The 243,793-nt window shown below is 41.4% G+C and overlaps 3 protein-coding genes across 6 annotated transcripts; 1 reads left to right on the top strand and 2 right to left on the bottom strand.

The window, feature by feature from the left end:
- Window positions 1-792: 792 nt before the first annotated feature.
- On the top strand, window positions 793-177,623 carry SLC10A7 (solute carrier family 10 member 7). Of its 2 annotated transcripts, XM_054990307.1 has the most exons (12): window positions 793-1,058; window positions 6,359-6,441; window positions 7,757-7,893; window positions 10,547-10,622; window positions 50,140-50,178; window positions 114,704-114,739; window positions 133,837-133,920; window positions 147,420-147,585; window positions 151,229-151,280; window positions 154,123-154,196; window positions 171,697-171,842; window positions 174,617-177,623. In XM_054990307.1, the coding sequence occupies exons 1-12, from the start codon at window positions 959-961 to the stop codon at window positions 174,659-174,661; spliced, it is 1,038 nt and encodes a 345-aa protein (XP_054846282.1). In that variant the 5' UTR covers window positions 793-958; the 3' UTR covers window positions 174,662-177,623. The 2 variants fall into 2 exon arrangements, with proteins under 2 accessions (XP_054846282.1, XP_054846283.1); XM_054990308.1 differs by lacking the exons at window positions 7,757-7,893; window positions 50,140-50,178; window positions 114,704-114,739; ... (4 more) ...; window positions 171,697-171,842; window positions 174,617-177,623 and having other exon boundaries at window positions 10,547-10,621.
- Window positions 177,624-198,401: 20,778 nt separating this feature from the next.
- REELD1 (reeler domain containing 1) lies at window positions 198,402-213,190 on the bottom strand. Of its 2 annotated transcripts, none has more exons than XM_054990697.1 (6): window positions 209,944-213,190; window positions 208,264-208,486; window positions 205,514-205,680; window positions 204,171-204,480; window positions 202,890-202,950; window positions 198,402-199,331 (listed from the first exon to the last, which is right to left on the bottom strand). In XM_054990697.1, exons 1-6 carry the CDS (start codon window positions 210,149-210,151, stop codon window positions 198,705-198,707), a joined length of 1,596 nt encoding a protein of 531 aa, XP_054846672.1. In that variant the 5' UTR covers window positions 210,152-213,190; the 3' UTR covers window positions 198,402-198,704. The 2 variants fall into 2 exon arrangements, with proteins under 2 accessions (XP_054846672.1, XP_054846673.1); XM_054990698.1 differs by having other exon boundaries at window positions 209,875-210,028.
- Window positions 213,191-215,373: 2,183 nt separating this feature from the next.
- Window positions 215,374-225,603, bottom strand: LSM6 (LSM6 homolog, U6 small nuclear RNA and mRNA degradation associated). Of its 2 annotated transcripts, none has more exons than XM_054990069.1 (4): window positions 225,347-225,603; window positions 222,753-222,855; window positions 216,650-216,763; window positions 215,374-215,639 (listed from the first exon to the last, which is right to left on the bottom strand). In XM_054990069.1, the coding sequence occupies exons 2-4, from the start codon at window positions 222,844-222,846 to the stop codon at window positions 215,605-215,607; spliced, it is 243 nt and encodes an 80-aa protein (XP_054846044.1). In that variant the 5' UTR covers window positions 222,847-222,855; window positions 225,347-225,603; the 3' UTR covers window positions 215,374-215,604. The 2 variants fall into 2 exon arrangements, with proteins under 2 accessions (XP_054846044.1, XP_054846043.1); XM_054990068.1 differs by lacking the exon at window positions 225,347-225,603 and adding an exon at window positions 224,775-225,249.
- Between the last annotated feature and the right edge of the window lie 18,190 nt (window positions 225,604-243,793).

The following is a 243,793-nucleotide window of genomic DNA, read 5'->3' as shown; positions in this document are numbered from 1 at the left end:
CAGTAGCACCTTTAAGACTAACCAATTTTATTGTAGCATAAGCTTTCGAGAATCAAGTTCTCTTCGTCAGATGCATGATCCGAACTACAAGTTATCTATATTCGAAAAACAAAGGGGGGTCAGCAACCATATTGCTACCTCTAGCTGCTTTTACAAGCCCTTAATGTTAGAGGACTTTCATATCACTTTCACCTCGACCTTCACGCGCCCTGCTTGCCAACACCACTGTGTATGTCCCCCCGCCCGGCTGGCAAGCTGATGCAGACGGCACAAGCTCCCCCGTTGCCTCTCAGGAGGGCCGCCGGCGCCCGCCCACCAGCCGGGCCCCCGGACACGTGTCCCACACCAGGAACTGGCTCGCAGGCAACGCCCCTTCCACGTCAAACGCCGCGCGTCAGAGAGAGGCCGTAATCTCTCGAAACGGCGGGCAGCCTCTGCCTCTCTGCGGGGTGCTTTGCGCGCCTTTTCCTTCCCGGTGGGTGCTGCGAGGGGTTGCGTTTTCCATCCTCCTCCTCAGCCAGCGAAGGGGCAGAAGGGGTGGTGGAGCTGCGGTGCCGGGCTAGTGCTTGAAAGCAGCTGCGGGTGCGTTGCCCGGGAGGTTTGCACTCTCCTTGGACCACGGCACGGCCCAGGAAAACAATATGCATCTTATTGGCAGCGCCGGCCCTGGTCGTCTCCGTCCTAGGGGGCGCCCCCCCTCCCCTTCTCCCCGCCGGTCTGCCTCATAGCGCTCCCTCCGCACCCCTCGCGCTTTTCGAGTGCGCGTCTGTTAGGAGGCACGTGGTAGCGATGGCGGCTCTCGCGGCGACTTTTCCTGCCGCCGGACACTCTTCCTGCTCCCGGCCGCGGCGGCGGCTTCCCTGGAGCGCCGTGGCTGCGGCTGGTGCGGAGCCGGTTGGCCGGAGGGACGCCCGGGGGAAGCCCTCTGCGGTCTCCTGGCAGGGCTGCGGGCCCCGCCATGGGCATGCTGGAGCGGCTGCGGAAGGAGTGGTTCATCCTGGGCATCGTCCTGGTCATCGCCGTGGCCAAGTGGGAGCCGGCCTTCGGGGGGAAAGGGGGTGAGTCAGCCTGGGGGGGGGGCGGGAGGGGCCTGCCGGGTCCCCAACTCGCGCGCCTCCCCGGCCCCCCTCGCAGGGCGTGTTTGCAAACAAAGGAGGGCCCGGGGTCCTCGCAGAGCTCTCGGGGGGGTCGTCAGGCGGCGGCCGGGAGGCGCGGAGTCGAGTCCAGAAGTGCCCCAGCGCCGCAGACCCGAGGCGAAGAAGGGCGCGCGCTTGCCCGGCAGAAGGCGGGAGCCCTGGCTCCGGAAAACGCGCGCGCCCGGAAAACTCTGCCGCTCTCCGAGGCGCCCCGGACGCCAACCCCGCCGCTGTCCCGGCAGCTCTGCAGCCCCGGCTCCCTCGCCGGGCAAAACCGTCCCGACGCGCAGCCTTCCCGGCCGGCGTCTCCCTCAGCGCGCTGAGAGTGCCCAGCGGAGTGTGCCACGTTGCACACCGCGGCGGAGAGAGCGGGCGCGACCCACGCGGCTTCCGCGTGCCGCTCCTCAGCTGGAGCCGCGAGGGAGGCGAGCGAAAGCGGAGCTCCCCTCGGGCTGCCCCCGTGCCGGGATACACGCGAGCCAGGACGGCGCGGTTTGCTTTGCGCGCGGCTTTCGGCACGGGGGAGGTTGACGGCCCCGGCGCAGACTTCGGGTCTCCTGTGCGTGTCTGAAGTGTGACGGACCGGTTCTCAAACTGGAAACGGTCTGGTTTTTGTTAATCACTCTCGTAATTTGCCAGCTGAAGAAATGTGCGCGTTCGATTAATTCTCCAAGCATAAATTGGCATAATGTACTGTTGTATTAGGAGGCAACTTTTCAACTTCAGGACAGATCTGAAACGGAACTTAAAACAAATATCTGTTGACTGGCAGTGCAGCAGTGCGTGGCTTCCTTACATCCTGCTGATGTATCCATTTCACTTGGGAAAATTGCTAGTGTTCAACTTGGGATAATTACCTCTTCTCTGGTGGAGAGTACTGCTTGGAATACATGAATTATGCATATCAGTTTCTCTCGGTTTATGAACTAGTCTGTAAAGTAGTGGCTTTGGTTTTGTTTTCATATGTGGAGAAGAAAAGCATGACTTGAGGAGCAATCCTATGTAGGTCTACCTGGAAGTAAGTCCAATTTTATTCAGTGGGGTTTACTCCTGGCGAAACATTTTTAGGATTGCAATCTTTGCTACTTTGGTTTATATGCCAGTCAAAACAATTGCAGGTAGCGCACACACTATCAAAAATCAATAATATTTTTGTTGTGTAGGTTGCAAGTAGGAAGAACCTTTTATGTATACAGTAATCTGAAGCAAGCATATAAACCCATTGAGACTTTTTCCAGACAGATGTGCATAGGATTGCAATGGACATGTTTTTGAAAACAGCTGCAACAAAACAGAGAGGCTTTTAAACTGATGCAGAGTAAATGGATCCTTGATTAGAACTGCTTAACTTGTTAGGCTTAGTATGTCAACCACCTCCCAGCAGTAGCTGTTTTTGCTCCATATAACTTCTAATTGAGTGGCCAGTTCTATGATGTCCTTCGGGGAGAGCGTTTCTTATCTCATGTAACTTTCTGTTAAACACTTTTACTTGGCTCTACAGGAATGGCTGATAATGCTGTGCAGTGTTTACCCAAACTATCTTTTAAGTATATATGCTTTTTAGTCACTGATATGAATATAATCCAGGAGATTTTATTGCTTTTTACTGATTAAGCAAATGGTAAAGCATTGTGGTCCAAATGGGATGTATGTAGAGCAAGGGACAGAGATTTTGTCAGATCTTAAACAGACAGGGGCCTTCTGCTATTGTATATACTGTCCTCTTTCTAGTGTATCTGAGCATGCTTATTCCAAAGTATGTCCCATTGAGTTCAATATATGTGCTTAGGATTGCAGCTTTAGTAATATTTGTAGAGGAGGCTGGTGCTCGTCACATCAGTGGCAATAGCTATAACTACAGAATGAAAGACGAACTTTTCTATTTAGGAAGTGAGCTATTAAAAAAACTACAATGTGCTGGCAAGAAAAAAAATAAGAGCAAGGGTTTTTGCTTTATCTTAACAAAGGCTATGGGTCTATACTTGGTTTCTTCCACTAGATGTTTAGGTATAAGCTTGGAGGCCTTTTCAGTAGCCACTTGAATAGCTGCTCTTAAAACATGTGGCATTGCCAGACAAGTAGCGATTAAAAGGTTGGGGAATAATTATTTACTTACGTCTGTGTTGATTTATTATGCTGTTTAGAAAACACAACCTCCCCCTATGCCTAGCTACAAGTAGGTGACACAGTTTCTCAGTTTCCTTTATGCCAGGCCAACTTCTTATGGTTGAGGTGGAGTTAGAATTGGACATGAAAATATTTGCTTGGATCTTTAATGCTCACTTTTATGGTTTATAGTGGTTTTTTGTTTTATCTGACTAAATAACCTGACTAAATAGCTTATAAATGCCCTATGATGATTGCTCTTTTTTATGTCTGTGTGTTTTGGGGCACTAAAGAACTGTTTAGCATTATTGAGAAAAGCTGGTTCTTGGAAAGCAAAACTTGAAAATGGACCTACAGCCATGTAGCTTTTGGTGTCCACAACTTTATTTCCTCTCTTATACCTGATTATTTTGTATATGATCCCTTTTACAGCAAACAAAGTTTTGACACCTTCTTCCAAGCTGGGTTGGAGAAGGCAATTACTCACATGTCCCTGTGTAAATTCATTGAGATTTGAGAATCTTTTTGCCTAGTATAGGGTATAAACTTTACCATTCCTTTTATTTTATAAAGCCGAGGAAAATGTTGCGTAAGGCTGATTCCAGATGGAGTATTTTGATATTTCTAATGAAAAGTGCAAGGCCGGCCAGGCAAGGTGCGGCCACCCCTCCCAAAATGGCAATGGCCTACCTCGCCTGCTCCCTGGAGCCGGCTCTGTGCTCCCCCGCCACTCACCTCCTGTGCGGCCCAGTTGCTAACAGGCCATGGACCGGTACTGGTCTGCAGCCTGGGGGTTGGGGACCCCTGATCTAGACAGTCAGTTTAATAGGACAATAGATGTACACTTGATGGTCACTTGTGCAGCAGGCTTTCCCCCCTCAAACGTGTTTCAGGGTTTTCTGCTTTTCCTAGCATTCAAAGAATATATAGTTATTTTATCAGTTAGAAACTATTGCTGTTTAAAGTGCTGCTTGGAATGATGTTCAAGAATGTAATGCATGCCTTTTGGAAAGCGCCTGTGACATCATGGAAATGATATGACCTACATCCTATGCCTGCTCTATATCACCACCTGTGAGCTTCTCCATTTATTTATTTTAAATATTTGTGTCCTCCTTTTCACCGCAGAGGGACCCAAAATGGCTCATAACACCCAAAAAGTACAGTACAATGATAAAACAAAACATAGGAGCTGAAACTGATTAATCTTAAAGTGAAGCATGGTGTCTGTCCTGGTGCTGTCTCTCTTTCTTCCAACTTATCCTTCTAGCCTCTTTGTGATTTGGAGGGAATGCACATCACCCAGCTCTCCTTTTATCACCCAGCCCTCCTTTTAAAGCAGAATAGGAAAAAAGTACTTGGATATTTTGCCACTCCTGCCACAAGGCTATTCACCTGCACCATTTGTTATGTGGGAACTAAGCTAACTTTTTTTTTTTACTTGTACCTGGACTTGAAGGATTCTGTTGTAAACATTAAAATCTATCACACCATTGGTTATCCGAATATAAACTCTAGTTTTCCTACTGCAAATACACATGAAGGTGGCATACAATCAAAATTATAGTAATTAACAAGACGTAATGATAGATGTAGGCCTTTTTAAATGTCTGGCATTATAGCTTTTAAAGAAGGTCTTTGGTTTTGTTCTTTATTTAATGAAGCTATCAGAGGCTTGGGGTTATAATGATCTCCTGGTCACAAAACTGGAATTCATTCAAAATCTCTTTTTAAAGATAATTTTAATTATTACCTAGAGACACTCCAGCAGCCCTGATGTGGGTAGAACTGGGCTTGCCTTCAGTCAGGGCATGTGTACTTGTTGCCATGCTCAGGTTCTGTGAAAAACTAAGGAATGACACTGCCAGTCTACTTTGCAGACAGTGTCTCATGGTGCTATAGAAATATTCTGCATGAATAGTTTGTGATGATAATATTTCCACCACTATTCCATCTTGGATGATTCCCACAGACTTCCTGTGGTTGTCATCAGTGTTCGTGACTGGGTGTTCAAGCATGATGCTGTCTCAGATACACAATTAATCTGTAGCTGCATATTTTCATCCTGGTATACACTATTTAAAAGGCACCATGCCATAGCATCTTATCTGGCCACCATTAACCATCATAATCTCAGAATAGCATTTACTTCTGCTTGGCTTTTAGACCAAGCCAACAGCTTTGCTTGATTATCACTATTCCCAGAAACTGTTTGCACTTTTGGTGCTCTGGTTCCGAAGGACTTATCCCATTACATTCTGTCCGATGTTTTCCATGCAGAGCCTAGAACCAAATTTCTCATAGTGTTTTTGAAGAACTTAAAACTCTTCCTTGGAAGCAGAGAAGCTGGTTTTCCTTCCTTTGGATGCCGAGCCATTTATATCATACAAACGGTTGTTGTTTGCTTTGGCAGCAAGGAAAATACGAGAAAAAGTTGCATCCAGTGGATGTCATATTTTAACATGAGAATGTTTAGACTTGGTTGTTTTAGCATTAATATCTATGGTTTATGTTCTTTTTTCTTTTAATCCACTGTGCTGCTTGTAATGACTTTTGACTATACACAATAAACACTTGTTCCTTTGGTTGTTGTGGGTTTTCCGGGCTGTATTGCCTTGGTCTTGGCATTGTAGTTCCTGACGTTTCACCAGCAGCTGGCGAAACGTCAGGAACTACAATGCCAAGACCACGGCAATACAGCCCGGAAAACCCACAACAACCATCGTTCTCCGGCCGTGAAAGCCTTCGACAATACTTGTTCCTTTGTATTAGATTTTTGAAATAAGGGGCTAGTTCTTTGTAATATTCTGAATCTTGGTACCTTTCTGTTTGTTTCTTCTGACATACACAACTGCCTCTTTGATGTTTTCTTACTGACCCAAAATGCACCAAATTTTCTCTGAGAGTTGGGCTGAGTGGCCAGTTTGGGTTTCCTGCTCTTGGCTATGGGGTGTGTGTGTGTCTGTGTGAGAGAGAACTCACAGCCACATATAGCCATGGGCCGGACTAATATGTGTGTGCGTATTGGGAGAGCAGGGATAAAGACTGATGGATTATTGCACAAAGAATAAATCTGGTGCATGCATTAATTTACTTTGCTTTGTGTGTATTTTTAGGACCACTGAAGCCAGAAATCTCCATCACATACATAGCTGTTTCAGCCATCTTCTTTAACAGTGGGCTGTCCCTGAAAACTGAGGTAATGCCAATGGGCGCTAAAGTTTCACTGCCACTTAAAAATAGTATGGTTTGCTTTTGAATAATATCTGAACAAAGCAAGAAGCATTAGGTTGCAATGTGAAATGACAAAATGGAACCACATCATAGCATCAGCAATACTCAATTAGTGTTTATATCTTGTCTGATAGAACCATGGTTTGTAAGGGCTTTATTAAATGTTGGTGTCTGGTCAGTTTTCTTAGAATATTTGAAGAGTTTATTTCTGCATTCCTGTAGAAAGTGCATTTTAGAATGCATTTACCTAGTAACAGTCTCAGAATCATCAGAAACAAACATGACTGGAGGGCTCTAAGAGTGATGCCCTAGTGTGTTGTTTCAGGGTTGCTCATCCTCACAATTCAGTTTGTGAGATGATTTGATGGATGGCGAGTGGTTTGGCTTAGAACCAGTACAGGGTGACCAGGTTGTAAGGCTGGCCTCCTGTGGTGTGTGTGAGAATATTACTATTGGAAATATGGGTTGTAGCATATTGTTCGATGTGTGTGTGAGACTTTTGTGTGGATGTGCTTTAAGTATTCTAAGATTAAGTGATGACATTCCTGGAGAGCATTTATCTTCAGGCTTGTATTTGTTTGTTTGTTTTCATGTATCCCTTCTGGAAATCCATGTAACCAGAGATACAGAGTTCATGCTCTGCAATACTTTTGTAGTTAAATGAGCTCATAGCTTGCTTGCAGATAAGAAGGTAGTTGCTTGATATCAGTCATCTTCATGCATAAAATGAAGGCAACTGTGGATGTTGTACACTTACAGTGAATTCCTAAACAGAGTTACTCCAGTCTAAGCTCATTGAAATCAGTGGGCTTAGATTGGAGTAACTCTGTTTAGGATTTCACTGTTAGGGTGGTAGGTTTATGTAACATGAGAGAAATATATTTGTCAATTCATAACAAGGGGGCAAATCAGTTCAAAGTGTGCTTAGTAGTTATTATTTTTGGGGGGTGGGGGTGGGAGGAGGACTAACCTTGGGGAAAATCTGCCTAGTAAATAAAGCTCTCAATATAATATTTAACTTTATGGCTAATGGTGCTACCTGCCCAGTTTGATTTTATTCAGTCTGCATTTTATTACTGTGACTTTTTAGTTTATGTTTCATTAGTAGGCAATAGGCTACTTTAAATATCTAAAGGAATGAATGGTTTATTTATGGATTCAAAGAGTGGGCTTTTGAAAACCATGCTTCTCTGTTGTACGATGTTGATACCATTTTAAACCATAGAAATTATTCTTCAGTTGTTACAATTGCAACCTTTTCTCCTCTCTTTGCTTCTCAGGAGCTGACAAGTGCTTTGATGCATGTGAAATTGCATCTTTTTGTCCAGATCTTCACACTTGTATTCTTCCCAACAGCAATATGGCTATTTCTTCAGCTGTTATCTATCACACCTATAAATGAATGGCTCTTAAAAGGGTAGGTTTTAACATCTCAACGGTGAAGTATTTACTGCTCTTTTTTCAGTACCGTGCTTTCAGTAGGATTTTTTTTAATGAAGTGATTTCCTGTGTAGGTTAATACTTTGACACATGCTGCTGGGAAAAAAAGATATGTAAAGGATTGCTTTTTCAAAATCTTGGGCTTGTTTGTGAAGGCCTGTCAACTAATTTTATGTGTAACGAGTTATTCAGCGGATCATGTGTGTTGTCGACGAGCCTTCAGTCCTGAATTTGTTGTGTTAGGTTTCAAGGAATGTAGAGGTGGGAAAATGGATGTTAAATACATGTTTATACCAAAGAATACCCATAGCCTGTTTTGGTGGTTATGTTGGGAGTGGATATCAAACTACACATATTGGTGGTAGTGGTGGTGGGTGGCATTTGCTATTTGTATGTGCTGTTCAGTACCCCCAGATGTATCAACTGAAAAGGGCTGACAACAGCATGTTCAGTTTCACTCTGTTCAGATAGGCAGACATGAGTTTCTCAGCACTTTAATTTTGTCTTTTCACTCTCTAATTTTAAAATGAAGGGTTCCCCCGCATTCTGTAATAGAAAGGGGAGCACCATATAATAAAAGCTACAGAAAATCATAGTGTAACTACCTGCGTACCAACATCAGTGAAAGATGTTAAGAATTATTGCAATATGTTGTACTTAATTCTTTAAGGAAAGCATTTAATGTGGACTTCTATTTTAGAAGCAGCTTATTTGTCTCTAGAGATTAGAACTAGTCCCCTAATGAGATGAATCTACCTTTTTGTTAGCATATAGGGTTACATCAAATCATGCCCAAGCTAAATCATTAACTGTGGCCGTGATCAGAAGAGTTGAGTAGACATGCACAAGATGAATCTATATGCACTTGGGAATTCTCCGCAGCAGCTACTGTAGGCAAATAGTTACGTTTCTTTTAAGCCAAAGATCTGCCTGGAAGTTGGGACATGAGTGTTACTGAAAGAAAAGCTAATCTGAGATAATGTATACAGATCATTTTGCACACCCATAGGAAAAGGAAATAGACTTCACAGATAAAAATACACAGATTGATTTTGTGTACTTTGTTTAGAATTGAAGTATAAAAGCTGCTTGGGTATGAATGTCCACATGATTAAGTTTAAAAAACAAAAGATTAAACTACAAAAAACTGAATCTGTCTGCTTAAGTCAGTGGCTGGCTGTGGTGAGGGCCACCACACTGGCCTGCTTCTTCCGCAACCCATATAAGCAGCTCCTTTTCCACCTCAGTCCATTTGGGCTGGTGGTAGATACGCTGCTTGCAAGGCCTGGTTCAGCCACACCAATATGTCACTGGGGAATGCGAGAGCAGAGCCAGGCACCATAGGACGCAGCCTCCCAAGTTACCAATAGTTTCTGCCATCTGGGAGGTGGTCCTCTTTCTGTGGGCATGCTGACCTGCCTGGGGGTTGGCTGTATGGGTGGTGGGTTGTCCTGGGGGCAAGGGAAGCACAATACTTAACTAGAGTGAATATATGGATGTTTATGGGGTCACTTGGATGGGGAAACCCTGGGCTTGGCAGTGTGTGACCTTAAAGTGGTATCCACAGGGGGCCATACTTGTTGGCAGCCCCCCACTGGCTGAGCACTGTGATGTCATCTGTCTTGGGGCTGTCTGCTGGGGCTGCCTGGGTGAGGGGCCACAAGGTATAAGAGGAGGACCTGTTGAAGGGGGTTATGTGGTGGTGAACTTAACTTGCTTCATACTGGGACATACTTGGCCATGACTGCAGAGCAGGGGCACTGCTATCAGGCTGCAGGGTGGTGCTGTGGGTCAGCATGCCTGTGGGAAAGAGTCAGGGTGCGCTGTTACAGCAGCAAAGGGCCAGCGCCTCCCCCCTTTGGGGAGGACAGGTCCACAGGGGTCTGCTGGCCCTCTGTGACTGCTTCTCTCCTGTCTGCCCTGTTGGTGAGTCATAGGCCGTTTCCACCTGTTGTTGAAGCAACGGGCCACTTACTCAATGCTGGCGGGTTTTTTTTTTACAGATTCCAGATGCCTCCAATTTCAAAGTGGAAGCAGGCAGTTTGTCTTTCGTCTGATCAGCGTCTTTTCTGAGACCGGGATTTCCCGGCTCTTTCCTCTGCCGGGTCAAGGACACTGATCAGACGAAAGACAAACTGCCTGCTTGTGCTTTGAAATCGGAGGCATCTGGAATCTGTAAAAAAAACCCGCCAGCATTGAGTAAGTAGCCTGTTGCTTTAACAACATGTGGAAATGGCCATGCTCTTGCATATTGCACCCATCGTCCAAATATGTGTGAGCCACCACTGTGGTGAGAAATGTGAAGAAATCCCATGATTGCAGGCTGGCCAATGTAGCCTGTGTTGCACAATTAGGCAGTTGGCTCCTTGAGCACTTTTGCCCCTCCCCCTCAGGATTGTGCTCTGCGTATGAAGTAGCTCAGGCTTGTCTAAAGTATCAGATCTGTTTATTGTCAGTGTGTGAAGATCTAGTGATCTCCCTGTATTTCTGTTAATCTCATCATTAAACAAAGGACTTGCATAATTATGGCTTCTGAATGTCGTGAGTAATCTTCCCCTTTCTTCTCTGTGGATTCACGATGGCTAATTTCAGTGAATATTACATTTGTGTGTGTGTTTTATCTCTCTCAGTTTGCAGACAGTAGGCTGCATGCCACCTCCTGTATCTTCAGCGGTGATATTAACCAAAGCGGTTGGTGGGAATGAGGTAAGTTTTTTTTTTCAATCAACATGGTTTTATAAAACTTTCAGAACAAAGTATTTGCTACATAGAAGCTGATTAGTATTGTTATGTATTCTGCCAATTAGATCTCACCTTCTTTCAGACAAGATAGAAAGATGAATCTTATAGGTCATCTACATGAAAAAAAATCTCAAATTGTGTTTGAATGGGACAAGTCGCCTGACCCCTTTTCATAACATTAGGAGAAATCTGTTGAAGAAAAAACATATTCACAGTGGAGAGGTTACTTCAGTGATCTTAAATAACTAGAGGTTACTTCAATGATATTAAAAATTATTTATAGGCAGACTATAAATAATTTTATAGTCCACCTTTCTCACTGATTATACAGTGGAAGAGATCTTGGAGACAAGCTTAGATATTGTGCCAAAATGGGGATGCAGTTCCTTTAAATTTGCCTGAACGAGTGTTCACCAATATTCGTATGGATGAGAAGATGATTAAAAAGCATCACCCTTTAAGGTTGCTTTTCTCATTCTCAGTGGCTTCTTTCACAAGCTGTAAATTAATAGGTCCAGTCTAGCTTTAGAGAGTATACCACTGAAAAAAAGATGGTGTAAGTGGTGAAATGAATCCAGATTGTTTCTCCTCTATGATCATTGGTGTCCTCTGAGGAGAAAGAGGTAGGCATATTCAACAATATGTCTAGAAGCAGCACTCAAAGTACCGGTCTCATGCTTGCTTGTTTGCACTCTCTTAAAATTTTGTGCTCAGACATCATTGTAAACCATAGTTTAAGAAAATGCCGGTTAGACATGATGTACAAATGCAGATGGTACAGTCTTGGTAGGTACCAAGCTAGTATTTCAAACTAGGGTTTGTAGGTGGTTTATGAAGTACAGTTATTAACTGTCCTTTGTTAGGATATATGAATTTGCAAGCCATAGTCTGATGAGAAGTTGTCTGGCCACAGACAAGTACATAAAGGAGGCTGCTGCGAGATGGGAGAGGCAAAAAGCAGAAAAACTGGGGTTTTATGTATAAACTGGGTTTGAAATTTATGCTGGTAAATTAACCACAGTTGTGCAAGCCATGGTTTATTGTGGTATCTGAATGCAGCCAAAGTCTTTCAAATGTGGTTTGTGCCCTTTTATACATAATGTTTCAGAGACTGGAAAGCAATATTCTGGAGCTCTCCTTGCTTGTGGTGCATGGGTGCCTAGCAATAGGGGGGAGACTTTCCTGCCCTCATGAGATAGTAGTAGAGGGAAGGCAGAGGTTGTATGTAAATGAATTGAAAAGAGTCTCAATTTTGCTAGTTGGTTAGTGGAAGCCTAAAAAGGAACTGCACTTCTCCTAGGACTTGCCAGATATAGCAAAGAGTTCTCAGCAGTTTTTGCAACTACCTCTCTTATTTAACAATGAGTACAGTACATAGGATTCCAGCAAGAATACCCCGCAAATGAATTGTCATATTATCATTTAAGTGTGCTGAAATAGTAGCAAAAATTATTGCAGTTTTAGTTCTTGGTTGGTTATCTTATGGAATGTGAGCACATGACTCATTACCTCCATGTGCTTCAGATTCTAGAGGCTAACAGCAATGGAAGAAAGGTAAGTTTGAAGGAGAGGTCACAATTAGATACATTTCAGTCCTGTGTGTTTAGGAATGGAATGATTTGGATTTTGGAAAATCCTGTCAGAGGGCAGCTGTTAGTGGAGGTCAGAGGGCAGCTGTTAGTGGAGGATTTTGAACTATCAAAAAAAGATGCATAACAAACGATAATGCTCAGTAAACTTAAAAATGTTGCAGAAGTTGCCTGTCAAATATCTTTGGAAAACTTCTTGCAAAGTGGCTTGGTTTAGAGTCAAAGAAAACTGAGTTACCACTCCCACTATATTCAATGCAAATAACTTAGAACCTAAATAATGGCAATGTGGTGGGCAAGATAGAAGAGGTTTTCTGCAAGTTATGGAGGGGCCCCTTTTTATGCAGAAATGTTTAGCGGAGTTGTTGAAATAACCAGTGCTTCGTTTCTTAAAACTGGCAGAGGGCAGAAGTTTATGAATCTGGAAACAGCAGAGCAGACTTTGGAAGCTAAACAGGGTCAGCTCTTGTTAGTACTTGGATGGGAGACCAGCTAGGAAGTCCAGAGTTGCAGTGCAGAGACAGGAAATGGTAAACCACCTCTGTTTGTCTCTTGCCTTGAAATCCCTATGGGCAGGGCTTTTTTTCTGGGAAAAGAGGTGGTGGAACTCAGTGGGTTGCCAGCACAGGGGGTAACTCTTGGCGGGAGGTGGTGCCCTGGTATCACATGCATGTGTGCAAAGTGTGCGCTTGCTCCCAGGACTGCACAATGATGTCACTTGGGGTCAGCTGGAACAAGGGGGAAGTTTTTTAAAGTTTAAATCACCCTCGGCGAAAATGGTCACATTGCTGGTGGCCCCGTCCCCTGCTCGCCAGACAAAGGGGAGTTTAGATTGCCCTCTGCGCTGCTCCAGCGGCAATCTAAACTCCCCTCTGTCTGGAGAGCAGGGGAGGGGCCACCAGCCATGTGACCATTTTCAAGAGGTGCCAGAACTCCGTTCCACCGCGTTCCTGTTGAAAAAAAGCCCTGCCTATGGGGTTACCATAAGTCAACTGTAACTTGATGGCACCTTCTCTCTAAAGGTTTTGGGTAAAGGGCAGGAGAGAACTGCGTTGTGATGATAACGCATCCTCCAATCCTGTTCCTCTTACACTGGGTCCTTTCAGTGGTGGATGGCAGTCAGTGGCTGGTAGAATCCCAAATCGGAACTTGGCTTGACTTTGGCTCAATCTCTCCCCCTCCCCCCTACCATTTCTTCAGCTGAAGTTTGCTAATTATACCTCGGCAATTTCCTTATTTCAGTATAAAAGTGTAATGAATGTTCACACAAATATTTATTGAACCTTCCTATTTATGGTTGTTATGCTTTGAAATCTACATGAAATTCTTATTTTTTTATTTGTATACCAGGCTGAAAAAGCAATGATTATTTTACAAGGGGTTACATTTTTAGATCTAGCAATGTCTCCAAATCTAAAACCTTTTTCTGAAAAGAAACCTCAGCAAATCCCAAGGGGCAAGGGAAATTATTGCATGAAGTGAACTCTTAAGTCATAGACCAAGGTCATGGCAGCCGGAGTCTATTTGAGAAAGGTTTTATCTCTGCTTGGAAAGCAAATGAAAACCTCATCATTTAACTTTAAAATTATAGCTATTTAAGAGTATTCACTATTGTTGAAAGAATGAATTAATTGAAAATGATATAACAGTGAAAGAAAGCTATGTCCTCCTTCCCTTTTTTCATTTTTATAAAATGAGCATACAAGCTGGGAGGATGGAATAAACAATTCCCCTCGCCGCCAATCTCCCCCTCTGGGCTCCTGTAACTTCTCAGGGAGTTGAACAGGCAAATTCTAATCCATTGTCATCTTCTCTCTGTGTTCTGTGGGAGAATGCTCAGTCCTCAATCTGATGAGGTTTGTTTTGTTTTCCATTTTTCTTTTAGTTTATTTATAAAGCCATATTTTTCTGCAGACCTGGGGAGTTTCCCCAAGTATATAGAAATCTTCACTTTGTCTATGGCTGGCCTGGTTTTGAGTATTTTGTGATTGGCTCAAGTTATTTTTCTGTTGTATATAGAAGTAGTAATACTGAAGATCTGACTCTTTGCCGCAATCCACATTTGAATGAAACTAAAGACTTCATAAGATGTTGAAAGGAGCTTAGCTTTCGAATCATTGTTCTGTCCAGCATGCCACCAGGGAAAAAAGGAACAGTAATTTTGCTGAATGAGTATAGGTATCTCACCTCAGTGTCCTTAATGGGTCTGTTCAAGCCGCTCATTGGGCTTGGGGAAAATGAACACCCCCCCCCCCGCAAGTGGGAAGCTGCATTTCTGTTTGAAAAGGAAGCACAGTTCTAATGCTGGGGCAGAGGCAGAGCGAGAGAGACAGAGCCCAAAAGCTACTGCTTGGAGTTGGCTGATGCTCCTTTGGGTGCAGGATTACAAAGGTGGAATAGTGGATCAGTTGCCCATAGTAATACCTCTGTGCCTCCACCTGTGCTTTCTTGACATTTTTGTAAATAAAGCAAATACTATAAGAATGTCAGGAGGCGGCAGTAGGTCCTTTCCAGGGCTCTTTTGGCTTTTGACAGAGGATTCAAAGGGGCCAGGACACCAGCAACCAATGAGCAACTTGCTGCTACCTGACTTGCATGACTCACCCAAGTCTGACTGCTTGCTACTGATTAACAGCAGCCCCCCCCCCTCCGGCGAAACGTCAGTGAGTAGTAGTGGTTAAAGTAAAATGTAGGAAACCCAGGTTCGACCTACTCTGCTGTAGAAGCTCACTTGCTGACTTTGATCCAGCCACACACTCTTGGCCTAACCTACCTCACAGGTTTGTTGTGAGGACAAATGGAGGCAAGGAGAATTTTGTAGGTTGCTTTGGATCCCCTTTGTGGAGAAAGATGTGATATAAATGAAGTAAATTAATAAATATAAATGAAGATGGGGGACAAATAAAAGCTAAGTTATTTAGTGGGCTTGACGGCGAGAAGGACATAGGGAAAGGTGAGCCTATGAAGGCTGCCAGGAGGAGGGAAAGAGGAAATAGTGTGGGGGAGGGGATTCAGGGAAAAGTGAAGTATCCCCTGCAAGTCCTTGCAGCTTCTCCACCCTGCAACTAGGATAGGCTCAACTAGCACCATGTAAGTGGGCCATACAGGAGGGGCTGTGGGGAGGGAAAGAAAGGTGAGGGCAGGGGGGCAGAAAAGGTGAGTGGAAAGGGGAGTAGGAAGCAGGAGTACGGGGGGAAAGGCTGTGGGGGGCAGGGAAGAGAAAGAGGACATGGTGGGGGAGGGGAAAATGAGATGCTCCCTGCAAGTCATTGTGGGTTCCCCATTTGTTTTACTATATATACACAAAAATTCCACGTCTGAGGACAGAGCCTCATGTTAACTAGGCAGATATGAGTTTGAGCAATGTAGGAGTGGTGGGGTATTTGTAGGAAAAAACTGTTAGGTCAGAAGAGGAATGCTTCACCATTTTTATTTGAGGTGGATTTCTTTTGTAATTACTGCCCCCCTTCCCAATAAACTGGGCTTATTTTCAGCCTTGGGCTGGACTGTGAAGAAATTGTGTTTTCATTACAACCAGAAGAGGCATTTGCAGGGGAGAATGAGCCGGTGGATGGGACATATGCCCTTCTCATGTAAATTCCCCGTTTCCTTCATTAGCTTGAGGTAAACATGAGGTTGAGATCCATATCTTGTCCCATATAGTTAAGCTGTCACAAGTTACACAGTGGTGAATCCAAACGTGTGTCAAACGTTTGCACTTAATAAGCGGTCACAGCCAATCCCACAGTGAATCCCAGTATACTGAAAAAAGCACTTAATGTTTGAAGTGGCTTTCAGCAATAAAATTAAGACAAGCTGTCATAGAAGTGCTAACTCTACAGTAGCCTTGTTGAAGTTTAGGAGACGGCACCGGGGTTATGAATTTGTAAATTTTGAGCTGAGTCAGGATGGTACATTAACCATGCCAGAAAGGAGTGTCTGTTCTGATTTACTACTTATGTCTTTAAAGTATTGATATTGCTGTGACGTTGTGTGCTTCTTTTTAAACTTTACCGACCTTATCTTCTTTAAAGCATTAAAAAGATGTTTTATCCTTGTCTGTCTGTGAAGGGGATACACATTGGGAAATGAATCCATCAAGGATCTTAGGTGTTGACAGTATTAAAGAAGTGGGACTCATAGAAGCTGCAAACTGAGATGTGATGTAAAACTGGATCAGACTGTCCATTAGACAAATGGAATATTTATCCTGCAGCCAGCCTGGATGAGTTAAAAAAATAGCAGTTGTATATATTGACCACTGCCGCTTCCAGATGGATTAGTTTTTCATCACTTCAGAAAGCAATGGTGTGATGGATGAGGAATGTGGGTAGAAGGTGGGGCTGGTGCAGCATAAGAGAGGGTGACATGGTTGAGCCTGGGAGGGAAGAGTACAAGGTATGAGAGAGAGAATCCCTAGCCATGTAGAGACAGAGGAAAATTCAGGAGGAGGAAGAGAAGATATTTTATATTTATTTTGTTATTTATTTAGTACATTTTTATCCTGCCCTTCTTCCATAGAGCTCAGGGTGGTGTACCTCATCCTCCCTTCCTCCATTTTGTTTTCACAATAGCCTTGTGAGGTAAGTTAGGCCGAAAAAGATGGTGACTGGCCTAGGGTCACTCAGAAATTTTCATAGCAGAGTGATACTGTATATTGTCCAAAGCAAAAAGGTCTCAAAAGGGAGAAACGAAGGAAGTGAATACAGTAAGTGTGTGTTGGGAGGGAGAGCACAGTTCTAGGAATTTTGTGGTGCTGGTTGTTGCTGTGTATAGATTTTAGTCAACATGGTTACACATTGCAGAAGAGCATGCGAGTAAGTCTGCGACTTACTTGACAGGGAGCCCTATAAAACACTGTGGAATTTAGTTCTGAGTGAAGATGCGTATGATTGAGTGGTATGACTATTTGTTATAAAGATAGGGTTGGACCCAGCCAATGTTTTTGCTCTATCTTGTCCAGTTCCCCTGTTTCATAGCTTTTTTTTTTTTAATCCACGCCAGTCCCGTGAAACACATTATAGCCTTTTTGGTGTTCAGAGCAGATCCCCTCTTTCCTTTACACCAGCAGAACATCCAGCAGGTGAGACAATTATTTGTGTGCACCATTAAAATGTCACATGTGTCTTTCTTACCTGTGGAGGAAGCAGGTGTCCATCAGCACATTGTCTCCTAAGTAAAACCCTGTGCTTTCTGCTTCCTTGTCACTTTTAATTTTAAACTTTAAAAAAAGTTCTCATAATGCTTAACATCATGCTACCTTGCAAATTCAAGCTGATTCTACTTGGGACAGGGCAGAAGTAGAATCTGTCACACTATATTATCAATGGAAGTTGAGGACTTGCATAGTATGGCCTTGATCTTGCTATGTTTCTTCCAAAAATATGGAGAACCTGTTAGGATAGAGTCTTCTTTTTAATTAGCAGAGGCCAGATGCTCCAGGCAGGGAACACCTGTGCTGTTGGGGAGTTCAGAGCTTTTTGTCTGTCTGCTTACCAGTGGAAATTAGAAATAACTGGTTTTGTGTAGATGTGGATTGATAAGGGCCTTAGCTGCTGCTGTTCACATTTTTAAGATCTCTGAAAATTTGCTTAAGCACCATAGTTGGTCATTGATAAAAAGCTTGATTAAAAGGTGTTCTTAGTGAGGATTCAGTTTGATCCAAAGTATACTGAGTTTGTTGACATTTTATTTGGTGGCTGTGTTTTAAGAAAAAATGTAGTTCAAATGTGTGAACGCCACTCACAACATGGTGAGGCATATTGTACTGTGGTATCTCCAGTTGCAAAAGAAAATAACTGAAAGACAAATTCTCAGTTCTTCTGTGACTATGGTGATAAGTTTTTGGCTACCCGCATAAAACATAGTACTCCAAAATAAGTATTAACAATAACACTCCTATTCTCAGCAGCATAAATTTCTGAGACACAATGTAAAGATGAAAACAGAAACAGCTTTAATCTTTTCATAATTTAATCTTTAAAAAACCCTTTATTCTTTCCCCTTGTACATTTTCCTTACTCGTAGTCTGAGTGCATTTTGAAATATGAGTGGATCTCTGTGATGTACTAAGCAGTTTCCTCTACCGGCTCCCCCTTTGCCGTGTTAAAGAAAAGCAGACCATAGGACTACGGCCTATAAGAAACTCAAAGACAATTGTGAAACGCCAATTCCCTTGCAGGATCTGCTGAAAGTGAATGTTTTTTCCCTTGCCAGGAGCCTCCTTGCCTGGTGTCATTTCTTGAGCTCTTATGGGATGAGCTTAGTCTGCAACAACAAAGTAGCCAGATGTCTGGTTCGGAGAGAGTCCCAGGGGTCGGGGTATGGAAGGCAAGTGGAATCATCTGGGGCTAAGATCAAAGATACCTGAGAATTACTTATGGGCACATAGTGTGTGTCATGCCCGTTATTAACAGTCTGTGAAAATTTGTATCCCTAATTAACCCTTTTGTTGATTAAGGTTTTAGAATGTGAATGCAGCTGTGAATGGCTTTTCTAGCTGAGTTTGGTTTTTCTAGCAGAAACAAGAAAACAGAAACATTTTCTGCTGTGTATAATCTATTACAGGCAAAACAAAGTATTTTAGAAAGAGTACTTATCTTGATGTAAAAAAAACCCAAACAGAACATCTTTAAGTAATTTCTCTCCCCTCCCTCTCCAAATACTGTTCATAATTAAAATCGAATTACTCTTTATTTAAGTAGATTATCTTGGGGGAGTTGTTGTTGATATAACCTTTTGTTGTAGCATTAGACAAAATACGATGAACAGTGGATTGGTTTCCTCCCTGAATTTTAAAGAATATACAGACTGCACAGCACTCAGCTCTGTGACCTGTTCTTTCTGGCTTTTGTGTGTTTGGTCTTTGTTATCAAGGGTCTCCTTAGTGATCGGTTGTCTGCATTTTAACCATTGCAACTTCACTTCCTTTATACACAAAGTCATGTTAATGTGTTGATACGTACTTATGGGAGTGGGGAAGAGTGGCTCTGTTCAGGATGAAATTGCATTTGCAATTTATTGCCTCTGATACATGTTGAGCAATTTTAAGGGACAGTTTTGAGTGAGCAGACATTTTTAAGCCCCAGTAGGAAAGCCCTCTGGAGTAATTTAAAGGACATAATTGATTTATCTGTTTCAAACTTGACAGCCTCGCCATTTTCTTGCTTGCTCTCTCTCTCACACTCTTATTTAACAGCACTAAAGGAAAGGAGAATGGGCTGATTGTTGCTACAAGAATAGGTTACATTTTAAACTTTCATTTCTCACTAGCGATGCCAGGGGTCTACGTGAGTAAACTGAGGCTGTTAACGTTGGTGAGATTTCATCATGGCTTGATTACTTCTCTTTATTGCAGTCTGTCTAATAATAATAAAAGCATGGGCCACCGAAGAAATAAAATAGTAGCTGGAGAAGAAAGCTGGGTGGTGGTGATCTTTATCAAATGCCATACTGTTGCCCTGCAGTTCACTGGTACCTGATGTACTCCTGTTCCCTGTGGGCATGCAGGAATACTGTTTACATGAGCATGGAGCTTTTGGGATGCTAACCATCTTTTAACAGTCCCAATTCACCCATTCTTTTCCTGCTTGCCACCAACTTTTAAGTAAATTTAGGACTGTCAGTTGGGTCTGAAGTACTTGTCACCATGAGACTCAACGTATGCTTGCATCTCCCTAACAGCATTGGAATATTGAGACCAGGCTGTACAATAGGCCCCCTTTGGGAGTTTTGGATACCCTCATTTATTTACTTGTATTTACTTAGGACATCACATTTACGTCACAGTGTGATTAAGGCCCATTTAGGAACATAATGTGCCTTGTCTTGCCTTGATGTCACTTCTGTTTGCTAAACATGCATGAAATCTGGTTCTTGGTAGATGTTTTGCCTTCTACCTAGCAGCGACGGAAGTAGGGTGAATTATTATTCTTTGTAAGAATAAATGTGGAAGGAAGTTCCCTCCAATACATTTCATGTTCATTGCTTTTCAGTCTAGATCTATGACTGAGAGAGTTACTTGCGATTCAGGTGGGGACTTCTTTCACTGGAATGTTTAGTGTTCCAGCTGATCTCTCTAAGATCAAAAAGCTGATGCTGTTCTCCCTCTCTACTTTGTAGTAGTTAAAATGGGGCTGTGAAGGGATCCCATGTGGATATAAAGGCCTCTGTAGAGCATGTGTATAGCCTGGGGGGATTCTTCAGATGCCTGATGCAGCCCATTTTTCTTCCATACGAGCTGCCTATATGGGTGTGCTCTGAATTCGTCCTTTTTGTTCAATGCATGTAACTAATCACCTGAAGTATTTCTGTTCCCTCACTATTTTGGAACATTACAAATGTAACATTTACTTCTTGACTTTGTATTGAGAGTAAAATCTGTGAGATGTGAAATTTAAAAAGCACCCTGCAGTTCTCTGGCCTAGCCTAGAAAGCTTTTGGAGCTATATGAATAATAGGCTGAATAGAAAACATGTTTTCAAGTGGGGCGGTTTGTAAAACTTTTCAACATGATAAATGAAGTGTGATTAGGCATTCATGTAGCCCCTTCTTTATAAGTGAAAATAATAAAAACTCAGATGAAACAAAACTGAAAATGACTTTGTTTATTTTGCACTGTTGCCTAATGTGGTAAAATAAAGAACATAGGAATTGGCTTGCTGAACTGGGCCAGGATCATTGTAGACCAACATTTTGTTCTCAACAGCAGCTGACTAGATACAAGAAGAGCATGAAGTAGATAGCTTCCCAGTGGTGTTGAGGTATATGCCTCTGTGCCTGGAAGCTCCAGGTACAGCTTTCATGACTAATAAGTTATTACCAAGAAGGGGATTCATGGGGGGGGGGAATGTCCCATTCTCCCTTTCTGCTTTCCTTCCCTACCCATCTTTCTGGCCTTCCTGCCACCAACCCTCCTCCTGCCTGTTTGTTTGCCAGTGGCATAAAGCTAGTGGAGTTCCCGCTATGTTGAGAAAGCAAGGCATAGCTGACTGTAGTTTCACTGTTGCTTCTTTTCCTTATAGCTGTTCTCCCATCATATTTTTGTATGGCACCTTGCAACAAGCTGCCTGACTTTTTAGTTGTTACACAGTAATTGCTTGTTTCATTTTGCTTTTTTTTAACCCTCTTCCCAATTTAAAGAAAGTTTTTTCTTGTTGCAAAACTTGGATTTGCAGAGATCTGTACCCTAGACTTGGAAGAGCAGCTATGAGGGAACTAGAAAAGATCCTTAAAGATAGGGATGTGCCTCTGGGGACCAAGTTCAAGATAATCCAAACGATGGTATTCCCCATTACAATGTACAGATGTGAAAGTTGGACAATGAGGAAAGCTGACAGAAAGAAAATTGTTTCATTTGAAATGTGATGCTGGAGGAGAGTTTTGCAGTTACCATGGACTGCCAAAAAGACAAATAAGTGGGTTCTAAATCACATCAAGCCTGAATTCTCCCTAGAACTTAAAATGCTAAAACTAAGGCTTTGTATTTTGGTCACATGATGAAAAGACAAAACTCTAGAAAAGTCAATAATGCCAGGAAAAGTGAAAGGCAACAGGAAAAGAGGAAGACACAAAGCAAGATAGCTTGACTCAATAAAAGAAGCCACATCCTCCAGTTTGCAAGGTCTAAGCAAGTCTGCTAATGATAGGATGTGTTAGAGGTCTTTCATTCATGGGGTCACCATAGGTCAGAGGCTACTTGATGGCACATAACATACATGTACAGCCTAGACTGGGGAGGGGAGTTCTGTTGTGTGCATTTTTTATCTTTGCAGGCTTGGTGGCGTGGTAAGTAACAGTAGATGAATTTGTTTAGTGTTTTAAATGCCATCTAAGCTCATGGTGGCATTTGCTGGTAGGGAATTCCACAAATCATGTATTGAAGGAAAGATGCATTCTAGCAGTTGAGGAAGAAGACCTCATAAAGTTAATTTAATTCTACGGTCAGAAAGGTGCCCTCTCTTCTTACCAGTGGAAGATAGGATATGGTCCACAATATCTCTTGGTTCATCACTAGTTATGTTCCTGTTGACACACACGCACAAAGCCTTTTGTAGCCCTGCTTTCTTCTGTAAAAACTGTGTACTGGTTGTTCCTCATCAGGAATTCCTCTTCTGTATATTTGCTTGATAAGTTTAATAATGTTTTCAATCATTTTTTTTTCAGACAGAAATGAGGGTGATGTGTCTAATTCTTCTGCACCTTTTGCCCCCTGCTCCACAGTGAGCCGCTTTTTAAAATTAGTGGATTGACTGCATGTTAACCTTCTTGTAAGGAAGCTGACTTTTAGGTGCAGATCAGATGTCACAAACAAGCCGCAGTCTGTTCATGACAGGAATGAACTTGGTTAATTGGCAGGCTTGCCTTTCCCCTCCCTTTCCCCTCTGTGTGGCATGCTGAGACTGAAGGCATTGGATCTAACTCCAATTAGTTGTGAGTGTGAATGCAGGCTCCCTCACTAGCAGAAGCTTATTTCTGTCATGGTTACTGGGATTTTTGACCATGGCATCCTACATGAAGGGAAGGAATCACATGACCTGGGTAATTAATGGTTTGTTCTCATCATGAACAAACCTATGTGCATTTAGAGAGTTTTGTATTTATGTCTTTAAAAAATCAACAGTTTTCTAGACATGTTTGTAGAGTTCTCTTAGGTGAATGCTCTCTCTCCCTGCAGACTTACTTTTTTATTTATCACTTAGTTCTGAATCTTTCTTTTCTTTTGCCACCTCCATTTAACATAGTCACTCAGATGTTTTTCCTGATAGCAAAGTTGTAAGGTTTTGATCTCTTAAACATTTTCATCAGTGAATGTGAATCTTCCTTCAGGTGTTCTTGTTTACAATGATCGGCTCACTTTGTCATCTTTTGTTCTTGCACTATTTTTTGAACTGGAGCATGTTCAGAATAAATCAGTGGTGCTTAAAATTACAGTATTGTTTAAAAGCTGCTTAAATTAAGCAAGATAGAAAAGGAATTCTGCAGCTGTTTGAATTGTATACCAACCAGTTTTAGAAAGTTGGGACTACTTTGAGCAGGAATTAATAAAAGGTCTATTCATATAATCACTTGTAGCTGGCTGTTTTATGTATTTTTATATACAGCTTGCATATGTTTCTGAAGCATCAAAGGGTCATATATTGCTAGGGTTGCCGGCTCCAAGTTGGGAAATTCCTGGAGATCTGGGGAGTGAAACCTGGAGAAAGTGGGGTTTGGGGAGGGAAAGGACCTTGGCATGGCATAATTCCATAGAGTCCACCACCCAAAGTAGCCATTTTCTCCAGGTGAACTGATCTCTATGGCCTGGAGACCAGTTGTAATTCCGGGAGATCTCCAGCCACTACCTGGAAGCTGGCAACCCTATATATTGCCCAAGATTTGCAGTGTCAATTACCAGAAATCTCAGTAAGTGTGGCCAGGTTGCTGGAAATCAAAGATTATGAATGCTGGCTTTTGTCTGTTTTCACTCTAATTTCAGCCTTTAAAATATCTGTGAGCTTATTTTTATCCACCTTTTTCTCGTGTGTTGAGTGGGAGACTGAAAGATACATTCTGCAAAGCTGTGCTTTGCATTGAGAATTTGATTTCAAGGACTCATTCCTGCCAGATGCAGCAATATGTCCTCTAGACTTTCAAAAGGTAATAAGTCAGTCCCTCTGGAAACTATGCAGAAATTCAAATCATAAATAAGGAAATGCGTCAGGTACATTAAACAGACATAGAAAAATGGCTTTCTATCCTTTGTCGCAAAGTAATTGGGCACCGCAGCTTGGCAGGAGCTGGTGCTATTGAGTTGGCTGTAACTGCCACAGGTTGATAGGCAGGTGATAAGGCAGCTTCCACTTGGGTCTGCACAGGAGGCCTACCTAATATGCTGTCTGCCCTAAGGGCCTATGGGAACACAGTTGGATTATTATGTTAATGCATGAGCCTGCTGCCCTCTTCCTATCCCAGCTGGGTTCCCTGTTGTTAGGAACTGCTTTGCACTGACAGTGGAGTAATATGCTTCATGATTGAAAGGGCAAAGGGGCTTGAAGGAAAAAAGAATAGGTCTGCACTGATATGTAAATGAGGAAAAGAAGTCAGTAGGAGGGTTTCCTTATAGGTATAGATAGAGTTATTAGAAAATGTGTAATATAGGGCTGTAATTTCATTCTTGTTTAGAAACCCCATTAAAAATAATTTCCTTGTGCCTCACCACTCCTAATGTTACTGAATACTAGAAATGTTTACCAAATAAAATGTACTGAATATTGATATATTTGTGTTTTAATGTCAAAGTGGTGCAGTACATAGCACTGGAGTACAGAGCTAACAGCAGTTTGTATGTTTTAAATGGGTCACTATTTCTTATCCCATTGCTAATTTTCTACAATATAAGTTACAGAAGTAGTTCAGTTGTTCAAGTACATCGATCCTGGAGTTTGTTTCCAAAGTAGAAGCCACTCTGTTGTTGAAAATGGTTTATAATCTGCATAGATCACGATAGTGGTGGTTGGAGTTCTATTTTTCTTAAATGTTGACTTCTGTAGTATCTCTTAAGGTTTAGGCTTTAAACTAAATACATATTTTCATGTATCCAGTTCTCAGAAACATGAGTATTTTGTTTTTCTACTGTGTACCTGGTCTTCTGAGGCAGAAATTGTTTACCGTTTTCTTATATTTCAGTACTCCAGTTTTAATGGGCAACATTCATTATTGTGCCAGGGTTGCTAGACCAGCATTCCCAGGAGGTATTGAGGGGTGAAATCCTGAGAATTGCTGAGCCCATGACGTCATTTCCACCGTGAACCTGGAAAAGACATCACTGTGTTGAGCGAATACTCTAGAGTCAACTAAAACTCTGGCTTTTTTACCATGGTTTTTGTTCCTGCTGCTCACTAACCAGCAGTGGAAGTGGCTTGTGGATTACTTTTCAGTTCCCCAAACCTTGTCAGATTTTAGTTGAAAAGGGAATAGGAAAACCTAACGCATCCTAAGATTTTAGATTTGGTATTATTGAGAACCACACTGTGTGGGCACTTGTGTTCAGACTGGGGAAGTATGAGGACACTTCCTCCTTCTATCAGTAAGTTTCCATCCTAGCTGCTCATAGTTAGCATGAGCACACTAACTGCGGTTACTGGGGTGGTTATGGCTGTACAATGCTAATGTGCTTGTGCTTGTTATAGGCTGCTTCGGGGAGGGGGGCAATGGCTAATCCTTAGGTATATTTGGCAAGCCTCAGTAACTTCAGGTATCAGGGCACTACCACAGTGTGTTCCAAGCATGTCAACACAACCTTGTGTGTGTTTGGAGGGGGTGATGCTTTATAAGTGGGTGTATTATTCATTTGGCTGTAGAGCTGTTTGGGGGCACTTGCTAATGTAGTGTTTTCCAGAAGCTTGGTGCTCTTAGCTAGAGCTCTGGTCATATGTAATTCATACATTGATAGCGCCATCACCAGGATGATTGGTGCAATTCCAGATGACTTGCAACTTGGGCAAACTCCCCCCCCCCCCCCCAATTCGGATGCAATTGCAAAACATTGTTATTTTGTTTAATTGTATCTTGCTTTTCTGCCTGTAATCTCACAGAGCAGCTCACATCAATACAGAGGCTTATAGTCATCAAAGACTTACAGTCTAAGGGGAATGAAGGAAAAAGGCAGGGGAGGTACATTCGAGAGAATGTATATTCAGGTGGGCTAAGCTGATCCTCTCTTGGAGCTAGTCCTGCTTGGATGCAAGTGGAGAGGAGGTCGCATGCTAGCCTGCCATATAGCGCTGGCAGTGAGAAAATGGTTTAGCTGTTTATGTGAATTGGGTCAACCTATTTATTTATTTACGTCATTTATAGTCTGCCTTTCTCTCTGAGACTCAAGGTGGATTACACATGTGAGACAATCCCAGTCAACAGGACTGGGACATTGAATAAGCAATACAATAGAGGCTTGGATTGCAGAAATCTGAGAATGAGCAGAAATCTGATTGCTGAGCTGAAACCAAGCAGAAACACAGCATAAACATTAACACGATACATTAAATGGTGCAGGGGTTACATACTAATTAATACATAGTAATTACATAATATTAATAGTTCAGTCACATAATGAAAACATGTTCATCACGGCGGGGCTCTTTTCCTCCTAATTCTTCGCTGCTGCTTCATCTTTTAAGATGAAAAAGCCGTCTCAGTGAGCTATCATGTGATGAAATTTTCAAATGAAGATCTGGCAGGAGGGACCTTCCTCCTAGTAGAGGAGAGTCTTTGGATCCACTCCTCTGTGAATGACATGGTTGCTACTTGCTACATTACATCCGCTGTGGCAGCAGCTGGTAACTCTCGTGTGCTCTAGTGCAGAAGAAACAGCTGGAGAATAGCTTCTTTGGCCATATGGCCTTAGAGAGAACTTTTAAAAAGCGCCATTTAAGAAGCGGTCTCAGTCTTTCGCTTTCCACCTAGAAAGTAATATTCTTTGGAGTTACAAGGATGTACCATTTAACTTGACCCCTAATCATGTTATGGATTATTTGCCTTGAGGAAGATCAAGGAACAAGACCTCTAAGTGTTTTTATCATAGCTTTAAGATCTCAGAAAATTTTAGCTTTAAATGAAACCTCTGTTTGGGAGGTTGTTATTGCTCTGTGGAGAATACCTTCTGGAGTAATTTAAAAGACAGAAAGGAAAAGTCACTTAGAGATATAAAGTGCTTGACTAGAAGAGAGTCGCATGTTGGCAGTTACTTAGGCATCGCTGTTCAGGGGCCTTTTCTACTAAATCATAATGTGACAAATCATTTGTTTTGGTGTGACAGCTGTTGCCAAGCCCTCTAAGCTAATAAGCGTTTGGTAGTGAACAAAACTGAGTTGTAAATTAAAATTTGAGAGAGTTTCATAGCTGCGGGTTTAAGTTAGTCCCTTACTCATTATTGAATGACCTTTGACTATCTACGACTGAGTCAAAAGTTAAATTCTGAATCTAGCCCAGCAATGTAATCTATTTTATACTAGGAGTAAATAGTAAATATGTAAATATGTATTCTTTGCCATACAGTGTACACTAGATCTAGCTGCACTTTACTTTTAGCTTCCATCTAGGAAACTAACTGTGGTATCCTAAGCAGAGGTGTGTCCTTTTAAAACCCATTGACTTCTAAGCAGAGTTACATTTTATTTTATTATGTTCATTTTATTTTTGTCATTTATACCCTGCTTTTCTCCCCCACGGGAACCCTACATGGCTTACATCATTCTCCTTTCCTTCATTTTATCCTCATAACAGCCCTGTGAAGTAGGTTACGTTGAGAGTGTGTGATTGGCTTTAAGGTCACCCAGGTTTGAATCCCCATGGTAGAGCGGGGATTTGAACCTGGGTGTCCCAAATCATAGTCTGACACTTTAACCATTGCATTACACCAGCTTTCCATACCATACTGGCTCTGTTACAGTGGAGCTGTAAAAAAACATTCCTTTCTTTTAACACAAGCAATGGTATACTTTACTAGAATACATGAGTTACTCATTCTTTGCCTTTTCAGGAAGGGGCTGCTCAGTTTTATAGAAAAGTACAACACAACGCAGCATCCGCTGACGGCTATGCAACAGCCATTCAGTTCAGTGGGGACTGTGTGTGGGGGGCCCTACAAGTCCCAGTGAAATAGAAGGAGATTGTGCAGCATGCTGGTGAATTGTACCTGGTGTTTTAACTGTAACAGAGGTAAATTATGCAGGTCATTATTAGATAGCAGTTAATATCTTGGAAGATGTTGTCTATTATTTCTTATTTCCATGTGATATAAATATAGGAAGTTGCCCAATTTCAGAAGAAGGTAGCTCAGGAAGAGCTGCTCTTTTGCTCTGGCATCAGCGTCAGGAAGATCCTTTTCTCTTTCCTATGATATCTGTACAGAGCAAGAAGCTGTTTCTACATAAGGTCTCGGTGTGTGCACATCTGTAGTACATATGGGTCGTCCTTAGTCGGGGGATGTCCCAGAAGATATGGAAAATATTGCAAAGGTCAAGCTCAAACAGATAAAATATAATCAAAATAAATATGTATTATGTGGTGTACACAATAGTAAAATTAAATTTAAAATTTAATTTAAAAAAAAATTAAATTAATAAAATTAAATTAAGATTAAAAAACATAGGGCCTGAATGTCAGACTGTATTCTAAGTCAGAATAAATTTTATATAAGCTGTAATATTTTCCAAACCCAGTTGATGAACATGTCAAATAACCAACACAAGACCATATGCGTTTTGGCCTCAGGGGCCTTCCTCAGTGGTTAATACACACTTTTACAAAAAACCCAAATACACACATCCAAAAACTAATATGTATAAGTTCTGACCAAATGTAGTTATCTCATACGTTGTGTGGTATGATGTAAATTTATAAAGCAGGCCATATATTCCTTCTCATGGTAACTTCACTCACACAAAACTCCTCATTGATGTTATAATCTGGTATAAAGTTTCCAGTATTTCTGAATGTGTGTCTCATCAACTTGTAATTAAAATCAAAATCATATGGAGCCTGAGTTCCAGACAGTTTGCAAAATATTGCTAATGAACTTGAATGTCACCTAATGCTTTTTTCTTTATAATATCAATGCAGTGGAGGAACCCCTCTGCACATCTGACGTTGAACTCTCTCCTCAAACTGTAAATGAGCTTCCTACAAACTTGTAGTTTTGGTTCAGCTTAATACAGAAGTATTTCAATATAGTGAAATGCCTTGCTCATCCCAATAACGTCTTTACAGTTTAGTAAGAGAAGATCATTTCCACTCAGTTTTTCTGGAATTACCTGCTGTATTGTTTTCTGGGATAATTGAGCATACAATCTCTTGTTGTCAAAGTCCATTTAAATTATCTGCATTTCTTCCCACAAAGATGTAGAGTTATAAATAAACAATAGTATATGAGTAAACAATGTGATTATATGACGCAAATCTCAGTTTTGTTGGCTAGCTCTGGAAAGGGTATTGTTTCCAAGCTTCTCTTATGAGGAAACCTGGGAGATGACAAATTGTATCTTGTTTCTGAATTCTTTCTGGAGATGATGCAACCTTTGAAGAGAGGCCAGAATAAATAGGTATGTTAATATTATGGCAAATAAGCCCTCGCAAGTTACTAGCCCATCTTCCTCCACGTAGTTATATTAGTAATTTGTAGCCCAAAAGAAGAAAAACCCCTAACTCTTGTAAAGCTGTGCTCTTGGTCCCCTGGAGACAATTCTTACTCTTCACACAATGGTGGTTTAAAAACCTGGACTCTAGATCAAGTTCAGCTGTCTTCTCCAGCAGTCTTGTGCTCATGCACTCACATCCGGGAGATCTTGCATAAGCATTGGAGTCTATTTTAAGAGATTCCCCCTCTCCCTGAAAATAATTGTGAAACCTATGTATGGATCCTTAAATATAGGTATTCTGCCTTTGCAGAAATGGGAGTAACTAGAAAAGATTTTTTTTCACTCTTGAACTTTGGTCCCCTTCTTTTGTACATCACAACCTAACTGGGACAGAAGAGGTCCTTTTTTTCTTTAGTTTGTGCTGCTGACCGAAAAGGCCTTTCTGAGAAGAAACAACAGCTGAAATGAACTGGAATCCCTGGATTATTGCCCAGATACCAGTCTTACAGAAGGCATTTCCTACGGAACACTGCCTTTCCAAAAGTATACCTATGCAGAGAAAAGTTTGTTGTTATGTACATTTCATGTGATCTTTGTAGTTGTTCTTCAATGTATGTTATTCCATGAGGAAAGTGTAATTCAAACAATTGGATACCTTGGATCCTTAGAAAAGAGTTGTGAATGATGGTGATTCTATAGTATGGTGGATGGTTCTAGAGTTGGGAACAGTGGTTGTCTTCCTAGCTATTATCTGATAAATACCTTGATGTGTTAATCCCAGGGTGTTTAGAGCAGTTGGCCAAAAATGGCTGAGGTAGTTTAGGCTTGACTGATTTGATGAAAGCATTTGTTCATGCAGAGCAAAACTTCACTCTGTGCAGCACTGTGTTCTTCGATCAGAATACAGATGTCTGAGAATACAGAGGATTTTAGACGGCATTCCTGAATGCTGTCTCCTTTGGTTTTTGTCTTTGTTTCACTGTGAACTCTTCACCAGTTTTTTCCAGCGTTCTTTTTTCCCAAGGGTGGGGCTCACCGTATAACACATTTTACTAAAACAGTTCCATAACTCCGCTCTGAAATTGACTTGTATTGGTTTATAGCATGGTAAAAATATTCCTAATACGTAATAAAATAAAAATAACACAGTGAACAGTATCTGCAAAAATAGCTGAAAACAATAAAAACAATAACATTCACTTCCTTGGAGTAAGTACATTCTTATTTACTTCCTAAATATCAATGGTGCAGGGCTCTTTTGGGCTTCCCTGGGTAAGGAATTCTATAGATCTAGGACCAGAGCTACCTTGGGAAAGGTCCTGTTCTAGGTTGTTTACCTCTTGCTCCCAGCATTGATCTTGGGGCAGCTTCAATTAATATTAATTAGAATTGTTAACATATTAAAACAGTTATTAAATAATAAAACGTAGCAGTAACAAACAGGAAGAGTTAAGTGTATTAAAGTTTTCAGCACTGTATATTGGTCCACCAATAAATTCATTGAGCAGGGCCTCAGAAGCTGATCTTAACTGTTGGGCAGGTTCCTATGGAAGTGGGTAGTGTTCAGGGTTTATTTACTATTTATTTATTTATTAGATTTATAACCTGCTGTCCCCTCATGCGGGCTCAGAGCGGGTAACATCAAGTAATAGAATCACATTAGAATACACTAAAACATAAAATGCAGTACAAGGCAGCAACTTTGTACAGCAACCCATATTTCCAAATCATACCCAATAATTCCCATGGGGTGGGAGATGATATACAACATTAGGCAAGTTGGTGGACAATCAGGGGGAAGGGGGAGTTTACAATCCCCCTCTCATCAGGAGACCAGCAAAGGAGCTCGCCCATGCCCCAACCTCAGCCATATACCTGACAAAACATCTCTGTCTTACAGGTCCAGCAGAAGGATAATAAATCCCTTTGGCCCTAGTTTCCACAGACAGAATCCCACCAGGTTGGTGCCAGGACCAAAAAGGCCCTGGCCCTGGTCAAGGCCAGGTGAACATCCTTGGGGCCAGGGAACACCAGCAGTTGTTTATTGGCTGACCTAAGCACCCTCTGGGGAACATATAGTGAGTAGCAGTCCTGCAGATATGCTGGTCCCAGTCTGCTAAGGGCTTTATAGGTTAAAACCAACACCTTGAACCTAATCCAGAACTCCACTGGGAGCCAGTGCAGCTGAGGCAAAACGGGTGTTATAAGCACCCTATATGGCATCCCCGAAAGGATACATGCACCTTCATTCTGGATCCACTGCAATTTCTGGACCAGACCCAAGGGAAGCCCTGTGTAGAGCTTAGATCACTGTCATTAGGTCATGGGCTGAAAGGTAAGGGTCAAGCTGCTTGACCTGATACAGGTGGGAAAAGGCAGATCTGGCAACTGCAATGATCTGGGTCTCCACTGATAAGGAAGCATTCAGAATCACCCCCAGAATCCTGACCATTGGCACGGGTACAAATGGCCCCACCATTGAGGGCTGGGAGCCGGATTCCCGAACCCAACAGCCCAAGACCGAAATGCAGGACCTCCATCTTTGTGGGTTTAAGTTTCAGTCGGCTGTGTTTCAACCATCCAGTCACAGCTTCCAAAGCTTCAGCCAAGGCATTTAGGGCAGAGTTGGGCCGACTGTCCATTGGCAGATACAGCTAGGTGTCATCCACATACTGACGGCACCCCAGTCTGAAACTTCGTACCAAGCTTGGGTGAGGGGATGCATGCAGATGTTGAACAACATTGAGGAGAGTATCACCCCCTGTGGGACACTGCACACCAGTGTGTGGCACGGTGACAACTTCTTCCTCAGCACCACTCTTTCCCCAACTGTGGAGAAAAGAGAGAAGCCAGTGCAAGGCAGTCCTTTGTGTTTCTACATTGGTGAGGTGGTGGGCCAACAAATCATAGTTGACCATGTCGAACATTACTGTAAGATTGCACCAGCGGCGCCGACCCACCCCAGTCCAGGTGCCTATGAAGATTGTCTGTGAAGGCGATCAGTGCTGTCTCCACCTTGTAGCTCGAGTGAAAACTGGACTAAAATGGTTCAAGGACCAAGGAATCCTTCAGGAAGACCTACAGCTGTTCTGCCACCAAATATGGTTTTTTCAGGCGAGGCCTCACCATGGCTTCTTCCAGGAAAAACTCTGGAACTCAAGGACAAGTAAACAATGGCCTCCAGAGGGTCTTGTATCCCATCAATGCTGGCCTTCAGCCATGATGGGCAGGGATCCAGAGGATACATGGTGGGCCTCACCACCCACAGGGTCCTATCAACTTCGTCCTGAGGGAGCGTCCTGAGAGAAATGATCCAACATCGGCTCAGAAGATGGCCAAGGAGCCTCCAGTTCCTGTATTGTATCAACCATGGCTGGCAGGTTGTGGTGGAGATACAAGATTTTACCTGCAAAATAGCTCCCAAAGGCCTCACAGCTTATGGCTGAATTTGCAATTTGGTGGTTTCCCTGTGATAGGGAGACCCGGGACCGAACTACTCTAAATAATTGTGAGCTTGCAGACAAAATGGAAACAGCATAGAATTCCTTCTTTGCCGCTTTCTCCGCATCTCAACGGCTTTCATAAACGTTCCATAAGATGTTCTTGCCTCTTCATCTCGACATCGCCACCACACTTGCTTAAGCTGTCTCATCTCCTGCTTCATCCATCGTAGCTCCTCCAGGGGCAGAGACGGTGATGAGGGATGATTTTGTTGATGGTTTTGGTGAGATGGGCACAACAGTCCTCCACCAGCTCATCCAATGAAACGCCAGGGGGCATCAGATCCCACCGACTATTCTGGAAACTAATTGGATCCATTAGTCTCTGTGAGCGAGCATAAACCAGTTCGCTGCCTATGTGGAGGGCGGGGGGCAGATACACCCAGGCGATCCTTCAGGACAAAGTGATCTAACTATGGTACTACTTCAATTTCATCTAGATCCACATGAATCCCCATCCCCAAAATCAAATCTAGCGTTTGGCCCACTTATTATTTTATTCTGCCCTCTATTTTTGTTCTGCCTTCCCCTCACAAGCAGGCCCAGGGCAGATTACATCAAATAAAAACATTATAATTTACACCTTAAAAACAATTATAATCACCGAATCAACTTGATGCATGGAGGCTGATACAAATTGGGAGTCCCAGTACTGCCGTGGAAGATACTAGATCCATAGCCTGTGAGGAGGCAGCATCATTGACGTGGACATCGAAGCCCCCAAAACTAAATGCTTAGAGTACTCCCAGGCCCAGCCTGCCACGACCTCCAACAGGCTTGACAGGGTAGCTGCTGGTGTGCTAGGCGGATGGTACACCACACAGATAGTGAAACTCTCCTCAGCATTCCACGTCAGGCCTACACAGTCAGTTCCAGCAATCTTTGCTGCAGGGAGTGGCCTGAAAGAGAGACTCTCAAATTAATATTGCCACCCCCCACCCAGCCATCTGTCTGAGACTGATGGAGGACCAAGAACATGGGGGTAGGGTCAGTGCTTTCAGGGTGACTGTCTTGCCCTCACCCACCCAGATCTTGGTCACGAATACCAGGTCCACATCATTCCCTGTGAAGTAATCACACAGTGTACTAGTTTTATTATTTATGGATCTGGCATTACACAACATCAGTGCCGGAGGGAGGCTGTTCACCCATCCTAGACCCTCAACTAGCATGTCTTGGGATGAAATGTAGGCTGGAAAGACACTGAGCCATACTGTATCTCTGTGACCTTCCCCTCCAAGACTGCGTCCACTGCCATATCTCCCTTGTCCCCAGAGTACTGGGATCCCCAGCTCCATACTAGTCTCCTCACCTGTATCCACCACCCTCCACTGTTCCCATCCCGTGACACCTCACAGCAGTTCCAATTTAGAGCAGAACCACAAGTGACAAAAGGCACAGATTGGACACTTGTCAGCTTCCCTCAAGTTTTGATGGGAAATGTAGGCATCCTGGTCTCGCAGCTTCGCCCTCTGACTGCTGTCCAATGGTCTTTTCAACTGTCACTTGTCCAACATTCCGCCAAGCTGCCTACATTTCCCATCAAAACTTGAGGGAAGCTGACAAGTGTCCAATCTGTGCCTTTTGTCACTTGTGGTTCTGCTCTTAGATTCATAAAATATGCCCCATAGTAAGAACACAGCTGCTCTCAATCTAGAAACCCAAAGATTATAAATTACAAAACAGTTTCATCAACCCCACTCTCACAAACCTGGTCAACCCAGGTTACAGCAATTAACACAATTCAATTAATTACAACAATTGAGCAACCAGATAGCTGAGTGAACTACAACCCAATATTACTCACCCGCTTACACATCAATCTCAAAAAATCAGCCACTAAAACAATCCAGGTAGCAGCAGAGACATACATTACATAATTATATAAAGAAAGAGAGCAGCCTCAATACATACAGTGATGGGGAAAAAAGACTCCCCGATGGAATCATAGGAAGAGGGCTCAGTCTGTGGCCAATATCAGGCCTGCGATGAGCTCACTCCTCAACGCTGCAGTTCACATTGAGGATGGTGAAGCCAGTCTCCAGTTCTTCCAGAATTACAGTTGATCTTCAGACTACAGAGATCAGTTTCCTTGCAGCGAATGGTGTCTTCCAAGAGTGGAATCAGCTATCCTGATTCCAGACTGTTTAGATATATTAAGGTATTAACTAGTGCTTTGCTTTGTGTCACATATGAAATAGGTAGTTAGTGTTAAATAGTGGCAAAATTTCCCAGTAGTTTTCACCAGTGAACAAACGTATCACCATGTCTTGTATCGTATCAGCTGAAACTTCCAAATAGCCTTCAAAGTCATGTAGTGCTTATTGTAGTAATCTGGCTTGCTTATGCGTGAATAACCATGGCCAGCTCATTCTTCTCAAGAAAGGGCAACATCAGTCCAAATTCAGATAAAGAGAACGTGCAGTAGGGCCTCCCTGGCTGATCTCAAGGGAGAGATCCATGAGAAAAGACTTTCCAGAAATAGAAAGCATGCGGCTGGTTGGAACTTTAAAATTTGCAGTTGTTCTTAGAATCCCTTTGCCAGCCAGTCTAGCTATGCCACAGATAATTCTGTTTACTTAAGCTGCATTCCTAATGGATTTTATATTTGCAATTATTCTGCAAGTGGGTTAACATGGATGACAGCCCCCCTCAGTGTTTTTGCCCTTCTGTATAAACTTGCAGAAATTAATTCAAGAATGGTGTACAAATCTCAACTACACCAAGCTTTACAACCATGCTTTTCATTTTTACATATGGCTGATCCTACTGACACCTATATTTTAGAACAGGACTACCAGTAATAATAATATGTATTTGAAATACCCGAATGAATATTTTGAAGTTCAGCCTTAATGATCAGCAGGAAATTATAAATGTCCATACATAAAAAAATAAAAATGGCTTGCAAAACCTCATTGAACGATTTTTGCTTCTTTGTCAGCAGAAGGATGCCTTGGTTGGGATTTGGACTTAATCTGCTGTTCTGCTTTCAAGACCTTCTGAGTCCATCCCAGTCCAGCACCCCTGTGGCAGCCAGTGGAAAGAGAGGGCAAAATGATGAACTCCTTTCCTTTGGCTGTGACCAGGGCTTTTTTTCAGGGGGAACGCAGGGGAACGGAGTTCCGGAACCTCTTGAAAATGGTCACATGGCTGGTGGCCCCGCCCCCTGATCTCCAGACAGAAGGGAGTTCAGATTGACCTCCGCGCTGCCAAGCGGTGTGGAGGGCAATCTAAATTCCCCTCTGTCTGGAGATCAGGGGGCGGGGCCACCAGCCATGTGACCATTTTCTCTGAGGGCAACCCACTGAGTTCCACCATCTCTTTTCCCAGAAAAAAAGCCCTGGCTGTGACAAAATTGTGTTACACGCAATCTTGTGTTAGCGACATTTGACGTTCTTTTAAAAAAACTGAAGATGCATTTTATTTCAGCTTTTATCCTGGGATTGTTTTTTTGTCTTCTGCCATGATTCCAGCAGTAGAGACAAGACAAGGATCTTTTAGGAGCTAAGTTTTATGTCATGCATAGGCCTATGTGCTACATGGGATGAAAGAATGTTTTCTAGAACAGGTAGACAATGGCCCATCCAGTGCCAGATATACAGGTTCATTGGAGACTTTCTAAGCTTATCAGAAGGCTGAATCTTGTGTTTTGCTCCATTTTAAAGTGAGAATATTGAAATGCTAAAAGCTATAAGGGTTTTTCCCCCATTTTCAAGGGACCATTTATGCATTCAGTGGTTTTTGTTGCACAGTTAGCACCAGATTTTTATTTTCACAATTCTGGAGGAGGATTTTTATATGCATTTTAACAGTTATTTAAGAGTCCCCATATGCTTTAAAAAAAGCATCTGAATATATGTACTTCCCCCCCTTTTAAATAAAGCTGCATCATAACCCCCAGAATGTTCCATCAATACGGAAGAATGAGAGGGGCGCTGTGGCTGGAACAATATGTAAAAATGCTGCTCGTAAAAAATTTCCTTTATTAACTGTCATCATCCTGAGAATATATGTTCAAATAAACGTTGTGTAATAACTAAATTTGAGATTAATAGGCCCCTTAAGAAACAGTGAAGTCATTCAGGATAGTCAGTGAAAAATAGGCTGTAAGACGGCTACATGCACATATTGTCCTGCTTACACGCTCTCTCTGGTGTCATTCCCATTTATCAATGTCGGCAGGCTCTGTTCTCATTAAAACACTCTTGCACAAAAGCAACTTAATTTCCTTAAGAGGAAAGGACACCTGATTCAATTTAGCACCCACAACCAATAACTTGAATATATATTCTTTCCAGTCTGATGTCAAATGAATAGTTATGAGCAGCAACTGAGAGAAAATGTATTACTCTTTTTTTAAAAAACCCAAACAAAATCTTTGTACAGCGTCAGATATATGGAAACCTTCTTTCTACAAAACTGTAGCATTCTAGTAGAGGAAATAACAGCAAATATATACATGTCGTAACAATACAGTTGATTCCTAAAAAGAGGAATTTGATGTGGTTCTTTCAGAGGGTAATCATGACCCATTTTGGCTAGTGTGGCTTTACTAGTCATGTCCAAGCTAGATATTGCACTGAAAATGGCAGGTGTGGGTTTAGCTCCCTCACTCTTTTGGTATTGCATTGTAAAACCTTGTCCTATTCCAGCAATGGCATGTGGTTTCCTGTTCCTGCTTCATATCATTGGCTAGTATTAGGTGGGAAATGCAGCCTGTTGTGACATTAGGACATGAATAAGTTCTACTAGATTCAGGGAGGGGAAAAGAAAAGGTAAATACATGGCAGTCATTTTTGGCTCTATCCTTTGTATTCAGCAAAATGTGTAGTTCGGCTCTAAGAGCAGAGTTGTGGGTGTGGTGAAGGGTGGAGAACAGGGTTTAGTTCAAATCCTTTGATCAGCTGGCATCACTTTTACTGGCACAGTATTTTGCTTGCAACAGTTAACATTCGTATTGAAGTCAATGAAAAGCTCTAAACTACCCTCCCACTTTTTCTGATACTGCATAACCTCACTGATTGAACATACCAAGGTACAAGGTACGAATTTATGGCCCTGGTTCCCAGAATGGAGAGTACACATATGTGCATATTAATTTTTTTGACAGATATTACTAACACTTGTCGTCTGAGAACACCTTATAGGTACCCTGCCAGAGAAGCCCACCTGGAACTTCAACTCTGCTGCTGAAACTAGGGCTACAAGGATGAGAGGTCACTCATGGGTAAGCAAGAGGCACAAAGGGGAGGCTTACCAGTAGGGGGAGCCCATGTTGCGGAGAGTGATGTCTCTGTCCCTCTTATCTATAGCCCCCTTCCTTGATAAAGATGAGCGTACCCAGCATCCAAACATGTTTGCCCGCAGAATCTTTCCCCACCGTCTGTGTTTTTGCTTAATTCTCCCTTAGCCTGTCCCCCCAGGGTTAGAGAAACTGCTGCAACCTCTTGGGAGAGCATACACTGGGCAGAAGGGAAAGCTCTGTAGGCTGTAGTTATAGTGTCATGGGGAAGATTGTATGAGGCATGTTGTCCCCATTGTTGAGCACCAAGCATTTCACTGTGTCTGTTGCTGCTGCTCACTGAACAACTCTTGATTATTTCTTCCTTGCAGGATCAGTACCTCGTCACATGATGCAGAACAAACCATAACTGGAGACAGAGTTCTAATGGAACTCCCTACACTGGATGGTTGAGTACTGTCCCTGCAGTTACATTATCTCCCCTGACACTTGAATTTTTAAATGAATTATGGCTGGGGCACTTGGAATGCAAGAGTGCCCTCTACAGGTAGCCATTCAATCCTCACATATACAAGGACGATCTCCACCCCCAGTGTCATTCAGACTACAGCTGACCTAGAGCTGGAATAGCAGTGATCTCTGAGAAACCAGCTTCCTTTGCACAGTTGCAACCTTTTGCTTCTCAGAAGTGCACAACTGACGAGAGTAACAGGTGCAGCAGTGGTGGATAAAGCCACATTTATTAGAGTCTTAAAAGAAATGGGGTGCCACAACATCTGATTGTTTTGATGTGTAACCTGTACTCTGGACAAGAGGCTACTGTCAGGACAGAATATGGGGAAACAGAATGGTTTCCAATTGGCAAGGGTGTCAGACAAGGATGAATATTATCTCCCTACCTGTTTCAACCTCTATGCACAGTATATGATAAGGAAAACTGGATTAGATCTAGAAGAAGATGGAGTGAAAATTGGTGGAAGGAACATTAACAATTTGATATATGCAGATGACACCATGTTACTAGAAGAAAATCGTGAAGACTTCAAATGACTACTGATGAAAGTTAAAAGAAAGCGCCAAAGCAGGATTACAGCTGAACATCAAGAAGACAAATGTAATGACTTCTGAGGAATTACACAATTTTAAAGTTGACAATGAGGAAAGTGAAATTGTTCAAGATTTTCTATTTTTTGGCTCAATCATCAACCAAAAGGGAGACTGCAGTGATGAAATCAGAAGGAGACTTGGAAGAACAGCTGTGAGGGAGCTAGAGAAGATCCTTAAAGATAAAGATGTCTCTCTGGGAACCAAGATTAAGATAATCCAAACTGTGGTATTCCCCATTATGATGAGTGGATATGAAAGTTGGACAGTGAAGAAGGCTGACAGGAAGAAAATTGATTCATTTGAAATGTGGTGCTGGAGGGGAGTTTTGAGGAGACCATGGATGACCAAAAAGACAAATAAGTGGGCACTAGATCAAATCAAGGCTGAATTCTCCTTAGACGCTAAAATGACAAAACTAAGGCTATCCTACTTTGGTCACATTATGAGAAGACAAGATTCTCTGGAAAAGTCAATAATGCTAGGAATAGAAGGCAGTAGGAAAAGAGGAAGACCTGAAACGAGATGGCTTGACTCAATAAAAGTGACGTCCTCCAGTTTGCAAGATCTGAGCAAATCTGTTAATGCTAGGACATTTTGGAGGTCTTTCATTCATAGAGTCACCATAGGTCAGAGGTGACTTGTCAGCACATAACACACGCATTAGTTTGTTTGTCCAACAACTTTCAGGCACACAGCTTTCAGGCAAGACGTGGGTGAAATGTTGGCATACCCATGTTTCCATGGTGCTCTCAGAAGTAACTCCTCCACTGATGCTGTTCATAAATGGCTGAGACTGTCAGTTATGACTATCACTTGTCTGTGTTCTGCTGTTAGCAGATAGGGGACTTCTTTTACTCCTCAATGTAGATGCCCTTATGACAGGGGGCTCTCAATGGGAGGGAGGAGTGCACTCAACATAATGCGTCAGTAAGGTTGAGGTTCTGCATCTTACAGTATGTACGGCCTTACACATGGGCACCAGCGTATGAGAGATGCCGCCGACTCAATGTCCTCCTCTCTCCCATTATTGCCAGTGTGCTGATAAAATTAAACAAGAGTTCTTTACTTCCAGATCATGTCTGGAAATACATTTTAAAATACAGATTGTCATTTTCAGTTTGTTTACAATATAAGAAGAACCTTTATAAAATGTTACACTAGTGGTTTATGACCCTATGAAGACTGGCTAAGATTTACAAATGTTGATTTTGTAAAGCTGCTAATGCAGATTTTTTTGAGTATGTAATGGTATTGACCATGTGCAATAGTTTGCTGGCAGGGAATAGCAAACGCTTTTAGGAAATGTGTGGAGCTTTTATTTTCCAGTAACACCAGAGATTTTGTTTTTAAATTATGTTAAGCCTGTACCAAAGGATTTAAGGAATTTGTTTCTTTATTTGATTACAGTTGCAAAGACTGTGTTTGCAAAATATTGGAAACTGGAGTCTTAGCCTAGTATGAGGGAGTGGATTTCTAAATCCAAAGAGATGTTCATTTTGTTAAAATTAACTTTATTACAAAGAGGAGGTAACATATCTAATTTGATAGCTATGTGAAAACCTTTTTTAACCGTGTTGATGTTTGTGTATGAATTATTGTTTCTGCAAAGGCTTGTAAAGTAATGTTAATAAGTAGTTATAACGTGGACCAATAAGGATCTGTATGCAATTATGCTGAATAACAATTAAAAATGGAAAGAAATTAAGCAGCATTCTCATGGTGATAAATCTCCTGGGGAAATAACTAGCAGACATTGTTGATCAACTAAATGAGCATTAGGGAAAGATATGATTGTGTAAGGTGAAGAGGGTCAGCAGCATGATAGCACTCTGGGCCATGAATACCCCAAACAGTTAACATGCACGAAGTTATCCGTCCATATGCTTATCACTGGTTACTCTACTGCTCCATACTGGGCACCACACTACTCTTTATCTCCCAACCTCTTCTCCTTAAAGTTCATTGTCAGGGATGTGGGTCCTCTTATATATTGTTCCTGTGTCATTATGGCTACATCTATGGCCCCTTCAGTACTATGTTATATGGCTGGGATTCCGGGGTGCAATACATGGGGTTGTGGAGAAGGGACAGGTTCTCATTCTGGCTCTGTCTTCTGTTTGCTCCTGTTGCTATGTGGTAAGGGTGTTACTCTCTGTATTGGGAAGTTTTGGTTCTAATCTTGCTACCTGTTACTTTCTACATCTGAAATTTCCTGTCAAGATTCTCAAAGGATAAGTTCTGCCCTGCAAAGGTCACACTTATATGTCCAGGGAAGGGCATTGGGTCCATATCTCCTCTTGCCTGTTAAGTTGTAAGTTGGGTTACTGTTCTATCTCCTTTGTCATACAGTGTATTTTTTCCTTTTTCATCCTTGCCCCAGTGGACTATGGGGTAAATTTGCTGTTGGACTCCTTCCTTCCTTGCCTGTGCCTAACAAACACCATTGCTTTCAGATTGCTGTAGACTGTTTGGGTAGCCAGAAGATTTAACCCCTGTCTGAAGGAAGCCCTAGAGCCTTTTTGTGGCTGTGGTGTCTGTTGCTGCCTTCCTTGCCTCCCTGGTAAGGGAGGTGCTGTGGGAGAAGGCATAAACATTGTGGATGTGAGATGGATTCTGTGACAGCATCTTGTCATCCCTGTGATGGCCACATGTTAACTAATGCCTTTCCTTTATTGATAATATAGAAGCATTACCCCTTGAAACAGTGTTGAGGCGGGTAAGCTGTCCCCAGAATGGGAATTACCTTGTGGGATTCAGCAGGGTGTAATCTTATCTCCCATCTTATTCAACCTTTATGTAAAGCCTATAGGAGAATTAATTCACAGCTATGGAATGGGATGTCTTCAATATACAGATGATACCCAACTCTGTATCTCACTATCCAGGTCCCCACAGGATGCAGTTGAAATCTTTGATCACTGCCATATAGCTGTGGTGAAATGGCTGAAAATGAGCAAATTGAAATTGAACCCAGACAAGATGGAAGTGATGCTCATTGGGAAGGCAGAGATCTTGAAGGACATTGTACTCCTCACTTTCAGTGGAGTTTGTCTGGTCCTTGCAGACTTAAGTTAAGAGCCTAGGGGTTATACTGGATCCAATACTACTGCTAGAAAACCATGTTAAGACAGTTGCAAAAAATGCTTTCTACAATCTCATTCTAGCCTGGAAGATGGCTTCCTATCTTGGCATGGCCGATCTAGCCACCTGGATCCAGCTACCTGGATCCATGCTATGGTAACATCAAGATTTGATGATTGTAATGTACTATACATAGGTCTCCCATCAAAGTTAAGTAGGAGACTCTAGTTGGTGCAAAACACTGCGGCTCAGCTTTTATTACAAGCAAGCAGCAGCATGAATATTATTCCCATCCTGCAGTCCCTCCATTGGTTACCTATCAGTTACCATGCTCAGTTCAAGGTATTGGCTATTACGTACAAAGCTCTTCATGGCCTTGGTCCAGCATACCTCCAGGATCGCTTATATTCCTCCACAGCAGCTTTATTCATCTGGATAGTCTCCTGCAGCTGCCATCCTGCACATGGGCGAAATCAACAGCTGTCCGTACACATGCATTCTCTGTGGTGGCCACTGCCGTATGGAACAGCCGGCCTGAGGACTTCAGGAGAGCCCCCACTCTCCTGGCTTTCCGCAAATTATGCAAAACTGAAATATTCAAAAGGGCTTTTTTTTTTACTCAGGTGGGCTGAGTAAAAAGGAGGTGGTCTCAAAGAGAAGCTATCCTAACTAGTTAGGGACCATAGACTTCATCACTATGTTGCCTTACATCCTGTCTGTTGCTTTAAGTATGTGCTCTTATGTACTACCTGTGCTTTAAGTATGATCCTACTGGGTAGTTCTGTGTTGCTGTCTAATGTCAGTCCTAGAATTGCTTGTGCTCTGTTTCAGCATTTCTTCAGCTCTGTATTGGATTTCTGCTGATCTTATATCTTTGTAAACTTGCATTTATTTACCTTATGGCATTGTTTATTGAAATGAACTTGATATGAGACTGTACTAATCTCATACTATGTAATCCACCTTGAGTCTCAGTGAAAAGGTTGACTATAAATGACGTCAAATAAATAAATAACTTCAGATTGCCAGGGACGCTCTAAGTGACTGATGGTATGACTGCAGTCTCTCATTCCAAATGGCACCATTTTGCTTTCTATTTTGCTATTAGGAGTGTGTAGCATCATCACCACATAACAGTGGCATAGCTGTAGGTAACATTGGTGTAGTTGGAACTTAGGGTTGGTTTACCCGTGTGATTATTGTCTTCATGACCAACTTGATATTTCCCTTACATCTTACGGCAGATTTTCTTTGTGTATTTAAACTTCCAGGTCACATTGTGCTTCCTATGCCGAGAATCCAGTGTTCATACCCAATATTTGAATATGACATTGGTGCAAACTTTTTTATAGCTGTGTAGAGTAACCACACCAAAAATTAGTTTTAGGTGGGTAGCCATGTCGGTCTGTTATAGAAGAGCAAGATTTGGGTCCAGTAGCACATTAAAGACCAATTAAATTTCCAAGGTATGAGCTTTTGAGAGTCAAAGCTCCCTTTGTCAGAATGGACAGCTTTTTAAGTGTAGTCAATGTATGTGGTCAGATTCTCTAATAAGGAACTAGGAACTGCAAATGAGCTGGGAACCAACCTCTTTGGTCTGGAGGGACCCCTTAATTCTAATACATAATTTGGAAATAGTTTTGCCTGCAGGTTAAAGCTTTCCATGGTGGTCAGGGGGATTGATGGGGAGCATTGCTGTTTGGGGTGAGTGGAGTAAAAATTATAGGGGCAGTAGATGGGGTAGATTATTGGATCCTGCACGTAAGTATGTATGAACTGCTAAGCCTTTTATTATTTGAGAATTGGTAAGCATGTAATTTTTTTCTTCCCGAGTGGGTTTATTTTATCGCATCTGACTACCCTATTTACAGCACCAGTGCTTGAAAGAGAAGCAAAATTGCCGAAGTAATTGCTGCCTATCTTCTTCTGATCTCTCCCCCCCCCCCCCCATTCCCCTTTCCCCTACCAGTCCTGCAGCCAGGATTGCAGAGAACCATCCTGGGCCCCTGGACAATGATTACTACTCCCCCACCCACATATGACCCTGGTTCATACAAAACATAATAAAATAAGTTGGCTTCCTGATACCATGAATAGAATAATGATTAATTAGATAAGAAACAGTAAAAGAAAAGAGACAGGAGTATTAAATAATAGATTTTACTTCATTTACACTGTGCAAAATTTCAATAGGATACAGAACAAAAAAAAGAGCAAGCAAAATCAGAAAGACTTCCCAGCCAAGGAACCTAGCTTGAATACTGAAGTTCACTGTAAATTACTTACAAATAAGGCCCTTTGAATGAAGTGAGACAGTAGTCTCTCAAAAAGTACTCAGCTGAAAAATACTTTAAAATATTTCCACTTACCTCAAACAAAAAAGCAAGCTCCCACCTATGTAAAGATGCTTGATGAGGAAGAAAAATTGGGGAGATGTGAAAAGTTGGTCGTATGATCCATGGAGAGGAGGCACATTAGGCGAGTACCCAGATGGTGGTGTCATTTTTTTTATGGTAGCACAAGATTACTTTTTAGGTTTGCCACAACAGACTAAGATAGCTGCCTCTCTAGAATCTGCTCCTACTAATGTTGACCTTCATGACTACTTAGTTTGTTCTAAGATTTCCCTAGAGCTTAGCCCAAGAATTTGTTTTTAGCACAGGCTGAGTCCTAAAAGAAAAATACTTGAGGGCATGCACAGAATGCCTTCCCCTGAAAACTAGGAAACTGCAGCCCCCTTTTTTTCCTGTGCACTTTAATAATTCGGTATCATACTCAAAGATGCAGAGTAGAATTATTGAATTCAGTTTGTCTGTAAAAATTAGGATAAGGTAATTACATGTGCTATAGCTTGCATAAGAATAAAATAAGAGGCTTACTGGATCAAAAAAAAAAGGTCTGCTCAGTCTAGGGTTGCCAACTCCAAGTTGGGAAATTCCTGGAGATCTGGGGGGTGAAACCTGGAGAAAGTGGGGTTTGGGGAGGGAAAGGGCCTTGGCATGGCATAATTCCATAGAGTCCACCCCCCAAAATAGCCATTTTCTCCAGGTGAACTGATCTCTGTGGCCTGGAGACCAGCTGAAATTCCAGGAGATCTCCAGCCACTGCCTGGAGGCTGGCAACCCTAGTTCAGTCTGACATCCTTTTTCCTACACTGGCCAGCCAGATACTCTTGGAAATCCCACCAGTAGGGAATGAAGACAAGAGCTGCTGCCTTCACAGTTGCCCCCAGCAACTGGCATTTGGATGTATGCTGCCTCTGAGCATAAAGATTCTATTTAACCATCATACCTAATGGTCACTGATGGATCTGTCCACCTGCATGAATCTGCCTGATCCCCTTTTAAAATTTTCTAAACCACTGGATAAATTAATTATTCAGCAAATGAAGTAGTACTTCCTTTTGGCTATCCTGATCCAAGTTTAAAAAGATAGAAAAACATCCTCTGTCTTCGTTTTCTTCGCATCGTCCATCGTTTTAGAAACACAGAAACCCTTACGGTCCCTTCCAACATCTGATGAAGTCAGATCTGGTTCACAAAAACTGTATGTCACAATGATCTTTAGTAAGTAAATCAGTAAGAAATCTATCTGCTTACTCTTGTACCTTTGTCTAGCACAAAACCAGGGGCAAAATAGGGTGCTGCCTATATAGTGGTGCTGAATGAGAAATGCTGGGATTAAATGTGCTGATCTTTTTAAAGGATTAACAGTGCAATCCTAAACCATTCATATAATATTCTGTCAACATTGTCTGGCAATATTCCCAACAACATAATCTCTGCTTTCATTGCAAAATCTGTTTTTAAGATCTTTTGAATCTCTGCATGTATATCTTTCCAAAATGTTTTTATTTTTTTGCATGTCCACCACATGTGGTAAAAAGTGACTTCTACTTCTTTACACTTCCAACACATACCTGTATATGTCTTATTCATTTTTGCAATACCTTTTGGAGTTATATACCACCAATCGAACATCTTATAGCAGTTTTCTCTTAGTGCTTGACTTGCAGTAAATTTTATACCCTAACAGCAGTAAGAGTGGTATTGGCAAGTAAATGGAAAGGTGAAAAGTGTCCATCTAGAGAAAACTGGAAAGATAAAATGATAGAATATATGGCAACGGTAAAATTAATAAATAATATTAATAAAAGACCCATTAAAGAATTTGAAAAAATTGGAAAATTACTTTGCTTATTATAAAAGATATGAATTAACAATGTAAATTTGAACATGAGCTGTAACTATAACAGAGGTTATAGATACGCTGTTTAAGTTTCAAATTTTTCAAAACAGGTTATAGAGACGTATATTATTTAATTTGTCTAATAAAGTATAATTAGCATAATTTGGTATATTATAGTATATTATTGTTAGCATTAGAAATGTCTAGATCATAATATGTTTTAAATAATATTAAATACTCTAAAATACATTATATCTTCAATATTTGATTTTAAAGTGAGGTATAGTAAAGTAGAGGAAACGTTTCTGGTTTTTATAAATCCAAATATGATATCTAAACAATATATGGTGATTGTATTCTAGACAATCTTTGTAATGGGTACCTTAATCTTCTTTTAGCATAATTTGTATTTCTGTGCCAACCCCCCCCCCCCCACAAAACAGTGCAATCCTATGCTCAGTTACTCTGTTGATCTGTCAGTCTTATAACATGAAGCTTAATGCCTGCAGGGTAGCAAAGTTGCATTTACAAAAGGCCAGTTATCAGATGTCCCACCAATATAACAATAATGAAATCCCATTGCTTAAACAGTATTTAAAATGTAATTAAATCTATTTATTGGGAGGGGGGAGTCGTTCTAACTACTTATCTCAGATTTCATATGTGTTTTAACTACATCTAAACCAAGATCTATAAAAAACCATACAAACAAGTTAAGTCACACAGTATTGTTTTTATGCTATTTAATCCAGAAAGGCATTCATAATTCTACATTTATAACCACTTATACAGACCCCTACAACCATACATGTAAAGAGTGGGTGGAGGGAAAAAATCACGTTTTCACTATTTTCATAGTCTGTTAGAAAACATTAACTTGACTGTTAATAGTATTAACAGAGGCTTGCTGTTCTACTATTAAGTCTGTTTTAACTTCTCAATCAGGGTAAGTATGAGAAGGAATGTGACCAAAACTTGAAAATCAGGGTTGGGGGTCTTGCCTTCTCCAAAGCTACCTTGGTTGATGGGCATAGCTGTGCCTCAGAATAGGCAGGTGTTTGCCTTATCCTTGCTGTAGTAAAGTGCTCAGCTTCTGGTGACTTCCACATGGATAATCTGCCTCAGCATCAATATGTTGGGAAAGTAGGTATTTTTCATTCTTCCCCACAGAATTGTTGTGCATTTGTGTACCTTCCAGGGTTTCATTGGCTTTTCTGTGATCTTTCCCAAGCCTGCTTTGCTCCAAAGTTTTGGGAAAGATCTTAGTAAAACCTGGATGGCTGCAGTGTGGGTGGGAAAATTCAGATTCTCCCTACCCACATGGTAGTCATTTTGGCTGAGATTGTCCTTGCAGCAGCCATTTTCTTCCCTTCACTACAAGGAGACTTTCCATTTTTTACATGGGAACTAGAATATTAATATATTGATATAATACCGTAACAAATATTTGTTATTCCTAGCTTTCATTTTTTTTAAAAGTCTCTAGCCCCTTCCCTTGTGGAGGTATAAGAGGAAAGGCATAGATCCACAATGAAAGGAACAGAGACTTTTTTAGAGAAATGAAAGCTGGGAATTCAGAGAACTTGATGCACATGGGCCCCTGGAATTTTGTTGTACTCCCACCTCCCCTGGCTGTCCTGCCAACAGCAACTAATTTTAAGGGCAAAGAGGATGGGAAATATTTCATCTGAGGTAGAAAACTAAGATAGAGGGGGGCAACCTGCTTGATAAGATCATGCTGCTAGGATTGTGCCAGTTGAAGCACTTAACAGTGTGCATAGTCATGAATTTCCTCATAGTAAGACAGAGGGAAAAGAGAGGAGTTGATGCTTTTTTCAAAACAGCAGAAATATTCTCTCCAGACTCCCAGCTAAATGGCTGCAGTTGACTGGATTCTACGAGCAACTCCACTGGGGGTGTTCCCTTTTCCTTAAATCGAAGGAGGGTAGAAATTCTTGTCCTCTTCTGGAGGTGTAATAACCCCCACTTTCCCCGCCAGTCTTTGTGTAACTGTAGATTTAAATACGACAAGCATCTTGGCATGTGAGGGGAAAGTACTCTTACAGAGGTAGTCACGAATCTCCAGTCAGGGAAGTGGGTGCCATTTGGAGTTGTTATTTGAATCTGAGCAGCTGGAGCAGACTTACAGTAGTCTGATTTTGCTGAAAGAAGCACCTTCACAAACCTTAGTTGTGGAATGGAGCTGCCTTCCTGAATCAGCAGCGTGATTGGCCACCAGTGCCTCACACAATGACAGCTCACAGTTTTGCAGATGGTGCTTTGCCCATGTTTAGCATCATGAAGGCAGCAGCAATCAGCCAAATAACCATGAGAACACTTTGGCCAAGCAGGCACAGAGTGCTGTGGATGTGTCCACCTTGTGTCCTCCTAGTCGAGCAGGATTGATTTACTGCCTGCTCCATGTGCAAAGGACTTGGTACATACATTTTTTTCCAAAGTATCCATTTCAGGTTTTTCAAACCATGATTTGGAAGGCGGATTTAACTCATTCTTGCTGGGGAATTTATTTTCCTGTTTTTGCGACAAGTTCTGGCAAGAAGAGTTCTTTGGACTGGTGCCCCCTTCTTATGTTCAAAAGCAGGATGCTGATGAGACACAGGTGTTAAAATATGTTGCTGTAGTTTAGAACTGTCAACTGTGATGTTTTATTCAGTGGCATCTATTCGGAAGCTCCCTCCGCAACATGGAATGCCATATGCCATTGTCCTTGCCTCTCAAGCGAGCAACTAAGCAAAGGGCTTCCAAACCTGTACTTGCTTGTGCCTTTGGGCCACTGAGAAGCTGTGGTCCGGTGCTATCTTTTATTGATAAGGCTAGCAGAGGATGACTCTAATGAAATTATCAAAGCTTTGAATTAATGATGAGCTTGAATAAGAAAGCTAGCTCTCTGGAGCCAGGCAGCTCATTACCCATTCATTCTTATTGCACTCTCTCTTTATAGAGCAGAAGGCAGGTTCTGCTACAGTTTAGCCTGTGTTTTGGATTGGATTCAAACTTACTGAGCTCTCTCGGACATCCACTTGTGCTTACTCTATGGCTGGGAGACGTCCTCCTTGGTGATTAATTTGATTCTGCTCTTTATGTAAATGGCAGGCTTCCCCTCTTTCTTACCCTTCTTCACCTCTCTTACGGTTTTACATCATCGGGCTGGATGCCATGCAAGAGTGGCTTCTTCTTGGTAAATGGGAAAGCCCTGCAAGATTTTAAATATTGTGGAATTTAGTAAGTTATCTTTAATACTTATTCCCATAGTTATTGCTTGGACGTTTTAGGTAAGCAAAACATTTTCTTTAAAATTTGTTTCACAAGTCATGGCACTGTTTATGTGGTAGAAATTTCTCTTTTGACCTTTTTATTTTTGCAAGAATAAGCCTACTTGAACTATTTGTGCAATGCTTTTAAAAAACAGGATTCACTCCAGGCACATCTTTAGGAGGGTCTATAGTTTGTGTTGCATGTTGTGTGTTGTCTTTTTATAGCCTCTTTGTGCTAGAGATTTGTAATTTGAAGCTTGTCTCAGATTATAGGCCACTTGCAGTTCTTTTAAGTTGTGGTGGTATCTAGAAGAGCATAAGAAGAAGCAAGAACATTTTATGTAATGTGGTGCTTTCTGTCTCCCCCCCCCTTTTTTTTTAGGCTGCTGCTATTTTTAACTCTGCATTTGGAAGCTTTTTGGTAAGTAATATAAGTTTTTTTTTGTATTCTGTTTAATGAAACATTGTTTAATACTTCTATTGCTGCTGATTATTTATTAAGTGGGCATCAGTAGCTCAGCTTTATCTGCCCAATTGTTCATTAAACACCCAACCTCCTATTTCTTTTCAGCATCTCCTGTTCCCCAGGAAATTAGTGCATGAATAATCTCTGATCAATATAATGTAATGATGCTTAAGTGTATGTTAATAGTCTCCTTAATGAGGTGACAGTCCATTATTATTTAGATGTTTTTTTGGGGGGGGGGACTTGATTCAATATATTGATTTTTTCCCCCTAATGAGATGTATCACACAATCATTATTTTCTATCATGGGGCCATGGGTTTTGAAAGGAAAATGTGGCCCAGATGATGAGAGAGCTAATGCTAATTCACTCAGTGACGTATCATTTGATTGGCATATTTCACTGACGGAGGAGAAGTGTGTTCCATATCCCTGGGGAGAGTATTAGAATAAGTAAAAATGAGGAAACAGCAAAAGCTTCTCAAAGTATCATTTTTATGTTTACGTGCTTGAGCTGCCCTGCTGAGCACAATACACTATCAATTACACAGGAAGAAGACTAGTTATTTTCCATATTTTTATATATTGAGCAAATTAAACAGCCTGGCCATTTAAGCCATGCTTTGCATTGTTCTACATCTTTCTAATTGCTCATTTCAATATTATGTTAATAACAGTTTAAATTAATAGTAAATATACAGACAAATAAGACATATGAGTATTGTTCTTGTTTATTACGAATGCTTGCCAGTAGAAAAAAGTGCTGCAATATATGAAATTAAGGTAGATATTTTGAAACTTCATTACATATTTTGATGTGCTTGAATTGAACTGTTTTCATGAACATAGCATAAACTCAGAACAGATAAATGCTGGTATTTTTCAACTATTTCTATATCTGGGATGTTGAGACTATGTTAATCTGCTACTGGTGGGTGAAATGCAGCAGGAATTAGTTGCTGTACCAGAGAACTGATACTGCTCCCCATTGCTCCCCGCTCCACCCCTCCAAGCTTCCATAGGAAACACTACCTGCGTAGGGATAGAAGTGCTATCATAGCATTATCTTATGATTTTAACACAGTGCAGCACTATGTAGGCTGCACAGATCAATCTCCACCTGTCTTTAAGGCTTGAACCATGTAGTATCCTGGAACAAAGCTGTATTATGTCAGCTGAAAAGATAAATTTGTTTTAGGATAGATTTCGTTTGAAGCGGAAGATCTAACATTACATTTGCAATTATTTATTTGCTAGATATTTGTGGGTGGCAATGAATTTTTCAGGTTTCCGGTCATAACACACTTGCTTAAATCCCCTGTGCTTTAGCGAAGATAATTTTTTTGCCCAGCAGGTGCTTTAAGTGGTAGTATGCCTTCTTCACTCTTGCCCTCTTATGGCCCACTGTAATGGCTAATGTCCTAAAGGGTGTTGGGTATAGGGATTTTATTCATGGGGTTGGGTTGGTTTTCTCATAGGATAATAAGTCTATTATCACTAAAGATTTTCTTTTAAGTGCTTTTTAAATATGAGGCCGATGGATCCGGAAGGCCAAACTGAGAACAACATTTTATATTTACCCGTTGGGGAGAGGGAAGAGTCTGGGGAATATGGAGTATGTCTTCCTAGGTGAGAATAACTATCTTCCTGCTTTTAAAATATATTAACATTTGACTGTATTTACTGGTGAGGGCAAATGCTTGTACTGGATGTCAGGTTTTGAAATAACCCTGAACACAAACTCTGTTTGGAAATAAATTTCTGTAGGTTTGCAGGCAGAAATATGTGCATATTTATAGCTAGCTTAATAAAACATCATCGGTCTAATTAAAAACATGGTGTGTTAAAGAACTAATTGTTACAAAAAACTTTTTTCTGTAGCTAGTCTTGTAATAACTAATGATAGATGAATTCAATTTACATAAATTTCAAGCCAAGAGAATATTTTAGAATTATGCCACAGAGAATTGTTCTAAGTTAAGAAGCTAATATCATTATCTCCTCCCTTCATTTGAAAAGTTGGAGTTTAGAATAATTGTTGAACATAAATGATTTGAGTTTTCCCCATGACAGAGATTTAATAAAGTTTGATAGCATTGTGGTAATTCAAGGTGGTTGCTTATCAGGAATAGTTGTGATACTTAGACTACAAATTTATGTACACTTGTTTATTTTAGTGCAGTATGCTCTGAAAGCAAAGCTAGAGGTTGTTCGTATTTCAATTTCAGTTATAATTCACATTATATGTCCTTTGCCCTTGTCCTTATACAAAATGCCCTGTTAATAAAAATGTATGGAATTCCCATCTACTCAGTTTTAGGAGGCACAATGCCTTATACAGCCTGACAGAACCTGTGTAGCAAGTAAATGCATTAGGCCTAGTGTCCATTTTTCTTGCAAATTTGTGACATAGATTTAATTATGGGAATGACCAACTTACAAATCTAATTTCCATTGGCTGAGCCAAGTTTTTAATATTTTAATAATGATGGATTTTTTAAAGCAATGATTTCATTACTATTTAAGATATTCCATGGTGTGGAACTAACCAATTGACTGGCTTTTTATTTTATTATGTTGCACCAGATGCTGGGCATTTTTCCTCTTAATTGTTCTGAATTTTAAGACATTGTGTAGAATACTAAGGGGGAGTACCCTTTTTCTTTTTTTATATGCCATTTGTCATTTGCTTTCCTTTATTATTTTACATGGTTGAGTTAAGTGTGTTCACTACTGCTGTTGAATTATAAATCGGTATATATAATAGTAAACCAGCCGGATGATGAAAGTAGCAACATCAGGCCACCTGCAGGCAAGAGAGAGATCCTTACATAGTCATGGAAGTCCCCAGGCACGCTGACAAACTTCTGTCTCCACCCTCAATTTCTTGCAAGCCTTCAATTTGTTCAATTTGTTGATACTGTTTATAAAATTTAACTGCTTTTCTTCACAGTCTACATTCATACTTGGACACGTCAGTTCTCCTTTCTCTGTTAGAAACTGCAAAACTAAAACTGTTCTTCTGTATTTAGATTTTTCTAGCTTAGAGGTGCCTTAAGAGTATTTTTAGAAGCACTTGAGAAAAAAAACTTTCCTCTTCAGAAAGTGATGTTGTTGTTGTTTTTATTATGGGAATAATAATACTACTTCTGTAGCAATGAATTATCTGATGAATTAGTTCAAAAACATGGAGGTTGATGAGGCCTTATAGAGTCCAGCCCCCTGCTCAGTGCAGGAAATTCAAAATGTATATGTTTATATTCTAGAACTCCATTGAGGGCAAATGAGTTTTGGAGTGCCTTACATCTGTTACAAGTAGATGTGTCAGATCTAGGAAGTCTGTGGCGTTCCAGAACTGCTGAGCTACCACTGTGAAGAAATTACTTCAAGCCTCATGGGCAGATGGCCTATTTGGCAAGACCTTTCCCAGTTGTTTTGATGGATATGGATGGCAGGGGACATTCATAGAGGTTTCTAAACTGGGCCCAAGCTACATAAGACTTAATAGGACTTCATACCAGCACTTTCAACTTACTTGACAGCTAGCATGTAGCTAGTACAGATGATGGTCCTTTTTAAGGCATCTATTCTATCTTCAGTTATGTCTCATAGGGACAAAATAATAATTGGAGACAGATGAGCAAATGTGTATGGGGTTTTTGAGAACTGTGCCGTCTTCTGAAGGAAGCTTCAGAATGCTTTCTAATTCTTACCATGTTCATCATGCCCTACAAACCTGTGAGAAAAGTTGTTAGAATTCCCTTTTGTAAGACAAGGACCTGAAGTTAAAAGTTAGTGACTTCTCCTTCTCCTAATCTGACTGCTGGTTCAGGCAGTGGCAGAAAACATGGATATGGAAATATGAAGAAGGAAAAGTGAAAATGAATGTGCCATCATTGGCAAGATCATTTCCTCCTCCCGCACTGTAATTCTCAAATTGCTTACAATGAAGTATTCCCACAGATGTCAATGGAGATAATGCAAAACACATAGCTGAAGGACAGCAGCTTTTATTTTGGGCTTGCTGTTCTATTTCAGCAGCCATCTTCTGCTGACTTGATGTCCATGGGCAAACCTGTTCAAATAAAGATTGCTTGTGACATCACCCAGCCATCAAATATCTCTCTCTTTAGGTTGATGTGGTGCATATTACTATAGCAACAAGTAATTCTGTGGTATGCGCTAATGAGCCCTTAGTGCACTTACAGAGTATTTGAAGTCGTCCTCCTTTTGGCCTCCTGCCTACCAATACACCTGAGGCATGCGCTTAATGGCCCATTAAGGTGCACCCTGTTGTGCATTATTGTTTAATTGCACTGTAGTTTGCTTATATGTTTTTGGTTTTGTTTTTTCTACTGTTAATGTACTGTCATTTTTTGGAAGGCAAAACATTACATAAGATTAGAAGACCAATAATAAAGTTATACTTTTAAGCTGATTTAATAAAATAGGATTTCAGATTGTATGGAATTGTTTCAGGATATGATCAAAAGCCATGTGAATTGTTTCATATCCTGTTAAGCTAAATAATTGTCTGCTATTGTGCATTTTTAAAATATGTTGGACAATGTAAGGATAAAAGAAGATTTATGGATAATGCTGCATTTCACAGCTGAGTGAAATGCAGATTATGTGTACTGACCAAAGGCTGTACAAATTTGAAATGAAAATGCCACTGGTCTGCTTGCAGTGCTTTGCACATTTGATGTTTCAAATAGCTGAATTATTAATTATATTGTGCAAAATCATTCAGCAGTTGAGGGGAGGGAGATGCCTTTTGCTTGTTTGTTTTTCCTTCCTCTTCCTTTTTTCTCTCTTGACAATAGGGAAGACCCTGTTTGCTTAAAAAAAAAAAAAACTTTTGCTCCAAGTAATGCTCTGTAATTCACAGACAATTGCAGAGTGGTCTTATGTTGGCCTGAATGCACAGCATGTGTGTTGTCAGAGGGCAGTAGATTTTTGCTTGGAAATTCTTGCATATACACTCAGTTATTGCAGGGTTGGTATGGGGACTGACCCCATACCAACTAAATTTCCAAGGATTGAGGTTTCAAGAGCTAAAAACATCCTTTGTCAAATAGGGACGTATCTGGGTCAAAGAACCGCAGGCCAAGAGCCACAGGAATCATTTGGCCTGAGGTTCTTTGTCAGATAGGAATGTATCTGACAGAGGGAGTGCTGACTCTCAAAAGCTCATACCTTGGAAATCTAGTTATCTTTAATGTGCTCTTGGATCCAGATCTTGCTCAGTCCTGTCTAGGAATCACTGACAACTCTGTGGTTTTGCCATAAAGTTTCAGGTGATACGTAGAGAAGCATGATGTCACTTCTAGGTTTTTATAACAACCACCACTACCACTGCAACAACACTACAAAAACAACATTTGATCTATATACTGCCCTTCAGGACAACTTAATGACCACTCATTAAGTTTATTATTATTATCCCCACAATAATAATCACCCTGTGAGGTGGGTGGGGCTGAGAGAAGCTGTGACTGACCCAATGTCACCCAGCTGGCTTCAAGTGGAGGAGTGGGGAATCAAACCCGGTTCTCTAGATTAGAGTCCTGTGCTCTTAACCACTACACCAAACTGACTCCAGTTTTCTGTTTCCTGTCGTTAGCTCTGTCTCCGTGGGCCTGGCTGTGACATCTATGAGGTCATAACTGACTACCTTTCTACTAGTCATGTGACTGATGTTACATGCTTGCTTCTTAGTAGCTCCAGTGTTGCCACTGGAGGGTAGGTTCTGGGTCTAGAACGGTTGATCATTGAATTAGGGGATTCATTTAAGGACTATATCCAAGTGTTAATGCAAGATGCATTAGCCTTTTGCACTAATGGATTGCATTCAGAAAGGTCCTCTGTTTAGGGAGTATATTGTAGATATCTTCTTTATGAGTGAAAGAAGTAAAATATCCATATGAAATATGTATGTAACAATGTATAAACAGACCTACATATATGGTTGATGTTATTGATTGAATTAATTTTTAAAGTTTCGTTCTCAGTTTCAACTTCCAGGGAGGCAATGACTTCCTGAAGTTCCCATTTCTCGGGGAGAGACAACACAGCTGTTTTATTTCGGCTGAAAAGCCAATTTCCAGCTATTTTATCACTCTTGACAAGGAGTGATCGTGAGCTTATCCATCTGTGCCTCATTTGGATGACTCGACAGAAGGTTTTACTGCCTGGGCTATGCTGAGGGAGTGACTGAAAGTCGGAGTACCAGCAGACAGGAAACATCGTGGTTAGCTGCATTGGAGTGTGAAGACCACCTCCCAATCTTAATTCTTTAATCTTTCCTGATTGAACTTCTAACTACAGTCCTTAACCTACAACACAGAAGAAGTAATAATTCAACTTAGGGTGAGAAACGGTCTCTCTTCTAATTTTAGTGTGTTTCTTTCTGAAAAACAAGATTTAAATGAAATAAATATCTGCAGGAACTTTGCTTACATCATTTTTGGGGGAAAAAGTTTTAAATGGACATTGGGTGATACTTTGCCGTGTTTTGCATTTTTTTATGCTAATAAGTACGTGGAAAGTTGAACAGTTTGGCTTGGAGAAGGGGGAAATTACTGTTACAGAGACTGACCTTGAACGAAGGAGATTGGATAAACAACAGCTGGGAAGTGAGAGAAAAATAACATGCTCTGTAAAGTTTCCAGAAAAAAATTCTGATTAAAAAACTTTGAGCCAATAGTACCAACCAATAGACTTAAGAGAAATAGCACTTCAACTTTTTTCTTCTATGAATTTCAATCTTAGAATTTTGATTTCAGTTGGCTAAATCAATAAATGATGGATCAAGGTTCACGTCAAAAAGGCTCCCTGGATCAATCACCTGCTCCAGATGCGATTCAAAAATATGTGATATTCTTTGCAGTAAATTGGACTTATTGGAGAATAAAATGCAGGAACATTTCGTGGATTTGAAAGCTGAGCTGACACAGAAAATATGTGAGATGGAGAGGAATGTTAAAGAAAATACATTGCAGATACGGAAAATGGAGGAGAAAGCAGATACTGGACAGGAAAGTAGAGATGGTTGACAAAGAGCTTGAGACACACCAAAATAATTTGGCTTTACTGGAGCTAAGAGAGAAGGAATTCTCATTGAGACTTTGAGGGATCAAAGAAAGAAAAGATGAAGATATCAGACAAAGAGTGGCCAAGATACTAGTTGGTCTTTTACAGATAGATACCCCAAAACTGGAAACAGAATTGATAAGGTGTACAGGATTTCAACCAAATATGCAGCCCAAAACAATCTAGCAAGAGATATTATAATCCATTTCCCCAGCAATTGACGTTTCCTTCGTCAAATGATACCGCTCAGAGATCAGGTACTATAAACACATTATAAGAATAAACTGAGTATGGGCGGAGTGAATATGGCAGTTATGAAAGAGTTACTGATCAGAATTCTGTGCAAACAAAGGGCTTACAAATTTTAACTGATAAGCTGAAACAGAAGAATATCCCATTTAGATGGGACAAATTAGAAGGAGTGATCCTCATCTTCAAGCAAGAGAGATTCAAGTTGAAGTCAGTTACAAAAGCAAGGGAATTCTTTGAAAGACAAAAGAGAGTGGAAAGAACTAAAGGAAGATCTTCAACATTCTGAGCCGGAAGGGGAAGAAGAGGAGGAACAAGAACTGGTCAGTAAAGAGGGTTTGAGAGATCATTAAACCCAAATATGGAATACAAATATATATCGTGGAATATAAATGGGACAAATGGCCCACAAAAAGGTGGAAAATATTTCATTATTTGAAAAAACTGAAAGCCGACAGTGTCTGTCTACAAGAGACTCACTTAAGAAAAAGAGATATCAAATACTTGGAATACAGTTTTTTTTGGAAGAAATTTGTTTCTTCAGACAACAAAAAGAAAAATGATGTGGTACTGTATATAAAGCCATCAATGAAACCAGAATTCGTATTATCGGATGGACATGGAATATATGTGGATGTGGAGATGATATTAAATGGAACCAAAACTTTGTTAGAGGGAATTTATGCACCAAATGAAGAAAACGGAGGGTTCTACAATCATCTGTGGGAAAAGCTGACAGATTTGTCTTATGAAAATTTTTGTATTATGAGAACTGGAATGGGGTAGTTTCTTGAAAACAGACGCTCTGAGAACAATATTAAGAGTACACAAGGTAAATTACCAAAGATCTGTTTTGATATGGTCAACAATATGGGCCTGGTTGATGTTTGCAGACAGGAAAATGGGGTTTCAAAAGAATATACTGTACATATTATTCAGAGAGACATAAATCCTTCTCACGGATTGATATGGTAACAAGAAATTTAGTGACAAAAATCTCAGAAGTAGAGAGATTACCAAAAACTTTTCAGATCATAACCCTGTAAAAGTGAATGTTAGGAGTAAAGTTTATATATTTGGTGGAGACACAACGAAGCTATGCTACAGAAAGCTGAAATTGTAGAGGACTGCAAGAAAAAAATAAGAGTTTTTTTTTAATTAAACCTGAATAAAGGTACAGATGTGTTCCTTTTAATGTTGAATTTGAAAAAAGAAGCAAGAGAAGATGCAAGAGATCTTGCAGGAAATAAAAAAGGAAGAATTGCAAAAGGCCCCAAGTAATAATATTACAAGAGATAAAATATTAGCAATTACTGTTATCCATGTTATGAACAAGGGACTTGGAGAAGAATTTGAATTATGTGAGGCAAGGAAACTGAATTTGTGAACAAACCAGGTAAATGGTTGGCAGGGGAACAAAAGGGGTTAAATAACAACCTAAAAGTGTGTGTGTATGTGAATAAAAACAAGTTTAAAACATAAGGCCTTGAATGGCAGGCTACATATATATACTAAAACTTGCTAAAACGTCACAAGATACCGATGATGGTACAGTGCAATGACCAACACAAATAGACCAAGGTACAGTACAAAACTGACCAGATGCATTTCGGCCCTTAGGCCTTCCTCAGTGGTCAATTGTAAACAATTTATAATCAAACCCACCCACACATATGGAAACCAATCATGCAATGCTCCCGGTGTTTTATCTAGAGCTCTAGTATTGTGTGATAAACTGCAAATATTGCAGTAGACCCAGGACTGCATTCACACAATGCTCTTCATTTATTGTTGCACTCTGAGGCTTGGTTTTCAATGTATAGGAGTGTGTTACATCAATCTGCAGTAAAGATATAATGGTTGGCATACAAACTGAGGAAAGAGAAAGAGAAGAAAATGATACCGAAAATGTATGATGGGAATACAATACAAAATGATGATGATGCTATCCAAAGATTTTCTTCAAGTATTATTCAAATCTATACAGGGGTCAGGATATTTTTTTGAAAAAATTAGATGAATATATTGGAAAGCAGAATCTACCTAAAATTTCAGATGAACAACAGAAAATGTTAAATGGTCTAACCACAATTTCAATGGAATTTTCAAGCAATAAGTGCTTGTTATCACCTTGAGGATCTTTAGAAGCTTTGAGTAAATTGGGGCCGGTGGCTTCTTCAAGGTGAGGTACACTGATGGAACGAACTTTCTCAGTTTTTGAGGGCTTTACACATTGTGAATTCAGGAGCAAAGGGAGCAAGGGAGATATTATAGTATTGTCAAAAACTCTAGTAAAAAAAAAATCCCTTTAGTGCCCAAGAAGGTTTTTTGCCTCAGTAGCATGGATGGTATTTTATGGCTGGCAAAAGTGAGTAAAATCCTCTGCGCTTGGTTAGAGCTGTTCAGGGTTTTCACTGAAGACAAGTCTATTGTAGTAAGAATCTCTGGGAATAAAGTTTTTAAATGTATAGTGGTCTGTTTTTTTGTCTTCCAGTTAGGGAATTGCCTTTTATACTGGCAGATAGTTAGGCAGATTTAATCATTAATAAATTGATTTACTGCACAATCCTATGGCCGGCCGTAATGCTGACATGGCAGCACAGGCAGAGCTGTAGCGCCGCTGGGCTGGATCCCGTGCCAGCAAAGTGCACCTGCGGTGGCAGCGGCGCAGAGATGCAAATCGGAAGAGCCAGAAAGCGTTGTGGGCGGGGAAGAGGCACGGGCGCCGCCGGCCGCAGCCAAAGGGTGCTGTTCCCGGCAAACTGCTGGGGGAGGAGCCAGGAAAGGCACAGCCAGTGGGCAGCTCATGATCCGGGGCAGCCTCCAGAGCAACAGGCAGACCACGCCCATACTGGCAGACCACCCCAGCCCATGCGTTGGGCGGAGCTTACATTCGGGAAGGTGAGGGGTGGGTGTGGTCTGAGGAGCCGCTCCCCCATTTGCCCAGTGCAGTGTCAAGTCTGTAGTGGCTGCATCCAGAGATGTTGGCATGGGAGGGTCAGGGACCCTGCCACAAGGAACCCAGGGAGCCCTGAACCGGGCAGCAGTCATTCCCGGCAGCAGAGCTCAGTCACCGAGTGGTGCCTTGGCGGAGGGTTAGCCAGAGCCAGCCACCAACATGCGGACACAGCAGCCCCAGCCCCGCCCCCACCCCAAGGCAATAAACACAGACACTCATTGCACAGAAAGCAGTCTTTATTATATTGTCTCACCAATCAGGGAGTTTGGACGGGGAGGCATGTGGGGGGGGGGGTAGAGCGGTAAGGGGTAATGGGGAGGCACGGTAGGAGAGGGCCTGTCTGGAAGGATAGGTGGCCAGGGGTCCGTCGATGTCCCTGGCTCCACTTCACTGACCCCCTCGCTCGCCCTCTGGGCCATCCGACGCTGTTTCGAGGGTGTGCCCAGAAGCAGCGACCGTCGCACCCTGGTCTGCCAGGAGGTCATTCCTGGCCGCCTTGGCAATTAGCTGGGCCCCAAGCCTCGCTGCCCTCTGCTCCCACCAGCCATCGCCCTCCATGCAGCTGGGACAGCTGTGGGTAATCTGTTTCTTTGAGGCTCACCGAACAACACAGCTCGCTGACATGACCTTGTAGGGTCTGAAATGTAACAGTTCCCTATCTTCTGTCTAGCTGATGTATAGACCACGGATAGATTTCCCAGACCCCTTCCAGTTCAGACCTGTGGGTTGGCAGGGAGGGGAGTGGTCGAGGGTTCAGATCTGTACTTCCCCCGGGCCCTTATCCCTTCCGAGGGAGTTGTATTGCTCCGAGGGAGTTGTATTGCTCAGATGCACCCTTGCTTCTAGGCAACTCTATGGACCTGTGCATATGGTACGGTTCAGGCTTCAGAATAAAGATCATTTAACCAAGGACCCGTGTCTTGCTGTGATGATCCAGAGATCTGTCTGCCATATCCTGCCGTCCATGGCCTGGCATCAAGGGCACATGCCCGATTCCTCAATATCAGCGCGTCCCTTGCGAGATGGGGTGGGCGCGGGATGTGGAGGCTGCGCGTGGAATGGGCAAGGGTCATCTTGGCATGTCTCCTAGGCTGGCTTTAGACACTCGCTCCACCTGTTGCGCTCCCCTGAACTGGGGTGCTCGCGATACTTGCCAGCGAAGGGGGGCCGTCTCGCAGCCAAGGGCGGCCGCCTGGGCCATTTGCCCCGGGTGAGGGGAGCGCATGGAGGCCGCACGCCAGGGGGGCCTCACGCCGGAGGCCGCACACTGAGGGGTGCCCAGGTTCCAGGCACTCAGGGCACTTGGGGCAGTCCTTTGCTGCCCCTGTGGGTGGAGCCGGCGGCCTCCCCCGGGAGCATGGTGGAGCCGGCGGCCTAGGAGTGGCCCCCACACTCCAGCTGGGTTACGCGAGCGGTCCAAGATGCTGATTACAGTAGGTAGCGCCAGGCAAGGGGAGGGCCACTCACAGCCTGGCACACACCCCACCCCTCCCAACGACCACGCCTTGTTAATCCAGATGCCTGGATGGTGCCCCGCAGGTTTGGATGCTGGGCAGGGCTCCATGGGGTGATGGGTGTGGGGATGACCAATGGGGCGGCCCCAGGCATCTGGGGGGTTGGGCCCACCATGGAGGGCGACTGATTCATGGGGCTGTATCGCTGTGGCTTCAGCTGCAAAGGGAGCGCCCCTCCCTGAGCTTGCAGGACCTCCTGCCCAGGATGTGGAAACTGGCTACCGCCACTCGCAGTTTTTCACTGATGGGGCCAGGGTTCATGAGAGCGGGTTCATGAGATCTGAATGTCACTCGCAGAGGAGTACGAAGGGGGGGGGAGAAGCAGACATGCTTAGGACGAGCCTGCAAGAGAAAGACACACATATGGGCTTTGCCTCGGTCCACAGCTGAGGCAAAGCCCACGCTCCAACATCTGAGAAGATGCACATAGTAGAGAGCAGCGGCAGCGGCAGCAGTGACCAGCTGATGCAAGACTGTCTAGTGAGGATGCACTCTTCCTTGGGGTGCTTTTACCTTTAAGGGTGGGAACGGGCAGATAGTTACAAACACTTGGTCAAGAGTAGTTTTCTGGGCAACTGCATCTGGGGTAGGCGGGGCTGCCGCCGTCATCCCCTCCCCTGCTGAGCCTCACCTGAAGAGGCTAGTGGTCAGGTGAGTTCAGGTGATGGGGCAATTAGCACTAATCAGCAAGATGGGTTAGTTGTCGCCCCATCTCCTCCTTACCTGTCAGTGCTCCCTTGCTTCTTACTGAGCTGGAACTTCAGAGTCAGGAAACCTGCAAGGAAACATCATCGGCTGTTGTTAGTTAGCCAGACATTCTGGACTTTGCCCTTCTTCCCTTGCGGGAGTGCAAGGTTCTCCTACTTTTCTCGCAAAGTCCCCAAAGTGCGCTCAGTGCCTGCCACCATGGGCACCCTCTCTCCTACCTCGTGTTCAAAGTGCCCACGGCGCACGGCAAACGGGCAGAGCTTTCAGCCATGTGCTCACTTACCTGAGACCGTGGGCAGCACCGGCCGGATGTTTTATAAGGTGCATCTGCAGGTGATTAGGTGCGAGGAGGAGGGCTTGTCCATGCCGGGAGTGCACGCAGATTGGCCCTCATGATAGTTCCCATCCTATGCTCCTTCGGGCCATGGGGGCGGGGCTGGGCGCTCGGAGAGGGGGCCAAGTTTTTGCTGTTCAATGGGCGCCTATGGGCTATACCTTGTTTTTTTGCGGCGTAGCTCTTTTGCGCCACTGTGGGCGTTCCCGCTTCTAGAAGGGCTTAGGGAGTGAACTAACTCCAGCCCTGCCCTCTGCCCTCCCTCCTGCGCCGACACGGGGCCCTATGCCGCTTCTCTGCCTCCGCCCAGCCACCTCTCGCTCGCAGTGGCGGTGGCCCGGTGGCGGTGGTGCGCCTCGTGGCGCCATTGACGGAGGCCCATTTACGCCCACGTAGGAGCCAGTTCCACCGGCGGAAGCCTTAGTTCGGTTCCTATTCACTTTCCCGCCCCCCCTTAGGATTGCACTGCCCACGTAAGTATATGTTTACTTTGCAAAACCTTAACAGTCATTCCCATTAGAGGATTTAAAAGGGATATTAACTGAGAGATCAGCTCACAATTTCATAAAGAAATGTTAGGAGAGGTAGACTTAAGTAATATTTTCTTCAACTTTAGGAATATTCCCTCTAAAAGTAATATTATTACTACTAAGAGTAATATGCGATAACTGCAATAGAAATGAAATCCAAGATAATAGATGTTAAGAATTAGATAATTTCAGCAGTGGGGCCCTGCTCCTTTGGGATGCAATGGCTTCCTGAAGCTCCCATGTATGTGGGAGAGACAACACAGCTGTTTTTTTAGCAGCTGGAGAGTTAATTTCCAGCCATGCATCACTCTTGACAGAGAATGATTGGAAGATACCCATTTGTGCCTCATTTGGTCAGTTCGACAGAAGGATTTAATGCCTTCGTCATGTCAGAGCAGTGTCTGAATGTCAAAGAGCTGAGGACTGGGAACATCGCTGAAGCTGCGCTAGAGTGAAGGATGACCCACCTCCCAATCTTAACCTACTAAATTTTCTCACTGAATTTCTAACTAGTCTGGAACCTGCGACCCAGAATGAAGTTTATACTCTCCAGCATGTAAACAGAATACTGCTTGGGTGAGAAACAGTCTCTCATCTAATTTGGATGTGCTTTTTATGTTGAGAAATAAGAATGAAAGGAAATGAATATACACAGGAGCTTGGTTTATTTATATTGGAAAAAAGATTTAAACGGACATAGAGTGACTCTTTGCTGTATTTGATGAAGACTATGTTTTGTCTTGGCAAGTGTAAAAGTTTGGCCTGGAAAAGCCAGAAAGCAATGTGAAGGAGAATAACCTTGAAAGGAGATAAGATGGGGAAACAGCATAACTCATGCTGGAAAGTCTGTCTCTTTTTCCCTGAAAATATTTTACATTCCTGACTATAAAACTCTGGTCTAATAACATTACCTCCTGGATTTATGAGAAACAACACTATGAAATTGGACTTTTAATTTGACTTTACTGGAGCTTAAGAGAGAAGGAATTTATTTCGTGGGACCAAAGAAAGAAAAGATGAAGGTATTAGGCAAGGTATTTTCTGGCTTTTTATAGATATATACCCAAAGAGTGGAAATGGAACGCACAAAGTTTATACCAGATTTGCAACCTAAATTAATTAACAAGATAAGTCAAAATCCAGGTTGTGAAGAAGGTTATTATAAAAATTGAGATTTTTTTAATTATCCTTGAAAAAGTGGGAAGAAAAAGGAATCTCCTAGACCAGAAGGAGAAGAGGGACAAGAACAGAACAGTCATGAGGACTTGAGCAAGGGAATTTGGGCATAAATAAATAATGGATGAACGGAAAACATGTGGACCCCAAATTTATTATGTGTTAAATTCCTAAGGAGAACTCCCTATAAAATTATTTTCCTTTAAAAATTTTCTTTATTTAAACTATAAACTATACACCATAACAAAATAAACAATAAACATAGAGAATAAGAAAAAACACACAATTCTAAACATGACACACTAACAATACATATATCTATATAATTAAAAGGGAAAGGGAAAAAAAACAAAAAACCCCCAGATTACACTATAGGTTGAGTTCTGATTTTCACCGCAACAAATATATATCATTTCTAGAGTCACATTTATTCTAGGTTAGTCACAATACCCCTCTTTTTTCTATTGTCCATGTTTCTTAATCCATAAATCCAGATGTCATCAAATCTTTATTATCCATTTAATGCAAAAAGTCAATTAACTTTAACTGAATTAATTAATTCAGTCAAGAAGTTAACTAATGTCCTTTCTCTAATCAATGCAGTAAGTTTTGCCATTGATGCAAACTCCAAAACTTTTGTCAGCCCTTCCTCCACTGTAGGCAATGTTGTAGTTTTCCACTTTTGTGCATAAAGTACTCTTGCCGCTGTAATAAAGTATAAAAACAGTGTTCTAAAGCTTTTTTCCAACTGGCTGTCTGTTATTCCCAACAGAAATGTCTCTGGTTTCAGCTGAAGTTTAATCTTCTTTTTTTTTTTATAATTTTTTTTATTTTTCATAACTACAAAACACTACACCAGACTATCACAAGGAAAGGGGAGAGGGAAGGGACAAAGGGGGGTGGAAAAAGAAAAGGGGGGGGAATGAACTACAAACACTAAACACTACACTTCAATGTTTCCCTTCATACTGTCATAATACAAAAATAGCTCCATAGAATAATGATGGAGTGGTTAATCATACAGAGAATAAACATTTCAAATTCTGATTAAACTTTCCTCCCCCTTCTAGGTCCCGGACGCAATTCTCTCTGTGCAACTGCTGTTGCGATGCTCTCCTCCTCCTCCCCCCCTCCGGCTCCTCCTTTTCTTCGTTCTTGGTGCAGCAGAGTTCTGGGTTTTTATTCTCAAAATCCTTTAGTTGATCTTCTGATAATATCTTATAGGCCTGATCTTTATATCTGAACCATATTCCTTCCGGGAATAACCATTTGTACTTTATTCCATGGTCCCTCAGAAGAGCTGCAAACTTTTTATATTTAAAACGCCGTTTCCGGACTAGAAATGGAACGTCCTTCAAAATCTTGACTTTCAAACCCATAAAGTCCAAATCCGCATTGTATGAGTTATATAGGATGGTGTCCCGAATCTTTTTAGATGAAAAGTCAATAATGATCTCACGAGGCAACTGTCGCTTTGTTGCATATTTTGAAGAAGCCCGACGGACCTCCAAAATGGCGCTTTTAACCTCTTCTTTAGTCGTCCTCGCGGGTATCGCCAATAGCTCCGAGACCACCTCCCACAGATCCTCTTTTTCCTCCTCTTTCACGTTTTGGAGACGCAAAATTGTCTGCGTTCGTTCCACCTGTAGCCCGATCAGCTGGTTCTCCACCAACTTCAGCTCCTTTTTTGTAGCCTTCACAAGTGACGCACTTTCCAGAGCAGACTTCTCTGCCCCCCCCGCTGCTGCCTTAATGGTTTTCACCTCGCTTTCAATTAAGCCCACCCTTTGATCAGTTTCGTTCAACTTGTCAACAAAGGGTTTTATAGCTTCCACCACCGCCCTGCGCACCAACTCTTCGAGCGACTCCCCCTTCTGCAAGGTAGCCGAGATTGACTTACCGAGAGCGGGACTTTGCTTCTTTGCTGCCATTTGGGGGGGGGGGCGCCAACAAAATTCTGGAACTCAACGAAGGGGAAGAGCGAGTCTTCTTCAGATCAACCTCTCCTTCACAAACGCTTGTAGAACAGAAGGGATTCGCTTGTTTACAGGCTTCCGCCTGTTTCTTTTACTTGCCGTTTCTCGTTGCCCGGCGGCACTCGAGGCGCCGCGCACGTCTGCCGGCCTCCATAGGGGCAAACGGGCAATTCCCCCCCCGCATTGATTTCGGGGAGTTCTTCCCGCCGCGTCCCGGACCCTGGCTCCCTCCCTGGGAGTCCTGGGGGCTAATCCTTGCGGATCAGCCGCCCGGTCAGGGTGCCCGGTCGTTTCCTCCCGGACCAGCCGAGAGGAGCGTCCGGCATGGCTGAGAAAACGAAACCGAAACCAGCTGAAGTTTAATCTTCAAAATCTTCTGAATCAATGATTGTATCTGCAACCAAAACTCTTTGCTTTCTTACATGTCCACCACATATGGAAAAATGTCCCTTCTTGTTTGGCACATTTCCAACATACATTTGACGCCCCTTTATACATTCTAGTCAATTTTTCAGGAGTCATATACCAACGATACATCATTTTGTAAAAATTTTCTTTAATACTGGAGCTTAATGTAAATTTCAGCCCTCTTGTCCACATATTTTCCCATTGCTCCATTAATATATCGTGTCCACAGTTTTTCACCCATTTAATCATACATTCTTTTACTTGCTCTTCTTCTGTCTCAAACCTCAACAAAAGTTTATACATTTTAGAAATAACATGTTCATCATTTGTACAAAGGGCTATTTCAAATTCAGTTCTAGATTTCTCTAAGTCATAATGACTCTTGTCTAATTTGAATCTCTCCAGAATTTGCATATATGGAAACCACTGACAGGCGTGCCCTTCTGCTGCTAAGTCCTCTCTTGATTTAATTTTAACTTGGTCCTGAGAGAATTCCAATAAATCCTAATAAGTTAACCATTTAGGTGGACTAACCATTTCCCTTCTAAAATGAGCTTCTTGTGATGACAGCCAGAGAGGTATTCTCGAACCAAACCTAAGTTTGTATTTATTCCATACTCTCAGGATTGCATGCCTTACATAATGATTATTAAACTCTGCGTTGGCGTTAACTTTGTCATACCTTAGATACCCATGCCACCCAAATTTTAGATCATGCCCTTCCAGGTCCAGTAATCATCTATTTTTTAACAGTATCCATTCCTTCATCCAAACCAGTTAGCCACAAAATATAATCTCAAATCTGGGAGGCCCAAATCTCCTCTTTCTTTTGCATCCTCTAGAACCTTAAATTTAACCCTTGGCTTTTTGCCTTGCCATATAAATCTCGATATATCCTTCTGCCACTGCTTAAATGGTGCCTCTGTTGTCAGTACAGGAATTGTCTGAAATAGGAATAACTTTCTAGGTAAGGCATTCATTTTAATTGTAGCTATTCTTCCCAACAGCGACAATTGAATTTTATCCCATCTTAGCATATTCCTTTTAATTTTTTTCCAAGTCTTAATTATAATTAATATGGAATAACATACAGTTCATATTTGACGAGGTAATACCCAAGTATTTTACTTTTTTTCTCAACTTTAAACCCTGTTTTGATCTGAAGTTTCATTTGATCTCGAATTTTCATATTTTTAGTTCAGTCTTTGGTTTTCTGCTTATTAACCTTAAAACCAGCCACTACACCAAATTCTTTCAACTTTGTCATTAGAGTTTCAATTCCATTCAAAGGGTCCTCCAAAATCAACACCAAGTCATCTGCAATGGCTCTCAGTTTGTAGTTCTCCTGTTTTACCTTTACACCTCGAATTCTCTCATCTTGTCTTATGTCCCTATTCAAAGCCATCTTCCAGGCCAGAGTGAGGTTGTAGTAAGCATTTTTTGCCTCTGCCTTAACTTGTTTTTCTAGTAGTAATGCTGGATCCAGTATAACCCCCAGGCTCTTAACTGAGTCTGCAAGGGTCAGACAAACTCCATCAAAAGGGGGAAGTACAATGTTCTTCAGGATCTCTGCTTTCCCAATAAACATCACTTTGGTCTTGTCTGGGTTCAATTTCAATTTGTTGTTTTTCAACCGTTTCACCACGGCTGTTAGGCAGTGATCTCAGATTTCTACTGCATCCTGCGGGGACCTGGATAGTGAGATATAGAGTTGGGTGTCATCTGCATATTGATGACATTCAGCTACATAGCTGTGAACGAGTTCTCCTAAAGGTTTTACGTAGAGATTGAATAACATGGGAGATAAGATTGCGCCTTGCGGAACCCTGCAAGATAGTTCCCATTCTGGAGATAGTTGATCTCCAACAACCACCCTTTGAGTCTGCTCCAAGAGAAATGGTTTAAACCAGTCCAAGGCACATCCTTTGATGCCCACTTCTGTTTCTAAACGCCTCAACAAGATGGCATGGTCCACTGTATCAAAAGCTGCAGATAGATCCAATAGAAGCTGTCTATATTCAGATGGAGATCATCCACTAATGCTACTAGTGCTGTCTCTGTCCCATGCCCTGGTCTGAAACCTGACTGGAAAGAGTTCTGATCACTAGAGTTATCCAAGAACGTCTGGAGTTGGTCAGCTACTGCTCTCTCAATCACTTTGCCCAGAAAAGGCAGGTTAGAGACTGGGCAATAATTGGCCACATCATTTTAGTCTAGGGATGGTTTTTAAAGTAGTGGATGGATAACCGCCTGTTTGAGCTGCCGGGGAAAGCTGCCCTGAGTTAGTGATTGATTTACAATAGACCTCAGTGGTTCAGTTATGTGCTCCTTACTTGATGTTAACAGCCAGGAGGGGCAAGGATCGAGCGCACAAATAGTGGGTTTCATAGCCATCAAGATCCTGTTAAGATCTGTCATTGTAATTGGTTCAAAGCAATCCAAATGCATTTGGATTGCTTTGGTGGATGGTGCATTTATCATTTCTTCTATCTCGCTTGCATTTCAGCTAGCATCTAGATCAGAATGTATTTGTGCTATTTTATCAGTGAAAAACTTAGCAAAGGCCTTGCAGCTAATGGTCTGTTCTTGGGACTGCAAAAGTTCAGATTTAGGGATTAGGAGGCGTCTGGATATCTTAAACAATTGGGATGGTTGTGGACTAGCTGATGCAATAGTTGCCGAAAAATAACATTTCTTTGTCTCTTTCATTTCCGCTTCATAGGTCCTCCAGTGGGTTCTGTAGTATTTTCTATTTGCTTTCGCGCGAGCTTTTTGCCAGCGCTTTTCTAGACATCTTCTAACCCTCTTTAAGTCAGCCAGCTCTGTGGTAAACCATGGGGCTGGTGTCTGTCCCAAGGGCTGGAGCGATAAGGAGCAATGGTGTCAATAGATTCAAGGAGCTTTGCATTCCACACTCCTACAGCAGCTACCATGGGGCATGTGTCTGGGATTCTAAAATGCCCCAAGGCATTTTGGAGTCTAGATGAATCCATGAGCCTTTGTGGGTGAATCATTTTAACTGGACCTCCAATTTTGTGGTGTGTTGGGGCTATATTAACTTTTGCGTTCAGCAGATGATGGTCTGACCATGGTTCAGGCTGAACCTCTAATGATGAAACAAGGTTTCCTCTTAAAGGGTCAGTGCAAAATATTAAATCTAAGCTGTGGCCTCTTTCATGTGTAGGGCACATTTTCACAATTTGCAAGAGGCCCAGGGTTGCCAGGGAAGCTATAAATTCCTGAGCTAGGCCTGACTTTGAACACTCAGCACAGATGTTGAAGTCTCCCAGAACAATAAGTCTAGGTGTCTGCAACCTCATGTCTGCTAGCAACTCCACCAGCTCAGAAAGGGAGCTTATGGGGGAGCTAGGAGGTCTATACACAAGAAGAATACCCAGTCTATCTTTAATTCCCAGAGACAGGTACAAGCAGTCAATACCAGATATAGCTTGTACTGGAGATCTACAGAAGTTGAAGGACTCACAGAGAATAGTAGCAACCCCTCCTCCTCAGCTACTATAGCGAGGTTGTTGTAGGAACACGTAGCCAGGGGTAGTTAGTTGGGACAGACACACCTTGTCATTTTCCTGCAGCCATGTCTCTGTTAGGCAAGCCACGTCTATTTTCTCTTCCTGCAATACCCCAGCAATGCATGCAACCTTGTTCCTAACAGATCTTGTACTGCATAGGATTAGTGTAGCGGGGGTAGGTGGGAGTGATCCCATTGTCAGCAGGTGGAATACTAGGTGGATAAGCAGCAAGCATTACTGCTCGATGCTGGGCGCCTTTCATAAGCCATGCTCCCATATCTACCAGCTCCCAACTGCACTTGAATAGTAAATTTACCCGACATGTCTACCAAGCAAATAAGTAGTAAGAAAGAAACTCAGGATTGCACCCTACAACCACATATTAGTGGTTGATCAGTTGTTGCAAACATCTCAGAAGCAGTTTCTTCCTATCCTCCCTTGTCGTTCAACTTATTTAACGGATGGCTGCTCCTGGGCTAAAAGCCCCGGGCCAGGATCCCATGTGCTCTCGCCCTTCGGCTCACGCCAAGAGGCTCACACCTCTTTGCCCAGTGCCCCAGTGAAATAGCCCTCCTCCTAGTATGCAGTACCTATGTGAAAAGATGAGAAAGCAGGGTGGAGCTAGGGTCTGTAGCTAAATGGCTTACAGCTGAAGATCAAAGGAATGTCCTGCAGGCATCCATCCAGCCTTCAGGTCTCCTCGTGAGAAAAGCATCCCTCTGTCTCTTCAGCAACATCTCATAAGCAAGCAAACCTCTCTGCCCATCCCTTTGTCCCTTCAGCGATGTCTCCTCATAAGCAAGCAAACCTCTCTGCCCAGTATGTAAATTAAAGATTGGAAAGGGGAGGAATAGAAGGAAGGATTATTTTATTATCCTTGGCGGAGTGGAGTGGTAAAAAAATGAAAAAAAAATGGCTATAATTATAATTATATATGTTAATGAGAATTTGAAAGATCAATTTATAGTCTAGACTCTAGACTGGAGTTTTATATGTTGGGGAATATGGATAAAAATTGGAAAAGAGTGTGGGTTTTTTTTAATGTCATATGGGGAAATATTGAAATGGTTCATTTACACATTCCTAATCATTCTAATCTTCCAGTATACGTCTTCAAGAGTTAACCAATATCTTTTGTTCTGCAAAATTCTGTACTTCTCATCCTTGAGTATATACATGCAGACATTTCACTAAAAATTTGCATCAATTCTTTGCCTGATATGAGAAGGAGATTGAAATCGGATTGCTTAAGTTTAACGTAACATCCAAATGCTGAAAATTTTTCATATTCATACTTAAGTATGAAGTTGTTAATTATGGGAACTGTTATTTTAATTATTTTGCCCTTTTTAAGATTGTCATCTTAGTGTTTATAAATTAACATTAATGTTTTAAAATGTGTAACATCTCTAAAGTTTGCTTTATTGTTATATTAATATAGCCATTAATATAACCAGCTCATTTTTTTTTGTTCTTCTCTTTGTGAAGTTCAGGTTTCTGTTGGAAAACTGTCTTGGTATTTAGGATCTAACTACGTATTATGCACGACTGTGTGTAAGAAAGCCCCAGAGGAGCTGGTTTGGTGTAGTGGTTAAGAGTGCAGGACTCTAATCTGGAAAACCAGGTTTGATTCCTCAGTCCTCCGCTTGAAGCCAGCTGGGTCACCTTGGGTCAGTCACAGCTCCTAGCTCTCTCAGCCCCACCCACCTCACAGGGTGTTTTGTTGTGGGGATAATAATAACATACTTTGTAAACCGCTCTGAATGGGTGTTAAGTCATCCTGAAGGGCGGTATATAAATCTATTATTATTATTATTATTATTATTATTATTATTATTATTATTATTATTATTATAGGTGCCGCTTCTAAGAGAAAGCAATTCCTGGAGATGGTGATGTAGAATCAAGAAGTAGCATAGGGGTGGTGTGACAGGCCTTTTCTTCCAACTGAGGGAACCCACACAGCCTCCTATAATTTGGAGGGTCTAGGTTTGTTCTGAAATGTAAATCTTTCCCTCAGTTGCTAGATGTTCTTATGGTAGAGAGTGTAAAGGCTTTAGGTTCTCTGCCATGAGGTTTGTGTAAGAACTCAGAGAACACTGAAGCAGGAGGTTTATAAGAGTAACAAAGAAGAAGTATTTATTATGTACAGGTTGTTTTTAAAGAACAGATCAGAATAGCCCAGGTCTCCCAACATTCAAAGGAGAAATCTGGCTGAGGCACTGTAGCTTGAGCAAGCTGTGGCTTCAGATTGTGATTGTAACTCCCTTTAATACTTTCAAGTACAAATGGGCTTTGACTAGTCACCAGGATAGAACCTTTCACACATGCACAGGATTCCACTCAGAGCGGAACTACAAGTGACAAAAGGCACAGGTTGGACACTTGTCAGCTTCCCTCAAGTTTTGATGGGAAATGTAGGCAGCTTGGCGGAATGTTGGACAAGTGACAGTTGAAAAGTCCATTGGACAGCAGTCAGAGAGCGAAGCTGCAAGACTAGGATGCCTACATTTCCCATCAAAACTTGAGGGAAGCTGACAAGTGTCCAACCTGTGCCTTTTGTCACTTGTAGTTCCGCTCTTACACCAGCCTGCCCTTTCCCAAGAGTCAGACTAAAGGATATGAGGGCTGCTCATCACCAAAGACAGTCTTTCCAATTATGTCCTCTCCCAGAACTGGAGTTAAACCACTCTGCCACAACACCTGGCAGAGCTATACACAAAACTGGCTGCTGTCTCCCTGAGGCAGCCCTGAACTGAACTGCAGCTGCGCTTCCCTCCAGTGTTCCATCCCCGCACTGAGGGCTCAGGGATAAAACTGCTGAGTAGCTGTTCTACCTTTCAGGGGCAGAACATCCTCCTTTCCCCATGTTCTTTTTTAGCCGCTTTGCTTTCCCTTCCCCTGTGCTTTGAGTCCCAAACAAATATTTGTTTATTTGTTATTATTGAAGATGACTTAATTGTATAATGTGCCAGTCAAGTGATTTTGCATAACCATTACTCCTAATACATTTCTGTTAGTAGCTTGGAACCGTATTTGTTCTGGCTTGATTGGATACACAAAACCCAATTATTGTTTATTTAAAGATTTGACAGTTTAGTAGCCACCAGTTTGAAGATCAGTCATCCTTCCACACTTTGCATTTTGACCCTGACAATTAAATTGTATATGGCTTAATAGCAATATATTCTTTAAAAAAAATTCCCAACAATAAAATAGATGCCTTTCTGCTGTAAAATGCAACAATACAGTATGTTTAATATTTATCCTTGGAATTCATATGTTCTTGCAAAGAAGAGACAGCTTTGTTAATGAACTTTTAAATTAGTTTTTCACACTGATTCTGTTTTGAGTGTCTCCCTGAGAGAAAACACTAAGGATTGGCATTCTGCTAATTGCCTGTGGTTGAATAAAGAGGGATTTTGTTGTTGCCTGGCTAAATTTCTTTGTGATACTTCATTGCAGACAGGGGCTGAAAATGGATATTGAAGCAAAAATTAAGAGATTTAGAATATCTTTCCACTATTTAAATGTGAATAGATAATATTAAAGTAATAATATTGACTAAACTATTTGGTGTGTTTCCCCCAAATTATATCCCCTCTGATTAGAGTAGGGGCAAGTTGTCATCGCTTCTTGAGTCTGGGCAGGGAAGAATATTAAGGGAGGGGAGAATATTAAGACGTTGTTTTGTACAGAGTTGCACCATTGGGCCATCTAGCTTGCTTACTTACTTACTTCATTCACTAGGCTTCTAGCCTGCCCTCCCTGCAAGTGGGCTCAGAGCAGGTTACAACAATTATTAATACATTTAAAAAACATAATAAAACAGCATCATAATTTATATAAAAAACGCAGTTCCCAGATGGTGACTCACAGATAGTGAGGAAAGGGAGGAAACCGTCATTGCTGCCCGCTCTACAGCTCAGGTGGGTGTTGTCTGTTAGGACTGGTGGAGGCTCTCAAGGTCTTATTCAGAGAATAGTCTTGCATGATGCCTGTTACTTCATCTCCCTTAAGGAAACACCAGGGATTGAACCTGGAGTGTTCTGCATGCAAAGTATGTGCTCTTAACTTGAACCATGGCTGTGGCCTTTCCAGGTTGCTGCAACGTTAGCCCACTTCACTGCTAAAGTCAAGAAGAGACTGGAAGGCCTTTGCATGGCAAGGGTGCTCCGTAGAATGGGCATTGCCCACTAGCCCAAATTCTGCGCATCCTGGAGGTGAGATTGGCAAATCATTGTGGCACAGCCATCAGTTTTAGTAAGCATGGGGTGGCGATGAAGGCAAGCTGAAGAGCTTGGTAGGGAAATGGTGATAAAGGAGCCCACTTCTCTCTTCCTAAGCTCTCCATGCCAGAGGAGGCAAGTGATTTAGGTAAGCTTCGTCCCACATTGCAGTCTGTTCCACAAAGTTCAGTGGGAGTGAGCTATATGTCTTACACATCTGCGTCTGGGGAAAAATTGAAGCAAACTACTTGATATTAGGAGACGATTTGTATTAAAATTAATCAATAAATTTTCAGTGTCTTGTTCCATTCATGGAACCTAGGATTGTTTCAAAGTGTAGATTAAAAATCAAGAGCAATATGCAGGGATTAAGCAGCTGCTTAAGACGCTGCCTGCTGCAATGACACACTGATGTTGCCTTCCCCTTGGGTTTGCTTGCTTGTATTATTGGCTGCCCAGCTTTTTGGCAACCTTGCCTGAGGATCCTTGGGGACCCTGAATAGGTAGCCCAAGCCTCTAATTTCCTCCTTCCTTCTTGAATAATGTACATTGTATAGGTGTGTGCAGACCTCTGAAATATATTTATGGACTTCCTAATCTTCAGTGCTAATTCAGTGTGCACCCATGCTATAACGACTGCTTGAGTATCAGCTGTTCTCAATAAAGCCATCTATCTCTGTTTTCACCATATTCCAGACTTTGTTTCTCCCAAATTTGCTTAAGATCTGAGACTTCCTTGGTTATTATTTGTGTATCATCCTCTCGATTTAAATATAAAATCTAAGTCTCTAGGTAGAATATGAGTGAGAGATAGCTTGGGAAGTTTTCTTCCTCAATGTTTGAGCTTTGCCAAAGTGGATTTGGACCAAACTGGAAACTGAGCTTCATTGACACACACACATTTAGTACATACATGTATTCCCAGTCACGCACACACTTCCATTCCAAAGACTTTGCTACCCTCTGTTGTCTAGAGGATGCTGGAAAATAGTGAAGGCTAGTGTGATGTATACAATATTAGCTGCAGCAGTAGTTTTTGGTATAGCCCTTTAAATATGCAGAATGTTTTACAATCTTCATGTTATTCTATCTGTTGGCTTTTAAATTCCATCAGTGTGATCCTCATTTTGCTTTGGGGGTGGGTGGGTAATGTGTGTGTTACTTAAGGACATGCAATAAGGGCAGAGAGACAAGATTTGGCGCACACACCAAGTTGTAGCAATCTGTGTTTTCACTTTTGAGATACATAAATGAGATAACTTGTATGATACCATCTCTATAAATGATAGCGATAGATCAGCTGGTTTAAATAAATGTCCTACCCTGCTGTATGTACAGTATGGGTAAAAAGTTTCCCTTAATTCAAGATTCAGTATCATTTTTGTTTTAAAAAATGCAATATGAAATGGTATTTGCGCTATTAAAGTACAAATATTTTATTACCAATTTGTAAACAGATTTCTGAGGTGCGTGTCCAATATTTTAATAATGAAACCCATCATCCTTCCTTTGCTGTATTGTTTTCATTATTTTACATTCTATTATGCTGTTCACATTATATCATGTTGTACAGCCATTGGGCTATCTGATTGGATCGCTCTCTTTTCCCATCACATTTTATGATGTCTATATAATCACTGAAATTGCTCGTTTGTGAAAAAGCATGGGACCTAGAGACTGAGAGTGTATATCCAGAGAGACAGTGGTCCTTTTTTAGCATGATTTAAATAGCAATATGTGCTTAAACCCTGGGATTTATTTTTTTTTCATGCTCAAGAGGTTTTATAGTGTAAACTACAAAAACATCTTCTTAAAAACCGTAAGTTGAAGAAAGATAATGTTTTCCTTGCATCGTGATGAATGTAGCAATTGTGCGCATATGCTAGAATAGATCATATTGAACATCCCCTGAGCTCCGTTTGCAGACAAGTTGTAGCTCCACCATGACAAAATTCCCACAAGATGTTGAATTATTAATGCTTTGGAATCTGCGGGATTCAGCAGATACGTTCAGAATTATTGATGGCAAACTTTATCCCTTTTATTTCTGAGATGCATAATGAAATCAGGAGCCCATCAAGAAACTGCAGATAGTGTTTAGGCTAATTTTTGTAGGGGGCAATTGGTTTTTGCTCTAACATATGTAAATACAATATTTCTCTTTCATGGTGAAGGGGAGGAGACTGATTTGGCACTAATTTATGAAGCCTTCTAGCGTTCTCTGTGCATTGCATCCTGTGAGGGCATGATGCTCTAATTACACTTGCTCTGTATAATGAGAGCTTAATGACAATTACTGATTATAGTTAGGGTTGTTCAGGGATTTCCCCCTCTCATCTGGAGGTGATATATTGACTTTCACAGAAGAAGACTTTATCTGCTGTGTACAGTATGGGTACACTCAACTAAGCAGCCCTTCTGTGTAAAACCGGTTAATTGAGAGTATGGCAAGAAAGGCTTGATGAATGGAGCATAATGTCCATATTAGCTCCCATAAGCTTGCCTGGTTATCAAACATGGTGACTCATCTTGGCTTCCATACCTCCTGGTCTTCTATGGCTGGGTTTTATAGCAAGACTGGGCTCGCAGCCAGCTGCTTGGGAGCTATCCTGTGGTTACTCCTCATCTCTATCCACAAGCAGCTGGTGTCAACCCAGGAGGCGTGCGCTTCGCCACCTCTCCTGCAGCCCCATACGTCACCTTTGTCTGTGGCGCTCTCTGGGTGAAGCTGGAGGTTTGGGAGTCCTGGGCTGTGCTTCACATGTAATGTTGGAGCTAGAAGATGTCGGTGCCTCTGCCTCAGCTGCTGGCTGTGGGCGCTGATGAGCCAGCAGCTGTTCTTCCTGATCACTGGCCTCTGCTGAGTCAGGGCTGGCTTCACGAGGCTACATGATCTTTGGTTTGGTTGTCCTAAGAGAGTTTATGAATGTGAGAAACGTCCTCCCCATGACTTTAGAAGTAACCACAGAAACCAGTTTGAGAGCCAGTTTGGTGTAGTGGTTAAGAGTGTGGGACTCTAATCTGGAGAGCTGGGTTTGATTTCCCACTCCTCCACTTGAAGCCAGCTGGGTTACCTTGGGCTAGTCACAGCTCTCTGGAGCTCTCTCAGCCCCACCCACCTCACAGGGTGTTTGTTGTGGGGATAATAATGACAGACTTTGTAAACCACTCTGAGTGGGCATTAAGTTGTCCTGAAGGGCGGTATATAAATCAAATGTTATTCTAATATTATTATTATAAACTCTGGCCCTTTTCACACTGCTTACCTTGACTCACAACAACGCGGAACATCGCACTAAAAATGCGGAACATCACGTTTTCTCGCGTGAGATTTGCTCGACGTCGTGCAAATCTCGCACGAGAAAATGCGATGTTCCGCATTTTTAACGTGATGTTCTGCATCGTTGCGAGTCAAGGTAAGCAGTGTGAAAAGGGCCTCTGCCATTTTTGGGAGTCAGTGCCTTTAGACTACTTCCTGCCTTCTTTACATCATTTAGCATCATTAAACCCCAACACTTATTAGAATGTTGCTGGTATGCATTGCCTGCTGCTATCTCAAAATGTTGCTTAGCAACTGACTGGCCCTTACCTCAGACAGTGTTCACATGTGCCACAACCCTTGGTCAGTTTTGCAGTATTGAGATAATTGCATTTCTTGCATCACTGGCGCTCAGCTCTTGAAAGCTCATACCGTGGTCTTTAAGGTGCTACTGGACCCAAATCTTGCTATTCAGAGTAGTGGAATATCAAAATCAGCCTAAAAACCCCTCCAAGAAGCTACACCAAGATGCTTAGATGGGCCCTAGTCAAGACATGTTAAACACTCAGGGCTGGATTAAGAGAAGCTGTGAGGCCCTAAGCTACATCAACTTTAAGAGTCACCATAGCATTACCAAAAAGGGTAATTTAGTTTTAAAAAGTTGTATATAGAGGCCATTTATAATTTGAGGCTCTAAACTAGCCATCTTCGTAGATCATAAATCCAGCTCTGCAAACACTTCAACCTTTACCCCCAAAGGTGGTCTGGCATATTTGACTAGCACCTACAGGGTCAGGCTAATCCTAAGACCGCCCCTGTTCATTTGTTAATAAGTTAGAAGAAGCGTGGTAACTGAACTATAGAATAATCCTCAGTCAAACTATGGGGCCCAGATATTGGGAACATTCATAAGAACAGGGAGTGACCCTAAAATCTTAACAGACTATCGGCATAACTTCCTTAAGTGCCATGATATGATATCAATTCCAGTTGAAGCCTCTTCTAAAGATCATGAATACTGGTTCATGCCAACAAGGTTATTGTATTTCAAAAACAAGGTGATTGACATTCTTTCCCCTTCCTAAGGTTTTAGCAGCTTCCAATTCAGATTCAAGAACAGACTGTTGGGAGTGTTGCTTTGTTTAGTTTAAGAAAAGGTCATTATATTATAATGATTTCACAGTAAACTTGACAGCCTTATTCTAAAAGATGTGTTCTACCAAGGAAATGCTTAGGGATGGGTCCTTATCCATAAACTATAGCATGCTGAGGTTATTACTTTGATGTTGCAGGTTGATACATCAGCGCAAGTGATTAGAGTCCAGGTTCTTGTTGTGTCACTATAGTGTTCATTTATTTTTGTTTTACTACATTTTATATGGGAAAGTTTCATGGCTATAAACTTAATGTTCTTCCTCCACTAACACAACCGTTGACACATTTATTTATTAAATGGGCTCTTTCTTTAGTCATGATTCTGTCTTGGACAGCTCTATGGGTTCTGACCATTTCTCAGCACCTGAAGAGTTCTATTATTACAGTGGATGTAAAATTCTGGTCAGTAATTTAGCTGTTTGTCTTCCTTTTACAGAGAGATGTAGAGTGCATCAACTGTAAAATGGTAAATATTCCACTAGCAAATCAGTAACTCTGAAGTGTATAATTTGGCAAGAGCTTAGGGCCATTCCTTAAGCTATAGGGACCTGGATATCCCTTAGCCATCAGCAGCACATTTTGATTCATTATCTCATAGTGAAGAATGCTTTGGTTTTTGCACGGCCTTAGAAAGTGTCCATTACTATGTCTTAACTCTCTCTCTCTCTCTCTCTCTCTCTCGCTTGCTCTCTAGGAAAGAGATGCAATAGAATGAGGTAGTGAATCAGTGGAAAGCATACAATTGCCTGAGAGGTGGCATTTTTCAAATTAAGGTTTTACAAATAAGTTTCACAATCCAGATTGGTACTATATGAAACATAACTTGTTTATTCAAGTTATTGAATTTAGCTCGATATAATTTTTGTTTGAGTATTTTAATTTGATTGCTTTAATTCACTTTAGAAAATAGTACTTTTTGAGGATCACTGAGAGTAATTGTGAATGAAATTTCTTGCCTTTGGGGCAGTAGTCAATCTCAATTTTTTCTCATACTTTTTGTCTTCTATTTTGCTTTTTCTTCCCCAGAAATTTTATAGCCTTTGTTTATTAGAGACAAAAGCTTGGATCCTGTGATAAAATTCTGCTAGTGTAAAGGAAGGGGGGATTTTCACTGATTGTCCCTTCCTGCCTTAGACATCCAACTCATCCTTTGTGCTGTCCCGGGGGTGCCCTGTCCTCTAGGAGCAGAATTTCTGGGAGTTTTTCAAGCTGGAGTGGGATTGAGAGGGCAGGAAGCTCTGTTCTGTTGATGGAAATTCCTCTTCCCCCTCCCTGGTGAAGTTTTTACACAGAATCCAAACCTATGTGTGGACCTCACAACAAAATTTTATACATTTTGAAAGCTGTAAGAATCTTTAAAAAGCCCTGATAAATGGAGGGGCAGTCCATTTAATTCAGCAACCTGCTTCTCAGACTGGCTAGCTAAATGCTATTTGGAATCTTGTAAGCCATTCAGGAAGACAATCCCATATTACCTCCACCCCCGGCCAATCTAGATGTTATTCATAGATATCCCTCTGCAGGTTCTATCTTAGTATAATGGCTAATAATGATTGTGAAGCTTCTTTTCTGTGGATTTTTGACATTTCTTTTGGAAGTTGCGTATACCCTTGGGCATCATCTGTCCATAGACCCCACGTTTCTGTTGTGTGAAGATGCTTCTGAACATGGAAGGAGTTCACGGAAGTAGAATCTCCCTCTTCCCCTTTTACACCCTCAGCTGGTGAGAGTTGGGGACCCTACTGAACAGTATGTCATACAGTATGAGATGCTGCAAAGAGGGGGGAATTGGGAAAAATTGTTCTTCTTATACAAAAATTGTTTCCTTCGACATCAGCTTGCTCCATTTATGAAAGAATAAGAGGGATGTAGGCTTTATTTGCCCAATTTGCTCTCTGGTAAATATTTGTGTGAAGGCATTGTAATAATTATTAATATATTTTGGACTTCTGGTAACAAGTATCTTGTCCTGCCCTGTGTAAGCTATGGTAGTATAGAATGAATGTTGAGTCTCATTTTCTGTGTGAATGTGCATCTATTTTTAAAACATTATTCGTGAGTTTGGTCTTGGATATTTAAACATTCTGGCTTTTTTCCCCTTGTATGTTTGAACTAGCTTGATTCAGTGCCAATGAGGGGATAATCTTTAGGTAGTTGGACAGTGAAATTGGAAGAAATTGTACATTGGGTTAAATAAGAGATGAGGGAAAAGATTTGTCTAACCCCTCCTTGTGTTAACTTGGTATCTTTACATACTTGGATATGTGGTTGCCTGTAATATTTGGTAAAATTGGTGATAGCTACTCTGAATGTGGTGCCAGTGTAGAAACTTCTCTTCTAGTGGGTTAAATGTTGGCCCAGGAGCGGCATTACAAATGGAAAACTAGGTGAGTTCCTGGTTTCATGGCCGATGGTTTTTAACTGTGAGTACAGATTTGGAGGACACAGGGAATGTTAACTAGCAGGCTGGTGTGTGTCCATCATCCTTGGGCATAATGTGTAAAAATATCAGTGGCTGGGCACCTTCAGCTGGTAACATACGTAGTGCTATTATTTCCTCCAGAATTCAGTCCTAACACAGAAAACTATCTCTAGGAACAGTAGTTAGGGGTATGCAACTAGATATTCCTAAATGGAAACTATACATAGAAAATATACTTACTGGTATTATTTGACTATATTCGACATACCCAGATAATTTCAGATATTTTCCAGGTATATATTAAATTATTTGGGTTTATCCGAGAATCATTGCATTGGCCATTTTAAAGCTGGCTGGCTTCTCCCTTCTGGTCTTTCCTTGGCTTATTTTTCTGAAGCAGTGGGGCAAGGGATAAGGCAAGAAGGATGAGGAATGAGTGAGTGACCTATGGGTGGAGGAGCTCTAGTTGTAATCACAGGGATTCTTTGATGGAAGAGTGATGGAGACTACCATATCCTAAGGTCTGTATGGAAATGTCCTTGATACTGATTGTACTAATCTCATACTATGTAATCCGCCTTGAGTCTCAGTGGGAAATGTGGGCTATAAATGACATACATACATACATACATACATACATACATACATACATACATACATACATACATACATACATACATACATACATACATACATACATACATACATACATACATACATACATACATACATACATACATACATAAAGGTCAAGCAAGTGGGGGAAGTGTTACCAGAACTGACTTTCCTCTGAATATGAAGGTTGGTTCTCAGCTGTCATAGTGATTGGTGGTCATTACCTGCCATGAGTTTGTCTAATTCATTTGAAAGCCCTCAGTACTAATGGCTATCACTGAATGCTGTCGTTATCATCTTTAAGCCATTTGTGCATGTTCCCATTTTGTCACCAGCCTCTGCTGTTCCATTTCCCTGTACTTGAAAAGTGTTCCCTTCTGCTGCTTCCGCCGTATCAGTGGAGTGCAATGTGTGTGTATGTTTACTACTGAAATGTTGAAGGAACAATGGATGTAAGGGAGTTAAATTAATAGTCTGAGCATACCTGAAAAGGTTATTTTCCTCTTTTTTGCATTTGCTCTGCACAGTTTATAACATAGCAACAAAGTGAGATGAATCCTGATTTGACCTTAAGTGCCTTGCCATTCAGCTGAGTGGTTTTCCTGTAGGAATAAAAGCTGACACTGCTTTGCCTGAGTTCCTTCAATCAATATTAGCGTGGGGCAATACACATTATACAGGTATGAAATAAAAGCATCCCTGTTGATACAGATGGATAGGCAGACATATTTCTGCCTCAGATCTTAAAAGGTTATGGCAAAGAGCAGACTGAATGGGACTGAAGAATTTTCATCACCGGTGAGTTTATAGACATTCAGGCATTAATTCCTACCTTTTAGAGTGTTTTGATCTGGCTTGGATGGTCACCAAAGGAAGGTTTGTTTCTTGGACTTTTAGAATGCATTTCTGGAAATAATGCAATCTGTGACTGTAAATCTGAGTTAGCAAAATGACTGACTGAAAATATTGTGTCATCTGAAATAACTGCAAGAAACAATTACCCACAATTCTCTACTTTTATTGATTTTTTAAAAATATAATTTGGATTTGATTCTGTGTGTTTGTGTATTTGTTGGTTTCTGAGACTACCAGGACCTCCTTTCCACATGTGGCTTTGGGTAGACCCTCTTCCACATGGATCAGTTGAGGTAGTCAGATGATCAAAAAGTGTTAGATTGAATCTGAATTTTAAAAACCAGATTTTTAAGGGCAATTTCTCCTTGTAAGAAGATACTCAGGACTGATGGAATTGTCAACCATCTGTGCACATCACTTGCGTCAGATGATCAATCTAGCCAGGTCTTACAGGACCTTCAAGGCATATGTGGCACTCTCCCTTTGGGGCTTCCATATTGATTCTTTGGTGTATGTGAAATTGTCCCTTCCTCTGTATTCAATGGGGAAGATTTACCCATACAGGAACACTGTCTATGAACTGTAGTACACATGGGGCTTTGGGGGTGGGGGACAAATAGTTTTCAAATTAATTCTTCTAAACGTATCTGATTTGCTAGTGTTCAACAAGGAGAAGTAAATTGATGCAACACTTAATGATGATGATGATGATGATGATGATGATGATGATGATAACTGCACTTATATATCATTCTTCTAGACAGATTAGTGCCTCACCCAGAGCAGTGAACAAATCAGTGTTATTATTATCCCCACAGTACAGCTGGGGAGCCAGGGCTTACTCAAGACCACCTACTGAATGCAAAAGCTCATAGTAAGTGTGGGTTGGACCCAACTACCTTTTATGCTGGAGAAAAAGGCTACGCTGAGGATTGTGGAACATGAATTGACAAAAGCCATGTGGAAGGGCTTCAGTAAGGAAGAGACTTGGAAGAGACTGAGTGAAAAAGTTGGGTGGATCCAACCCTGTGTTTGTGGTATCAAGGCCATTAATGAGATGATATGCCAAATAGAAATGCTAAAAAATTGGGAAGGTAAGGGTGGTTCTCCTGGTTTTGCTCAGCTTATTAATTTAATAGTGAAGGGCTTTTCATTCAAAGCCCTCGTACCAATATCTTGGATCTCAGATCCTTTACTTCCTGAATTTTCTAAATTTTGAGCTTGATTAAGTTGTAAGAGAAGACATAAGCTAGGCCACAAAGTTATATTATACTCCCCTCCCCCCAACACACACGCACTGTGAATTAGTTTTTTAAAATTCATGTTATAAGTACAGCCAAGATTAATCAAAGCATGTTTAATGCAGGAAGTTTTTACTCTCCTGCAGGTAGCCAAGTCATGGCTCTGTAACTTATCACAGCTACTGCTTATACTTTCCCCAAGGCCTGGTTCACACCTGTGAACTGAGCATCTGTTTATTTTCTCTGAGTTTGCATAAAGATACCTGAAAGTGTATGTGAACCTGATGGTACAAAGGTTTTATACCATTGCAGCCACTTCTGTGGTCCTGGTGACATACTAGTCCTGTTCACATGTAGTAGTAAACGCACATACATCCTGCTTGTTGTGCATACATTTGTTTGTAAGAAAGAGCCAAAATGTGCTTCACTTTACAAATGAAACTGGAGACCAATACCTGGATGAATGTAGGGTTTGTTTTACCCATTCATCTTTACATGTGTTGGCTGTAACATGTGAATTACTCAATGCACATACAAAGAACAAGTGTACACTATAAACAGGTTGTACATGCATTCACTGTAACTTGTGAACAGGGCTAGAATCTAGCCGCTTTACAGTGCAACTCTAAGCAGAGTTACACACCTTTCTAAGCCCATGGACTTCAAAGAGTGTAACTTTCTGTATGTGATAGAAATAGTTGCAAGGCATGCAAGCTGTTTCTGGGAACAGCCAGTTGACAATGTGGTATCTCTGTGTAATCCTCTCTGCAAGAGAAATTGCATAAATAAGCTATAATGTCAGAAGTCTGAACCAGCCTTTTGTCTCCATTGCTTGTGCTGTTCTTAAAGCATGGATGAGAGGGAAAACTATTGTTGTGGTTTCTAGTACTTGTACGTAAACATTTAAAAATGAAAATGGCTCAATGAATGCAAGGGATCACCAACGATGAAAGGTAAGAGGGTCAGGTGTGTTAAGCATCTGGATGAAGATAAGGTAAGTATTACGTGTATGTTAAATATAATTAAACTAAAACCAAGGGCAGAGTATATTTGAAGATTGGGAAGTTAATTCCCAATCTAGCATCCATCTTCTCATCTACGCTGTAGCAGTTTAAAATTAATCAACTACAAATAAACCTAGATCTAAGCTAGGCTTGAGGGTGTAAAGCTAGTAAACTGTTTTAAAGCGAGAAGGCATAAATTGGAGAATGTGGCCTCATCGTGTAGATTTAGGTAACTGTAGAGCTACATTTATAAAACTGGCTTCTCTCAAAGTCTAAATTTTAAGCTTAGAACTCAGAATAGAGTTCTGTTTGCTGAGATCCCAAGTGACTGTTAATTAATTACCACTCATTGCTCAGCCAGTGACAGGCAGTCTCCTTCTCTTTTGTTATGTCAAGGCCCTCTTACTTTGGCTGCAAAGGGAAATGGAGGCAACTACCCACAGCTATATCTTTAAGGGTAGCTCATGAAGCAGCCCAGTTCTGAAAGCCAAAATGAATCCCAGTGACAAAGAGTTGAGAAGAAGGTAAGATAACTGGGCCTGGCCAGGAACTGGACGAAGAAACCAGGACACTTGAATCTCTTTCTCCATTACAGTGACTTTAAGAATAATTTCACCTTCTTTAACCTCTCTAGCTCTTAAAATAAAAGGCCTTAAAGACTAAACTAGTTAATGGAGATAGAAAGAGGCAAGGGGGCAGAGCTCTGATCCAGTGTGTTGTACTGTGTCATATGTATGACTGTCTGCTGGAGAGATGTTCTGAGTGTGTAAATAAGCTCTTGGCTTTCTCGGAATGAGGGCCTTCCCTTGAGGCCCAGGTTGCTGACCTGAAGAAGCTGAGAGTGGCCAAGGAGGTCTGCGTGGCTTTGATTTTCAGGGCTGTGCTTGAAATGTCCGGTAATTGTGCTGACAGCTCTGCTGTCAAGATGGACAAGAATCTCTGGGCTACCAATCTAAGGAAGATAGCAGAATCCTTCTAAGAAGGCCTTATTTCTTGAATGACAAACAGACATCGGCTTGTGTCAAGGTTGACTCCCTCAGATTTGAGGGGATGATTAGTACTGGGTGTTTGGATAATTAGAAGCTGGGAGAAGTGGATTGTGACATGATGGCCTGCTGGTGTAAAGGTAGTAATGCAGAGGAGGATCGGGCCCTATGAGTCACTGACACTGGAAAATCTTGGAAGAAAAATGTTAGGCAGGATGTTACTCCAGGATCTTTAAGGTGGCATTTTCAGAAATGCTTCCTATTCCAGCTGCAGAACCAGATAACTCTGAGGGGTTTCAGTGCAAGTATGATATGGGGTTCGGGTTTAAATTGCTATGCACTGGGGCATTTTGGAATAAGCCTAGCCTGTACAAAAGAGATGGCTTTCACACGAACCCCAAGGGAACCAGACTAGTGGCATTTATATCAAAAAGATGATAGAGCAGCTTGAAAACTTCCTGAGGGAAAGCCAGTAGGAAAAGAGGAGCATCTGGTTTGGAATGATTCATCCCCATGGGATGATGATGATGATGTAGCTATTCTAGGTCATTTTAACAGGGCATGCTATAATTTTATCAACGAGCATGGAAGGAAATGGGAGCAGTTTAAAAAGACCAAAGAGACACGAAGGAAAATGTGCACACCAAAGAAACATGAAGAGGGGAAAAAATATGAGTGCCTGTATGCACGTTAGAAGCCTTCAAGCCAAGATTTGGGAGTTGGAATACTTGGTGCTAAATGAGAACAGAGACATAGTGAATATTTTAGAAACCTGATGGAACAGACAAGATAAGTGAGACAAGGCTACCTGAACTTTATAGAAATAATATGGACAGATGTGTTGGGCTGGTGTTTTACTGAATGTAGAAGAAGCATAGAGTCAAATTAGAAAAGAGGAATACATTCTTCCTTGAAATTATTGTGGAAGGTTAGCCCCTCTGGATGCAGCCTCCAAGGCTGGTGACCTTCATGAAGCCACAACACTGGGGTTTGTAGCAGGCTGGGCAACAGACACCTCTCCATGCAGATGCTCTTCCTAAGAACAAACAGGAGTGGGTACTTCCCGTCAATACATGGAGCTTTTTTTTATAGTTAGCAGCAGGGCAACTTAGAAGTTACTGCCCTGCTGCTTGGTAGCTCAGTCCTCAACTTCTGATCCCAACCACCCCTAATTATGCCATAACATAGCCTTTAAGGCTTGCCCCACCGAAGGTCCCACACCCAAGTGTTGCCTTCATTTCAGCCCCTCTGACCCAAGGGCATTCCTTTCCTCTTAGTGCAGGCCATCGCTGTCAAGATTCCTGGGATAACCTGCCCCATGGGATTCTCCTGGGGAGTTCCTAATTCCTGCTGGCCCTCGGGGTGCACCCAGGTGGCTGGCCCCTGAACCCTAACCCAACCGTGAATGTACATGTGCAGACGGTTGTTGATTTTGCCCATTTGCAGAGTGGTACCTGCAGAAGATCCCATTCAGATGAGTGCAGCTGATGTGGTAGAGCATAGGGAGAGAGGTGGTCCCTTAGATACAAGGGAGAAAGGCCATGAAGGGCTTTGTATGTGATAGCTAATACTTTGAATTGAGCCCAGTAACTGATGAGTAGGCACTGGATTGATTACAGAACAGGAGTAATATGTGTGTGGCTCCTAGCTCTTGATAATGACTGCACTGCATCATTTTGTAGTACTTGGAGTCTCTAAGTTGAGTTCAAGGGAAGGTAAGATGAGACAGAGGAAGGAAGATGCATGCAAGGAAACTGCTACCACTAGCCCCACCCCAGATGCAAAGGGATGGAGGTGTACTTGGTAATCCTGTGTCACCTTCACCCAACAAGTCAAGGCCCAGACTGAGCAAACTGCCAGCAATTATCACAATCAGATGTATGCAGCACAGGGTTACTAATTTAAAGGAGTTCTCCTGCAATTACAACTCATTTCCAGGTTACAGAGCTCAGTTCAGGAGAACCAGCATGGTTAGAGTGTCAGACTAGGATCAAGGAGAACACAGTTCAAATCCCCACTCTGCCATGAAAACTCGCTGGTTGACCTTGAGCTAGTCACATACTCCTAGCCTCATCTACCTGAGAGGGTGTTGTGATAAGGAGAGGAGAACTATGTCAGCTGCTTTGGGTCCCCACTGGAAAAGAAATAAATGAAGCAAAATAGATCAAATAAAATGAATTCCCCTGGATGAAATGGCTGCCTCAGGGGGCATCATTCCTGCTAACTCATCCCTGATGAGCACTCTGCCCTCCCCAGGCACTGCTCTCAAATCTCCAGGAATTTCCCAGGCCAGAGTTGGCAGCCAAATATCTAGTTTGTGATGCTCCAGAAACATGAGGAAACACTTTTGTGGTGGGGTGCAGCACTATCTCGCTTTTTGGGTCTGGCACTTTTTGTGTGTACAAACTGGCTGTGTAATCCAGTTCAGAAGTGCCAGAGGTGGTGATTGATGGAGGAGGAGAAGAGAGCGAAGGACACATCCTGCTTTTTGAGAGTTCCCTCTCCTGCCCCTTACTTTTTTAGCACTTCCAGCGCGACTGCTGCTGTAGGTGTATTCCATATTACATTGTAATATAGACTGACATGTTCTGTGAAACCAAGTTCCAATTAACTAGCTCAACTTAAAAAAACTGGGCAAGTTTCCATATTTCTGTGATTTCTCTGTATCCTTAAATTATTATCACAGCCGCAACCCAGGTTTCCTCATGTTATCTCTTCCTTATTTTTAGTTTTATGTAACCATGCAAACTGTGATTTTTGTAAAAAAAAACATTTTTATTTTTGAATGATAATGCCTTACAGGGTAGATTTTCTGTGTGTGTCATTGATTGCCATGAATTCTGAAGATGACTACCAAATCCAGAAAGAAGGGTAATATGTGTAACATTAGAATTGATGGAACATTTCTTACCATTAAGCCTTCAAACTCTCTTCTTCAGCTGTCAACACATGGGCACTTTCAGGAGCCAAATTCTCTCACACTGTGCACTGCCTGCAGCTTGCCTGAAGCTCAACTTTGACTGAAAATGTTGATTTCGCTTCTTTTCGTCTTGTTCTCATTTAGCGTTAAAACCTGCCGCAAGTCTGCCTTTTATTCTGTAATGTACACATGCACGTGTCAGCCCTTGCACACTTCTGATGTGAAGTTAAGATGCTCAAAAGATATGCTAGTAATCTCGATGAATAATTGATTAGAGAGGGAGTCTGGCAGAGTTTAATTGTGAGGTGCAGCTGACTAGATGCCAAAACAAAAGCTCCTCTGAATGTTTTCTGGGAGAAAAAAAACTTGCAAAGTCTTTAGCATTGAGCAACAGGGTCAGTGCGCTGAAGTGGAATTTCAAGGATGCTCTTGAATATAATGGGTTTTGACTTGTGCCTCAGTGCATCATTGATTGAGTACTCATTTGTTAAATCAGCTATATTTTTTCTGTTTGTCAGACCATACACAATTGAAACCTTCCTTTAAAAAAACCCTGCAAGGATTGTCTTCATAATTCACTGGTGTGTAAAACTAGTCTTTAGCCAAATTTCATAGCTGAGAAAGGGCACTGTGAAGAAAAAAAATAGCATGCTCTAAAAAGATAGCTCGGTGTATGCAGTATGCAGTATTTGTTTGGAAAGTGGTTATATAGAATAATCTGTGGGATAAAAACCAAGAGACAGGAACAAGATGTCTTCGCAACACTTTGAACTGATCCAGTGTGTAGAAATGAGCTATGTTACACTTAGAATGAATATTCATCTTTTTTTCCCAACGATCACAATTACATTTTGGGTTTGGGGAGGGTTTTTTTTGGGTGGGGTAGGTACCATATTGCTTTTATCTTTGTTTTAGCAACCCCATTCTCTCCCCCACTCCACTTCAATATTGTTGGGGACATCACTTGCTATATTTTTGCCATAATTGGTTCTTTGTTTATTTCAAAGAGTACTTCAGCCTTTTGAATAAGCAGATATAGGCAGATGCTATGATTTTAAGAGGCTAGGGTCTTTGGTCACCTTAATCTGATCCATTCTTCTTTCTATGTTTACCTAAGAGTTGAGCAGGGGCAGAAATAAGCTTCCTCCTAGCACTGAGGCTGGATAAATTATATTCCTGAATGAGACAAATAAATATGGCGTTGCGTAAGAATTTTTGGAGCCCTTTCAGAAAGTGCAAAAAATAAGGGTTACTCCACATATGATGATAAAGATTGATGTGACTCAATGGATTATTTTACTGATTGTCATATTTCAACAAAGCCATTGTGTAGCCCACAGGAAGAAGAGAACAGCATGAAATGGTTCAGAGAGATGCTTTGGAAAGGGACAAGGACTGCAGACTATACTACTGCGTACTTATTGTTACTTTAACCTATTGTTTATGGGATGTTCTAGGCATAGTTCATACTGTCTTACACTATGTAATCTGCCTTGAGTCTCACTGTGAAAGGCTGGACTAATAACATAATTAAAATAAAGTAGGATAGCTGGACTGTGTACAAGGTGCTACAAGTATTTATAAGATCAAATGTTTCACAGAAGAAGTTGCAAGAAAGCACACTTGTACTTTAAACAACTGAGATAAAATATCCCTTCCTAGTTAACATTCTTGCTCACTGTCTACAGTACTAGCCAATGGAAGTTCAAAATGTAGAATGTTCATGCCAGGGTTTAGATAGGTTTTTAAATAACTATGGATATGTTCTAAAGAGAACAACAGTTAAGAAAATATACAAATTGCTACTGTCTTTAAGACTATATATATGTTAAAAACAAATGTCACCAGAACTTTTGGGTTTAATTACTTTAAATATCCTTTTGTTCTCCCATAAAATGCGACAGATTATGTAACACAAAAATTACTTGGGAAAAGATAAGATTCTGCTTTTTATGTTATCAGACAAATTCCTTGATTTCTTGCTGGTTTTTTTTGCAAGGACTGATTTTGATAGCCATCTTTGGTGAAGTTATAAGTGCTGACTAGGTCCAGTTTATTTTAGAATATGGTGGTGCAATTTTTTGGTTGCTTTAAACAGTTATCGGTTTCCTTGCCTGTCATTTATGGCACATTACTCTGCCCAGTTTTGGCAGCTCTTCAGTGGCGAGGTAAATATGGATTTTAGAATGTTTCATTCCATGGTCAGGTCTGGTTCACTGGGACCACATTCCCACTATTCAATTGTCCCTTCTGCAAAGCAGTAGAACCTGAACCTGAACGCAAATGGAATAATCCTTCAGTCTAAGAGTCTGCAGTATTTGCTGGGAAATTGATTGAAGCTGAGATATGAAATACACTTTTTTGCAATTGATATGAATCAACAGTTTTAAAAGAAACTATTTCAAATGTCACCTACAACTTTAGGGATGGGGGGGACAAGTCTATATTGGGGGGGAAAAGTTTTATAGCTCCCGAATTAACGTTTTAGAGAGAGAACTGATTTCAAACTGTCTTTCAAATTCTAAATTTCTTGGAGTCTTAAAGCACTCTCTTCTGCAAAGGTTTACAAGAAAAAGATATGCAGCAGCAGTATACAATAAAACAGAAACAATATTATACTGAATTTGCTTTCCTAAGTTTCAAGAATTTACCAAGCATGGTTTTAGCTCTTTAAAATGCGAATTATAATGGCTGTGTGACTGCAATGGGAAAGCAAACTGGTGATGCAGTTATGTGTTTATGCAGTCCTTAAATATATGTTGAAGGTCATGACCAGTTATAAGTAATGCAGTAACTGTAGTTTGCTGCTCAACCATGGCTGCTTGTTTCTTCCTTTCCAATGAGAGGCCTGTTATGATATCCAAGTAGTATAATTGCTCCTTTCCTATAGTCATATTCAATGCTGTTCTGATAATATTTAAAATGGCAAAATCAAATTATAACAGATGGATTGTGTAGGAAGTTCCCTTATCAGTACTGCATTTCCGTAGCCGACAGTGGTATTTGTATAAGAAAGTCCTACATGATTCCAATGTTTTGTACATTTGTGGAACAGTGTGGGATGCACCTCATTGTAGCAGCAGCCGCACAGCTCAGATCATATGTCAATCAGGCCTGTATTACTCATCCAATTAGTGGCATTTACAGTTTGGTCTACGTTATGGAATAGTTAACACATTTTTGGAGCTTCTTTAGCTTTGGAGTCATGGCTTAAGTGTCGGTCAAGGAACTTGGAGATCCGGGTTTGAATCCCTATTCTGTCATGAAAGCTCATTGGATAACATTGATCCAGTCACTCTCTCAGCTTAACCTGAGGGCTTGTTGTGAGGGTAAAATAGAGAAGGGGGAGAATGTTGTAAGCTGTTTTGCTTTTGCTCCCACTGGGGACCAAAGCGGGGTATAAATAAATGAATGTCAAGTTGCTGGGCAGCTTGTTAAACTGCATAGTGCAATTACATTTCATGTAAAAGAGATTTTATAGATAAGTGTTTCAGGATGAACACAAGCTCACACTGTCACATAGATTACAATTTTGTCTAAAACGGTGGGATTTGTTCACAGGATCCTGCAGAGCTTAAAGTCTGGGACACACCATGTCAAAATGTTTATGAATAGCAAGGAACACCAAGACAGAAACAAGGAAGTGCTCTAGCTGGTTAGAAAATTGCAGGGATCCTCACTAAAATTCTACTTTGCCATGAGTGCCTGAGGACATGCATCTCGTATTCAGCTAGAGGGAATTCATTTAGTGCTATATGTCATTTGCTTCGTTAATGACAAGAAGGGTTACTTCTAAAAGATGTGTCATAATTGAAGGTTTATAAGTATCCTGTGATTTCCATAGTGGGGGCTGTATGTAGTTTTGGAGTGTGAACATACCAAGCAGGGAGACATCACAGAGGGTGCTCTGAAGAACAATATGGTCCTGTAACTCTGCCTTGCCCTGACCCCCAGGCTCACAAAAACAAATGAAAAGGCAAAGTATTTGGATGGTAGTGATTTCCTTAGAATTTTGGCTTGGGCTCATGCTAATATTCCATGAGCATAAGGACTGTTACATGTGAAGTGAGATTTCCCCACCTTCTCTCTTCCCACAGCAGTCAAATACCCCCAAGCAGAAACATGATGGGGGGGGCATTTCAAGCCGCCCAGGGAAGATGAAAATCATGCATTGCCAAGCAGAAGTCCTTGTGCTCAGGGAAATATTAATATGATTCCAAGCCATTGTTTTTAGCAATTCACCAATGGAGTTCCAGAATGCAAGTTGGCCATTTCCCTGTTTTTCTTTTACAGTACAGTTTTTAATTGTTCATTGCCAAGCCTTTTATATAAGTATTTTGCTATATATTTCATCTGTACTTGCAGTCTCCCTAAGCCACTCCTTCTGAAGGTTGGGAATCTTGCGTTTCACAGAGGATCTTGATTTTTTTTTTTTAAGTGAGCATAAAACTACATTGACATTTCATAGAAGTCCACTGTTGCTGTAAAATATTACCTGCTTTTCTTTCCCTCAAAAAATAACCTGGTGGTGGTGGCTGGAGGGACTGCCGTGACAGCTTATTGATGATATGCTTTAATTGAGTGTAGTAATCTATATTCATAAACAGGTTTTATTTAATTGCAGTAAAATCTAGTTTATATCTAACATGGTTTATAACTCCACTGATGTGTATGTCTCTACTTCTAACCCTAGTACTTTTTTTTTTTTTAGTAGTCTGGCCAATAGGCGTTTATACAGGAACAGCAATTCACTAGTCATGAATTCAACCACCCTCCCACGCCACCATGAATCTGTGAACTAAAGCCCCAACATCTGGCTCCTCACTGGCATGGCTGCTAAGAGCTACCAGAAACCCAAATCCTGGAAATGAGGTGTCTTAGGGCCAAACTAGAAGAGACAGCCTCCTTGGATTTATACCCATATGTGCTGACACTTTTTAAAATTGATTCATAGTTTTTTAACACAGAGGCTCAAGGCTCCCCTTCAGAATAGGAACACAATGGGGCAGTCCTATGAGCTCAGGCTTGCTGGCCAGCGGGCAATTAAAAATGCTTTCAGCACATATGGGTATAAATCCAAAGTAGCTGTCTCTTCTAGCTTGCCCCTGATATATAGCAAAATCAAAAAGAGTCCAGTAGCACCTTTAAGACTAACCAACTTTATTGTAGCATAAGCTTTCGAGAATCACTGTTCTCTTCGTCAGATGATTCTCGAAAGCTTATGCTACAATAAAGTTGGTTAGTCTTAAAGGTGCTACTGGACTCTTTTTGATTTTGCTACTACAGACTAACACGGCTAACTCCTCTGCATCTATGACCTGATATATAGGGCAGTAATAGTTTATGGTCATATACTATGCTTTTATTGTTTGTCTTTAGGTCTGAGATGGTTGATTCTTACAATTAGATCTGTACAGAAAACCTGCATCCCGATCTCCCTGTTTTGTTCCTAAATAAACTTAATGCTTTCTTACACGGAATAAGTGTTCTGTATTTTCCTTGGATGGGGCACACACATGTCCTGAAAGCATCTGAATGGTAGAGAAAGGATATAACTATCCCTCTTGACTATTTTCCTCCGTTGCTCTAGAAATTAAGCAAGCTGCTGTTTCAGAATTATTCAACAAGTGACAGTACAGCCACCTGATTTGGTTAACCCTTTCTGTCCCAGTGGGAACTAATAAACCCAGTTGTTTCCCACTAGGGGTTTTCCCATTCAATTCCTCTTACTCTTCACTCTGGCCTTAGCAAAGGGCTATTTTCTCAGATGACCATACAGGTGAGAGCCCTATACCCTGCAGTCTCTGCTTCCCAGGATTTCCTTGGCTATTATAGTCTCCTGAAACACAGGACAGTCCTCTGCTTCTCACACAATGGTTTCCAGTCCCCTCCTTCTCCCTGTAGCCTCTGTCCCCCACCCCCCAAGCTGCTCCCGATTGTCAGGGCAACCTTTGTAATAGCCTGTAGGGTGGGAGCTGTAGCTGGGAAGAGGGTGCAAAAGCAAGAAGCACAGGTCAACTCAAATATATGTGGTTCTCTCTGGGCGACCATTTGCCTAGTTACTGGTCAGCCAGAGGGTACAGTGTTAGAGTAGTGGACTAGGGTCTCGAAGACCCAGGTTCAAATCGCTACTGTCCTATGGAAGCTCTCTGGGTGGCCCTGGGTTTGTCTGGGTGACCTTGGGCTCTCTTTTTAGCTTAATCTCCCTCATAGGGTGGTAGTTATGAGAATTAAATGGAGGAAGGGAGAGAATGATGTTGTAAACTGCTTTGGATCCCATTGGGTCAGAAAAGTGGAGTTAAACTAAATAAAATAACTGCAAATTACTGTGAATTACTCTGTTGATTGGAATATGAGCTCTTGTTAATAAAGCTGTGTTTTAATGCTTCCGTTATGAGTACATACCAATAGAGTTCTGTTTACATAGTTAGCAGTGCTATAGCATTACTCAGTGACAAAGTGCAAACAGTTCATAAGATGTACAAAGACGTCACCTCTCTTGAAAACATTCTTTATTACAGGAAAGGGAAATACCTCTCCAGAATTTACTTATATAAATATATCTGGTTGGATCCTATGGTTCTTTTCTGCTAACAGTGGAGCCTTCTCCCGACACAGGGGGCTTCCTGCCAATGGAAGAGACCCATCAGCCAGCAGGAAGTTCTCTTATCAGCATAATGGAATTGTAGAATCCAGCCTTATTTACTAACTCCAGTGCTACTCTTTTAATTAACTAAACTTTTCAGTCTTTCAGTCTTTCAGTAGAAATACTTGCATATATCCTGTATGTGGAATTCATAACTCCAGAATGAATCATATGGTTTTAAAATTATAAAACTGAATTTGTGCAGGTGCCCTTGTTCGCATGCATGCAATAAATTTGGTGCCATGTGCTGAAGACAGCAGAAAGTCCCTCAGATTGGTTTGGAATGACTCTGAATTCTAGGGTCAGGATCAATCATGGGTTGAGTTTCTGTCAAAAGAAAATAGTTGATGAAATTAATGCATGTGGTAAATGTGTGTCCTGGTTCAATGTCACAAGTTCACTCTAATTAAAACCAAGTCCACAATAATAAAGCAAAAGAGAAGAAACAATGGGATGGATCCAGTGCAGGGTTTCTAACGCTACAAGGACTTCTTCTGCTCTTCCTTCCTTCAGCATTCCAAAATGCCCCCTGCAGGAGAAGAGACCCCCCCCCCAGTGGTATTTCAGGATACAGCAGAGGGGAGAGGCACGAAAGATGCTCTGCAGGTTTGCACCCTCGAACACTACATTAGATCCAGTCCTACGTCCAGTAGCAAAGGTGGTGGCAAACTGACTCCACAAAATGTGCATCTTTTCCATAATTTAAAAGCTCAAACTGTGACTAACCATGAAACACTGTATGGACTTTGAGGTCTCTTCACTATTTTTGGAAGGTGATCACTTGAAGACGTACATGTTGGAATGTACATTTTGGATAGTCTTCACTGCTCTTCAGGCTAAAAACATACATTTTGACAAATCAAATTTTAACTGGGGTATTGCTGACGCAATTACTCTTGTTTCATATTTTCACCTAGAAAGCATAGGCAAGACATTTAATTCTGAAATCATACATTTCATTCAGTTATGCAAGTGTGTCAATGTTCGTGCTTTTTTTTTTTTAAGAACAATTTGGAATCCTTTTTGAAAATTAAATGGTTAGTTTTTGTGTATCATCTGACACCTCACTGGAAAAAGACTTTATGCTTCTAGCACAATGGCTCAGGTACTTTTAAAGGTTAATGTTATAAAAGCATCGTGTGTCAGCTTTTGGAATTTACTGAAACACCAAAACAGCAAAGGTTTGGCTTTGCATTGGGATTTCAATAAGTTTGGTTTTAGTGCTTGTTGTAGAAATCTAGTTATCCACTACTCAGCTTCCCAAGGGATATGGATTGGTAAGGTACCAGCTGGTGCATTCTGTTTGTAAAACATGAGATAATCTCTCTTGTAATGCAACAATAGCGGTATCTATGGAAATATGTTTAGGAAATAAAAGGGGAAATTGCAAGAGATAAAGGAGCCATATATATTTCTTTTGTTAGAGGTTAGATAATGCCTGTCCTTTGGGGGGGAGGGTGTTTGGCTGTTGATTTTTAGGATTTTTCATTTATTTAGACCTTTTGCTTTTCTAGGCAGTTGCTTTTCCAGGCAAGCATATTTGATTTCTCTCTTTGCCTGATGTATTCATATGGATGTAATCCACAGTAATTGTTACTTTTCTCACAGACGAAGCAGAGTTTCTTCTCTGAACTATAAAACCTCTTGTTAAATTTACTTCTTTCTTCAGAAATTAGTATGGCTATATTACTTTTAAAATTCTTATTTTGATGAAGGCTTTCGGGTTCCCATTTTGAGGTTGAGTTCACCCTCCCCCAATGCTTCTGTTGCAAAATTAGTACTCTTCTGACTCTTTTTTGTTTATTATATCTTCCCACTCCCCCAATCCATTCAACTTACCTTTTTACATGCCAGGATTTCCCCCCCCCAAAGAAGACACAATCAAATGGCAAATCTGTGTTTTTGTTCCTTTTCAGAAATCTCTGACAAGCCCTCAACGCTGAGCCCTGCTTATATTGGTACAGCTCCATTCATTATTGATGACTTGGGGCCTGGCAGGCAGCAAAGTGCACAGGCAGCACACACATGGATTATCATTGTGTGAGGTTTGTGTTCTGTATTTAGCAACTAAAGATGCTTAATTCCAAGAGAAGGTCTCCAGCAAGCCAGCCCCACTACGGTACAGTTTCTATTAATTTCAGCAACGATGATAGAGCAGCCACATTGCAGTGAACGTTGCATAACCCCATCTCTTCGTTTTTTACTCTGTTCATTGAATTTCTTAAACCATTCAGGATATGTACACTCACGTAAGAGAACAGGAGGTAAGCAGGATGAAGTGGTTCTGATGACTTGCAACCCAATGAGAATCACAGTCTTGCTTTCTAACAATGTCAAGCATTAGCCTCAAATGGAATGGTTGTTGTTGGCTCCTGGAGGGACTTGAGACCAGGCGCACATTTTTCTCTGTGACCACTTTTGGAAAAAGTGAGACTATAAAGCAAAAAAAACCTTGAGATTATTTCTGAAGTACTTAGCGACAGGTTGGCTTACTTCCTGTGTGCGCCGGCGTTTGTATTTGTAGTGAAATCTTTGTCCCATTGAAGTCCAAATAATGGACCACCAAATCAAGAAACAAACCCTGAACATGACCAGACCCTTCAACCAACCAAGATGCCTTCTTAGTCCTGATATACACTTAGGGAATGCCATTATAGGAGCTGATAATGTTGTCTTGGGTTCATCCTCCAGTGTGGCGTATGCCATCATGTGCCAGCAATGCCCTTCTGCTCTTTACATAAGGCAAGCAGGTCAGTAGTAAATGGACACACATCTGACATTGCAAATCATGGTATTCAGAAATCAGTGGGAGAACATTTCAGTCTATCTGGACACTGTTTTTGACTGGAGAGTCACAATTCTTCAATGAAATGTATTTATTTACTTCATTTATATTCCACCTGGGTACCCATAACAGCTTACTTCATTCTTCTCTCTTCCATTTTTTCCTCACAACAACCCTGTGAGGTAGGTTAGGCTGAGAGTTTGTGTGACTGGCCAGAGGTCACCCAGCAAGCTTCCATGGCAGGGTGGGGATTTGAACCCAGTTCTCCCAGATCATCGTTCAATACTCTAACTGGTAAATTATGGTGGCTTCAAACTTCAAAGGAAGACTCTTGTGAAATTGCTAAGCTTTTCTCCTTCTCTGGATTGAACCAAGAATTAGAATCCCATATCACTTGAACTGTTTTAATGACACCGATGACTTCCAACCCATTATAGTTGTTGTTTAGTATGACTAGTGAAACGTCTCTGTATTTCTTCCTGATTAGATTTGAATTTTACACTGAGTTTCACTCTGTGCTTCTTGCCTTTTATGATCTCTTGACCCTGCTGGGTTTTTTTTCCACACAACTGGCAAAGTGAGAATTCACTTACTGCAACTGGGCTCCAGTAAACAAAAGCTTATGCTGGAATAAAAGATTGTTAGCCTTTGAAGGGCCACAAGATTCCTGTTTATTCTTCCTCCCGCAGGTTAAACAGCTATCCCTTTAAAGTCAGTAGGGTTTTGCAGTTTTTTATAAAAGAGTACTCGCAAAAGTGATTAGGAGACTGCAACAATAGTATGTATTTAGGACTTTCCATTTAATGCATTTTGCATTTTGCAGCTTTCTGTATTTCAGTGTCAGTTCTACAGTCCCTTGCTTTAGCTAGCCCTTTGGCTAATAATTGTGAAATTGCAATCAGTTGAATGAATAAGGTGTGTCCTCAGTCATTCTGTTGCTTTATGTACCAACAGCATTCATACACTTGTAGGACATGCTAGTGAGTTAGTCCATGGCTTTTCTTGCTTACAATTTAAATAATTTAAATGAGGGAGAAGGTTTAATCACAGGGCTGGATCCAGAATGAATTGGCAATTTCCACTGTTTCCCTGTTCCCACTGCAACCCCCTCAGTCTTGTTTCTCAGGGCCCCTGTTCCCCACAAGTAGCATTTTGTGGAGATCCCTGAGTTGCAGTGAGGTCAGGAAATGGCAAGAAAGTTAAGTTGTGCTGATGGAAAATGTAGTGTGGATCCAACCCGCATTCTTTCTGTTCAAGCATACCTATATAGTGGGATGGATCCAGCCATCCTCCAAGTAGCTTCATTCAACCTAAGGAGCCCTCTTCCAGTGGAAGAGCCACTTAAATTGTGGGAAGTTTCCTTAGGCTGGAGGAAGGCTTCACATGTGAGCCAAAAGGAAAAGTGGAGTATAAATATTTTAATAAACTTTGCTCGGTGGAGTAGTAGGACAGGGGTAGGATCCACCCCATTGTGCAGTTTAGTAATCAGATGAATGGAATGATTAGTTTTGTGTTCTACTAGATTTCAAAGGAAGGCTTATTACTGAAGTGTTTAATTCTCTCATATTGAAACCAGTGAGATTTAAAAGTGTTTAAATTTAGGTGGATTGTGCTCAGAGCACATTGATTAACTTCTATTTATAAATGGAAATAAATATTCCTAAAGAATATTTTTAAATGTCTACCTTGTGAGAGTTTTCTTAAAAGTAAGAATGAACACATTATTACTGTATGGAGAATAGGAGGTGACATGCTGTGAATTTGTGCCTTTTTATGTAGACAATATGAAAATACATATTTCTTTTGGTAAAAATTTTTGTCTGTTAGTCTGTTGCAGCAAAATAAAACAAAAATCTGGCAGCTCCTTAAAGACTAACAGCATTTATTTCAATAAAAGCTTTCATGGGTCACAGCCTGCAGATAGATAGACATGTGATGGGAAACAGTAGTGAGGAATTTTGATGGGGCAGGTTGATGGGGAAGTCGAAGCTTGGGCGAATTATGCTATGAGAAAAGCTGCATTCTTTACTTTTGAAACCGTTCTAGAAGTGGGTAATATTTCACTTACTAGTAAAATAATATGTACGCAAATTAATTGTTTTTCCGTGGTATATTATTTCCATTTCTGGTATTTGGCTTTGTCACCATCTGGAAACTAATGTACATTTCAGAACGAGAACTCAATAACATAATAAAACTTTGTTTTAAGTAGTGGCATCTTTTTTTTAAAGTGATACAGCGCCATCTAGTGTAGAGGATCATGTCAGTTTGGACATAATTTTCTGTTCCTAAGGATGCCTTGACATGCAATTAATTGGAATATTGCAGATTGGTTAAACTAAACTAGCAGCACATACAGGATTCCAGTCCTTCATTTTATTCCAGGTATCAGACTGCAACACTCAAGTAATACCAGAGCAATAATATGCAGGGCTGACACATTGTTGACATGTACAATCCTAAGCTTTGCTTGCAGTAAATAAAATGGGAATGATTGGGGAGCAAGCAATTCCAGACAGTAGTGTATCAGAGTTTCACAAGATAATTGCCTTTTAGTAATCTTAAAACAATCTTCTGCTTGGTTTAGACTTGTCATAATAATTACTAAAATCCATCAGTATTAAAAATCAACAGCAGAAAAACCAATCTTCATAGCAAAGCAAGACAAATATAGAATTCAACTTAAAAACGTTTTCCCTGGTGCCTAAAGCTAGCCGTAGTGGGTGCCAGGTGAGCAGTTGTGGGACAGGAGTTTCAAAATGAGGCACCAGTGTACAGAAGACCACATTGCTAGTAACCTACAGTGCAGTCCTAAGTAGAGTTACCCCTTTCTAAGCCCTTTGATGCCAGTGTAACTCTACTCAGGATTGCACTAATTATCTCTTAAAGTGAGCAGGGCCCCTCCTGAGGCTCTTAAATGGCACACAGTCCTTCCAGTATCCTAGTCCGAAACCATTCAAGTATGAGCTCTTTGAACAGTGCCCAAAGGTAAATAGGGAACCAGTGTCACTCTTTTAAAAACGTTTCAGTAGATTCCCAACAGCCTGTAACAAGTATGTGTACTGAGGAAAAGCTTTCATAACCTTTTTAGTGATATGGCATGAACAAATTTTAAAGAATAAAATTAAAAACTCTCTCTAAACATTAAGCCCCTGAGTACACTTAAAGCAGCTCTTTGCTGCTAACCGTACCCTAGATATGTAGAAGTGTAATAATTTCTCATTGAAATAGACTTTTAATACTTTGTATTAAAAATGTGCAACATGGTTAGGAAAGTGAAGATGAAATTTACAGAGGAGGAAAAAAAGAAACAAGGTGATTTACCAAGAAGTCTGTCTACATGGCAGAGGAATGTATCAAGGAAAAGGGTACTGAAGTTAATGGGACAGTTCCATTTAATCTTTCTTTTCTCTCTTTTGGTTGATATACAAACAGAAATAATCCTTTGTGAAGGTGGCTATTAATATGATCCAAGCATCTCTTTGAGTGGAAGGCAGTATTGATTATATTTTATCCAGTGTCAACAACAGGACATTATGACATCAGAAGTGTTTTCATTAGACTGGCAACGCTTGACCTTGAATTTCAAACCTGTATTCTAATGGCTGGTCATATGAGCCAGGCTGTACTCCCCATTTGCTTCCTATGAGCATAACAAAACATGCTTCTGCATGACTCCCATTTGTTTCAGTGAGGCTGATGTACTTGGAGGATAGTCCCCAAAGACTGTAACAGAATACAGTTAAATACCATTCTTAGAGCAGAAGATTACTGGACACCCATCTTGATTCTTAACCTTCAAGTTCCTTTCCAATATGTGTGCAAAAGTCTTACATTCAACCGGAGAGAGGATTTTCTGGTGTGTAGAAGGTGCCCTCTGCTGGAAAAGAAGGCTTCTCACCTGTGTATGTGTACACAGTTTAGTGTGCATGTATATAAAAATGCTCAACGTTTAAAAAACCCACTTCTCTTTTGTTATCTGAACTAAATACTTGTTTGATGTGTACTTTTTAATCTTCCCTGTTGCCAACAATTTTCTCTTCTGTTACACTGAGTGATTTTTAAATATTATGTATTTATGCATTAAGTAGTATGCACAGCAATATTATCCTTGAGTTTCACCTGCAGGGTGGCATAAGGTTGTTGCTAAATCTCCTTATACTGGCAGAGCACAACGCAATGTCAGTTAAAGAAATTATTCTGCTATAGCAGAATAATTGTACACAGAGGCAGCTAATACTGGCTTACACTTACCTCCTTGGAACTCTCTCCTGCTCCTGACTGTGACACAACTTTACTCTTGCAAAAGAGATGGCATAAGTTTAAAATACTGCTATCAATGCAAATGGAGACGCTCTTATCTGAGGACAGGATTCTCACTAACTTGGCAGCCAATCATTTGCACACTGACAGGCAACTATAAGACCCACAAAGCTTATATTTAGTTTTCATATCTAGATGTGCCACAGTTTGCTGCATGACTTTTCACCCCAGGTTTAGAGAACTATAAATGAGAATTTAGGTGATAGGGCACTCAATGAAATCATAAACATCCAACAGCTAGGAATGAGGAAAAACACATAAAGGGCATATTTAAAAACTTTGCTTCTCAGAATCCTTAGAGGTATCTTATTTTGCATCTCCAGACACAGGTAATCATAGTAATCTCAACTCCACTGTTGCAGTTTGGGATGTGAGACCATGTACTCCACACAGGAAAAAGGGGTTCTCTGGGGGTTAGGGAGAAGTGGGCCTTTTCTGCACGGGTGATTTTTGCCACTTTTGGCCCCGTACCTCTTTGAGTTTTCTTTTGAATCCTAAAGTGTTAACTTCCCCTTCAGATTTCAATGTGATGTTTTCAAGATTTCTCTTTGGATTATTCCCTGATGTTTTTCTCGATGCAGTTTTGAGTTGGCTTTTTCACTCATGCAGAATTTTCCTTTTGTTTTTTTTCTCCTCCATCCTCTGTTCCGCCTCTCTCCCTCCCCCGCCCCCCAGTTTCTTCTTGCTGATTGCCATAGAAGGCAGAAATGTAACAGAGGCAGTCACGCCCAGTAAATAGAAATTGTAGATGGAAAAGGCAACTCCCTTATTTTGTAAGAACAAAAAAGGTGGCAAGCTTATCCATCAGTGATGCTGTCAGAACTTACTGCATGATTGATCTTGTTCAATAAAAACGGACTGTTTCAGCTGTGTCCCTGTTTGTTTGTTGCCAATCTCAGCCATTTTCATGATGGGAGCAACACACTATGGGGACAGTTAGAGGGCTCCTCTGTAAAATACTACCAGGGCTGAAAGTTTGCATCTTAGGGATCGTCTTACCACTGGAGCACCAGCAAGGATGATGCTGGTTCCTGCCACTCTTTGTCCTGATGAATTCCCTTCTCCCGCCCAGGACCACTGCTGCAGTAAGCGAATGGGTTGGACTGGGGAGGGAGGGGGCAGGATAATGTGCTACAAGTCAGTACAGTGCGGTAGTGGTTACAGTGTCAGCCTAATGTGAGTACAGATCCCCACTCTGCCATGAAGCTCCTTGTTTGATCTGGGACTGCCCATTCTTGCCTATCCTAATCTCCAGGGCTTTTTTTCTGGTACAAGAGGTGGTGGAACTCAGTGGGTTGCCCTCGGAGAAAATGGTCACATGGCTGGTGGCCCCGCCCCCTGATCTCCAGACAGAGGGGAGTTTAGATTGCCCTCCGTGCCGCTGAGCAGCTCCACCAGCCATGTGACCATTTTCAAGAGGTTCCGGAATTCCATTCCACCGCGTTCCTGCTGAAAAAAAGCCTTGCTAATCTCCCTCACAGGCTTCTTGTGAAGCTAAAAAGTAAAGACCCGAAGTCACGAGGGGGAAAAGAGGGATAACTAGCAACTATTGCAAGCAACCAAATGCATATGGGAGAGGAAATGGCAGGTATCCTGGGTATTCCCGCTGCCAGGGTGAGGCCACCGGTCATTTCACTGCTCATTCTGATGCGCTTTCACAGCACACAATTGTCCAGCCCTTTTTCCTGGGAAGCCATAGCCAGGGAGTGAACTTGGGACCTTTCTCATGCTAAGTATCTGTGCCGCTTCACTGAGCTGCAGCACTTGGTTTATGTGGCTCAATGCATAAGGTTTATTAGTCAATGTTTGGTGAATTGTGACGGCCTGTGGCTATAGACAATAAACTCTTTTGATCTTTGATCTTTGATATAAGGTGAGGGATGGGAGAAGCAGCTGTTTCCTGTGGCTGGTGGTGATACAGCCCTTGAGCAGGAGTCACGTTCTAGTCACGCTCCCTTTTTCTTTTCTATTCATGGCTTGTTTTGTTTTTAGATTGGTAACTTAAGATAACTTTACGGAGCTTCACTTGTAAACCATCTTGTATAGAACTCTGGCGAAACAGCATAAAAATGTCCTAAATAAATAAATACAAACTAATTGCCAAACAGCCAAAAGTTAAGAGTTATTTTGTGGAAGTCCCCTTATCATAGCCTGGCTGGGAATTTGATATTACACTTGTATCCCACTACTTTGCTCTTTCCCAATGAGCTAGCAGCCTAGAGATAAAGAGTGGAAAGACTAAATACAAAACACTTTTAACAAAAACAAATATTTCTGCCTGCTCTGTCCTTGCTCCTGTGGTGTGCATTAGTGCCCCTTGCAAAAACCACGTTCTCCTCGCACAAATACTAATGCAAACAGGTTGTGTGCTGAATATTTTCTTTGGCAACCCAGCAGCTATCAAAAACTCTTTGGAAAGGTTCTGAGTTCTGTTTATGGGCCTCCTGATTTTTGGTCTATGGAGAGTGCAATTGGGAGGCACTATTGTTTATTCCTAGGATGTGCATAAATAGGGTAAGATGATGTTATTGTGGTATTCTTGCTGCTCCTTTGTGTTGGTTGATATTTTTGCCTGTGTGGCTGATGTGGGGGCATCATAGATGTGCCAGATTGTGATCATTGGTTAGTGGAATGTCTGTGTCTAGCAGGTGAAATTGTTCCTAAGATCTAGAGTATTTTGTAAATGGTAGAAATGCTATCCACTTCTGACGTTTAATGCTAATGCCATGTTTTACATATGATGTGACGAGCTGTGTTAATGATCCAATCCCTGGTTTTAAGAGGGCTCACAAGAGGCTCTCTTGGGGGGAAAGAAAATGATGAAGCATCTGATTGAGATGGGATGCCCAGGGCATAATCCCACTGTCCAAAATTAGAGCTGGCAGATTATGTCCCCTCTAATAAAGCAATGGTTGTCTCACAATTGCATTTCTGATTTTATAATCTAGTCATTAAAATACAAATGTGGGATCTTTTGTTATACTTGCCAATCATAATTGACTTGCGATAAAGAAAACTGTATGCGTTTATGGCATTGTTGCACAATTTTTAATCCTTTGCAAAAAAAATTAATAGAATATTAGTTCAAGATGAGTCCAGTTAGCAAATGGCGTTCCTTTGTTCATCAATGTTGTATTTTATCTTAATATAGTAAAAATGTTGTGCAGACTAGAAGCTTTCCCTTTGTCTTCCAAGTCAAATGAGGAATCACTAAAATTCTAAAGAAACATTAATTGAAAAATTTCCTAAAGACTGGAAAGAATGTGGCTTTTCTAACCTCTTTGACCAGACATTGCACAGTTGTACTAAGGAGTAACAGACATGTCTGATAGAAGGAAAAGTGAGCAAGAATTGATTGGAGGCACGTTGTTTGCTTGAATTCAGACAGGGAGAGGCAGTCCTACAGATATGTGGGCCCCAGATCATGAAGAGCTTTAAAGGTAATCTCTAGCTCTTTGAATTCAGACAGTAGACAAACAGGTCGTCAATGTGTTTGATTAAGAATTAGTGTAATGTGTTTTATAATAGCTAGTATCAATCAAAAGGTGCACAAACACATTTAGGACCAATTGGAATTTCTGGGTAGTCTCCAAAGGCAGCTGCACATGGATCGGTCCAACCTCAAAGTTATAGTAGTATTTGTTAGCATCTATAAGGGACGGCAACTTATGTGCAAGATGTGATAGAAAGCACTTGTAACAACTACTCCAGTCTAATTTTCTAACAGCAAACTGGGGCCCACGTTGGCCCTAAACTATTCCCATGACTTCTCATGAAAGACTCACCCCATCCAGTCTGGCAGACCAGCTCCTAAAACGCTTGACGGCTCGACCAGCTTGTCTGGATTCACTTTCAGCTTAGCCGCAGCTGAGGTGTCTAGGCATAGATTCAGAACAGACACAGCTGGTTCTGCAGGTGTCAAAGTGTAATCCTAAGCAGACTTATACCCTTCAAAGTCCACTGAAATCCTCTTTGGATAAAGGAAGGTTTCTTAAACAGGGTCTGGCTCCTTCAAAGGCTTATGGAAAACTTATGGAAAAGCTTTCTTTGCTGCCATCACCACCATCTCACAGGCTTATAAAAACTTTTTTTTTTTTTTTTTTTAGGAAAGCAGAGCTGTCCTGGGGAGGATCCTCCTCAGGAGATCTCAGAAAGAGGCTACTCTTTTGCCCCACTGCAGGGACCTGATCCTCTTCCTCCTCTTCAGGGGCTGCTGCTGGTGTCTCTTGGAGCTTTACCTCAGAGGTGCTAAGCCAGCCTTCTCAGGGGTCCCAGGAACATGCATGACCTTCAAGTCAGCACCAACATCTCCACTCCATGTTTCGATAGCCCTCAGAATAGATTTGCACTAGTCATTGCTCCCAAGTTCAAAGTGAACCCCTTTAAAGCTGGCAGGGCTGTGCCCGGAAATGCCTTGGAGCAGACGCTGCCCCTGCCGGCCGGGGCTTCTCCTTGATAGGGAAGGTGTTTAAGATCCCAACAGCGGTGGCATCTTCTCTTGCTAAAGATCTTCCATTGTCGCTGCCGCCCCCTCCTAGAGAAGAGATGGTTGTCTCCTCAAAGAGTTCTTTCCCTTTTCTCTCCTTCACCTCTCCCTTTATGGAGCTGTTTCCCCCAAGCCCTGAAAGGTGTCTTCCTATTTCTTCCCCCTCCAGTGGTGGAGGAGGAGCCTGTGTCTCTGAGCAAGCTGCCTGCCCCCTAGGGTGGGTGACATAAAGAAGAACAATCCTTTCAAACTCTGGGTATCTCCCAGATCTCTGGCCGCTGCAGGATCTGGATCAAATAGATCCTCAGAAAGCATTGCTCCACCTAAAGATGTTCCTGCTCCTGTTTCTTTTCCTTCCAGTGCTGTCTCAAATCCTGGTGAAAATTACCTGTCCAAACCACCAGGAGAAGCATCTCCAGCTCCTCCACCATGGGTAACTTCGAAGCAGCATAAAGACCTGCCATCAGCATACCTGCCTATATTACCACCTGCCATTCACCTCCTTCTCCTGCTCTGCTGGCCCCCAAATGCGCACCACCCCCTGTTGCTACTGCCCCCAAATTTGTTTCTAAGCCAGCTCTGGGTGTCCCTTACAGTCAAGACCAGCTGCTCCAACCTCTTCTCAGTCTCACTTGCCAGCTCCTTCTACCCCAAAGCCACAGCTGCCCACTTTCACTTATGCACAACAATGGGAAAGAATCCTGATCCAGGAGAAGCCATGCCCTACCATGAGTGATAAAAGGGATTGTAGTCTTAGACTTGGATTCTCAAACTCTGAAGCAATATTCCTAGTAACCATCATCAGTTTATCTAATTGTTAATGTAGTCAGATCTTTGAGTACCTAAATCTAAAGACTGGAACCATAAGCAGACAAGACACATCTTAACTACAAACCTGGGAAAAGCCCCAGGTTTGCAGAAAAATCTGAAATCTTAAAAAAAAAAAAGAGGGGGAGAGTAAAACTCTTCAAAATAATAATAGTACTTTTAGTTTTAAGACAAATGTCATCAGTGGCTGTTGCTGGGCAACTACAACAGTATTGCCAGGCTTTAAGCCTCAGTCTCTGACAGTAAAAAGCAAGGGGAGGGAGCAGGGCCCTTTCCAGGGCTGTTTTGGTCTTTGAAGGAGGACTCATATGGGCCAGGCCCATCAGCAGCCCTTGGTAACTTGCTTCCACCCAGTTTGTGTGACTCACTCAGGACTGGCTGATTGCTAGTATTCAGCAGCATCTCCCCTCTCCTCCCCCCTCCCCTCTCCTCCTTTATATTTGACCAGTTTCTGTTGGCCCTCCATGCATCTGACGAAGAGAACTGTGATTCTCGAAAGCTTATGCTACAATAAAATTGGTTAGTCTTAAAGGTGCTACTGGACTCCTTTTGATTTCGCATCCCACAAAAGCCAGTATTGTATAGTGGTTAGAGTTTCTCCCAGACAAGGATCTGGGAGAGCTAGGTTCAAATTTCCACTCTGCTGTGGAAGCTCAGTGGATGGTCTTGGGTCAGTCACATTATTATTATTTTTATTGTAATTATTTTATTCAGTTTTTATCCTGAGCAAGCGGGCTCAGGGCAGATTACATCAAAAATAAGATACAAGTTAAAATCCAGCTAAAATCATACAATCATAAAATACAGTCTTCACCAAACAACAGTTCCACCACCTACACGGGGGAGGGAGGGGAAAGGGGGGAGAGCATTCCAACAGGAGGGGAGGCTCAACAGATAGCATAGAAAGAAATGGCCTCAACCATATGCCTGGTGGAACATCTCCATCTTACAGGCCCGCCAAAAAGTAGAAGGTCTTGGCAGGCCCATGTGTCAGCAGACAGAGAGAGAGTTCCACCAGGTGGGAGCCAGGACTGAAAAAGCTCTGGCTCTGGTCAAGGCCAGTCAAGCTTCCCTGGGGCCAGGGAGCACCAGCAGATGTTTATTCACAGATCTAAGTGCTCTCCAGGGAACATATGGTGAGAGGTGGTCCTGCAGGTATACTGGTCGCAGTCTGCTCAGGGTTTTATAGGTCAAAACTGACACCTTGAATCTGATCTGGGATTCCATGGAGAACCAGTGTAGCTGCTGCAAGGTGGGAGTAATGTGTGCCCTTTATGGAGTCCAAGTTAAGACATGTGCAGCAGCATTCTGGACCCGCTGCAATTTCCAGGTCAGACCCAAGGGAAGCCCAGCGTAGTGCAAGTTACAGTAGTCCAACCTGGAGGTGACTGTTGCGTGGATCACTCTCGTTAGGTCGTGGATTGAAAAGTAGGGGGCAAGCTGCCTAACCTGCCAGAGATGACAAAAGGCAGACTGGACAACCGTCGCAACCTGGGCTTCTATGGATAGGGAGGTATCCAGTGTCACTCCAAGGCTTCTGACTGCTGGCACAGGTACAAAAGTTGAGAGCCGGATCCCCAGACCTAATGACCCCTGGCCCAAGTGCAGAACCCTTGTGGGTTCCTCATTGTGTAACTGGGCCCTGCTTGATAGCTGGCACTAGGGTTGCCAGGTCCCCCAGAGTCCAAACCGGGAGATGGAGGGTTCTTGGGGGCCCGCTCAGAGGGTACTTACGATGCACACAATGTGTATCCGTGCTCCAGAGCCTTCGCTGTTGCACCAGGAATGGCATCATTCCCAACGTGATGATGAAGGGAAGCACCCCCTGTGGGCGTATTTTCCTTAAATCAATCAATTTTAAGATAAATACCCCCAGAGGGGGCTTTCGGTTGCTGTTGCACCTGGAATAATATCATTCCTGGCACGACAGCAAAGACTCCGGTGCACATTGGAGCATGCTTCAGAGTTCCTGGGACTGTTCCCTGCACCTTCTTCCCTCCACCGGCCAGGTAAGGGGAGGCAGCAGCTGGGAGGGCTGGATGCTCTGCTCCCAACATGGGACTGGGAACCCTACCTGTCACTGTGTAACTGGCCCCAGCTTGGTGGCCTGTACCATACAACTGGGCCGTAGTTTTCCTGGGCAGAGGCTACCTACCAGGGGGAGGGAAGAAGGGACAGTCGAAGACAGGCAGATAAAGGTAGGATGGCTGCTGTGAAAGAGAGAAGGAAGCAGGAAAGGAGGAGAGGCTTTCAGGAAAGGGAAAGAGGAAACTGTGGAAAGAGAAAATGAGATGGCCCCTGCAAGTCCTAGCATGTCCTCTGCTTGTTCGTTGCATTTCTTTCTTAATACTTAGCTTTACCCTTTACATATTATTTCCCCCCTCAATCTGTTTCAATAGATTATAAATGCATATTGTTACTGAAAAACCAAGACACTTCCTGTTCCCAGCCTAAATTAATATTGGAATTCTACAGTAAGAAATTAGTTTTGTCTTCTAGCGAACATATAAAATCTATCTCTTGGTGCTGGTTTTCCTTGTAGAAAAGCATAACTGGCGTTCTGAAATATGACATGTTAGATGATCCTTACTGTAAAGAAAAATGCATTTACAGGTTCCTGATGTGACTGCTTCTACGCAGAATCATTCTTTGTATGAGCGTTTTGGGTCAGGCTGTGATTTTCTTCCCCCTTCTCCTTCCCTCTAAAATCATTGAAATATATTCTGTCAGTCTTTCACATCAGAGGTGTAAATGGATTTCTTGAAAGTTTTCCTTCCAAATGGTAAAAGGCAATCACTTTACAACTTTGACTCCATTACAGGCTGCACTGCAAAGCTTAACGTACCACCCCAACTTTCGGAATGCTCTGCTGTTCAGTGACCTTGCGTCCAGAAGGGCAGATATTCAGCTGGTGCAAAGAAGCTGGTTGGCTACACGCTCTTTATCTCCATGCCCTGCATATTTGACGGCACTTGCACAGAAAGCACAGTAGAGGGAAGAGCAGTCAAGTTTAAGTTTTTAGAATGGATTCGCCTTACTTGAAGGCATTTGTGTGCTCTGGAGCAGAAAAGAAATGATCTCTCTGCCTTGTGTTGTGTCCTGAAGATTCCATCACTGTAGGGGATGTAGTTGACACGCTGCTCCTACCTATACACTAGTTTCCCTTTGTGAAGAGGGAGTGAGGATATAAATAAGTCTAAATTGTTTCGTTCGGTATCGTAGTGTTTCGGTTAGGTAACAATGGTATTTGTAGGATGAACGAGCATATGAAGAAACTCTTCCCTACTAGTATTCTTTGATTTGCCTAATTTTATCAATGTGTTAAGTCCTAGCTTTATGGCTCTTTTTAGACATGAATAATGACATTATGTGATACAACTGGGTTCAGAAGTATAACTTAGGCATATATCTTATACTTAAAGGCAAGCTAGAAAATGCATTAAATTGCATTAAAATGCATTTAATGAAATGTAAATATTAAATAACGCATCTAAATTAGATTTTAAGACAAGCAGAACATGCAATTTGTGTTCTTGATTTTTGTGTCTTTATGCTGCGTTATCATAACTTCCTCTGCATTTCAAACTCCATTATACTACAGATAAATTCCATTGCTGTCTTAGAATCTAAGTATGAGGATGTAGTACAAGAGGCCAGTTTTTCCCTAGGTCATTCTTTCTCTATCCTACACACGTATCTTGGGGCACAATTTGATTGTATTAATACATATTCTGAGGATGACATATATCTAATTCCTGAGGATTAAACTAGACGGAGCTAGTCTTCTGTGTGTTTAGAACTAATAAAATTATCCTTTGTGAACCATTATTCTGGTAAATCTGACTGCTTGGGAACTGGTGAACCTGAAACAAGTTGTTATTCTCAACTCATCCCTTCCCCAAATATGTCAGTTAAAGGCATGGCACACATGGTCTTTAAAACATCAATTTCATTTTTTCTCTTCTCTTTATTAAGACAAAAGTGTATTCTGGGATATAGGAGAATCTGTTCTTTAAAATATGGTTCCTTTTAGAAATGTAGGTACTGTTGTAAATTTGCTGCTTTAATCGTGTGTGGTTTTGCCTAAAGTAACTCTACAAGGGAGTTGGAGAATTAACATAAAATCCTTACTGTTTCTTTTAATAGTTTTGGCTGTTTTTCTGAATGGACCTGCAAATGTGGCACCTAAGATTAGTGCTTGGCAGACTGGGGGGGAAATAGTAGCATTGCCAATTTTTGAAGGTGCATTGGCTGAGGCTGAGGCACCTTGGCATGCAGGTAGAGGCAGTCTGTCAAGGCAGATCTACTTACGTATTTGTAAATAAAACAAATGTGCCAAGATGCTGTAAGTCTACTCCAGTGTACTTCCATCCAAACAACATGAAATCAAGAGATACTGACACAGTATATGGAAGTGGAGAGAGCACAGAAATATATTGAATATTATTCAAAACAGACTGAGCAGGCATCACTGTCAAAGTTTTGAAAAATGTTATTCTCTAGCCTTCACTTTCTCCTTTAAAGAAGCTCTCTTGCTATCTGCTTTCAATCTGTGTCAGTGTAAGATTTAAATTTTGGTTGCTGGCATTACGCTGTTGTGTGTTTTTTAAAAAAATTGTTACGTTTTTATTAATTCTATTCCATTCCAACAAGCATTCTCTGTACAATCAAGTTGCTCTTAAAAAGCATAATATTAGCTGCCCCCAGGTCTTGAGGGTGGGTGAGGGGGAAGAAATTCAGATTTTTGTTCTTCCAGTTTACAGCCTTTCAAGGTCCATAGTGGCTCACAACATATGTATTTAAGTATAGACCTTGCCTCACTCTTCCTTCTCAGCAAACCCATGAATAAAGGTCATGAATATTTCCTTTTTACAAGCATAGAGCCTAAACTGAGAGTGACATGTCAAGGTACTCGAGGGAAAATACGGCTGATCAAATCCAGATCAAAGGCTATGGACTGTTTTTGCGCTTCTTTACATTCTTTCCTTTTTTTAGAAAATGTGAGAGAATAGATGTGCCTTTTAAAAAAAAATACAGAGGGAGATTCCTAACAAATATTTGGAGGGAAATAATGTCAGTTTTAAATAGGCTACGTAAGGGTTGTAAATTAATATGCATTAAGTAGCAAGCTATTTTATTAATTTATGATAAAGTATTGAAGTGTGAAAGAATGAGAGAAGTGAGAACTGGCATTTGCTGTTGTGAAGTTGATGCTTGTCATGTTATCTCCCAGTCCTAAAACCTTGCCTTTAAGTTTTGTCTTCATGAGACTTAAAACCTTGTCTTATGCCCAATGATCATCCTAAACCTCTTTGCTGTCACTGAAGAAAACAAATCTTTTGCCTCTTTTTGCTTGGGGGCTGTGGAGAGCTGAAGTGGTCCTGTGTGACTGAATTAGATGAAAGACTTGCCTTCCCACCACGGAGACATGGAGTCTAATCAAGTGAAATGAGTTCTGAGATCTCAACTCGCTTCCTAGGGGAGATCAGTTTACATTACAAAATCACATGACACCTAATTCATCACTGTTGATGCAGGCTTTACTCAGGAGAGGGCCGCAGCTCAGACAGCGTGATAGTAAACCACCTGTCCCCTCTTCCGAAGAGGTCATTTATTAAGTGGCATTGGTGGGAAGGGTCTGTAAGGCACTGACCTGTATATTTACGAAGTATGTTTGAAGGGGAAAGGGGTTGTCAAACTCCAAAGAAGGAAGACGGTGCATGAAGAGATCATTTATGCTCTTGATTGCTGTGACTTGAGATCATTCTCCACTCTTGAACCTATGTATGAAGTAAAGCTGAACTTTCCTTGTTCGCAAAACTTTTCAGCAAATTGAAAGCAAGATTTTTTAAATCTCTCATATATTGAGTTAGCAAGTTTTACAGTCTGATTATTAGTTTTGAATGCTTCATATGTTCCATGTTTTAATGGTCGTAAAATATGTATTTTACTTTTTATGATAAATGTATTGGCTAAGTGCTGTAATAAAGAATCTACTACTACTACTACTACTACTACTACTACTAGTTTTGAATGCATTTGAAATCTTTATCAACAAGAACAGACCCATATAACACCACAAACCATCATCTTATGCTACCGATGAAGGGACGTTTCTCCTGTATTGAAAGTATATGCACTAACCCGAATGTGCAGCAGTGGAATGTCTTAATATTTTCAAGCATCAGGGTTTTATTTGGCAAAGAGAAAGTGGTTTTCCAAACTAATAATTTCTTTATTTCTTCTAGGGTATTGTTATAACTCCTTTGCTCCTGCTGCTTTTTGTGAGTATTTTAAAATTGATTTTCTTTTCACTAAGTAAAGTACTGTTGGTTAAGTACTGTCATATGTGAAAAAGGAGACGTTTTGAACATTCCAGATTGCTGTCATTGATCAAAGTTTTTGTGACCAGTTTTGAAACTGTTCTTCTCAACAGGAATAAATAACAAAGTTCCACTGAACACGGTGTTGACTACTTCCTCACTTAAGTTTTTCTGTCTTCTGTACAGCAAATACATAGACTAGGTAGCCAAAGCAAGCATTTGTGGCAATATGTCATGCAACATTTTGACATATTATTTTCTGGGAGATACATCATCTTATACATAGGGATAGCAGAGCTATGGCCTTGTTGATGGAGCTGCCATGTTCCAGAGTAAATCTCAAAGGACTGAATGGGAAAATCAGTAATTTCCTTATAGCCAGCAGAAAATTTCTGAAACTCTCTGGCCAAACATAAGAATCTGTATAATTTAGTGCCAATGAATGTTTAGCATATAAGCAAGTACTTTAAAAGTCATAGGCTTGCGTCCCACATAAGACCAAAGATGGGGAGGGGCTTTGTCTGCTTCCATGGGTGTCATATCAATCAATAGGGGTATGCACTAAAACAAGATCCATATATTTTGGAGTCTGGTATCCAGAATACCATATGTATTTGGAATTACCTATATTTGGGTCCAAAAATACCAGTATAGTATTTGGATTCAGATTTTATTTGGATTTCTGAGTCTCTTCAGCTCTATTCCCTATTGGGGAATCTTTCCAGGGGGCTGATGGGGCTGTTTTTCAAACAAATTACATCAGAATTTCAGAGAATCCAGTCCCATTTGTCCACTAAAGACTTTCCAAGTTTCAAGTCAATTGGGTTAAGGGGTCCTGCTCTATAGGCCCCTGAATAGGTTTCCTATGGGAGGAAAAAATCATTATCCAATGCTTTCTCCAGGGCAGTGATAGAAGCCTTGAAAAGAGCCTTAACCAAATTATTAACCACAGAGGCCAAGCCTCCCAATGCAAACAGAACCAACAAAGTCCAACAGAGCCAACACCAAACCAGAGAATCCCAGCAGAACCAACACCAAACCAGAGAATCCCAGCAGAACCAAACTGAAGCAATGCACACTGTTACAAGCCCATCAAAACTAGTGTGACTCACAGATGCCAGGCAGAATCTAAGGCCCCCAGACTGGCAAGCCAGTAGTGCCAAGGCAGCCAGCCTGACCTGGCAATGGCATATGGCAAACAAGCAAGCAATACTAATACACACGCACAGTAAAGCTGCCTCTCTCCCTCCTCCTGGAAAACCTACAGGGGCGGAGGTGGGGGGGGAGTTGCTGCAACTTTTTAAATGCTATTCAAGGATATTCCGTAATATATCCAGTTAATATGGGAATGTAAATGCTGGTTCATCCAAATATTCATGAATAAGACAGATATACCTGTATATGCTGGAATAATAACAAGTAGTAATTTTTCAGGTGTATTTTTAAACTGGATACACCAAATCGCACATTCTTAGTGATCAAGTGCTGTTCATAAGGTACAATGAAAGTGCAAGCCACGTACACTTGATTTTTCTTTATATTTGTGTTGAGTAATTCTCATTACATTCAGCACTTGTACAACTGAACCTGTGATTGAAACTCCACATTTATTTGGGTACTGGTTCCAAGTTTCTTTTAGACAGTCACTGTGATTTGTCTGTTTCTTACAAACAAGCAAATTTACGTACATGCATTTATTGCAATATGTGAACAGGGCTTAAATCCATTAATGGAGTTGCATTTTAAAAGGTTTATGAAACTTCATAAAGTAAGATAAAGCTGGTGGAGTCCATTAACTAAAAACATTTGTCTCCTCATAGTATCTCTCATCATTGTTACCACCAGGGCTGGCTCCAGCGTTGCCGGCACCCGAGGAAGCTTAATGCTGCCTCTGTGTGTGCACGCGCGTGCGCACACTGGACTGCATGATGACATCACTGCGTGTGATGTCATCATGCAGGGGCTGGCATGCGCACGGGGAGCCTTCCAGCCCTCCCATTCAGTTGCTCTGCGGGCCAGGCGCAGCCAGCTGCCCTGGCTGCCGGCTGCACCTGGCCAGCAGAGCAACTGAACAGGAGGCTGCCTGCTCAGCTGCCCCACGCTGCTGCTGCCAGCACGTGCTCCTGGCCAGCGGCAGCAGCTCTGTGGCTGGCGCCCCTCCAGCGCCTTAGCCTCACTGACCTCAATGGACGGGCTGGCCCTGGTTACCAGTAACTGAAACAAAGAATGTGCTCAAAGGGATAGCCTTTCCTATTGGTAATCATTAATGCTTTTAAATAGTATGTGTTCTGTACTGGCAAAATCTGGGATTTGATACAGCTCTTGGCTTTGGAATAAAGAAAAAAAGAAAAGAAACTAGACCTTACCCTTCCACCTTCTTTCTGGCAGCTCCATCTCTTCCATCTGTATCTAATACTGTTGCATGCCCCTTTCCCTGTTCTCAGTCTTGCCCATCTGCAGCATCTATGTGCTTCCTTCTCTACTTTTGCCCTACACTCACGATTGAGTGCTCCAAGGAAAGTATTTGTATGAGGCTCCCTACATAGAACACTGTCCAGTGGCCAATGGGGACTGCCCACACTTCAGCTTCAGCAATTTATGCCAAGCATTTTCTCCTTAGAAGAGGGCAAACTTGTTGTTTCCATTATCCATGAGGTTTTGCGGCAGCCACTGCAGGAGTGGAAGAAGGGGTTCTCAGCATGGTGCCGTTTGCAGCATGCCTGCCAACACTTTCCCTAGTGCCCACTAAGTGCTTTTAAAAAGTGGGCAGGGCCAGATGTGGCTTGTGCCCAGCAGGGCTTCTGATTGGCTGTGCAGGTTTAATGGCATCCTGTTAAACAGAGCTTCTGCCTCAAATGTTGAAAGAGATACTATGAGAATTATGCATAACCTTGCTCTCTGATGTTTTGTCATTGGCTTTACCTCCTGCAGCAGTTTTGTTGTTGTACCCATCACCCTGTGTCAGAACTCCAAAGGTACCCCATAGGCTCAAAAACTTTGCCTAGATTCTCCCTGATCTCCCAGATGAGAAGATCTGCAAGTGTCCTAGAATGCTCCAAATGCTCTTCTGGTTTAGAAAAGGACAGATGGGGGAACCGCAAGGACTTGCAAGGGGACATCTCATTTCCCCCTCCCCCACCATGTCCTCTTTCCCTTTCCTTCCCTCCCATAGCCTCTTCCCCTTTTCCTGTATCCTTCTCTTCTTCCCACCTACCTTTGTCTGCTCCCCTGTCTTCACCTTTCCCCCTTCCTTCCCCTGGGAGCCTCTCCCCTGTGGCCTGGTTCAATGGTGCCAGCTGAGCTGGACCCAGTTGCATAGTGGGGAACCTGCAAGGACTTGCAGGGGGTTCTTCACTTTCCCACATATGCCCTTCCCAACATTCTTTCCTCTTTTCCTCCGGGCAGTCTCCATATGCTCACCACTCCCTATGTCCTTCTCTCCTTCAAACCCACTAAACAACGGACCTTTTATCTGCCTCCAGTCTTCATCTATATTTATTGATTTACTGTATTTATATACTGCCTTTTGCCGTAATGGGGACCTAAAGTGGCTTACATCATTCTTCTTGTCTCAATGATATCCTCACAACCTTAAGAGGTAGGTTAGACTTTGGGCCAAACTACAAGTGACGAATGACACAGGTTGGACACTTGTCAGCTTCCCTCAAGTTTTGATGGGAAATGTAGGCAGCTTGGCGGAATGTTGGACAAGTGACAGTTGAAAAGTCCATTGGACAGCAGTCGGAGAGCCAAGCTGCAAGACCAGGATGCCTACATTTCCCATCAAAACTTGAGGGAAGCTGACAAGTGTTCAACCTGTGTCATCCGTCACTTGTAGCTTGGCCCTGAGAGAGTGTGACTGCATCAAAGTTGTCTTCTATAGCAGAGTGGTAATTTAAACCTGGATCTACCGCATCCTACTTTGAAACTCTAACCACTACGCTACACTACACTAGCTTTTGGAGGGGAGGGACAGCTGTCGAGCAGTTGCAAGCTGCCAGGCCTGTGCAAGTCATGTGGTATCAAATCATCCGGTGATCACTTCTGGGCCTGGACCCAATGAGTCATCCCTCAAGGGCAAAATCCCCTTTTAACTTTTAACTGACAAAAATCAAGCCCGGAATACTGTTGTGGTTGCCTAGCAGCAATCAGTGAGGGCATCTCAAAGCTACAGGTGCTCGTTTTATCATTTTGGGTTTTTTAAATAGATGCGATAAGCATCTATTAAAGATTCCTGGCCCTAGGGAGGCCCGCCTGGCATCGACCAGGGCCAGGGCTTTTTCAGTCCTGGCCCCCACCTGGTGGAACGCTCTGTCCAATGAGACCAGGGCCTGGTGAGATTTATTAGCATTTCACCGGGCCTGTAAGACGGAGCTGTTCTGCCAGGCATATGGTTGATGCCGGGCGGTGCCCCCTAGCCGGGGGAGCACAGTATATGCCCTCCCTACTAGTGACACCTCCATCTCTCATACATCCCTGGCAAAATACTCTGGAGATGACTAAATAGGGGGTTGTCTGGATTATGTGCCGCTGTGTTTACATACATACATACATACATACATACATACATACATACATACATACATACACGTATATATGTGTGTGTGTATGTGTGTGTATATGTGTGTGAATATGTTTACATGTATTTTAATCTATGTATTGGGATGTTTTATGATTTTAAATTGTATATATGGTGAAATATGTTTTTAATCTTGGTTGTGATCTGCCCTGAGCCTGCTGATGTGGGGAGGGCGGAATATAAATTAAATATAAATAAAATAAATAAATTTAACCCCCTGAATGCATTTGTTTTAGATTTCAGATTTTTCTGTCTTGTCCGTTCATGGCTCCAGTCTCTAGATATAAGTAATCCACAGATCAGGGTCACTTGGCTATTAGTATATAAGATGTGGGCATCTTGGATTCTTTACCTGTGGGCCAAACAAGATAGTACTGTGGAAGATGCTCAACGTGATACACAGGGGCAGGGAGTGCATATTATATAATAACAACAACAACAAAATAAGATTTATATACTGCCGTTCAGGACAACTTAATGCCCACTCAGAGCGGTTTACAAGGTATGTTATTATTATCCCCACAACAATCACCCTGTGAGGTGGGTGGGGCTGAGAGAGCTCCAGAGAGCCATGACTAGCCCAAGGTCACCCAGCTGGCTTCAAGTGGAGGAGTGGGGAATCAAACCCGGCTCTCCAGATTAGAGTCCCACGCTCTTAACCACTACACCAAATTGGGGTACAAACTGGGGACAAAGAAGGGGAGGGGCACTTAAAACCCTGCATCTGGCAACTGTTCTCTGAAAATGACTTCCTACTAGATTAGGGAGTCGTTTTCCTGCAGCTGGATCCCCTTCTGGTTTGTTAACCCACCTTAGGAAATAATTTTTTTAAAGGTCATGGGGGCATTTACAAGGGAGAATTGGCACGCAAGAACAGGAATAAGGATTGAACTCCCACCCATTGATTTTCCCCTTCAAATGTTTCCTAATCTGATGCATTAGTATTAGGAGGAAAACAGGGTTGGAAGTCAATGATAACCTTATAACTAAAGTTACCAACCTCCAAGTGGGGTCTGGAGAGCTGCCAGAATTACATCTGATCTCCAGCTATAGAAATCATTTCCCATGGGAAAACAGCTGCTTTGAAGGGCGGCCTCTTGCATTATACTCTGCTGACATCCCTCTCTCGCCCAGGCTCTGCCCACAAATCTCCAGGAATTTCCTAACCTGGAATTGGCAACTCTAGTTATAACAGATGTTCTAAGTAGGTGCTGCTTTGATGCAGTTAAGGGCTAAATAGATAACTGTGAAAGTGTCTTCCTTGACTGAAGATTTTTGGCCACCAAGCCATCCATTCCTTCTTGTGAGAAGAACAGTACTTAAGTTGAGAGGTTTGAATGGCTACACTGTGTAAGGAAAGGAAATAGTGTAAGAGAGAAACTGAAGTTTTATGGCTGGAAGAAGAGAAAATGTACAGATATGGTATTTTTTTTAATTAAAAAGGCTTCAGTTTTCATGGTTTTTTAAAGTAATTGTTTTCACCCTACTTCCTGGACAGAAGATACAGCATCAAATCTTCTGCTTTCTATTCTGTACTGCTAGCTTCCAAAGTGGCAACAATAATGCTTATATTAATCTACATGTATAATTTACTAAGACAAGAATTTCCCCTGTAGATGGCTTTACAATTATTGATCAGAGTTTACATTTTGCCCCATTTGCACAAAATTAATTACTGACAGCATTTAATAGTTTGAACTTCTTTATTTTTCAAATGCTTGTTAATGTAAAATGAGTAATATTAACCCAGTTGTTAAAGAAATGTTGAAGTACACAAAGGGAAGAGTGAACATTTATAATGAATTATACATTTTGTATAAATAATGTATTTTCTTAAATGAGTGATATTAAATGTAAGACAGTTTTATTTTTGAAAAATAATGTCATAACTGAACTTACTGTTGAATTAATTCCCTTTATGAAAAATATTCAGAATTTCTATTATCCTAAAGATGGATTTATTTTGGTGGGACTTCCACTAATTGCTCTCTTAGTTAACAAGCAACATCATCCAGTTCTTTACCATTTAAACTCCGGTCCTGCCTAATAATGTGCTACTGAACCTTTGTTCCCAATTACATTAAAATGCATCCATGTATCAGTTTTTGTTTATTTAGGCATACTGTATATGCTCTGGACTGAAGGAAGGTCTAATACTTGGCTGATGGTTGAAGGATAAATAGCTGCGCTTTGAAATACTGTTAGGGTGAAATTAACCATGTCCCCCCGCCTCTCCTCACATGAGAGGCATATTTATCTGCCTCCTGAATTGTTTGCCAGACTGCAACCTCTTCTACTTACTTGGTCTGTGTATATATATTTAATAAAATTTTTTTATTGGAATTAGAATCATTTAATTTTACATTACAATCAATTCCCGTTTCCCAATTTCTAACCCCCTCCCTTTCCCCCCTTTTTTGTAGACTTCCAACAGTTTTCCAACCCTTTGTCCCTTTTCCCTTACTCATTTTAAATTCATCTATCTAACAAACATATACTCTCCCTTTAATCTAAGCAATAATTCTTTAACTATTTTTAACACTCTGTACCCTATCTTTAAGTCCCTTCTTCCATATTAGACAAACAATTTGTCCCTTTTTCCATAATTTCATAATTTCCTGGTTTCAAATATTTCTATAAACCATATACCATATAAACCATATAATCCATGCATTCATATAAATCAACCAATTTAACTTATATTCTGTATATTACTTTTTCTACATGTCTTGTCTTCCTTCTACTTTAGTTATATTTAATTATATTATTAATTTCCTCTTTCTTTAATTATACATCTATATAACTATCGTCAAAAGTTATCCATCAATTTGATCCATATGTTTCTTCAGGTAGACTTATTCAGTTTAACATGTTACACGTTTATACCAGAAACAATATTAATTAGTCGGTCCTTATAGTTAGTTATTTTCTATCCATATTCTATATATTTTTCTGTATATGACAATCTAACAAGATAACTGCTTAGACATTTTCATTTCTCTCTCTACCCTCCGGTAAAGTCACCCCCCTCTACATTTTGTCATGTTTCAATAGTTCTCAAACTGCCACAGTTCTCCTCCCACCTCCCATTTCTTCATCACATATTGCTTCAGCTTCTCCCAGTCTGTGTTGAACTGTCCTGGGTCCAGATTTCTCAATTTTCTTGTCATTTTGTCCATTTCGGCCATATACAGCAATTTGTAAGTCCAGTCCTCAATAGTTGGCACTTCTTGTATTTTCCATTTTTGCGCATACAAAAGTCTGGCCGCTGCTGTCATGTAAAATAACAATGTTCTATATTGGGCTGGAATGTTCTCCATTCCCAAGTTCAGTAGCAGGAGTTCTGGGTTCTTATTGATTTGAAATTGTAGAATCTCACTTATTACTTTTATTATTTCTCCCCAGTACTGCCTAGCTACCTCACACATCCACCACATATGGTACAGAGAGCCCTCATGTTTTTTACATTTCCAGCATTTATTAGAAGTATTCGAATTCCCTAGCGCAATCTTCTTTGGTGTCATGTACCAACGATAGATCATTTTGTAAATGTTCTCTTTAATATTAATACACGTTGTAGTCTTCATTGTGTTTTTCCACAAGTGTTCCCATGCCTCCATTGTTATTTCTTTGTTAAAATTTATGGCCCACTTCACCATTTGTACTTTAACTATTTCATCTTCAGTATACCATTTCAACAGTACTTGGTATACCTTGGAAATTTCCTTCTTATCCTCTTTTAAAAGTGACTGCTCTAGTTCCGAATTCTCTGTTCTTATGCCTCCCTTTGCACAGTCCGAGTTGTAAAGATCTCTGATCTGCCTATACTGAAACCAGTCATAGTTGGGTGATAACTCATCCTGTGTCTTTATTTTAAGTTTGGAAGATTCTATTCGGGTTATCTCCTTATATGTTAAACACTGTTGCTCAGTATCGACAGCTCTCGGATCTATTACTTCATATGGAACCACCCACATGGGGGTTCCTTCTTGTAGAAAGTCTCTGTACTTCTTCCAAGTTGCAAATAGGCTTTTCCGTATGTAATGATGTAAGAACATAGAGTTCACTTTCACTTTGTCGTACCATAGGTATGCATGCCATCCGAATATTTTTTTATATCCCTCTAGGGCCAATAATTTCTTATTCTTCAACGTCATCCAGTCTTTCAACCACACTAGGCAGATTGCATCATAGTAAAGTCTTAGATTGGGCAGTTGCATTCCGCCTCTTTCCTTTGCATCTTGTAAAACTTTCATTTTCACTCGAGGCTTCTTGCCTGCCCAAACAAAGTCTGATATTTTCCTCTGCCATTTTTCAAACTGCTTAGAGTCTCGGATAATTGGTATTGTCTGTAGCAAAAACATTACTCTTGGTAGCACGTTCATCTTAACTGCTGCAATCCTTCCCAACCATGACAAATTCAATCTATTCCATTTGATCAAATCTTGCTCAATCTGAGTCCATAATTTTTCGTAGTTATTTTTGAATAGATCTATATTCATTGCAGTCAGTTCAACTCCCAAATATTTCACCTTAGTTGTTACTTCACAGTCCGTTATTTCCATTAACAGTTGTTGTTTTTGCTTAGTCATATTTTTGCATAGTATCTTTGACTTCTTTTTGTTAATATAAAACCCTGCCAAATCTCCGAACTCCTTGATCTTCTCTATCACTTTTGGCATATTCTCCATTGGGTCTTCCACAATTAACATTATATCGTCCGCAAATGCTCTGACCTTATAAGAAAAGTCTTTTATTTTTATTCCGCGGATTTCTTCATCTTGTCGTATTTGTATCATCAATATCTCCAATACCAAAATGAATAACAGCGGAGACAACGGGCAACCTTGTCTTGTTCCTTTCCTTATAGTCAATTTCTTAGTAGTCTCATCATTCACCACAATTGCTGCATTCTGGTCTCTGTAGATTTCTTTAACTGCTCTTATGAATCTTTCTCCCATTTGTAGCTTTTCCATGGTGGCAAACATAAAGTCCCAGTTCAAATTGTCAAACGCTTTTTCGGCATCAACAAAGAAGAAACCAACCTCTTTGTCACAACGCTTATCATAATACTCAATAGCATTGATCGCTGTCCTTAGATTGTCTCTGATTTGTCTACCAGGTAAAAAACCTGCTTGTTCCTCCTCAATAACTTCCGAAAGCCATCCCTTCACTCTCTCTGCCAGTATCTTCGCAAAGATTTTATAGTCATTATTAAGTAAGGATATGGGTCTGTAATTTTTCACACTGGTCAGATCTTGGCCCTCTTTGGGGATCAATGAAATGTTAGCTTCCTTCCAGGTATCTGGAATCTGTTGATCCTTTAATACTCCATTGATCACTTCTTTTAGGAATGGTACCAGTTCATTGGCCATTGTCTTATAAAATTTAGCTGTAAGTCCATCTGGCCCTGGCGCCTTTCCCAAATTTGTTGATTGTATTGCCATTTTTATTTCCTCATCCGTTACTTCATTATTCAGTCTGTCTCTCCACGCTTCCGAGATTACTGGGAGCTTCATTTTCTCCGAATATGTCGCTATTGATTCTTTATTCACCTCTTTCTTATTATACAATTTAGCATAAAATTTATAGAAGGCTCTACTAATGGATGTCTGTTCCAAATACGTTTTGTTATCTTCACATATTTTATTTATTATTTTCTTTTCCTTTCTCTTTTTCAATTGCCATGCCAAATATTTCCCAGGTTTGTTTGCACCTTCAAACCCTTTTTGATTCAGTCTTTTAAGATTCCACTCCAATTCTTTATTATTCATTGCTGTCAGCTGTTCTTGTAATATTTTAATGTCCTGATAAATTTTCTTTTTCCCTGGTCTCTTCTTTAACTGTATTTCTTTGGCTTTTATTTTCTCCATAATCTCCTGTCTCTTCTCCTCTTTCTTTTTTCTGGCTCTTCCATTTAAGTCCATTAGTATGCCCCTAATTACCGCCTTGTAAGTATCCCAAACCTTGTTGGTTGGTACTTCTTTATTCATGTTGTATTGTATGAAGAACTTTGTCTCTCTTCTCAGCATCTCCATATTCTCTCCCTCTTGAAGTAAGTCCTCGTTTATTCTCCATCCTTTCCTTTTGCTCCTTCTCCCCAATTTCCACATAATTGGATTATGATCCGAGCCTACCATCGGCATTATTTCCACTTCCTTAGTCCATAATGCTAAGTCTTTTGAGGCCCAGATCATATCAATTCTCGATAGTGTAAAGTGTCTTGCGGAGTAGAACGTAAATTGTCTGCTTTTCGGGTTTTGTCTTCTCCATACATCTTCTAAGGTTTCCTGTTGTATCAATTCAAAAAACAGCTTTGGTAGCAGTCCTCTCTTCTTTTGTGCAGTTGATGATTTTTTGTCTAAGTCCAAATTTGTCACTCCATTGAAGTCTCCAGCAAGTATTATCTGGTCATATGAAAGTTCATCTAGTTGCTTCCTTAAATCCTCAAAGAAGCTTTCTTTTGCTCCATTAGGTGCATAAATTCCAACTACCAGCACTCTCTTTAAATTCCATACACATTCCACTGCTATAAATCTGGCTTCCACATCTTTCATTACAAACTTTGGCTGCAGCTCCTCTTTAATATAAAGCACTACTCCTCTTTTTTTCTTATTAGAGGCCGCTGCAAAATCATTGCCCAATTTTTTTGATTTTAGATACTTTACATCTTGTTTTCGAATATGGGTCTCTTGCAAACATACAATATCACATTTTTGTTTTAATAGCCAGTGAAAAATGCTTTTTCTCTTATTCGGTGAATTAAGTCCATTTACATTCCAAGATAAAACTTTACACTCCATAATCATAATCTTGTTGCTGGTAAGTCCTTTTCATTGTCTCTTATAAATCGCTCCATCTCTCGTTCAGATCTGATGCATTTTTTGGCCCCTCCAAATTCAAAGGACACTCCTTCTGGTAATTCCCATCTGTACCTGATTTTCATGTCCTTCAAAATCTGAATTAGCGCCTTATATTTTTTCCGGTCCAATAACACCGATCTGGGTAATTCCTTCATAATGATAATCGTCTTGCCGTCAATCTCCAATGGATCTTGAAACTGTTTAGTCACAATCTTCTCTTTCATATTTCGGGTCGTGAATTGCACAATCACATCTCTTGGTAATTTCCTCTGGGTCGCAATTCTTGAATTTACACGATATACCACGTCCAGGATAGCCACAACTTCCTCCTCCTCCTTCCCCAGGTATTCAGCTAACACCTCAGTCATCTGTTCTTGCGCTGTCTTTCCTTCCACTTCCGGCAAGCCGCGAAATCTTAGCTGCTTCTCCATGTGTTTACTTTCCGCAACCGCCATTCTCCCCCTCATCAGCCTCATCTCTGTTTGTTGCGTGTCAGCTAGATTCTCCACCGCGCCTTCTACTACTTTAACTCTCTGCTGTGTTCCTTGCAGTTCATTTTGCATTGTTTCCATACCTTTCTTTACTTCTGACAGCTCACTTTTCACTGTCTGTTTAACCTCTTTGATCAGCTCCGGTTTCATGTCCTTAAGTTCTTTAATCACTTCTAAGAGTTTTTTGTCTAGGTTCTCTATTGCCGATTGCCACTCTTTTTTCGACATCGTGGGGCTTGCCTTAGCTCGCTCCCACGAGTCCGCCCTCTTCCTTAACTCCGTGGCGTAAAATTTGGTGTCTTTTTAATTTTTAATTTAAATGTCCCGGTCTTTTTGCAAAGAAAAAACTTTTAGAAAATCCAAAATGTCGGGCGTCTTTTCTCTATGATTCTTCTATGGTTTTTGTAATCCAAAATGGCTTAATTCCTCTTCCGCTGAAGCCGCGGCTTTTCCCCTTTCAAAGATGGCGATTCCCTTCTTCCTGCCCTCCGGCAGGGGCCGCTTCTCTCCAGCAACTCTATTGTTATTACGTACTTCCTGTCTCCCGACTTCCCGCAGTAGCTCTCGCGATGGTAAAATTCTCTCACAGTTCCATAACCTCAAGTATTCAAAACAATAGTCCAAATTCTTTAATAACTTCTTTAAACTTAGTCTTTTTTCTATTTCGACTCTTGCCGAGTCTTCTCCTCCTTATAGTTAGCCTGTTGCAGTTTTAAAATCTACTTTTAATCTTCTTAATTTTTAACAATCTGTCCCGTATCAGAAGATAGTGATCTTTACCTTCCCCTTCACTTTCCGTGGGTTGTAATCACTGTTTCAATCTTCGTTTCTCCTCTACTCCTCTTTCCCCTGTTGAAGCTTGGGTACGTAGGTCTTATGCCAACCGCATTGGCCCCGAAACTGCCGCAGAGATCCTGGCCGACCTGTCACAGGGTGGGACCTCAAGGGTCGTGAGGGGGCCCGTCGCGTAGAGCCCCCCCTCGCCCGAGATCAACGCGCCCTGAGGTCTTGAGCGTTCTTTGCCTGCTCTCCGCCTGAGAGCAGTCGGCCGCGGGCTATTTTGCCCCCGCCGGCCGCTTAAAACGGCAGTCCGGTCAGCTCCGCAGTTGGAGCTGCGTCAGACCTCCATGAATCCCAAACCGGAAGCCTGTCTGTGTATATATATTTAAATGTATAAAAATAATAACATAGGTATATTGTCGAAGGCTTTCACGGCCGGAGAACGATGGTTGTGGATTTTCCGGGCTAGCTCATGCTATTCAGGAAAGCATAGAAAGGCTCCCAACAGGATAAGACAAGAATTTCCACATACTTCAGGGACTCTCCAAATATGCAAGGGAAAAAAGGATTTTGTAAATTAATGTGCGCTAAAGGAAGTAGGTAAGTATTGAGCATGCTCCAGAAGGCCTGGAAAGGGGCGGGGGCTGACTGGCCTGCTCAAGCTCATGAGAATTTATAGGATTTTGGAGATGTTTATCTGTACGGGGAAATTTCCAAATCGTTTTTCTTCTCTTCACCGTTCCTTGAGGGCTACCAACTTACAGTGCTTAATCGGAGTTATTGAGAGTTAAGTATTTCTCTTTTAGTTAAACAATACCTCACCCCCAAAATTCAGAGAGAAGGCAGGGAACTCTCTTTTGCCTGTATGAATTACTTCAATGGACTGGATTCCTCAGGTTGCCAAGTGTGGATTGGGAAATTCCTGGAGATTTGGGGATAGAGCCTGAGGAGTGCAGGGTTTGGGAAAGGAAACCTCAGCAGGGTATAATGCCACAGAGTCCACCCTCCAAAGGTGGGTTTCCTGGACCTGACTTGCTCTCCCCACAGCCACATAGCAGCTCCAGGAAAAGCAAGTTTGGGGTATTTTAAGAATTGTCAGGGGCCAAAATTGGCTCAGGACCATGACGAGGGGTAGGGCTCATGCCTCCCCTCTGCATCTTTTTTCCTGAGCCAGAATGCCCTGGGGAGGGGGGGTATTTGGCCTGCTTTTGAGATACAGATGCACCAGTAGCTCTAAAATGTCCCCCCCCCAGACAGTTTCAGCTTAGTAAAATGGCATGGGGAAGGCAGGGGCCCTTCCTTCCCCCATCTCATGGTCGTGTGTTGAATTAGGCCCCCTCAGATTCTTAAAGTAACATGCAGTCATGGCAGGGAAAGCAAATCAGGTCTCATTCATTAAGGAAGTCTTACGTACTTTGTCCGTAAAAATCAGCATCTTGTAGACCAGGAAGTGAATAGGCAGCTGAATCAATCGTACCAGAGGTCAGCTATAGAATAAGCCTAAATCTACAAGAGTGAAAACAGCACTGTAGCTTCATCTGAATTGTTTAAGATGCAGCGTCTTAAACCTCATAGTTTTAAAATGGTTTAACAACCATTTCACATATTACTTTTCCTAATGTATGAGCAACCATCCTCCTGGAGCTTTCTGAGTGCATGGCTGGTGAGCTAAATAGATGTACCCATCCCTTGTAACTTAGGAAGAGCCAATACTGGTGTTTAAAAAGGCTGGAAGTCTGGCAGTATTGTTCTGGTTGCCTAGCAATGGCCACAGGGGGCATTAGTTTCTTATAGCTACAGGCAATAATTCTATTCTTCTGCAAGAGTTTAACCCCCAGTGTTTTTTGCTTTTATGAAGTGGGAGGGTTCAGATTTTTCTCCATACCTGGGCCTTTTCTCAGGTTCGTAAAAAGTTCTCTTTCGTCTGTTCACACCTCCAGTCTTTGGATTTAAGTATCCACAGATGATGCCATGTTGAGAATTAGATATATTGATTTATGCATTCATTCATTTTAACAGTGAGCATGTGCTGTTGCATGCATGCCAGGCATCTACAGCTACCTTGGTTTTTGACACTAGTTTCTTTTACCATAAGCTACATCTCTCTCGGCTTTCACAATTTAATCTCAAAGTCTCTCTTCCTATGAAGTGCCCAGACAGCAAGGGTCAAAAATGAAACAATATGAATTACAGTGTGTTAGTCTAGGATGTAACCATACAAACTCACATAACTTTAGTTGAGATCTTGATGTATATCTTAAGAAAAGAAACAGAGAAAAAATTCACGTTGGCTTGGTTGAACTTTTTATTTATTTATAGTCTGCCTTTCTCACTGAGATTGAAGGTGGATTATACAGTGTAAATCAATGCAATCAATAGGATGACAATCTGTTAAGCAATATAATAGGACTGTTGGATTACAAAACTTTTTTTCTTTTTTAAAATAAAATTTTATTAGTGCAAAAACCAGGGTTCATTTTGAGGGAGAATGCACAGGAACGCAGTTCCAGCAGTTCCCCAAAGAGGTCACATGTCCAGTGGCCCTACCCACCTGACTCTCGGCCATTTTGGGCCCGTTTCAGCCTGGATTGGGGCTTAAATGGCCCAGATCAGGCCTCTGACAGGTGGTGGATCACTCTCCCGCTCATCAGCGGCGTGATCCTGACCATTTTGCACCCCTTTTCAGCCATTTTCAGCCCCTTTTTGCCATTTTGGGTGCAATTTCAGCCCTGAATGGCCAGGATTGGGTCCAAAACAGCCAGAATAGGTGATGTTAGGGGGTGTGGTACATGCAAATCAGTTATAATAATGACACACTTCCGGTGATGGCAAGAGGCATGGCATATGCTGAGTTATGCTAATGAGTTATGCTAATGAGTTCTTCCTGCTCTTTTTCTACGAAATGACCGCTGGCAAAAACATTTTTTAAAAGATGCTTAAAAGATGCATTTTGTGAATTATACCGCCAACAGTTAGGCACTGTGCTTAAACCTTTAGTAAAAAGACTCTGTGTTGTCCAATATACCCTAAACATAATTTTTTGTTGAATAAGTCACAGCTTAAGCTCCATAGTAATAACAGGTATATGGCTTAATGCCTTGTGCCATTGCTTTAACAAAATTGGACACCTCAACATTATTCCATTCATCTCTAAGATTCAGTGGATCATATTTATTAATCGATCTCAAATATTTATATACAAATATTGTAGATTTCTGTATTGGTTCAATAAGAATCTCCAAAAGTGGGGGAGATTCTGAAGCATGCAAAGCTACAGGACCGTATTTGGAGACCAACAAATGTTGCAATTGCAAATATTGCCATTCAGCAGAAGTTGGCAAATCATATTTAGACCTCAGTTGGAAAAATGATGAAAATTCATCATCATTACCTATCACTTGTCCAAGTCTTCCATTAGAGAGATTTCTTCCCAATTTTTAAATCAGGATTTGACCATAATATTAGTTTAACATATGAGAACAGGTCAAATTGATATTGTTGTGATATGTGCCGTATTTCACTAGCTGCAGAACTTGTTGGAGGAACAAAACCCATTTTAACATAGGTATTAGTTAATGCATTGCGTAGGTATTCGTTAATGGATAGGTATTAGTAATGCATAGGTATTAGTAAATGCATTGCATTTAAAAAGTGATTTCAAAAAAGAGGCCTCCAAAAGAGCCCTTACTCTAAGCTTCTTCTTGTGAGTTGCATATGCAATAATCCTACCGCTGATAAAATCTTTACAAGTGTCCCATCCAATAGCACGAGTATTCGTAGTTCCTTGGTTAATATTAAAATACTCTGCAAGCTCAGCTGTCATCTGTTTTAAAAGTTTTGTCACTGAGCAAAGAGATGTTAAGATGCCATAAGCTTGGTGGTCTAATCCAGTCAGGAAACTAGATAACTAATGAAATAGGGGCATGATCAGAAATAATAATTATATATATATATCGCATGCTTTAATCTGTGGGATCAACACAGTTGAAACAAGAAAATAACCTAATTGGAAACAGTTATGATGTACAGAAGAAATGAAGGTATAGTCTCTGTCCTTTGGGTATAATATACATCAAGGATCAACGAAACCTAGTTCAACATACAGGCTTTAAGTGTAGATCTCACCAATGAATGTGAGGATTACAGAACTTGATGTTTGGATGGATGAAGACCAATGCAGAAATGTTCTGGGCCATATACACTAAGCAGGCAGTCTTCTCCTCTGCATCTGCAAATGCATTGTGAAGGTATTGTAGATACTATCATCTGTTAAACTGTTATGCATGCTCATGGGAACGTTGAAGTTTCCTAACTGCTAGCAGAATATAGAGCACAGTACTCTTACCTTGTGGTTATAAAGGTTCAGAATACTCTAATTAGGGCAAAAGGAGATGACAAGAGAGAGAAACTTCTGACTAGATGCTGATGGAAAGTACTCCTGATGCTGTCGCAGTCTCGGCTAACAGGCACAGTATTGGATCTAAGAGCATCCAAGTGCATGTGCAACTAGAAAGGACTGAAAACAATGGATAATAATAATAACAATCACAACATCAACATTCAATTTATATACTGCCCTTCAGGATGACTTAACACCCACTCAGAGCAGCTTACAAAGTATGTTATTATTATCCCCACAACAACAATCACCCTGTGAGGTGGATGGGGCTGAGAGAGCTCCTAGAAGCTGTGACTGACCCAAGGTCACCCAGCTGGCTTCAAGTGGAGGAATGGAGAATCAAACCCGGTTCTCCAGATTAGAGTCCCTCTCTCTTAACCACTACACCAAACTGGCTCTCAAGATTGTGTTTACTTCCATGTAATATTAGAATGCCTTCATTTATATCCCAGTAACTTCACTTTTAATAGCTTTTTCAAATTTATTCCTTGCCTAGGAAAACTCTTCACTCTTGCCAGGGGATAGTTCTCTGTAGCCACCAAAAATGCAATCTAAATATCTTAAGTTTCTAGAGATGCTCTGTGATAGATTCCACAGCCTAAATGTGATTAAGATGGTGCAAGGGTGAAAACATTGCTAAGTATGCCCTTTGGAACATATCTCAGAAAGCTGCCTCTGTAGTGGACTTTACAGCTGTGATGTGGGATTGCCATTTGGCACAACTGAGATGAAGTGTTTCATCTGAGTCCACTAATGCAATTGTGGCAGTTACAGATGCAGCCCCTTCCTTGGAGGATTCTGCAGCTGTGATATTTGTCTTCTTTGCCAAAAAAAAAGAGAGAGAGAGGAACTGAACAGCTGGTCTGGGAAAGAAGTAAGGGCCTTAAAGTAGATTTCCTTCTGAGTAATATGACTTGTTATACCAAGAAAAAATATCATGCATTCTGGTGCTCTGTCCTGACTTGTAAGTTGAAATAGAAATAAACTCAGTAATTGGACTGATGATCATTGTCAAAAGTAGTAATACTATTTGAGAGAGGCCTCGATATTAGAGTTGCAAAAGAGTTTTAGGATACATTGATCACTGTTGCTTTAAAATATGCCTTTATGCGTTACTTAGCAGTTCATGTGATTAAGTCTGATGCAGCTGGGTCTCGGTAGTGGTTATCCATTCAAATAAATTATCAATATTAATATTCTGTTTTCAAACACACACATGAAGTAAATGGTTATTCATGAATGGTAGGGAACTTTCCCAGTCAAAGACATCAGGTTTTCTGGAAAATATTGGGAGAATCAGCATCCCCATTTCTTTCCTATACAGCCCTAGCTAATCTGTACATGCTAGCATCAAATTAGTTGATTTCCAAGGCATAGTTAGGAAAGAAAGGTTCAGAAATGTGTTGGGGTGTGTGTGAGAGAGACTTCTGACACCCATTTTTCCCTTCCCACATCCTAATGAATTAAGGGTGCTTTTGATGATAGTTCCAAAAGTAAGTCAGTGTGACATTTCTAGAGTGTTTTGACAATATACATTGTAACCATACTGTAGATTCCTAAGGCATACTGTGGAATCCTACGGGATTCTGAACGGTGTTAAGACCAATGCTTGTTAGCACTTAGTTAATTTTATGTAGTCCCATTGTAATCTGTGTCTAGTTACTACTTGTTTTTTGCAGTGGGACTTAAAAACAGTTCTTGGGATTGATTGTATATGTTGGTTATTTTATCTTGAAGGATATCCTTATAAAGTCTGTGTAAAGCATTTCAGAACACACTGATATTCATTGTTAGAATTTGCCTTATGTTCTTATACTTAATTCCACTATATATGTGAGGGCAAATACAGATCTAAACAGTATCTCCAAACATTCAAGGTCACTGGTAGTTCATTCATTAGCAGATGAAGTTGCAGATTAACATTACGCTTTCATTTTCTTTCATAGCTTGGGTCATCCTCCTCTGTGCCTTTTACATCTATATTCTCGCAGCTGTTCATGACCGTTGTAGTTCCACTTGTAATTGGACAGGTATGTTTTTAAAATATATATTTCCTATATTTTTAAAAGTGTAAGATGAAGGAGGATGTCTTAAAGATAGACAGCAAAAGGGAGAAAGCTGCCATCTAGGGAAAAGCCTGGGGATAGTGGAATTTAATAATGCAGAGATGACGCTGAAGGTGCTCCCTGAAGCCACATTGATCTTGGTTGAGACTGAGCAGCTGTCCCTCACTCCCTAAAACATACGCCTTTGCATATCAAAAGGAGAGTTTATGAGCATGAATGAAGGGAGAAATGGTAATCCAGATTCGAAAACCAGAATAGTGTATATGAGATAAGAAAGCACCACAAAGGTATTTATTTTTATGACTTGATCAGAGATGGATTAGAAAAGTTCTGGCAAAAAAAGAAGAAAATTTGAAGGGTAGTTAAAACCAATAAGGTAATACAGTAAGGTACATTAATGTTCATGTGTCATTATTACTATAGATTTAGACAATTTACTGAGAATTATAGTTGATTTGGGATTTGTCTGTTTTTCTGTAACTCACAGGGAAATCCTAAGCAGAGTTACTCTACTCTAAGCCCATAGTCATTCTGTGTTGTATGCCTGGGTGTTCCAAGTATAACCTAAGCACAACACTTCAATTGTATTTATTTATTTTATCACATACCATCCAGTAATACAATTAAATACATTTAATACACACATTACAGTAGCTTATCTGACTCTGTGGGCAAACACAGCACATCATGGCTGGCAGGGAATCCGCTGGATCTGGTGGGAAGAATGTGCAGTATGATGGGGGCAGATCTGGCAGAAGGCGAGGAAAAGGAAGGGGTGCTTTTGAAAAAGCAGCAGCAGCAGTGAACAGGAGTAACGGTCTGCCTGGCACTGGAAGGCCTCCCTGCAAGCTCAAGCTACAGGTCTTCAAGCTAAGTGGCTGCAGTGTCAGTTCTTCAGTCTGCTTTATGTGTTACTGTTTCCTATCAATTCTTGCATAGACTTTAATGTTAAACATAAGCAGCTTTCATTGTCTCAAAACAGGGGCCTGTTTATTCTACCTGTGTGATATTTAGCAGTGTACATGTCCCAGTGGAGTACTGCAACTCTCCTGAGCTTGTCCAGTTCAGCTAGAAAACACCACAACAAAAGCTGTCTTGATAATATATTCAAATAATATATTCTTCAGTAGCTAAAGTGCTCAGTGTTTCAAATACATAATATACAATGTAAACTGGTAATACTTGCAAAATCAGTACAATGTTACCCAAATATAACACACAATAACCCCAGTTACAATTCATTCAACCCCATACTTGAATTTTTCGATGGAACAGCATCTGTCAGGAACGGAAATGACGGATGCTGGGAATGGCATCTGTCGAAAAATTCAAGTAGCATGTCCACACTTTGCCCTTGAAAAAGGTGATGTGTATGCGAAACAAACCAAGCTAGCAGTTTGTTAGGCAAACTAGAACCGTCGGCTCCCCACAGAGACGTGTGGGCTGAACTATACTAAGCCTTTGCCATTGTGCTTATGAATGAACTCAGCTTCCTTAGAAAAACGGGAGAACAATGGAACAGTGCAATAAGGAAATAGCCTTGTAATATACAGGGACTGCATCTTTACTCTTTGCTGAATATACCTCAGATGTAACGAATGGATTGTGTGACTTCTGAATGAATTGTAACTGGGGTTATTGTGTGTTATATTTGGGTAACATTGTACTGATTTTACAAGTATTGCTGGTTTACATTGTATATTATGTATTTGAAGCACTGAGCACTTTAGATACTGAAGAATATATTACTTGAATATATTATCGAGACAGTTTTTGTTGTGGTGTTAGCTGTGTTTGCTCTCTTGTTGTAAAGCCTCTGTGGTTAGTCATTCAGTTCAGATAGAAAACCAGGAAAGCACAGACCTAAGAGATATGAGGGTACTTCCATTGAAACCAATGGGAACTAATAATGGAATAGAATTATGAAAATGGGAAAAAATAAAAGAAACAATAACAAAAAAACCTATACAACACAAACTCTCATGCACAAGATACTTGGCATTTCTCTTTCCATCCTCACCTGGCCAACAAATCAGAACTTACTGCTTGCTGCCGTCTGGGCTCAAGTTTTCTCTCCAAGTCAAGTCTCAACCAGTTGAGTGTGAGGGACATTAGGCTGACAAACAGATGCCCGGTTTTGAATCCTAGCCATCCAGGAGCCAGGCCATGATACCTGGGGAAACTATCATGGCACCGAGTCCAGGTCTTTCATTCTTTATAGGTAATTGCCCTGAAACAAGTCTCTCGGGCTGGAGGTTTGTGAACCACCTCACCACCCTCCTTGTATTTTAAAAGGCCCCGATCAGCTTTTCGAGTGAGCAACAAAGTGATTTTTTTTCTCTTCCTTTTCCTTTACACAAGATCACTTAATCCTTAAAACAGAGCAGATATCCATGCTATTTCCTCTTTCCCTCCTCCTTGCAACCTCCATATGCTCACCATTCCCTACATCCTTCTCTCCATCAAGCCCACTAAACATCTTATGTTTTATCTTGACTGGCTCAAAGTCATCCAGTGAGCTTACACAGCAGAGTGGTGATTCAAACTTGATTCTTCCATTCCCTACCCTGAAACTCTAACCACTACACTACACTGGCTTTTTGTGGGAGTAGGCTGTTGTTGAACAATAGCAAGCAGCCAGGCCCAGGTGAGTCATGCAAGTCATGTGGCATCAAGTCATCCAGTGGTTGCTTCTGGGCCTTGTCTCAGTGATTCCTCCCTCAAAAGCCCTGGAAAGTGCTCAGCCCCACCCCCTCCCTTTTACTGACAGAAACCAAGCCTGGACTACTGGCTAAACTGTTATGGTTTCATAGCAACAGCCGCTGAGGGCATCTAATTAAAGCTACAGATGCTCCTTTTATCATTTGGAGTTTTTTTCTGCAGGCCTGGTATTCATGTATGTAGGAATATCTATTTTGTCTGTTCATGACTCCAATTTCCAGATTTAAGTATCCTCAGATCAGGGCCACTTGGCTATTAGTTTGTAAAATGGCATAATACCTTGCTGAGATCTCTCCCTTCCCCTAACCCAACACTCCCCAAACTCCATTACCACAATCTTCAGGAATTTTCCAATTTGGGTCTGGCAATGCTAGATAACAAACACACTTAAGTAAGACAGATGACACAAATTACCAGAGTTGAGAGGTTCCTAAGAGGCTCTGTAATGATTTTTCTTCATTATAATCTTTGCCTGCGGTCCTTCAGCGCAGCTCCTCGTTATATTACCTTAAACTTATACCACAGGAGGGCTCTAGTCACAACTTATACCTCAGGAGGGTTCTAGTCACACAACCTATATCTATTTACACAGAGCTTCAGGTGTTCTCTACTTTCCCCTGGTTTTTACCTTGAGGACACCTTCCCTTTTGTGTTTGTATGACCTTTATATTGTTGCCTCCTTGATTCCCTCAAAAGGGTTTTGCTACTATCTTAGACCTTCTCAGTTTAACTGGTAATATAGAAAGGCTTGGTAGTTTGACAGAACAGTCACTGTGTGAAGGTGGTTGTGAGCAGACAAAAGGGATTTTTTCCCCCTTAAACGAAAGTAGACTTTATTTCTAAGAACATAAATGTGATGGTTGCAGAGTTTTGATAAGCGTATTGGTTTCTGAATAGTTCTTAAGCTTGGTGTTTTCAAAAATAATTATATCTTGTTAAAGGTATATTCACAGACTCAGCCACACAGACTAATTTTCCACACAGTTCTTCAGCAACAGAATAAACTCTCGACTCATCCACACAGACCTAGATTCATTCAAGCCTTTCCATGCAGCTTGTCGGTCTGACCTAGATAGATTAATCTCTCACTGAGGCAGGAACACACAGTTTGCCCGATTTAGACAGAATCAGACTGTCAGGCTTCCACACAGTTTGCCTGATTTGAATCCTTTCTCTGAGACACCCAAAGACTGGCTGAAAACCTCTTCCCTTAGCTCTCTGGCTAAAAACTGCAGTTCATTCCACACCCAAGGGTACCGCTACCATCCAATCACAGCAAACTTTGTTCACTCATGCAGCCCAAATTTAACAATGTTATTTTAATCTGCAAAGCCAATTTCCAGTAGCCAATCTGAAGCCCTGTTGGACAAAAGCCCCACATAGTCCCACCACTTTCTAAAAAGACTCAGTGGGCACCGGGAAAGGTGTTATGGGGACAGTGGCACCCGTGACACCACATTGGGGATCTCTGGTTTAAAGAATAATCAGGAGTGTTTTGGGACTCCCTGTCTATTTCAGAATACCTCCTGTCCTTTTTCCTTCCAAAAATGAACAACCTGCCCTCTTTTTTCCCCCCAGTTGGTTATTGGATGTTAAACCGCCTCAGGTTGTCCCCGTCCCCCCCACATTCTCTTCAGTGTTTTAAATCTGAGCTGAACAAGGAAAGAGGGCAGAATCTTCACCTGTCCATCACACTGTGTTCAACAACACAGTGAACTAATAAGTTACTTTTGACTGATCATGCTACCTATCTTGAAAAGGATTTTGCATTCTTTTGCAAAATTATGCAAAAATTGATGAAAGACAGGTTTCCCAGGTACCAAAATATTCGTATAACATGCCTCCCCAAATCAACTTGGAGACATAACAGAAGGAAAACTCACTGAAAATATTCGTGTAAGAGAGAATTTGTATTGTACCTTATTTTAATGCAAGATCGATCCAGATTATGTGTTTTAATGTTGGAAGTTTGGATTGTGGGCTCTGTTTGTGTTGTCTGTCTTCAGTGGGCAAGTGCTAGGGAGCAGAAAATCAAGTATAGAGGCAACACTTCCTTTCCCCGTTCTGCCAGCCTTCTCTAGACCTAAATGCTTATGACAGACTTTTATTTTATGTTTTATTTTAAAGAGTGATTTATGATTAAAAGTTAATGAAATAGAATTTCCACAGTGCTTTTATTATATTCTACCAGTTTGAACATTTTTCAAAGCAGCACACCAAAACCCACTGTTCTCTATGAATAAATAATAAAAGCCATGTCTGTACATTATCATTCATGCATTCTCTAGTTGCCCATTGGTGATTTGTTTGCCAGCTTAAAGTGGGCACTTTATATTAAACCGTCCTTAAGTAAAATTCAAATTCGTTATTACAATTGTACCTATTTAAAATATAAATATATGGATAGAAGTAATGAGGCCTGCTTTTTCAGGACATTGTAGCTGAACAAAGAACATAAGCAGACCTTGCTGGAACAGACCAGTTGTCCATCTGGTCCAGTATACGATTGACACAGTGGCCTACCAGTTCCCGTAGAAGGCCAATAAACAGCATAGAGGCTGAGGACTTCCTGGTGTTTCATCCTAGCAATGGTATGCAAAGGTTTGCAACCCAAAGAGCTGAGATTCTGCAGATAGTTGTGGATCTGATTCTATACTCATGCACAAGCTGTAAAGCAGGAAAACCTAATATATAGGAAGGAAACTTTTTAAGCGGCATTCTGTTGCTTTGTGGGATGCTAGGAATATAAATATTTAGGTCCTGATTGTATATCAGAATATAAAGGACCCAGAAATACTCTCTTTCAACATCAGTGTCCAATCAAAATTTTTCTGCTAGCACAGTAAGATCCAGCCCAACCATATAGGTGAACCAAGTGGTCACCTCAGGCGTTAGGTTTTAAGGAGCACCAAGTCTGATAGAAGAGATTTTTTCCCTATGTTTTTTAAAAATGTCACCTCTCTTTCCATAGTGTAACTGTCAAAGTCCTAGGGCACAACTAAACTTTATAGCACCCCCAGGAGTGACTCTGGGCTGCTGCCACCATTTTAGAACTGAATGTGGGCCATTTAAAACTGCTGTGAGGTAGGCTTGCCAGCCTCCAGGTAGTGGCTGGAGATCTCCCGGGATTACAGCTGGTCTCCAGGCCACAGAGATCAGTTCACCTGGAGAAAATAGCTACTTTGCGGGGTGAACCATGGAATTACACCCTGCCAAGGTCCTTTCCCTCCCCAAACCCCACTTTCTCCAGGTTTCTCCTGGTTTCCCCCCTGAGATCTCCAGGAATTTCCCAAATTGGAGCTGGCAACCCTACTGTGAGGAGTTGATCCTGATTGGGCTCTCAGCACAGTGGGACCTGACTCTCTCATTTATTTTTTCAAGTGCCAAAACAGCTCCCCCCACCCATGTGAAAAACCTTTGGGCCAGTCCTGAATAACATTACCAACTAGCTATACAACTCCTTTCCCCCCTCAGAACCACAGATAAGTACTATGTAAGGGTATAGTGAAGAGGAAGGGGTGCTTCAGTTACAGTCCCCCCAGAAGTTGTTCTGCAGCTTATGATGGCTATCATAATTTCCATTCTATGGGACAGGGTTAGGGATGCCAACTCTGAGTTGGGAAATTCCTGGAGATTTGGGGTTGGAGCCTGGGAAGGGTATAATGCCATAGAGTCCACTCTCCAAAGCTGCCATTTTTTCAGGGGAAATCATCTGTGTAGTCTGGAGATCAGTTGTAATTCTGGGAGATTTCCAGGCCCCACTTGGAGGTTGTATTCTTCCTGAGACAAGGGATGCCGTCTATGTAAGTTTTTAGGAGATGCTGCAATGCTGCTCTGTTTGCCAAAGCTTTTAATGGGGTGTAGGCTGCAGGCATTATTTTTAGGGGAAAGGTTGTTATATGGGGCTTTATTGTATTTTTGTGTTCATGGAATCATAGGGTTGCAAGGGACCTCCAGGGTCTTCTAGTCCAACCCCCTGCACAATACAGGAAATTCACACCTCCCCCCCTCCCCCACACACACCCAGTGACCCCCCGCTCCATGCCCAATAGATGGCCAAACACCATTAGGATCCCTTGCCAAACTGGCCTGGGGAAGATTGCTTCCTGACCCCAAAGTGGCAATCTCTGTTACCCTGGGAATACAAGAAGGGGCCACGACAACTAAGCACTGATGTAACCCTTCTTGCCCTCCCTCCCTCATGATCTGCCTAGGTTCACAGAATGAGCATTGCTGTCAGATTTGCGTCTAGCCTCTGCTTAAAAACCTCTAAAGAAGGAAAGCCCACCACCTCCCGAGGAAGCCTGTTCCACTGAGAGACAGCTCTAACTGTCAGGAAACTCTTAAGTTTAGCCAAAAACTCAAATTTTTTAAATTTGAAACTGCAAGCCACCTTGAGCTATGGGAAAGATGGGATATAAATATTTTAATTAATAAATAAGCAGTTGCTAATAACAAGGGGAGTAGAGTTCATAGATTTTACCAAACGTATGGGTCTCCATTTGTTATAGCAATTCAAACCACAATTTTTGCTGAAGCACTTTAAGTAGATAAACAGGATCATTCAACAAAATACTGGCTATTCTTTTCCTCTTCAGAACAGTTCCTCAGTTTTTTAGTCTAAACTGAAAAAGGAACTTTAAAAAGGAGATTAAAGGTACATTTTTATGTAGAATTAAATTAATCATTTAAAGAAAAGAGTTACAGCCATTTTGTTATAAAACATTTTAGCTGAAATATATTTATAGCTTTAATCCATATTGAAGTGGCCTTGTTTATAGGTAAACTTTAGCTGAATTGCAGGAAGAAGCAGTAATCTTCTGGGAGGCCAACACTGCTGAAAGCTGCCTGGAAAAATTGATATGACAGATTAACAGCATTCAAGCTATAGTTCACTCTTATCTGACACTTGATTTTAACTACAGACAGATGAATTCTCGATAGGAAGATAAACAAAGAAATATATATATACCTCACCCTAAAACTGTCATGAAAGATTTTGTTTATGGTGTTGTCTTGCAGTGCTTTAATGTTAAGAAAACTGCAGTTTTGAAATTAGCTTTGAATTTTGGGAATTCAAATGAAGTGCTAGAGCATGGGCACTGCTCAGTTAAACTTAAATAGAAAAGGACACCTTGATTGTTCATGGTCCAGGATGTAATTCATAATCATATAGATTGATGGCTGTAATGGATAGAGACCATGATTTAAGGAATCAATAAGTTAGAGAGGGAAAGAAAAAATATCAAGACACTGGAAAAAATTGCCCAACGTGCTTAGTATATGGTCTTTTAGTCATCCCTTTTTTTAAAGGAAACTATTTGTTTCATTGCAGTATGAATTGCCAACAGTGAAACTGATATTTAAAATATTGTGTTGTTTTGATCTCTCTTGGTTTTTTTCTTCAAAGGAAAGAGCCACTGGAATCATTAGTTGGAAAATTAGTTTAGAAAATTGAGTGGCTATTTGGAGAGGGGAGTGTAGATCAAAGAAAGTTCCAGATTGAGAAGTTCTCAGGTCCTAATTGCATATCACTGCAAATGTATATAACTTTAGTTTGGTAAAAACCACTACAGGTGCCTTTTGGAGTGTTACACTGTGGGCAAGGAAGGGATAAAGCACCCCTCCCCTTCTCTGCTCCAAATCCCTTCAAATGTGACATTTACTGAAAGAAAATGTCTTTCAGGGTTCTATTACACAATTTTGTATGAAATGTGTAGTTAGATCTTCAGACAGAAACAGATTATTTACAGGGCTCATTATGAGGGGGAACGCGCAGGAACACAATTCTGGTAGTTCACCAAAGAGGTCACATGTCAGTTGGCCCTGCCCACCTGATTTTCAGCCATTTTGGGCCCCTTTCAGCCTGGATTGGGCCCAAAATAGCCAGGATCGGGCCCAAAGCAGCCAGGATTGGTCCCCAAATGGCCAGGATCAGGCCTCTGACGGGTAGTGGATCACTCTCCTGCTCAGCAGCAGCCCAATTCTGACCATTTTTGGTCCCTTTTTGGCCATTTTCAGCCCCCTTTTGCCATTTTGGGCCCAATTTCAGCCCTGAATAGCCAGGTTTGGGTCCAAAGCAGCCAAGATAGGTGTGTGGCAAATGCAAATCAGGTATGCCAACGACACACTTCTGATGGTGTCAAGGGGCATAGCATATGCTAATGAGTTATGCTAATACGTTCCTGCAGCTCTTTTTCTACGAAATGACCCCTGGATATTTAAGAGAGCCAATAGGGTTAGAGTGTCAGACTAGGATTGGAGAAATCTAGGCAAACCCTCACTCTTCCTGAAGCAGATTACTGTGTTCAGTCAGATCCTTTGAGCCTAAACTCTCTCACAAGGTTATACTGAAGGTGAAATGGAAGATGGAGAACTATAGATGCCTCTCTGAGTTCCTTGGAAGAAGGAAAAGATATAGATATTATAGGTAGATGGGTGAACAAAATGTCCATTTCAAATACAACTTGTAAGAAAGATGACATATAAAGCATGTAAATAAAACTGAAGTCACCTTGGATGCTGCTGCATGGTTGACCACATGCCCACTGCAACTTGCTGTAAGTAAGGGTTAGGGTTTCCAGCCTCCAGGTGGTGGCTGGAGATCTCCTGGAATTACAACTGATGTCCAGGTAGAGATCAGTTCCCCTGGAGGAAATGGCTGCTTTGGAGGGTGTCCTCTATGGCATTATACCCCACTGCAGCTGCTCCCCCCCCCCCCCAAAAAAACCCCCAAATCTCCTGGAACGTCCTAACTTGGACCTGGCAATCCTAGTCAGGGTGTATATTCTTAGCATAAATTGTGCTCTGTGAGCAATGCAAATGCCTTAATGTATAAGGCAACTTGTTCCCATTTCTCTCTTTTCATGTTATTTTCACAAAGAAAAAAAAAGATGTCAGGCTCTGCTGATGTCCTTTAGCTTTGCCCCAGACTGCACCTCAAACAAGAAGCCAAGCGGTTGGGCAAGAGGTACTTGCAGGTAGAGGCACTTCCACGATCGTAGTTGCCCTTGCCCATGTTGACATCAGCTAGTGGTTTGGAGAAGCAAAGGTTAGCACACGAACCCTGTGTGTTTTGCAGGAGTTGGGTGCATTGGTTCACAGTACTTTAAAAATCCTCTCTGGTGCACACCCCAGGAAGAGCAAAGTCAGATGCCTCAAAGAGGCCAGTCTCAGTCTGGCAAGCAACCCCAGGCATCCTTCCTATAATGCCATATTGTCGCTTTGGTGGGGATTCATCTCAGCAGCAGCAACCTGTGCTCTGTGGTTGGGATGAAAGAGCATTGACGGTGTCCTAGCTTTGATGTGGAGGAGCCCCACTTACATTTACACTCCATGCTGAAATTCTGGGAATACTGGGGGTTGAAAAGCTTTCTTGAGTTTGATGAGACAAGCTGGGGGACTGCACGGCTTATTTCTTGTCCAGGATTCCAGGGTGTCTCGTGCTGTCTGTGCTGCAGAGGCCTAAAAATGCACCACTGCATAGCTCTGCCAGAGCTGCAACTGTAGCCCAGACTGAAAACATACTTTAAATCTAGCAGTACCTTTTGTGCATGTGTAGAAGTTCATTTTAGTAGTTTTACACTGTGAGCTAAATGAGAATTTCTCAGGGACTACAAACCATATTAGATATGAGTTTTAAGAGCTAGTTACATTTATATTCCAATCAGATGTGTGAGATTTTTTTAAAAAATTGTTTTCGTAGAAAGCAGATAAGTAGGTTTTAAAGAACTTGCCTTCTGTTTCAAAAGCAAATGTCAGTTCAGCCCAAAGTGTAATGTCATCTGTATGATCCTACTACGATTTGTTTAAATGTATATGCTGCAAAATGCTAGGTGCCCAGAAAAAGAAGCCTTTCTGCTGAGCATGGTATGGCTTAGTAAAACCGTGGAGATGAAGGAAGGCTTCTGCCCTGATAGTTCATCGGCCTCTTCCAGCATAAATGTGTTTGAATGCCCGTTTGTAAATCTGTACATTTGTCAGTGGATCTTGTTCTGCCCATACAGATGCCACATGACACCAACTAATTATTTTAATGTTGGGGTGGGTCAACCAATTGTGAAGAAATCTTTTCTTTTATTGTTGCATCTCATGAGACTGGAACTAGAGAATTTGGAGAAAATAAGTGGCTGCTTCAAGAAATTTCTACTTTTTATGGGGGTTAAATCATTTATTTACACAATGCTGACATCCTTTGTAACTTCTGTGGAGGGTGGGGAGGAATGCAATTAATTAAGTGGCCCTCTTTTCCCAGGAACATTCTACAAGTGGCCCTTAGCTACAGAATTCTTATAGTCTCTCAGCAGTTAACCTGCTATCATGTGTCTCTGCTAAGAGAAATTTCATTCATCTGTTGTATGTGAGCTTTGAATAGTACAGTAGTTTTTCAAAATGTTATAGAGTTCTTTTGATTTTGTTCTGGATGTATGCAGTCTAAGATGGGTCTATCTGAATCTCTCATTAATAGTATTGTTATTGGGAGGTTTTGTGACACTTCTGGCACTCACAAATTAACATTTAGCATGAGTTTGCAGCGTACCTTCTCAAGCACTATAGTAATACGATATGTTGGAGCATCTCTTGAGAAGTCTTGTAATGTAAGGGCTGAAACATTAATGCTTGTCACGACTTGTAAAATGGCCTTCAAGTCTAATACACTCTCCAAAACATAGAACATTAGAAGACACCAATTTTCCAGGTAAATTGATTTTTGTATTTAAATTTTATACTACGTTTGTCTGCCCATAAGGCCCCTAAAGCAGCTTACAACAAAATAATAAAAAACCTTAAATCATATTACAGTAAATGTTAATCAAAAATACAATACTAAAAGCCAATGCATTTAAAAACCAACCATTTAAGATGAAAGGACTACAAAACCATTAGATTTGGTAGGGAAAACAGTCTTCTTAACCTCATATCTACAAATATCAATAGAGTGGGCCTGACAGATATCACTCAGTCAGGAGTGAGTTCCATAGCATTGATGCTGCCACTGAAAGAATCCAGTTCTTAGTAGAAAATAGCACCAAACATTCCCTGAAGTATCCTAGATTCAGGTTGCCAAGAGTTTTAAGTTACTTTGAATTTAGCATGGAAACTAATGGCAACCTGTATGGTTAATAAAAAATGGTGTTACATATGTCCTGTTAGCATCTCCAGATAGGTGTCATAAAGCAGCATTTTGCATTAGGTGTTATTTCTGAACTGTCTTCAAGGAAAGCCCCATTATGCTTTTGTCAGAGCATTCTAAAAGACCACACCCAGTTCTTTTGCGCCTCCAGAAAGGGATGGTGTTGGTAAATCAGCTGGAGCTGAAGGAACTTTCAAACTGTGGATTGGTTACTTCGGAGGAGTGTGATCCTGTTAAAAACAGACCCATACCCTATATATTGCCGCCTGATATCCTGTCTTTTAAATAAAGAGGTAACGTTATTTACAAGTGTGATACCATAAAAAGCTTCAGCTGCCCTTTTCCACAAATCAGTCAATTAAAGGGACAACTTTTTCTCCAGGCCTGTTGGCAACCATATCTACATATTGAGGGGGGGGATTGGCTACTATCAGCATCTCCCTCATGTTGAATTAAGCTTCAATTTATTCATCCTCATCCAGCCCATTACAGACTCTAGGCAGTCATTCATGGAGGACCTACCTTGCTGCACCTGATGCCAGTAAGAGAAAGAAAAAAATCTGGATGTCATCATACTAGAGTCACACCAAATTTCAAATCCCCAAATCTCCTTACTTAGCAGTTTTATGATGATGTTAAACAGCATAGCAGATTACCAGAGAGCCTGCAGAGAAGAGAAAGAGTCTCCTAGCACTGTCTTCTAGAAGCCACATTGTAGGAACAGAACTATTGCAAATTGGTACCCTCATCAATCAAGCACTGTGAATGGTTCAAACATAGCATATTTTAAAAGACACAGAACATTATAAGAATGCTCCCTCTCTTTCTGAAAATTTTTGATGTTATTACTTTCTCTCTTAATAGAAGAAGGGGAACTGATTAAACAAAGTTCATTTTCAAATTCCTGAATTTGAAAAAGTTGCACCAAGCATTATACGCTTATTCATCCTCTTCTTGTGTCAATTCTGGTATTCCGAATGCATGCAACTGGCATTTGTCTTTGGATTTACAAAAAAACCCTCTAGATCTTCAGATTCTGAATTATTTAAGCTCCCACAACACATGCACTTTTGCTTTTCAAGCATGAGTTATAATTTAATTAAAAACTTCTGGTGCATCGCTAGCTATTTAAATATTTAAATGTTCCATGGATCACTTTCGATTATCTGCTCACATGAAATTCCTGAGGATGTCAGATTTTTAAAATTCCCAAAGTTACACTTGGAATTGTCTGTTGATGCAAAGGGGACTGTGATAATTACATACATCCATTAGTATCAGCATAGGAGGAAAACTTTGGGGAGGCTTAATGGGCATGTCTCAGTGATAGCTAGCAAAGAACATTTGGCATGATTAAGGATAGATTTGAATGTACTTGAAAATATACTCTCATTATGGACGCCCAGTGGAAGTTGCACTACAAATGTTAAATTCCCCAGAAGAAGAGTTATGTGGCAGGGAAGCTTTGAAATCCACTGTGGCCGTCATCCAAATTATTCTCTTCTCTTTATGTCTTTCTGCTGTCAGATTCGTTTTGTGATGCCCAACTGGGCTTCCTGTGTATGTTGAAAAGAGACAACCTGTTGACTTTTTTCCGCTCGTGTTTCAGATTGTCCGAAGATACATAAGGGAATGGCTTGAGAGAAAGAAGCCTCCGTTTGGTGCTATCAGCAGCTGTGTGCTCTTGATGATCATCTACACAACATTCTGTGATACTTTCTCCAATCCAAATATTGACCTTGATAAGTTTAGCCTGATTATCATAGTTTTCATAAGTAAGTACCAGTGTATTTTTTCATTATCCAGTTTAACTGCTGAAGCCTGAGCTAAGGCAGTGGTGTGTTTCTGTGCAAGAGGTTTGGGCTGATAGTGTCTTGCCACAGGTATACCACGGGCTGGTTCCAGTCCGCTTTTTTGTTCAGTCTTCTCCGCTTCTCCGCTACATCCTTGTCCTACATGGCTTTTGTTCATGCAGGTCCCACCGTCCTTAGCCTAGCCTTTCTGAGTGGTCAGAGGAGAGACCACTTCCCTTTTTCACCACTGGAAGTGCTGCTTGGATCTGACCTTGTGAGTCCCTTTGTATTATGTGCAATGGACAGTGCTTTCTTCACAACTCAGTACAATTTAGTACTTGAGATGCATTTTAGAAATATGAAATGACACTTTATTTGCTAATACGGAAACTAAGATTCAATAGATAAAGCATCTATGATGTTTCTTTTGGAAATTATATATTCTTTGAAGAGCTAGCTTACTTGTTCTCAGGAACAGCCTTCCCATGTTGATTTGCTGCGCTACTACTCAACTATATTTGTTTAAATTATTTCTATCCTGCCCCTCAAACACAATTGGTTCTCAAGGCAGCTTACAAAGAAAGTGAAAAATATAAAACACAGTAAAAAATGTTTGTAAAAATAACCAGAAAATGAACACATCAGACCAAAAAAACCAAAACAATCTTAATTCAGCATTAAAACATTGAAAATCAGCAGAAATCTTTTTTAAAAAACCAAATTATGACAGCAAAATAGAGGGTAGAAAAATAACTTTAAAATTCAATAACAGGCAGTGGGAATTAGAGGATTTAATGGATAACAAAAAATCAAGAAAAGGAAGTTAAGCAGGTAACAAAAATCCAAGAGAGCCTGGAAAAAATAGCCAATAGTAATGTTTGTGTTTCATACTGTGAGCCATCATTTAGTAATGCCCTAGCACTCAAGGTCACCATACAAAGGACAACCTTAACACTTTTGAACTATTGAAAAAGATTGTAAAGAATGATGATGTGCTTGTAGGAGGTGCTGGCTTAGCCTTGCAGTGGGCATACAGTCTCAACATCATTGCAGTTGGTTGCCTAATACAACAAACTGCTACAACCAACACTTGCAGATCCAGAAGTGGCAGCTACCATGCGATCAACTAACACAGCTATCCAATATCCTTATTACAAATGCTTTAACTACACTACTGGAGCAATGAGACCACAGTGCCATCAATATCTGAATTGCGCAACACCACCTAGTGTTTGTGCTGCTGCACGTACCATCTCCAATTGAGCTTGGCTGCCAGAATGTAGGGTTTCCTTTCAGGGCCTTCCTCCTGAAAAGAATCCAAGCACACAAACAAAGGGATAAATTTGGAAGACAATTTTGATCTGTGTATGTGGAGAGATGAGAGGAAGTATCCTCCTTTTAGCTAAGAACCTGCAGTAGTTGATATGGCAAAACATAAACCCGGTTTGGCTCCAATTAGTCTTCCATCCCTAACCAGTAAACAGTAACTCTGAATATAATGTGTCCTTTTAGAAATCAGTTTTGAAACTGCATGTTATCCCTGTGGACAATAGAGATCTCATTATCTTGAGGCTTTCACAACTACTAAGGTCAGGAATCTGTTTCCCACTAGTGAATTATTTGTGTAACAGCTTTAGTGAAAGAGCTGTATGTTAAAACATTTGTGGTTAGTAGAGTCAAAACAAATGAAGTGACGTCTTGTGAATTTTTCCCAAATTGCTGAGAAGAAAGAGGCAGATAAAATATCCATAAAAGTAGGTTATGTCAGTTTTGCTTGTATTTGAGTTTTATTCCTGGAAACAGAAGAAACAGGACAAAACAGTTAAATGTGAAAAGAAGATCAAATGGAGAACTGAAAATGTATATTACCAAACCTAAGATGAATTCTTTAGCTGGTTGCAAACTTTTCTGTTTTAATTTTGCGTTTAAGGATTTGGTAACTGGTGTTCTATAATTAATTTAGCAAAAGAAATGTTCATGGTGCCCTGACGCAGGTGGTCCAGGTAGCTCAATCTCATCATATCTTGGAAGCTAAGCAAGGTTGGCCCTGGTCAATATTTGAATGGGAGACCACAAAGAAAGGACAGAGTTGCTACACAGAGGCAGGCCATGGCAAACCACCTCTAAATGTCTCTTGCCTTGAAACCCTGTGAGGTTGCCATAAGTCAGCTACGACTTGACTGCACCTCACAATCACACACACACAAAACGTTCAAAGTAGCACAGGAGTTTTACTTTGCATAATACTTGATATAACCTTGTGGTTCTTCATTATTTCTAGTAATACTGAACCCTTCACACACATGACAGAATCTTCAGGGAGAGGGGAACAATACCTCTGGGACATAATTTCGTATTGATGAAGTGGCACAGCATACCCTAATTCCTTTTTGCCAACTCAGTGGCCTGCAAAAGTGGCTCTAAGTGTCATTTATTTTCACATTTTTAGGTATTTGTCTTTAATTACCTTGTAATACCATGGGCATCTCACCCACATGCAATCTTCATAGGTCTCATCCTCGACTCTCGTCTCCCTCCCCGCCATGATATGCCCAGACACTCCATGCCAGGGTGACTGTATGCCTCCCATATCCCTAATTAGTCCTTCTCCTTCCACTAGGCCAATGAAAATATGTATTTTGGATTCCCCCCAGATTTAATTTATTAAGATAATAATTTGTTTTGAAGCAGCCCCTGTAGATGAAATTTCATAAGCTTCCAAACATAACAATTAAAAATTACCACAATGAAAATGAATGGGACTATTTCCATAGAAACAGGTTGGATGCGTTCATCTGCATATCTAATATCTGTCAGGCTAAGAGCGTGCTTCCCCCAAATGAGTTCATTTAGTTTTGTACTCATAGAACATTATCTAATGGGTACTGGGCATATTTTAAGTCTTATTTTAATGCGTACACCACACATGTCCCATAACTGTATGATGGTTTAGCTCTTTTCCCCAGATTAAATACATATTAACATTTTAAAATGCAATCAAACTGTCCATTACTCCTTTCCAAATAACTATCATAGTATAATCATATACAGTGTATGCAAGAAGATAATTTTATCTTTATGCTCTTCCTATTATTTATTTCACTGGCTCCCCCTTCTTCATTTTTTTCATAGTAATTTTTCTATGACTTTGATATCTTTGTTGCATATTAAATGCAGAAGTGTAGTAATTTTTAAAGTCTATTTTGAAAGATCAAATCCCTCCCATACAATTAGTAACATTTCAGCAACCAAAAGAAATTCTGTTTATCGACCAAATGTCTCTTTCTGAGAACCAACAATTTTACAGCACTGGTGGTCTTCCATGTAGACTAGAGTATGAGAGCCACTTTTAATTCCTACGTTATTTGTTCCCACTGTTCACAAAAGACAATCAGCATGTAATTTAACAGAGGTGTCACGATAGCTTTGTATTACGGCTATGCATTTGGGAAGATCAGCTGCCAGATCTGTTACTTGTCTCAGAAACATAGGTACACCTTTGCGTCATTCTTGATTCATTACAAAATAAACACTTGATTTCCTATTGATAGATGGATGGACATTATTTGTCAGCATCTTTGTATGTTGCACATTAAATTAATTATCAAACTAATTTCTCTTTCAGTATTTTCGATTCAATTGGGCTTCATGCTGTTAACGTTCTTTTTTTCTACAAGGTATGTAACCACAGTAAAAGTGTTTTATGTGACTGAAGAGAAGTTTTGGGGACAAAATTAGTCTTTCCCCTTGTTTAGATTAAGCACTCAAAATTTGTACCTGGAGTTTGGTGTAGTTGCCCACAGACATTGAAGTTTCCAAAAAGTTTGGGGCTTGGAAAAGATCCATGCTGCACTACTTCTCCTAGTATAAATTGGGTGCAGGAAATCACCGGGAAAGATTAGCCGATGTTTTCCTTATCTGGCTGCAGGTCTAGTCACCTGCAGCATAAGAAGTATTGTCTGAGAGAAGACGAAACAGTGAAAAAATAATTTGCCATACAACTGGGAAAGGGTTCAATAAATAAGGAGGTAAAATGATGTATTTATTTAATTTATATCCCATCTTTCTCCCCAATGGAGACTCAAAATAGTTTACATGGTTCTCCTCTTCTCTATTTTATCCTCACAGCTATCCTGTGAGATAGGTGTGTCACTGGCCCACAGCATGCTTCTGTTAGGGGTTTCCTAAAATCTTAGATGCGCCCCCCCCCCTCAAATGTTTCCAAAGACTTGTAGATTCTCTCTTGGGGAGGGGCATACGACCATAATTAAGAATCTCATGTGTCCTATTACTGTAGTATTCTGCAATGCAACCTGGGTTTTTTTTATTCTTGAGTCTTTTATGATTTAATTAATATATACAGTTCGCAGGCAAATCTACTGCGGAAATGGATAGTACATTGATTCCTCCCCTCCCCTGAACTGTTATTGGCAATCTCGTTTAAGTTTTTGTTCATGTGCAGACTATAATTGTTCATAACTCCCAATGACTAACTTAACAGAAAACACAATAACTTGCTTCTAATTTTGCACTCTTTACCTATCAGTACATCTAATTTTCAATATGGCCAAATCTGTGGATTCCAAAATCTAGAGGCTGGAACAGACAAGACAGAGCTTTCTGCATACCTGAAAAATGCCAGTTGAAGAAAACTCTGACATCTAAAAAAAAATTTAATTTAAAATTGGAGGTAATAGAAGCAGTGCTTGTAGCTTTAAGAAAGGAATACTCGCAGTGACCATTGCCAGGCAGCCACACAGCCTTTTAGCCTTGGTTTCTGTCAGTAAACAGTATGTTATTAATTGTATGTTGTCAGCCCGTCTGACGGGGAGGGCGATCTAGAAATGCAACAAATAAATAAATAAATAAAGGGCAGAGCCATTTCCAGGGCTATTTTTGGCCTTTAAGGGAGGAATCCTTGGGCCATGACCAGCAGCAACTACCAGGCAACTTGCTACCACTCGACTTGTATGCCCCAGATCCAGCTGCTTGCTGCTGTTCAGTAGCAGGTGCAGCCACTCTATGGAAGCCAGTGTTATATAGTGGTTAAAATTTCCGACTAGCTTCTAGGAGACCTAAGTTCAAATCCCCACTCTGCTACGGAAGCTCAGTTGGTGACCTTGGGCCAGTCACACACGCTCAGCCTAAACTACCCCACATTTTGTGAAGATAGAGAAGAAGAGAATGATGTAAGCCACTTTGGGTCCCAGTTGTGGAAAAGGGCAGGGTACAAATGAAGTAAACAAATAAAACATATAGTTTAAGATTGGGGGTGAATAAAAGGTTGGCAAGTGGGAAGGAGAAAATGAAGCAGTGAATGGTGAGAATGTGGCTGTACCTGAAAGGAAAAGAAGAAATAGTATGGGGAATGGGGATACAGGAGAGAGTGAAATGTCCCTCTGCAAGTCCTTGCAGGTTCCCCACTGTACAACTGGGTCTGGCTCATCCCAGTGGCCAGAACAGCTTAATTTTCCCAGGGGGAGGAAAGGAGGGAAAGCTGAAGATAGGAGGCAGATAAAAGTAGGTTCTCTGGTGGGGGGAAGGATAAAAGGGGGCAGGAAATGGGGCTTTCAGGAAAGGGAAGGAGGAAATGTTGGGGGGGCGTGGAAATGAGATGCCTCCCACAAATCCTTGTGGGTTCCTTGCTGGTTGCATTCTAATTCATCATGGAATGTTTAGTTGATTCTGATATCATATACCCTGTACAACAAGACAAAAATATGTATTAATGTCAATACTTAATTCTATTTGGGAATGTTTATTTTTTGAAAGATTTGATTTTAAAAACTTAGCAATGGGCTGGTTCTGAAGTCTGGTTCCAGCAATCAATTTCCTCTGGATCTTTCTGAGCCTTGCACATGTCTGTGACCATATTGGAAAACATTAATGTACTTTGAGCTGTGTGTAAAAGCTCGCGCAGGTATTCCTTTTTATATGGCAACTGAAAGAATTGTGGCCAGTGCATGTGGTGCAACCCTGGCTTTCCCTTTCATTTCTCTATACAGTTTTGATGCCTTAGATGCCAAGTCAGTCAGTAACTGCTTAGAATGGGGTCGGTGAATGGTTGCAGCCAGGCAGCATTCCCAAAGAATTTGTGACTCATCTACATGGTGTTGCAGGCATCACTCTTACAGTACAATCCTAAGCAGAGTTACTCCAGTCTAAATTCACAGAAATCAATGGGCTCAGATTGGTCTGTGTTTAGGATTGCACTAATGTATCTTTTAGTGACTATGACCTGATGTTTTTCATTTGTAAAAATGATCTGAGCTGGAATAAACTCATGTTCCATGAGGATACATTTGGAACTTCTCATTTTTCAAATTTGAATTCATGCATGAAAGTCTGCTTCAGTTGAGAAACAATACCATTTGAAAGAAGAATCAAAAGCTTGCTGAGCTTATGCAGGTAGAATTGTTTGTCATGAAAGCTGATCAAAGTGATTAAAACAAACCTAGGGAATACATAAAATAGTACATTTGGCAGAAGAGACTTTGAAAGTTTTTGTGTCTTTTCTAGGCAGAACTCTGGTTTCACACCAGCAGACACAGTGGCTATTATTTTCTGCTCTACTCACAAATCTCTAACCTTGGGTAAGTCCTTACAAGTGACCAAGTTGAATTTTTAAATCTCATCATACTGCTCCTTATTAGTTCACTTTGTTAGGAAAGGGGTTTTCTGTTTTTTTTTCTTTTATCAGTTCAGCAATATGACAAGATGTAGTATAAAAGCTTCACATTTAATGTTAGTACATTCATGAGAACATTTTTGCAATGGGCAAGTAAATGTTTTCTACAAGGAAGATAACACAGCCCTCCTCCTTTGGGAATTTAATAATTGTATTGCAGCGCCATTAATCTGTTCCTTCTTTACAGAAAGCAATCTGGGGGGGGGGTGTTTGCTGTTGTTGTTCTTGATGTTCTGTTTCTCTAATCTAATATTGATAAAGTTTGTGGTTCATTTCAGATTATGTTCTGAGTTATTACAGCACAGTCAAACTGCAGAATTATTATTGCTCAAAACTGTAGTGCATAGAGCATTTACAATATAAAGAAACAGATCAATAAAGACAGCAGTGTTTTATCAAATATCAGTGTATTTATCCTAAGTCTCTGGACTCTGTGTTTATTCATTACAACTTGGTACTCAAAGATTGTTGACTTACCAGTCATTCAAAATTCTCTTACAATAGCAGTTCAGGTAGATTACAATAAATTATTAAGGTACAATTGTACTTTGGATGGAAGGGTAGTGCTGAAGGTTGCAATTCATATTCCTGTAACTTATGTAGAAGACAGAAAATGGGGGTTAATGTAAAGTTTCCAGGTATGTGTTAGAAAAATCACAGTGGCCGTAATGCAAAAACTGCATCTGTACACAGATTTAAATGTGCCCATGCACAAAGTATGCATGCAAGATTCTGTAGGAAGGTTAAAACATATGACTGTATCCATGGTCTGGAGTTTAAACATATTGATGCAAGATTTGGCTTCCACACTGACCTTCTCAGAGGCAGAAGCTGCCAGTAAGATAGCATGAATGTGCCTTCTGCCTTGTGTTAGCCATGTTGCTTGCTTGCTTACTTAGCTATCATGTTCATATCTCATACTTCATTCAAGGACCTTTAATTCCTCATGGAAATCCTGTGCTTAAGTTTAGTCAAGGGCAAGGCTACACCAATCCATACAGCCAAAATCGGTGTTTCTCCGCATCAAAGTTAGTACTGTATCCTCAATGCTGTACATTGATCCCACCTAGAAATTTGGTGGGCACAAGGAGGGCAGTTTTTTATAACAACAACAACATTCAATTTATATACTGCCCTTCAGGACAACTTAACACCCACTCAGAGCAGTTTTCAAAGTGTGTTATTATTATCCCCACAACAATCACCCTGTGAGGTGGGTGGGGCTGAGAGAGCGCCGGAAGAGCTGTGACTGATGCAAGGTCACCCAGCTGGCTTCAAGTGGAGGAGTGGGGTATCAAACCCAGCTCTACAGATTAGAGTCCCACTGGTCTTAACCACTATACCAAACTGCAGCCCCTCCAAGCTTTTTCTAGGGAGTCCTCCATTTTGGAGGTCTTTTGGATCTGCTGTGGGAGTACTTGAACCCATTAAAATACTAGGCAGGATGTAAGCCATTGTGTTTTGACCTCTGTTACCTGCATTGGAGATGTGGCTAAGCAATTGTCCATGTGACGATTCTGAGCTGGTGGCATGCTATATCCTCTCTCTGCTGGGTGACATCTTGTAGCTGCCTCCACCAAACTGCAGCATAGGGTGCAGATTAGGAAAGTGGCAGTCTCCTCCAGTTCATGAGCTCCAAGGCATAATGAGCTGCTTGTCATGGTTCTGGCAAGGTTATGCAAGCTAGCAGCATTGTGCCTCTCACAGTTCTATCCAATGCAGAGTTTCTCTGGTCTAAGACCATTGAAAGCAATGAACTTAGAGTGGAATAACCCCTGCATAGGATTGCGCACATGTGCCCTAAATGTTTACTCTAGATCGGACCAACAAATACAGCTTTCTATCAACATTGTCCAGTTCTCAGGGTTTGAGAGAACCATTAATGTGAGAGGGCAACTCATTCTGTTGCTTAGGCACTGTGTGCAGTCCTACAGGTATGAAAACATTTCCCATTCCCAGCCTCTGTGAAGCACCACAGAGTCCTATGCTGCTCTCTGACTTGTCTTTCCATGGGGCATTTTGTCATTGGAACCACAACCTAGGCATGCTCTGGTCAACTGGATCAGCCCTGCTTGCTAAGGCTGCTTCAGCTGCAGCCATGCATGTTGTCACTTGCACCACAGTTAAGCTGCTCCATAATATTCAGCTGTCAAGTGCTGATACTTAGCAAGTGGGGGGGGGGCCTTACTGCCCAAAAGAAGGGTCCCCCCCCCCAGCACTGTAAATTTGTGAGACTGGAGATCTTTCTCACATGAAGCACTTCTGGTTCTATTCCCTCTTGATTTTTAGGATAATAGCAAAACTTTTCTCATATGTTTTTGGTTTTGTTGATTACTTTTGAATTGGATTGTTATGTCTGAGTAGCTGGTTTTCTTTGTTATTGGTACTGCTGTGGCTTCTTGACTTCTGTTGATTTTTTAAAGTTCTTTTGATTTTGTGTTCTATTTGATTGTTGAGTATTGATTATGTATGTGATGGTTGTGAATGTTTAGTAGTTATAGTGATGAATGTATGTTGATGATATTTTACATTGTTGGTGTAATTGAGGTTGCATTATGAAGTTAGCTTCCCTGGGGTAGTTTTTCCCCCCAAAACAGGGATAGAAATATATTAAATGAATTAAAATTAGGCTCAGATCTCCTCCATTTCTCCAACCTCTTAGAGAAATGACGAGACTGCATATAGAAATAATCACATTGTCCTTGATACTTTCAGGGCAGCACTGTCAGCCTTTTAGGTCCATGGAATAAACCAAAAGACAGACTCTTTCTCCTTATTTGTATATAAAAGGATTTTTGTATGTAACTCTGTATAGACCAATTCATTGTGACAGACTGCTCTGTGTTAGAAAAAGCATACAAATTATTTTTCTCTGGAACATGAAAATGATAAGTGTTCTTCTGCAGCTTCTCTTAAGCAGACAAATTGGTACTTGTAATAAGTATATCTTTAATTCCTTAATCTGGATCCTTAATCTTTAATTCCTTAATCTTTAATTCGTTATCTGGATCATTTACCATTAGTAAATTACCTAGTCCTTATGATTTACTATTAAAACAAACTATTTTGCTACTTGATATAATGTGACTGTATATGCAGACTGAAGCAAGGGAACTCTTTATGCTTGTGGGTGGGTACTGCTTGGTTCTGTTCTGTGGTGTTTCCCCACTGGCTGAACTCTGCCTGGCTGCTGTGAATGACACTGGTTCTGTTAGACTAAGCTTGCTTTGGTTTGAGTTGCATGGGTGTGATTCTCTGGTGTGATGTTGGTTCTCTTGCTTCACTTTTGTTCTGGGGGGATTCCATTCCTGTGCTTCAGCTAGGTTCTGTTGGGCTTTCTCTGGGATGAGCTCAGCTTGCATTGGGGAGTGTGCTTTAGCCATGACGGCCTTGCCCCAGCTTGTTTCTGTGATGGGAGTCAGCTTTGACTTTTTCCCCCCATAGGAAACAATGGAGTGGCTGAGGGCACCTTGTTCAGGGGCCCATAGAATTGGGCCCTGGATTCCAATCTTCCTGAAACTTGGGGAGTCTTTAGAGGACATTCAGGAGTAGTTCCCCTGAAAATTTGATGGAGTTTGCTTGAGAAATGCCACCCTCATCCTCCCTGGATAGCCCCCAGATATTTTTCCCCATAGAGAATAATGGAGGGTAGGGGCACCTTTTGGGGGGGGGGGCATAAAATTGGCCCCTGGGATCTAATCTTCATGAAACTTAGGAGTTCTTTAGGTGACCACCAGGAATAGATTCCCTCAAAGTTTGATGAATTTTGGTTGAAAAATGGCTCCCCATGCCACTGAATAGCACCCAGATTGGTTTTCCTATAGAAAACAATGACTGAAAATTTGGTAAAAATTTGGAATACCTGGTTTTTATTCAGAGTACTAGATTTTACCAAATCAGCCAAAATTCAGTATTTTAATCCGAATTCTGAACTGAACTGCACACCCCTAGTCTAGATAACCACTGTCTTCACAGATTTAAGACTTGCTTAGATGTTCATGCCTTTGAAAGTTGCTCACTAATTTATATAGAAAGTTATATAGACCTTAATTTATATAGAAAGTTATTACATCATATTGCATCATATTATCATATTACATATTATCCATAATCAGGATAAACGATGCTATTCAAAGAAACCAAGGGTTCCAAAGGAATGGTCCAGATATGAATGTCTCAACAAAACCAGGCCTACTATGAGTATAAAATACCATGAGAATAAAATACTAACACAAATATTTTTTCCTGAATTAACTGCTAATCATTTAAATTGTATTATAAACGTTGTTTCTAGCTTCCTAAAACACTTCCTTGTTTAAAACTGCATAGACAAAACTCTGGTTGGTCATTACTGTATAATGAGACATACGTTCCTAACCCAAGAATGGCTGGTGGTGGTGGTGGAAAGTGTCTTCAAGTCATAGCTGACTTATGGCGACCTCTGCTGGGATTTTCAAGGCAAGAGACTAAGAGAGGTGGTTTGCCATTGCCTGCCTCTGCATAGTGACCCTTGTCTTCCTTGGGGTCTCCCGTCCAATTACTATCCAAAGCTGACACTGCTAGGAATACATTATTAGCTAGAGGATTGTTTATGAATGAAATCTCCAAGAGTAAGTTCTGTCATTTTAAATACTAGTTTATTTGATTTCCAGCCTTTGTCAAATAAAAATATTAGTTATCTTGACCAAATATAATTAAAACCTTAACCAGTCTTGCATCTTTCCTCTTCTATAATTTCCTTTAATTGTATTGACTTAGGTTGCACATTTACTTGGTCATGAGACCCATTTTGATGAACACGTTTTCATCCATTGGATTGGGCTGCTGTTTAACTTTTCTGGGTTTGGAAGTCTGTTCCAAGTCATGAAAGAGAAGTACTCTGAACCAAGGGCCTCTGTATAACAAAAAATAGTTTTGATCATAGAGTTCATCCAAAACAGTGCATGACCCCTATGCCTGCTTTCAGAGAGGCTTTCTATTAATTTGGGTTTATTATCTGAGCTTCAGGGATGCCCATGTTAAAAGGCAAGCAGTAGTAGTGCAGTAGCCAATAGGCTCATTTCCCATACTGATTTCCATCAGAAGAAGAATGTAATCTTTAAGAAGATTAGTTTGTTTATTCTTTTACTTCATTTGTCATCTGCCTTTCTTGTTAAGACTCAAGGCAGATTACGGAGTTATAAAAGTCAATGTATAAAGACAGTGTAAGAATAATAATCCAATAAACTGGATTGCACCATTAGAGAATGATGAAGCGAAGACTGTATAGTACATTCAATAAAGAATGCAGTATAAAGGAGGAGGAAATGAAAGCTGCCTAGCAATTTCACAAGCAATTAGAATTAGAATATTACAATCCATATAGCCAGTCCCCTTCCTGCTAAATTCCATTTTTCCACAGCATGGGGGCGAGGACAGCAAGATTTGAGTCAGGGCACCTTAAAGACAAACAAGATTTTCAGAATATAAGCTTTCAAGAGTCAAAACTCCCTTTGTCAGATAAAAGTAGGAATGGAGATCCCTGCATCTTTATAATCCAATCAGAAGGTTTGGCCCTAATCCTAAAATTTAAACATATACAGAGATCTCTCAGCCTTTCTGATGCTGGCTACATTTGAGGGGAATGGATGGGCAGATTCTCATATACTCCGTTCTCTTTTCTTTCTGCTTCCAGTCAGCACTCCCAAAACTTGCCATGTTGTTTTTAAATACCCATTCAGTGTAGCATGGGGCGGTTCAGTGGGGACAGTAAAAATCTCTGATGAGCAACCCCAGATGGACTGGGGCCTCTGGCAGCATTGCAGTGAAGTTTGTTATTTAAAGCCAGTATTTTCTGGAATGTATCTAAAAAAATAATAATGTGCTCCCCAGGCCAGATCTTTTCTCCCCATAAAATCACCGAGACTTTTTGCTGTTAACATCATATAGAATAACAACTTGTCTGTTTCAGTGTTCCACTGTCGTTTACCTGAGCAGGCAGAGGAGCTGCAAGCAAGCTCCCATTTAACACTCATGTTTGAATATTTAAGGACACTAGTGAACTTCAGGGCCACCTTTTAAAGTCAGCTGTTGAGGATGGTTTTTATCTGCCTTCAAAACTCCATACCAGTAAGCAAACAAGAGCACTTAGGGGCTTCCTGGAACAAAAGCTGTTTCGCTTGGAGCTTAAACTGATTTTTCACATTCTGGCATGTGAAGCCTCCACAGGGTGCCATGTGTCTAATCCCCGGGGAGTGGAGCATAGCACCAGCAGAGGGAGGAGGAAAGATGACAGCTTTGAAGCTTTAGAAGTGGTAATCAGAGAAGTACGAGAAGGCACTTCTTGGAAGACGCCTCTCCCACATCGGATTATGAAACCAGCTAATTCCCATATGCAGAGTGCTCAAGGGGCTGTCTGCCACTTCCTAGGCTTGGATCCATGGAGAGGCTCTCACTCAATGTTGAGACAAGCATGGTTCCCTCCCATATGTTGGGTTTTGGTCTGTAGACTAAACCATTGCTATACCTGCATTTCTTCAAGGATCAGGATGGGTTGAATTTGTTAGGAGCAATGAAGCCTCCCCCACTCAGCCCGATAGATATATTTTTATTTAATGTCATCTATTTTGATCAGTGCTATTAATAGATGGACTCAGTGGATTTTAAAAAAAAGAATGCATCATTTCTGCCTGTGACATCATTTTTATTTGTATTATATTAACTAGGTAATTAGGGATATACACTCCAGTAGTGAAGATAAATGTGGTACCTGAGCATTCCCTCAGGCATATTTCCTTGCATTTTCTTCTTCGCTCCATCCCTCTATTGGCAACATACATGGACAGTACATGCAAGCACATGACACGCAGACGTTTGATTCATGGCTTTTATTAGTGTATTTGCCATTGATTGATTAGCGCTTGGTATTAGTACTTCTTCTATTGATTGATTGCAGATGAAGTGACTATTTGACCTTTAATTATAAGCTTGGCTATTGAAAATGACATTGAGCTATGGCTTCGCATAATCCATCTAGAAAGTCTGACACAATGTCATTCCCTGGAGTAATTCTAGAGGAGAAGGGAGGCCTAGAGGAAGTGCCACAGCTATCCGGATGGTTCGCCTAGAACAAGACTGCCAGGGTTGTTCTCTGTACTTGTGAGGAACCCCAGCCTATCAGATGAGTTAATTGTATTATAGAGAAGAAATTGCCTGCTGCAACTTGCCAGTTCTTAAGGGGTGTGGAGGACTCATCAGAAAGTCAGGGCACCACAAAAACTCAGTTAAGCACCTTCAGTGTTTGACCAAATAGTAGTTTATAAATAATGGCAATAAGCTTTTTTTTTAAAAAAAAGATTATTTAACTTTCCACCGTTGAAACCAATGAAACATGGAAAGTTTTAAATTTGACTAGACTGGGTCCTCTGTTTTTAGTTTAAAATAATATTGTGGTTATATGTTGTGTCTTTCATGTTCCCTTGTTTAAAGATATGATTGCTAAGCACAGGTGTGAATGTTAAGTGCATGTGATCAGCAAAGGATTAGTAGCTGGTGCAGCCTTTAGAATCAGGGATTGATTACAAGCTCTGATTATTATATAACTGATGCAATAATTTTCTGCCTCTGGAATTCTAAAACTGATTACATTTTTTTCCAGTTCAGTCAGTGTGTGTTTTTGATCATGGCATTACTATTTTTTAAAGTATGCTGAGTTTTTCCATGTTAGATGACAAGATCTTAATGCATAAAACTATTTACAAATAGATGGTTCCTAATGTCTGTATATAAATATTCAAATTCTCCCCTGCCACAAATATAAATTAACTATAGCAGGATGTTTGCCTTATCAGTTCATTAGATAAAAACAACTGGGGGTCCCACAAGGACTTGTGAGGGCATCTCATTTCCCCCTTCCCTACCATGTCCTGTTTCTCTTCCCTGTAGAGTTCCCAGGTGCCTGCTGGTGGCGGGCAAACTCCTGGGGATTTTTCCCCTCACCCGCCAATCACACAGCGGAAGTGACGTCATGCCGACCACAGGAGCATTCTTATGCTTCATTTGGGGCCAAACGCAGTGACGTCACTTCCAGAAGTGACGTCACTGCGTCAGCCCCAGGGCACGCATGCGTGCGAAGGGGAGAGGGACCTGGCAACCTTACTTCCCTGCCCCTCGTAGCCTCCCCCTCTTTTCCTGCTTCCTACATTGCCACCATATTCACCTTTCCTCTCCCCCTCCCCTCCCAATGAGTCCTCCCCATAGATGCCAAAACAGCCCTGGAAAGGGCCCTTCCCCATCTCCCTACCTTTTACTGACAGAAACCAAGCCAGGACTACTATGGTTGCTTAGCAACAGCCACTGAGGGCATCTGATTCTTAAAGCTACAGGGGCTACTTTTATCATTTTGAGGGGTTTAAGTATTTTAGATTGCAGATTTTTCTGCAAACCTGGGACATTTTTCAGGTGTGAAGGAAGATCTCAATTATCCGTTCATGGCTCCAATCTCCAGATTTAAGTATCTGCAGAGTATGGCCATTTGGCTATTGATATATAAGATAATAAGCAATAAGGGTGTAATATATTTTATTAGAACCAGCACAAATAAATTAGCAAGTTTTTGAGACTCTTCTTCAAGCTGTGGTGGGGGGCAGAAAAAGATGTTTCAGAGCATGAAGACAGATCCTTAGAACCCTAGGTTTGCAACAGTCCAGATAAATTGCTGTACTCCATTTGAAAACATAAGCACCAGGAGTAGCTCTTGTTGCAGCTTGAAATATTGGTACCTAGTAGGACCTTTACTTAAGTTGTGTGACATCTCCTATATTCCATTTTAAAATGATTAGAAAGTGTGGGCTGTGGAGGTTTGCCTTCACGCACTGAAGCTACTTTTTCTCCCCCCCCCCCTTCTCTCTCTTTCTCTCTCTTCCTCTCTTTTTACTGAGCATCCAGACTGAAGAAGAGTTCTTTGGAATTCAAAAGCTTTCTCACTTTGGAGCAGTTAAAATTGTTGCATTGCTCTTGCTCTTGGATATCCTTTGCCAGTGTCTCTGTTCTGTTGATCATGAGTGTTCATCATGGCCCTAACTTGATTCCACTTTGCCATGTGCCAAACTTAAAATAGGTGAGTGATCCAAAGAAGTTTGATCTCCCTCTTTCCTATGATATGAAATTACCTAGGTTTTAGCATGTTGGTGTTTATTTTTTGGTTCTGTCTCTGCCCAACTCCATATAGACTCACACATTTTTTTTATTGCTGTATCAGTTTGCCTCCTCATTGCCTAATGGAAAGGGGAAAAGGAAAAGAACTCATAATGTCAGAAGCATGTTTATATGCAGGGTTGCCCTGACTGTGCAGTCAATCCAAGCAGTTTCTCAGGGCAGCAGTGCCTTTTAGGGGAAGCCGTGATGCAGCGTAAGATTAGCGAGCAATGCTCTCGAATCCTTTGCAGTCACACACAAGATGCAGGAACGTGGCTTTCATATCTCTTATAGCTGCTCACAATCCAAGAGCTGCTCTCCACCCTCCCTTACTTTTGGTTCTGATCTATGTGCCTTGTAGTTGCTTCCGAACAAGCAGTTTGAGTCTGGCAATCCCAATCCCAATGTGCCTTCAAACTATTTCCTACCCTGCTAGATAAATCACCATTATAACTGCTACAGTGTAGGTGCAGTTAGGACATAAAATGTAAAATTTCTGTTCTATTACTTTACTTCAAAGCTAAGGGAAAATAGCATTATGGGAGACAGGAAATGGAGGTGATGAAGAAGGGTGGGTTGTGTGCCCTGGTTTTCCAAAATGAGCATATGGGACAGTGCCTCTTAATTGGGCACATCAGCTTTGCATTTGACCTGAAACACCGGGCTTTTTGAATAAACCTTTGATGTGGGCAGGAAAGCCAGCACCAGAGTGCTTCCCTGATGCTCTCACTTCATCTCTGCAGTCTGCTTGTAGTAGGTTTTGAATTAATATTTAGAAAGCTTGCCTCCAGCAGTACTAAAATGTGCATCAGAGAACAACAGTTGTTTACTGTGTTTGAACTGAAGAATCTCACCCAGGAGATCACATTCACTTGAAGTTTACATCTCTCAATCTCAACTTGCAGAAAGGGATCAATGAATAACAGTTGTCATTTCAGAGTTGCACCTCTCCAATTATTTATTTGGTTGTGTGTCTTCCCAGATGTACACTTAATTGGATCAGACACTAAAAACCAGATTGCAGGTTTTCAGTGACAGCAGCAAGTTCATACCTCTTTATAAATCTCTCTCTCTCTTTAAAAATCTTGTATTCAGATGTAAAGTGATAACACAAGAGACGTCCCCACCCGCTGTCCCACTAGAAGGGCGGTTAAAGTTAATTTATCTTCTTTTTAAAAATTGCAAATTATGTCTAGCAGATCATTGATGGGTCATCCACGGAGAGATCCAAGCTTGGCCACAACTCAAGATTCCTTTATCCCAAGCTTGCATAGGCTACAGATGTCACTTAGACTCAGTTGAGCACATTGAAAATAATGTTTGAGAACATCCTATCTACATAAAAGAGTTCTCTGCACACTTCTGAGTAGAGTTTTCACATAATAGTCCAGCTTCTAAAAAAGTAGAGGGCAAGATGTATTTTTAATGGCTCCATTAGGCATAGCATTTCACCACCGTGCACAGTGCTACAGCTGCTCTCTTTGTTAAGATAGAGACAGTGTGGGGCTGTGGTTAGATTGCTGGATCAGGATTTGAGAGCTACAGTCTCAAATCTGCACACTGCCATGTGTCAGGTTCTGACTGTGTTAAGCCAAAGAGACTCCATTTTAATCCTGTCAGTATATTAAGTGTTTCCTTTGCAGGTGGCAAGCCTTCTGCTGGAAGCTTACAGAGAGAAGAGGAATGTTATGTCTACATATATCTGCCTTTCAGACACCCTTGAGAAACTTTCACTTTCTCACCCTCGGGCCGTTTGTTTTGAGAACTGAGGGGGAGGATGGGGCCTGCAGGGAACTGCTATTCTGTACCTCAGCTTTTGCCTGTCATTCGTAACAATTTCCAAGCTCAGCCAAGATCCTTGTATCTTGGAATGTGGACTTATAATGGTTGTTTATCTTCAGTAAAGCCTTTTGAAATCGATGGACTTTTGTCTCATTGCAAGGGGTAGTCTGGGTCGCAACTTTTAGCAAGCCACAGTCTGACACCATGAAGGTGACAGAGTGGCCATTGGCCGGTCATGATCTTGCAGCCTCACCTTCTAAAATGGGGAAGAGATAAGCACATATAGCAGCCTGAGATCCTAGAAAGGACATGATAAAAATGTAATAGATATAAAGTGATGGCTAAGCATTGACTCCATTCACTTAAAATGTATGGAAATACATACAGTGCAATCCTAAGCCTTCCTAAGCCCATTACACTGGGTGTCTTTATGTCTTGGGTAAGCATTGCATTATCGATGTAGATACATAACCAGATGCACATCTTCTTTCAAATTGGCCACACATGTGGAAGCCTCCTTTCAAAACCTGATCTGTCTTGCTGGGTTGTGGTGGTCGGGATTTTTTAAAAAATTTGTATAAAAATGAAAAACCTTGTGTAAATGTAAAATGGTGTTTGCAAACACTTCTGCCATACCAGTATACTTGCCAGGAAGCTAGGATTGGATTCTCTTTCCTTTAAATTGTACATTGAGTGGCAGATTTGTTCTTTCCACCCCATAAAATATGAAATAGCTTTTGGGTTGTTATCCACAGGCTACTTTTTGGAAATCTCATTTACATCTAGGCGATGACTGCAGAAGCGTTTTATAGAAAGTGACTCCTGGGTTAAGATCTGGGTTCCACTCCCCACAAAGCTCAGTTGGGCCAATCACTTTCTCTGAGCCTCGCCGACTTCATATGATGGCTGTGAGAACAAAATTGGAGGGGGGACCCATGCATGCTGCCTTGATCTCCATTGAGAAAGGCCAGGATAAAAATAGATGAACTGAGGGATCGCAGCCCCAGTGTAACTTTCTCTCTAGAGCAGGCACAGGTTCTCTCTCCCCAACAAGACTTTGAAGGAGGGTGCAGGGGCATTCTTGAATTGCTTATGTAACTGAAGTTAAGTGAATAAGCTATGAATTCATCTATTTCTAATATCTCAGATCTTATATGTCCTGTAAAAGTTGCTCAGAAATGGGGGGAAAGTCTGTGTTCGATGTCTGTGCTTGCATTTTTATTTATAGTGATATGAAAAATAGGAAAGTTTGCAATTGAATAGCAATAAATATGCAACTCATTTGGAATGTTTCTTATGTATGATGAATTGATGATGAAATGGACATATTTTTATTTCCTGTGTATATTGGAGTGTGTTTGGCTCCTACTTTTGTTGACATTTTCCATTACTACAAATATACAGGAGATATAATTACTTCAGTGGCATATTGAATACATATTCTTTTGCTCAAGAAAAGGATATGCAAATTCTAACAAACTTTTCTGGAAGGGGGGAAACAGCTTTATGCAAAAGAAAATGTATATAGTCTAAGTTTTCTTACTCTAAGAGATACTTTCCCCCCTAACCGCCATACATTTTATCCCTATTATAATTCAGGTCCTAAGTTCTTCTGTGAATACTCCATGAGTTTTTCTTTAGACCTTCAGATAACAGGGCAGAGGGCTGTTTGCTTTGATATTCGTAATGAAGTGGAAGACCTGGTGGAAAGTGAGGCTGCAGTCTATGTGTACAATCACTGGGTTTAAAGGCAATCGCTGTGGAAACCACGATTTCAGCTATCTCTGCACAGTATACGCAAGCTGTGGTCTCCTTTTAAGGCCAACACAATTTTAAAATCAGGCTTGTGGTGACTTAATTCTTTTTTAATGCTCCTCTAACTAATTGCTATGACAACGCAGTCAGTCAGGTGTAGGTGTTTTTTAATCTGAGGCAAGCATCTTTAGATGTCTGCATTTAATGTTTCATTGTTAGCATCTACAGCAATTGCTCAAGCCATCCATTAAACATTTCCAGGCTAGGGAGTATCATAAGTATACAGAAACCTCAGTCTTGTCTGCTTGTGGGCCTTTTATTGCCTTCCTGATCATTACTTGACTATGTAGTTTTCTGTTGGAGGAAAAGCTGCACTCTGGTGAGGAAGTGTCAGGGTGGAGTAGGGATAAATCTCCCAGTTCAGAATTCTATAACCACTTGTGGAATTGAGGTCGCAAGCGTCTCCACTTCTCTCGTTTTGTTCCCATTTAGAGTAAATGCCTGATGAGGTCTGGGCACGCTCCAGGAAGAAAAGGGCCTTACTGTCCTTCCTGGAGCGTGCCCAGACCTAATCAGGCATTTCTCCCTTTTTCTTTTGGTTAATTTACAAAGCCAGGTGGGTCTGCACACAGGGTGGGGTGGGGGGGGACCTCTTACAGTTCTATTCTAAAGAGAGTTGCACCATCCTAAGTTCAGCAGAGTATGTAGGAACCTCCATCTTCTCTGTGAATAAATGAGTTTTGCTCTTTTTATAATTGGCATGAGCCACCCACTTTACTGTTGGTTATATTAATAAAAATGAAAGGATAATATAGCCCTTTTTATCCCCTTGGGAGGGGAATCTAAAATCTAGAGTAAATGCTGAGAATGGGATGTATCAAATGTGGAAATGCATGGCATGGGAAGGATAATGAATATATTGTTAGTAACAAAAGTTATCTTGAATCCTAGCAGTATCAGCAGCAAGCGACAAATACCTACTCTGAAGAAAGTGCAGGAATTCAGGAGCATAAAATAAACATAAAATGAGGGGAGGAAGAGAACCTGAGTGCCAGTTCTTATTGTTTTATCCTTTTCATCGTGAGTATCGGATAAAAGGAAACTCTTGGTTCCTTGTTAGAGAAAGGAAGCTCTTGCTTGAAGATCTTGCTTGGCAGATGTCAGTTGAAAGCTCAGCAAAGGAATAGGCTGCCATGTCAAACTCTGTTGGGTAATTTTAGACAAATGTGTCATGTGTGACATGGAAAGATGGTGTGCCGTACATTAGTGATTTCCCCAGTGTTTGGATCAGGTAGTAATGTGCTGGGAAAGTGCTCTTTATCTCCCCTCGCTGTGTACGGCTACAGCAATGGGGAAATGCTTTTGGTAGAAATTACTTTAGTCAGAAAAAAAGAATCCATTTACAATATGTGCCTTCTAACATCTTTCAGACAATGCATTGTATTAAAGAGGCATTTTTGATTAATGTTTTATAAACACTTTTCAGCATGACAGCTTAAAGCCCCTGTAAAATTGTAAATGCGTGGGGAGGGCTCACTTCCATAAAGTCAAGTGCCACCTCCTGAAGCCTGCTCAGATCCTGTCAACCATGGTGACATAGAATCAGTACCTTGGAGCATTAAAATTTATTTGCTTCATTTCTATAGCTGCAGCGATCACAAGATTTTTTTTTAAAGAAGAGCCTTGTGTTTAAATTTGCTTGAAAATATGTTTATATCTTGCATGCTTGAAAAAATTATTTTACAGTTAACCAAAGGCATGGAAGGGCAGCATAGGGACATTCTGTTTAAAGGGATTTGGAAAATGTAAAAGGAATGAACACGAAGAGGTGATAGAGTAGGTAAGGGATATGTGAGATTATAGAGGTGCCGAGCTAGGACGGAGTGAAGACGTGTGTTTGAGTTGGCTGCTTTGCAGTGGTGTTGGCCAGGCTGGGGGCAGAATCAGGATCTGGCATAACAGAAAATAGCACATCACAGAATCACCGAGTGGGAGCAGCTTTAAAAAAAATCTCAGTAGGCAGAGCCATCTGTAGGCCAGTCCCTCACAGATCAATGTATGCAGATCAGACCACTTTATTCCGGGGGAGTGAGTAAGGTGGCACTGTGGGAAGGTGCTCAAGAGGAAATGGTGACTGCACCCCTGCTTCAAACCAAAGCAAAAACCTCCCTGTGGTTTTTAATAGTCCCTTGGTTGGTTAACCTACGGATGAATTCAAAGAAATGTGAACCATGTTCAAGCAGCTTTTCACCCACTTAGGGTACCTGTTAACCTCATTCATGGTGGAAGTGTAATGGAGCATGAAGGAAATTAACTTTAATTTTATTAACCATCTTAATCATACTGAAGGATAGGCAGGATATAACTATATGGTTATTATTATTGATTAATATTAATAATATAATAACACAGCAGAGAAGGTGGGACCTAGTTGAAAGAGAGGAGAGGCTGCCTGTCCTGCTAAGTTTCCAACAGAAAAGATGTCCAAAGGGGTCTCTTCTCACTCCTATCCCCTGCCCAGGGGGAAATAGCAAGAAAGGGTGGGGAATGGTTGTACCTAGCAAGATCTTGTATACATAGAGCCAAACTACAAGTGACGTCTTACACAGGTTGGACACTAGTCAGCTTCCCTCAAGTTTTGATGGGAAATGTAGGCATCCTGGTTTTACAGCTTGGCTCTCTCCATTACAGCTGCAGGACTCTCATTTAGCACCTCTGAACAGGATCCAGAAATTATTCAGCCATTGTGGATTTGCTGGATATTTTTCATGCACGTCTTCTGATTAATCAGACCTGTGGCACTCTGATCTTAATGACAACTTCTCCCTTAAAAACAGCGAGAGCAACTGGTGCATATATGAGTATTCAGATGGAACAATTTAAATTCTTTCTGAAATCCAGTTAAAAATAAGATGTTTAAGTTTTGCAAGTACTTCAAAAGAGTATGGTTAGATTTGCCAACGTTCTTTAAATACAGCTATATATGTGCTGAGATGCTATGCAAATTTATACTGAACAGATTTAATGTGGATGTACTTGTCATAATCCATTACATCAGAATCTGCATGACATAAGTGATGAGAAAAACTGGTGTGAGCAGATCAAAATAAAGTTAACCAGATCCTTTTAGTCGAGCACTTTCATTCTTTGCTACTCATCTGAAAGAGTTAATATCTTACTCTCTACTATTTTTGTTATAGCGGCACCTGCTTGTGTCACTATTGTTTGAATCAGTGTTCCTGTTTTAAAATTAGGCTAGCACATGCTGCAGACTGAAATATCCAAGCAGAGCAGCCTGGTTGGGACTGACAACAGGCTTGTTTCCTTGTTTGTATGAAAACATTGTTCAAAGAATGCAACATCTCTTAGATCAAGGACAGAAAATGAAAAAAGTTTGCAAACTTTGTGCAGCTTCCAAAATAATGTCTTAGTTCCTCTAAACGAACACCTTGCAAGATTTAAAACATTTAAAAATTGGTAATTTTTCATTTTATAAACAAGAAAATAAACCACTTTTAAAACATGGGACACTATTTCCAGATCTTTTAAAAACATGAAATATTTTAGCTTCCTAAAAATTCAGGAAGTATTTAAAAGCAATATTTTATAAATTCCCTTCTTTGTACTTTTTCTGAAATACTCTTCAGTGTGGTATCTTCCCAGTGCATTATGACACTAGCAGGAAGTGGAGCCTGACATATAGCAATGCTTTCTTAAAATTCTAAACATCCTGAATTGATTACTGTTTGCTCGTTATCAACCCAGAAATGTAAGAACTGGTAACTGAAGAGTGCAGAAATTTGAGGATTATAAGGAGTTGATATCCATCTCCCTCATTTCTTTCTCTGGCAAATATATCATCTGTGACAGTAAGAGGTTTATCATTTTAATGCCTTTACAATGATGAGGCCAAGTGCCAGTTTTGAGAGGAAGTAAAGCTAAACTATTTGTTATTGGGACTGAAAATACCTTGTTTGAGGAACTACACAGCTATATTCCCTTGAACCTGCAGCCTCACCGAGACCTCTCCCCCCAAAATCCCAACTTTCCCATGGCATTACATCTGTGACCAGTTTTTTGCTTCATGTTGGGCAAAACAGAGAACCTTGCTTTTCATTCCGAGGGACAAGGATTGTGTTTGTGTGCTCTGTTCCTTTCATAGCAGGGGAGGGCTTATAGCAATGGGATATTTGTTCATGGACAAAACAAGCGGCCGCAGCACTAGTATCATACTGCCATAAGAAATATCCTGAAGGGAGGGGTGAGGTAAGTAGATTTGGCATAGAGATAAAGGAGAGCGAGGGGGAATCTAGGTCACCCCCCAGTATCTGTACAGTTGCCCTCTAGCGGGGTACAAATTTGCATTAAGCCTCTGGCTGAAAGAATGCAGCTTTCGAATTGATAGGAGATTTGTGCTTGGAATCTCCCTGGTATTCTCGGCTATGTCCTATTTTGCCAAAGGGAAAGGGCTTTTCTTTGCTACTGAGGATTTGTTGTATATTTGTGTTCTTCTGCCTCTTACAAGGTACTTCTGTGTCTTCATTCTTCCTGCACTCTCTCTTCTTTTTTTTCTCTTTCTGGTCTTTTTTGAAATCTTAGTGAAGTATTTAAAAAATGTAAAATTCTTTCCTGTAATAGTTGACACAGAAAACATATCAAAGCATGCTGAAATTTAGCTGTCTTTCTGCCCACAGGAATACCAATGCTGAAGATAGTCTTTGAGGGCTATGAACACCTGTCTTTAATTTCTGTCCCTTTACTTATCTATCATCCGGCTCAGATCCTCCTTGGTAGCCTCTTAGTACCAACAATAAAATCTTGGATGATTTCCAGACAAAAGGTAAGCAATAAGGTCTGTAAGCATGATACATTTAAAAAAAAAATCTGCCTTAGCCTAAACAGAGGACATCAAAGCCTCCACAGAAGCAGGCAAGGGAGAACCATCACAACTGCATTGCGATTCGGGTATTGTGCTGTCTGCGCTTGCTCCTTGATGGGGCCAGTCTGCCAGGTGGAAAACCAGGCAGGGCTGGAGAGGGCAGTGTATGCATTGCTGGCACATAAATAAATAACCCTTACAAAGATGCCCTGAATTGTTAATTGTAAATAGAACTACTCTATGTTTTCCCCTTGCCCAGCTTAAGGAAGGTAGAAGTCCAGCACAACAGCCCGTAGTAAAGCTCTTTGCAGAATGTAGAGTCTTCTTTTGTTCTGCCTAGATTTCATAAACAGTTGAAATCAAGGGATTTGGAAACTGGAATATCAGTAATAAATGCGATATGGAACAGCCAAGCTGATTGGTTAGCAGCTCAGACAATATTTCCCAAGGCAAAGGTTTATGACACAAACCTCACTGAGCAGACTGTTTTCTTGGTGGAAGTGTTCCACTTTTGATAATTCCTGCGATTTTTCTGTTTGTTCTTCCAACCATGCTTGCTTGCTTGCCTGATCAAAATTCTCACATGGAGTAGGGGTCTGGCTCAGTGGTCAAGCATCTGCTTTCTGCTCTCAGATTCAGTCCCCAACATCAACACTTTTATTTAAAAAGGATCAAGTAGTAGGTGACAGGAAAGACCTCTGTCTGACCCACTGCCAGTCAAAGGAGTCAATAACAACCTTGATAGATCAGTGAGGAAGTGAGCTCACATCTCAGAAAGATCGGGTATGGTTTTATTCTTCCAAAATCCACCACTTCCAGTCAAGTCTTAATGAGTCTACACTGCCTGGCAGTTTATTTTAATCATTTATCATTCCATACAAATACTGTTCTTTTGGTCTCTAGGTTATTTTTCATAAATATTTTTCTAATTACATGACTTAATATTACTGTTTTATAAATCCGGAAGTTTGTTTTTGATTCAGTGGTAATAATTACTGTAGATTTTGATATCGTGCTTGGATAATGGTATCCTGCTTTGAAAGTAAACATGTCATCTTCACCTTGATGTTTATTATTTTTCTTATCAAAACTCTGGCTTTCTTTGGCATTTCTCTCATGGTGGAAATGTTATCCAGGCACAGTGCTCAGCTCCACTGACATCTGTGCTTAATTATGGTTCTCACATGTGATCTCTTCATATGAAATGAAATTTAAATATTTAGTGGTTCATCGACAAGAGGGTGTTCCTCCTTGGCAAGTAGTGTAGAATAATCTGCCACATACCAAAATAGTCTGTTCTCACAAACAACACTTGGAATGTTTATATCACTAATATCAAATTCAGTTCATCCTTATGCTCAAACTCAATGAAAGATTGTAACATTGTTAGCAATTGCCCTATGCTTAGTCTGTCTTACTGCTCATTTAACAATCAGTCTTGCCAAAATAGGGGGAGTTCAAAATGGACATTAAATATAAAGATGTGTTCCTAAATCTTGTTTCACTGTCTGTTGGAACATTTGATCAACCCATTGTAAGTAACAGGTTTTCATTAGCTTCAAAGGTCACTTTGGAAATGTCCTAAGAACCTGAAAGTAACATCTATTGCGCATGTTGGATTGGATCCTGTAGTCGGTCAGTGGAAGGCACTGACAGTCACCGATTTTTTGCATTAGCAGAATTCCATTGATAGAAGAGGAAGAAGAGAACTATTTTGCCTGCTTCCTACTACATCCTCCTGACTCATTCAGGTCCCATGATCTCAGAAAAAGTTTATCCCTGGAGTCAGAATTGGGGAGAGGAAAAGTCAGTGAGATTCCTTTCTCCTGTCTTTCTCCACCTCTCTGTGGAAGACAACTGTACTAGTCTAAAGCATTTCTTGTGCTCTTTTCCTTGTTCTCTTTCTCTGCCTGGAAAAATTGTAACCAGTAGCCTCCCATTTTACCTAAAAGTCCCCAGCCCCACTATGCACATTATGCCATATTTGTGATACTAGTTCTTTGCCTAAGCAATTGTCAGAAGCAAGACGTTGGTTAATCTGCCCATCAAATGAACAGTGTTGTATCTCTAGATAAAGAGGAAGTGGGAGAAAGGACTATATGTTGCATCCTCAAGCTGTGATGAACTGTCATGTAGCCTTTGGAACAAGATTAAAATCTCCAACTACTCCCAGAGAGAAATGTTTGCATGATCCCAGGAGAGTCCTCTCATTCCGGGCAGCATCACCAGCCTCTAAGGGACAAGCTAGACATGCCTCCATTCATGGCTTTTAAAGAGAAATAGAAGCCATGCATGGTCCTCTTCAGATTTAAAGGGGTACTTGCGTGATCTCACTGCTCATAACTGATCTTCCCCTAGGCTCTTGTTAGTCCTGGGAGGGGAAATGACTGGCACCTTCTTTTGTCTTTCTTCCCCTTCCAGAACTATCCAGGGTTAAACCACATGAGGGAAGAAGGAAATAATTAAATCTCCTCTTCTCCTGCCCCACCCATAATGGCTGTTATCTAAGTTGGGGCTCTGTTCAGCTGCAGCTTCCCTTTCTGAAACGCTAGGAAGCCCATTCATCAATTTCTCTGCACTATGTCTAGTCTGGCCATAAGAGAGAACCAGTCTTTTTCCTAACTATCCCAGGAAGACTGTCAGCAGTTCGTAGCAAGTACATTGGAGGTATATCATGTTGTTTAGCTTTGCTTCTGTGAATGCCATAAACTGATGCTTTATTTTAATATTTGCAGGCAGTGAAATTAACAAAGCAGCCCAAGATGCCAGTGAAGGTATAACGAAAAGAGATCCACTGAATGTACATATGTACTATACTGTACATACACAGAGAAAACTCAGAAAACAGACATATGTGAATGTTACTTCAATACTTTATTTTTATAGATACATATTATATATATATATATATATATTTAAAATACCTATTGAAGTGCCTTAAAATATCTTTGAAAAAGCATTGATTCTAAAACCACATAGCTGGTTAATAGAAAAGGTTGCACACATTTTTGAGATCCTTTAATTTTTTTTAAAAAATTCTTAAGCAAATAGTTCTAATTGTGAAAGACTTGGAGCTTCTGTCATCGCACATTCTCAGAGACAGCAGGCACAATCCACCAAAAACTACCCTCTCTCAAAATGAATGAAGATTGGGAGCCATATTCATTGGACCATGCTGAACAGTTTACAAGTTAGTATATTAAACCAGGACGTAAAAAACCAGGGAGCTCTCTTCCGGCTGCCAGCAGGCAAGCACTTTCTGAAGTTCTAGTTGAGAGTAACTTGAATTTCTGTGCAATTCCATAATCCTCCCTGCTCATATGATTGTGACATATCTTTTTCTTCTGTGTACACTCAGCATGGGGCCATCCATTGGAAGAGAAACTGAAAAGCATGAATTATTTGCATTTGTTGACACAGTTGTCTAGACATTCCTTCAAAGTTAATGGTTTCTCACGACAATTCTCTCCGTTCCATTTTTATGATATTGTGGCATTGTATATCTTAAATGCATTGTGAGTTTCTTCAAAGAGGCGGCCTGGAGCTTAGGTTGGTAGGAAAGAACTGTGATCTGCAGCTAAGAGTTTTTAATATTATTATTATTAACCCAAACTGAGCAAAAAAACCCAACACTATGTTTCCTTTTTCTTGCCCAAGTTCAATACATGCTACCCCACAGTGACAGAATACAGGAAACAAATATTGCAGTAGCCATTTCTCTGCAATTTACAGAGCTGAGGTTTTTGTTGGAACTTGGGCAGCACACGCAACCTTCCAAGGGTGGGAAACTAATAGCTATTCATCAGCTGGCAAATGTATTGGTGTGCTTTATGCATTTTAAGTAGCAGTGGTGAGATAAATGGGGGGATATGTCTAATCTGACAATCAGTTGTTGCTTGATTAAAAATGGCTTTTTCTTTACATTTTATAGAAGGAATGAATATCAGTATATTAATGAATATAAAGAGGGGAAAGGGTAAACACGACACCTTATTCAAGACAGTTTCAGGTGGCAGGTGGTGATTAGGCTAAGTGGTGATTTCCAGCAGTGGACACATCAACTATGGCATCATAAGCTCGGTAGTCGTGCAGCTTCATACAGGAATCCAGCGCTCCTCTGTCCATGAGGATCTTCATAGCTTGTTCCATTGAAGCATGTGTACCAAGAGCCGGGGTGCACACTGGGATTGCACACAGAATTCTGGGAACAAAAAAACTGATTTGGACCACATTCCACCTTATGGGTTAATGGAAAGATAGAACATCAAGTTCTTAGGGAACAGCATAGAGCTTCATTGTTACTGTTAACTGCATATATAAACCATTGTGAAATACATTCCCCAATGTAATCACTGTGTGGTGGTGGTGGAGGAAAGTATATATTGGGTTCAATTGTCCTGCCCAAAATAACTTAATTTGGTGCCAAGCTGAGGTGCCTTGGGTTGGCAGCAATCTATATTAAGTGATTTCCTTATCACTAAGGTTCAAGTATCTTTATTAATGGATAAAACAAATATATGATACAACAATGTGCTCAGCACTCATTTAACAAGGATTAAGGTTAGTGAAGTTTAACATACCAGCCAAGAAACTGTTGCATTCCACTAATCAAGTGGTCTTAAATTTTATGTAGGATTTTTTTTTAAAAAAAATGGTGCCACATTAATGTTTCTAACAGGTTTGCCACTAGAGGAATACCTAAAACCAATTGCAAGCTCTTGATTAAGTTCCTGATTAAGTGGACCAAACATGTTTTACATGCAGCTCAAAACTCACCTCATTAGATGTTTAATGGCTGATTACCCATCTTGATTTGGTAACTAAAAACATGGATAAACAAAAGGTTAGGTGAAGGCACATAAATAATGTTCTTTCCCCCACAAATCCTTCTCTGAGCCTCCAGCATGCGTGTTCCCTAACACACAGTCCTTCCATTCATAAACTGAGGGCGAAAACAAGGCCCAAGAATTTTCTGGTTACTGGTTTCAAAACAGCTAATTTATATATTAGGATTTTTGCGTGCAAAGGAAATAAATAGGCGTTGCACAAGAGTGCAAGTTCTGATCTTGTGTAAATCCATATCATTTTGATGCTTCTGGCATATGAAACATTCCTGACAGGTCATTCCTATTTAGCTCACACCCAACCCCTTCTGTCTTCTCACTTGAGCCATGCCTGCTCTTGATCAGTCACTACACTGCTAATTTTTCAACAGATCTACCTCGAAGTACGCCACCACCATTAATTCATGGCTTTTAACTATCGGATGTTGTCATGGTGATTTCATTGGTATGTTACTGTGTTTAAGATGGTTCTATGGAGAGGCAGTTTTGTTTAGGCCCTTTTTGGCCATAACTGTTGATGGCTTGGGACAGCCTAAATGGTGTTACGTTTCTTCCTGTTTTTACATAAGAGACTGTTGGATGGATTGTTCTGAAGGGGACATAAAGCAAAAGCGAAGTACATCTCTTAAATCCATACTTAGTAGAACTTAATTATTCATATCCAAAATGTTGCATTATGTTTAAAGACTGTTAAGATGTTTGTTTCATGCCTTCAGCTATGCCTAAATGTCCTTATAAGAGAAACTCATTGGGTAGTGGTTTGTTAATGTAAAATTGGGAAGTGGACAAATGGATGGGTTTGCAGTTTATTTTTGTAACTTGGTGTCATTTTTCTGGAGTAAATCTTTGTTTCTTTTTAAAATGCAAACTTAAAAAAATAAAACAGCCAGTTGCATTGAAAAAGCAAAGCTTCTTAAGAGTATTTTGCATTTCTTGCTAATTCTGACAGCCTCAAAGCCTTGGCTTAAGATCGAATAAAAGAGAACCCTGCAGAATACAAGGAATATGGCCCTGTGATTGCTTCTGACCTCAATTTCAAATTTGCTGGAGTGTTTGCAACGGATAAATGTCTCAGCAGGATGCCAAGGGCTAGCTTTTGGAATAACAAATCTCTCTGACATTCTGTGCTTGTAGAGCTTAGTACAGAACCATTGTTTTCCACGGTGCTGCCTTCTACTACTACATTTTTATGAAGTTTGAACAGGATAAACAAGAGGTCTCAGTGGCTTCAGTACTACATTCAAGTCAAATAATTCATTTTTGTCATCGGTATAGGCAGATAGACATGCTTGCTTCTCACTGGGATGGGACTATGTGCACCAGTGGAGAGCAGAAAAGAGAAGGAACAATTTTGCAGTTTCTCCTTCTCATTGCAGCTCCCCCCACTCCTTGCCATGTGGCATTTTGTCAATTGGTTCCCCAACCCCCAGCATTGGGGGGGGGGTGTTTTAGGAGGGATCACTGGGCTCGTGGGGAGGGGAAGGTAGGTGAGAGCCAAATTCATGAGCTCTTTGGCCTTACGATTTCAACAAACCATAGGTCCTGCTTTGCTGGTGATGGCAATGATGCAGCAGCCTTGATGAAGCAAGTTCCCCAACAGAGATCTACTGGGAATCCTGTGCTTTAGTTCCATGTTAGAGGAAAAGTGGAACATAAATGAGAACATATATAAAACTAGCAACAGAGCCCATTTTTTAAAAAAACAGGCTCTATAAAACAAAGTGCAGGAACACTGCTGGGGCAGCATGATGGGCCTTGGAGTGCTCCTGTGCTCCCAATTTTGGCCCTAAACAGGCCTGATTCAGCCTCAAACAGGCCAAAATCAACCCACTGCGGAGCACAGGAGCACTCCAGAGCTCATCACACTGCTCCAGCAGCGCTCCTGCAGTCTGCAGTGGCTCAATTGAGACTGTATTGGGCCTTTTAGGACCTGGAGGGATACACTGCCTCGCCTGGCCTTCCCGCCACAGCAGCCTCTGGATGTCATGTTGCCGACGACTCAGTTTTTATCTTGGTGTGCCTGCGCAGATGCACCAGGATAAAAAATGAGTTGTCGGCAACATGGTTTGCCATTTATATAATAGGATATAGGTGTCACTCATGACCACAGAATATTGTGAGACTCAGTAACGACTAACTCCAAGTCTGCTATGAAATATATACCTATTATTTTTTTTAATTAAAAAAAAAATTAATTTATGGAAGAAGTCTATCAATACTTCATGATGACACAAGCCACATCCATCCAATGACTAGGGGCTGGGGAAATGGCCATGGCCTTTTTTCTCAAGCTTCAGCAGCATCTAGCTGCTCGCCCTTAGAGATGGCATTGGATAGGAGGGAGGCTTAAAAACACACCTTTTCAGCTCAGGTTCTGCTCACCAGTTATAAGCAGGGAGCAGATTTTTCACTGGGTTCTTCAGCAGTTTACTTTTTGTGCATTCAGACAGTATGGCCAGCAGTATTTTTACACCAGGCACATTCTTGCACAGCTCAATGGGAGTCCTAATTTTCACTCCTCTCCGACAGCCTTTTCTCTGCTGCTTGCCACTCAGCAGCAGATTGAATAAACAAAGATGATAAATTAAAAGCTGTATTTAAGAAAAGTCTTACTGTTTGGTTTCATTTAATTCTGTGCTATAGCTGAAGTTATTTTGCACAAGCTCATTCTTGCAGAGTCTTATGGGAGTTCTAGTCATGTCATTTAGTTACCTGACAAAAATCCATGACCCTGGGGGGAAATCAGTTTCGCTAGAGATGTGCATTATGGAATTCCCAAGATGAAAATATACACACAACATGCTGTTTCGGGTTGTTACGTTGATTTTCCAGACAGAACCTTTACACAATCTTAAGCATTAGAAAAAACACCCTTTTAAAAAATCTGTAGCCTTTTGTGTTTGGGTGCTTCTCATCAGTAGCAGCAGGCATTTTTTTCTTGATTTTGCAATTTCCCCAGGCAGTGGCCTGTGGCAGGTGGCTCCCAGCCAGCATAAGTCAGGCACAGGACCTGGCAGAGCTGCAGTTCTGGCTCCTTCCTCTTTCCCTCCCTCTGTTTTTGGGGCAGGGCCATTTTCCTCCGCAGGTGGGGTGGGTGAGGCCCCTTGTTCTTTAAAGCAGCACTTGCTCCCCTGCAATTCAGGTATCATTGGGTTGAAAAACAGCCATTCCAGCCCCCTTCTCCCCAAAAGGTTCCCCATAGTGAATGATGGCAGGCCTGCAATTTGCCCTCCTTTTCCCCATTGTGAAAGAAAGAGACAACAGACCACAACAAAGAAAAATGGCAAACAAAGTTTTAAGTAGAAAGACAACTGTTTTAATTGTCAGTCATTGTAAGAGTAGGAAAATAAAATGAATGCAGACAGGCTCCTGCTAGACTGTCACTTAACTCATAGGAATCAGTAGGAAGAAGTACACCTATGCAAAGAGGCACCTACTTTGGGGGGGGGGTCTATAAAAATGAGCCCCTTTGTTCGGTGTGAAATTTACAGGATCTTTAGACTTGAGAAAGTTATGTTCTGTGCAAATTTGGTGCCACGTCAAATACATTCCAAATGGAAAATAACAATCCCCAGAATCTGGAATCTAAAAACCTACACAGATTTGAATCTTGTACTGGTAATGTCCTTCCTGAAAATCAGCAATCACAGTAAAAATACATACACACACATACAAATTCTACAGTTATTGTGCAGCCACAATGCTATTCAGCTGCTGTTCACACTGTGCAGTAGTGAGGAGAGAACATCCGTGGTTTAGCTTGTGAATGATGGTAGCTGTTGATCACTGTATGTTCACCTGCCAAACCTGTTTGCTTCCCATATTTGTAGCATCCCTAGTTGGTAGCAGCAAAGCAATTCTTAGGAACTGCAGCAAACGGTGAAGTTACTTTCATTGCCTGAGTAATTTTATTTTTCTACACACTCTTACGTAAGCCTACAACTCTACATATGAAAATATGGAGCAGGAAGCTAGAGTATCACATCTCTCAGCCACAACTGAGGCAGGATCAGTTTCCTGTAAATAATTGCATCGATAATTGTACTCCCAACAATCTGCCTCCTGTCCTAAATGATGACCTGCTTCTTTCTTCCAATGCTCCTTAATTCACTTCAAGATATTTTAGAGGGCTTATTTAATAATGCCTTTATGAAACTGAAATAATAGTTCAAAAGAGGGCTGTACCTAAATACAATTTCCTCTTTTTGGAAGTTAGAAGGCGAGGATTTCAGTGCTACATTGCTTTTACAGTTATTGCTCAAAGATCGGAAAAAATTAAAACTATATAGCGAGATACTGATCTGTACTTTAAAAATAAACTCCTTTGTTTTCGACTCATTCTCTTGGATCTGAAGTGTCAATCCAGTCTTGTTTGGCCATTATACTTAAGTTTACACTCCCTCCACTACAGCCGTCATTAAATTCCATCTTGGGCCGAGGTCTTACCTCTTGTCACTGTATTAGTTCGTTGGGATTGCTATGTGAAAACAAAAATGAATAGAAAACTTCTTTTCAGCACAGCTGCTTCAACAGTCTGAAATCTGGTCTGCTCATCACAGCAGGTAGTCTTTTGGAAAGGGCGGGGGGGGCGCTTTTCTCTCTTCCCTCCTTGACTTCCTTTCTGTTGAGAAAATGGAGCCATTGATGTTTCAAAAGGGACTTCAGCGGCTGGCAATCAGCTCCTACTTGCAGGATGTCTCTGTCAACTGCAGCATGAATACATTTTCCTCTCATTTCTTTCTGTTCTGGCAGCGGCAGACAATTCTGTTCTGATCAGAAGCAATATTTCTACTTGGTGCATGTGGCTAAGCAGGCCATGAAAGACGACATCAGATTAAACAATCAGATCTTCGCAGTCAATGATATTCTCCTTTCACAGCAATGTGAGTTTTCTATTGAAGTAAATCGGCACATACTGGTGCTGCCTATCACTTTATAGCATCCTACTGCTGTGCAGCTAGCAGCTTTTGGCTAGTTAGAAATATCTCTAACCCTAGCACTGTCTCTCTTTCCCCAATGGCTGCTTCAGACATTACAGTTTCTCTGTGGCAGCACATGCTGGGATACTATAATCACTTCGTAATAAGCACAAGAAAAAGAAAAAGTTGCATGTTTAACAATTACACATGGCAATTCCTACATGGGTTTGAATCTAGCTGAAAAGTTCATGGAAGGAATTGGAGTCTAGGAATACATGTAACGCAGGTAGGTATGCATTGTCAGGTTGCAACTGACTTACGGCTAAGCTAGGGGACATTCAAGGCACGAGAGAAGCAGAGGTGGTTTGCCATTGCCTTCCTCTGCAGAGTTTTCCTTGGTGGTCCCGCAACCAAGTATTGACCTTGTTTAACTTCTGAGATTTGATGAGGTCAGACCATAGCCTGCCACCTTCCTTCCCGAACACACATGAAGCTGCCTTAGGTTGAGTCAGACCGTTGGGCCATGAAAGTCACCATTGTCTTCCCTGACTGGCAGGGGCTCTCCAGGGTCTGTAGCATCACCTGCCACCTGATCCTTTTGACTGGAAATGCTGGTGATTGGAGCTGGGACTTCTGGATACCCAAATGCTGCTTCACCCTCCACCACCACCCCCGAGCCTTAGCCCTCGCCGTTGCAGATCTTTCCCCACAGAGGAGGGAGGAGATTATTTTACCTGATTCCCCCTAGTTATCACAACGTGTCTCCACACACACACACACACACTGATGTGCATTTTATTTCTGAGGCTTTTCTGAACCTCAGAGAAAAGTTTGGGAGCAAACAGGCTGTTTGGGAGAGGGGGTGACAGGGGAAGATACGCTCTGCCAGTTCTTCCCATGAGCTTTTCTGCCTGAATCCAACCCCAGGCTTTCAAAGCTGATTGCTGGCTGTATGCTCAGTGTTCCCTCCATGGCCCTGGGACAGTCACAGATCTCCACCTGCAGCACCAACTACTAGATACGGACTTGCTGAGAGGCTTTGGGACAGTTGCTCTCTATCAGCCTACCTCACAGGGTTGTGGTGAGGGTGAATGAAGGCAAATGCAGTGACCTCTTGGTTTCTTTTCCGCAACACTTTCAGTAAACAGCATCTTCCCCATTTTACATCAGTTAAAGCAAATGCCAAAGGAACTTCCACTTTTGTAACAATTACAGAGAAAGGAGTCTCAGCTAACATTATTTGCAGTGCTGAATGTTGGTTTTATAGAGTGCCTTAGGGTGAGTTTGCTTGCAAAGCACTCCAAGGTCTTCAGCAGCTTCCATGTTCATGGCAGTGGAAAAAGCTTCTCTGCTGATGCTTTGAGACTGTAAATCTGCTCCCTGCGATGATACAAGTCCACAGGCCTGTCTTAAGCATGTCTAAAAGGTTTTGCACATGCCCAGCAGAATATTTTAATTCCTTCTTTTGAATGGAAGACCCCCATTGTAACATCACAGGATGGCCAGCCATTATGAAGAATGGCGAAAGAAACCCAGATCCAAAGCTCCTTTGGGCGGTCCTTTCCACCCAGGTCTGTGTGCAAGAAGCATGTGTTCATATCCAAACCAGCATACATATGAAGCTTTAGAGCAAATGCATAGCTTTTGTTCTAGATGCAAGCAAGGAGACAGCTCAAGGCAGGATTTAAAATGCAAAACTCAGTTTTCTTCTTCTGTCCTCCTTACAGCTCCTGCTCTGCCTTCTCCTCCACCTTTCTTTCTTCCTATTTCCTCTTTCAGTACAGAGGGGTCAAGTATGTCCAGCAACACACTATAAACTCTCTAATGGAGCGAACGTCTTCTTAACACCAACAGTGGGCTAAACTACAGCTACCAAAATACAGCATCTGTAGCTGTGTTGGAGCATGTTTCCTGTTCTCTTAAACAGAGAACATAACAGTTGCCTAAGCTGCTTGTACAGATCTATAGAGATCATTTTTTGTTTATATCTAGTTATCCAATAAATATTAAAATACCTTCCCAAAGAACAATGCTCGAAGTGTGGTACTTCCAGGCAATGTAAGGATCTATTAGGATTCTCCCAAGGGGTGTTAAGTGAGACTGCTCTCCTGTTTGGTATGGCAGTGCTGTTGTTCAGGAATGTTAACTGGTGACATTTCAGGCCCAAAATGCATGATATGCCGAACACATACTGGGTCACAGGTGCACATCCCAGCTCTCAGCCAGGCAAATATCAGGGGAACTCACCTTAAACAGCGCTTGTTCCCTGAGAAGGAGGAGAAGGAGCTTCCGCATTCCCTGCCACTCCACTTTCCCCAGTAGAAATGGTGGGCTGGGGTTACCCTAGAAAGGACTCATGGGAGAAAAGAAAAAGGGCAAAAAGCCGCCTCCTGCCACTGTGGTGAAAGCTGGGTGGGAGGGAAACGGAAAGCTCTTTTCCTTCCTGGTAGCACCAAGTGAACGAACACTGTTTAAGGTGAGTTCCCTCAAAGCATGGCTGACTAGGAGTCAAGTAGTGCACCTGTGACCTGCACATGTTGGGCATATCATGTATTTTACTCCTCAGAGTTGTAGCTTTAAGCTCCCACCTCCCCATTAGCACTCCTTTAAGCATCTTGAGATCTGGGCTCATTTGCTTTCCTTCTCACCAGTTGCAGATAAACTGACAAGTAATGCATGTGCCTGTGATTCAGAGATCTCTTTTGTTACCATCGTGAGTCCTTTCAGAGTCTCAGTACTAGAGTCTTATAGATCTCAAAGGCACAAATTATACAAGTAAATCACCAGCATGAAGTTCGTCAAATGGCGTCATTTAACGGTTTACATAAAACTAGGCAAACACACATCCATATTACAGTCCGGTTTATTCTCATCTGCGTGCAATTTCTGGGCACTTCCACGCATTTAGTGCAGCAATGTAGCAACTCAACCCCCCAACCCTACCCCCAATTACAGGGGAATTATTCTTGGTCCATTTCTGAGATTACCCTGACTGTCTCTTGCATTTTGTTTTTTTAAATTGCTTTTGTTACAACTCTTGTTTAAACCCCTTGGATTGGTCTGGATAGGATTTATATTGAGAAACTGAGCGGCATTGTCTCATAAAATAATCCAGGAAACAAAAAGAAGCCGCTTTGATAACTTTTGGGTTGTGACTGTTGAGCCCTGAAGACGTTCCTTGCTAACTCTTCGCTTCAGGGGGTGATTGTCTCGTGTACAAAGTGTTCACTCGGAACTTGGAAAGCACCATCCGAATACCCTGAAGGTAAACAAGATTTTGTAACTGACAATAATTCATTTGGATATGATGATCGTCAGAAACAACAAACAAGAACATTCCTTTGGAAAACACAATTAGATCATTGAAACTAATGTACAAACATTCCATGAAAGTAAAAGTACCAAGTGGCTGATATTCTGATCTGTAGATTTTATCTGTTATCTTTATATTCTATCTTCTACCACAGAACCCAAGAAGGCATACAAATGGCTTCCACAGGTCTCTCACCTAGGCACCGGTCAGATTCAGACCTGCATAGCTTCAGCCAGATTACACAACCATGTGCCTTCCCACAATACTGTGGGACTGACCCGGGTGCCACTCCAACATCAAACAGAGCAACCTTTTAACAAAATTCCCTGAGAATGTAAGTGTAACATTTTAAGTTTCTGTCTCTCACGGCTCCAAAGGCAGGCTTGAAAGTATATTATATACTTTCATATAACTTTCATATAATATACTTTCAGTATAACTATATGAGGCATATAGTTAATACCTCAGCAGAAGCCAAACAGGCAATTAAATGATACCCAGTGGTCAAGGGCTATGGCTTTAGTGCCCCACACACCGGCCAGTGGCTAGCAGAAAGAACAGGCCACTTATTCAAGTGTTCACCTGTGCAGCCACATCAGTGTGATTCTGGGTGTGCCTGGAGCAATGGTCAGAACTTTTTAGGGGTTCAGCTAAGAAGGATTTGGGGGGCTTGTCCCTATCCACACAAGACAGCGGGCCCTCATTCTTTCCCGTTCGACTCCATTCCCACTCCAGAAACAGCAAACCAGAAACATGCACCTGACATGGGGAGGTAAAGCAAGCTGTGGGACTCTACATATGACCACTTGAAGAACATCAGTTACAAGTAACCAACCTCACCTTCTTTGTGCTCTCTGTGCAGGCAAACCAATGCGAGAATAACAAGCTTGCCTGTCTGGCGTTGCAAAGAGATGAAATCAGGAGAATTGCCCTGCTGGAGACAGGAAAAGGAGGTACAGCTTGAGATGGAGAAAGGCTTTCAAGAACTACTTAACCTGTGGCTGAGAGCACAGGTGTGACCTTCTGGAAAAGATGGTTGCCAGATGGGCTCAGGGGGAGGAGAGAGGAAGGTCTTGGGGATGTAAGTACAGAAGATACTGCAGAACTGAGGAAATAGACCAGTTGAGTGGGATCTAGCAAACATTTCAAAAATTATTCCATTTGGAAGGGTAGAAGGGATAAGTAGATAGTTTCTTGGGGTTCAGGAGGACAACCAAGGGGGTTGTCATGCCATGAATTCCAGAAACACCTGGATGTAGGAATCTGCCCCTGGTCCTGTGGGAGGAGGTCCTTGGCCAGAGGGAAGCAGACGAAGCTTGCAGTGACTGACATTCGGGGGTCCCGTGCAGGGCTTATGTGCAGGGCCTATGAAGCCACCATGTGATGATGAAGATCAATCTGAATTTTCCTGTACTGTTTTGAGCACACAGTTTCCCATTGAGTCCTTTCCCCCTGCATTTTAAAGCAGAGGGCCAGCAGCACCTTAGAGGCTGAGAACCTTCACTCCAGCATGAGCCAGAGCATCTGATGGAGGCAACTCTGACGCTGGAAAGCTCAGGCTGGAAGGCATGCTGAACACAAAGACATATCACATTCACAACATAGTATTATGAATGTACTGGAGCAGTCACTACTACAGCACTTGAAAGAGGAATTTAAAAAACAGAGTCCTCCCCCCATCATGTTTTTAAACTGTGTGGCCCCGAGGCTACAGATTTGCCCCATTCTGACTCTCTTCAAAGAGAATCAACACCAGTCCATTATGTAAGCAGATGAAGACCATCAATAAAGGAGCAAATAGCTGGAGGTGAGACAGCAATCATAGTGGATTTCATGGTTTTATCAAAGGGCTTACCTTGCATTACAAGAGCCTTGGCGTAGCTGGGAAGGAAAGGCGCAGCATGGATAGACGGTCTAGGGTTACCAACCTCAAGGTGGGGCATGGAGTTCTCCCAGAATTACAGCTAATCTCCAGAATGCAGAGATCTGCTTCCTTAGAGGAAATGGCAGCTTTGGAGGGTGGACTGTATGGTATACGACAGAATCTACGGAAAACAGAAGCCCCGAGTGATCTGCTGCAATCGCTCTCTTCCCCAGGCATTGCCTGCAAATCACCAGGAATTTCCCAAGCTGGAGCTTGCAACTCTAGAAGGGACAGAAAACAGACTGAATACAGTTTTTCATAAGCCTGGCATAGATGACTCCCGCATGCACGGACTCACTGCGCCAGGTTTGGCCCTGCCCCTGCCTTGACCTCTGCATGATTGCCGCCTCAGTTGCAGGGTGCGACTACACTGAAGGGGCCACACATACACCCCCTCACCGTGATCAGCTGATGACAGGGAGGGAATGTGCAAGGGGCCACACAGCCCCACTCTGCCAACGACCAGCCAATCACACGGCAAGGGGCGGGACAAGCCCTCTCATGCCGGCTCTCCCTCCTGCATGTGGAGTCGTAACTTGAGTGATGCAAGTTCTTCATACTGGGGAACATTCCACACTGCTGAGGATCCAGAATGAAAAATGTAATATAAGGGTATAAATTTTGGGTTTATTCAGGCCTTCTTTGTGTTCCTGTCTGCATTCCCCTTGGCAAAGCAGAGAGATAGGCCCAGGTTTCTAAGCAATTCAGATCTGAGTAATTCTGGATTAATTTAGGATTAAGAATAATGATAATTTTTAATTGTAGTCTAATAAAAATGACAACAACAAGAGGGGACCCACAAGGGCTTATAGGGGGCATCTTATTTTCCCCTCCCCCACCATGTCATCCTCTTTCCCTTTTCTGCACTCCATAGCCTCTCCCTCTGTTCCAGCTTCCCCCTGTCCTCTCCTCCACCCACCTTTCTCTGTCCCCATCTTCACCATTCCCCCTCCCCACTAGCAGCCTCTCCCTACGGCCTGGTTGCATGTTGGGGAACCTGCAAGAACTTAAAGGGGGTTTCCCCTCTATCCCTTTCCCTGCACTGTTTCCTCTTCTCCTTCTCCTGGCAGCCTCCAGATGCTCACCGTTCCCTACATCCTCCTGTCCTTCAATCTCTCTAAACAATTTATCTTTTATCTGCCCCTTACCTTCACCGATATTTCAAATCCACTTACATCCTCCCCCTTGCCCCCATACTATCCTCACAATAACCTGAGAGGTGGGTGAGGCTGAGAGTGTTACCTAGTGAGCCTCCATAGCAGGGTGGGGATTCAGACCTGGGCCTCCCAGATTCTACTCTAAAACCCTAAACACTGCATTGCACCGGCTTGAGAGAGAGAGAGAGAGAGAGAGAGAGAGAGAGAGAGAGAGAGAGAGAGAGAGTCCTGCTGCTGCTGCTGCTGCTGTTGAACAGTGGAAAGCAGCCAGGCCTGGGTGAGTTATGCAAGTCATGTGGCATCGAGTTGCCCAGTGGTTGCTGCTTGTTCTGGCCCCAATGAGTCCTCCCTCAAAGGCCAAAACAGCCCTGGAAAGAGCCCTGCCTCTCCCCCTGCCTCTGGCAGAAACCAAGCCTAGAATACTGACTTATGGATGATGATGATGATGGTGGTGGTGGTGGTGGTGGTGGCGGCGGCGACGGCAACAACGACAACGACGACAACGACGACGACAGTTTCTTTGTATGCTACTGTTCTGGATAGATTAGTACCCTCTGAGAGTGGTGAACAAAGTCAGAGTTATTATTATCCCCACAATATATCCGGGGAGCTGGGCTGAGAGGAGTGGCTTACCCAAGGCCACCTGGTGAATTCATGGCAGGAGTGAAATTTGAGCTAGCAAACTGCTGTATCATAGCCCAGTTACTTAACCACAACACTACACCAGCTCTCACAATCTCGACAAATGCATACACTTCTTTCAGGTGGTAGCTGCGTTGGTCTGCAGTAGAAGAAAATGATTTGGGTCCAGTAGCTCCATGGAAGGCACCACATTCAGCCATTCAGTGGAAATCCATCAACCTTGCACAGGTAGACGGATATTACTTTCCTTACTAAATGCAAAAGATAGGATATTATACTTTTAGGACTGAGAATTAAAAATCTAGTTGGTCTTTAAGGTGCTACTGGACATAAAATTCTGAAATTCTGCACCTTTTATAACTTTAAATGAAGATACTTCAGTATGTAAATATTAAAAGGTATGTGTAAATGTGAAGAGACAGAAAGTGGCATGCTATAGCCTGATCTTGGAAGCCAAAAGGGATCGCTACTTGGATGGGGGACCACCAAGGAAGACTCTGCAGAAGGAGGCAACGACAAACCACCTCTGCCGCTCACTTGCCTTGAAAGCTCCTTTCTAGGGTTGCCATAAGTTGGGTATGACTTGACGGCCCATATGCAAAGGGCAATGAATGCTCTAACAAAACAGAAAGGGAAACAGAGCCACAGTGAGCTGCATTGTCTAGAGTTGGTGGCGTGCCTGATTTTTACACAGCCAGCTCAGCCCAGCTGCGTCTGTTACAATATTTTCTTTTCTGTTTAATACACAATCAGAAAGCATTCTCTTTTGCATAAAAATAATCTGCGTATTATTTTTAAAAATAAGGGCATAAACCAGGAACTAAAACAATCATGAGATGTTGCCTGAAAGGGCAATACATTTACCAATGGTGCCCTCTAGTGGAAGACAGGGCAAGCAGCTCAACAAGCGAAGCGCTGTGCCTTTGAAGGCAGCAACAACAGCCTATGGGCCTGGTCCCCAGCTCATTAAGTCCTGCATTGCGCCGGCACAGAAGTTTAACCCTGTCAAGGATTATCTCCTGTTGGGACTGTTCAATTACTGTTTGCTGTCTTGGCAGCTGGGCTGGGAATTTCATTTCCCTCACCCACTGCCTGGCAGTGTGGCCTCCTTTCCCCCCACCCCTTTCCTTCCTACCTATGGCTCTGCCTTTAACAAACTGCATGGCAGGCAGACATTCAGCAGGTTCAGCTTTGCCAAGCATGGATGTGGCACTTGAACAGGAAAGTGGCAAAGCCTTGGGGCCTGTGTGAGAGCATGTTTGTGGGTGGCACTAAGGATATATTCCCATACAAATTTAGGAACCAAAATTAGGACCCCTTCCTACTCAAAAGCAGAGGGCGAAGAGGTGATTCATCTGGCTTGCACTAGTGGAATAGTAGTGCGCTGGTGGTGATGTCTGCATTACATGATAATTTGTATGGCTGATGAGGCTTACTTGCTGTTCCCAATCTTTTATAGCCCCCCCCCCCCGCCCTCCCAGTCAGAAAGTATGTCTCACCCATCACCTGGCTATCAAACAGCCACCTTGGTTGCCCAACTTATCAGCTGGTCGCCACCTACTGCTCTTTTCAGTACACTTCACCTGTGGTGGTTTGATTTTTGCAAATAACACAGCCCAACTTCCCCCGCTTTCAGTGGCTTGTTCTCTCAGATCAAGCACCCCATGCAATTGGGTTGATGATTAGGTTGCAGTTTAAGATCAGTACTTTGAGTGGTTTTGCATCTGCACAGTCTGCAGCGTTTGGTGTGGTGGCTGGTCAAGAAAGTGGGGATGGTGCATGCTCACAATTTACTGAATGGGTCGGCTTATGCTTGCCCCAGGGTCACCAGAAGACAGTCATGCATCCGTCAGCTATATTTCAGGCATGTGTGCTACTTCTGGGCCTGTGCAGTTAATGGCATGCTTCAGTTAGTGGTATTCATCATATTGGGGCATGCTTAGATTTTACTGGATTGAACTGGAATTACTACATTAGTGTGAGAATGGGCAAGGTATTTGGCATCCAATTTAGAATGTTCATTAGACACAAATCTGCGTATCCTTGGGCATCAGGCAACCCAATTGGCAGGCTGGGATATTGGGGTCTTTGTATGTAGGCTAATTGTTTTCCTTCAAAGTAAGGTGGGTGAACAGAAGAGGACTAGGAAAGCCATGGGGAAAGTGGCATAAGAACATGTGCAAAAATTCTGCAAACAATTTAGAACATTTTAGTGTGATTTTTTTAGTGCTGAAGGGCATAGATTGAAACTTTAGATCAAATGGCTGTTCAAGCTGAGGAGTATGTTCACACATCGCTGATTATTGAATGTTGGGCCAATCACAGTCGTTCAGCCTAAAGTATCTCATGGGATGGTTGTGGAGATAACTGGGGGTAAAAGGTGAAATCAGCCGCCTTCATACCAGGCTAAAAAGAAAATGTCTGTCATATTGCCTAAGGTGCCGAGCAGACGATTGCTCCAGCGGGTTGCTCTGGGCCCTTCTAATACGAGATTGGTGGGCTGAAATCTTAGGCTGTACCTGCAAGCCACTTCATCTACAGGAATGAAATACTGAAGACAGAAAATGTGCTCTGAACATGCGTCTGTGCACAGCTTGGATTTTGGTGCGCTGGGTCTGACACACAGGAAAGTGTCATGTAGGTCGGCTGGTGAGTTCATGTATTGATTTGAGAAATGAGTAGAACATGTTTGGTTATTATGTGAATCTTGTATTTAACTTGATTTAATTTGTAGATCTGGGGTGACATGGACTGAGGACCCCCAATGAAATTTGTATCACATGAAACTAGCAAACTTCAGCATGGCCACTTGTCGGGTTCTCAGAAGGATTGAGTCCTGACACCTCTGGATCCATGTACAGAAGGAAAAAGATTCAGTGGAAGTTCAATTTGGTCTTTGACCTGTCCCTCACTTACCTGTTGGACTTTTACTTAGAGCACCCCAGATCCACACACCTATAAGAGAACAGAACATACAACCCATGGTGTTGTTGGACTTTTGGTTATCTCTTGCCTGGCTGTTGCCAATAGTGGAACAGAGTACTATTTATAGCATGTATTTTTGTATAAAAGTATTTGTGTATGAATGTGTTTTTGTATAGTATTTGGAATAAGACATTTATATTGTTTATATTGATTCTGTGAAATCGTCAGCTCATGAGAACTGCACAGAACATGTCCAGAGGAATGGTAGGTGTGTGTGCTTCTTCCTCATGACCGAGGACTCAGCTTTCTGAATAGGAAGAAGCCTATGCATGTAGACTTCCTTCCTCCACATGCAGACACTTGGATCACAAGCCAATAATGACATGGTGGCAGGGGGACAGGATGCCCCTGCCCACTTGCATTCTACACGTAGTCATTGAATGCACGAATGGAATGTCTGCAGGAGGTTTATTTTAAATGGTAACCTCCTTGAGGCCAGCATCATTCTGGGAGGTGCCATGTGCTCTTATGGCTCCACTTAAATATTTTTCAAAGACTTACGGTTCGTTGGAATATTGCCATTAAGTTCAACCAGAATACTCCAAAGGAAGGGTTTGAAAAGGGCGCATTAAGGTCCCTGTCTATCAAAAACTGCTTTTTACTAGAGATGGGCACGAACTGGGGAAAAAATGAACTGTGCGGTTCGTGGTTCATTGCATTTCATGAACCACGAACTTTCATGAACCGGCCCCGGTTCACAAACCAGTTCATTTGGTTCGTGAAAACGTCACATCCAGGTCAGCAAATGGTCACTTCTGGGCCAGCAGAAGGTCACTTACAGGCAAGCAGAAGGTCTGCAGGAAGCCCATCCTCTGTTGCCTAGGAAACTGATTGATCAGCACCAGGCTGTCTGCAGTGATGAACCAAAAAACAAACCAAACGAACCAGCCTAAAGTTCATGGCGGTTCATCAGAAATGTTGCTCTGAGGAACCGCCAGTTTGTGAACCATGAACTGGCCTGGTTCATCGTGAACTTTGGATCATATTTCGATTCGTGCCCATCTCTACTTTTACTTGCTGGGGGACTGCGGGCAGGAGAGGGGATTGGCAGTAGGATGCACAGATGTTAAGCCAGCATGTGCAGGAGGTGGTGTGAAGGAAAAGGAAGAGGAGGGCAACTGGATTGTGCTCTAAGTGTTGGAAGCTTCTGATGATAGTTCACTTAACCGGGTTAAATATTCATTCCCCTTGGAGAGCTTCCTCTCTGCATAATCAGCCCCCAACATGTCACTCCGCACTGGCAATTGAGTGGCCTTCGCACCTATGCACCAATACCTAATGCATGTCAACACATATTAATAAACAGTGATTCTGATCTTTGACTTGCCTGTAAAATAGCAACTGTTTGTAAAGAATCAATTATACTCTGACATTAGAAAGAACCAAGCTGTAATGGATAGTGCAACTCCTAGAGTCAAACGGGCCATCTGGGATCTTTGACCTTAACCTGATGAGTGAGAGTCCTTTTCCTCGCTACTGCATTACTTGTTAGTAGATCACCACCTTGGGTGCCTGTTCTCTGACTGGAGCTGTTAGGCACTACTGCAAAATAATAATTATAATAAAGTGCCATCAACAAAACAGACGGAGGGGATATAGAATGGAAGATGGAGTGTGGAATGGTACATTCATGCTGTACAACCCAGACAAATCCGATGCCAAATTAGAACAAAACAGTCAGCAATCTAACTGCAAGAAGCTTCAAACTAGAGTTGGTCATGAAGGCCCTTGGGGGCCAGCAGGCCTATCATGCACCTCATTTGTGGTCAGTTAATCTAAATATACTAATCATGGTAATTCACCATTAGAAACATCAAGTGGCTGAGCTGTATGTTATCAATTAGATTGAAGATGGAGGACAAGACTGAATATGGGATCTAAAAAGGAGAGGGTCTTCCATGAGAGAGGGCAGGAGGAGTTCAAAACCCTGCTGTAGCATAGTAAGTAAGTGGTTTGGCCCAGGGTTTTTTTTTCTGGGAAAAGAGGTGGTGGAACTCTCAAGAGGAAAATGAGGAAGAAACACATGGGATTCTTTGAAATCATATTATTTTCAAGCACTATTGCCGAGTATTTTCAAGAGGTGCCAGAACTCCATTCCCCCGCATTCCCCCTGGAAAAAAGCCCTGGTTTGGCCACAAATCAGCACTCTGCTGGTTCAGATCCCACTACTGCCATGAGCTCAGCAGGTGGCCTTGGGTAAGCCACCCCTCTCAGCCCCAGCTTCCCAGCTGTATTGTAAGGAAAATAACAACACTGACTTTGTTCACCTCTCTGAGTGGAGCAGTAATTTGTCTAGAGGAGCACTATACAAGCACAGTTGTTGTTGACTATGTAAGCCAGGCTGGGACATAGAGGCCAGAGGAGTGGGTGAGATCCCATTTTTACAAAATGCTATCCAGAGTCTGAACTGAATGCGTTCAGAACCTCAGAAGCATAAACAATTCAAATGAAATTTTTATTTACTTTAAGGTCCAAACCAACTAGGTTGATTTTTGCTGTTTCTCTGGAGTCGCTACAATATCTGCATTCTACTTCCATGTGCTATTTCCCTGTTCTGTCTTCAAGTTCGTTTCCACTGAGTGGTGCGAAAGAATGAAGGAATAATGAGGGAAGGAGTGACTCTGCAGATACAGAGGCAGGGACCTCACCCAATCAGAACGTTTTGCTCATATTAATATCAAAGAGTGTCAGGTTTGACTGACATTTCTTGGGCACAGCATTTCCCACAGACGCACTGTTGGCTCATTAGCTTGAAGAGGCCTCTCATTCCATATAATCAGAGGACAGTGTGTTGCATCCCAATTTGGAAATGCCAGGTCCAAGTTCCCACTGTGCCATGAAGTGTGCTGGGCCAACATGAGCGCGACACTCTCACGGCCTCAAATACCTTAGAGCTGGTGTGAGGAGGAAATGAAAACGGGGAGAACGGTGTATGCTGGGCTGAGCTCCTTGAATGAAGGAGCAACTTTAATCTAAACAAGCCTCCCCTCCCCAAGCCTGCTGCATGACTGGTGCCCCCAGGGAAAGGAGCAAAGGGTTCGCTTGTCATCTCTGAGAGGCAGAAAGGGCTGCTATGTTGCTTGCTGTGTGGGGCCAGTCAAAGAGTCAGCAGCCAAACTGCTGTTCCCCATTCTCCCTGCATCAACATAGGCAAGCCTGCCTGCTTTCTGTATGGAGACAATTGGGTTTTTACCTTCTAGCTGTTAAAAGAAAAGAAAAACACATCCACCCATGGGGTGAGAAGAGACAATAACATTTGATTTTTATACCGCCCTTCAGGACAACTTAACACCCACTTAGAGCAGTTTACAAAGTATGTCATTATTATCCCCACAACAATCACCCTGTGAGGTGGGTGGGGCTGAGAGAGCTCCTAGAAGCTGTGACTGACCCAAGGTTACCCAGCTGGCTTCAAGCAGAGGAGTGGAGAATCAAACCTGGTTCTCCAGATTAGAGTCCTGCTGCTCTTAACTACTACATCAAACTGGCTCATCAACAAGGTATAATCAGTGGGTTGTAGCCAGCCAGTTTTCCCCTTTAATCCCACCCAGTGCCCCTCCGTACCACAGCATCCATGACTTTTGCACTAGCACAACAGTTAGTTGGATCCAAGCCCATGTTGTACCTGACAACATCAGAAAATACAACCCGACATAGGCCTGAAGCGTCTCCCCCACCCCCCCGCAAGTTTGTTTTATTCTTTTCAATAGACATTGTGAACTAAGAACACAGGCAAATAATTTGGGGCACACAAAAATAAATAGATAGAGGATTATCATAGGTTATCAACTCTCACAAAACAGTTCTGAATCTTGTGCCATTGAGGTTTGATGATGACCATGAGGACCATTCATTCAAAAGATAAATTATTTGCTATTCAGGGCTGCCAAGAATAACCCACACATCGTTCTCCAGCATGCACTGGCTTCAGACGTGGGATTATGCCATGTCAAAATAAACTCCGTATGTACTGTCAAGCCTTTGGCCACATAAGGCAGTGTGTTAATATCAGCCATTAATACTAATGGTAGCAAAGGTCATAGAGGTGATAATTTCATTTGGCACTAAAAACATAATGTGTGCTTTAATGAGTGAATATAGTAATATTAATAAGTAGCTTGAAATTGCCATATTTGATTGGTAGTACTATATCTAATTTTAATGATAACTTTTCTTTGCCCCCCAAACTTTGGAGTTAGATCACCCGATCCCAAACATTGCAATGCTACTTATAGACAAAAAACTGGAAATAAATCTAGCTACTTTGTCGCCATCTTGTCCCATTTACTTAACAGTCCCCAAATTATTTGGAGAGGCTCCCCAATTAGCGTCATTTAGCTGGGTAAAATCAACCCAATCCAGGTTTTTCCAAAATTTGTATTCAAGAATGGAATAAGCAAAAAAAAAAAGTGCATCCTAAACTGTAATAATCTAGTAGTATTAAACAGAGATAGACAGAGAAACAGTGCAGGAGGACATGAGAATTTGTAATTTATTCATAAACTGCTAAGCCGTCATAGCAAACTTTTTATATGAAATGTGATGGTTGTTTAAATATTTAGTAGCTTGTTGACCTATTTTCTCAGTTAATTAGAGATTGCATTAACAATGTATTGAATATAGGCAGCTTTTAAAAATAAGTGGCCCAACTATTTATGGGTTATGCAAAGTTTTTATTTTGTTCAATGAAGCCATCGGTGGAGAATTCAACTAAGAATGCCCCCCTCGCCAAAAACTATGAGGGAGATATTGCAGAAACGTGGCACTTTTCCTATGAATCAATACACAAATTCAAAGAATTTTGCTAAATGTACATTAATGAATGTAAGAGAAACATTCATTTTGCAATCCGTTGTTTTTTAACAGCTTTTTATTGACTTCTGCTGTACGTATGTTGCTCTTAGAAGTGTTTCATTGAAGGGCTGCATAATTTTACAGCGAATGAGTTTGTAACCATTTGCTTCTGATGAAAAGGAATTATTAGTTTATTGCACTTCATCAGGGTTTGTTGGTGAACTTGTTTATTGCCATGGTTAAAATGAAACCGTCAGCTGTGACTGGAGTTTGTGCTGGTGAACATAAATTTAAGAAAAATGTGCTCCTGTCTTTAATGCAGAATCTGCTGGAGATTCTTCAGTCTGCTGAGTATTGGTATACAGAAAATGTTTTTGCAAAGGAACAGAAGTGATCATCTCGTTTCAGGCATCTCATTTTCGGGAATCCCAATCTGAGTCTATGTCTGGGTTGTCACGCACCTCATGAAATTCAAAACCAAAAATTTAGATTAGCATAAGGCATAGCAAATTCAGGTCAGTGCTGATTATCAGTGAGAAAAATGTACATTTCAATTACACATGACCTGTCCTAGATATTTGTAGGGATAGCTCAACAACTAGATATAGAGTTTCTTCAACCAGCATGTCATTTCTATTCTACTTCAAGCACCTTGAGAAGGAGTATGAGGTCAAGATTATTAGCAGACAAAAACGTGAGGAGAGCATTTAGACAAGCTTGAGCAGGCTTGCTTGGAAAGGCTTCCAGAAACCAGACTGAGAATTTGTCTTTTTCCATTACCAGAAATGGCTGATGAGTCTATTAAGCATTTTAAAAACAATTCTCCAGTAGGCAGAGTATTTTTGAAATAAGATTTTGTACTAACATGTTTTTTCAAGCTTAAAATATTGTTTTATTTTATCACGCATCCCTGACAGGCACAGCTTAAAACACGTTGGATTTTTTTTTTCAGTTCAGTGAATCTGAGGAATGATGCTGGGCATCTGGCTCCTCCCCCATGATTTGCGGCATTATTACCCTCATGCTATATTTGTACAGCACACGGAATCCCAGACAGGCCTTGAATATGAAATACGAGCTATGGGCGAATGTGAACATTGTAGCCACAGCTGTTACATGCAGGCAATCTGCAGAGCGAGAAGAGCATGTGCTGAGTGCGTTCGGCACTGTAACATTTCCATGGTCTCTTTCACTACAGAAACTCACTTCATTGTATGCAATAAAAGAAATATACCATTTATGCTTATTCCAATAGGTAAGGGAAATAACTCATCAAATCTAAATCTCAGACTTTCCCAGGGACTTCCTTCAGTTACCACACCCATCGCCTGAGGCTGAACAAAGTTTTTCATAAAGTTCAAGGTGCAAAAAAGTTATGAGAGGGCCCTTGTTAGGATTTTCCTGGAATGACCTCAGCTTATCGACAGACTTTTTATTCCAATCGCCGTATTTGAACTGACCCGAAGCAGAAAACAAAGCAAGTGTCAACTGCATCAGGATCAAACATGCCAGTTTGTCAAGGTGCAAATGGCCGTGAGAAGCTTCCTCTCCATTTACACCTGAAGAGAAGCCATGTTCCTCTCCCCGAAGGTGGCATTTACTGTGCCTTTGCTTCCTTCCTAGAGATCAATTCACAATACAGTCAGCCGGCGTTTGCCTCCCATAGATCAATTCTCTTAGCTGTTGTCTTGCTCTGTTTTGTTTTTCTAAATAGGAGTTAGCTCAAGTGGCAAACATTTCACCAATCTGAGAAATCTCACACAAGAATCCCAAAGTATCAGTTCTTAAGTGAGAAGAGGGGCGGGGGCTTCCTTCGACTTGAAAAGAAGAACGGCAGAAGAAACTTTGGGCAGAGGCTAAACAGGAGCTGATGCTGGATTGGAGGAGGATTTCTATTCCTGTTCTAGATTGTACCGTACAGAAACAAAGGAAGCATAACGGCTACAACAATCTAGTTTAATGAGCAGGCATTCAATATTAATTGCATTGAGTGTAAGGCTTTAAACAAAGCATTTATTCATATTTATATTAGATTTGAAACTCAAAAACCTCTACATTTTATATTATCTGTAATCTGGTTAAGATGCATTTGTATAATAATAAAAATATGTACATCTTTCCTCAGTTTGACTATATTCACTTAGATGGTGTTACGCAATTGCTCCAAAGCTGGTTTTCTGTGTTAATTCGTTTTTACTAAAGGCTCAACTCACCAAGTATATAAAAAAGTGAATGGTCAAGTACCCTAGATGACTGCTTTTTTACTACTGCCAGAAGGGCTGATCCAGTTGTACTCTGCCTGGACCAGGACAAAGCTGTTTTCTCGTATCTTTCTGAAATGCATCATCTCTCCGCTCTCTCTCAGGGCAATTACATTGTTCTCTGGCTCACTAAAGGACACCTCTGTTCGCTTGTGACAATACTGGGAGTGGATGCAGCGCAGACCGACAGTCAGTACCATGCCAAGGACAGCAGAACACCCAAGGAGGACACCAAGTTGAGCAGCTACCAGCTGCGAGCGCTGGCCTGGCTTTACGCCTCCATCTCCAGGAGCACTGGCTTTGGTTATTGCTCTTGTTACCTTCCGGAGTGTATTTGCCTCTTTGTCTTCTTTCTCCTGGCCATGAGCAGTGAATTCTGCCTGGGGCAGGCGGTTTGCGGGACCTTTCCATGTCACTGGGTTTTCCTGCACCATCTGCCGTGATGCTGCTGATAAACTTTGGGAGGCATCGGAGTCCTTTTCCCTATCTAATTGTTCTGATGTCGTTCCCACTCCTGAAAGCAATGGAGGGTCCCAAAGTTGGATCAAAGGTGAAGCGGTAATGGGGAGTGCAGAGTTCCATATGCCCAGATTAGAAGATTTAGAAACCACCTTAAAAACAAAAAGATGAAACTTGCTTTGAATATGACACACGCGTCATGCCTGAGATGTACTATTGTCCTTTGATTATACATCATTGGATCAAACCTTTTTTGAAGAAGGGGAGTTGGAATTCATTATCATCCAAGGAGGATGATAATTAGCTCACTGGACTGTCTGCAAAGTACAACATAGAAAACGGAGCCTTGTTGCGGAGAAAAAGGAGGCTAGTTTTTGCCACTTGCTAGATATGGATTAAAATTGTTGCACAGCCTCTGCAATGTTAGAAAAATTACTTTGAACCACAAAGGAATGAGGGAGGGAAGTTGGGTTGCATTGCCATTCATATCAATCTCAACTCCACCACCTGGAGGAAGAATGATATTTTCCCGGGTGCAAAGTGCAGTTCATAGAGTGCTGGGAAAAGGTCTAGGCAAAACCGTAACTGGACCATATGCAACACTTGGGTAACATCTATGTACTAATTGTACCAAAAATAAGTGTGACTGTTAAACAATGGGCCCCAGTAAGAATAGCCACAATCACAACAGGAGGGGTGGGTTAGAGAAAGTCCGGCCTGGAGCTAGACAAACTCGCTGCTGAGCAGACCTGCTCTGGATTGCTCCCTCTGAGGTGTGCTGCTTCCTATTCCCCCACTGCCATCTGACTATCCCAATCTCATGCGCCCCCCCCCCCTTCACATGAATATTGCAGTACTCTTCCCCACATCCTTGTGTTGCCCCCCAAACGTGAATCATAAATCCTCTGCCATGGTCTGTATGTGCTCTGTACTCTGCAGTTTCCAGCTCACCCCAAGCACAAATACATGCTGACGGCCAGAGTGCTGTATAGCACTGTGTAACACTGTATTTAAAGTTGAGATCGCAGAGACAGCATGCCTGAGTCCGGATTGCTTGCCAGCAACAAAAAGGAAGACGTGTTTTATCTTCTTCCATCATCGCTTCCTTTTCACCTAGTGGAGGGTACACTGTGAAAACCTTTTGTGGCACCTTAAAGACGAACAGAATTTTTATTTCAGCAGAAGTTTTCAGGGGCTTGAACCCACTTCTGCAGAGGCAGCTCCTCACTGGGCAGACAATTTATGGTGGAGGGTTTTAAAAAACAACAACAACAACAGCACTTCATATATGAGAAGTCTGCATAGTGAGGAGCCACTCCATCGCCTCGGAAGAAGCGGACTCTAATCCATGAAAACTTATTCTGGAATAAAAAATAATTTTATTATTTATTTATTTAGATTTGTATTCTAGCCTCCCCGCTAGGGTTGCCAGCCTCCAGGTAGTGGCTGGAGATCTCCTGGAATTACATCTGGTCTCCAGACCACAGAGAACAATTCACCTGGAGAAAATGGCTACCGTGGGGAGTAGACTCCATGGAATTATGCCATGCCAAGGTCCTTTCCCTCCCCAAAACCCACTTTCTCCAGGTTTTTCCAGGTCTCACTCTCCAGATCTCCAGGAATTTCCCAATTTGGAGCTGGCAACCCTACTCCCTGCACTGGCAAGCTCAGGGTGGATCACATTTATTTTTATTAAATCTTTAAAGGTGCCACACAATTCCTGTTTATTTTTGCTGCAGCAGACTAACAACTGTTTGCAAAGTGTATATTGTAGCCCGTTGTTTCTTGACTATACAACATCCTGAAGAGGAACTGACTTCAGAGGCACATTTAAAATCCAAATGCTTTGAATTGTGAACCACAAACACAGCGGAGCATTTCCTTAACTTCAGGGGAATTTTAGGGCATCTACTGCCCTCTAACCGGGATAAGAGAGAACAACACTTATTTAAGCCTCAGCACATGGAGAAGTGAAGAAGATCAATGACTGACATCAGTATCTTCTGGCTGAAAAGCAGGTCTTGACAGTTCTGCTTTTTATACAAGAGGCAGCTACAGTTCTGCACTCAAGCATGTATCACTTCTATGTGCACAAACTTACTGAATGCTCAGAGCGGCTTCTGTGATATCACTTCCCATTTTAGTTTGACACAATCTAAAAACCCTCCAAAACAGGATCCTCATTAAATACTTTGCTGTCTGCTTATATTCATGCTGGGCCTGCACAAAGCCAGCAACGGAAGCTTTGCTTTCAGACAACTTTTTAACCTAACTAGGTCATGACTAATTAAGCACATCAGGGTTGGTAATCCATGCTTACTAAAAGACATACAGAATCAACCCAAGAAAAATTCTCAGTATTCCTTCTTAGGATTGCTCGCTCAGTGGCCTAAGCGGCTGTATCTAAGGCTTGGTCCCTGTGCTAGGTGACTGCGGCAGCACTAGTGGGAGGAAATTTTTTGACTTCCCTCCACTACAGCCTGCTGTGCATGGGACTTCTCGGAGCAGCAGGGAGGGGTGAACTGGGTGTCTGCAGTAAGAGGAGAACTGGCAAAAGTTACTATGCTAGCCAAAGCACCTTATGCTAGAAGGAAAACATCATTAGGATCCAACCTTGAGTCTATATTAGGGAGGCCTGAACATACACTGGTTTGGCTTATGTCCTGTTCGCTGGTTATGAACAGAGACTTGATTTTCAACAATCAGTTTGATGGTTCATCTGTTTGTGGGTGTTCAGCAGGTTGCTTCACTGTTTTCCGTCCTGATCGTGCAATACAGCGCAATGGGCTTTTCATATATGCACATTCTCACGCAGACCTCTATTCAGCCAGCAATTGTTTAAACAAACAATTAGATCACTCATAAGTTATATAAATCAGTCATAAATAAATGCTTTGTTTCCTTATAACCCCACCCTTCAGTTTTTGTCTAAGTGATCCTTAGCAATACTAATGGCCACTGATTAGGTTGAATGAACAGAGTCTTTAAACATATGCAGTTCTGCAAAAACCCGATGCAAACCATTTTAGCAGGTGTTTGCTGCTGCTCAGCAAGAACTGTACAGACTGAGTGACTGATTCATGTCTGATCACTGTCTCTGTAGAGTAAGTTTGACTGTCAAATGCATTCATTGTGAAATCTGCAGCATCCCTGTGGCAGATATTCCAAACAGTCTTTGAAAGACTAACACTTCTTTAGTTGCAGTAATGGTCAAGTAATGGAGACCCAATATGGTGTAGTGGTTAGAGTTGCAGAGGATGACCAGAAAGACCCATGAAAGTTCACTGGGTGCCATTGGATCAGTCAGCCTCAGCCTCACAGATTGCTGTGAGAATAAAACACTGTCTTGAATTCCATGGGAGAAGGACGGGATAAAACAGCTGTGTATGATTCTTTCAGAACACAGCCATTATCTTCAAAATAAAGGTGATGTGGAAAAACAGCCTGAGGCATTTCAATCGGAATTTGTGTTTGGTAAGTATTTCTAATTTTAGTCATAAGGTTCCTAGGTGGCGCTATTTTGCATAGCGCTATTAAGTATTGTATAATTTTAAAATACTGCAACACTTTCTGACCCTAACAGGATACCAGTTTTAAAAAATGACTCATTTCTAGCTTATGCAAAACACACAATGTTGCAAGAGAATTGCTGTGCGCTATCAAAGATCTTTCTTGAAAACTAATCAAATGCCATTTACGCCAGTGCTTACCTCTATGCCTTCTGTACATGTTGAACACAGTGACTTGGGAATACTAGAGGCATTTTCTGTCCTAAAATATTGGGGTGGGGAAAATGCAAATTGATTAAACTTCATATTAGTAAACTCAGTTACATTATGAACATGCCCAGATGTGTATCCCTGGCTGCCACTAGAAATTCCTTCAAGATGTATTCAGTTGTACAAAGAACCAGATGGATTCCCACAACACAAGATTGGTTTCTGCTTAGTGTGGCTTGCTGTGCTCTGAAACTGCCGTCTTTTGTGCCAGCCTGTATTTTGACTGTTCGCTGTCATCAGGGTGTTATGACAGATGGCTCCCGAATTTCAGCCCTCTTTGGCCACAAGGAAGTAGCCTCATAATGTTTAAACACATACTTTCCCCATTAATTAATAAATTATACACTCACTTATAAATACACACACCACTAATATAGATATTGCTGTTCAAGACACTGCTGCTAAAGGTTTCCATGATACACAAGTAACAGCTTACTTTCCAGTTATCTTTCTCTTTGTTGGAGTACAGATCAAGATGGGTAGCCGTGTTAGTCTGTCTGTGGTAGTAGAAAAGAGCCAGTAGCACCTATAAAACTAACAAAGTTTGTGGTAGGGTATCTGAAGAAGTGAGCTGTAGCTCATGGAAGCTCATGCCCTACCACAAATTTTGTTAGTCTTATAGGTGCTACTGGACTCTTGCTCTTTTGTTGGTCTATGAGATTCTTTATGAGTGTTCATGGACTATTTAAGCATTAAAGAAAATGACCTTGGCAAGGTCAAACTCCATCTTGTTTATTAAAAATACGTCCCACAAAAATCAAGCTTGTTTCAGGGAAAATGGACTCTACATGAAGGCCATTTGAAATTTTTTCCTCATGCTGAGCTCCGGACCTTAACAGCATTAACAGAAGTAGGGAGGCAAACTAACAACCTTATGCACACAGTGCAAAGGAGATGTTTACATGAATACAATTTCAACAAGCCTCCAAGGGACAGATGTTGTTTTGCATTAGTGAGCTTTCATCACAGAAAACAACTTTTCTGGGCCCATCTTGGAAAAATTCCATAATTGAATCTTCTGGGTTATAAAAGGTATTGATCTGTTGTTATAATTGTGTTATTGATGTAGTTAGAATAATTCACATACTTGTATATGTGTGTGAAAGAGCTCACAATATAGAGTAACATCTCTGAGGACTACATCGCGTTTGGCAAATTCCATGTTCCCCAACTTTTATAGCTACAACATGACACCTAATGCCTCCATAGTACCCATTGTATGTGCCGTGGATGGAGGAATAATCTCGTGCTACGAAGCCAAGGTCCTGGAACTGAAGAGAGGACTCCAGTGCTAGATCACCATCTAAGCTACTTCCATTGGGTGGTCTTTCTCTATTTTGGCTGATGGCACTTGAAGGGACAGAGTCTGCTAGGGATTCAGAAATAAGATTTTCATTGCCAGGGAGCTCAGAGGCTTGGTGTCTGCTATAAACTGGATCCAACATCAGGGTTGCTGCAATCTTGGTCAGACTGGTAGACGATGCTTTTACAAACTGAGTTAAGACAGTATAGGGAGAAGAACCTTTAAAAAAATAAATCAAAACATTGAAAAAAATACTGAGAATATGTGGAAATAGATTTGAGGCCACTGAACATTTTATATATAATACAAACTTTATTATCTCCTATAACCATGATCATTTATTTGATATCCCACCTTTCCCCTTACACAGAATTCAAGAAGCATGAACAGGGTCCCAAGGAACCTTCCCATCCAGACACTGTCTAGACTTGCTTAGCTTCAGCTACTTGGCTGCATTTTGTGCTTCCAACCATACCTTTGTGGTATGGTATTTGCGGTAGGACATAAACCTAGACTGAGAATGGCGCACTTGATCCATTCTTTGTTCCAGACATTCATCTGCCAGAGGCCTCTAGAAGCTCATATACAGAGCAGGAGGGTCATGGCATTCAAGCCACGTCATGATACCAAGTAAATAATTTCACAAACAGCAATATTCATTGTGAAACACTGCATTCTCCATGTAGTCCTCAGTGCTGAGCAAGCTGCATACCACTGAATCGATCAATAACTCTTATCATAAATCTTATCAAGAGGAAGGAGAAGGGAGAGTGAATTGCCCTTCTATTTTCTCCACCTTTGCAACATCCAGAGAAGACCTTCTGAATTTTCCCCACAGTGAGGTCTGTGAGAACTAAAAGTCATTAGAGATTCACACGTTTCATTGAGGATGAGATAATAACTAAGCAGATGAAAGCCACATTTAACATTTGAAACAGGTCTAAGACAAAGCTGCATGCTACCCCGACCTGAAAATTAAAAACAAAGGGCACAACCTAGATTGGTTAAACTTATTCGTTAATTAACGGAATGTGGATTGAATCCCAAGGCTGTAATCTTCAGGATATTTACTCATAGAATAGGTCAATACGGTTCATTTTCAAGACAATAAATACAGGATCTGGTGAAATGTGGAAGCCTTCTGGCTAATTTATGTCATATGACAGATGAGAGGTAAGGGAAATGTGAAACAAGATGGAAACCTATAAACATGCCCTGCTGGGAAATAGCTGCAAGAGAAATGTGCCTTTACCTGCAGTAGATCCTCCTTCTAGATCAGAAGGCTTCTGAAGAAGTGTTGGCTTTACAGAGCTGGAGGCTATACTCCGGTCAGCGCTGGTTCTGTTTTGTGTTTGTTGAGACACCATGGAAGATTCAATCCTTGCCCAGTATACGAAGTACGACTGGACTACTGATAAACTGTTCAAAACAAAAACAAAAAAACCCAGAACAACAAAGTATTTGATGCAAAGATTTAGTCACTCTGAACCATTAATAAATCATCAGAACATTTGGTAAATCAAAGAGAATTTTTTAAAAGTCTACAAACTGAATTAGTGCAAAGGACATTAAAGGATTAGCCTATGATACTTTTATATTGGAACAAAAATATATAGTCAAGAGAAACCATCGTACAAGAGAAGTTGCTTAGAGTTAGAGCTAATCAAAACACCATTTGTGAATCTGCTCTCTAGTTTAATCAGCTTTTTAAAAATTCATTTGACAAAAAATAGCTCCATTTGAAAAACATTGGTTAAATATACAAGCAAGAACCAAGAAAGGGAGGGATGGAATGAACCTTCTGCTAACTTTTAGTTGTGAGTGAATAATGATACAACCCTAAGGGCACTTTCATGGAAGTAAGCCCCACTGAATAAAATGAGTCTTATTTCTGAATAGACCTACTTAGGATTGCTCCATAAGATTACTTAATGAACCTGAGCTAGATGTTTTCTATGTTTTTGCTAGTGTCTATTATGCTGGGTAATATTTGTTCAGGCTTAATTTTGATCTATCTATTCAAATATGTACAAGTCACGCAAGTTTTGTTCTAAGTTACTGAAGGTATGAGAACGTAGATTGTATCGTATCTGTTTTAGACTCCAGCCCAGAGATTATCAGAGTTTCCCATACTTTGTTAAATTTAAATAAATGAATTCCCTCCATGAAATTCAAATCAGCATTAGGGTAGAAAAGGACAGAAAAGAAATATGACAATAAGCAAGACAGCCTAAAGAAACAAAACCCCACATGCTCAGGCAGTGGCCCCACCACCAAGTGCAGTGTTAGTGTATAAGAACATCAATTACGTCGATTTGTAGGACAGTGCCAAGTTATCCCTCTGCCTCCTGGCCTAACTGAGATTCTTGGGCAAGGTGCATATGTTCTTACCAGCTGAATATCAAAAAGAAATTAAGTTAAACTTTCCCCATCGCCTCACTGAAATGCTGTGCAGTTGTTAGAAGTACAAGCATGCAACCAGAAGAAAGACAGATACCAGTAAAAACAAAATTTTACTAGAAGAGTCCAGGGAAGAATTAGCCTTGCAACTGTAGCTGTAGCAGGAAGCAACCTCCAAAGGAACTGACTGCACATTGAAATCATTTATCTTAGGGCACAGCCAGATTTACCCAACATGTCAGCTTCTTGGGGCCTTATATTATACTTAATATAATGTACACAAGGCAAAAATCTGAAGGGATTTCCTTTTGGTTGCATGGTTAACTAGTCTTGATACAGACCTTGCAATGATTTAAAGTTTTAAGTGTGTGTTTCTTTAGATGCTTGGTAAGTTGCAGAAGAAAGGGGGGGTGAAAGAGGGGGATGAGTGAGTGAGATGATTGGTTGGTGACTGAGAGTGTATGGGTGGAGCTAAGAAGTGTGTGGGGAGAGAGAGTCCACAGTTAACAATTAGGGAGCTAGCAGTCTACGGAGAAGCAGTCTTCTGAATAGAATCTCGCGTAGTGCTGTGAAAAGCGTTAAGATTCTAAGAAGAAAGTAGAATACTTATAGAGGACATATTAGAGACTAGAGGAAGTCAAATCCTAATATTGTCAGAGTATTGTAAGAGTGTGAGAGGAAGAAGCTGATTTAAACCTGAGTTAAAAGGGAGCATTTAACTGAGCAAAATAATTATTTAACAAAGTACATTCCGAAGAGAAAGGAGGATTTGAGAGAGAGAAGTGATTGTGAAATGAAAAATTCAGACATTTCAGTCCAAAGTTATTAACATACCCTGTTTTATTTACTGAAGAAAAGTTGCTAAACATCCTGAAACCAATACTCTTCTTGTACAAATCAAGTTTTATTTTGTTTATTGTTGAACCTAAAGGTATATGTTATTACCATACAACAGTCTCCTCAGGACCACATAGTCCAACGAAGGAGTCTTAGAGCTTGGGCACAATACTGTAGGAAAAGTTAATTAATAGGGTTAGAATTAAATTCCTGGTGGCAGCGTTACATACCCAGAGAGAGAGAAATAACAGGAAAGTTAAAGACACACCATATCTAACCACGCAATTAAAAGGAGCAGTCATGATAGACCCAGGGCTTTTTTTCAGCTGGAACGCGGTGGAACGGAGTTCCGGAACCTCTTGAAAATGGTCACATGGCTGGTGGCCCCGCCCCCTGATCCCCAGACAGAGGGGAGTTTAGATTGCCCTCTGCGCTGCTGGTGGAGGGCAATCTAAACTCCCCTCTATCTGGAGATCGGGGCGGGGCCACCAGCCATGTGACCATTTTTTCTGAGGGCAACCGAGTTCCACCACCTCTTTTCACAGAAAAAAAGCCCTGGATAGACCTATATTCAGCTAATCAAGAACTAATTTCCAGTATGTGAAACCTTTTGTTTCATGTGCAAATTAAAACTGTCAGAATGGATTGGGGTCTCTCTGTGTCTAGAATCTGTACCACATCTCTGTCTCTCAGTGAATAGTGCAAGAAGCCCGCCAACCACTTTCCCTTGCTTCTTCAGAGAGAGATCAAGGAGGACCTTCTTACAAGAACCGGATGTCTCCAATGGGCTGATCCGGTGCCTTCCACACAAAGGAGAGGTTTCTCTTCAGCGACTTGTCTGAGTGGGTAACAGTATCACCATCTTCAAAACATGTCAGAAGTTTGGATCCAGGAGGAATGTAAACAAAAGTGCCGGCAATCTGATCATTTGATACCCTGCGAGCTTGCAGCATGAAGCCCATGAAATCACGTGTGCTTCTCACTGTGACTGGAGACAAACAGGAAGTTTTAACATTTGCAGTGAGGAACTTTGCGCCTACATTCTGGAACGGAAAATGTAGTGGGTGTTAAATTGCTTTTATTTTTATATTTTAAAAATTATTTTTTGCAAGGTTAAGATGAGTATGAAAGTATACCTAAAGGTCCTCTGGACCCCTTTGATTGCTACCTCTTTGGATTCCCTCTCACTAGCTCTCGCTTCCCCCCCCCCCCCCAGGTACTGAGCCCAGGGTCAAACTAGACAGAGTAGCAAGAAATCCAGCTCTCCTACATTAAAGTTTCAAAGCACATGGAAGTCAACAGCCAATGTGGTACAGTGTCAGATTAGGATCTGGGACACACAGGTTTCCCCACTCTACCATGGAAGCTTGCTGGGTGATCTTGGGCAAATCACATAGTCTAAATTGACACTATTTCACAGGGTTGGAGTGAGGATAAATGGAGGAAAGTAGAATGATGTAAGCTGTTGCAGGTCCCCATTGGAGAGAAAGGCATGGTATAAATAAAGTAAATAAAGATCAATTTTTATTGGGGCCACAGTGCTGGGGGAGGCAGTTACCTTGGGCCAGAAATCCCTTCCTGATTTAAATCCGTCTCCCAGAGCTGTTATTTTCCCACAGGGGCAAATTAGACATACAGGACCCCCTCTGACCCAGTAGAAATGTAGATCTTCTCTCATTCTCGAGCCCGGCAACAAACAGAGCCCCTAACAGTGCCACCCTCAGCAGGGTTAAGCCATTCTATGTGCACTGAAGTCCGTGGGCTTACAAGAGTGCTTAGGGTGGCCCTGCACTCGCCTTTTGCTCCTGTGGAATGGGGTATTGATTTTTATAGGAGACAGGAGGCACTAAAGCTTCCATCAGAGGAGGCTTGTTGGCTCCTTTGGCACAGACCAGCAGGGAAGCTGAACTGGCAGTGATCTCTGTGTATTAAAAATGCTGGTATTTGATTCCAAGCAACACTCTATATAAGCTGCTATTCTTGAACTATATATAGACAAGGCTGTATAACCATTTCAATGGGATTACACACACACACAAGTGTACGAGACTGCACTCTAGAACTCCCATGCTCGTTTTACAAGCAAATGTTCCTCTTAAGCAATATAACCTCCCACCACCCTCTGCAAGTAGTCATCATGAGGCATAGCTCACACAAGCATTTGCATCTGGAACCCCCATCTATGTTAGTTAGTGCTGCAAAGTTTCTCTTGCTGTTACATCTGCTTTCCACCTTTTATGCATCCTTCCATTAGTTCCGTCTGGCTACTGGAAAGCAAATGGAGTTTTGGCAAACGCAAGTAGTACATGGCAGCAGAAAACATTTGCAAAATGCACTTCCAAATATGGTGAGCAGAAAGACACATTAAATGCACACCTATGACCTTGAAGTAAGCTTTCTGACTTCCCCACATTCACAATGTAGATAGCTGCTGCTCCTCCTTACCTGGTACTTTGTCACCTGGAAAGAAGAGAGACATATTGGTGTGGAGTGTAATATAGTTATTGTGTGGATTCTGAAGGTGAGCTCTGATGTGTTTGGGTCTCATGTCAGTACATGCTGAAAGACTGGCACCATGGGAGAACGCAGCGGAGTATGAAACTAAACACAGGACTGTAAATGCCCATACAACACAAAGGGCCTGGGCTTTCATCTCATCCTCTACCTATCAGGGAAAAAAGACATTAGACTGAAAGCACAGTAAGAACCTCTATAAAAATGCAGCAAGTGTGGAGTTACGGTAGTGACAGTTCTGAATTCCAGATTTAGTTGAAATTGAGGCTTTCAAAAGCTTTGGACTGCTAGAAAGGAGGTTTAGTCATCTATGGAGCTCTGCCCTGGTTAAACCACAAAATAAAACATTTCAAGAACAAAGCAGGCTTTCACTTATTCCAGAATGTTTAAAAAAGCCATCCTGGCAGGGCTGTGACCTGAACTGGTATGCCAATACGCTTCTGGCTCATGCCGATCTAGCAGTATATGTACTTCTTGACACTGTGACTCTGCCGCAGGATGTGAGCTGGCAGCAGAGAAGCAAAAGCAGCGACTTATAAGGCCTTTTTCAGTCCATGTTTTTCACACAGTGGCAACCTATTTTTTTGTCCACAATACAAACAATGCTAGAGCATTCATTGCAGAATTTTCTTTTTTCATAAGCATTCAAATCATTACATTGATTTGCTAGAAGGTAGCACAGCCTTGTGAGAAGTGTTTGTGGGCACCGATTTACTTGTTTAAATTACACCCTGCTTTTCTGAACATTGTCCAATGTTGTCTACTGAGTCCAAATAAAATATATATATACTTGCTACTGGCTGGTGCTTCTGACAACATTACCAAGTAACAATGCAAGCCCTACTCAGTCCCAACTATGCCAGTGCTGATTTGGTGATAAAAGACTTTTTACAGACATCTTAAAAGTTTTAATATTCACCACTGTGCAAATCAAGCTATTTAAATCTAGCATTGTGAGCACTAGCAAAGGAGCTTTCAGAGATGTCTCACCATTTTGTAACCCTTCCCCCTGCCAGTGTGCTCCAGTTCTCCATCACATATATGCTTTCCTGTCACCTATATATTTATGCCTTTAAATGCCACTAGATATTAAACTGCTTAACTTTAAGCAAAAACCATACATGTAAAGACTGATTTTAGTACAGCATTTTTTCAAAACTATTCTTGAAACTATGCACTAAAAAGAACATCTGGCAATGGAATCACCTCTTAAAATTAGTTAAGGGTTTGAACAATGGAGTCATCCACCTGGCAAGGCAGCCTCTGCTAGAAATTGCTTCCACCAGAAGTTAAATACTAACCAATTGTTTTACTTTTGATGTGTATCAAGTTCTTCCTCCTAAACTTCCAAGTTTTGTCTGAATGTATACAGTCTCTTCTAGATATCAGATACGAGAATTACATTTGAAGTTCCAGTTTCTGACACTGCCAGTCACTTACCTTGGGACACATGTTCCTCAAGTTCCCAGCAATTTTCTCTTTCAGTCTGACAGGCAAACATCCTTTAAAGCAAAAATTCTTTTCTTTCTCCACTAATGGGGAGTGCAACAGCTGTTACTGCTAATACTTAATACCTACAGGAACTTTGTCAGTGCTCAAATCCAGTTTTAATCATGTTAGTTTTCTTCACAGTCTACTCGTCCTCTTTTTTTAAAAAACCTCCAAACTACCAAGCACTTGCGCAAGGAAACACAATGTATATTTACAATGCTATACACATGTATTTGGGAGTTAACCTGACTAAAATGAATGGTGCTTACTCCTAAGTGAACACAGGATTGCAGCCATAAAAAGGAAAAGCCAAATAGGGGAATCATCCAGGGTTTGTGTTCTTAGAGAGAAGGCAGGTGAGGGCCTCCTCACCCTCCCCTTTGTATTTGTAGAGCAAAGACAGAGAAGCTTTCTTTAGCACACTATGGGATATGTCCTACATAGTTCTATGTAAATGAGTCTACAGCAAAAGTAGAAATATATTTGGGAAGGAGAAAAATTCCAAACAGGTCCACTCTGTTCAGTATTAAAATCAACTTAAATATCCAACTTCAACTTAATAACGGAAAGGGGGGAAATTACCACCTGATCCTTAAGACTCTCTGTTCACTGTTTCCATTCTGGATGTCTGTGACTCTAGCCAACAATATAGGTCATGCCCAGAAAATCCCATTCTTAGTGTGAAGAAAGACTGCAAGTATTAGCTGAAGCTTCAGAACAGGTGTTCAGATCACTGGAGCATGAGCAGTATAAAGTTTATTTTTGACATATTCCTTGACTACCATCTCAGTAAAGTAGATTCAACACCAAAAACAAAGTATGAAAACAACCTCTCATAATTGCAAACCATTATTTTAAAATACAAATATTAATGCTTCAAAATTTCAGTAAAAGGCTGCTCTATTTGTCTGTTCCCTTTATGCCAAGATCTGGTTCAAGCAGAATAAAAATAGAAAGAAGATTGTTATTGGTTCCCATGGGTAATTAGAGATAGGTCTTTGCTGGATGCTCTCTTGCTGGTTAAAGTATCACTCACTTTTGCCCTTCCATCAACTCGCCCTCTTAGTAGAGCAGAATCAAAAGGGAACAACAAACTATTCACTACTGGTATTCATGAAAATCCCTAGTGCCAGAATTTTATGGGAAGATCCCATTCTTTCATCTTTGTCACTTTGATACTTTTCTATCTATGGAGAAAGTTGCCTGTTTGGCCCTTTTAAAGCAGTTGCTATACATCAACAGTTCATCTGGCCTTTAACAGACACAATCAAGGGGCACACAGAATCCAATGAGGTATTGAGAAAGGTTTCAGCTGACTGAAAAATGATAAAAAAATAAGCTTCATCTTTAGCAAGAAGTTGTATCTAAGGGGTATGTGTGTGCGTGTGTGTGCGTGTAACGAAACTCCCAAGCGGTAAATATAATGAAAAAACTGTTTTTTGTGGTCTGTTAACACCAGTCCCCTTGTTCGTGGGTACTGGAAACTCAATGAGTTGATGGTTCAGAGGGATGGCTGTATTCTGTGTGATGTTGATGCTGCTGAGTGCAAAAACAGCTGCTCCAGAGCCTCCAATTTCCACCCCCCCTCCCTGTAAAAAGAATGGCCACAAAAACCATGAGCACAAAAGAAAACAAATTTCTAGTCTGACCCAGTAGCACCCCACCAGAAAACCAACCAATCATGATAGACATTTCACTTAACAGCCACAGATTTTAAAAAGGAACAACTTTCAAAACGCACAGCCCTAATGGCAACACTGCTGGTATTCTGTACACTAACACCATAAAGGCAGAGATTCGTTTTCATATTTTCTCTGTGGGAAATCCTCCAATGAAGACTGAGTAACATCTAATTTCCTGCAAGTTTTCCTTTTGCTCCCACTGTTTATAAAGACAGGTAATTAAGATGCAAAGATCCCTCAGTCTATGGGTACAGTTAAGTCCATTTCACTGATCCCTCTTCTGAACAAAGCTGGCAAGTTAAAAAAAATTCTCACCCAATTGCTAAGCCCCTTAGCTTTTCTGACACAGGACCCATGCATTCAGACTGGATAGAAATCCATCCTGCTATGAACATCTGCCCTGACCTGATAGCCCAGGTGAGTCTGATCTCATCAGATCTCAGAAGCTAAGCAGGGTTGGCCTTGGTTAGTAACTGGGTGGAAGACCTCCAGCGAAGATCAGGCCTGCAGAGGAAGGCAATGGCAAACCACCTCTGATAGTCTCTTGTCATGAAAACCCCGCCAGGAGTTGCCATAAGTCAGCTATGACTTGAAAGCAATACACACACACATGAACATCCAGATGCAGCACATCAGATGAGGCCATTCACCCTATAGAGTTGCATTTTCCATTTTGTGTATTGCTAAACATGCATGGCTGTACAAATGCCAAGTATGGATCAGGGTTCTTGACTTAAAGCTATAATGTCAACAGGCATAAGCAAGTGTAGAAAGAATAAAATAGAGGGTTGTGTTTAGAAAAAAAAATCTAAAACCATGGAACAGATTTTTTTAAACAAAACACAGCAGCTTTTCCCAAAAGCTATTTTAGGAAGTGAAGGTATGAAGCAATCCTGTTAAATGTATACCTTCTCCAAAACAAATTAAAAATTGAACAGTAAACATTTACTTTCTTATTCTTAACAAACAAACCCATATTCATGATTTGTATTTGTATGTTTACTTTAGCCTATGTCAAGAAATTATAAATTACTGCAGCATACTATAAAACGATGTCTTTTTGGCATACAGTGTAAAGCCATGTGAAATGTTTAACTGTTATTAATTTTTCCTCTTCAAGTGTTGCTGTTCTTTCCTTGTATATTAAAAATATGTTGGTACCTGAGGAGATGGGCCACTGTTGCACTCACACAATTGTATAGTGTTAATTCATGCACAACTGAAAAGTATGTGCTGTTCTTAAAGGCAGCATTCAGCTGTTCAGAGAATAATAAGCTAGACAATATACCCCATGCTGAGGGGCTCTGTAAGAAGCAATATTTTAAACACTGGTGTACTCTTCTGCAACTTCCCCAGAATTGTTGGAGGGAGGGGAGGAGATCTCTTTATAAATCCATTTTCAAATGGAAAAAAGTGTATTTTTTAAAATAAAATCTAATTTTAATGTTTTATTTCATGAACTGCATCTACTGAGTTTTAACATAGTGCTATGTGACACTTTCTGTTATCTTTATAAAACTACTGTTTCCTCAGGTTAAATTACCAGCCATCACATTGAACATTGTAAACCACAAATGTTTCAAAGAAGAAAAAAGGTGTTTTACCTAGAGTGGCTACTAATTGTGCACTTCAACTCCTCACAGGCCTTCTTTACTTCTGTTACGGCAAAAACTATCCATTCATTTCGTTTGACTGAAATATAACATACGGGGGGAAAAGCCAAGAGCCTAAGCATCATCCTTGAGCTGCTGCATTTGATAACCCATGCCCCACCTTGCAATCTGCAGTGCAATAGCAGCCAAGCAGACCTACGAAGCCACCTGGTCTGAAGCTAGGGAGAGCTGGGACAGAAAGCTTACTGCAGGGGGTCTGCGTGCTGGGATTTGGAGCGCTGACACAGACAAAAGAGTTCTTCATCTGTGGTGATTACTGCCATGATTGGCACCGTGCCAGGTCTTGGGTATTTTATCCAATCTGCTTCCTTCTATTGTTATCACCCCTTTCAAGATCCGTTAAAAACATAACTTATTGTACTTACCTAGCCAATCATACAAACTTGGAAAGCAGACTTTTATACCTTGGCAGCTCAACCACAGTTCCAGTGCAGTGTGATTCTCTAACCTGACACTGTTTGTGTAAGTACCAGATCATGTTTAAAAATAGTTTTATAGCATAAACAGAGATCAGACTCTTTTACATTTTTATTTAATTGTACTCTGTAACACAAAATATTCCAAACAATTTGTCAGAAAATTTTCCATTTTGTAAATACACATACTAAAAAACGTCCACCCTTCTATACAGGGCATGTGGCTTTACAGCGGAATACAACAAAACATTATCGTGAATCATCACCAACAAATAAAACCAGGTTAAGAAACAAAAGTTGCAATCCAAACTATTCCACCTTCATGTATATTCACATTCTCCTCTTCTGTGTACTTATATACAAAACTGTAAAAAAAAAGTAAAGATATTTTACAGATATTTAGTAGTATACAACAGATAAGAAACAAGCCACTGTATAGGCAGCATTCCACAAACCATTCAACATTACTGCCAGTTTTATTTTTGTAGGAGTTTTATAACTGTTGCCACGAGTGTTAAAAAATAAAAAATCTCAACAGTAAGCCATTCCCTAGCATGTGGCTCACCAGACACATGGTCCAGAAAAAGCTAAGCCCTGTCAGACCCACTAATTACAATGCAAGAAGTTTAACCATGTGAAAAACTCTCTCACTGGGACCACTTAAAATCAGCTGGATCATGCCCACTGTGTTTTGCTCCTCTCTCATACTGTGTTTTGCTCCTCTCTCATACTAAATGTGTAAATTTGATTATTCTCAAACATGTGCACTATTATGCAAATTAGAGAGTGCTTAAAAAAACTTAACTGCAACAAAATGAGCAATCATGCTGGAGATGTTGCTTTCAATTCCTACACTGTTAAGCCTTAAAACATATAAACACTTTCCCCAACTCCTCTTCTGATAACATCTGCAAAACTGGGGAGGGGATTTGAGTCCAGTGACATCTTAGAGACCAACAAGATTTTCAGGGTACAAGTTTTTTAGAGTCAAAGTTCCCTTCTTCAGATACAAGTAGGATAGGAAATCCTCCTGAGCCTTTATGTCCCAATTAGAAGCGAAGCAAAGAAGAGAGTCAAGATGTAAATGGTACAGTGGTACAATAAAGAAGAAATTAATATCTGTAGTGACATAAGAAACCTGAAATTAAAAAAAAAAAACAGAGTTTCATTGGCACAAAATTCAAGAAAAATCACTACTTCCCTTACAACCTTCTGGTTTTCCTCCTGTTTGAAAAAACTGGTGCTAAATCCAGGAACAATCCTGTATAACTAGTGGAAAATGTGAGTTTGACAGAAAGGAAGGGGAGGAGGGAGTCATGAGAAACCACGGCTTAATCACAATCTGTGCCCCATTACCAAGACTGACTATAGTTACCATTGTTTCCTCTGATGAATGCATCCCCATATTTATTCTTCAGTTGTCCATTTACATATTCTTCTGTCTGTTCCAAAGCTATGTTCATGTACCCATCCAAGCAAGCCAGAACACCTAGTAAATACAATCCCATAAAATGGCTCAGATTTCAGAACCATAATTTTCCTAATCAAATATGGTATTAAATGAAATCTAAAGAAAATGACTGGACAGACTGAAACACATAGCTAGTAAAAATATCGGATGGGTATGGGACAACTGCCACCATACCTTCATCTACACAGTGAAGCGATCAAGTCATTATCCATCGTTTGGCATTATGAAATATAAAATTGCTATAGCAGAACCCTTTGTCACAAGATCAATAGCTTCTCTTCTCAAAGCCTGAAATGCTGTTCTTTCATTGATGGGTTCTGGCGAGTCTTAATATTCTGCAGTAGTCATGAATTTTAAAGGCACAGGAAAACTACGTTTAACAGAATAATCAGAAGGAGCAGCCCTGTGCACGAGGCCAAGTCTTTTGCCTCTATTATACATAGAATAGTACTGATATATTCATAGTCTGCATGCACATCCTGCCAAAAGTTTATTCAAGTTACATAGTTATTAAAAACCCTATCTATTCAAGTACCATTTTTTAAAGTACCATGTGAACCACAGCTGCCCTGTTTAATTTTAGAATACAAGTAGAAAGCTAACTGGAATTTAGGAAATTGGTTGAAAATATACGTCACCTTAGATTTATTATGCTTATTAATTATGCTTATTAATATTGCTAGGAATCATAAATTATTTTAAAGGCACAGCATAACCACAGATTTAAATTATTATTAGAGCATAAGCCTAAATGTTTACAGAAAAGCAAATCCAGCTGATTCAAAGCATCTTATTTTTGTGAGCGTGCTTAAAATCAGCATGGTGATCTTTAAAGCTAAATGGTTCAAAAATTAACAACATAACCACATTCTCAAAGTACACATGCTCCCAATTGTTGCACCAGTATATGATTGACATTATATGAAATCATACTAAAAACCATACTGTGCCCTTATGATGGCATCACAAACAAAAAACATTGCTATGGATGTTAAGTACTTAATGATAGATTTGAATTCCATATAACTTAAGTTACAATCAACAACACCAAATGAATAGATGCCTCTACAAGTTTAGGCAAATATTTTAACGGGACAAAATCTTGAATGCCTTTTAAGAGCATGAAAATCAGAACCTAGCTGGAGGTTTTTTTGCAGGTTTACTTTGTTGATGTTTTTGCCCATTCACACCATGTTCTCCATCTTTCAAATGGGAACAATTCTGGCTGTTCTGACTATCCTAGAGAGGCCAGCATCACAGGAACAACAGCCCTTGTGCAATGGCATAATGATGTATGTTCCTCATTTATCATTTAGCTTAAAGGTGTATACTCCATGATTTAAGCAAGTAACCTCCAAAGTAGATTACAACGTATTAAAAGAATACAACAACGGTTTTTATATACCAGTCTTCTAGACAGATTAGTGCCCCACTTAGAGCAGTAAACAAAGTCAGTGTTATTATTATCCCCACAATACAGCTGGAGAGCCAAGGCTGTGAGGAGTGGCTTACCCATATGCTGAGCATATGGCAGTAGCGGGATTCGAATCAACAGAATGCTGATTCGTAGCCCAACCATTTAACCACTATCCTACAGCAGGTGAATGATGCTTCTGGACCATCTTTTAGGGGCGCAGCAACTATGAGAAACAATAATATTAATGTTTTGTGAGTGCTCTGGTGCTTTTGTTGCTTTGGGGATCACAGTAAGTCCAAAAAAATCAGCCCCCTGAGCAGCACTGGTTCTGCCTCTAGCGGGAGCACTTTCTCTCCCAGACCAGATGCAATGAGAGCCAGTTTGGTTTAGTGGTTAAGAGTGGCAGGACTCTAATCTGGAGAGCCAGGTTTGATTCCCCACTCCTCCACTTGAAGCCAGCTGGATGACCTTGGGTCAGTTACAGCTTCCTGGAGCTCTCAGCCCTACTCACCTCACAGGGTGATTGTTGTGGGGATAATAACAACATACTTTGTAAACTGCTCTGAGTGGGTGTTAAGTCATCCTGAAAGGCAGTATATAAATCAAATGTTAGTATTAGCAGTAGTAGTAGTAGACAAAATAGTGATCACTATGTATTTGCTCATGAATCAAAGGCAAATGATCCCAGAGGTCCAAAAGTAGATGGCATAATTAATATTTACCATACTACCACAGCCCTGTACATAGCAGTGATAGTCCTATGAGATAAAATGTGAATAGACCAGACAATCCATCTGTGCTTTTTTTAAAAACGGAGTTAAAAATCAGAGGATTTGGGGAAGACCCCAAAATAAAAAAGAGGAAAATGAAGAAACCCAGATAACTTTTAGTTAAGCAGCTTGCTGAGACCAGACACTCATAACTTCATACTCCCTTGTTTAACAGTATGTTAAATATCACTTCCAGCTTTTATTAACATAGATTATCACAACATGGTTTAAGATATATTCCCATAAAACACAAAATGCACATGAGTTAACTCACAGCATATTTCTCCACTTATCACAGGAGGGTATTTATTCCTGCAATATCTGTTTACAGATCTCAGTCCAGTTTTGTTAGGATTATATAGAACAGATCCTTAAACTAACTCAGATTTACCATTACATACTTCAAAAACTTCTACAGAAAGAAGAAAAAAATCCATCCTGCTTAGGGTGAATTATGAGATGACATAATAGATAAGCAGGGAGGGAAGGTGGCATAGTATAGCCTGATCTCTTCAGATCTTGGAAACTAAGCAGGGTTGATACTTGGATGGGAGACCACCAAGGAAGACCCTGCACAGAAAAGCAATGGCTGGTGGTCTCTGGTCCCAGGGAGGCTTGCCTGGCATTGACTAGAGCCAGGGCCTTCTCCGGCCTGGCACCTACATGGTTGACCTCTCTGTCTGTTGAGACCTGGGCCCAGAGCAATCTACTATCCTTTTGCTGGGCTTGTGGGTGATGTTATACTGAACGGAATTTGTTTATTTTATCGTAGTTTTTACTTTGTTGTATCCGCTCTGAGCCCACTTGTGGGGAGGGCGGAATATAAATCAAATTAATTAAATTAAATCAATCAAACCACCTAATTTGCCTTGAAAGCCCCTTGCTGGGGTTGCCAGAAGTCAGTTGTGACTTGATAGCACGTTACCCACACACAATGAATAAGCATTATGAAGAACACCTAGCTGTGTGCCTAGACAGAAATTCACAATTATGATCTTTTCTGTGCATTGTAAATCAGCAGAGAAAAATCATCTTATTCCAGCATGAATCTAAATTAATTAAATCTTCTACAGCCCTGATACCTAACCCTACCAAGAACTTCTCCCAATTCAATCAAGAACTGTTCCCTTTGTTAAACATTAACTAGCTTCCTTCCAGGAACAACTGAGTCTACTCCAAGGCAATGGCTGTTCTTTGTTATGGAAAACCCAGTTACTAAAATTTCCAGCATAAATTAATGTACAGTGCAAAATTTTCTATTAGCTCCCATGCTAGATACTTAAAAGAGTTCATACAGAAATTTAGTTGCTGCTAATATCTGGAAAGTTTGTATACATAATTTATACAGGGCAGCTTAAAACAGATCTGGAGTTTGTTACAGACATCATCATCAGTCACTCACCAGCCCTCCTCTTATGAGGGCTTAAAAGTGGGGAAGAAAAGAGAAAGGGGCATCTCTGTTTTGTCTTTGGAACTCAGACTGATTTCCTGACGTGGTAGCAATCAGTCATGTTGAGCTGTCGCAAACGCATATCAGAAGCTCTTCTGACCAAGATTTCTCAATTATTCAAAGTGTAATTTTTATATCCAGGTAATCCAAGCATTTTGAATTTATTTTAGCAAACAAAATACTAAGCCAAGTTCAGTATTGAGCTTGACTGCATTTCTTGACATCTGTGAAAAATGCATGTGAGAAACACTCCTAAACTTTAAATATTACCAGTCTTGCACTAATCTTTACAGAATTTACGGTGATTGTACGAAGACTGCAGTGTAAAAGGACAGACACTTTGATCCAGGAAGCTGGGCAGAATACACATGGCAAAAGTAACCAGAGTTAATATTAATTTATATATTCTTACATTTGTTATAACCTGTAACAATTTGCTCATTTTTAATACCACCCTGTAATGATTTGCCCTATTTTAAAAATATTGTATTAAACTATAAAATTTTGAGCCTTTAGTTCAGCTCCTCCTTACTTTGCTTTAAACTTATACTTCTGGAGGGTTCTGGTCCCAATGAACACTCTTTATATTTCTACTCAGTCAGCGTTTCAGATGTTCTCTACTTTATCGAGGCTTATACCTCGAGAACACCTTTCCTTTTTTTGTTTGTGTGACCTATATATTGCTGCCTCCCCAAAAGGTTTTCACTGTCCCCAAAGGTTTCACCTTAGATCTTTGACAGCACATGAGGGCTGTCAGCACAGAACAGTCAGCACGTTTGGCAAAAAAATGATTTTTTTCTTAAACAAAAATGGTGTTTATTTGTAAGTGTGATGGTTGCATTTTAATAATATTCTGGTTTCAGAATAGTTCTTAAGCTTGGCAGTTTCAAATATAATTATATAAAAGTATTTTCACAGACTCAGTTACACAAATTAATTTTTCACACAGGTCTTCATTAATAGAATAAACTCTCCTCATATCCACACAGACAGAATATGTGATGCAATAGAGCCCTATTCCATCTAAGGGTTAATTTCGAAGCTAAGTGCTTAGTTCTTTTAACAAGATGAACCTGGTCTGAGACACATTTGTTCTCTATTATCTCCTCAAGGCCATCCAGTTAAATTGTGGAGTTGGGGAAGACAAGAGCAGTGATGTGACAATTCTGGAAAATTCCCTAAAGCAAGGCATTCCATTGTTTAACATTGGCCATATGATAAGAGCAGCTAGAAACCTATCATTTAGTAGGAGTCAGTTTGTATTTTTTCAGCTTATGGATCTTGTTAGGAGGCACCCCTGCACCTCTACCAAAGGTTATATATTATTGGCTTGAAAACTTTGCTACTGCTCAAACCATTTTTGTATGCTGTGAAGTGATTTACCATCCGGGCTCCAGGTATCAACAGTGTGATTTAGAACAGCTAGTTTTATTATGTTGTTACTTAATGACCTGCTGAGACTGTACTGGATTTTAATTGCTTTTGTTTAACTGTTAACTAATAAATATATTTTTAAACAGTGGTTTTATTTGTGAGTAAGACTATCTTGGGACCCAGAAAATGTTTTTCTGATGGTTTTGCCAGGTTAAATGAAGGGTTCATTTGGGTTCCAGGCTTTGGAAGCAAATAAAAAGACAATCACCTTGCCCCTTTGAAGAGTTTAGGCTCGGCAAGGGTTGCAAGGGAACGTCACAGAGTCATTCAGGACTTCCCACACGGCTTGCCAAAACTAAATAGATTAATCTCTCACTCAGATATACACAGAGTGCCCCAATGTGCACACAGTTTACCTGACATAGGCAGAATTAGGCTCTCTGGCTTCCACACAGCTTGTGTGAATTAGCCAGAATCATTTCTCTGAGAAACACACAGTTTAATTGAACTTGGCAGAATAAATACTTTCTCTCAGAAACACACCGACAACTCAGGCTCCACACAGGTTGCCTGGCTTAACTAGAATTTCTCACAAATCCACACAAACAGGTCAGGCTCCACGTAGGTTGCCTGACTAAACTAGAATAACCTCTCTGTAAGATATATAAAGGGTGATTAAAAAACTTTCCCTCAGCACCGTCTAATACTACAGTTCATTCAGCCCCTTAGGGTACCACTACTATCCAATCAGATCACACTCCACTTACCCAGAGGCCTGCATTTAAACTCAAAGCAGCAATTTTTAAAATTCCATGTTAGCAAACAGAAATAAAATACTCAAATTTAACTATATACAAAATATTACACAACCGATGATCCCAGGGTCAGAATATGAAAGAAAAGTCACCAAGATCACAAAAACTGTATGAATTCCTATCTCCCTAGCTGAAAGATCACATATATATCAAGGTCAGGAGAAGGACCGGGAAAACTTACCTCGATAATCAACTCCAGAATTTAGCTTTACAACAACTGGTCTTCCTATTATTTGTTTCAAAAAATCACTTGGGGTTTGTTTCCGTAGACTCATTTTGATAGACTGAGAAGCAACAGAGAAATAAAAATTGGGGAAAAGCTGAAATGCAGAACTCAAAACAGATCACAAACAAGCACTCAACAAAGAGAAGCAGTACAGTCAGGGCTTTTTTCTGGGAAAAGAGGTGGTGGAACTCAGTGGGTTGCCCTCGGCGAAAATGGTCACATGGCTGGTGGCCCCGCCCTGATCTCCAGATAGAGAGGAGTTTAGATTGCCCTCCACCAACGGTGCAGAGGGCAATCTAAACTCCCCTCTGTTTGGGGATCAGGGGGCGGGGCCACCGGCCATGTGACCATTTTCAAGAGGTTCCGGGACTCCGTTCCACCACATTCCAGCTGAAAAAAAGCACTGAGTACAGTCATTCCTAAAAGTGTTCACTGGGGAAATAAATATCAAATAGAATGATAAAAAGAGGAATCCTCATTGAACAGACTTAGAACTGCTATTGTACAGTCACTGTATAAAACTACCTTCTAAACCACATGCAGTTCGATATTCTTAATAAGCTCTATGATTTAAATCTGCATTACTTTTAAATATCTTTTCCAATTTAAAGCTACCAGTCAAACTAAAACAGCCACCACATTTATTTCAGAGCAAGTCTATTTTTTGTAAACCCTCACCTGAAGCAACTGTCTTCAGGGGCTTACCCTTTAGGAAATGTGTTTAGGATTACAGCCCAAGGGTACAGCGTACATGGGAACAAAGGTGTCCTGATGAATATTTTCCTCACATGCATAAAGCAGGGGATGCATGATCTCCATTAGAGGCTTAACTCAGACATATTGTATTTTAACTATAGTTGGTTTGTGAAACGAGGATCCAGCTGGTAGATGATTATGCCACTCTTGGGTTGCCATAAGAAATGCCTTCACTCTGCCCAAGTGTGTGCAGGCAGCACCAGGGAACAAACAAGGATTAAGACAAGATGTCTGCAGTTATACTTGACACAAACTGTAGTTGTCAACCCAACTTCAAACAACGGTTTCCGGCCCAGATACAATCACAGCAATAGTTAGTTTTATTAAACTGTGGTTTCACACTGTGCCTGAACTGAGACAATGTTTCAGATTTAAAGAGTAAAGCAATCTGTTGGGGTGTGGTGTCAAAGCCAGTGTGAAAAAGACAAATTTCATTCCATGTATACTAAGGGATTGAAAATAAACCTGCTGATAGTGTAATATCTTCATAAAGAAATATGGTGTGGCCTCAGTGAGAATATAATGTATAATTCTGGTTGTCACATCTCCAAAAGGATATACCCAAGTAAAATTAATTATCATATTGCAGCACCTTCCTCATGAGGAAACTTAAAAAACTTAACCTCATTAATTCAGAAAAAAGGTATGTGGGAGGAGTCACATAAACATTTACAAAATGATGTATAATGGGGAAATAATGGGGAGAACTTCTCTCTCCTATCAGAACTCAGGGTCACTTAATGAAATTGATTCAAGATGGCAAAAGTACTTCTTTGCATGATGGATAACTTATCTTATGGAATTCATTACCACAAGATGTAGTCACGGCCACTAGCTTAGATGGCTTTAGAAGGTGGCAAGACAATTTCATGAAAAGGCTGGATGTTATTCATGTGGATGTTATTCATGATGACTAAACAGAATCCTAGGCAATGCACCTTCAAATACAAGTGGCTGCAGAGTAACAGCAGATGAAGGCTATTGCCTCAATTCCTTGCTTGTGGCTCTCAAGATGTGAGAAACAGATTGCTGGACCAGATGGACCTACAGGAATCACCCTGCTGAACTCCTGTTTTTACAGCAGACTCATATATTTGCATTTTCCATATCTGTCTTCCCATACGTTTCTCTCCTTTATTCTACAAGTGTTTTCTTTCCAGAACGACTGGGAGGCATATGTTATGTGAGAAACCATTTAATTCTGACTGTCTTTCACCTCACCTGAGTTTCAAGATGGTAACTGGGCCGCAGGCGGGCAAGCAATCTCAGAGGGCGCCTAGCGATACAACTACCATACATGCACAGAGGGCAGCACCCAAGTATGACGTGACAGGGCTGTTACGGCAGACACGCTCATTTTAAACAGGCTCCGCAGGAAGCAACTTAGGAAAAGGCAGCACACGCTTTTTCTCCGGGGTGGCCTTCTCCGTTGGAATTCTGCACAAAGAATCCCACCCGTGGCACGACCCACGCCTTCCTCACTCCCACCCGTGAAGGGACCGCCTCGCCGGCACAGCCTTGGAATCCGGCGGGGCAACTCCCCTCAGGCAAACCCGGGGCGTCCCTCTCCTTATCGAGCGATCTAGGACCGGCCTCGAAAGCGCTTAAACCAAGTTAACGCGCAGCGACCCCATTCGCAGGGCCGGGCAGGGAACGGGGAAGGAGGGTGGGGCGGGCAACAGCCGCGGGGGGGGGGGAACGTTCGGCGGGAGAAGGAGAAGAGCGCGCGCGCCGCCGCCCGCCCTCCAACCGCTGCCCTCAAAGGCCGCCCTCGCTCGCCTTCAGTCACTCACCCGCACGCAGCCAGCTCGCGTTCGTTAGCTTTCAGGGCGGTTTTTCCGATCCAGGGATGATGGGCTATTCCCCGCACCAATCAGCGCTTTCCGGCTACAGCAGCCGCTACGGTTCCCGAGTTTGGCCAAAACTCGGCGCCGTTATTTGCCCGAGCGGGGTGGAGCGTGTCTGCCGCTAGTGGTCTTTTGCTGGACTCCGGAAGAATTGCCGAACCCAAGAGGAGCCTGGTGGCTCCGTCAAGACTCCGCGGAATCCTATGCAGAGTTACTCCGATCGAAACCCACTGAAGTTAATAGGTTTAGACTGGTATAACCCTGCACAGGATTGCGCTGTTTGAGTTGTGACATCCGCCTAGAGCTTTCTCACTTCGTCGGAGGCGTGAACGCTAACGCAAGATAAGGCAAACGCTGCGCGCCCCCGGCGAAGGACGCTCGGGCACGCCACAGAACTGCTGGTAGTTACTAGCTCAAGACTCCTCCTATTTGTACCTCGTAAGCCTGTGGTTATAGAAGAAGCGGATAAGAATTAAAAGCAGTCTTACCTTACACCAGAGAGGAGCAAAAGGGTTTAGTTTTGAAAATCTGGATGCTTTTGCTAGTTCAGAATGTTACAAAATCTGGTTATTGCTGAAATGATATCATAGATATAACTCTTCCCCCCCCCCCAAACTGTTGGGAAAGAAAACTGCTGTTGGACTTTGGAAAGCTTCTTTCTTTGGTTTGCAATATAATTTATTTTTATTTTGAAAAAATAGTAAGAGGAGACACATAGTTGTGTTGATAAAAGATAGTTATATATAACAAAATATATAAAACACAAAGTATTTCTCCCCACCATCCCCTTCATTAAATTTTTAAGACACTTTCTATGAGATATAATGCTACTTGCTTATATTAAGATACATTTATAGTCACCATATATTTAAATAGTTTGCTGGGTATTTTTATACTACTTGATAAGATATTAGAGTTCAACACAAAGTGAAACTTGAATATCTTTTGCATTTCTTTGTGTGTTTCTATCCAGTATTTCCTCGCTTTCTTGCATGTCCACCAGATGTGATCGAAGGTTGCATTCACCTTTTCTGAAAACACCATTAAACTCTCCTCAGTAAACTATAACCATCCTCAAAAATATTTACCACAGCTTTCAGTTTTCTTTTATCATTAATGAAACGGGGGGGGGGGGGGCAAGTGTTGATAATTGCAGGAGTCTCAATTTCCCTCATTGGGGATTTTCAAATCAGCTGATGTGTTTTCATGTGAACTGGGTTTGGCTTCTCTTCAAGGAGACTAGCACCATACAAATGTGAAAGAGAGCAGATATGGGGCAAGTTTCTTTGCTATATATGGAATGTGAGTCAATAAACTGTATATGACATATAAACTATATATGATATACATTGTATGCATTCCGTGATACAGTCAATTTCTGTAATATCGAAACCAATTCTGAACACCTAGCAAGTCATCACATCTCATATTTTATATGGATACTGAGAGATGCCTTCCCATATAGAATACTTGGCTGAACATGAACTGAGAGGCCATCTGACATTTTGACAAACGTCACATGAGGAAGGGTTAGGGGAGGGAAGTATTTAACTGACACTGGCTGAAAGTATGTCTTCTGGAACTTTTTGAAGTTCCTTTGCCAAGTAAAACAAGAAATACAGTCATGGGATGACTGTAGGAGCGTTCCTCAGAGAAGTGATGTCGGGAGGAGTAGACATTTATAATGGGCAAAAGCAGTTTCGTGTCTGGTCAGAAAAGGCAGCAGTAATACCTTCAATGTTATTTTACCAGGTTTTTTAATGGGATTGATCTTCATAAACAAGGTCTTCTTTGCAGTGTCTTTGCCCCAACCCCAGCCCCTCATTCAATGGGACTTGTGCAGGGCAGCCTTGTCTAATAGTGCCCTTTGACTCTGATACAAGTCCCACTAACTTTAGTGACTAACTTCAGTGAGTTCATCCTAAAACGTAAGAGCATGCAGGGATATTGGGGGCAGGGGGTGTTCTGATGACCTGGCTCAGTACGTTGGTCTCTGGCAGACATACTGCACAGTCTCTTCTTTTGTGCAGGAAGCACATCCTACATTTCTGGTTTTCATTTCATCTTATATGAAGTCATGAGCAAAGCTTGTGTATCATATCCAGATGCTTCTGGCAGTGACAGAAAAACTCAAACCTGTTGAATTTCTTTTTGTTGGACAGTTATATGACATTTAACTTGAAGATTAAAATGTCATAATCCCAGTTCAACCTAACACGGGGCAGATTTAAGATCTCCACAAAAGCTAATGAACAGGGAAGAGCTTAATATGTTTTTATAAGCTGGTACAGTTTAAACATTCCTATACAGTCTTAGTTGAAGACAGTTCGGTATTTTATTTTAAGAAAATCAATGCATTTTTACCCATGACAAATACTTTCTTTAAATAAATCCAAGATGGGTGGGGGGAGCAAATGGTACAGACTTTCAAATACTCTAATTCCTCTATTTTTTTCTCCCTGTGACAGCTGTAGGGTCTGTGGAAGAGGTCATGTTAATACCCTAATGATGCTTACATACCTGTGCCAGGCCACTGTGATATTCTCTTTCTACCATGGAATATGCTTGCTTTCTTGTCAGTGGGTAGGACTTAAAATGAATTTGAGGCATCAGCAGACTTATTATCAGATTTTGATAAGAACTTTGATGCATATCAAAAGAATTTCTTGAACAATAGGAGATGTTCAGTTGGCAGTTTCAAGGAAACGCAGAGGAACAATGTGTTCTTCCCCACAGTACCTCAAACTTGTGTTGCAAGAACTGTAATCTGCAGCCATGCAGACTTTCATTTATAAAGCAGGGTGTTTTTTTTATTAAAACGCTATTTGGCGTTATTTGTGATAGTGCTTTCAGTGATGACATTTGTAAATAACAGAAATCTTTTCATAATACTATGCTGAGGTTGAATGTTTAGCACAAGAAAGGGCAAGGGAATATCATGTACTGAGCAGCAGCTTCTCTCAGCAAGCTTCCTCCCAACATCTAGATCAAAACTTCTTGGAGGGAAACCTGATTCAGTTCAAGTCAATGGGAAAGCCATTGTTGTTTCCTGAATAGTTAAACACAACTCACTGCCTTGCTTCCTGTTTCCTTATTACAGTTTAATACTTTATATATGTTTCCTTCACTTTTCTGCACAATATAGCACGTAATAAAGAAAATAGATCCCTGTGGTATCATCCAGGCCCATTTCTTCTCGGCAGTGTAGTTTTGAGCCTGTTTGGCTTTATTTTTGAAAAGCCACTGCTACTAGGTGGCTACAGCAAACCCAGGTTGGGTCTGGGGAACCTAGACCTAATTCCTTAAACACTTGAACATATACTTTGGCCCTAAGGTTCTGGTGCTAGCCATAGACCCATCCCCCCACTCCCTCCCACCTATACCCATACTTGCGTATCTTGTTTGGTTTCACACATGCTGATATTCATAACAACATAACCCACAAACATAACTTCTGGTGACAGGTCCAGTAATTTACTGGTACTTTCAAAACTGATGCTGCAAATAATCTCTTAGTTAAGACAACTTTGCCTAGCACTGATCTCTACTAACTTCACAAAGTCAGTCCTTGGACTTAAATTCAAGGTCTATGTTTGTCTTCTTTCTTCTAATGTTTGCTTTTGGACTTGAAGGTGATTTTAATTTGAGGTAAGTTAACTTCCATTCAATCAGATATTTATATTTCTGATCTGTAAACTGAGATGTAAAATAAAAGCCAGCCTTATAAAGCAAGAGTTCTTAAATAATTTGTATTAATTTTAAAAAATTTAAATCACTCCCTAATAAATAAATAAAACAAAACATACACTAGTGGCCAAAATTGTTGAAACCTTTTGGAAAAAGTGTATTTTTGAGGTTTGATGGCTCATAACACCACTTTTTTTTGGTGTAATACCGTAAAATTATATATCAATGGAAAGATAATTTAATCAATAATGTAATGTAATAACTTTTATGAAGGAAATTTTTTTAGAACAGTAGTTATAAAGAAGAAAATTGAAACACGTAGAAAAAATGAGTTATACAACAATTCTCACCTTGTATTGTCGAAGGCTTTCACGGCCGGAGAACGATGGTTGTTGTGGGTTTTCCGGGCTGTATTGCTGTGGTCTTGGCATTGTCTGTGACACTGAGAGATCTCTGTCTTTTGGTGCTACACCTCTGAAGATGCCAGCCACAGCTGCTGGCAAAACGTCAGGAACTACAATGCCAAGACCACGGCAATACAGCCCGGAAAACCCACAACAACCATAATTCTCACCTTGTCAGTTAATACTTAGTTGGGTAACCTTTTGCTTTAATTATGGCCTTAAATGCCTTCCCATGGAGTGAACCAAGTTTTTTAGTTCTGCAGCTGTTATAATGTGTAACCATGATTGAGTTATTGCTTCTATTAATTGTGGTTCATTGCTGGGTTGCTTCTCACTAACCAGTTTCTTTAGTCGGCTCCATAGATTTTCGATGGGGTTATGGTCTGGGCTATTCCCAGGCCATTCCAACAGTGGAATATGATTATCTTGAAACCACTTTTTGCACACAGCAGCAACATGACATGGAGCTGAATCTTGTTGAAATATAAATGCTTCATTATCTTGGAAAAGATCACATGTGGAAGGCTTCAGTTTGGGCTCAAGTATTTCATTTATGTATTTTTGGGCATTTATATTGCCACACCTTTTGATGTCATACAACCCCATATCATTACACTAACTGGGTGTTTCACAGTAGGTGTAATGCAATCAGGATGCAAATCTTCTCCGATTCTTCTTCTCACGTATTTTATGCCATCACTACCAAACAGGGAAATTTTGGTCTCATCACTCCAAATAACACTGTCCCATTGTTCCGCTGTCCAGTTAACATGGGTTTTAGCCCAGTTTAATCTTTTCAACCTTTGTTTGAGAGATAACAATGGTTTTTTTCATGGAATTCTAGCATTAAGACCAAATTCCTCCAGTCTGAGCCAAACAGTCCTTGCACTCAATTTCACATTGAATTGCGCCATTTCGTTCTGTATGATTTTCGTTCTGTATGATTGCACCATTTCGTTCTGTATGATTTTCTTCTGTCACCTAGGCTCAGTCTCTCAATTCTTCTATCATCCCTTGCTTGTGTGCACCTTTTCCTGCCTTTACCAGTCTAGTTTTGTAGTGACTGAGTTGCCTTACACCTCTTCAAAAATTTAGAAATGCCAACTTTGATTAAGTTTCCACCAATTTTTCTTCTAATTTCTTCATAACTGTAGCCTTGTTCACTTAATAGTACTATTTTACATCGCTTTCTGGGTGACCAGTCAACTCTTTGTGCCATTTCTTTAATTTTATTATGTTTTACAAGCTCACTAAATGAAAGAACACAAAACAAACCAACCAACTTGATAGCAATCACATAACACACTAACAAATGACCTCCTCTCAGCTCCAATACATGACATCAATAGATGAATCCTACTGTGACCTGATTGGCTCATTGCCAAAACAAGATGACACCTGATTGGCTCTCTAAAGACTCATGCTCATTGGCTACATTCAAATGAAGGAAAGCTACTTCATATCAACCTAAGCAAGTTGTGCTTCATTTTCCTGGTTATTTGGCTATAACATTTGATAGAATACAGATAACTGAACAAACTTTGTTGCATTACATTCTTGATTAAATTATCTTTCCGTTGATACATAATTTTATGGTATTACTCCAAAAAAAAGTAGTGTTATGAGCCATCAAACCTCAAAAATGCACTTTTCCCAAAAGGTATCCACAATTTTGGCCACTAGTGTAAACACACAAAACAAAGGACCACAATTTAATCAACTAGCCAGTTCAGTCAAACATTTAAAAAATCAAGCGTATTATAATTAGATTATGAATTTGTTAACAATCTGTTAGTAATGGATTCCCCCTATATAAACAAATTTATCTCAATAGCTCTCTTAGGCATTTTCATAATGCTCAGATTATGGCCGTTTCCACACTGTCCTACTTTTCCACTTTTCTGCCGCTTTTTCCCCTTCCATACTTTTGCGGGTTTGTACACATGGCAGCCTACTGTCCAGCCTATCCCACGTTGTTCGCACCTCTTTCTGTCCCCACGCCATTTTTAATCGCGCAACTTCTCTGCGAACGGGCGAAGTGGCGGCTTCCGCCGTCACGTGACCCACACCTTTTTGGGGGGTTCCTATACAAATATAACAATATACTGATCTGTCTCTATAGCAAAACATAGACCGTCACTAGAATTCAAAAGTTAAGTTGCCTCTTCTCCCGCCTTTTCCTCCCCAATTTTCATTGGTGGATCGCCTTGCTGCAGAATTTGAACTTCTTAAAAGTCTCTTCCCACTTGCGAGAGCCTTTGTTTGGAGACCCAAATGATCAAAACAGGGATAAACATGTCTCCAAATGCGGCACTACTAATAGCGGCGGCTAAACTGGTTCTGCACCTCATCCAGAGCACAATGAACATTTACATGGCCTATCTCAGACATGTCTCGAGAAGGCGCAGAACTTATTTCATGTTCCTGGACAGTCACCGGCAAAGACAAAAGCAGAGTCACCGGCGCAGAATCCTACGAAGACAGCGGCTTAGACTTAGATGGTACTCCTTGGCAGAGCAACATCAGGCCAGGGATTACTGGGTCTTTCCCAGAAGTTGGGACTAGTGGGACAAGATAATCCTGGAAAACTGGGAGGGCCATCATTGGACTGAGGGTTTCCGAATGTCCCATGCCACCTTCCAAGAAATTGCTGGTGTTCTTCGACCTTGTCTGCAGCGCCAAGAAACCACCATGCGGAGACCAGTTCCTGTGGAGAAGCAACTCGCCGTGGCACTATGGTGTCTTGCCAACGGGATATCTTATCGACTGGTACGCGACCAGTTTGGACTTGGCCTCTCCACCATCGGAACAATTGTGTTGGAGGTGTGCTAAGCCTTGGAGTTGGAAATGCTCTCGAGAACGGTTTCCCTGGGGGGAGAAGTGGGGCAGGTAATTCCCATTTATTATTATTATTATTATTATTATTATTATTATTATTATTATTTTCAATACCGATATAGCAATGAATCCCAATACCAGAATCAGAGAAAAATGTGCTGGACGGCAGTCTTGAAATCTCACTCGAATGGGGCGCCCAGTACTCGCAAATGATGCATCTAACTTGTTTTTCATTGACAGCGATCTCTCCCTTCTTCCATACAGATTATGGATGGCTTCACCGCCATGGGTTTTCCACACTGTGTTGGAGCAGTCGATGGCTCACACATCCCCATCTGCACTCCAGGAGGCAGATCAGAGGAGTATGTCAATAGGAAAAAATTCTCCTCTATACTCCTTCAAGGAACGGTGGACCATCATGAGCGCTTTATTGCTGTCGAGATCGGGTGGAGTGGACGCAACCACGATGCCTCCGTCTTCCGAAACTCAGCCATATGTGCAGCAATGGATGCGGGAACATTCATTCCAGGAAACCCAACATTGAATTTGCAAGGTATCTCAGTCCCACCAGTGCTTATTTCCGACGGTGCATACCCGCTGCGACACTGGCTAATGAAACCTTATGGAGCTTCCGCGGTTTCTCCAGCACACCGACATTTCGATAAAGTGCTTTGCCAGGCTAGAAATACAGTTGAAAGATGTTTTGGCCATTTGAAGGCTAGATGGAGGTGCCTGGCAGCACGTCTTAATTGTAGAGAGGAAAACTTGGTTACCGTGGTGTCAGCGTGCGTGATCCTGCACAACATTTGTGAGGCGACGGGACACCAAGTTCCATGTGAAAGGGGTGATCCAACACCTGTCACAGTGCCACAGGAGGAGGAGGAGGTTTTGGAGAATGACCATGGACATCTTGAAGAGGGAAAGGCGGTCAGAGATGCTCTGGCTGATTTTATGTATGCAAATGCAAGGGGATGACTTGTTTCAAGCTGGTAACCAAATGTGACAGTTCTAAGGTCCCCTCTGTGATCACCCCTTTTGAATGCACACTGTGTTCTTGTTTCGGTTGTGTGCCTTTGTAAATAGTTACTGAACATCGTTTTCTATGTTAATCATTATTATTATTATTAAAATTTGAACGTGCACATCCACCTGCCCCACACCCATATTTAATAAATGTCTTTGTGTTTGATGTGGTTATTATTTTAATTATCATAGAGGAAGGGTGTCATGTGGTTAAAATGATGGCTCAGGTTATAGGGACAAATGTGTTTCTAATCGGTCATTGCAGAACAGGGTTCACACAATGGAAAATACTAGTGTGTAAGGCATCGAAATCTTCAATCATCAATGGTGAAACCATGGCATGTTAAATTTAATGGCTAATGATTCGTTGCGTGGAGTAGGTGGCATTTTCATGGTGATGACAGCAAATGACTTCCTTCCACACACACACCAGTTAGGAAACCCAGCAATTATTTGATTCACTAAATCCTGGTAGTAGTAAAGAAGGTGTTGTGTGTATTCGGGTAATTGAAGGTATGCAATGTCAGCCACAAACACATCACAACTCCTATTCCATGACATTTCTGCGTCAGCACTGTTTGCGACTGCAGCACCCCTCGTCTTAGCATTCCTCTTCATCCCTTAATCTGCAATCAGCGAAAGCTTATGGAGAGGATTCCCCAAATGAGCACTTTCTACCACGGTGCAGAGATTAGATGGTTATGCTCCCATTCGCAATTATGTTTTGTTCTGACACCGTCCAAGAAAAGGTTTACACTCAAATCCCCATGCAACGTGTGAAATCTAGCCTATGCAGCCGCACTCTTTCCTTTCTCCCCCCCCCCGACAATTCTATACTGGAATTCTGTATGTCAAGAACACACTAATGACCACATCGCTCCTCTCTAAATCCCTTCTCCGTCGGTGGGGCAGGGAAGAGTCCATAGGCACAGCAAACTCTCTGTCCCCGCACCCAACCAATGTTCTGACCAGAAAATACTGTTCAAGAATTTTTTATTGCTTATTTTTTGGATAACTGACAATTCCGCCTCATTTGCCGCCATTGGGACTGGTTGGCAGAAACGGCCGCTCCATTGGGGAGGGGGACAGAGACAGCATAATACGATCTGAACTCGAAATTGTCTTGTTGTCACCGCGACAACACCCGAGGCAGAGAGGGCTCTAACTGACAAGTGTGTATCAAGCGTGCATGGCTTCTATAACGCACCTCGGTCCACCCCTTAAAATGCTCGTTTTCACAAGAACAGTACATGTTTGTTCAATAAATCATCAAGTCTCTAATGCCATCCTTCTATGTATCCTCTAGAGAGTGATTGCACGCAGTGATCTTTGCCCCCCGTCCCCCTCACATTTTTTGGAGCATGCTTGGTAACGGTCCCGCTCTTTTACGATAGACCGAATCAGAGCACGACCAAAAAGGGTGCCAGAAGGGGTGCCTTTTGGAAAGACGAGGAAGTTGAGACCCTTCTCTCGGTGCTTCTGCAGTCTGGGAAAGCTGCCCGTCTCATGACCAGCACTCACCTCCCGACTAAGCTTATTTTTAGAGTGGCAGCAAGAAAAATGACTGAGCGGGGCTTTCCCAGAACATCGGAGCAATGCCGTTCTAAGTTTAAATGGGTGAAGTCCTCTTTCTTCGAAGCACTGGAGGCCTGGCAAGGCATACCTCGGCAAAGCGGAAAACCACCATACTTTGCGTCCATGATGAGGATGTGGGAGAGAGCAGGGCGCCCGAGTTGGCGGGACAGATGCCATGCCTGTGAGTGCCTTTTTTTTCAATTTTTTTCAGGATTTAAGAGAGGGGCATGTTAATAAGTGGGGGGGAATGGAAAACTTTTTCTCCTTTATGCAATCTTTCCCGCAAGACAGCTCTCTATGTCGGATGTCTCTAACACAGAGAGGTGTGTTACGGTGCAATCCAGCATGTCACCTTTCTCTTGGCGGTGTGTAAATACCTAGGAGAAGAAAATTATGTGCAATTGCAGACCAATAATCACCCAACGCCCTGGAACACGCTCTTCGCTTCCTTTAATGTTGGTACGGGATTACTTGCAAGATCAGATATGTCATCTGTGGTGACATCCCAGGGGCGAGGTGCACACTGGATTACAGCATTTTCCTCATCTTGTCTCCCCGATGATTGTGGTGGTGGAGTTGTACAGCTGTAATGTGTTGTACCCAATGATAATGGTCATAGGCCCCTGTTAATTGACAATACACATCGAGGTAGGGTTGATTCCTCACTTTCACTTGCTTTGATCAATGAGGCAAATAGACGGGCAGCTCTGCCTGTCAAACTAAAAAAGGACCTATTAACACATCTCATCCTTCAAATGACCATTGTACAAAATTTAAAAGAAATAACGTTTCCTTTGAAAATGTTTTCTCGAGATTCTGTTTTTTCACAAAGGTACATCTGAAGTGGGCCATATATGTCAGATTCCAGCTAAACAGCTGTGTTGTGGAGCTGCTCAATTACAATCTATGCCCTGCATGGAAATTAAAGTCAAAATGCCCGCTCTCTTTCTCCCCGCAGCTCTCATTCGAGGAAGAGACAGGCAGTCGGTGGCCGGGGGACATGCGGTTGAGCCTGCCACTGGTGGCGAACAGCAACAGGAATCGGGAAGCTCGCAGCAGCTGGAACAGCCAGTGGAGAATGAGGGTGAGACAGGAGGTATGACATAAAACCAGTGCTTCACCTATTTTATCTGTGACATTGCTGGAATGTTGTCACATGCCTCATTATTGTTCAGAGAATCCCTTCATTGGTATTGCCCCCCAACTATTCCACCACTATACCTGATCCTGATAACCTCTGCATTCTTGAGCACTCAGTGTCCCTTGGCCATCCCTTACACTTCTGGTTTGATCTTGAGCATCGAAATCTTAACCGGTGCATGAGAAAATGAGTGTCAAGTCTTTCGAGTGTTGCCTGAAATCAGTACCCTAAGGGGAATTCTCTAAAGCAAGATGTTTACGAGATCCAGCCAGTCATCCCCTTATCTACAGGTGTGCAAATCTATAAATTTTTATCTCTTCTCTTTGAAAACAGTTGCCACCGGAACACAGGAGACCACAGAGGCAAATGTGGAAGTGGACGCTCCAAGCACAAGTGGACATGTTCCTGGCACTGCATCTTCACCCAAAGAGTCCGTGGATGTGTGTGCAACCACAGCTGGGATGGAGCTGCGCATCGTCAACACAAGTGAGTCCCACCTGAATTTACCATTGAGGAAACTAGATTTCCATACTCTGCCTTGTCATGGTAATTCCCACAATGGGTTGGCCCCCGCCGGATTGTCCGTTGCAAAGAACGCTTCACCCCTTGGTTTGATTCCTTGTAGGTCAACTTCCAATATTCAGAAAGAAAGTCGACCAACCTGTTTTTTGTTTGGCAATAAAGGGTCACACAATGGAGAGCGCTTTCTTGAGGACACCACAAACACAAGGAATAGATTATGTTTTTGGAGCAAATGCCTAAAAGAAATTCCCTCTTTTTTATCCACAGTGAACAAGATAGAAGCGTGAGTTACTCGCCTAGAGAAGGCGGTGGCACGGAACAGCAGACGCCTGCGGCTAATGGGGAGAGGTAACGGAGAAAGGACTCGCCAGGCAGACACTGCTCCAACCGGACAGCAACCCTGAGAATCATCCTGTGCACACCCCAGGGGCCCCACCACCGCTTTTCAAAGTTGGACGTTTGAAAGTTTAAATTTTTTCTTTATTTAATGTTGCCATTATGAAACATGTAAATAAACGTCTCCTGTGTTTTGTGTTTAACAATTGAGCCAACTGTGCAATCAATTGAAAAAACTATCCAAAAAACATCACCAATCTGCCACAGACTTGTTACCTGCAGCGGGAATTCAAAGGTCATAAAAGATCCAGCTACATTGTCAGTCGGTCCCTTGCCTTGCCCACACAGGAACGCTTAGGCTGACCCGATCTCTCATGCTGTGCGGTTTTTTCATGCGTTTCTGCTGCCGTGGACACCGCTCTGGGTGTTTCCCGATGTTGAAGCACAGCCTCTCCCATGTTGTTTAGTGCGGTGACTGCACATCTAAGCAGCTCTAAATGCTGAGAAAAAGCCTCCTTAAAAACGAATCTCTCCTGCCTATTGTCCTGCATAAACTCCCTGTGCCACAGTCTGGCCTCCTGCTGCTCTTTCCGCCTTTCCTCCAACTCTGACTTGTGTTCTTCGGAAGACTGGGCCATCATAGATTCAGCAACGCTGTACAGTCCAGCTGTCCTTCTCCTACGGTTTCTGATGTTTGCCAGCCTAGTTCCAGGAGACAGCTCCGCAGCAGATCTCACGTTTGATCCTAAGAGAGGGGGTGGGGAGGAATTATCAATATTATTTTTTTCTTTTAATGAAACGTCAGTTGAATGGGTCAATCTATCATTGCACACAAAACATACTCAACAACACCCAAGATTTCTGGAAGTTCTCCCCTCCCCCTCCCTTTCTCCATCCCACTTCCCCTTTTTAACTTCCCACAGCACCCAAACCACTTGATATCTCACTAATGTGTTAAGTCGCCCTGTAGTCCCTGTCATCTATGGTCGAGTCCATCTTTATTCAGTTAGCTTTTATCAATGAGTAACTGTCTAAAGTCCACATTTTTCCGCTCACAGACAGGGAATGCATATGTTGAGATGAACACACTCCTGCTGCAAGCCTGACTAGTTGCCAGTTTACGTGGAAGGCTCTTTCATGGGATATCTCTTTACACACATCACAATACATAGTTGAGTTTACACTGGTAACTGTTGAGGTTTTTTTCTGTTTCCGGGTAACAGTTGAGCAACCCCATCCCCTTTTCTTGGATGTTCTCACGAACAACCGTGCTATGATCAAGTTTCTGTGATGGGTTAACAGGATATGCACCATTAGCGGGATCAGGAGGAGCATTTTCTTTCTCTTCCTGGTCACTGTCACAGCTGGCCGGAGAAAGGCTTGTACCTAGAATTGTGAATAGGATAGTACATGTCCAATAAATGCATAAATCTGTCCATGTTTTCAAAAAGTGAAGACTTCTCGCCACTCTCCCACTAAGACCAAATTTTGCCCCACAGCCACACGGCCAACATATAAGGGTGTTGCACACAAATCACACCCCTTCTCTGGATAATGAAACTTTCCAGTTTTATGGGAAGACCAAAAATGCTCACTCTTGCCAACCCATATGTTCCTTAAAAAAAAAACATGCTGTGCATGTCGCATAGTCCAACATGAGGCACCACATGACATGAACAGTTATTCTGACATTAACACCAACTTAGATCATGAAATAGAAAAAACTTACCGGAACCATCCAGACCATCAATTGTCACATCTGAATCAGAAAGCTGCACAGTCATCTCTGGGTGTTCTAGGTTGACTGCTCCATTAAAAGAGAAAAGTTTGTTAGCAAATTTACAATCATTAGAAAAATACCAGGGATAGCACTCACATCTCCCAAAATCAGTGAGTGTTGCGCACCATTGAAGAGTGCACACATCTTTTCTTGGTAAGTTGCCATGATACCTCAATACAGCATCAGAAGCCAGCATTGGGAAATCTGCTCAGTCACATCCTATTGATCTCTCCGTGACAATCACCTGTAAGGGTGTTTGGGTTGTGGTGAGACTGGAAAGAGAACTCATCAAATGCAATGTTTGGTGTAGTGACCATCAATGAGGAGTGCTCTTTAATGAACTTATGAAGTTGTATTTAGTGATGCTGGCATTTTCACAGAACGAATGTAGAGCAACACGGTAATTACCAGCGTCAAGAAAAGAAATTTCCCGTGTACTAACAATGTCTCCACAATTTAATTTACAATTTTTAACAATCAATGAAACATATACTAGTTAATTTCATATTTCAACTTTTCTCATTGCATAACCAAGAGCTATACCACATATTGCAAACCAATCAACCTCAATTATACAGGCGTCATATGTATTCTAAAAAACAGTCAATTAAAGTGTCCCGTGCTCAAAGTGCTATAGTTATTATTATTAAAATGCAATTGCTTTCTGGCATCATATGACACTAATTTTCATACATAGAATTCAATTCGCCTTGTATTCAAGTTCAATATGGGTATACTCCAAAGGTGGTTCCAGACACTGTGAAAGTCACAGATCACAAGTAGACCTTTGTTCTTTTGGTATATATTGATAGTTCTGCGACCATATTTCTCTAACGGACAATCCAGATCCTCATAAGGTCCGTTTCCAAAGTTCTTTTTCATAGAGCACAGTTGTCAGAAGTTCCTAAGATTACCATTTCATATTACTCTCCAATTTGGAAGAAATTGACAAATTGGAGAGTAATATGAAATGGTAATCTTAGGAATTTCTGACAATCTGGACCGTCCGTTAGAGAAATATGTATAATTGAGGTTGATTGGTTTGCAATATGTGGTATAGCTCTTGGTTATGTAATGAGAAACAAGTTGAAATATGAAATTAACTAGTATATGTTTCATTGATTGTTAAAAATTGTAAATTAAATTGTGGAGACATTGTTAGTACACGGGAAATTTCTTTTCTTGACGCTGGCATTTTCACAGAGACAATAATAATCAGAGGAACCTTAGACCTACCTTCTGAGCATGGAGTGGAAGAGCGAAGATTCCCCTGGTCCAGGGTTATCATCTCGTGGGAGAAGAGCTCCTCAGATCCCTCCTGCAATTCCAAGGTGTTCCCTCTATTCTCTAACACAACCTGCAAGACCATGCTCCTTGACAGACGCTTCGGCCGGACACTGGCGTCACCTCGCAGGATACTGTCCAGCTCTCGAAAATAGGGGCAAGTTATAGGAGCATTACCTGAACGGCTATTGTGGGCGACAACCTTTTTATATTCTAACCGCATGGTCTTAGTTTTTTAACAGCACTCCAAAGCTGAAGTTTTGTGGCCTCTCAGGGCTATCTGCTCTGCCACTCGTACAAAGCAGTCAAAGTTACGATGGGAACTTTTAAGAGCCTCCTGTATTTTTTCCTCTCCCCAGCAACTGGGAAGATCTAAAATCTCCTTCTCCCTCCATGACGAACCTCTCACACCCACGTTCTTGCTATGGACAGACATTTTCATGCAACCTCACCGTGAACTGCCGGCCAGCGATCGGGATATCCGTCTGTAGAGATGGGCGGTTTGCAGGTTTGAAAATCACGCCAAAATTTGCGCGCGCTCTTGCAGATCGTAAGTTTCGATATCGGAAGGCAACAAGCATGCGCACCAAAGGGAGTCCTCATTTACACCTGATACAAATGTTGACAGTTAATAACACACACACATGAGATCAGATGATTGAATGACCACTCACGTTGCCCGGAAAAGTTTGACAACTCAGACTGAGCAAGGCTCACACAGCTGTCTTCGAGTGCAGTACTGGTCGCTCACAACCTGTGCTCTTTATTCAATTTGAATCCTCTAACCAACTGCAAAGATTGCTGATGTCTTTTGTATCGAACTACTGATACAGCGTGGAATAAAATGAGCGGTTCAGCGTTGTATCATTTTCCCTAAAGCGTACAATCTAACACAGCAGCATGACAGCGCACTTGCATATAAAAAAAAGAAAAATGAAAAAGAACACCAAAAAAGCCCCCCAAAAAACTTTTTAATGTCAATGTTATAGTCTGTCACCCGTTGTTTGCAGTTGCGCAATCCTTTTCCTTTTTTTTTAAAAAAAAAATAAAAGTGCAAAGGTGGGAACACCAGATCCATGTGAACTTGTGAGTTTCCCTGCCCCCAAATGTTGCCATAGAAGCAGTCCGTGACATTCCGTGGATGAGTAGTTCACGGAGGGCCAGTGGGCGGGGATGATCTGCGTTTGTGATGCTTACGAGAAAAAGCGGAAAATATTGTTCTCACCTATCAGAGAAAGTGCGTTAAAAATCCATCATAACACGGAAAATGCGAGGGAAATGGAAAAGCGTTTGCGGCGGGATTTTTACGAGGTAATGATGGGATATGAGCGACAGGATTACGTTGACGTGTGTACTTATGCGAAATTAACGGGACCCTGCCGCTAACATTCCACAAAAGTAAGGACGTGTGGAAACGGCCTATGCTGTATGAGGCATGTAGAACAATTTTTTAGAAAACAGGAATTTTTAGCAGCTGAAATTTTAGCACTTCTGGCCCCATGATAATAGCCAAACATAGGATGTCCTGAACCATTTGCTTTACTTAACCATACTACAGCTCCTGAATATTCATGTTTTATTTATTTTTCTTTTATTTATTCAACTTATATACCGTCTCTCTACCACGTCTGGTGAGTAATCTGAAGCATCTTGGAAAGCACTGGGCCAACAGGCCAGTTGATGTATGCCTTATCTCTTTTGCTGGTCTAGTGACGTGAATGCTAATTATTAACAAATGGAGGGTGAAAACAGCATCTGAAAATTAAAACCTTTAGATTGGTGGTTTCAGTCTTAATATAGCCACAAAGATCACGCAGTCACATCTGTAAACTGGCAACCTAAGAATGCTGCATTTCCTGAGTGACAAAATCTAAATGACCTCAAAGATGTAGTCTTCAAAACGCTTACGTAATCCATAATGAAACAGCTGAACACTTTGGAGGTGAAAATAATGCCTACGTAGATCAGCTTATACCAGTAAGACAGAAATACTGAAATGGCTCAGTCACAAATAGCCTTACTTGTGTTGGGGAGCAAATGGTTTGAAGATTGTACCCTGCATGGGGTGTGTGTGTTTAAACAGAGATTTTTAGATCAGATCTGGTATATTGCTTCATTCCTTCACCATAAGTTATAGCAAAGCTCTTCAAGTCTTATTATTCACTGTGATCAGACAAAAACTGCCCTTGTCTTTTAATCAAGATGAACTTGAAAGGTGAACAATGTAAGTGGCAGAAATTATTTATAATTTGGCCATAAAAGTTTATGTCCAGCATTCCAAATTTCATACATCTGCTCTGCTACTGGCCTTGAGATATAAAACAATGGAAGTTTCCTTTGCATTGGGCATTAGCTGAAAGGTCATAAATCACAATGATAGAATTCACAGGCATTCCTAGCTCGCCAGATTTCCATATTAACATCTTCACCTCAAACATAAATGGTTACAAAGTTACAGTGAGAAGAGTTGTGTTGGCCTTTGTCAATTGGGCTTAATGATGGAAATCCAGACAATGGAACGTTTACCCACTGCAGAGTGTTAAAATGGGAATGATTTCAGAATCCTTGCGCAGAAGACCCAATTAAAAGTTTATGGCCAACTGTAAAACATAAAGTGATATTTGACAGTGTCTCTTGTTCTCCTTTTACTGAAGTACAATACACTGAAACCTAAGAAGCTTTCTCACCCCAGCTACTTATGCCTTTCTGCACATCAACAGAACTGCATGGAGGATTAAAAATGTATCACAGGGACATGTTCATTTGATTTTATTTATAGCCCATCCTACTTCAAATGTAAGTAACAACAGGTTAAGAATATAACATTTGTGCCACTATGAGAACGTAATGTTTACCCTACCAAGAACCAACTGAAATTAAAATTCTTACATTACTTTGGGGAACATGCAGGGCTTTTTTTCAGCAGGAACGCGGTGGAACGGAGTTCCAGAACCTCTTGAAAATGGTCACATGGCTGGTGGCCCCGCCCCCTGATCTCCAGACAGAGGGGAGTTTAGATTGCCCTCCGCACCGCTCCAGCGGCACGGAGGGCAATCTAAACTCCCCTCTGTCTGGAGATCAGGGGGCAGGGCTACCAGCCATGTGACCATTTTCACCAAGGGCAACCCCCTGAGTTCCACCACCTCTTTTTCCCAGAAAAAAAGCCCTGGGAACATGGTATTCCACGGTTGAAGGAAAGCTGCCGTGCTTACTTTCCTGCATGCTCTTGCAGTCTTAACTTGGTACACAGGTAAATTTAAGAGGACTTCGAATGTTTTAACTGTTTATGGTTGCACTGTTAGTCTCTCTTAATTTAATAATAGAAATAAAGAAGTAAAACAATCCTAAAGAGTCCAATAGCACCTTTAACACTAACCAACTTTATTGCAGCATAAGCTTTCGCGAGCCACAGTTCTCTTCGTCAGAAGCATGAAGGGTATGAAGAAACTGGCCAGAGATATATAGGGGGTGAGGGGAGGGGAGAGTAGATGCAAATCAGTTGCAAAATTCATGAAAGAGGTGGAGTGCACAATCGAGGCTGGGTGTGACCCCTCCCCTCCATAGCTGAATCTGAATGGAATGCTTGAAAGGCAGTTACTTCTGATAATGAGATAACCAACCAGAGTCTCTATTCAATCCAGGTCTGCTTGAGTCAAATTTACATATGGATTCCATTTCATCAGCTTCCCATTGGATTCTGCTTTTGAAATGTTTCTGTTGAACTATGGTGACCTTTAAGTCCTTGATGGAGTGTTGGTAAATTGAAGTGTTCTCCTACTGGTTTCTGGATATTTCCATTTTTG

Source organism: Eublepharis macularius, chromosome 10 (assembly GCF_028583425.1).
Source record: "Eublepharis macularius isolate TG4126 chromosome 10, MPM_Emac_v1.0, whole genome shotgun sequence".
Lineage (NCBI taxonomy): Eukaryota > Metazoa > Chordata > Lepidosauria > Squamata > Eublepharidae > Eublepharis > Eublepharis macularius.
The sequence above is the reverse complement of the archived record's forward strand: the minus strand, read 5'-3'. Positions and strand labels throughout refer to the sequence as shown.

What these genes read in the sequence shown, in the direction of transcription:
- REELD1 (XM_054990697.1), bottom strand. Translation starts at nt 210,151, where the DNA reads ATGAAAGCCCAGGCCCTTTGTGTTGTATGGGCATTTACAGTCCTGTGT. An exon ending in ATTGGAGACATCCGGTTCTT is followed by an intron (nt 205,681 to 208,263) that starts GTAAGAAGGTCC and finishes TGTTTTGAACAG; the next exon opens with TTTATCAGTAGTCCAGTCGT. An exon ending in ATCCACGGCACATACAATGG is followed by an intron (nt 202,951 to 204,170) that starts GTACTATGGAGG and finishes CCAATATTTTAG; the next exon opens with GACAGAAAATGCCTCTAGTA.
- LSM6 (XM_054990068.1), bottom strand. Translation starts at nt 224,852, where the DNA reads ATGTATGGTAGTTGTATCGCTAGGCGCCCTCTGAGATTGCTTGCCCGC. An exon ending in TTCTGGAGTTGATTATCGAG is followed by an intron (nt 216,764 to 222,752) that starts GTAAGTTTTCCC and finishes TGTATTTACTAG; the next exon opens with GTGTTCTGGCTTGCTTGGAT. An exon ending in ATTCATCAGAGGAAACAATG is followed by an intron (nt 215,640 to 216,649) that starts GTAACTATAGTC and finishes TTTTTTTTACAG; the next exon opens with TTTTGTATATAAGTACACAG.
- SLC10A7 (XM_054990307.1), top strand. Translation starts at nt 959, where the DNA reads ATGGGCATGCTGGAGCGGCTGCGGAAGGAGTGGTTCATCCTGGGCATC. An exon ending in GGCTGTCCCTGAAAACTGAG is followed by an intron (nt 6,442 to 7,756) that starts GTAATGCCAATG and finishes TTTGCTTCTCAG; the next exon opens with GAGCTGACAAGTGCTTTGAT. An exon ending in TTCCACTTGTAATTGGACAG is followed by an intron (nt 133,921 to 147,419) that starts GTATGTTTTTAA and finishes CTCGTGTTTCAG; the next exon opens with ATTGTCCGAAGATACATAAG.